This window comes from Rhinolophus sinicus, chromosome 2 (genome assembly GCF_057876585.1).
Source record: "Rhinolophus sinicus isolate RSI-liver-muscle chromosome 2, RSI-T2T, whole genome shotgun sequence".
Taxonomy (NCBI): Eukaryota; Metazoa; Chordata; class Mammalia; order Chiroptera; family Rhinolophidae; genus Rhinolophus; species Rhinolophus sinicus.
The window spans coordinates 91,726,313-92,014,670 of record NC_142502.1 but is presented as its reverse complement, the minus strand read 5'-3'; the positions used below and the strand labels follow the sequence as shown (position 1 = coordinate 92,014,670).

Here is a 288,358-nt window from a genome sequence, read left to right as displayed (position 1 = left end):
GCAGGAATTCCCATCTGGAAACCCTACTCTCACCAACAGAACCTGAGGCTTCCTCTTTCCCCATTTTCATCAACAGTTGATAATATAATTTAAATTTTGCCTAATGTTGAGAGTAAAATGGAATCGTAATTGCACTTTTTCTGACTACGGGGGAGGCTAAGCCTGTCCATGAACTCATTAGCTACAAGACGTTCCTCCTGTGAACTGCTTATTCACATCCATCGCCCATTTTTCTGTGAAGTTGCCCATCATTTTCTTGCAAATTTACAGGAATTCTTATATACTCTAGATCTACATCTGTTAATAATGTGCTATATTTTATCAATATACATAATATTTTATCTCAGTATGCCACTTAGTAGTCACCAGGTAACTTTTCATAGGCCAACCATTCTTAAACAAAACCTTTTTGTTTTAATATAGTAAAAGCCAATCAATTTTCCCCTTTATGGTTTTGAAGGTTTGTTTTTAAAAAAAATCACTATTACTTCCACTTCCAGAATGTCAAAATGGGGAGCTCTGTGAACTCATTCCACAGGAAACAATTCTAATTGGTGAAAATTATATACAAACAACCATTTAAAAATCTCTAGAAATTGTCCTAAGGCATATCAAAAATGAAGAAATAGTTATTCAAGAAAATCTATTAAATCCCCATAATAACACCACAGATCTGCAGCCCTAGAACCACCACTGTTCCTTTCTTCTTCCCTTATGCATATTTATTTAATGACTGAGGCTCTGATCTGGGTGAATACCGTGTTTCCCCAAAAATAAGACCTAACCGAACCATCACCTCTAATGTATCTTTTGGACCAAAAATTAATATAAGACCCGGTATTATATTATATTATATTATATTATATTATATTATATTATACCCGGTCTTATGTAAGACTCAGTCTTATATTAAAATCAGACCGGGTCTTATATTAATTTTTGCTCCAAAAGACACATAAGAGCTGATGGTCCGGCTAGGTCTTATTTTTGGGGAAACACGGTACAACCAAAACCACAAGGCTCCCTCTCCTCTCAACTTCTAGTCTCATGAAAAAAAAGTACATCACCAGGAAAACCACCAGCATTTCTCATTCTCCCCTCTCCTATCCAGCCTTAAGGTGCTGAAGTTAAATTCCTGCTGAGTACTGAAGCAGGGTCCCGTTGGCATCCCCATAATAGAGGCTTCTCCACATCCCCTCTCACCTTCCCTTGACCTACCTATAGCTTAACAATCAATCATCCCCTTGCAGCGTGAGCTCGGAATGTCCCCTGTCCCTGTTTTAGAAAGTTACCCTGAAACTTATGATTAATACCTTTAGACTTATTGACCACAAGCTCAGTGGTCTCCCAGGCTAATCCTAGCATTGTTCCTGGGTTGTTGACTCCACCATAGAATCACATTGCCAGAAGGAAGGCTCCATGCAGACCACCAGAACCGCTATGTAGCCTCTGGAGAAACATCCAGATTTTCCCTTAAAAACCCCCAGCTGGTCTGAGAATGTGAAGGCAGTTTTTGGAGGTGTTAACCCCCTGCCTTCTCAGACCACCGGTGCTCTGATAATAAACGCTTATTCTATGACCCAACTCCTGTGTCGGTCTATTGGCTGAGTGGCACAGGCAGCATGAACCCCAGACTCATTTGGCCTCTGGTTTCAGTTTGACCATAAACTAAGGGGTTCCCTTCCTCCATCCATCCCATATTTATAGGGGCACAAGCTTGGCCCCAGATGTGGCAGGCTGAAAATATTTAATAGGGCCCTTACCAGAGATTCTATGTTGGGAGAAGCAAACTGAAAGGACCAGAGACTATATCACACCCCCATGACCCCATCCAGTGTCACTCCAAGAGAAGAGTGCCACTGTTTTCAGTTCCAGAGCAGAGACTCAGAGATTTTGCCCAGAGGGAGAGGCCATCCATAAGATCAGAAAGTTCCAAAGCTCTTCCCAGAGAAACTGCCCTTATTTGAAAGAGTGTGAGAAAGTTCAAGCCTAAGATCATTCTCAAAAACAATGGTGATTTCGGTGGCAAGCAGTGACAAGGGAGCTAGTAGTAGCGCCATTGGAAGTTAAGTTAAACTATAAATCAGCTATAAATTACCAAAAAGAATCAGGGAAAGATACAGCTAAGGAGAGCCTTCCAGGGGTCAAAAGAAACTTCAAAGACATAGCTCAAAAACTACCTCTGCAAAGAGCCTGTTTAGTTGGATCAGACTGGGGAGCAAGTTAATACCCAGCACATAGTCTTAGAACAATACAACAACCAGCCAGCGGCCATTAGAGGAGCCCAAGCTCAGTGTGACAACAGCAGAGGCAGATAGTTTAACAGTGATTCCAGGGAAAGGGGCAGTCAAAGCAAGTCCTAATGAAATCACTGTCACCCCAGTTTGACAGTCCTTTTTACAACTGTGTTGATAAAATAAAATGCAATTCTTAGGGAAAAAATTCAGCCAAGTTTTCATGTACACTTAAAGCTGCAAGACACTGCAGAAAGAAATTAAAGAAGAACTAAATGAATTTTCAGGGACTGGGAGACTTAATATTTTTAAGATGGCAATATTCCCCAAATTGATACACAGATTCAGTGCAATCCCTATAAAAGTTTCGACTACATTTTTTGCAGAAAAGGACAAGCTGATCCTAAAATTCATATGCAATGCAGGGGACCCAGAATAGCCAAAACAATCTTGGAAAAAAATAGCCAAAGCAATCTTGAAAAGGACGTTATTGGGAAAGTGAAAAGACATAGATTGGGAGAAATATTTTCAAATCATTTATCTGATACGAATCTAGTATCCAGAATAATAATGAACACTTACAACTTAACAACAAAAAGACAAACAACCTAATTTAAAAATAGTCAAGGGATTTAAATAGACATTTCTCCAAAGAAGATACACAAATGGCCAAGATAAATATAATGTGAGCTATGTATATAATGTTAAAGTTTATAGTAGCTGCCTTTAAAAAAGTAAAAGGAAATTAGGAAATTCATTTCAAGAATATATTTTATTTTACCAAATATATCCAAAATATTAATATTCTGATATGTAAGTAATATAATGAAATTATTTATGAAATAGCTTACTTTTTAATACTAGGTTTCATAATCTGGTATGTTTTATATTTACAGCACATCTCTATTTGGACTAGCCATATTTCAAGTATTCAGTAGCTGCAGGGGGCTAGTGGTTACTGAATTAGCATAATTTTAAAGCAACCTGTGCTCACTCCTATCATAACACTTATCACTCAGAATAATCACTTAGAATTATTATTATTGTGCTTTACTAGCCTTTCTCCCCTTGGACTGTAAGCCCCCTGAAGGCAGGCAATATCTTCCCCACTGTTATATTTTTGGCCTCTAATACAGGGCCGAGTACACATATGTCTATTGAGTGTTCTTGGTTAAAAGGTAAGTATGCTGAGCTTATCCCATTTGAGATGTCCACTTTTGTGGTCTTTTACACCCTCAGGGTACCCAGAGAAATGGGGACTTGAGAGCCCTTGTCTGAAAGAAATGCCATTGTTACCTTCTCTGATTAACCTTAATATTAATCATTACTACTTACAGTCATGTTTAGTTTTCATTATGTTATTTGACACAAAATCCCCATGAGATGGGTAGAATGTGTTTGTGCTCCTTCATTTAAAGGTGAGGAACTGAGACTCAAAGATGGTAACTTATCTGGTCAATAACCAGTGATGTGCTGGTGAATGTTTCACAACAAGCTTTCTAGGGAGGGAAGTGGACGAGGAAGCCCTGACTGATAGCATTTGCCAATTTCCCTGGTGTAAATACAATCACCATAGCAAATTGCAAGCTACCAATGTCACGTCCCTGAAATATGAAGTGGGAAAGAGATGCACACAATTGGCTCTCGCTCCCGTGTGAGCCAACTCCAATACACCAATCTGAGAAAGAGAATTTGTAGAAAGGAGGTGGCGACTGGTATTTTTGAGTGCCTGTTAAGTACTGGGTAATCTGCAAGGTGCTTCATCAATATTATCTTACTTAATCATGATAATAAACATTTGAGGTAGGTATTCATTATCCCCATTTTAAAGCTGTGCAAAATAAGACTTAGGTTCGGTACCATGCCCAAGCTTGCCTGCTAATAAATCGGGTAATAGCTTGGCTAAACCAATGGCAAACCCTCCCTCCTCCTTTACTTTTCAACTATCCTCCCATGTAGTTGAGCTCTCTATTGCTCATCTTTTTAAATTCTTATTTTTACCTGGACTGTGTTTCTATGCTAGCTCCCCCAAGACCAGGTCACATCAGCTTGGCTCACCAAAGGTTCTTACAGCTGCATTTCCTGATCCAGGGAATTTTACGTGCACTTCTAAACTACTATGTGAGGGTTTCCTCAGAACACAAGGCACTTAGAGGCTGGGGTGAGGAGCTCTCAAAGGGGGCAAATACAGTGTATGTGTGGTCGTTCTGGCTCCACTGCAGGCTTGGGTCCACAGTCAATGTGGACATGTGGAATAGGACAACGTCAGCAGTGTGCCTGGGATGGGAGGAGAAACCCATCAGGCTGACACAAGTGTAGATGTCATTTTTCATTCATTTCCAGCAACCTTAACTACAACTAAGGATAAGTTTACAAGAAAAATGTTTCAGAAACAAAAATTAAAAACAAAACTGATATGTGAGGGAGAAAAGGATTTTTTGAAGCAAAATTTTTGATAAAAAGATCTCATCTTCAAAATCTATTTATTAGTCTAATTGATAGGCAATAGTTTCTTCTAGCATGGAGGGGAAAAAAACTGGCTACTTGCTTCCACCCGAACACATCGCAGGAGTTATCAAACTTTACCCTCTCTTTCCCTAGAGTGCCAGAAATAGGATTAGGTTGGTGCACAGTAATTGCAGTTTTTGCAGTTATCTTTAACCTTTTAAACCACAATGGCTTTTGCACCAACCTGATAGTTTTTGAGTGGTGCAATGCAGCATATGGTTTACATACATGTCTCTAGTTCTTACAACAATCCAAAGAGATTAGTATTTTTTTCCCTGTTTTAATCTTGGAACTAGGGCTCAGACATTTCAGTAACTTGCAAAGACTCTCGTCTGGGACTTGAATCTGAGTCTGCCTAACCTACCAGGTCATGGTGTCTCTATCACACCCTCCCGAAACACAGGACCCAGACCAAAATTCTGCTTACTCAGCAGCCTCTCTTGGGCTCCTTTTCTGCCTTTCATTTCTATTGTTCCATATTTCCTTGCTTGGCCAGTCTATTTAACACCAATCTCAGTTTGAAAGCTGGGTGAGTGACACCCGGCATGTAAGCAGACAGATAATTAAAAGATAATTTCCACCTCTCCTGTGTTCTCCTTGGCTGGACAAACAGCCCCTAACAAAGCTTGCTGACGTCAAAGTTATAGTTCTGTGGGAAGGTGTGGTGCTTACACACCCATTTCATAGATGAGACAAACAGAGGACGAGGGAAAGAACCAGACCTACTCAAAACAAATAGGTGGGAAGAGGAGCGTAACCTTTTGTACCCTTGCCTCATCATTAGTACCTGCTTACACAGATTACCTTTGAGATAATGTTATTATTCTAAAACTTGGTATCTAGAGGTACATTACAGAACATTTCCAAAGAGATAAATTATCTGGGCTAGATGACTGCCGTTTGCCTAGGTTCTCCAGGCAATACCTGTGATTCCGTGCGCCCTTTCATGGCAAAGAATGGATCATTCACCCATGAAGGGGACTTTGGATATGTACATTTGGCAAAGAAACCTGAAGTATGGCAGCAGATTGGGGCACTAGAAAATTTAAAAAGGTAAATAAGGAAACCCTTCCTAGTGAAAGAAAGTCACAAAACACTGAGGGGTCCTACAGTTTCAAAGATGTAGTGGTGACAGAGCCTGTGACATCAGACTATGGGCTATTCTCTGATTTCTATGTCAAGAGGGCTAAAGAATTATGTTTTCACCCATCTGTGGTGACTCTGAACCATGTTGACTTCAGCTTTCTTGTGAATATGAGGTGATGCATGTTTCATTTATTCATTGATTCAGTAAATGTTTGCTGAGTCCCTGCTGTGTACAACAAATTCCATTCTAATCTGAGGATTCAACAGAGAACAAGACAGAGGGTCCCTGCTTTCATAGAGCTCATAGTCCTGGTGAGATGACAGATAATATCCAAGTCTTCCTAGGAATACTAACTTTGCTAAAGAGAGCCACAGCCGATCGAATTGTGGGTAAGTGGGGGAGGGTGTTGTTATCATTTCAGAGATGGAAAACCAAGCCCCTAGAATATTAGGAATCACAAATCTAGAAAAATCGAATGGACTTGGATTTGATCCAGGTGTTTAGATGTCAGCATCCAATGCTGTGTCCAAAATGTGGAAAAATCAGGTTCAATTTATTATCACCTTAATTGACAGGCTATACCAGGAATGTAGCTACAACATAATTGAGAGAGCTGTGCTGTTAATTTATTATGTTGGGTCAGGACTCCAGGGCCTGCTCAGAGTGGCGGAGCACAGCTGAGCTCGGTAGGTGGAGGGAACAGAACATGCCATTTAGTCTGACTGCAGATCAAAACTGTGTTTGTCCTTCTCACTTCCTCTCTGGTGAGGTAATTAAGTGGTGCCCATCTGCCACTCTCCAGGCCCTCAGAAAAAGACCAGTAAACAGAGTGAAAATAGCAGATGGGAACTCCACCCAGACCTGCTTCTTCTACTTTCTATTCTATCTCCATCACGGAAGCCCAGTGTGCTTCCTAACTTTAGACATAGCTTGATTGAGTGAGGGATTTCATGGCACCCTACCAAGTAACGTTGGCCATGAAAGCGGCTCATCTCATCCACCACCTAGAATACCCTTGTTCAATGCTGTCTCTTCCTGATCCCATCATCATCTTTTAGAACACAGGCCAAGTATTTACTTTTCTGACCATCCCATCAAGCTCACATGCATCTCTCTGAATTAATTTCCCTTACAATGAGTTTGAGTCCTCTATTCTGACTCTCCATGTATGAGTTGGTCAAGGAAGCAAAAGGGGTCATAATTTGACAGTATTTGCCAACGTACGGATCATTAGATAAAATTAGTCCTCACCTAATCATCCTGCCTCCCTGGTAGAAAACTGCCCACATCACAAATAAAATCCATCCACCAATGAGGAGCTGGTAGGACACTACCAGTTTACAATGGAAGAAAAGAAGATCAATGATAATGACACGATCAGAATGTCCAAGAGATTGATTAGAGTACCAAAGGATTAGGAAAGGCCCTTAGGAAAATGGAGAGCAACTCAATTATTTTCTTTTAAAGTGACTCTGAGTGTCTTAGTTTCCTGGGGCTGCTATAACTAACCACCACAAGTTAGGTGACTTAAAACAACAAACATTTATTTTGTCATAGTTCTGCGGGCAATAAGTCTTAAATGAAGGTGTCAGCAGGGCCACACTCCCCCGATGGCCATAGGGGAAAAGTCCTTCTTTGCCTCTTCCAGCTTGGAGTAGCTGCTGGCACTCCTTGACTTGTGGCCACATCACTCACTGCCTTCTCCTCAGCTCTGTATCTTCTCCTCCGTGTTTCTCTCTTATAAGAGTACATGTGACTGCATTTAGGGTTTTAAGGGAAAATAAGCTCAGCTCTCAAGATCCTTAACGCAATCACATCTTTTGCCACATAAGGTAATAATCGCAGGTCCTAGGGATTAGGACATAGACATATCTCTTGGGGCCCACCATTCAATTTTCTACAGTGATCATGTTGCCAAAGTTGATCACAAAGTGAAGAATGCTTTACTGTTCTAGCACAAACTTCTGTGAGAAAAGAATATGAAAAGCAGCACTTGAAGAATGCAACCTTCTTTGTTCTTAGAATTAGTTGACAATTGATATTGTTACTTAAATTTTACTAAATATAAGATAAAACATATCAGTGAATATGAGAATGCTGTGACAGGGCTCTGAATTGTTCTGCTGACAATAGAAGTGTGAATAAAAGGCACGTGCATGAGAAATATTACCAGTGTTAATTTCCAGGGTATCCTTCTGCCACCTTCCCAACGGCTGTATTCTTTCTTCCATTCAGTGATTCATTCAAAACATGTATTGAACCCCAACTATATACCAGACACTGTCTTAGGTCCTGAAGAGACAAAAGAGAGCATGATAGACAAGAGCAGTACCTCACGGATTTACAGTCTATAGTAGCCAGTAATTACATTACGGTGACCGGAAACCCTTTTTTTACCCAACATAAATAATAAACATTTCAGGAGTCCATGTTTCCATCATGTGCTGTAAATCCCCTTACAATGTGGTTAACCCTGCCCATGTTCAGGGGTCTATGGTTGCAAAGTTTACATAGTGAATTAGATGAGCCATGTGTGGAGGTGTAACCAAACTTCTAACTCGTCCTTTAAGCCATAACTAACAAATTGCTTGGAACGAAATAACAAAAACTGATCAGACAAAGATATTTAGTACTTATCAAAAGGAAATTCAGAAAGGAGAACAAAAATGGAAGGCACAACTCTTAGCGCTAGAGAAGTGCATCATTTAAATCACAAAGAACACATGCGGAAGAAACCCATGAAGCACCAACTTGGAACCCTAGCCCTCACGAAAAATATACAGTTAAGAAAGAATGGAATGCAAAAGTGAACAAATATTTACTGGGAGCTCATGATGATACATCAGTTTCTGTTCTAGGCACGGAGGATAAAGCAATGAGCCAGGCAATGTCCCTGCCCTGTTGGGCCTTATGTTCCAGTGGGAGACAGAGGTAATAAACCAATTATCAAATAAGTGTGTAATACAATGTCGGGTGCTAAGATGAAAAATGACGTAGAGTAAAGGAATGATTGGCTAACGATGCTATATTATATAAGGAAGTCAGGAAAAAGGGGAACATTAAAATGTGAAGTATGAAGCATGAAAATACAGTCTGACAATTCAGTTCGCAAACTTGTTTCAACAATGTTCCTAACCTTTTTTTGATGGCAGAGGGGTTATTCATTATGAATTTGTACTAACCGGACAAACATTTAACCAAGTTTACCACTTGGAAGTGCTGAAAAGGCTGCATGAAAAAGTTACACGACCTGAACTTTTCACCAACAATCACAGCTCTTGCATCACGACAATGCACCAGCTCACACAGCACTGTCTGTGAGGGAGTTTTTAGCCAGTAAACAAATAACTGTATTGGAACACCCTCCCTACTCACCTGATCTGGCCCCCAGTGACTTCTTTCTTTACCTAAAGATAAAGGAAATATTGAAAGGAAGACATTTTTATGATATTCAGGACATCAAGGATAATACAACAACAGCTCTGATGGCCATTCCAGAAAAAGAGTTTCCAAAATTGCTTTGAAGGGTGGACTAGGCACTGGTCTCAGTGCATAGCTTCCCAAGGGGAGTACTTCGAAGGTGACCATAGTGATATTCGGCAGCGAGGTATGTAGAACTGTTTCTAGGATGAGTTCTTAAACTTAATTGTCCGACCTCGTATCTAGGGGAAGAGACTTCCAAGGGGAGACACAGGCAATAAATCATAGTTGGCATCCTCAGCAGGACTAAGACAATGAAGATGGAGGACAGTGAGTGGGGAGGATGTAGTAGGAGGCCAATTTTACAGTGTCTGAGGCTATGGTAGGCATTCCACCTGAAGGCCACCATACACCTGGAGCTGCATTCTTCGGACCTGATTACTTTGCATTTTTCTCCTAGTTTTTTCAAAAACATATTGTTCTGACAGTCTGAGAACAGAGCAGATATTAAAAACATGGGTCATAGTCTACCATTAATGGAGTGAATTATAGGAGCGCCACTGGAGAGTTTGGTTTTGACATGTGGATTATTGCTCACCCCCACTTTCTTATCTCCATCACCTGCACTGGTAGACAGGAACAGAGGCAGACATCCACCTTGCTGAGCTTTACTTCTGCTCAGAGGGTTCCTACTTCTCGGTATTCCAATTACTATGTAGGTATTGTTTCATAATTAACTTATTTGGAGATTCAGATCAATTTATAAACAACAGTGACTTGATGTATGACATTCCTATTTGAAAGATAAGAAAATTAAATTTTAGAGAGGCTGGTCACCACATCCGCTGCCAACCAAGAGACTGTGGAGAAGAGGTCTCACTTCATAATACTCTGGTTCCCATCCTAGGATCTCTAGACTCCTCTCCAAGACCCTGTCATGAGCTACAATGGATCTAAGTATGCATCACTCAGGTAGAGGATGAAAATTGGAATTACTTTAGTAAATGCTGATAAAATAGAAAATTCACTCAAAAGAAGAGTTGAGAAAAACATGTTGGGGGGGGGATTTTTTTCTAATATGTGAGTGTCCACCCAATCAGTCGCAACAACCCCCTTTTATAATAAATATTTTGTGATGACCTTTTCCCTACTCTGAAATGAAATTCACAGATAGTATAACCACCTGGTTGTTTGTTAAACAGAGGTATGTTATAAACCCAAATAATTATAAACAGGTTTTACCTACATCAGTGTCCTAGGGGACGTATGCAAGTTGCGTAGGACTTTGAAAATTTGTTGTAGAACATGGGTCAATTATGTTTTATGTGGAAATATCCCACACAAGGGGCAACCCTAATCCTTGCTCACTCTATGAATAGTGCATCATTACTACTCCTCAAATTTCCAACCCCCAGGGAGCATTACATTTCCCATCAAATTTCTTTGTTTTTTAACATTAGCATATTTGACTTATGCTAATCTGGGACATTTACCATTAGCCATTGTAGTGGGTTGAATGGTGGCCCCAAAAATGATATGTCAACATCCTCCCTCAAACTTGTGAATGTGAGTTTATTTGGAAAAGGGGTCTTTGCTGATATAAGAACCTTGAGATGACATATTCTGGATTATCCAAATGGGGCCCTAAATCCAATGACAAGGATGCTTATAAGATACAGAAGAGACTCAGACAAAGATCGGAAGAGAAGATATGCGACATCAGGCAGAGACTGGAGTTATCCTGCCCCACGCCACAGAATGTCAATGGACCAAGAAGGATTCTCTCTTAGAGCTTTTGGGGGAAATGGTCTTGAGGACACCTGGATTTTGAACTTCTGGCCTCTAAAACTGTAGAGAATAAATTTCTGTTGTTCTAAGCCACAAAGTGTGTGGTGATTTATTATAGCAGCTCTAGGAAACTAATACATTATGGGTACCTCTTCTTCAGAGTACGTCCTAAGAAAACTTGAGACAGTTGGATCCTGAGAATGGACACTAATTCACATCCTCTATTCTCTACAAAGATCTGTACCACTTGGGCCATAAGTATTTCTCCTTTAGAATTGTGTAGCAATGGGAAAGATGAAAAAGTTTTCCTGTCTCAGTTTACAGATAAGGACACTCAGACCCAAAATGGCAAAGGTCATACAGCTGGTTAATAGTTGAGCAGTGACCACAAGCAAGGTCTTCTGACTTCCAGAACACACCTCCGTCTGCAGTGCCTGCCTCCTTCTCTGCTGAAGGCTGGCTTTGGCTACTATTGATTTCATACACGTGGCACTTAGCCCTGTTATCTCACCGCTTGTGCTTGTAAACCTTCTTTGTAACTTTAATGCAGGTTCTCTGAGGGTATTCATCCTTCCTTTGTGTCTCCTTTACCAACGTGTCATCTAGAAGTGTTATCATTAAGTATTCTCTTTGATTGAAGGTTTCTTGTTCTCTTTGGGTCCTACCCACCTTCTCAGCCTCCTTTCCCATCACTTCCTTCCTCACACCTTCTGCTCCGAGACCGTCAGCCTTCTTTATTCCTCTTTGGTGCCACACTTACCCTTTCCTCGGAGCCTTCATGGGAACAGATTTATCAGTGCCTTTCCCAGTTGAAGGTTTCCATGAGCAGCCTGGAAAAATATGACAGGAACCAAGAAAAGGAAAATAGAGGGGAGAAAATAGTAATTTCCAAAACTATCATCATAGAGCCCTAGCAACGCAAACTGTAATCATGAGAATTCAGACTTATCCTCACACCTGCCAAGGATGTAGGTATATTACTTCCCCTATTTTAAAGATAAGAAAACTAAGGCAGAAAGGTGAAATAACATGACCTGAATCCATGGTCAGAAGGAGAGAGACCCAGAATTCAAGTGCATGTGGTCCAGCCTCTTAGTGTACTTTTCGATTTGTTCTCAGTTCACCTACTGCCATAGTAGGAACAATCCATCATGTTTTCTATCCTAAATACTTCCCATGCATTGGGGAGTTATATTCACAATCTCAAATTCTCAAAATTTGAGCAAAAATTAGTGTAATTATTCTCATACAGATGAAGAATCTGAGGGCTTGAAATGGGTTGCCTTAAGCTACCCCACTGGTAAACGATAGAACTGGCATTCCCAAGACAACCCCTTGTTGCTGCCAAGATTTTGCTGGTCAAGACAAGCACATTGATAAATTACTAAGAGAGAAGCAGAGAATCTCTTCAGAGCAGTTTGAAAAAGTTACCACTGAGGGCTGTGCTCTCACTACTGGATATATGGCACTCAAGTCCCATAACCAGAAGCATAGCATGCCAGGTAGACAGTGTGTGGAAGGGAGGGGAAAAATAAAAACGCAGATACACTGTGACCCCTTTACTGAATCACCTGGACAACATAAGACAAAACTTCCTCACCTTTGATTTATCCTTTGAAGTCTGAGTGTCCCATTTACTAAAGCCAGAATCATGAAAGAGGCTGATGACTTGATGGTGGTAGTGACGGTGGTAGTGATGATGGTGGTGATGGTGGTGATGATGGTGATGATGATGGTGGTGGTGATGATGGTGGTGATGATGGTGGTGATGATGATGGTGGTAGTGATGATGGTGGTGATGGTGATGGTGGTGATGGTGATGGTGATGGTGATGGTGATGGTGATGGTGATGGTGATGGTGATGATGATGATGATGACGACAATGACAATGATGGCAATAACTTTAAGAATCTCTTTTGGAAAAATCTTTCACACTTAGCCCATTGGCACAAAACTCTCTGGCTTGTAGAATCGGCAGCTGCAAAATTAAATTGAAAGAAATTCATCCAGAATTAGTCCTACTGAATTTCTCCATCAGCCTGAACCTCCAAAAGTCAGTTGTCCAAATAAAAAAGAAAGTATTGTTGGGGGGGGGGAAACAAAACACCTCAGCAAAGTGTTTGAGAGTGGATATTTTGGTCCATATTTTTGAAATATGCTGAAACAATGACATCTTTTGTCATTTACACCATGTCTCAAATCATATCTACAAAAATAAAAGGTTTGACATGTTTCTACTTCAAAAATGGATATGATGAAGAATAAAAAGAATGTAATTTGATTGGTATTGTGTATCTTTCTGAAAACAATCTGTTTTCACCTTTGTGTGCTACTTGTATGCTGCTAGGACATTTCATTTTCTTCATATTGAGCAAAAAGCTGTCTTTTCATGTTTTTATATTTTAAATATTTAATCTATTTTTTATGCAACTTATTAGGTTGGTGCAAAAGTAATTGCAGTTTTTGCAACTTTTAAACCGCAATTACTTTTGTACCAACCTAATACTTTGCTTTCATATAGCAGTAGGTGAGTTAATACTATTCTGTACTACCATTACATAGCAGAAACTGCCTTTTTGAAACTCTTAGAGAATATAAGTGGTTAATGGCTAAAATTATAAACTTTTATTATTTTAACAATTTTGGCAGAGGTCTTTTTAAATGCATTATATACAAAGGGTGTGGAAAAAAATATATACACATTTTAAGAAAGGAAAAAACTGTATTAAAATTACATGTGACAACCACATTGAGCAGAAGTAATTGCAGAAGTCAGATGTGACATGTATTTGTCTTTTATTATTGGTATATATTGAGTATTACAATTTTAATACAGTTTTTTCCTTTCTTAAAATGTGTATACATTTTTTGGGCACCTCCTGTATTTTTCCATACATGTGAAACATTCCAAAAATTTGTTTAACCTATTCTTATGAATGACGGTAATACACTGATGCTCTCAAGGGTTGATGGAGGTATAGAACGTTTATTGGTCATGAAGAGGATAAATATACTGTTTAATTGTTCTGCAACATACCAGGAATGCTTGTGCATACAGACCTTTGCACTGGCTGTCCTCTGTGTTTGCGAGGCCCTGATACCAGTTAGCCATTGGACTCACTGATCTCTTTCAAGTCTTTGCAGCCTATTCCTCACGGCACATCCGCTCCCGGACACTCCAAACCTTACTCTGCTCTACTTTTCGCCTAATTTTTACATATCATTATTACATTTTAACACTAATCTACTTACATATTATCTCTATTGTTTACTGTGTGTCTACCCCACCCTCTGCTAGAATATAAGCTCTGTAAAGGCCGGGCATCTAGGTCCGTTGAGTTCACTAACGTGTCCCCAGCACTTAGGACAGAGGGAGAGCCTGGGAAATAGAAAGTCCTCAAAAAATACAGAGGGGACCAAAAAAATGTGTACACATTTTAAGAAAGCAAAAAACTTTTAAAATTGTAATACTCACTGTATAGTAACGTTTGACTTCTGCAATTACCAGAGGTGCTCAAAGTAGTTACCATCAGCGTCCAGACACTTCTGATTACGGCGAACTACTGCTACACAGATAACATCTCTTAAAATGTGTATACATTTTTTTTCACACCCCCTGTGTTTGTTGAATTGAATGAATAAATGAATGACTTTTCCCTACAACATATATGAGTAAGCTTTTGTGGTTAAATAGTGTGTACAGTTTTCTAGGGTCAGGAAATTGAGTCTATATCATGAAGACAATGAATAGCTAACGAATGTCGTTGAAGAATTGATTAAGGCTATATTATGTAAGGATTATTCTGTAGTCAGTACAATTCAAAGGGATCATAGGGGTGTTATAACGTGGAGAGGAAGTAAAGAGAGAAGGGCAAAGGGCTGAGATAAGAACCTTGACAAATGCCTGCCCTTAAAGTTCAGAATCAGAAAAGTTCAGGTACGTAGATTCTAAGGGTGGAAAATGTTTTAGAGAAGAAGGCTGTTGCCAATACATGGGATTCAAACTCTTCGGCAATTTGGAGGCATTATTTAGAAGTTGGAAGATGATAATGACAAAGCTGGAAAGAAGGTGATGATCTGACATCCTGGATTTCAAGGGAAGAAAGATTACAGAGCACAAAGGTAGAACTTAATGCAACAATCTGGAAAGAGCACTGAAGAAGAGCAAAAATAGGAACCTTTTTCTGGGTTTAGGGTAAAAGAATAAAGAAACAACAACTAATTGAGGGGATTATAAGATATAAGAAATAAGGTTTCAAATAACATGAAGAAATAGAAGGGAGAGGAGCAGTAGAGACTGATCAGATCAAAGTGTAAAGGAATTTATTGATAATAGTATGAAGATTGCAGAGATTACAATGCAAATAGGTGGCATTCACTCAATAAATTATCTTTGAGTCTAGTCAGTCTAACCTTATGGTATGTCATCAGTTAATATATGCCAGCAGAGAAAATCTAACACATACATGAATATATAAATATCGGGTCTGTTTACCTTTCTATAACAAGGTTGATTAAATGTTTCAAGTCATCTTTGATTATTGCATTGTTTCCCAAATTTCAGACATTTGCATATCACCAATATAGATCATTATATAATTGACCTCTCTGTGTTACAAATTAAATGCTGTAATTATAAAATTTGCAATATACATTATTATACAAATTATAACATATAGTAAATGAGTTATCTACATATGTTATAAACTATACAGTATCATTGTATAGTAAGAACATACATTGTTATTTATAATTGTTATGTACAAGTTACCTCTACATATCTTATAAGCTATATATTATCATTATTTGGTTTTATTTTAAACAGTATCTTTTAAAGAAATTTAAAAATGAGAAAAAAATAGTCATATTTTCTCACGTATTTACCCTTTCTAAATTAACTGAGTTCCTACTATATGAACTAGGTACTAGAGATAAAGGCATGAGCAAAATAGATGTGATGGTAGCTTTTATTGAGATTATAAACCAGCAAAGAAAAAATACAGTTAAGGAATTAATTACAACTAAGTTTTTTTAAAATAATAAAATAATAATAATGGAAATGAAAATTTTTAAGCAGAAGTGGAAAAACCTGAATTACTAGCAACTTTTAAAAAATGTTCTCAATCAATTGCTGAGATTTTCATGTGTGGGAAATTCTGAGAGAGGCCCTTAAAGCTGACATTGCATAAACATTATAAATATGTACACAAAGGGTTGATATGATACAATAAAGCATTATAAGCATTGTTTCCCTCCAGTATGAATTCTCCTTTTTTTTTTCTTAGTAACAGAACCCTGATATTTAGAACTAACTCCCTCTGGACTTATTTTATGTCTAGAGGGGCACAGCTTTTTTTTTTAACTTTTTAAATGTATTTTAAGTGTGTTTTTCCAGGAGCCATCAGTTCCAAGTCAAGCAGTTGTTTCAATCTAGTTGTGGAGGGCGCAGCTCACAGTGGCCCATGTGGGGATCGAACAGGCAATCTCGTTGTTAAGAGCACCGCGCTCTAACCAACTTAGCTAACTGGCCACCCTGTTCTAACTTTTTAAAAGCACCTCGATTAGGGGTCATCTTTATATACAGGTGAGCTGGTGTGTACAGGAGTGTGTGCTGTGACAATGCACCACCAATATCCCCCTTCAGGACTGAAGAACTTATTCCATCATCTGCTGGGAAAGTTGCCTGCAAAGAGCCCTCAGCTCTCAACTCTCTTTGGTACTTGCCTTCTGCTGAAAAGAGCTGCCTCATTGCCTCATTCCAGGTCATGCTCTGCTTCTACAGTCTACACCCAATGGCTGACTGACAGAGGATATTCAAGTCTGGCTTCCTTTTCCAGCTGGGGACAACTCTGAAGGGACATCTCATCCTGGTTTTCAGGCCTTCAAACTCAATTACAGCACTGGCTTTACTGGGTCTCCAGCTTGCAGACTGCACATTGTGACACATCTCAGCCTCCATAACTGCATGTGCCAATTTCTTACAATAAATCTATTCATTCATATATATCTCCTATTGGTTCTGTTTCTCTAGAGAACCCTGACTAATATATACTAATAGCCAAATGGTTTGTGCAGATGGTAAATGAAAAAAACATTTCAGAGGGTGAAAATATTACAATGGATTGGAGTGCACAGGAAGAGCTACAAGAATCTAAAAATTAACAGAAGAGTGAATTTTTGAGAATTTTGTTCAGTGAGAATTGTGTGTCTCCTTTGTGACAAATTATATATAAGTCTGCTAGTAAGTGGTGAAGCCTATATTTAAACTCAGGACTGTCTGATTCCAAAGCTCATTTCTGCCCTTTCTATTCCATTCTTCTACCTTTATTTGCTATTTTACCCTTTTAAAATCCCACATTTACTTAACAGTAAATCTGCCCCCTCTAAAAAATATTGAGAAGTAATTGTTCCTTAGAGTAGACGCTATTTGTTTCTGTTGGCCACTACAGAGGGTGCCAGAGGCCAGCTTGCCATAGGTTCACACTGGCAGTAAGTGTCCAGTTGTCAGCCTGGATGCTTGCCAGGTCCTGCTTCCATGATCTCTGGAGCTCCGTCCCCATTGATATCATGTTGTTGGGAGGTTGGCCACTGGGCATGTTCTTCCTCACAGCTAGAAATCAAAGTCACTATGGTTCCTCTGGATTCCAGCTTCCCACACTGCTGTCCACCTGAATTTCAGAAACAGAAGTTGCTAGGATAACAGGAAAAGAGCAAAGGTGTCCACAAGTGGGAGTAAAGCATGCCATCATTGCCGTATTTTTAGGTTGTTAACTTAGTGCCGGAAAGGTTATTTCTTCTTGAGCTCTGATGCTTCTACTGAAGGTCCCTTGACACTAGGAAAGCAGTCATGGTTTGGTTAAGCTCCTGGGGAAACAGGAATCTGCCATGGATGTGGTTTGCTTGGTGGAAATTTTGGCATGTGTGAAACAAAAACAGAACTGTATATAAAAATCGCTAACCCCATCCAGTGTTACTCAACTCTACTAAGTCCGTTGACCAAGGTTTAAAAACAGAAACCAATATTTGATCTTTTATTCACTCATTCTTACCAAATTTGTATGATCCTAAAGTATTTTGCCCTGGTCCTCTTTTCTGCTTATGTTCCAAAGAGAAACCCTTAATTCTTTGTTCTTACTTACTTGACTCCATTCTCAGAATTTGGGGGAAGAATCAAACAGCTTCTCTTGCGTTAGGTTTCTAGATGCCATTAGGAGTTTATTGGTCACGTAAAAACTATATTTTCCTTTGCTGACAAGATTAGGCTCTCACCTATCAACAGTTACGTTTTAGACAATTTGGCCCTAGGCACTACCTAACACCATGGCACAGCCTTTTACAAGACTGTTGAAGTAAAATTTAACGATGTCTTTGTGAAAAAAAAAGTAACAGAGATGTCAGGGTTTTCTCACTGTTTGCTGCCAAGTAGTTACTCAGTAGATTGTCCTGAACCGTAAATCTGCATGCATATATTTCTGCATGAATATTTCTACTGATTCTCTCAGTTTAGTCTCTCCACTGTCATCCACCCATATGAGCTGCCAGGGTACAGAATGTCTGGTCCTCTAGCTGTTTCCACACAAATATCATTCACGCCCAAGCATTTAGTGACTCCAGAAATGACGGGTGAGACCACATGGGGAACTGGTCACCGTCCGTTATTTCCTAGGCCATTCCTTAACACTCTCCCGATCCATTCTTCCTGCTTTTTCTGCCATGGAGCAATGGGCACACTCTCCCTCTGTTACCTGCAGAATCGTTCTTGATTCAAATCCTGGAAGCTCATCTGCTATTAGGGAGCGGCGCTAACCAAGCATCTTCTCAAGAGTAACAGATCTCACCCTATAAGGCAACCTGTATCAGCTGCTAGGAAATTAAAGATCTTCCAACTCACGGTAAAAAGTGGAGTGGTTCCTTGATGGGCGTATCTCGGTATCTCTGTGTGAAATGGAACCATAAGGCTTTTTTGTATAACGCTGGATTACATATATATATATATATATATATATATATATATATATATATATATATATATATAGTGTGTGTCCTCTTTGGGGCTGTAAAACATCTCTTGCACTGGTTTGCCATAGCATTTTTAGCTCCCAGCAATATAGTAAATATACCTCTAGGAGTATTTAAACATGTTGCTGGAAAAGACCTGGCTGTTGAGACATTGGTGCAGATTATCTTAGCTGTCCCTTCGGAAAGAGGGGAGAAGAAGCTGAGAAAGCACACCAGAAGAGACAGTGTCGACTGTGGAAGGGCTGGAAGAGAGGAATATAGAATTATCTGGAGATTGGACTCCTCACAGAAAGACAGTCAATGGTGAGGCAGCTGAGTAACAGATGACCACATTAGCTCTTCATGTCACAAACGACAGGCACCCAACTCAAACTAGTTTAAGAGGGGAAATAAAAAGGAAATGTATTGGCTCACTTATCTGGGAGGGATACTGAGGCAATTCCCATGACTGAAAAGTGATCTGCAGGAACCAGTCCTCAGGAGAGAGGTTCTCCCCCAAATCAGGAGTCATTTTCTCTCCCTCCATCACCCATCACCCATCTCTGCTTGTTTCTCCTTGGTTTCATCCCACAGACAGGCTGGCCCCACATAATAGAGAAAATGGCTTACGGGAATTCTAGCCTCAGGCCCATACACAAAACAACTTCTTTTCCATACCCTTTCATGAATTTCAAATAAGCCTCGGATTGGCCCTGCTTGGGTCACATGACCATCACTGCACACAGAGGGAAGGGAGCCCCACTAGGATAACGAGGGGAGGGGGGAGGAACAATTACCCAAAGAAAAGGAGTGCCATAACCTGACAAAGGAGAGTAAGAAAGTATAATAAGTAGACAAAGCAATCGATAGCTATTACCAACCTCCCAAGGGGCCATAGATGGCCTGAGAGCAGAAGGCACCCAGGAGGAGGGTGTGCCAAAATCTTAGTAGGAGTCACAGCTCTCCTTGATCAGATGGCAGTGGCAGAAAATCTGAAGAGCTGACAGCTGCTGTTGTGTTATCGCACAGAGTAGTTAACCGATGAAGTCCTGAGCAGTCAAACCTGGCGTGGAAATTTTATAGTGGGAAACAAATATTGAATAGAGGCTGGAGGAGTCTGGAACGCACTCTTTTCCAGTCCAAAAGATCCAGGGACTTTTACAGCTCCCTCCACTGTGACTGTGCAGCCTGGGACGGCTTGAGTTCAGAGGAAGGACAAGCACATATGCAAAGATGCCCTTTCCCAGATGAGTGTCTGCCTCCTGCAGCTTGCAGAGCAAAAGGTGAGGCAGGAGGAACAACCTAACACGTTGCAGTTCCCCAATCTTTGCATTAGCTACGGCTTAGAATTAAGGACAGTTCAGAGACTTTGTTTTAAGTCTTAATTTTAACTAACCCAGGTGGTAAAGTTTAGACTTAACTACAAATACTGAAAAATTCTAACAGAAAGCAACCATTAAAAGGCAGATGATAAGGGACAGAAGACAACATACAACACTGAAGAGGGGGATAAGCAAACTACATCATCTAAAAGAGAAAAGTCACTTGGGTCAGAAGGGCGTGGTAACTTGGTTCATTGTGGTTTCTTTCAACTGCCTCAATGATGGTTTTGTCAATCAATAAAACAATTATTTTAATCATACCATAGATGGATAGCTCTCTCTCTCTTTTTTTCTTTCTTTTTGATAACTCTTCTCAAGTCCTAAATCATCCCAAGATAAAATTGCAAGAAAATGCACTGGCTCCAAGAATCTTGTGGAAAGTTTCTAGAAACTCATTGGTGTGGAAAGGATGAATATTGAATGTGATAAAAGCAACCACTTTGGTGGAGTCCCAGGAGATGTGAATGCATCCACATAAGCCTGGTGCTGTTTAGGAACCACAATAGCCAATATAAATCAATCATCTGGAAAATGGTAACTTGAAAAAAATACAAAAAGATAAGAAAATGAAAGAAATTACTTTTACCAAAATGTTTCTCAATCAATGGGAGGGAGGACAGGGAGATAAACAATGGATTAAATGTTTTTAAGGAGTCCTTAGTCACAATTTAAGTACATTGTTTCAAATTTCTGAGATTTCTGAATTTTCACCACAGTAAGTCTGTGCTTACACAACTCATGTTGATTGTTTGTCTGCCATTCAAATTAACACACACACACACACACACACACACATATTTTCACACCAGGTCTTTTTAAAATCTCCTCTAAATGGAAAACAGCATTAATTATTGGGTTACTTTACCCAAGCAATACAAACCATGCAAAATGCTTAGTTGTTTGGTGCAGACATATGTCTGACATCATGCCTTCAACTTTGGATGCAACAAATTGCATCAGTGCAGTTCTGTAAACAAAACGGTAAATGTAGCACAGGCGACAGAATAAAATGAGCTGGCTGCCTTTGACAGCAGCATCAGAAACTGAAAAACAGAGTAACAATCTCACTTATAAAACATAGAGATGGTGTCTATGATTAAATTGTTGCCATGTTTTTCAGTTTGGGAGAGAAGTAGGAGAATAAGAACCTGAATGCAGGGAAGTGAGTACCCCAAGAAGCTAAGACCACACTCACTTTTGGTTCTAAAAGGAACCAGGTCAAATGAGGTTTTCTTCTTTGTTCCCTGCCTCCCTCCCTCCTTTCTTCCTCCTTTCTTCCTTCCTTCTTTCAGTCCTTCCTTCCTTCCTTCCTTCCTTCCTTCCTTCCTTCCTTCCTTCCTTCCTTCCTTTCCTCTCTCCCTCCCTCCTTTCTATTTCACAAATTTCTTGTTTGTAAAGTTCAAGAAAGCTTTGAATTTTTTCATGCGAAGTACCAAGAAGTTCCCCACTTTTGAAACCTACATAAATTAATCATTTTGAGGGAAGAATAGAATCAATTTATTTCATATTCATCTGAAAATCAGCAATGTCCTACACGGTCATACACACTGCTCTATTAGGAAAATGAGACATACTAGCTTAAGAGCCTTTCATTAAGAAGTGAGTGTATCCATTTAGAAAATACCCTAATATCTCAAGAAACCGTTAAGAATGAGAAATAAGCCTTGCTTAAATTGAATGTCAGGAATACGAAAGCCACATGCATCCTTCACCTCTGGGTTTGGCCCATGTGGCACATTAGAAGGGTATATATTTTTTTCTTGCCCTTTTAATGCCCAGTTGCAAGGTCAGAGGTGGTTTGTAAAGGATATAACCCTGACAAATCAATGCAGAAGAACAAGAAGTTGAAGGGTCAGCAGGGTCAGACATTTTCTGGGATATCCCACAGTCAAATTGCTCTCGTGAGATTCCCCTAGCTCTGAAAGTCAGTTTTATTAACCCAGTTTCAATCCAATTACCTCTTTAATTGGTCAGATTTACTCTTGGCTAAGGTTCCCAAAAGCTTTCGTTTCTTTCTAAAACTACCTCATTTTTTAAGAGTGCTTTAAAAGCTCTATGTCTTTAAAAGAGCTGCATGAATATCAACTGTCTCTATTTCTATTTTGCAAATCTGGTCATGAGTCTTAGGAAATGGCCCTAATCTTATAACTATCAATGTGGCCGGGGTAAGTGTTTGACCAAGTGCTCCAATGACAGGAAAGTCCACAGACAGCAAGTCAGCCTTCACCTTGAGGTTATGGTCAGACTTTGCATTTAAAAAGTATACTTAGTATCTGTAGCATCTACTTCTATTGACTAGATTTTTAATTACAGATGAACGAAGTCGGACAATTAAGTTGGCCAACTTGTTGCAACGATGTTGCTAACCTTTTTGGTATCAGAGGGATTATTCATTATGAATTTGTACCTACTGGACAAACAGTTAACCAAGTTTACTATTTGGAAGTGCTGAAAAGGCTGCGTGAAAACGTTAGACGACCTGAAACTTTTCACCAATTCATGGCTCTTGCATCACGACAATGCACCAGCTCACATGGCACTGTCTGTGAGGGAGTTTTTAGCCAGTAAACAAATAACTGTATTGGAACACCCACCCTATTCACCTGATCTGGCCCCCAGTGACTTCTTTCTTCACCCAAAGATAAAGGAAATATTAGAAGAAAGACATTTTGATGACATTCAGAGCATCAAGGGTAATACGATTCCAGAAAAAGAGTTCCAAAATTGCTTTGAAGGGTACACTAGGCACTGGTGTTGGTGCTTATCTTCCCAAGGGGAGTACTTTGAAGGTGACCATAGTGATATTCAGCAGTGAGGTATGTAGTGCTTTTTCTAGGATGAGTTCGCAAACTTAATTGTCTAACCTTGTATGGTCGTTTTAACAAGTAAAAGCATACTAAAAGCATGCTGTGAAAGTTCATCATTTCTCCTTTCATCACCTTTCTTCCTACTCCACGATGAACACTCCCCACTTCACGTCCACCCTTTGAACATCAATCAAGCCGAGGGCTCATGAGCACCTGTAAGTGTACTTTAGTGCAGGCTGGGACTCAGGGCAGAAGGGAAGCACTTACAGGGCCCCCTTCTCTTCTGTGGATGGACTAGCTTGGGCTGGGTGCAACTAGACATACCATGGGGCTGTTTTCCAGAAAAAAGAATCTCACCTTTCTGTGACTCTTCATTTTTATGGGGCAAGTATTGGGATGTGCTTGCCAAAAGGGGAAAATAGCCTTGAGTTTGGGTACCACAAGGGTTTGAATGGGTGCCAGCTACTCAAAGAATTCTAGGAACATAAGTTAGCACTTGATAGCCTTGTGAGAAATTAAGTTGGAGTGCAGTCTCACTACGCCACCCCCAGGGGAGGAGTGGTCCCTGGCCCAGCCATCTTGTTGCTTGCTAGCAATGCGAAATGAGACTCAGGGGCCAAACAGCCGAGCATTCTGCTGGTCTCTCTGGAGTAACTTACATTAAAAGCTCTCTCTGTGTTTACCCATGTAAGCATATCTATATCTCTTTGTAGATCTAGACATATATGTACACATCTATGTGTGTATATATGCCTCCTCCATGTATATCTGTAGAGTATATGTGTGTGACACACACAACACAAATATAAAGGGTTTGTTTGTATATTATCAAAACAAAGACAGAAATGGGATTGTACTAGACATATTATTCTGCAACTTGTTTTTTCAGTTAATGTAGCATGACTTCCCCTGATTAAAGTTAGGGAAATTGAGGACACGAGAGATAAAATGAGTTGTCTATAACCAGGAACCCTTTAGTGAGTGAGCTGAATGGAAATCTTTCTGCCTTCGTCCATTATACTGTGTGACCATCACACTATCCCCACAGCTGCACAGACCTTGCCTGACATGGGATGAGTAGATGCCAAGCCTTTTGCTGGTGTAAAGCGTTAGAACTTCTGCTCCTCTGCAGAAATGCAATTTCATTCCAGATCCTGCAGAGCTGAAGCATCTGACCCTTTTTGTTCTTACTTGACAAGGAGAAGACAAGTCCCAGGGTTGGTCCCTGGGACTGAATGTGTCAGATGCCCGAGAGGCAGAGTAAATAAGTGATGCAGAGAGACTGACTCTAAAAATTCTGTTGTCTTTAATCCTTGTCACAAAGTCTATTTGATATACATATATATATATATATATATATATATATATATATATATATATATAATAGTAGAAGATGGCAACTTTGTGTTTTGAATCTCAAGGATCACTACAATAAATTTGTCTTGTCTTGGCACAATGCTATTTCTCAGTTTAGGAGCGTTTTTTTTCTAAGTGTCTTTATCCTGTTTCTGTATAATTTAGACAAAAAATTCAAAGGACAATTGTCAGATATTACATTTTATTTCCCAGGATTGTTTAAGAATAGAGAATGTGTCTACACATAAGCTCCTGGTGCATGCCTTTAAATGGACAAATGGTATTAACATATACACACGCTCTTTTAAGTGAACTGCCAAATATGATATTGTAACCACGGAGGAACAACAACATTCTATCAATAACTAGTCTCCCTGCCTCTTCTCTTACTGCCTTTCAATATGTTCTCGACATAGTAGCTAGAGTGATGCTGTTAAAACAGAAGACAACCTCACCCGCTGACTACCACTTATACTAAAATGATGGTAATGCTGAGTGCTTTGAGGAAAAATAAAACAGGATGGGGGCTAGAGAGTGATGGGAGGTGCCATTTCAGATAGAATAGTCAGAAAAAACCTCTCTCAATAGACGACATTGGAACAGAGTCTGAACCAAGTCAGGGAGTGAAATGCAGATATATTAGGGGAAGAAGGAAAGGTAAGCTTCTAATACACGGCAAATAAATACCACAATCTCGATGGTCCATTCATAGAAATATCCTTCTACATAAATGGGCGCTAGTTACTTTCATTTCCTAGACAATGAGCTACACCACGGTATTGTTTAAATCTGCTCACCAAAAATTTTATTCAATAAGAAATTTCTATATAACTGATGCTATTGACACTCATCTCCCTCAGAATAAAAGCCAAAGTTTTTCAATGGCTTAAAAGTCCTCCCACTCTGTTCTGCCTCCGCCCTGCTCACTACCTTCTCCTATTCTCTCTCTGACCCTGTTTCCTACCACTCTCCCCTCCCCTCACTCAACTCAGGCACTCTGGCCTCGTCAGCTTTCTTGGAATATTCCAGTCATACTCCAGCTTAAGGACATTGCACTTGCGTTTTCATGTGTCCAGAATGTCCCATCCCACATGGATTTTATGAGTCACTCCCTCACCATTTTCTGTTCTTGACTCAAACATGGCCTGCTCAGAAGTCCCTTCCTGGCTAACCTTTCTAAAATTGCAGCTCCACCCCTCCCACAAATTCCTTATCCCTTTTCCATGCTTCATTTTTCCCCCATAGGGCTTAACATTATCTACCATAATATAGTCTATAGTCTTACCTAATTTTCTTGTCTTTCCATGAGGTTAGTGATTTGGTGGGATGGGGTGTGGGCTAAGGTGTTTGGAGGGAGGTTTTTGTTGTTGTTATTATTGTTATTTTTCTCACTGCTGTATCACCAGCACCTAGGACAGTGCCAAGCAGCATGGTAGGCATTCAGTAAATACTGGATGAATAGATGTGACAATTGTACTCAGCAAAATGATTTTTTTTAGAAACAATATTTAGCATTTCAGCATTATAGAGACTTGAAGCAAGTTTTTCCAACCAAAAGCTTCCCAGGTGACAGCAGAGTTGGCCCCAGGCTTAGGGTAGGACTGGTCAAATGCACTGTGCATTTTCCATATCAGGGGTTTCCAGGATCCAAGAAGGTTGCAAGGTTGGAACGTTAAGCCAGCCAAATAGTCCAAGGGGAGCCAGAGCAAGAGGAGACAAAGCCCTTGTACTGGGTGGTGCCCTGATGAAGGACATGCAACTCTCACTCAGGAGAAATCGCCTCCAGCTTCTCAGCGGAGACTTGCTGGAGGATGAACTGGCCTCTGTTGTGTTGGCTCCCAGCATAGCTGGTCTTCAAGCCTCCAATCCAAGAACCCCCATTAGAGGGTGTTCATACCTGCTCTTTTCCCTTCTGCTCCACACCTTACAACCAGCATCTTCTCAACTTTGCTCCTCTCAGGGAATCTGCTGCTGCCCCTCCAGTGGAAAGGTAGATAGGGCTTGTTTGTCTTTATTGCAATGTGAGCAGGACAGACCCTGGTAATCCTTATGGCTTCTCCACAACCAGATGGGAAGTTGGCCCCACCCAGCCACTGGGAGAATCCTTTGAGAATCTTCATCCCTTTGTTATCATCCTATGGCATATCTAACACTCTTTGGTGTTCAATAAATGCACCACGTGAGTTAATGCTCTATTATTTATGTCTCTGGTTGATATATAGAGTTTACTCTTAGAGTTCTCTGCAAGACTGTGGGCATTATACCTTGTTGGTAATTAGATGATACCCTAGAAACCTGGGGATGAAAGTAAGCCTGTCTCAAATGTCATGTTTCAGAATATTAAGTGTAAAAATCCGTAATTGGCTGCCTCCTTAAGAACAAAGAGAATGATGGCTTGTCTGCCCCAAGAAGGATACGCTGGAGAAACACAAACAAAGGGTTGTTGCTGTAGGGAAATGAGATTTTTTAAATGACCTGGGAAAACCTGATGGCTATGGTCCACTGGAGTAAACTCTGTGAATATAAAAACCAAGCTGGGAACGAGGCTAATCAATGCTTATACAAATGCTCTCAGGAAAGCACTCAAAAACTAGTGTTGGCTCCCTCAGGACGCTGGGGGAGTTTGAAGATAATCACCTGTGACACTCAGCCTTTCCTTGGGACACAATTTTAAACAACTGGCCTTATTTCTGAGCTGAGTGGATTAAATTAAATTTCTGCTCAGTTGGAACCAAATTAATTCCTAGCCATTTCTCAAGTGAGTTGGCAATACTTGCTTTGAATTCTTTGTCCTACTTATGCAGAAATAATTTGGGGTCATATTGAAGTCTTTCCTCTTTGGGATGGAAGTGTGAGGAAAGCAGTGTGTGGCATTCCGATCCCACGTTAACCTCTTTGTCTATACGTCTACTTTGCTTTCCACTTTCTTTGAAGGTCTGTTCACTTAATATGGTGGTCAAGTCTACACTATGGTACAACTCAATTCTACGAGTCTTTGTTGAGTACTCATCATAGGTTGGGTACTCTGTTAAATGCTGGGGGGGTGGGTTTGGAGGAGGAAGAATAATATGTTTTAAAGAGAGAGAGAGTGGTGGACGAAAGAATCCAGGCTCTGTAGTCAGACTCTTGTCTTCTAACCCTGGCTCTCCTACAGACCAACAGGAAAAACTTGGGCAAGTTATACACGCACCATGTGCCTCTGTCCCTTCAACTGTAAAACTGGGGTCATAATCCCAAATTTGAGAAAACTGTAATTTTAAACATATTCAAAATCATATATATATACATAAATATATATATATATATAGCTTTCATATATATATATATATATATATATATATATATATATATATTTCGATAATAGCATAAAATGTAATGTAAAAAGAAAAGCACATCACAATTCCTGCCTAGAGATTTTGTTCCTGTCATCAATCATCCAAGCTTCAGTGCTTTCATAATTAGAAAATGCAGGGTGTTTTGTTCTCTCTGTGGTGAGTGTGCCTAATTTAAATTCCAATGCATTCCAGTCCAGATCACATGAGATCAACATATAAATTAAAAGCTGTTTGAATCTCTGAGATGAGATGCAACTTTTGACTTTTCTACTTGAGGCAGCAGTATCATTGATTACTAAATAACCAAACAAAGGAAAGCTTTTATTTCCCCCTCCTTCCTGGACTATAAAATAAAAAAGACAGGAAAAATCATGCCCAGTATTTGAGGAATAGTCAGGTTTATTAATAAAATTGCTCCCAGTAGTTATAATAATGTACATATGTACATGTAATAGTAATACATACACTATATAATAATGTCTATGTATATATGTAATATATATGTGTATGCAATAACATAATAATATAGCAATTATGTTCAATGGCCAATTTATTCAACCTGTAGAGTATAAGTTTTTGCACATGTGAGGTCTTTTAAGGTGAGTGACCCTCTAAATATAAAAACAGAACATGTGAAACCCCACCTATGGTTGTTCAGAGCGCCAGGAAACAGCTGACATGTGAGTGAAGCTAAGATATTTAAGGCATCAACTGTCCTCCATAAGTGAGCATTTCTGGTTTTCTGACTTGAAGAGGTAGATATTTTCAACCTTTTAATTCTAGGCTTCCTTATTCCTGTCTTCTATGGTGGGGCACACACCCTATGAATAAGGCCTGTTTCATCCAAGAAAAACAGCCTTTGACAGGCCACTTCCTCATATCTCACCTGATGCAAACCAGTTGGTCTATCTTTGCCTGACATCAACAACATTAAAATGTGCACAAATGTTGACTCCTAAAAATGTCCATTAAAAACCAATCCTATCTTAATTTGATAACACCAGTCTCTCTTTTAAAATCAGTTACTGGCCAATGAATGCTTGAGTCAAATAACTGTGTAATGAAATTCTTTCCATATCCTGGTAACATAGCTTGATGATTTTAATTAATGATAATTTTTAACTATTTCATGCAGGCAGGTTTGTTTGTTTCTTCCCCCTAAAGTATTCACGATGCCGAGATTTCAGATAGAAATTTACCCTTCCAGGGATATGGTCTGCTAAGAAGACCATACCTTTTTTTTCTGTTCAAGGTGAGTTTATGTTTGCCATGATTTCAGAGTATCACTGACACAGTGTTCCCTTTTTAAGGAAGTAGATTAATTGAAGGTGGAGAAAGTGTGGGCGAGTAACGGGAAAACTGTTCTTTTTTTATACAATATTGAGTAATTTGGAAGACATCATAGAAATCATCTAGACTTCCTCCATAAAATGAGGGGGCTGTATTCAATGTCCTTTGTGCCTCCTCCAGTAGTAGCATTCTAGAAGTCTATCATCCACTTGATTTTGAACTCCTGGATAACAGTCACCAGGTCTTACTCATCTCCAAAGTCCCTCACAGGTGTGGCACCCAGTAGAACCTCATTACTTGTTTATGTTTTATTCTAATACCTTCTGAGTACAGCAAGAATCAAATGTTACCATTAATCCTGTTCTTCAGGATTACAGAATCTGAAACATAAGGTTTTCCCCTTTTATATTTTATTCTGTTGCTGTAGGGCTCATACAGACATACTAACTACTTAGCAGTGGTGGTAATTTTGCTTGAGGTGGTCAGTTCATTCACTCATTCATTCAATGAGTATTTGAAAAACACCTACTTGGCAACGGTATTACAATGCTAAACTAGACACAGTTCCCTCCATCAGGGAACGTATAATATAACGCAGAAGACAGACAAGTCAATATAAAAATAATGTAAATGCTATGAAGGGTAAGCACAAGTTGCTGTGGGAACAGAGGAATTGTCTAAGGAATTCATTATGGTACCAACCGGGATCTCTGTGGAGGGCAAAGCCACACCCTAGGCACTTATGGATGTCTCACGTAAATTATTAATTACTCATTCAAAACGGTTTGCAAATATGCTTGGTCATATGGATGTGGAGAAGATGAAATGTTATGAGATATGTGGGAGCTAAGGCATGTTCCTGAGCCTAATGCAAGAATGTTTTTATAGAGCACAACAGACAGAAGGGATGACATCATCAAAATCCATCTAGAATGGAAATCCCTTGTTTGTCATTAAGCTATAACTGGGGGTGGGGGACGGAGGCAACACAATTCTCGGCTTTCACCAACTTTCCAAATCACAGACACAACCTAATCAAGGATGCAGAGCAGATGGAGAAGATGGCAGCTGTGAAGGTATCGACAACAGTGATGTCTGCAAAGAGCCACCATCAGAAAGAGCACTTACATCCCTGATAACAAACTGAAATCAAAAGCATTCCATGTGATACCTGAGTCATACAATTGGCCCTCTGTATCCGCTGGTTCTGCCTCCGCAGGTTCAACCAACTGCAGATCAAAAATATTAGGGGAAAAAATGTTACGTTGTGCAGACGTGTACTATGTACTTAGGCCTAAGATGTTTGCTGTACTGAACATGTACACTTTATTTTCTTGTCATTATTCTCTGAACAATAGTGTAACAACTATTTACATAGCACTTACATTGCATTAGGTATTATAAATAATCTAGAGATGATTTAAAGTATATGGGAGGGGCGGCCAGTTAGCTCAGTTGGTTAGAGTGCGAGCTCTTAATAACAAGGTTGCCGGTTTGATTCCCACATGGGCCAGTGAGCTGCGGCCTCCACAGCTAGATTGAAGACAATGAGCTGCCAGAGGGGTGGCCGGATGGCTCAGTTCGTTAGAGTGTGTGCTCTTAACAACAGGTTGCTGGTTCCACTCCCCCATGGGATGGTGGACTGCGCCCCCTGCAACTAAGACTGAAAATGGAGACTGGACTTGGAGCTGAGCTGCGCCCTCCACAACTAAATTGAAGGACAACCACTTGACTTGGACCTGATGGGTCCTGGAAAAAACACAATGTTACCCAATAAAAATTAAAAAAAAGAAAAGTATATGGGAGGATGTGCATAGGTTATGTGCAAATACTATGCCATTTTATGTAAGGAACTTGAGCATCTGCAGATTTTGGTGTCCGTGAGGGATCCTGGAACCAATTCCCCACAGATACCAAAGGAGAACTGTATACATATGATGTCTCAGTGATCATAAATTCTGTAAACAGGATTACGCAGAAACCTATAACTAAGCAATTAATAGTTCATTTTGTAAAAGCTTGGGAAGATTATAGTTATTTTTTATTTTGTTTTATTTTGTTTCACATAATCTGAATTATCCCAGAGCTATTTAAGATCCCATCTGTTGAAACCTTCCAAGCTTGTTGTCAACCTTAGAACAAATATTTTGATTTACTAAGGAGCTTAAGTCAGATAAGAGGTTCTGGGAAATGTAGAGCCACCCAAAAATTATCTTAAGAGATTTAGTTATTTTCTTAATCATGCATCTTCTACAAATATTATGTTTTAAAAACTTAACTTTTTGTGGGCACTCCAGTTCCGAGGATATAATAAATCCGTAAGATTAGACCTCTTGGTAAAAATACACATGTGGATTAGTGGCAGATAACAGGCTACCCAAAATGGAATTATATAGCCTGCTTAAAATTCTCTCAAAGTTTTGAACTCTTTGAACTTTAACAGGAAACTGGACATTATACATTGGCCCAAGTTGATTTTGTAAATAAAAATCCATCACTTTTAATTTCCTTTGTAGTGGAGTGTTCCAACTAAAATGAGGCTCTATTTTTTAACCCACTATTTTTATCGAGATATATAATTGGCATATAACATTATATTAGCTTCAGGTGTACAACATAATGATTTGATATTTATATATGTAAGTATATTATATATACATATATATGTATATGTATATATAATGATTACTATATAAGTCTAGTTAGCATCCATCACCATACATAGTTACAAAAAATTTTTTTCTTGTGATGAGAACTTTTAAGATCTACTCCGTTAACAACTTTTAAATATGTAATACAGTAATATTAACTATGCTATTCCCCATGCTGTACATTATATCCCCAAATACTTATTTTTTTATAAATGAAAGTTTGTACTTTTTTGCCCCCTTCACTTATGTTGTCCACCTCTCACCGCCTGCCTCTGGCAATTACCAACTTGTTCTCTGTACCTGTGAGCACTGATTGTATATTCTATTTAAAGAACTTTACATCGATCAATTCATCCAGTCCTCACAACAAACTTTTGAAAGGAGCACGATCTATTATTAGCCCCATTTTCCAGGTGAGAAAACTGAGACACTGAAGCCAACCTACTTGCTGAAGTTTGCACAGGTAATAAATATTGGTATTTACAGCCTGGCTCCAAAGTCCACATGCTTAGTCACCGTTATGGTAGAGGCAAAAGTTCCTCAGTGTGGTCCACAGAGCACACACATCAGAATCACTTGGACAGCTTATTATAATACAAAGTCCCAATTCCTGGGGAAATCTATCCCTCCATGGTCTGTCTCACAGGTGGACTCATCTTCCCTTCATCTCTAAGGCCTATGGATGTTATACGCCAGTATGTCTCAAACTTAGGGATTATCAGAATCACTTTTATAGCTCGTTAAAAATGCAGGTGCTGGATATTATTGTTTTGAAATCTTCATAGTTACAAGGGTGGAAAGCTTCCAAAGTTTCCTTTTTCTTGAATATCTTGGGGAAAGAGGTTTATTAGATCTTTTGGGTATATATGAGGTCTGGCAATTAAGTTCACAAACTCATCCTAGAAAAAGTGCTACGTACCTCATTGCTGAATATCACTACGGTCACCTTCGAAGTACTCCCCTTGGGACACTATGCACCGATGCCAGCTCCTAGTCCATTCTTCAAAGCAATTTTGGAACTCTTTTTCTGGAATGGCCATCAGAGCTGTCATCATATTACCCTTGATGTCCTGAATGTCATCAAAATGTCTTCCTTTCAGTATTTCCTTTTTCTTCAGGTAAAGAAAGAAGTCATTGGGGGCAAGATCAGCTGAGTAGGGAGGGTGTTCCAATACAGTGATTTGTTTACTGGCTAAAATCTCCCTCACAGACAGTGCCGTGTGAGCTGGTGCATTGTTGTGATGCATGAGCCATGAATTGTTGGTGAAAAGTTCAGGTCGTTTTCGTCTAACTTTTTCATGCAGCCTTTTCAGCACTTCCAAATAGTAAACTTAGTTAACTGTCTGTCCAGTTGGTACAAATTCACAATGAATAATCCCTCTGATATCAAAAAATTTTAGCAACATTGTTGCAACAAGTTCGCAAACTTAATTGTCACACCTTGTACAATATTGCAAAAATCCAGGTCCAGATGATGGAATGTGGTTGCTAAACTGTTCCACATAGTAACAGAAGTTTGTCTTTATTATGAATGCAGCTGAAGCTCTGAAGATCTATTTTTCATGGGGGTGGAGGTTGAGGTCGGGAAAAAAAGCTATCAGGAGGACTGTTTTCTAGGTAGGAGAGTTATGCTCAAGTGTACACTTGCTGAAGGGAGGAAAACTGAAGAGTGCAACATGGCAGCAAAAGCTTAAGGAGGGCAACAGTCCATAGAGATACTATGGAGATGTCTGATTGATGGACTCTGAAATTACTGTCGAGCTTTACAGTGATTCCATCTTATCTCCACTATTGGTTTATTGGTTACATTGTTTTAAAAAATTTTTAGTGGTTACCCTAGTCACCTTTTAACATCACCGTCTACCGTCAAATAATATGTTACCACTTGATGACTCAATGTATAGTGTGAGAACTTTATAATACATTCCTTCCAATTCCTTGTGCTATTGTTTTCATATATTTTACTTTTACATGCATTATAAACGCCGTTCTATATTGTTGGCATTTTTGCTTTAGATAGTCAATTATCTTTCAGATTAATTGAAGTAAGTAAAAAAGGCTCTTATTTTTACCTCCATTTTTACCAGTTCTGGTATTTTCTATTTCTTTGTGTAGATTTGTTTCTGTCTGAAATTATGTTCCTTCTGCCTGAAGAATCCCTTTAATATTTGTATCACACAAGTCAGCTGGTAACTCTCTCAGCTTTTGTTTGTCTGAAAAGACTTTGTTTTGCTTTCACTTTTGACAGACGTTTTCACTGAGTACATAATTCCAAGTTGACAGTTTTCTCTTTCAGTATACTAAAGATGTTATTCCATTTTTCAAGTTTGCTTAGTTTCTGATGAGATGGCAGCTGTAAGTTTTCTCACTGTTCTTCTGCATGTGATGAATCTTACTGTCTTCAAGATTTCCTCATTATCTTTGGGTTTTAATAGTTTATGTTTCATATAGATGTGAGTTCTGTTGGTTTATTTTTTTCATTTTTCATTTGTTCTGTCTTTATTTTACATTTATCCAGGTCCAGTTTGGAGTTGTATGATCTTATTAGATCTGTAGTTTGATATCTTTCGTTATTTTTAGAAAGTTTTCAGCCATTTTCCTTTCTCTCTCTTCCTCCTCCACCTCCTTCTTCCTCCTTCTGGGATTCCAATTATATGCATATCATACCATTTGATATTGTCCCACAGCGCTTGAGTCCTCCTTTCAGCTTTCTTTTGTTCACTTTTTTTTTCCTTTGTATTTCAGTTTGGATCATGTCTACTGAGCTACCTTCAAATTCACTGATTCTTTTTTTGACTTTGTCAGCTCTACTGATAAGCTTGTCAAAGGAATTCTTTATCTCATATCATTTTTTTTTTATTTCTAATACTTCAGTTTGACTCTTATAGTGTTGTGATCCTGATTCATACAATTGTTGTGGCAGATATTGACTGTTTTTGCCCAAAATTCATTCTTTGTCTTGTTTATAGAACTATAATTTTTGTTGGTTTTTGTTTGTTTGTTTGTTTATTTGTTCAAGTAGAGAGCATAAATGTGTAAGTATAGATTAGTAAAGGCCTTCCACAGACTAAAATTCTGCTCTATGCTACTCAAATTTTATTGGTTAATGTTTTATATGATGAAGACTTTTTAAAATCTCTTTGATTATATCTTTTTAACATCTGATGAGTTATTTTAGCTTCCTTAGAAAATCATGGAACACTTTAATCACTAAATGTATCAACTCTAAAATTCCTGCCATTTCTCTTACTAATATTATACTATTAGTATCTGATAGACCTTAAGAATCCATATGCTTGTATTGCTATGTATTCAATCAAGGTAACATAGTTCTTTTAAGTATGATATATACATTAATATTTATTGAATTAATTTCACATTTCCATTTATTGATGAGATGAATTTCAGCCTAATCTAAAAAACATGTCATTTTATCAAGATTTCTCAGAAGAAGGCTGCCTGAAGTTCAGCATTCTAAATGCTCCCATTTCACAGAGTTGTATTCAGATTGTGGCAGTTGGTGGCATTGGGGAGCTCGTGATTACTTGTCCCATCTGCGTTGTGTGGATTTCTGGGAAGAGGAGAGTTGGGATGGACTGAAAGAGAAAAGTAGAGTCTCACACACCAAAAGCTTATGGGATGATATGGGGGAAGCTAGAAGAGAAGTAGAAGACATGTCATCTGTCCCTCTGAATGTGAAGCCTCATGTACAACTCTCTGATTATATCTTTATATAGACTGTGAGCCCCCGTCTCCTAGCACTTGCCACAAATTACATTTGTGTGTATAGTTATTATATTAATGTTTGACTTGTCCACCCATAAGCTCTGTGAGTAAGGGCCATGTTTGTTTTTGTTCATGGTTTATTCTTACCATCTAAAATAACACCTGGCATATAGTATATACTTAGCAGGTATTTGTTAGATTAATAAATGAATGAATAAACACATAACTTATTATTGTCAGAATCAGATGCCAAATAGAAATACTTAAAAACTGCAGAGGGTGGCCAGTTAGCTCAGTTCGTTAGAGCATGGTGCTAATAACACTAACATTGCCAGTTTCATCCCCGCATGGATCATTGTGAGCTGCACCCTCCTTAAAAAAAAGAAAAAAAGAAAACTGCAAATTGGGCAATGTTGATTATGGGGGAAGGCTACATATATGTGGAAGCAGAGGTACATGGGAAATCTCTGTACCTTCCACTCAGTTATGCTGTGAGCTTGAAACCGCTCCAAAAATTAAAGTTTTAAAACCTGCAAATAATCGTATTTTTTTCACTAGGTGATAGAGATTAATAATCTTCTAAAATAGTTTAGCTTTTTAACACGAATGCAGCTTTGAACAATAGAAAAATTTTGTTGTTATGTGTCTCTGCTCTGAATTATATCATGATATTCTGCTGTTGACTATTATTATAATCTCTATTGCATGAAATAGAGATTAAGTTTGTAGCATAACTCCACAAGGCACTATTTACGGGGGTTACAAGTGAATGCTGTCCCTTGGAGTTATATAGTCAGGTCATCCCGCTTAAGGTCGGAGGTAAAACAGCTGGGCTTATGACAGACTTTGCGAAACTTTGGGGGTGGGGTGGGAATGGGAGTTACGTCAAATGAGGGCAAAGTTCTTTTGTGGCTGATTGAAATGTTCTAAAATTAGATCATAGTGATGGTTGCATAACTTTGTAACTTTACTAAACATGGTTGAATAGTACACATAAAGGAGTGAATTCCATTTATGTAAGTTATACTTCAATAAAGCTGCTTTAAAAAAAAAAAAAGAAAAAAAGAACTATAATCAGTGAAGTCTCTTCTATTCCTGCCCTCAATCCTGATCTCTCCCATGTCCTGCAAGAAATCATTTTTATTAGTTCTTGGTTTAGCTTAGCAGTTTTCCTTTCACAAATACTAGCAAGTGCATATGTATAAGTAATATTTTTAAATGTTGCCTTAACTACTGGAAAACAGATGTAATTGAGAGGTGAGGGCAATTCTGGGGCACCACAAAAGTTTTAGAGTTTATAATATTTGTTTCAGTGTGCCTAACAACTCCTGAAAACATGTGACTTTCATTAACTTGAGTAAGGAGGTTCACAATTTTTTTTTTTTAAAAAAGGAGGAGACAGAGTGGGAATGACAAAACTGCCTGTGGGAGGGCAGAAAAAAGCAATTAACAACAGTTGGGAGAGAAGGTTGTAAGTAAGTGGGGAGAGAAAGAGGAGAGAGAGAGAGAAAGAGAAAGAGAGAAAGGAGAGAGAGAAATTATACTTAGTGGCATTTGCTGAGCTGTGAGTAGTGGACATATGAAAGAACGTCTGGCATATCACAAGTTGACCATGCCTTGCAGAAAGGACAGCAGTCTCGCATTTGACAGCTTCCCTTATTGGCCACTAGGTGGCAACATCGACCCAAGACAGTCCTGCACTTCTGACATAGAAGAAAGGAAAGCGGCTGGGTAGGTGGAAGTACACAATAGCTAAACATACAAAATGCTATTCTTTTTTTTAAGTAGACTTTATTTTTTCAGAGCCACTTTAGATTCACAGCAATATTGAGCAGAAGCCTCAGAGATTTCCCACATGCCCTGTGCCCCTGCATGTACATACACCGCCTCCCCCATTACCAACATACCTCACTAGAGTGGTTCATGTGTTAAAACTGACTCATCCGCTCTGACACATCGGTATTACCCAAAGTCCTTATTTTACATTAGGTTCCACCCCGGGTGTTCAACATTCTATTGGTTTGGACAAATGTGTAATGATATGTATCCGCTTTTATAGCATCCGCAGTAGTCTCACTGCCCTAAAAATCCTCTATTCATCCCCCCCTCCCTCCCACCCCTGGCAACTACTGATCTTTTTACTGTCTCCATAGTTCTGCCTTTTCCAGAATGTCATATAGTAGGAATCATACAGTATGCATCCTTTTCGGATTGGCTTCTTTCACTTAGTAATATGCATGTAAGTTTCCTGCATGTCTTTTCATGGCTTGATAGCTCATACAGTACACTTTTAAGTCAAGCATTCATACCTCACAAAATGCATGTATAAATTTATACATGTATAAATCTAAGAATATAACCCAGGCAACTCACCAAAAAGCAAACTCTCCTCAGTGGCTAACATTAACTTTTCATCTCACTAAATCTTCCAGCTCAGGAATTTCCTGACATAAAAATGGCTTTAGTCCCCAAAGTGAGAAAAGGTAAGTCTTTAGGTCTTCAGACCACAAAACCTGTTTACACTGTAATTTTATGGTCAGCATGTTGAAACCTAACCATCACATTTAAAAATATTTCCAGGGGGAAGTATTTTAAACTTAGTATCCAAGAGACTATCTTATTGTCTCCCCACTCTCTCAGATAGAGGGTATGTCTTCTGCTTCCAGCCAGAGTGACAACTTACAGTGCGTGGCAAGGATAAAAGGCGTGGTAGACTCCTTTTTTCTTTCCATCTCCTCAAGGTGGGACCACCAGCTCCCATTTTCAATGGTGTTTCCATGGGGATTTTAGTCCTTCCAATACCACACACATCAGAAAAAATGTATGTGGCCCCACAACCACCTTGAAACCACATAACCTTTTTAAGGTTTCTCAAGGATTTTTTGTTTGGGTAGGTTTGGTTTTACTGTTAAATATAACAGGAAACAGGAAAGGAGTGAAAACACCAAAGAGTCTCACTATGAGAGTTGTCCCTGGTATTCATTGAAATGTCAATGAAATTAAGCTTTGATCATTCTCACCAGTCTACAACTACACCTTAGCTTTCTTCTTGACAACCTTGCTCAGCTCTTGTCCTCCAAGAGACTTCTCCATCTTTGCCTCCCCTTCCTCCCCATCTCTTTCTTTTATTTATACTTACAGGAAAAGCTGTACATGTATACATAGGGTGCCAAAAAAAGTATACACATTTTAAGAAAGGAAAAAACTGTATTAAAAGTATGCTGATGGTAACCACTTTGAGCACCTCTTGTAATTGCAGATGTCAAATGTGACTTGTATTCATCTTTTGTTATCGGTATATATTGAATATTGCAATTTTAATAGATTTTTCCTTTCTTAGCATGTGTATACATTTTTTTGGCACCCTCTATTTATATATATAGAGAGAGACATTTGGGGATACAGAAATAACTAAATAAAATTTGATAACATTCAGAAGAAAATTGAAATTTTCCGCCCAAGTTTTTCTTCTTCAGGAAGGAAGGCCACTGTGTGCTTTTTCTTAGTAGAGCAGGGGATGAGGAGCAAATTGAGAAGTGAAGACTTGGACCAAAGCTAAGGATGCTACAGAGTAGATAGTTCAAAGACAGTCACAAGAAGGGGATGATGTGGTGCCTAATACGTGCTTCACGTCCAGTAGGTCCTTTCAGTATGCTATTCGGGATCTGCCTAATCAAGAAATCCAATTTAAATTAATTAATGTCATCTGGCTTGAACTAGTAAAAACAAAAAAAGTCTAAATTAGATATATTGAGGAAGATGTCAGACCTCAGCCTTTCCTACGTGCAGCTGCCAGCACTAGGGTCCCTTTGCCCAAGGACTTTCTCGGCACTGGAATCCACTCTCATGCACCTAGCCCAAGGGAATTAGCGATCTGGGGAGCAGCCCTTAAAAAATGACTGATGCAAACTTGTAGACCAATATCCCATTTCCTTCACTCCACCAGGGAGTTAGCTGTGAGATTTGTGTCATACTGGATCCCAGAGTTCCCAGCTGGATTCAGCCTCAGTTGTTCATAGTGGTAATTGGCTTGATAACACAGACCATTTTAGTTGCCTTCTTTTTCTTGCCTCTGTTCCCCACTCGCTAATATATTTTAGGATCCCAAATAAACTGCTTACTTTTAAATCCTTGTTTCATGGGGTCACCTTTTAGGGAAAACCAAATTAAGAATATATAAATAAGTGGATTTGTTTATTGTGGTAAAATATATATATATAACAAAATGTACTGGGTCAACCATTTTGAAGTGTACAGTTCGGTGGCATTACATTGTTGTACAACCATCACTATTGTCCACCTGCAGAACTTTTTATCATCTCAAACTAAAACTCGGTACCCATTAAACAGTAACTCCCCATCATTTCTGCTCCTCCACTTCCCAGTGGCTGGTAACCACTATTCTACTCTCTTCTCTTTAGTTATTTCATTTAGCATAATGTCTTCAAGATTGAACCGTGTTGTAGCATGTGTCGGAATGTCATCCCTTTTTAAAGCTGAAAATATTTCATTGTCTGTATATGCGACATTTTGTTGATCCATTCATCCACGGTGGACACTCATTTCCACCTTTTGGCTATTGTGAATAAGGCTATTAGGAACGTTGGTGTACAAGTATCTGTTCAAGTTCCTGTTATCGATTCTTTTGGGTGAATAGCCAGAAGTGAAATTGCTGAATCATATGGTAATTCTCTGTTAATTTTTTTTTTAAACTATTGGAGAATATTGGGGAACTGTGTTTTTTCAGGATGTCAAGTCGTTTTTTCAATCTAGTTGTGGGAGGGGGCGCAGCTCAGCTCCAAGCTCAAGCCATTGTTTTCAATCTAGTTGTGGAGGGCAAAGCTCACTGGCCCATGTGGGAATCAAACCAGCGACCTGGTGTTATGAGCACTGCACTCTAACCAAATGAGCCAACTGGCAGCCCAGATTTTTAGTTAATTTTTTAAATATGGCATAAGGTAAGGGTCCAGCTTAATATTTTTGTAAATATTGTGGTAAATAAATTAATTTTTAAAATAAATAAATCCTCAGTTATTATGAACTGACATGAATAGTTTTGCTAAAAGAAAGGAAGAATCATTTATTATCTTTAATAGTTCTCATAAATTCTTATTTACATTGTGGATTTCTGGTCAATTACCCACACCATCATAAGAGAGCTAATTCAATGGCAGGTAAAGAATGATAATTCTGAATCGTGTGGTATCTGAATAATGAGGTCTGACTAGCACACAAATTAGTGGTTTTAACTTCAGTATCTCTTTCCTGACTTTGGAGAGACAAATTGATTGCAATGTTTAAGAGATAAAGATATCCTTCACAAAGGATAAGAAGAAGGCACAAATTATATGACATCCATTCTTAGTTGAAAACAGACTCAACAGTGCCTTGCAATTAATTAAATATAAGCACCCATAAACAGAAGCTGTTTCATCCCATTACACACAAAAATGTACACAATTTTATCCCAAATATAACTATTTCTGAAAACCATTTTCAAATACCTAAATGTCTTTACTACATCAAAAAACATATATAAGCAAAATAGGAAAAAAACAACGTAGGTCAAAATCTTGTTCTGCGGCCTACTTAGCAATAAATCTCAAGCTGTTTCATTTTTAAACTTCAAATCATTCCTAGGTTTTATGAAAAACCTATAAAACACATTTAATTTTTTAGAACTTTGGGGAAGTAAACACAGGGACAGGTATAAAGAGGCGGCTCACTTTTTAATTTTTATACTTAAAAATTACTACATTAAGTATAATATTACTAGGCTTTGCATCCAATTAAAGAAGAAATCCCCCCAATTATCAGGCTCCTTGGCTTTACTAGTGCTTCTTGTCCAGAAATGCTTTGGGTCTGAACAAGCCTGTCAAACCCTCCTTCCCAGTGGATAATCATTAACCAGCATATCAAATCCCAGTCGTTTACAATGAGATCATATGGACTCTCCCTTCCCAGCACCACAGCAAGAGAAAAAAAAAGGAGGCAATTAAAAAGCAAATGTAATTTCTTCTGATTTTCTAGAACTGGGTAACTTTGGCTTTCTTCATTTTCCCCAAGAAATAGCCCAAATGATTGTATAATTAGGTATAGCATTATTTTCAAACAATAACAAGCTTCCCTTAGTGATCCTGTACTCCAAATTAATAACAAACTGTTGAAAGGCAGGAGAACAAAACAAAATACAGCTATAAACCAGCACCTTTGACAGATACAGTACTGAGTATATACTTAGCAACGCTGCCAAAATTTTATATTTTGTTAGCTGCGTTCAGCTCTAAGCTTCCTACAGTAGAGCTCAGTGTCAATATCTTCTACTTTTGATCTTGGCAAATATCTTATCAACATGCTGGGAAGACAAACAGCATCCTCTGCCTTCAACCCTCATCTTTTTCCTTTGTGCTTTGTCTGTCATTCTCTTGTTAACGAGCAAGCAGGTGAGATTCTTGACCCCTTCTTCTCCCACCTTCACCCTCCACCAGCTCCAAGCTGGTGGGCTTATGGCTCCCAAGTATTGTATCAGATGCTCAATTAATCAGACCATCAGAACTGAAATATTTAGAATTGCCCCTAAAACAGCGTGGGTGGCTGAAGGACCAACCTTCTGAATTCTGAGTCATCTTGCTGGAATGCAATCCAGTGTAAATACGTTCACACCCACCCAATTTATCTCAACCTCTGGAAATTATCTTGAACAAAGCAGGCGTTTCATTGCATTGGCCCTTGGGCTTGCCCTCCTAGAAACAAACCTTTCTCAGTGCTAAGAATAAGCCACATTTGCGAAGAACTGTGAACCACCAGCAAACTTTAAAGAAAGGCCTGTTCTTCTATCGTCCATCCATTCTGTCGTAAGAAACATGTAGCTAAGCTCTAACTTAGAGTATCTTTCAACCTGTCCAGCTGTGTTACAAAACGCAAGATGTGTTTCTTAGTAAAGAACTGAAACATTGGTGGCTGGCACTGATAACTAATACTCTATTATTTATGTGCGTAAACCTACTCTGAACTTTCTGTATCCATTTTGCCCTTGCGATAACATCCCTCTACCATTTTATTTCTGGACTGTCTCTCTGCAGGATATTCCTTGACTTGTGCTCAAGGAATAAAATGCATTAGAATGCTAATACGGGTGGGTACAATAACAAATAGTAAAAATTATATTAAAAGCAAAGTATTTGCTTTATGTATCATTATTTTAAAATTGCTTCCTCCATTGAGTTCACTGTCAATTTAAATATATGTATATACACTTAGTAATCACTTTTACTGGTTATTACCCTTAGTTTGGCATTACTATCTCAGTCCCAAGAGGTATTTGAAGGGAAAAAAAGTGTGTGTGTGGGTGAACAGATCAATGAAATTATACAGCTTATCAATCCTAGAACAAGAACTGGAGTATGTTTTCTTCCTTCAGTGTGCTTCTTAACACAAACTAATCAAGTTAGCCCACTACTCACCCGTTACCCAAAGTAAAATAAAATCAAACACTCCATTCAAGGGGCATTTACAATTTTCCACTGCTGGTGGTTTTTTGTTTTGTTTTGTTTTGTTTTCGATAATTTAACATCCTCTGTCAATAATATAGCATTTCTTTGCATTCGATAGCCAGGTCTGATTAGCTTTGCACATGGTGTTCTTTTCAAGTCTGCATGGTGGCAGCCTGGTGAAAATCCTTACTGTCATTGCTGTTAAAGTGCCCTGGAGCTTACTACAAGGCAGCTTTGAGTCTAATGAACGTCTGTCCATTTTGTGTTCTGTACAAAGTTCTCCTGGTTGGAGCCCCTCACTACATGTAAGTCGGCTTCACCACGAATACTTTCTCCCGCATGTGCCCAAAGACATATTAGAAACAAATTGCCGGCGCTGCTTATAAACTCATTTTGAGAACTGAATATGAACTACCCCAAACCTCACCTAACCTCATCGTGGAAAGGGAAGCAAAACGTTTCTAAGTTTAAGTTTCTTTATCTGTCATAGAAGGGAGCTGAGCTAAATGACCTTGAGGTCATTTGAGCTCCATGAATGCTGATTTGTGCTCTCTGTAATAACTTAAGACTTCATAGTCACCGAATGGGATCTATCTTAAAGGTTTATTTTACAGATTTGCTCCTATAAAATAGATTTCTCCCTTGGAGAAGAGCTTTTTATTTCCCACATCCCCACCTTCTTACCAAGGGTAAGTTAGAGATAGTTTTATATACATTAAATAACCCATGGAACAGCTCATTTCTTATCAAATAAAACAGGAACCCAGACCCAGAAGTTAAATGCCATTCTTCAGGCTTCTGAAAGAGTCACAGTCCAAATTTACAAGTAGATTCCAAGTCCGATATTAAATGTGCTGTTTTTGTTTGGAAATACACAACTCAGATCATCTTTTTCCATTGTTTATTTAGTGACTAGAGAAGTACATAGATCTGGCTGGGCATTTCTATTTTTTGTTAAATGAAAATTCAAGAACTGTGTCTCAGCATGAGTCAGTCTAAAATGTTTACTGAGTGGAAAAATAGCCACAGTTCTCAAAGATAGGAGGAGTATGAGGAAATAGAATCAAAACAAAAGATATGTATCCCCTCTGGGCAGCTTTGAATCTTATAGAAAAAAGTAAGTACTTTTTTCTCTAAACTTTTGAAATTCACATTAGCTCATAGTAGTGATGTTATACAAACTTACCACATGGTTGTTGGAGTAACAGACAGGTTGGGATGAGAAAGAAAAAATATTTCTGAACTGAGTGTGTTTTAAAGTAAGGGAGGCACATGGTTAGGTGGGAGAAGAATAAGAATTCTGGGGCAGAGGAGTGGTTTGTGCTATGGCTCTGAGATGGGGGAGAGTATACAAAGAATAAAAGGTAATTCAATTTAAAAGAGATAGTAAATTTACCTTTCAATATTTGGCATCTTACTAACTCTCATTCATGTAAGTATTGGGTGTCTATGATACAACATTCATTGTGCTAGATATCATGTAATTAACTATAAATGTCATTATGCTATGATGATGAGTTCCAAATAAATACCCCCCTTTTCCAACTCCATTCTTATCATCTCTTACTGTACATTGGTGTAGCTTAAGCTCCAGGCCACTGAGGGGGAGCAGAGTTTGCCATCCCAAAATATGCCTTTTTGAGATATTAATTATTTTAAGCTGGTTATTTATTTTTTTTAATTGGGGAAGATTGGGGAACAGTGTATATTTTCAGGACCCATCAGCTCCAAGTCAAGTCATTGGGGGTTTTTTTTTGGTTTTGTTTTGTGTTTTCACTCTAGTTGTGGAGGGCGCAACTCACTGGCCCATGTGGGACTTGAACCAGCGACCGTGGTGTTATGAGCACCGCCATCTACCCACTGAGCGAACTGGCCACCCTTAAGCTGGTTATTTTTACAGAAACAAAAGACTCAGGAAAAAAATCTTTGGTCTTCTCCCTAACTGCCTAAAACATTTTAAATAGAGTACCTGCTCCAGGAAGGGAACTATGATCATGGATGACTATAGTTTAGCATGAACTAGTGCGTGAGACACAGGGAGCAACCAAGCAAGGCCCATTTGATCAAAGTCCTCTCTGTGTCCCATTGTTAAAGCTGGCCCAGCAAACATTTGTTTACCAAACATTTGCTTTTCCATCTCCACATTAATGAACTTTCTCTCCTTTGAAGTCCCAAACCCTAAACCCCACCTCCCCTTTCTCCTCAGCTCAAGACGGCTTATAAACCTTAACTACCTCATTTGTCCTCAGGGCCCCATGTTCTTATGACCCCCCCCCCATATATACATACATAATTCAATCTGGTTATTTTCTTTAGTTAATCTGTCTCATATCAATTTGATTATTAGACCAGCCAGAAGAACTAAGAGGGGAAATTTTCCCCTCCCCCACACCACTTTATCGTGGAAGGACGTCTCCTTAACTCAGTCTGTCATAAATCAGTGTAAAAAAAAAAAAAATCAGTGTAACTGTTAGCTGACTAGGCATAGAATCCCAGAGAATGGTCAATTAGCACTTTAGGTTCACGTCTTCTATTCTAACCATGGAGATTTGAGTTACTTCTTTAGCCTGTTGTTCTAATCCTTCTCTCCTGTTCGGCCCACAAATGTGAGGCTTGAGTTCTAAAATCTTAGGGTGGTGTACTCCAAGGCTATCCCTTATCTCAATAGACAGCACCTTTAAACTTCTGTTCTTCATATTTTCTTGTGCCATTTCTCCACTCGCACACATAGTTTCACAGTTCTTTTTAGCTCCTATATAAGTTAGGGGATGTGCTCAAATGTATCAAACAAAAACCCAACTAGAGTGGGATTTGCTTACCTAAAGCAGTCAGAATCCACGGGTTAAGCAATCCAGGGCTTGCTATAAGGAAGTAGCCATCTTTTATTCTTCGGATTCTCCATGTCTTAACAATGATTGCTGCAATCCCAAGCAATATATACATTCCAGGTAGAAAGAAGTAGGAGACAGACGATTTCTATTTATCTACATACATCTCATTGGCCAATCTAAGCCACATGCTCATCCTTAATTATAAGGGAATCTGGGAAGGCAAGATTTTTGGTAAGGAAAGGCTAGGTAGAAGGGGGCTAGACTGGGTGTTGAGTGCCTGTCCCTGCCACAAATTCCATCTCTGAAGTCTTACCTCCCATTTCTTTCTCCTCTGCATGAGTGGTCAGTCATTCTTAGACCCGTCTAAAACTGCTACTGGGTTGGTTGAGTGTTTGGGAGTGAAAGTTATTTCTGATCAAGAGTTGAAAAGAAGAGCCTTTGATGTGATTTGGCTCGGGACAGAACATCTAAAAAGTACTCAAACTTCTCCCCTTTCTCTCATTGCTACTGTTCTTCAATATGTGTCTGCCACCTTTCCAGCCTGAAGCTGCAGTAGAAAGGCCACTTTCTATCCCTTTAGTTCAGTAGATGTCAAACTCTATGATAGTAAGAAGAGATTGGAAATAGAATCACTCTTCCATGCTTGATACTATCATTTGGGTACATAATCATCGCATCAAACTCAACAAGTGTAAAGCTTAACTCTTTATCCCATTCTTGCCCTTCTATAAGTACTTCTTTGGCCCCACAAGTGCTTCCCTTATCTGACTTTCTTATTTGTGTTATTGGCACCATTCAATCCTCAGGCCCCAAAGCTCAGAGTCACCTTGACAATTTTTCCAACACATCCTTCCCTGTAGCCAACAGGTTCACAAATCTAGCTGATTCTTCTTGTTCAATGTCTCTTTTATCTGTTCTTTCCATTCCTTTTGCTACCACTCAAGGGTAGGCTCTCATTTTGACTATTGAAATAAATTCCTAACTGGTTTCCCTGCCTCTGTTTCCTTGTCAAGCCAACACATTTTGATCACTTTCTAAAACATGACATAAAAGCCCTCATCCTCCAACAAGAGAACCAGACAATAATCTGCTCATATGGAGTCATTTTAAAATTACACATATACTGGGGCGACCGGTTAGCTCAGTTGGTTAGAGCACGATGCTCATAACACCAGGGTTGCCAGTTCGATCCCCACATGGGCCACTGTGAGCTGCACCCTCCACAACTAGATTGGAACAACTACTTGACTTGGAGCTGATGGGTCTTGGAAAAACACACTTAAAATAAGTAAAAGTTTAAAAAAAATTACACATATACAGTAAACATCTTATTTTATCTTCAAACCTATAAGACATGAAAAATTCATTTACTAAACTACTATTAGAGAGCCAAGACCTTTTAATTGAAAATAGATCTGCTAATTGAGGTTCAGAATAAACATATTCTGATGAATCATCTGTGGTTTCCTACATATGATTTTTGTAAAGTAAAGAGCTTATACTCGTATGCAGTTGTGAAACAAGTATAGAACGCATTTAGATTTCAATGACTTTACCTTAATCTTTTACTGTGGTTTACAGATGTGATTTTATTTATTTATTTTTTTTTTCCAGCTCACCTCTATGGAGTCCCTCCAAAACATTCAACTTACCATAAAAAACTTAAGCCACTTTTGTTTCTACACTCATGTTATATTGGGTTACCTAATGTTGAATTAAAATCTATAGAGGTTCAGGTTCCAGATAAGAATAAGCACACTTCTCCCTGTCTCTCTGATTGAATGCAGCTATAAATTCCAGACAGGATGCATGGAGCAGCTATTTGTCTGAAAAGTAAATAAGGCCAGGCCAACTGGAGGGAAAAGCCAAAATGTGAAGTACCACCATCTGAGGCAGCTTTGAGTTTCTCTCTCTCTCCCTCTCTTTTTTTTTTTTTTTTCTCCTCAGTTCTCCTAAGGCTTGGCCCCACAGGTGCTCACAGCTGCAGACGATTGTAGCAGAATGGTATAAATCAAGCCCCCCCTTTCAGGCCTGAGAACCCAAAGAGGGGTATCCAGGAAACTGGAAAGTACCGAGATATCTAGGGGTAAAAAGAACTCAAGAAGCTGACCTCATTAAGTTAGTTATGGTTAGCTATGAATCCCGAGCTCGTTCCAAAGCTGCACATATGTGGATCAGACTCAAGTCAGCGTTTAAACTTAGCAGATAGACCACAGGCCATGTCTCAGCTTGGCCACTGGAGGGTGCATACATGGGACAAATCAAACAACACGGTGGAGGTGTAAAAACCAAACAAACGGGCATTGGAAATTGTGACCTGAACCAAACAAGATTAATGGCTTGCCAGAACACAAGTAGCCGTGTGCATCTGGGAGAATGTTACAGAGAGAATGAAGATGATTGACTGGTCTGGAGCTTTGGTTAAATGGAGGTCTTGCTAAGAGAACCTCTATTGCCCTTGCATAATTTCACTCTTTCTATAAAAAACACACTGTGATTGAAATCTCTAGATTAAAAAAATTCAGTGTAAAAGTCCTTTGTCTTTTGATTATTGAAAATCAGTAACACTTTCTCAGTGCCCATGAACTTTCAGATATACTTCCCACATGAGCTATTTCAAGCTCTTTCCCTGCTCAAAGCTCTCAGTTCCTCCTCACTTAAAGTTGATGACCTCTGTTACCCTCCTGTGGGAGGACGGCTGACGTAGTGCTAGTGTGGCAAAGATCTCCACTGACTGACTGGAAGCAACCTGCCAACTCTGACATCACTCTTACAGGGGCTCACGGATCTCACACTTGCACTCAGAAAATAATTTTGAATATGGGCTCTACTGAGGCCAGATCTTGAGAATGTCCCTTTTGAGATAGGTCAAGAGACACCTGTCAGAGAAACTCTGGCTAACTTTCCACCTCAATATTTCCCTGTATCCATCATCTTTTCCTTCTCCAAAAGTCTCAGAGGAAACATGGACCCTTCTTAAAGGCGAACAATCCTCCTGTGTTCTAAATTCTATGAACTTCTTGGAATACAAATATCCTCCTTTTGTTCAATGCAACATAATTTTCTATGCTCCAAAACCACTAATCCTTCTGTAATCATTTAGCTCATCTTACAATGGATGAAGAAATATGGGGATCTATAGTCATATCTGTAGACATTTGTTAAATTACTCTTCAGCTGCCTCTTTCAGAATGAACAAATAATTTTACCTTTTTTAAAGAGATTTATTTTTTATTTTTTACAATTCTTATTGCTTTACTCAGAAACTTTTCAAATTAATATGTAGCAATTCCACCTAGGTATAATATGCCATTAACAATGTTTCTGTTGGGGCGGTCGGATGGCTCAGTTGGTTAGAGCGCAAGCTCTTAAACAACAAGGTTTCTGGTTCATTTTCCACATAGGATGGTGGGCTGCACCCCCTGCAACTAAAGATTGAAAACAGTGACTGGACTTGGAGCTGAGCTGTGCCCTCCACAACTAGATTGAAAGACAACGACTTGGAGCTGATGGGCCCTGGAGAAACACACTGCTCTCCAATATTCCCCAATTAAAAAAAAAAAAAAATGTTATTAAAAAAAAAAATGAATGTTTCTGTCTACATAAATTAACATGTGGGACTCTTGTGCCATTTGAGAGGTATATAGAACAACAGACTGAGGTGTACAGAACCAACACTAAAGAGTGAAATGTCCTTGAAGAGCCTCATATTGGAAGTTCTCCTGTGTGACCATGGGCACCTAAAGCACAGGGTTGGGGTGAAATCAGTTAGCATCCTAGCATAGCTATGGCATTTCTTCTTTTTCTGTACAACAATTAGAGGTTATGATATTATGACCTTTACTTCATAAGAGGAAGATGTATGAAGAAGTCTTGGGCTGAAGAAATAGAGACTACAAGAAGTGTCCACTGTCTCAATTATCATCAGCTGTCCCAACTCTGACCTAAAAGGACCCCGATATTCGTCTGTTAGGAAGCAAGGCATGGAGGCTGTCTGGTCAAAATGGACACTATGAAACGACTGGAAGACACGAAACCTCTCTTCTCCCACACTTTGCTCCCACTCAGAAGCAACTCCTTGCCAGCCAGGCACAGCTTTGAGCTCCTCAGATTGAAGTCTGAGTTCATGTGGAGGATATAACAATACCTAGGAATGACATCAGGCAACGCATGGTAACAACAAGAAAATTCTGATTTAAATGCTATGTGCCGGTTTTTAAATTAGCTATGTTGCGTGGAGATGGCTGAAAGTCAGAACTAGCGAACTGTGACACCGTAGCTTTCTGAAAAATGGAGAAGGTAACTTCACTTCTGAGTTGAAATGTTGAGAATTTATATACGTACTCTTGCCCCACCAGCTCAGCTTCTTTCAGGAAAAAAAAAAAAAATCCTCTGCATAATTCCCTTTCGTCAACTCTCCTTCCCCTTCCTTTTTAAAAGAATGACAACACTCTGTGGATGGTGACCTGTCACTAATAATGTAAATGAAGGGTTGATTCCTCAAAATACTTCTTATGTCCTTGGTGCAAGACATTGCTAGACACTGGGGCTCCAATCTGTAAGGATTCTACAGGTCCTGTCCTTCTGACTCAACTCCTATAACAATCTTTACCTTTTTCTGATCATTGCCCCTCCTAGGGAAACTTTTTAGGCTTCTTTTTTTCTAACCACGTCCACCATTAAGTGTTAATACCACAGAAATACTGTCTATCTGTTTATGTATTAATACTATGTCTGTGTTTTATACGCGTACATTAAAACCAAAAAAAAAAAAAAAAGATTTGTTTTTTTTCCCCTCCAAGAATCAAATTTTACCCTCTTGGGGGTGATATTATTCCTTTGGGGGGAAAAAAATGCATTCCTTAGGGAAAAAACAGATAATCAGCAAATAAATAAGAAAAAGAATTATAATAAATAAAATGAAGGAAATTAAAGGGGCTAAAGATTGGGGTATGGTTACTTTGGACAGAGGTCTCCAGTTGGCTGCACCAACTGAAAGAGAAAAAGGAAACAATTTACAGCCTCTCCTTATCTCTATTTCTTCTCTACCTCGGTTGGACTGGAAATGTAGGACTGTGCCTTTACCCCTGGACAACTAGATTCCTGAGGGCAAGTGCTGGGTAAGGACATAGCTTCCTGGAGCCCAACTGCTTAAGTCTCCCATCTGAAATGTTAAAGGAAAAGAAAGACTGAATATTATCCATGATGTAAAAATAATTTCTTCCTGTTTGTCAGACAAACTCTGGTGTAATTGTACTGCTTCCCTTAAACAAGCTCTACAAGGAACCCAATCTGCTTGGTGATCTATTTCTGCGCAACTCTGAATGGGCCATTGTTCCTTAGTGTGGATGTGAGACTATCAAGGATAAGTTTAACTTGCCATGGTGATGGTGGAACAAAGCACATATATTTGCATAATGCTCTCTCCAATACGTCTTTTCCAGCAAACTAATGAAGGCAGGATAGCTGAATGCTGAAAAGCAAAATAAGGCTTTGGTTACAGGCTCTGGTACAGTTTTTAGAGTCCAGACCACTGTTTGCCAATTGGCAGGTAATTTTACCACTCTAAGACTCAGTTTACCCTATGTTCATTGCAGTATTATTCACAGTACCCAAGACATGGAAACAACCTAAGTGTCCTTCAATGGGTGATTGGATAAAGATGTGGTATATATACAATGGAATATTACTCAGCCATAAGAAAGGACGAAATACTGCCATTTGCAACAACATGGAAGGATCTTGAGCGTATCGTGCTAAGCAAAATAGGTCAGACAGAAAAGGACAATAACCATATGATTTCACTCATATGTGGGTTATAAACCAGAAAGCAACAAACAAACAAACAAATGCATAGACACAGATAACAGTATGGTGGTCACCAGAGAGGAAGAAGGGTGGGGGCAGATGAAGAGGGTAAAAGGGGTCAAAGACATGCTGATGGGAGCAGACTAGAATTTGGGTGGTGAGCACACAATGCAACATATAGATGAGGTATTAAGAACTGTACACTTGAAACTTATGTAATGTTATTAACAAATGTCACCCCCAAAAAAAATTTAATTAAAAAAAAGGACTCAATTTATCCATATGTAAAATGAGAACAATGACAATATTATATTGGGTTGTTATAAGGAATAATGAAAGTAATACATATAAATTATTTTGTATAATACTTAGAACATAGTAAGCCCTCTATAAATAGTTGTTCTTATTATAACTGTTTCTGTAAGCCAACCATGTGTTATTTTGGTAATTCTTCATACTTTTGTTGTTTCTGAGAGTAAGAGGTTAACATTTTGGTTAAAATCAAAGCAGAATCTCTAGCATTTCGTCAGGGTAGCATTTGCCTAAGATGCCTTTTAGCTACACTTGCCCTTCAGTTAACATTTGTTGATATTCTTCTAAGTCAATGTTACTTTGTTTTCCTCCTTTGACTGTTAAGTTACATTTTATAAATGTAATTTTTACTGCCCTCTATCCAGCACTATGAGATAGTGAATTAATTAATAGTAGGAGGTCTGCTAAGTTTTGTCTTTACGGAGACTTATTCAATTGGAGTTCTAGAAAGTTCAAAAGCAAACTCTGTCTTAGTTCCTCCCTGAACCTGTATAATCTCTGAGATGTCTACCCCGGTTATTAGCATGACCATCCTGGTTATTACCTCCGCTAATCGCCAGGAGCATCTCTTCTCATGCACAGTCCGATTCCAGTTTCTCACCATATGTATGCAACATATTTCTGTTCTGCGTTGCTGCCTCATAATTCCTTTACCAAAACCTATCCAAGTATTTTTCCTCAAGAGAGGTGCTGTTCCCACATGCCAGACATATGCTTAAGCACAACGGATGGGACATTCATCATGTTTGGGGTCACCCAGAAAGTTTAAACACCCTTCTGATGTTTGGGGAATTTCCCACAGCTCTCTTATCCTGTTTAGTTAGGATTCAGGGATTCGGTGAGTGGCAGGCAGATCCTGGTTTTGTGGGGCTTGGAGCTAATACAATTTTTTTTGGGAGGGGACTTCTTTAAGAAAAAAGCAACAAAATATGAATTTAAAATTAGATTAAAAATTAAATACTTATTGAAAGTGAGAAAAAAATCAAAACAAATTACAAATTTTAAAAAGTCAACCAGTACGACAACTATCATAAATTTAATTTTAAATTAATTTTAAAATTAATTGATTGCATAATGCACCTCTTTAATATTTGTTCTTTATTATTTTAGCTGAACACTCTGATGGCCTCTTCACATGACAATGATTTTGTAATTTTTTTTTTTTTTAAAGAATAGAAAGAGAGGTTAAAAGGAATAGACTGCTGGCTTTGCTGTTCTCTGAGTGTTCCTGGGAATGGCAAATTCAAATTTTGATAGCAGCAAAATGGATTTCTTTGAGGTTGAATTAGAGGAAGGAAGTGTGATTCTCACATTGGTTTCAGTTAGTGAGGAACCTAACAAAGAACATGAAATGGAACCAAGCATTTCTTCAATCTCAGAAGACAACCTGAAGATTCCTAGGACAGACGATGAAGTTTATCTTCCGCAGACGAGTGAACAGTTCAAAGCTTGTCCAAAACCAGTGCTCCCCTTGCCAACCATTTTGCCTTCAATTGATAAAGTGCATTGGGACACTTTGCAGAACTGGTGCCAATAATTTAATTTGAGTACTGATGGCAAGAAAATAGACGTTTATCTGAGGCCCAAGGAACATGCTTACTCTGAAGAAAAACAAAACATTCCTGAAATACTACAGGAATCCACACTGCAGTCTGTTGCCACACAGCAGGCTACCCATCTGTCTCCTGGTACCTGCCCCTAAAGCAAGGAGAGTCTGTGAGATGGATCCTTTCAGGGACTTTGCTTTACCTTTGTGTTTGCACCTCATATTTCCCTGTTTGGCCCCAGAAAGATGGCTGGTCAGCCAATGATGAGTAAGATTCCCCACGGGGGGGGGGGGGACAGCTCAAGCCAGGCACAGTCAAGTGGGGACCAATAGGAGAACCCACCGGGTTCGTAGAGGTGGGCACAGCCCCCCACCTTCCCCGGGCTAAGGAGAGCCTCTGCATCTGGGGCTGCATTCCTTCCCACAACCTGCAAGGGAAGAGATTCAATGGTGTGCTCTCCACTATTCAGATGCATAAAGGTTTTGTCCCGTGGGGAAGTACAAACATCCTGAGACTGATGGTTCAGCTGCCTGCAGGCAAGGGTGATTGGCTTGAATCAGTTTCCTATTATGATGTATGGGATTCACAGATCTTGAGATTGACAAGCTTTATCTCCTTTACTTCCCCACCTAACTAATAAAAGCTGATGCTAGGCCTGATTTGGGGCTCAGTCCTTGAGGCTGCAGGACCCTTGGACCTGCTTGCATTCTATTCATGGCTACTGTCTTTTCTTAACCCTGTGCCGCCCTCCTCGCTCCCCACAACCCTCATCGCCAGGACTCGACAGCAGTCAAGTTCAAAAAAATGCAAGATGGTGACCAAGAAAGCAAAGAGTAAGAAAAGTTGTAAGATGAGTGAGAGAGAGCAAATGACCAATAGCGTTGAAGTGATAACTTCAGCTCAGGAAGCCATGTTGACAGCCTGGGCAAGACTGGCTGCAAGAGCAGTTCAACCTAAGGCTATGAATTCATGTCCCATTCCTGCTTCTGCTGAGAACTTTCTGCTGCAAACCTCTGGTGTCAGGTGGTGTGTGGTCCGTGGCAGACCTCTCTTGGCAGACATTGAGGGTTGGGTTCGCCTGCAGTTCTATGCAGGTCAGGCGTGGGTGCCTGACCCTCCTAAGAAGATGATCTCTCTCTTCCTGTTACCAGCCTGCACTTTCCCATACCCAGACCTAGAAGATAATATGTTATGTCCCGACTGTGTTAAGAGGAATCAGAGGATGATGGAAAGATTAACTGCAATGAAGAAATAGAAGCAACCTGGTTTGAACACAACCACATCATTCCTTTTGGATAGGCCATGTCTTAATAAAGACTGAACGGTGGATAGGTAGCTCACAGAGACATTGACTTGTACCCCAGGGATTGCTGTGCTCTGTCCTGGCCATCCTCAGTGCTGCCTCATGCCTTGAGCACAGATGGGAACGTCTGGATTCTGTACTTGAGGTCTGCCAAAAAGCGACTGCCACTGCTGCTTCAGGTATTTAGCTATAACATATAGAATATAATTTGGTTTTCTTTTAATTAATAGATTTTTTTAAGCAGTTTTAGATTTTCAGAAAAAATTGAGCAGGAACTAGAGTTCCCCAATACTGTTCCCTGCACGCCCCCATTTTCCCTACTATCAACATCTTGCACCAGAGGGTTTATTGAACTTATATTGACACATCATTATCACCGAAAGCTCATAGTTTACATTAGGGTCCACTCTTTATGTTTTACATTCTATGGGTTTTGAGAAATGTATAATGACATATCCACCATTATAGTGTCACACAAAATAGCTTCACTGCCCTAAAAATTATGCGCTCCACCTATTCAACCCCTGACACATTTTCTGTATCCATAGGTTTGCCTTTTCCAGAATGTCATACAGTTGGAATCATACAGTTGCCTTTTCAGATTGACTTCTTTCAGAGCAATGTAAATTTAGGATTCCTTCACATCTTTTCATGGCTTGATAGCCCACTTCTTTTTTAGTTTTCGTTTTAAATTAAAGTTTGTTGAGGTGACAATTGCTGGTAAAGTTACATAGGTTTCAAGTATACAATTCCATAACACATCATCTATATATCACATTGTGTGTTCATCACCCAGAATCAGTTCTCTTTTCATCACCATATATTTGATCCTTTAGCTGACTTTTTTTTTTTTTTAGCAGCGAATACTCCATTGTCTGGATATACCATAATTTCTTTATCCATTCACATATTGTAGGCCATCTTGGTTGCTTCCAAGTTTTGGCAATTATGAATAAAGCTGGTATAAACAAACAAACAAACAAAAAATACACACACACGCAAAAAGAATAGAAAGATACTTTAGTCTTTCCTTTATCAAGGTTGTCAAATTTTATTTCCTTATTGATAGAAAAGTTAGAAAAGTTTCTTTAACCTTTTCCTCATGTGTAAATTTAGTAAGTGTGACAGGGAAAGGCAGAGTTGCAGTGACCGTATCTTTCTTTTGCAAATTTTCCAAAAACCTGTGACATTTCTAGTGCTCTTCCAGGGTGGTAGAAGAGGTCTGTGCAATTGAGAGGTCCTGAAGCTCAACCTTCATTAGCTCCACGGCACATCCATCTCTGCATGGACCTACGCTTCACCCATGAGACCTAATCATAAAGATTTCACACCAGAAGTGAAGAACTGTAGAAAGCAGGAGCCCTTACAATCTGCCATTTCACAAGAATGACAACAGAGGCATCACTCTTCCTGAACTTCCTTGCTGACGTTTCTTGTCTTGAGTCCCCAGAGTCATGGGCTCAGGCTGTGGAACTTGTGCCCAGAAGCAATAGTGTTGTCAGCCCTTCAGCGGCCCTCACAATATGACGTGGGTGTGGACCCCCGCGGCAGAGTCTCTCAGCCGGACCCTCCAGCCTTCTTGGTGATTCCAGGAGATACCAAACACCCTTTATTAAATTAAAATTGTGTTGACCTGCCCAAACTAGCTAGAGCAGTTTCTGTCTGCATTGGAGAGTCCTGACTGATACATGTGGCAGTGTGCTGTACAGGAATACGGCCGGGGCTGAGGCCTCATGAGCCTACCTGAGATGATGGCATAGTCCAAGGGTGGAAAGTGAATCAAAGCAGAGTGCACAGGAGAAAACTACTGTCCAATGCTAGAAAAGTAAGGATGAAGGTCAGATGCATGAGGCCTGGAGTTGAAGGTAGAAGTCAGGAAGCCAAGAATCTTGATGACTGGAAAGAGGTAATACAAAGGTAATTGAAAAAAAAAGGCAGAGAGGGGTAGGTCTAGACTGTTTGATGGACCAGCAGTTGGGTGGTATGTATGAGGGTTAAGTGGCCCTAAAAAGGGACAGAAGAAGGCTGGACAATACTATAACTCAGGCTCTCTTTATCTCAGACTTGGAAACACAAAAGCCTTCTAACCTCTTTCCACCTTACTTTCTGCCCTGTGGTAAGTCTTTTAGAAGACTAACCATTTGGGGCCATTGTCATTGCCCTACTTAAAAAAAAAAAAAATCAATTGTGGCTTCCCATTGCCTGCAGAACATTACAGAACTCATTAGCCTGGCATTTCTGACCCTCGCTCCTCTAGGTCCGTCCCTCTCTCCAACTTATTTTCCATTAATCTTCTCTTACTCTGCACTAGAACCACACTGAGCTGTTTGGTGTTTCCTAGACATGCATTTCATTCTCCTACATGTGTGCTCTTTGTGTCTGGGATGCTCTCCTAGCACATTCCCATCTCTCTGTCTTTCAAAGTCCAGTTCGAATGCCACATTCTTCTTCGGCAGTAATATTTCCTCTCCCAAAGCACATTAACTGTGCTTCTCACGTTGCTTTTTGCTTTACACCTTGCATCATAGCTATTTAGGCACATATTTTTATTTGCTCAAAGAAGCCAAATTCTTGGCACAGTGCCTCAAAACTGCACAGGTCCCAAAATAGTGTTGAACAAAGGGTTGACTGAAGCAAGTCTTGACATGTAATTTCTGAAGAACCTAGGGCAGGTGATGGTAGCCTAAGGTGTGGTAGGAAAAGTACAGATTTCAATATCAGACAAGCAGGAGGTACAGTTATAGCTCTGTAGTTGATGAATGAAGAATCTTTCCACACAGAGCCACTGGGAATTTGGAGATAACTATCCTTACAACATAGGGCTATTCTGAGAATTAAGCAAGGTTCTAGAAGGCACCTAATACAATTCCTGGCACAAAAGACATGCTAACTGAATGCTAGTGATGTTTCTCACCCTTAGTCTTCCTCAAGTCTTAGAATCTCTAATTCTATACATTGCTCCTCACACAACTCACTTTTCTGATCTGCTCATCCACTCCATTTTATCAATATTGCTCTTAAAATTTTTGCTGTTAAGATACCTCAAGGGAGGACCAGTTAGTTCAGTTGGTAAAAGCATGGTGCTGATAACACCAAGTTTCGATCCCCGCTTGGGCCACTGTGAACTGTGCCCTCCTTAAAAAAAAGATACCTCAAGTGTGACCTGACCAGTTCACAAACTAGTAGGAATATTACTTGTCGTGATCTTGAACCTATACTTCTATTTTTATAGTACAAGACAGCCATTTCATACTTTTACTGATTTTAAGCTTGTGATTAACTAAAATCTTCAGACTTTAGCACAACCTACCTCCAGGTCCCAGGTACATTTCATACTTGAAGTTAAATGCAAATGCTTACACTTATCTCTTTTATGTTAATTTACTTACGCCCAGAATTTTACTTTACCCAAACCACTTTCATCCTTGGCTTTAATAATTTTTAAAAAGGTATGGGGGGTGAGGAGCATGGGAGGGGCAGTAAGCAATAACTTCAGAATGTTCTCCTTACTCTTACTTAATTGCAAAATAAACACCTCCCACAGTGGTCTGTAATGCAGGCCAGCATTTGTGCCTACGTGGAGGGAAAAAGATGACTTTTACACTTTGCTTGTACTATCCATAGCCACATATATAATTAAGCTTCAACAAACTTAGTAACTGAATAATGGAAATATATTCTGTAGAGATCCCCTTAAGGAAAATGAAAAAGAAGAACATGACATTCCTTTAATTTCTCAAATAAAAAGAATTCTATTGTGTTTTAATTAAACACTGTATTGTTCCACCAACTGCACTGCTCCAAACCTCGATTAGCAGCTAATAGTCTTGCTCTATTGCACAAATCTAAGAAATTTAAATTTCTTAGATTCTGTGCCGATAACATTATATTTTTCTTTGAAGATATGTAAAATAAACACAGCGACTAAATTTAAAACCTCTTTCTGAGGTTCATCTGAATAACTTCTCCACAGAGGAGCCGTAGTAATGTTTTTATTATTGGAAATTTATAGGAAATATTTTTAGGAGCCTTCCAATTTTCCTGTATCAATGTATATCCTACACACATTAAAAGGTAGTTTTAAAGGGAAGGATATTAAGACTAAAGAGAAACTTCTTTAACACAAAATTTCTATAAAAGTAAAACAACTTTAGTAGAGTGAAGAAAACAATTCTGGTAAGAAATATATTTTTAAATCTCTGTCCACACTTACGGGAAAGAAAATTAGACTAAAGGCTAACTCAACAATAATATTAAATTTGTGAGACTCGTGTAGTCTGGAGCCAATTTTTCTTTTACATTAATGTCTACCTGGGACATTATAGCTTAAATATATATGTATATATGTATATATGTAAATATATATGTATATATGTACATATGTATATATACATATATACGTATATATATAATTTTTAATTCTAACCTGAAGTTCAAACAAAACAAATGACCTATCAAATCAGTCTTGGGATTTCAGTGCCAATAAAGTTAGAAAATCGGGAAGGTGGAAGTTAGGGTTAGGGAGCAGAATCATTTTTCCACTATTTATATAAAATGCAGAAAATCATATTTTCCCATCTACAGTAGGGGATTCAGTTACTTGGTATAAATAGGGAAACATACCTAAGATAACCAAGACTAAAAAATAATGCCACAATTTTTGTTAGTTTGTTTGAATGTTTTTAGATTTATTACATATTTTCTAATTACAGAAATTAAACTGTGAGATGTAACCAAGCTTTGTCTCTATCAGTCAAGATTGTCATTACCATTATTTTATACTGTATCATAAATAGAGTCTATAGGGGCCGTCAGGCTGAAAGGGAATTTATGCTCTAAGATATCTTTTCTTCCATAAATTCTTCACATTTGCTGTTTTGTGTAAAAATACAGATGTTTAGGGTCTACTGGGAAATGTGTTTATTAGTTTGAACCATGAAATTGCCAGTAGTTAACCATTTTTAACCTATTAAACATAAATTTCTCCTGGCTTAACTTAAAAATTAAGAGCTTGAATCAAAGGCTGAAGCACTTTTCTATCCACTGTTTTTATCAGCACCCTTTGAAATTTACGGAACTCTGACCATATTCAATGTGATGAAATATAAGATGTGCTGAGCCATCTTGCCCCTCTCCACATATAGCCACTGGAGCTCATGGTCCTATTTTCCATCACTGCCATCAAGAGATAATACAGCCATAAGTCTAAGAGAATGTCATCCTGCCCTTCTGGCTTCTCTGGCAGTGTAACTTTTTGATCCCTCTTTCTGGTCTACTGTCATCAAAGCTCCACCTATTGCTTTGTATTGAATTAACTCTTAGTATGTTATGAAGAAAAGTACTTGGGATTTTGAATTATTGAGTTGTAGAGCTAGACTATACACGTGTGTTAGCAATCACGTAGCCCAACCCTCTTATAGTGAACATTGATTGCTAGCGGCTGACTCCCTCTGTCAGCCCAGTTTTCACTTCATCTTACACCCTCTCAAAGGCTGCCAATGAGTTTTGACAATGGACTTAGCAGTGGGGATGATCTCATTGGTTCAGAATCTCGGCCTAAGCCAATCTGATCAGCCAGGTCCCTGACATACAGTAGGATGGGTGTTATGGGCTGAATTGTGCCCCCTAAAATTCCTATGTTGAAGTCTTACCTTCTAGTATCTCAGAATATGACCATAGGTGGAGATAAAGTCTTTAAAGTGGTAGTTCAGTTAAAATCAGATCATTACGGTGGGCCCTATACGAATATGACAGGTGTCTTTATAAGAGAACGTTGGGATACTGACATGTACAGAGAAAAAAATAACATGAAGACACAGGGAGAAGACAACCATCTGCCAGCTAAGGAGAGAGGCCTCAGAATAAATCAACCCTGCTGACACTTTGATCTTGGACTTGGAGCCTCCAGAACTGTGAGAAAATAAATTTCTGTTGTTTAAGCCAATCTGTGGGATTTTGTTATAGCAGCCCTAGCAAATTAATGCAATGGGATTGAACATTGGAATGGGATCAATTTGAACCAATAAGGAGGAATGCTTTTTGGAACCTTCTAGTAAAACAATATTTCTTGTTTAAAGAGAGCAACAGAAGAGACACTCTTTTTCTTCTCAACGTTGTGAGATAAAGATGTGAAGCTTGTCAATTCTGCAGCCATTTTGTCATCAAGGTGGACGCTACCTTGAGAATGAGCTAATACACAGAGATAAGTACAGCTGGGAACTGGAGTTTCTTAATTAAACTAACCACAAAGTCTTCTCAAACTCTGGCCAAAAAATCTGAGCTGTTTAAGCCAGCTACAGCCAAGTTTTCTGTGTTTCATAAGCTCTATTGTATTGATATGTTACCCACCCCTTCGTTTTACAGAGAGAGGCTCAGTCCTCTTCCAATTTAAGTGACTTGTCTCATGTATCAGGACAGATCAAATAACTCAAAACAATTTCCTTTCCTTACCACAGCCAGGTTAAATATTGAGGGAACATACATAATTGACAGGAACATTAAGAAGCATACAAGTAACGGATTTCGTGAACAGGATGAAAAAAATACTCTATGTGACCAATCCAGGAAGGCAAAAGAGAGAATTAAAATATTGGAAAAAGAGAAAAAGGATCTGTAAATCAGCTTTTGTTTCAGTAAATCAACTCTTATGTCTTTCCCCCAACCTCATCTTTAGTCTCTGTAACCGGACTCTGCCCTACCCTTATCCCTTCATTTTTTTCACTGCTCTCCTGCTTATGGGTCTCAAGATTCCTGTGCTGCTCCAAACAGTTTTCCACCTGGGAGTAGCCCACCTGCACCTTTGTTCAGTTTTGAATACCTGAACGGTATTTACACTCTTTCCCATTATCTGTAAGGTATAGTTACATTTTCAAAGTAGCTTCCATATTTTTTAAGTGGTTAAGACACATGTTTTATGATAAGGCAGGCCATGTTGATCTTCTATATTAAAAAAACAAACAAACATATTAACCATTTGGAGAAGTGGGAATTTTACCATATTTGGCCACTTGAAACTTCTTGACAGTTTCAAACCCCTCTATCTCACTGACATTAACATTTTTGTTCCAGAAAATGGAAAATGTCACCCTGAAATATTCTCATTTTATACATTCTAGGCCCTGCTTTTGTGAATGAATTCTTTCCTTTCAATCTTGGCAAAATAAATTAGGAATAGGGATTATCAATCAAATTTGAATTTTATTTTTAAAAAACATCCTATAACTATATTGAGAGCAGCAAAATCACCTCAGGGCTTAAAACTGTGCCTGTCATATAGTACATGATAAGTAAATATTCACTGAATAAGTGTTTGAACGAATCATTTATTTTTGTTTCTTCTTTGGACTTTTTTGTTTTGGGTTTTGTTTTTACCCCCTTCACCCAAATGAATGATTTTTAACATAACTTTGTGATATATTTGTGCATTTCAAGTTGCTGAATAATATTAGTTTTTAAAAATTACCTCTCAGTTCATTTTAATATCAAATCTTCAAAATTTCAAATCAACATATATAATAGGAAATGGTAAGCAGTGCTATCAAGTTGGTGGGGTATACGTGTGATACTATTATTTGAACCTGCCAGTTAATGACAGATATCACAGAAAGCCTTGGCTTGTTGGAATACCATTATATAAGGAACCATGACAGTTACCCTTTTCTCCCTGGGAGTGGGAGGAACAATTAGTGTTACAGTTCATCTAAATTGCTGCATTGTCTTCTTTCATATGGGCACATTACTTTCTTGTCACCTTTCTGTATGCTCTGGCCCAAGTCAATAAAACCAATCTAGGTTTTTATAGTCCTGGATATACTGTCATACCTTAGTCTTCTGAATGTTTATTGTGGGGCCACACTTGACTATTTTAGCAAAACAGAAGTTGAAAGACCTGTACCATTCTGTAATAGAAAAATATAAGAAATTTTGGATTTTTTAAAATAAATCAGACTTAGTCAGAATCCTGCTGCTGTTTTTGTTTTGTTAGTTTATATTCTTCTCATAGTTAATTCTTTTTCATTGTTGTTCTTGTTTTAACAATTTTAAATACTGAATTGTTTGGGGTTTAAGTTGCTTATTACCTTAAAGTACAATTGGTATTACGTCTAAATGTGTGGCCATTCCCTCGTTGGAATCTGGAACTTGAAATGGGAAAATTATAATTTTATACCGTAAGTGTCAATCCATGTAACCAATCATACTTTTCTAGAAACTCTAGTCTACAAATTAGGTATGAATATTCTAGAAACTATGGTCCAGAACTTCTGCATTCTTGATATAAAATCCTAAATATCTAGAACACCAACCTTTGAAGTAAGCCATGAGTAGTCACTGATCTACAGGTTGATTTTGTATTCTAAGATGTGCTATGTCTTCTTTCTTCATGCCAGAAACAAAATTATTCTTTAAAAAATGTTAACTACTTGATCAAAGAAATGCAAAGGAAAATGCATCTAAGTTTCATTCAGCAAGGTCCATGTCCATGCTTCACTGGCCCAGCTCAGCCTGCTTTCCCTAATTTTGTGTACCCAGGGCTACTTTTGCACAGAGATTTGAAGACAAGATTGATTTTAAAAGAATGTGCCCTGTTTGTAAAGTGAAGCTAGCAAGTATTAAACAGTGTGCAACTCAGCAGCCGATCAGCTCTCATGTTTGTCCTTCTTGTTCAGTGTTCACATAACAAGGTGAATTTCGTCTCCTAGCCAAGTTTTACTACTGCAACTCTGGGACTGCAGTGAGGAGCTCTTTCTGATCTTTGTTGTTGTAAGAACTACAGTGATTAAATCAGTTCCTTATTAAATTACACAATAAACAAGTTATCTTCAGTTTTGGGCTATCAAGGAGACTTTGACAAATTGCTATGTATTTCCATTTGTTTTCCCAGGGCAGTGGTTTTTTGTTCAAACCACCATTGTTATTTCCACTCGCCAAGTTCAAAGAAGTTAAATGAGAACAGCACAGTGTCAACGACATTTTGGCACAACAAGAAATCCCTGAAAGTGCATATTAATTTTCCTATAAACTCTAGGAAATAGTACTTGAAAAGAAATTTCCATCCAGGAGCATTAAAAACAAACAAACAAAAACAACTCTTGATTTGTGGATTCTACTGGCTGCAGATTTAGGATTCAGTGAACATGCTGGAAGCAGCCGGCCAGATCTTATGATTCACAGACACCTGATGCTTCTGCTTGGGTGCACAGACAGCTGGATACAGACCTAACCTGTTCACCAACTTTGTTCTGAGATTTCAAATATATCACCTGCGACTTGGTAGAAAATTATTCCATTTGCATTTTATCAACAAATGCTTATAGTTTCAAAGTAACTTTGAAAAAAGGAACAAGAACAAACCTTCAAATCAAATAAATTGTGTGAGAGCAGCCTCAGTGTGAAGGATTTTCTTTTACGGGTGATCTAGGTCAGAGTCTTTGCTGACTTCATGCCTCAAAAATCACCTGGATGGGATTGCAGATTGGTGCAGCCACTATGGAAACCAGTATGGAGGTATCTCAAAAAACTGAAAATGGAACTACCTTATGACCCAGCAATTCCACTCTTAGGTATCTATCCAGAGAAATTCAAAACGCTAATTTGAAAAAATATACAAACTCCTGTGTTTATTGTAGCACTATACACAATAGCCAAGACATGGTAACAACCAAAATGCCCATCAGTAGACGACTGGATTAAGAAACTGTGGTACATTTATACAATGGAGTATTACGCAGCCATAAAGAAGAAAGAAATCTTACCATTTGCAACAACATGGATGGACCTCGAGAATATTATGTTAGTGAAATAAGTCAGAGAAAGACAAATACCATATGATCTCATATGTGGAATTAAAGAACAAAATAAATGAGCAAACTAAACAGAAATAGTCTCAGAGACATAGAGGAAAAACTGATGGTTGATATATGGGAAGGTGGTGGAGATGAGGGAGAAGGTAAGGGGATTAGAAAGCACAAATTGGTAGCCACATAGTGCCACGGGGATATGAAAGACAGTTTAGGGAATATAATCAATAATGTTGTAAAGATTTTGTAGGGTATCTGATGGACACTTGTCTCATTAGGGAGAGCACTTCATGGATGGTGTAGATGCCTGACCACTGCACAGTACACCTGAAGCTGAAGGTGAACAATAATGAATGTCAACTATAATTTAATATATATATATATATGTGTATATGTATATATATATATTCATGGGATGTGGAGTACAGCATAGGGAATAGAGTCAGTGGAACTGTAACAGCTATATAATATGTCAGAGGGGTAGTAGATTGGTGGAGGGGGGTTATCAGTTTGTGAGGAGTGTAAATATCTAACTATCACATTGTTTTATACACCTGAAACTAATAAAAAAAATTTTTTTTAAATCACCTGGAATGTTCCTACACCATACTGGTGCTGGGCTCCATTCCTAGTGTCTCCAGTGTATCCACCAAAAGAAAAAGTTTATTCAGGAAAAGAAAAAAACAAAACAAACACTGAACCACCAAGCAAAGGCACGCGCACCTGCACACAGGGAGGGCCGTCCTCCATGGCCAGGAAAAAACAGAGTGAGACCACATTCCTCCCTCCTATATTGACTTCCTTCCTTCTTATGCCCCCCACCACTGAGGTTACCACAGAGTTCAATAGGAACTCAAGACCAGAGAGTCAGCAAGGGGCCCAACTCCACCCACAGTCCTCCCAACTCCATGGTTAAGCGTCCCAAGGTGTCAGTTCACTTTCAACATGAGAGATTCTGAATCATTAACACGACCATCCCATTTCTAGAAGGGAGGCGGAAGAGGTTTTACTTTTCATTTTGTAACTTTAATATATTGTTTGAATTTCTCCATGTTTATATCGATATTTGTATTTTTAAGAAATAATTTGAAAAGCACTCGTCCTCAGTGTAGCCTTTCCTAGCCAAACCCCACTTGCTAGTGGCTATCATTCTTCAAAATACTCGAAATATTTACCCAATACCAAAACTGACATTTGTCTAGTTTTCAATGTATCAGACTGGCATTCTACAATTTTACGCGAGAAAATGGATTGGAAACCCTGGTGTATAAATTTAGGCAACTTCTGTAACCTCTCTGAGCCTCAGATTCATCAACTGTGACATGAGTACTTTAATCCTGCACGTACTTTTCAAGGTTGAGTGGATATTAAATGATATGATACATGTAAATCAGTTTTATGTAGTAGGTATTCAATAATGGTTTGTAGCCTTTATCTACCCTAACCCCGTCCCCACCCCATAACAAGAGGTAGTTTACAGTATACTGAAGTCACTTGTTCACATCATCTTTTCATGCAAATACACAGCTCTTTTATTTACAAATGTGGAGACTATAGGAACCCTTCCTGAACAGCGTGTCCCAGTCTGAAGGCAAATAGGACTTATTATACAGGATGTTTTCTTGTTAGCAAATGCTCTCTGACTCTTCTCTGCTAACGTTTCCTCATCACCTGCTATTTCTATACCCATCTTTCTTCCTTGGTGTTTGTTTATATGTAACCACAGCTTTCACAGCTTCACAAAACTCAAATAATGTTTCAGTGGGCGGTGTGTTTTTAGATAGGAGACAGATGGATTTGGGGTAACAATGCGTCTTTGTGTTTCATTGTTGATGGTGGCGTTTCATGCCTGCCAGGTAGATACACAGTCCAGGGACTGAAATGAAACAAGGAAACAGATACAGTATGTGGCCTGTGTCTGAGGCTTTTCTAGTTTTCCCACATACTTGACTTTGTTGAACAAGGTTAATATTGTTATTTAGCAATCTCCTGCCAGCTCTGGAGAGGGTCTTGGAATCCCCTGTGGGTGGTCCAGTCTCATCAGCTTCACTTGGACACTTAGAAATCCAGAATCTCAGCTGCCCCCTCCTCAACGGCTGAATCAGAATCTGCATTTCAACAACATCCCCAGGTGACTTGAGTGTACAGTACAGTTCGAGAAGCTCTGATACAGGGAACATTTAAGTCTTTAACCCATCAGTTGACAGCCAGGGGATTACTGGCTGTCTCGAGATATCTTTTAATTTAATTGAGACTATATTCAAGACTGCAACATTCAGAATACATTTACTGCATCTTCTTGCTGTTGTGCAATGTTAGTTGCCTTTTTAGTGACTTTGGAAGCAGTAGGTTTACTGGAATGAGAGTAAATCAAGGTATTTTTCTCTTCTACTTGTTCTTACACATTGATGTCTTCTCTCTTAAGCTTGGTGTTTGCTCGGGGATCCCACGTGGGTTCAGCCTGCAGAAGGACGGGTGTTATTTCTGTTCCGGACGGATGAACCACAGCTGCCACCACATGAACTTCATCCACAGTGCTTGCAGGGTGTTCAGATTCTGTGAATCCAAGTGTCATAACAATTTTAAAAAGAAGCACAATCCTCACAAGAGCGGGTGGACTAAAACATTCCATAGAGCAGCTGGTAAAGAGTCTACAGGGGATAATTCATTTGAATTTGAAAAATGCAGAAATATTTTCTACATTTACCATAATATAGAAACAAATACCAGCAAGCTGTGGAATAAAACTTGATGCAATGAAGAGAGTCGAAGAGATCGAACACAAATACCAAGCAAAATTTATGATGAACAGATTGCAGAAAAACAAAGAACTACAGAAATTTCAGGACATCAAAGCTGTCAAGCAAAGCATCCCATCCAGGACCCTTTTGCAGGCAAAGGAAAGCATCAGGAAAACAAAATAGTACAGAAACTACAAAAGGATGTGGGCATGGAAGATTTTCCAAAAATCTTACTGTCTATAACCGTTTCTATAAGTGCATTTAAAAATCTCCTTTAGAAACTTAGGTCTAAATTATTGATTTACTTTTTACATAAGGTGTCTCAAATGAAAAGGTGATTAAAAATATATCTCTTCTACAGTGCTCTCTGCAAAACATCAGATATGGATGCTAGATTGCATTTCAATGTTAAACTTTCACCGATAGATGCACTGACAGATGAAAATCATGAAAATTCCGTTAATACAGAAGTGGACATAAAATGGTCACACCACTTGGATAAGGGCACTAGGCAGCATTTATGTGATACACAAAATAAAATTTTCTTTGCCGTAAAAAAAAAAAAAAGACATTTATGTGGTATTACTCTTTGAACCTTTCAATTCTGTGCAAAACTATGAAATGTTTCCCCACCAATAATACAGGAGGTCAGGGTATTATAGGCAGCAATGGGATGTGCTCTTGCTCCTATTTCTTAAAACGTTTACAGGATTGTGGTTAATGGAACTTGTTCATTGTTCTGTTACTTGGTTTATCAGTTAGCTGATACCTACCACCCACTATGAAGATTTTCCTCAATATATGGCTTTACATCATTTTGTTACTCATATATTGTTATACATACACTCATAATGGATTGTCAGTTAATAACTAAGAAACAGAAGAAATACCAAGACAAAGTACAAGATTATCATGCATTACTGTGGAAAAGGCTTGAGGTCCAAACATACTGGACGGGCTGAAGGAAGTGGAATTTGCTAGGGTATCTCCAATCTTCTTTCCATTCCTCTTAGTTTCCCAGATCCTTCCTGCTGTCTCCACTCTACTCCCTGTGAAAATCTGCTGCCAGGGAATTTGCTGATAAATTTACACCCAGATAAGAGTGAAGGATTGAGCGTTATTAAATGTTGGCTCATTTTAATAAGAGAAGAAAAAAACTCAGATACTTTTGGAACGCAAGGTGTTGAGAATGAATTGGAGATGCACTTTGACAGGGTGAGCAAATTTGAGGTTGCCTTGGAAACCACCGCCTGCTTTACCTACTTGTGAGTCCAGTGTAACTGCTGATGTTTCCAATATTTAGGAGGTGATCGAGCATATTGATGCATATTGATGCTTGTCATTCAAAATTGTCATTTTCAGCATGGAAGCAGATAGCGTGGTGCAGATGTAAATCTACAATGATGTAAAGCAAAATGATGTAAAGCAAAATGACCAAATTCTCTTTGTCCTTGACTCTATTAGAAATTTGTACATGAATGAAGACCCGCTTGTCAAATTTCCAGATGACATGAAACGGATACAAGAGTGGGTAGGTTGAATGGCAGTAAATTATAATCCAAAAGAAAATGATCACAAAAGCTGAATTTAACTTTTAACAAGGACACAATGAATCACACTGGAAACTCAAAATCCCACCACACCACAGGAAAAGATGGGTGTTATGCAGTTACCTAAAATGCTCATTGCTGCATTTACAAAAGAAGAGGGTCCAGAATGGTAGGTGGTAGGTTTCTCTATTGTACTTGTCAGGGCATCTGATGAGTTTTAGCGGTTTGTTGAAAAACCTGGAATAGAGAATATCAACCAGGAATGGACAGGCCTTTAGAACATACCAGCTGGAAAGGCTGAAGGAACTGGAGATGCTAAGATTGGAAAAGGAGTAAAAGAGTTACCTTCACATTCAAAACCCGGCCAATGAGAAAGGAGGATACGACATTCTATCGGGCCTAAGAAGGCAGAGTGCAACACAATAACACAGAACTCTCACATTTAGAGGTATCTGAAGAAGTTTCTTTGCCTCAAGAAGTAGCTAATTCCCAATGGAAGTTGGAGTTAGAGCATAGACTGAATTCCACTTGGCAGCCATAGCTTCAAGTACCAGATAGGTAGTTGGATTAAATGCGTTTTATGGCCTTTTCCAGCAGTGAAGCCCTGTACTTCCACATTTCTGTTACAGAATTGCAGGGATTCTCTAGTTAAAATAATCAGTATAGCCGGAAGCTGTAGGTTTACATAGCATCTCTAAATTTTCAGTAAATTTCATAATCACCTGCCTAGTACCCCAAGGTTTCTTATCTGTTAAATCATCTTCTATTTCCAGAATATCTGAATTAGATTTTTGCTTCATATTGGCAAATAGTAACATTCGATAATATTTTGTGCTAGGACATATTTTGGTGACAAACTCTTTCGCTGTTATTTTGCAGATGCAAAATCTTTCACTTGCTGCCTTCAAAAATTCTGATACATTATTATATACATTACACTAATATAGTCTTTGATATCAAAGGTTATTGGTTTCTTTAGCCTAGTATTGATTAAGATACAGACCAACTTTTATCACAGTACTTCTAAGTAAAACTACATGCTATGGTTAGGAAAATAACTTTTGCATAATTTAGTGTGTGATACCTTTAAAGCAGAGATAGATACATTTTGCTACTATGACTCCTGAGTCAAAAATGGTTACTTTGCACACTTACAGAGTGTTTACTATGTATTGAACAGTGTCCTAAGGCTTAAAAAAAATCAACTCATTGGCTCCTCAAAGCAGCACTATAAGATATGGTACTATTATTATGGCCATGTTATTAATGAGGAAACAGAGGCACAGAGAGGTCAAGGAATTTGCCCAAGGTCACACAGGCAATAAGTGGCTTAAATGCCATATTAGGTGGCAATAAGTCCCTCCTCAAGGTCACAGCACCCTACCTTTTGTCTCTTCTAATCAAAAGCAGTGTCCAACACAATCCCGAGACACTCTATTATGTCTACCCTATCTCATAATGCCATATACTTCATAACTAATTTTATTTTCCTTCTATTTCATTAAAATTAACAATCTCTGGTGGCTTTATTTCAGCCAGTTATTAATTTAAGAAAAGAATAGAAATCTGGTTTAAGCAAATTCATACCAAGGGGTATTAAATCATGAATAGATTCTGGCTTAACATACTCATTATTGCACAGACTTTTAAATTTTAAAAGAGAACACACTATTTTAAAGGAATGAATTGTAATTGTAATCGTTTTCAAAATTTAGGAGGGTCAACTTTTGGGCTTCAGCAGGAGCGATCTAATACCAACCATCCAGCCTCAGACACAAAAGCTTGCTTTCCTAGTATGTCAGGGTTGTGCATCAAATTTCATTTGGGAAAACAAAAGATGCTCCACTGTTTAAAATAATAATAAATTGAACCATTGCTCTAATGAACTTTCTCACTCTTCTCCTCCTCTGCCTACCACTGAACACCATCTATACCCCACTATTCCTTACAAGGAAGCACCTAGGGGCTCACAGAACAGAGAACACCTCTGTGTTCACATAACTACAGGAGGAGGTCCAGGAAGTAATTGGGAGCAGATGCTTTGAGCCTCTCAGCAATGAGAAAGCACACCGCAGAGGCAAACATCTCAGCGACAGGATTATTCTATTTGATCCCTGGTGCCAACAGCCCCATTTTCTAGCATCTTGATTTCAAACGTTATTGACAAAGCAGAACTTTTATACTGGGCTTTACGGGAACAGGAAAGTCCCCAGCGCCCTGTATGCATTGTCCCACCTCGGCATTCCTTCAGTCTCCCTTAGAAAAGGCCTGAGTCATCTGGGGTCCTGGACTCCTCGGCCCCAGACAAGTGTCTCTTCTCCTGTTACCCACAGTTGCTGCCAAACAGTTGAGGTTGCATCGGACAGAGTGTCTGCAACTTTGTCCTTTGATGGAGTCAGCTTTCTGGTCACGGGTCAGAGCACTGCCTGAAGTAGTTTCTTCCTCCACACCCAGTGAATTCTCCAGGGGATGATGTGGGTATATGCAGATTTCCACAGTCCCTATTGATTAGTAATGAGAGCAGCCAAGAATTGTCTTCCTGGTTCTAGTCAGTAATTAACTTTTGAAGGCAATTCTTCTACAGCTTGTGTGTGTGTGTGTGTGTGTGTGTGTGTGTGTGTGTGCACGCACACACACATCCACATAGGACGCAAAGGACCTGTTTTAAGTGTTTCCACACAAAGTTACACACCCCCTTTCCCTATCAATCAATGGTCCAATTCCAAAGGGCTGTGACTATCATTGAGATCTTCTGTACAACACAGTTCCTACAGTTAAAGTATTATGTACTTTAAAATGTGTTGAGAGGGTAGATCTCATGTTACCACAGGATAAAAGAAGTGGGGGAGGTCGGGACACAGGAAACTTTGGGAAGCGATGAAATGTTTATTACTTGGATTATGGTGATGGTAACTTGAGTGTATACCAGGAATGCCAACAAAATGTATACAAGTGGAGGCCGGCCAGGCGACTCAGGCGGTTAGAGCTCCATGCTCCTAACTCTGAAGGCTGCCGGTTCAATTCCCACATGGGCCAGTGGGCTCTCAACCACAAGGTTGCCAGTTTGATTTCTCGAGTCCTGCAAGAGATGGTGGGCGGTGCCCCCTGCAACTAAAATTGAACACGGCACCTTGAGCTGAGCTGCCGCTGAGCTCCCGGATGGCTCATTTGGCTGGAATGCATCCTCTCAACCACAAGGTTGCTGGTTTGGCTCCCGCAAGGGATGGTGGGCTGTGCGCCCTGCAACTAGAAAAACGGCGACTGGACCTGGAGCTGAGCTGCGCCCTCCACAACTAAGACTGAAAGGACAACAACTTGACTTGGAAAAAAGCCCTGGAAGTACACACTGTTCCTCAATAGTCCTGTTCCCCTTCCCCCAATAAAAAATATTTTTAAAAAAATGTATACAAAAAAATGTGTACAAGTGGAAACTTTGGTTAACGTTGCTCAAGCAGTAGTTCACCGTAATCAGAAGTGTCTGAAGGCTTATGGTAACCACTTTGAGCACCTCTTGTAATTGAAGACGTCAAACGTGACTTGTATTCATCTTTTGTTATCAGTATATATTGAGCATTACAATTTTAATAGTTTTTTCCTTTCTTAAAATGTGTATACATTTTTTGTCACCTTCTGTATATCCAAACTCACCAAATTGTGTGCATATATATATATATATATATATATATATATATATATATTAAATTTTTTATTGGGTCATAGTGTGTTTTTTTCCAGGATTCATCAGCTCTAAGTCAAGTCGTTGTCCTTCAATCTAATTGGGGAGGGCACAGCTTAGCTCCAAGTCCAGTCGCTGTTTCAATCTTAGTTGCAGGGGGTGCAGCCCACTATCCCAAGCGGGAATCGAACTGTCAACCTTGTTGTTAAGAGCACAACCAACTGAGCCATCTAACCAACTGAGCCATCCAGTTGCCCCTGTAAACATTTTTTATGTGCAGGTTTTTTTGTATGTCAATTATACCTCAATAAAGCTGGGGGGTGGGGGGGAGAATAAAGTCCTATTCTCTCAGAAATTGCTGAATTGCCATCAAAAGGAAATTGGCATATTTTCTCCCCATGCCGCACTGTAGCCACCTAGGGAACGACTAAAGTTAACTTCTTTAGTCTCTGGGAGTGCACAGACCAATTCAGAGAGATGCCCAGAGGGGTCAACAACCTGACTGCAGTTACATCCCTATACCATGTTTTTCAAAGAGGAAGCCTTAGGTTACCATCTCTCAGTGCCTATTGATTGTGCTAATTTTATATTACTAAGAGTGAGTGCATATCCCTCTGTATGTTGGAAACATGTTTGTAGCCTGTGGTTAAGCAGATTTCGTCAAGATCTTTTTCATGGTTTTGATGGTTATTAAATGCGTATATCCAGCAGACTTGCCCTCTCTTAAATTTCATTTCCTCATTTCAACTGACTGCTCAGACTCTGCTATTTGAAAGACCATCTCCGGCTGCCAACCCCAATGCTGTGTAAATCAGCGCATCTTCCCCACTTCCACTTCCTCTGGACTCCCCATTTCTGTCCCAGTTTATTTAAATACATCCTTTTCCTAGTCTCTCAGCCTCAGCATTATATTTAATTTACTCTTCAAACTATTGTCGTAGTTTAATAGGTTTTATTTTAGTAAGACTATCCCGTGGAACTGTTCCCTTTTTGGGATTAGGCCTGTAATCCTTGCAGGTAGGAACGGTGGAATTGTGGTTCTTAGCTATGGAGTTCAGTCCAAATGATTAGCCTTATCAACATGATAGATAATTGAAAGTAAGTCTTTTGTGTATATATTAGTTACCTATTCACACTAGGAAATGGGAAAGTCACAAATGAGAGCAAAATGCAAGGTAAGGAGAATATCTAAGAATAAAGATTATTTTTTATCCACAAATGATGTCAATAATAATAAAAATATAAAACTGAATTCCAATAATTATCAATTACTGCTTCACCTATGTTCTTCCTCAATTAGATCAACCAGAAAACACATTTATTTCTGTAAGTGTTAAGCAATATGGTTACCCTGGTGTATGGACTAGCTAATATCAGAATCATTGGAGATCTTTTTATTTTTATTTTACTTTACTTGGTTTCATTTTGCCCTATGCCATTTGAAAAATTATTTAGTTGTGAATAACCAATGCATATGCAAAGTATCAATTTCAATAATTACAAAGGGTATACAATAAAAATAAAGTGTCCCTCCCATCCCATCCCATCCTGAAACTAGTCAATTCCCCTCCGCAGCTGCATCCACTATTCCAGCTTATTGTATTTCCTTTCGGAAACATCCCTTGTGTGTTTCTAGAAGACATCTTGGTTAACTTGTTTAATATGTATTCTCAACCTCCTGCTGGTATGCGTTCCTGCATTGCAGAGGCTAGACTAAAAATAACATCTCCTAGACTCCGTTATAACCAGAGTTCCTGGATGATTTAGGTTCCTCTAAACAGATGAACTTGTATGACACTTGATTTTGAAACTGAGCTAAGTGAGGAGAGAGATAGGACAAGAGGCATCCATCTTGCTGGTGAATCATGGCAGAGGCTGCAAGTTTCAGCAGTGTCGTACTGGATTCCCAATTTAGCAGAGACAGCTTTCTGATTGTAGTGGAGGTGATATCTTTTATAAACCACAGCCCTAACCACAGCCTCCAGATTCCATAGACACTTACCTGATTATATCAGTATTTTCAGTGCTCTGGTGGCCTCGTTCTGCACTATGTTCTTTGGAAATGACTCCTAGAAGTTGAGTTGAAGTCCAGTTAATTATTCAACCAACAGTCCTAACACTTCTGAAGTAGGTTCTTTTCTGCTTAACTTAGCAAGCGTAGATTATGCTCTCTGCAACTGAATCTTGATTTATAAAATATAATGTATATGTATATACATATATACATACATATATAATATATGTGTGTATACATATATAATATATATGTATATATAATATACTATATATAAATACAACATACGTAATATATATGTATATATAATATACTATATATAATATACAATATATAATATATGTATACACACACATATATACATATAATATACTATATATCATATATAATATATGTGTATATATATTATATATACACATATATATGTGTACAACATATATATAATATATATGTGTATATACATATATTTTATATATGTATATATAATATACGATATACATATTATATATGTATGTATAATATACTATATATAATATGCAATACATTATATATATGTATATACACATATATGTATATACATATATATATAATATACAATATATATATCCTGCAGAAGGCAGAATAATGGCCCCTCCAAAACGTCCACGTCCTAATCCTTGGAACCTGTAAATAGGCTACATTACATGGCCAAAGGGAATTAGATGGAATTAATGTTACTAATCAACTGATTTTAAAATGGGGAGAGTATCCTAGATTATTCAGTAGGTCCAATGTAATTACAAGGATCCTTAAAAGTGGAAGAGAGAGGCAGAAGAGTCAGGCAGAGGGAGAACTGAATCAGAGAGATGCAAAGTTCCTGGCTTTGAGGCTAGAGAAAGGAGACACTAGTCAAAGAATGTGAAAGGCTTCTAGAAGCTGGAAAACGCAATGAATTATATTGAGAGTAAGAAATAAATATTGAGAAAGAGTGTGGGAAGAATATTGTCCGCTTTTTGGGCAGTAAATGTTTATAAAGTGTTAAATAACAATACAAGGAAGAAAAATAGAGGTTGTCTTATCTAATTCCAATTTTTGTAGAGCTGTTGGGAATGTTGCATTTATAGCACTAAATAAAATAATGTTTATGAAATATATTTAATTCTTAGTTATTTATTTGCAATTAAACAATTGATCTTTCGAGGAAAATTCTTCTTTGGGAATTCTTTCCATTGTGTGATGAAAAATTAAAGGCAGGATTGTTGTGGTTGCTCGCTCACTTGTTACATCGAATTATATCAGAGGTCCAAATCTCAAAATAGAAGATTTAATGCCACCATTACAATCCGCCCTATCTTATCAAGGATGTCAATCATACCATCTCAATGTTCCATGGAAAGGAAAAACTTCAAAATCACCTCCAGTAATATTCCTGTTAAATTATCTTCATGCAGACATAGTAAAGACTTTGAAAAAAAATGACAAACAGGGGAAAGAAATGAGAAACCACAAATACAATTTTACCGCTAACCAAATAATAAAACAAGATTTTAAAAAGTGCTATGAGAAGATAATTCCATATACCTTCGAATCTATGGAAACATTGCCCTAGTACAATACCACTGGGGAAAGAGGGAAATTAGAAAACTTGATGGCTGGCTAAAAGTATCTTGCCTACCCTCTGACTACGGTTAAAATGAGCATATAGTTAGGGTCACAAAATATGCAGACTGCTGATCACAGGAGCAATTGAGCTGGCAAGAGCACTAATAAATTATTGTTCCTGCTCTCCAGTGTCAAACTTAGAAAATTAACTTCTAAAATTTTAAACAAAGCGGGAATAATAATTTTCGACGAAAAATTCAGATTTATTATTGTATGCCAGAATTTCAATCTATGATGGTTATAACCAGCTCTGACCATGAGTTCTGATGAAAATTGATTTCAGGACTCAATCAGTTGGAATTTAGTCAAAATGTGTGTATGATATTCTTTTTTTTTTTATTTTTTTTTATTTTTTATTTTTTTATTTTTATTTTTATTTTTTATGATATTCTTTTTATGCTCAGCCAGGCTCCGAAACCACTTATTTACTAAATATTTACATGAACCAAATCCTGGCTAAACTGGCAGTAGAAAGATAAATATCTGAACACAGTTACACAACACAATTTGTTAACTATGTTACCTGGCATAGAGCTTGTTTTTAATATTGACTCACTCTTTCTTGCAAGGGCAAGGCCCTTTTGTAAACATTTAAAACAGCTTACATTCTAAGGCTGTGTGGTTAGGGCGGGGAGGTATTTAGCACAATTTTATAATAAAACATTAGGAAATAGTGAAAAGCAAATATTGGTGTAGATAGATTGGTATCCAGAAATTGATCAAGTATACGCAGAATTAAGTATACGATAAAGGCGGCATTTTAAATCCAGAGGAGAAATATGGATTACTGTTCTTAAATATTATGAATAGCTGGTCATTAAAAGGAAAAAAAACTGAATTCCAATCTTACTCTGTCCACCCTAAATTAAATCTAGATGTATTACTTTAAATCTAAAAGGTGAAATTATAACATGACCAGCAATGTATAGCTTGTAAAAATTCAGCAAGCTGTACACTTAGGACACAAACTTTTGAGATTATATATTATTTCTAAATAGCATTTTAAAACTAGGTGAAATGATAGATTATTTTTATAATTCTGGAGGGCAAAAGGCCTTCCAACTGTAATGGAAAACTCAAAAGTCATTACAGGAAGTTCAATAAGTTTATGTGCAAGTTTAAACTTTATGAATGGCATAAAAGCACCATAAAAAGTCACATCAAACTAAGGAAAACAAACATCAAACCAAGAAAACATATTTGTAACACTTTGGACTCTATCAGCGTCCAACCAAGAAAGGATATCTCTAAATACTTGAAACAGGGCGAATCTAATAAAGAAATTGTTCTCGTTGGTGATGGAAGAGGAGAAAAGCCAAAGAGAGGATGGTAAGCATTTCAAAAGTTATCAATAGCTGGTCGCCTCTTAGCCCCTGGAGAACAAAAGGGGAAAATATGGTGATCCCAGAGCCCAACGGCCAGGGTCACCTAGCTGAAGTGAACACCATGCAGGACTCCCTGGTAGAAGCAGAAACCACAGACAGGGAAGACCTGATGCATGCTGGGATGCTCCTTAAAGTAGGAGGTGGGGGTGGCAGTGGATTGTCCCTTCCTCTCACCCTCTGTATTAGTTTTCTATTGCTCCTGTCACAAATCACCACAAATTATGTGACTTAAAACAATATAAATTTATTATTTTACAGTTCTGGTGTTCAGAAGTCTGAAACAGGCCTCAGTGGGCTGAAACCAAGATGTCAGCAGGGCTACATGTCTTTCTGGAGGATCTGGAAGAGAGTCTGTTTCCTTGGCTTTCCTAGCTCTTAGAGGCTACCTGCCTTGGGGTGTGACCCTTTCTTTCACCTTCAAAGCCAGCAGTACCTGCCGAGACCCTCTCATGCTATCATCTCTCTGGCTATCCTATTTTTTGCTCCTTCTCCCAATTTTAAGAACCCTTATAATTACATTTGGGCCCACCTGGGTAACCAAGGGTGCCCTCCAAAAATAATGTCAGCTGACTTGCAAACATGTACAAAGATGTAATTCCATCTGCCACCCACTTCTTTTTTGCCATGTAGCACAACATATTCATAGGTTCTGGAGACAAGGACCTTGGTGTTTTTGAGGGGCTATTACTCTGCCTTCCACACATTCCAATTTTCCACCAGAGCCTCTCATTGTCCAAACTCAGCTGCAAGCCAGCTGACTGGGAAAGCAGTTTGCAGGGGTTAGCACCCTGTGCTTGCCCCCCCACCTCCCGTACTTCCAGGGGAAAAGGAAAAACTGATCTAATTACAAATAGATACCCAGAGAAACAACTAATATGCCTAGAATAAAGCGTTCTTAGAAATTAATGAAAAAAATGGTAATTAACAAAAATAGAAAAAGGAGCCAAGGATATGGGCATGTGGGCTGGAAATTTTTAGACAAAAAAATAAAAATACCCAATCTACAAAGATTCTCAATATAAATTGAAACAATGAGCTAAAATTCTTCTCCTACCATACCGACTAAATTCAAAAGCTAGTTAATACTCGAGTTTTGGTGTCAGTACAGGCGTACCTCATTTTATTGTGCTTTGCTTTATTGCACTTCACATACGTTACTTTTTGTTTTTGTTTTTACAGATCGAAGGTAAGACATTCCACTAACAAAAAGGTTATGACTCACTTTATTATGATACTTGCTTTTGAGGTGGCCTGGACCCAAACCTGCAGTACTCCAAGGTATGCCTGTAATTGGTACAGCATTTTTGGATGACTTTTGATCTAGCATTCCACTTCTATGAAAAATTTCACATGCAGTGTGCAAAAAAATACATACAAAGGCATTCAATGAGGCAGCATTTATGGTACCAAAAAATAAAACAACCTCAAATAATTCAAATGTCCATTATAGGATAGGTCATGGTGCGGTAAAACAATGGATGCACCATTTGAAGCAACGACTTTACATGAAAATAAATGCATTGGCGTGGAGGTAGTCTACTGATAGATGAAAAAGAGCAGAGCAATATGGAGAGTATAATTATAAGCCATTTACATCTAAGAACATGAACGAAAATTCTGGTGAATGGAACCAAACTGTTAATAGCGGTCGTTCTGATACATGGCATTCTTTGAGACTTTCACATTTTCCTTTATACATTTCTGTATTGTTTGAATTTAGTACATCAGGCATTTTTTACATAATCAGAAAAAAAGCAGACAAATGTGGATGTGATTATATATGGATTTAAGAATAGGCCCACTTTTTATTTATACTGGATACATTTGATTTCAACACATCATTTCATTAAAAAAAATTCATCTTGAGTCATGGTTAAAACATTCTCCTCCCAAAATGAATGCATGAGTGAATGCGTAAATAAGAGAGATTTTCTCTCAGGCCTCTTGCAGTCTGATACTTCTCTGAATAAATTTGTTTAGAGAGTTCCTCTTTCTTAGGGTTCTCCCCCACAAGTAGTACTGTCCCCGTGTGCTTTCAGTTCCTGTCTCTACAAAGTGTCTGCCCGTGAAGTTCCTTTCCCTTTCATTTGGTTTAAATAATATTTAAATACACCCACCGACTAACACTTTCATTTGGGAAAGAGAAATCTGAATGTGAACTTATATTAAAAATGGGAATTCCTCTAAGGGTGTTTTTCTTGGCATAATATCATTTTCCTGGGCCTTGGGACAATGATGGTCTTTTAACAAAACTCTGCTGTGTGGTGATCACCTCTTTCTCTTTTGTAAATGTTTTATTTAATTGTTTAATCAGATTATGGAACATTGAGCTCATCTCCGAATCCTGGGTTCTTGGGGGGTTTTTTTGTTTTCATTTTTTACCTGATTTGAGGTAAAAACAGCACATGGGTAAGTGACTAATTTCCAACCCGCAGGTCATGCATGACTCTTTAATTTTAATATGTTTTGAGCATAACCTTGTTATGTTGTAACAGCCTGGATTTTTTTGTTCTTTATGTACTTTTTAGGGGTGAGAGGTAAGGTTTGAATAATAAAGTGCTTCCATGGTGGAAAGAGAACATGTGCATGCATAGAAACAATAATCTCTGTCTGTGCAGGGTTGCGGGGCTGAAGAAAGCGAGGCTTCACCTGTCAGGAGTGGCTGCTCTGATGCAAGCTATAGGGTAGATGAGACTGCTCCAGCACTTCTCTCTCATTATCAGCATTTATTTCACCACTCCCTCCCCTCCATAGTTTTTAGAAAAAATTCTGACTTTGTAATAAACGGAATGTATTTATTCAGAATATCCTTCTTCAGCTTGTTTGAGGTATTGCTAAGAAAATTCAGGTGTGTAAAAATTAACATGATTACTTAATTGTTCAGCAGCGTCTGTCTTCATTAGTTAACCACTTAGTTAAGCGTATATCATAGGTAATCGCATCTTGGCTAATCATCTCCAGGAAGAGTTTGCCACAGAGTGGCAAATAATTCATTTATAAGACAGCATTCATAAAAGCAATCTGATCGAAACACTAAAGTAATAATTCCTTGATTTAAAATCGTGTGGACACTGAAAAATAATTGGACAGTGTCTTTCTGTTGATAAATGTAGTACATACTTATTGAGAGCCTCCTGGGTATTAATAGCTAGCAAAAAAAAAAAAAAAAGTACAAAGATAGGTAGGACATAGTCCCAGTCTAGTCTTCAAGGCCATCACTGTCATGACAGGAAATAAAACTTGTATGATAATAGCTATATTACAAAAGAAAATACACCAAATGACGGGGCACAGTGCTGATGGGGAAGGAGATAACATTTAAGGAGTCATGTAGGAGGTGACAGCTAAGAAGTAATAGAGATGATTTATGTTGTGTACTCGGGAAACTCAACTTCCTTCCTTAGATTATAAGCTCCATGAGGGTAGGGATCATGTCTCCTTTATCACTTCTCTGGCACCTTCTACAGTACCTGGCACAGAGTAGGTCCACAATGAATGCTTAAAGGTGGGAAAAGAAATTAGCATTGAGTATCTACTCTGTGTCAGGTCCTTTCCTGATTGATCTTTATAGCAAACTACTGAAGGATTCCTTTAGATCCTCCTCCTACCCCTTTCTCTCTTTCATCTTCTTTCTCTTTAAACAAAAGAAATAACATGGCTCAAGGAGCAGATTGACTTGAGATAGCCTGGAACATTAGCTATGGAATTAGCCCAGTGTTCAAGCACAGGCTCCGCCCCTTAATAGTTACTGTGTGATCTTAGGCAAGGTAATTACTGGTCTCAGTTTCTTGCTCTCTATTATGGGGATGGTAATACTATGACTCATAGGATTGGAATGAGGATCACACTGGATGAAGTCTGTGACGTGTGTAGGTCAATGGTCAGATGGTGTTAGTTGCTATTCATGTTGCTGTTGTTGCTAATATTGTGAAATACTATTACCTACTTTACTGATTTATTTTAAGGACTACATTGAGAGTATGCGCTATTAATGTGTAAAAACTTTGTAACCTTAAAATAGTCCCAACAAGGTCCACGATAATTCCGTGAAAAGCTATTTGGTGGTGAGGGCAGCTTAGGAGATCAAAGAGGTTGCATATGTAGGGTTTACTAGACCGGGCAAACTGGATTGGTGATCAAAGGACTGTTAAAGAGTTATGAGAGATATGGTATACGATAGACAAAAATGGTGGGGAAGGAAGAATGTAAGAAGAAGAAGGACGGGGATACAGTTCAGGAAATTAAGGGTGAAGAAAAGGTAACCCAAGTATAAAGTTATGAGGCTGTTGAGATAAAAAAAAGGGGGGGGCATAGTCCATTTTGAAGATGAATCAACTCTGTAAAGCAGAAGGTAGGCAGAGTGTAAGGAGATCATTTAGAGTGACTCAGTTTCCCTGGTTGAAATCTGGAGGTGTTAGTATAAGCCTCAGGAATAAGGAGGTTGAAGTATTCTGAGTCACTGGAATTTACCCTCAGATATTTAAGTAGATTTGAGAAAAGGCACAGATGGGTTAGGAGATGTGAGGAGATCTGCTTGTGAGCCACATATAGAATGTGCTGCAGTTATGGGAGTGGTGAGATGTAGCCCAGAAACCAGCAGAATGGACCGTGGAGTCTCAGGAATATGCAAAGAGGAACATCTTGCTTTGTGAGCGTCTTTTGCTTTAGCAGGCATTGAATTCTGAACATCAGAATAATGTCAGAATAGGCAGTTTAAAAGCTCCAATGTCAGATGGGACATAACCCACATTGTCATCTGTGCAGTTAGGGAAGTTATGGGGATTTGAAATAAAGTTTCCACTTCTTGTTTCAGAAGCACGGAAATATAACAGTTTGATAAGTGCATTTTAGTGTTACATTAGACCAGATGCAGAAATGGTAGTACCCAAGCGATAATGATTATAGATGGAATCCGCTGTTCAGAGTTCCTTTGGGTTCTGTTTTAAAAAATTCCTTCTTTGTCATTTATATGAACTCACAAGTGAAGAAAACACAGATTAACAGATTACTAATATTTTTGCTTTTGAAAAAGCTACCCTGTGGTAGAGTAACTTGTGATATGTATAAATGTCTTCTGATTATTGGGCAACAGGTCAGTTGTATTTTATTGCTTAAAATTTGCAAAGTGATCTACATAAAAATACTGCAAATTCATTACTAAAATGAGAATGTGCCCAGTTTACCAGTCTGTACCATCGTGATTCTAAATGCAGATTCTCTGCAATAAGGTGAATTTTACTTAAATAAGCATAAGTTCAAAAACCGTTAAGCATGTCTTAAATTTCTTAGCTGGAAATCACACTCTTAACGGCAGAATTTGTGCTTCCTGTGATGCATTTCAGAAAACATTGTACCTGTATGCTATATGAGTTAACTTTTTTTATATTAGTAAAAACATAGTTACTAATTGATCAAGGGTATGGGTCCTTAATCAGTGCTTCCCGAACCAAATGTTTTACATTTAATTTTTTCAGAGGTGTGAATTCTTTTCTGTGACTGTAGACATGGCTGAAAGAGCAAAGCAATTACCTATTTAAAATTAACTACCTATAACTTCTAGAATAATACTTGAAGTCATTCCCATAACACATGAGGCTCTCTGTGTCTGACTCTTATTGCCTGAGCCTGGGCCCCCAAAAGGCATCCTACGGCTTCAACTGTACGTCTGCCTTTTGTCCTGGCTGCTTACATACCCTTCCCTGTCCTTCTTATTGGGCAACTCCAGTACCCTCAAAGGCTCCCCAATACTTCCTCTTTTGAGGGCAAAGACTATTTTCTTTGTCTATATTTATGACAGAGCAGATGCTGACCTATAATGAGTGATCAGTAAATATTTGTTGAGTTGAACGAATGTATACTTATGACTGGAAGTTCTTTACATAATATTGTGTGTATAATTGAATTGCCTGGTATTTGAAAAATACAAATGTTTTTGTCATTGGAGATTACTTAAAATATCTGACACTTCAATGAGACTAGCTTTAACATTTTAAAAAAGTAATGGTTTTTGAAAGAGACTCTTTGAAGGCCTACAAGGCTCTGTGACTTATCTATCATAGATCAGCTCTATAATGACACTAACCATCAGATTATAGTGCAAATAACATTAAAATGGTCCTTTCAATTGGCAAAGTGGCAAGTCATTTGGCTGGGCTCATCACGTTTTTACCTAAAGTTTTTCTTAGTGTGCAGTAATGAAAAGTGCTTAGAGTGGTCATATGTCTGAATACATCCCCCAAATTGCTAGCAGAGTAGCAGAAGTTCCTTGCAAGATGATGGGTCACCAGTTTGAGCAGCACAATTTCCCAGCTTTAATGACCTCACAGTATAGGCATTGTGTTTGAGATTATATTTCCTGCAATTGTTTATTAAAGAATGATTTTAAAATTCGGGTTATACATTGATGTCATTTGTGATTAAGTGTACCGTAAAGTAGCCTAGCCAAAACAAGATAACAATAAGGAAAATGGCCAGGAAATCTGCTACTGCAGAACTAAGAATAAAGAAGCAAAAAAGAATTAGTCACCTATAAGATTTGAGCCTGCAAGACTGTGTTAAAAATAACATGGTCTAGTAGACATTTAATTGCATTTTCTTCAGAAATAATCTTCCTGGTTAGAATAGTTTTTACCAGAAGGAAAGAAGGTAGATGATTTTTTTCAATATAGATGTCTTCTGATAAATTCCAAAGAAAATATTAAGAAGAAATGATGGCAATTTAGCATGAATTAGGTTGGTCTGAATTGTGTCATTGTTACAGAGATTGTAATGTTCTCTTTGATACCAGATCTACACATTCAGTACTAGGCAGAATAAAAGAAAAAAGTGAGTAGTCAGAGAAGTATTATTATTGGATTTGTCTGGGAATACAAAGAAGGATGAAGACAGATGGATAGGAAAAAAACCTAATTCGTTATAGGACAACAATAAAGGGAATAAAGACAAAAAGACAAGATAATCTTTTTTAGCTGAAAGGAATTTGATGTTAAATCTAAATATCTGATAAGTGTGAGATTATCTTCTCATCATATTTTCTATTCTCCAATAATGTAACCGCACGTGAACTTCACGTCTCTAGCATGCATTCTGCTTTACCCCAAGCCAGCTTGGTTTAGCCGGACAGAGCTATGACTCACTTGCATTCTTTCCCCAGGCCCTCCTACCTGTGCGTATACTGTGTGTCCATTCCTTTTAATCATTAAGCCCTTAAACCATCAGGTTCTGGTCAGCATCAAATTCGTTTAGGAATAAAGCTTCAGGTCTATCAACCATGACTAGGATATAATATCTAAACTTCAAACAGTGAGTAGGTTTTAATAAAACAAAGCTAACACCTTGGCCTCAGTTGTTTCAGCTCCAATGCCTGAGAGCGGAATAGTCTCACCGACAGCATCCCCTGGAAACTGGATGGAACAATACTCTGACACCAGGGCCAGAAACCATGATCAACGGCTCCCTGCCTTAGCCCCAGCCAATCACTAGAGTTCCCAGCCCCAACCCCCACAGCAACCATGATTAATGATTTTTCCCTTATGTAATCTTGTCACTGGAGGCCTTCGGGGAGCCAGGCTTTTGAGACCACAAGCTCACCTGTGTCTCTAGACCTGGCGCCAATTCCTTAAATAAACCTTTCGTTGCTGCAAACTCCTGCTGTGTTTTCTTTTGTCATGGACGCAGGCAGGCAAGCCGACCCCTTTGAGTCTGCGGTGACAATAGTTATTGCTGAGAGAAGCAATGTTTTGAGCTAACTAAAGTGCTAGCTATATAAAAATGAATGGAACACAGTGCCATACTTTGAAGGTCTCACTGGGGAAGTAAGAGTCACAAGATGAAAAGAGTTCCATGGAGTAATTAATAATATTTGCTTAGTACTTGAATGTTTGGGACATAGTTTTACATACCATTTTGTAAGTTTGAAAAATAAATTTCTGGATTTCGTTCTACTATGTTTGAATTTACCTTGGGAAGATAGCATTAACTCCAGGATTCTGATTACTTCTTAGCTTTACTTCAGTTTTCTCAGCCTTTCTTTTGGGTCCTATTCCCTGATCCTTCCAATTTCTTTTATGATCCAGTATCTCAGCATTACCTCAGTGGGATATTGCCCTCTGAATACGCATAATGATTTTTCCATCATAAGTGTAAATAATACAGACCCTGAGATTTCTAAGATAGAATTATGTTTCATCTTCTTGTCAGATCATATAACCTGACTTCAGGTTAAAAAAATGTGGTCAACTTATTTACTTGTGGCCTCCATTCCTTATCACTCACTCATTTAGTCACCGAAACCTTTCATTGACTTTTAACTTTTGTTATATATATTCTGAATAAGTAGTTATATGTATTATATATTCTGAAATTACTTTCCAAGGTAACCTTATTGTCACATCCAGTGATCTTTTTTCTCTCCTGTTTCTTAACCTCTCTTCAGTTCTATTCATTGGTCTTGCTTCTTGAAATGTCTATGATCCTAAAGACCTAGGAATTTAGTTCTCATCCAATGTATTATATTATTCTTTGTTTCTTTTCATGAATTTTGACGCCTCCCACCAGCCTCTTTCTTTCAAATCTTAAATGATTTACTTTCTTATATGCTGCTGGAGCCACACAGATTTCTTTAAGGCTCAGGAATATTGTTTGCATATCAACCTACACTCTTTACTTCTAGGATTCCTCCAGGATGAAATTATTGCCCTCCTCGAAGCTTTAGTTCAATTTACACCTCTTCCTGAATCTTGCCTTACCCATAATAATTTACTTTCCTTTAAATTCTCAGGCATTTGACCTTTATTACCTCATACTGTTAACAAACTATGTGTTAATGTCTCACTTCCTAGTTAGAATGAAAAACCTTTGAGGATAAGAGGTGTACAACAGCTCTTTTGGGGGGTTTGCTTGGTAGGGGACAATGAACATAATATTCAGTATTTGTTGGTTGAAAAAGGCACAATGTGTTCTGTGGTTCTAACCCAACACAGACAACATGTGCATCTTGTGTAGGTGTGCATATTACATTTTTTTCTTGTTTCCTTTTTGGCTTCTGATTGTGACCAACAATTCTTGTTATAAGGAATTATATGCAACCTTTTTAGAAATAATAAAATAATTAAAAGATGGTAAAAGCAGGCTATAGGAGAATGGCTAGGATATAGGGAATGGATATTTACAGTGTTATAATGTGCCAGACACTGTTTTGAACTGTAAAGACTTTTTACAAGGACTCTAGAAACTGAAGTCCAGTGAGGTTAATTTTTCCAAGGTCCTACAAAAAGTAATGGTTGTACTGAGTTTCAGAAACCTATGTCTGCCTGGCTCCAAAGGGAAAGGCAGTTTCAGTATTGGACGATTGTAAGAATTAAATGACATAATTTCTTTAAAAAGCACTAGGCACAGTAGTTGGCATTCGACAAATGTTCCTCTCACACACATCTGTACCGGAATTGGGTCTACTTAAACTTAAAAGAGGGGGAAAAAGCTGCAGGAATTAATTATATTTGTTTTTAACTCTAGGAAAGCTTTTGATTACAATAATCCTACGCCCCTCTTCATACTGAGGCTAGAAAAAAAATCCTGGAATATTCCAAATCATGAATATTCTCCCCCCAATCATACTTCCAAAAGAGAACAAATTATACTTCCAAAAGAGAAAAGAGTTTTAAGAACTGTCTTAAGCTGAGACTAAAGGAAGCCAATAATTTACTTTTGTAAAATATAATTTATTTTGTGCTTAGGGTATTTTTCCGACGAAGAAATGCTTCTGATCGGTAACTTTGGGGTCGCGGTAGCAGCTGGGCCTCCGAAGATGGAAAGTCAGCGGGCTCACTCCCCTTTCTCTCGTCGCCTCTTTCTTTTAGGTCCCCCCGAGCTTGCAGTTCTGCAGAAAACACCACCACATCGCTGCCTCGGAAGTGGGGCAACGCAGACTCAGTCTATCAGCAAAATCTCTTTGTATCCATCTGAGTCGACAAACCATACCAAACCTCCCGTCCAGCTGTACCGAACTTGAGCGCGGAGGACTAACCGCAGCTCCCCCGGATTCCTCCCTCATCCGCTCGCCGCACCTGGACGCCGGTAGCGCGCGACCCCCGGCCGTGACGTCACCGCACCTGGCACCGGCCGGGGAGCCGGGTGGTGAGCTGGAAAGCGGCGGGGCGGGGCTGGGCAGGGAGAGCGAAGGATTCTCGCGAGACTTGCCTCCTCCCCGGCCTCCCTCCTGACACCTTCCCGGCCTGGGTTCGGGTCTCCACCGCAGTCCCAGGCTTCGCGTTCTAGAGCGGCAGGCGTTGGAGAAGAGGCGAGGGGCGGGCTCCAGGGCTCGGCCGGCGCTCCGGGTTGGAGCCAGCGGCCGAGACGTACCGGCAGGTCCCGCCCACCCCGGCGGGAGCGACCTAGGGTGGGAAAGCCGCCGTCTGGGCGGGCGGAGGAGGGCCCTCCCGCCGCCGCAGCTTCGGCAGAGGCCAAGCGCGAGGAGCCGCCGCCGCCTGTTCCCCACGGGCCGCGCGCGCTGACGGGACTGTCCGGGGAGCGCCGCGGGCGGATGGAGGCGCCTCCTCGCCCCGACTGAGCTCAGGAGGGGCCAGAGCGGAGCGCAGGGCCCGCCTCCTGCCGCTACAGCGGCCGCGCGAGCAGCTGGAGGAGGAGCAGCGGCGCCGGGCTTCTCCCCGCGGGGGCCCCCAGCATGGGTAAGGAATCGGGGGGCGCTTCCCACCGCCAGGCCGGCCCTCCCGACCCGGGACGGCGGTCCCCCTTCTCGGTGCCCGCGGGGAAGGGACGGGGGTCAGTGGCTGCGCCGCCACGCCGAGCCCTCCCCTCCGCCCCTCCGGCGCCTGCCTTCCACCTTGCTCGCTCTTCTCGCGGAGAAATGAGGCGGAGGGCTCGCGGCGCTGCCTGTCGCGCTCCCTTCCACGCCTGTTTTACCTGCCCGCGGGGAAGGGGAGGGGATGGGGGGCCGGGGCGCTCAGTCACGGCTCCTTGCCCCCTGCCCAGCTGCACTCCGCCGGGAGCTTTCCTCTTCCCCAGCCCCTTCTTCTGTCCACCCCCGTGGGGGAGGCTGATCGAAAAACTTGACAAAGTAACACTCTCGACTTGTTTATCTCCTGCGAGTCTTTTGTATAGATTGCTTCTTAAAGAAGTTTTTTTGTTTTTTGCCTTTTTTATGTGGGAAAAGGCAACTGCCGCCTCCCACCCCACCCCCCACCCCCAAAACTTGCGAAGGATGCCTGGAGGACGGGGGAGCTTGAGGGTTTACTCCGTTTCTACCTAGGCCAGTGTGTTGCCATTTAAATATTAAATCCCTAGTGGAGGACTGGGTTGGGGTTTGATAGGATTTCTGTGTTGAACCCTTTGAGAAGCAGTTTCCTGTTTGGAGTCAGACTTCCTTGCTAGTGGAGGGAAAAGTACAAGGCCTTAGATGTTATTTACTGTGTGCTTTCAAGTTGTGTTGGGAGCTAGAGAAAGCAGAATGTGGTTTGAAAGGGAGTTTTGTTGAGTCGTGTAACAATTCTTTTGATGACAAAGTGCGCAGTGTGGGCTAGGCACTATCTCCCTCAAGTTTTTAAAAGAAGCAATTTAGAAGAGCTGCATTAAAAAAAAAAATCAAAGTGTGCCACTTTAAAGCATAAATTTGTGTCACCATAAGGCATAAGAGTAATCTTAATTTTGGTTTTGTAGAATAAGGAGGATGCTGTCACTTTTTTGCAGTTGAGAGTTGATACTGCTTCATATCAACAAGCTATTCACCAAAATTATTAATTTTTGAAACTAACAAATGATTTAGGAGCAGGACAAATACAGACTAGTGCTGATGTGGCACCTTCTGCCCACACGTTGTTTTCTGGGAAATGCTTTAAGCATAGTGTTTGTAGACGCTCGCCCTGCTCTTCTGTGTTTTCTTAGGCTTTCTATTTCTATGTTTCTACTTTTACGTTCCTCCATCTCCCTCTCGGTTTCAGGTAACTTGTACACAGTGCTTTTAAACTCAAACAGTAAAACCTTTGGTATTTGGAAGTTTAAAACAAATTCCTTTCTAATTGATTAGTTGAGTTTACTGGATAATTCAGGGTTTATTCCTTTAAGCATCAAAGTATAAATCCGCTTTAACTGCTTTTGTTGAAAATCATACCAAAATTAAATATACAATTCTTTTCTGAATAGGATGGAGAATATAATTAAGCCTCTTGATGACCTGGGGTCATAATTTATCTTTATCAGGTACAGTGATGCCTTGAGAATCTGTTGATTGTATATAGGATTGTTGATCAGATTCTTTTGCGTTTTGAAGTTACTTAAATACTTTTCTGCTTGCTGTTGGATGTACTTGTCACTGTGATAAATCCCCCTTCACACTCCGTTCTCTAGTTTTTTTACAAGTGTGGAAATCATTCAGATTTGTAGTTCTCTGTAAGGGAAAAATAAGTAGACCCTTAGTGTGTGGGACTCTTGAGTAAAGTAAATGAGTGTCAGTACTTGGACATTGAAGTAACTGTTTTGATTTTTTCAGAGGCCTTTTCTTAGTGACTTCTTTGCTGTGTTCTGGTTAGGTGAGTGGCCATATTATCTTGGTTAAATGTGATGCTTGCATACTCTCACCTTGACTACTCAGAATGTGTTTTGAAGGTTGATTACTTGGGGGCATTTGCAGTTAGCTTTTGAAAGGTATTTGTCAGACATTTCCATATGAATGTATACTTTAACTTTATTGGTTATGTAATAATTCATATTAAAATTTCAAAATGATTTAAAGGAGTTTCCTCTTTAATATAAATCACATTTTCTTTGTTTTGTTACCAGCAGTCTTTATTTGTCATGATTTAAGATGACAGTTTAAAATATTTGCATAGTATTTTATCAAAGTCTTTAGTTTCTTTGTTTTGAAATAATTTGGGTACCTATTAAGCGATGGGTCCTACGATTGGGTGGTACAGCTAGAGTTAAAGAGCGTGGGCTTTGGACTGGAACAGTTTAAGGTCAAATCCTGTCTCTTCCACCTACTAGCTGTTGTGACTGAGTAATTAGTTAACCTGTTTGCTTCGGTTTCTTAATCTATAAATGGGATTGAAAATATCAAGCTCATAGGTTGTTAGGAGGATTGAGTGAGCGAATACTTATAAAGTGCTTAGAATAGTGCTAGTGCAGGTCGCTGTTTTCATTTTCAAATGATTTCCCCAATTCTTGCACCAACTTGAAAAAACAGTTCTCAATTTTGGATCTTGGTTAGAAGCAGCATATTGTACTTAAAGTGGGATGAGATGGTTTTGTACTAATGCAGAAATTGAATTTTATATATTCCTTGGAAAAATCATGTAGGAAAATACTTTCAATGTTGGATATACTGTGAGAAAGTCCATTATTGGTTGTAAGTTTAGTAGTTTAGGAAAAACTAAGCTGGATGAGTACTAGCAGAGACTGTATTTTATGTTAAACCAAAGCACTGTTTTTAATTTCTACATTATAAATTTATCATAAAGAAATTTGAGGTATTATGTGTGAAAGAATTTGGGGAGAGAGTTAGAGAGTTAGAAAAGCACTAGTTATTTTTCTTATTCCCAAAGTACAGATCTGCATTTCGAAGTGGAATAAAACAGAAAACAAGTGGCACACAAGTGTTACTATGTGTGAACTTCTGTTTTTGAAAAAGTTAAGTGGATTTTAAGAACTGAAAATCTCTTAATTTTAGATAAGGTTATGAACTTTTTTGTTTAAAACAGAAAACAAGTGGCACACAACATGTTTAAATTATAAGGTAGTTTCAATGGGCAAAAATATGCAATTGGTTTAGAAATGACATATGCACTTACATAATGGTGATTTATTTCTTTATTTTGTTGCACTGGTGGAGAAAGTCTTGATTCATACAGATAAGTAGTGGCAAATGGAAATTCCCTGCTAATGGCTCACCTTTCAGTCTCAGGATTTACTTCAATTAAACTAATCCAGAGCATAAAAGAGGAATATTAGGAAATTTTTGTTTCAAAGATGGATCTCTAGCAAATCTAATAATCAGTTGTATTCCTTAATTAGTAAGTACTCATGATCGGACTTTTCTAAGTATTTCAAACTTTGAATAGTTACAATTCCATAAAATCACATTAAGTGTGAAAATTCACATTCATAATATTTTATATTTTCCTATAGAAACTAGCCTCAAGTTTGCCATGTATCTCTACATGACAGGTTTGCAAAATAAAATGTCAGATTAACTTAAGGTGATCCAAATATTAAGACATTTAATATAAAAAAGTTATAAAACATGAAGTGCTTTTAGTTCATTCCATATTGCCAATCAAAAACACGTCCAAATTTTTATTAATACATAATTCAAATCTGTGATTCTTTTCCTCACCTCCTTAGTCATGGAATATCCTATTAAATGTACGTTTAAGTATGATAAACGTTTAATTTTCTAATTATATAAAGAAATGGTGTCTTGTCATGGGCTTGAAGATAGGCAAAGAAAGATGTAATGATTCTTGATTTGGGTGAAAATGGGAAAGAGCTGCAGATCTGCTTCCTAGGTAAACTGGTGAAGTAAGTTGTGAGAGAGCTGCAAGTTTCAGTTTGTATAAGAAAGGGCTATTCTTTCAATAAACCTAATATGTGATTGAAATTTAGGTAGATTGGTTAATCGTTATGATTGAGCTGTTACGTGCTTAGTTGTAGGATTTGATATCCAAGTACTAGGCAGATTAACCGCAAGCAGGATTTATGTCGTTTTAGATGGGGGAGAGGCCAGACAACTGGTCTGGGAAAATGTGGATGGCCGTCCATCCATAATGGTATATGCCTACAATCAGCCTGTCAGCATGAGGGGTAATGTGTAGTAAAAGGAAGTGTGTGGAAGGAGCAGGCCAGCTTGGTGTGGGAATGGGATGGTGGTTGGTAGCAGGCACGGGTCGAGGTTCAGGTTTGCATCTTAGAAGCAAAACCAGACAGGGTCCAGGTCTCTTATGAGAGATAAAAGGTAGATACTTCTTTCCAGGATGGCTTGGTATTGAAATTGTTTAAGGTGCACCAAGCAGTAAAATTGACAAGATGCTGAACTCTTAAGCTATAGATCTGACATATATTTTTTTGTCTTGGGACCACGTTAGTTGTCTACATAGTAGCTGGATCTATAAACGTGATATAAATGGTGATAACTGGGGTGAAATGAGATCCCCTGTCGGAATGCTGGAGGATATTCCCTGGTCACAGTCTCCTATTCCCTTTGTTTATTTAGTCCCAGGGATTTAATGTGTCTGCTTGTTTTCTTTGTTGCTATCTCTTTTTCACCACAATCCTCTCCTTTCAGACCCAGTGCAAAGCAGGTTACAAAGTTTCAACATACACCCAACATACCCTTCCATTTTAGAAACAAGTGCTCAATCCTTAACAGTGTTAAGTATTCATAATTGCCAGTATAATAATAAATGGGCAAGTAAGGCATAAGAAACTTGAAAGTACTACTAATTGTTGGTCACTTGGTTTCTCTGAAGTGGTGTTGGCAGGTATTATTATAGGCGTTTCTCGTCTTTTTTTGGGGGGCGGGGGGTTGTTTTTGTAGAGTGTGTTTGTCCTGTTCAGTCCTTCTTCACATGCCCCCCACTTCACTCCTCCCAGCTTTCTTTTAGGTTTATGTTAAATGGATGTTCAGACTATTTCAGAGTCAGTTATTACCACTGGTAAGCAGATAGAATTCCCTTCATAATCTTACTGGGGCTTCTCTGACCCAAGACCATACTATACGAAATACTTTCATTTTTCGGTCATAACCTAGGCTTTTAGCCCCAAGTGGGGTAGCGATTTTCCTTCTGGGCTCCTCAGTGTTTCCTCCTTTGGACTAAATTTAATATTATCTGGTTTTGTTTTGTTTTGGATTTTGTTTGTTAGTTTCTGAAGGTCTCAGGTGCCTGGATGTTCTACTTTCTCACTGTTTTACTAGTTGTTTGCACTTAAAGGAGCTTTTACTCTTAAGAAGAAACTCTCCTTTTTAAAAATTCATTATTCTAAATTGGTATCTAGCCTTAGATGCTGATTTAGTGTCAGATATGGCAGTGCTATGGACTCTTTCTTTCCTAGAACCTATTTATGCCATATTAGTCCTTTAAATGCCTCCAGCAGACTTGCATTTCATAATCTTTCACATTTTGTATACTTTGTTAAACTTCCCATCATGATACTATTCTGTTTCTCAACTAATTTGCAAGGTAGAGATGACTACAGTGGGATCCTAAATTCCAGTGTCTATTTTAGTGCCACTTAGTTTAGGTTCTTTTTGATGATTCAGTGTGCAGGTAATTATAAAAGTCAGCGACTGTGTGGCATTTAATCACTAGGAGTTTCTAGTAGGAAAATACATTATATGTGGTAACAGTAGCAAGCAGTTCCCACCAACATTGAGAGAAAGGTTCTGTCACAAGGTCACGTCATCAAGGAAAGGAGTTTTAGATGAGATTAATCAAGAGTGTGCCCCAATGTGAGTGTTGTGATGGATGCCGTGCTAGGCACTGGGGGTATCAGGACGTACAAGTTGTGGGGCCTCAGGTAGTTTCCCGCAGTACTGGGGGTGGGGCATAGTATTAGAATCATCTGGATTTAAAAAAATTTCCCACAACCCCTGGAAATTGATATAAATGCTCCTGCCTCTCTCTCTGTCTAGTTGTTGATGAGCGTCTGAATGTGTTGGGATGGTGTACAATGTTGTGATAGGAATAAGACTTAACATGTGGATCATTAGAAATCCAAACGAGAGAGGAAATATAGTACATTAAAAGGATATATGCCAATGTCAGAAATGTTAAAATGTACTGGAGAAGCATGGGGAAGATTAGCGTATAGATTCTTACATGGGAAGGCATGTTGGAATTGTGCGTCTCTCATTAATTTGACCTATGACATAGGGAGTCCTTGGCAGTAGCCCAGGAAGTTTATTCCTACTCCTGGTACTGAGTCTTTATGGACTGAAGCCTTCATTTGGACTGATGTCTTTAAGATCCTTTTACCTGAAATATTAGAACTGTCTTAACCTTCTTAGTACCCATTGAAGCTCCAGTTCTGAGGGGGCCAAAAAGTTACCTCACATCTAGACTGACTTTATTATAAACTATAGCTGTGTCATTCCTAGAGTATTTTTATTTATCAGGGTTATTGTAATAATCAAGTGCCCAATTGTTTTGTATTATAAGAATAGAAGTTCATATATTTGTAAAATCGAGACCATACAATCTTGTCTAAAGTAGAGCATAATGTTTTTAGGAAACATTTCAAGTTGGTCTTTCAAATGGATAGTCTTTCTGTATATTTTCAAACTTTTAATTTATTTAGAAATTTGTTTTGCTAATATCCAAGTTTTTGATTAGACTTTCATTGAAATTCCTGCTTTGCTGCAGCATGTTGCTCTCTGATGAGACTGGAGTGTTGATGTGTGCACGGTATATAAAAGGAAGACTCCAATTTCACTTACCTACTACGTAGACATTCTTATCAAACACTTTATGAAGCAGTTTAAAAAAATTATCTTAAGTGACGAAAATAAATCTGTTGAGTTCAGAATTTTCAGAATGAATGTCAAATGGAAATGTAAAAGCTGTATTTTAAATCTCAAGGTAACCCCTCTCCCACAAAAATTTTCTAAATTTCTTATATTCCTTATATTTTATAAAACCCAATTGAATTATAATTAGAACCTCATAGTTTATAGCCTAAATAAAAAACTGTTTTGTTATTCTCTTCATTTTATATGTATTGACCTTACTTGCTCCTGGCTCATTGATGCGGAGACCACATCACTTCCTCTGTTTAAAAAATGTGTTAACGCCCTTAATAACGAGCAGAAAATTTGGAACCTGGTCTGTGTCCACTAAGTCTGTGATTCAGTAATACTTTAATTTGGAGTAATTGGGGATAGAGGGCCAGTCTAATGAATAATACAAAATTTAAGTATATTGAAATATGTTCACCAAAACCAGACTAACAGAATGCTGCCTTATGGAACTCCTGTGTCAAGTTGGTGGATGAGATCTAACTTTCATTTTAGAAATAAACTCTTTAATCCTTTCTGTAGGACTCATTGAGACTCTTAAGTCCTTTTAGTAGAGAATCAGTAATCTGAGATACTAAGCATTTTGTTAGGTGGGTCTGTCGAATTGCCTACTCCCTGTATGTTACGTTGATGTTAAATGCTTATAGTAAATAAAGTGAAAATGACCTGTTTTGCAGATGAGAGACATTTCTATATGAATCTCCAGTTTATCATGATAAATTTAGGCATAAAGGCTTAATTTACTTAAAAAAATTTGTTTTAAATAACTTTTAAAAATGTTGGTGGAACTGTAAAATTATACCATCTTAAATGGGTGCCGTGAAGCAGGTATACATGTGTTCTTTGAAGCTTACTGAATTGCTAAATTACATATAAATTTAAAATTTTCTAGTGGTTATGTTAAAAAAAGGAACAGGTGAAATTAATTTTAATATGTTGGATGTGTTGGGTTAAAGAAAATACATATATTCAATATCAAAAGTTATTAATGAGACAGTTTACCTTTTCTTCTGTTTTTGAAATCTGGTGTGTATTTTACATTAATGTAATATCTCAATTTGGACTAGCCACAATTCACTTGCTCAGTGGACACCTATGGCTGGTGGTTGCCAACTGGACAGTGCAATTTTAGGATGTAAGCCCTATAGGTTTCTTGTGAATCTAATGGGAGTATATGTGAAAATAGTTTTAAAGTATTATGCAATTGTAAATTGTTATATGGAATTGCATTATTTCAAGGTTTGTTAATGATAAATAAACCAGTTTTGGCCTCATTTGATTAATTCTGTATTGATGTTTAATTAGTAGCAATTCAATGTAATTAAATAAATATATTTTCTCATGGAAAAAATTACTCAGTTTAGTGGATTGCATGTGATAGGCCTAAAGTTTATTTCATTCTGTTTTTTAAATAAAATGTAGTTTTTGCCTCTTGGCTTACTGTTGTATTAGAGAATTTGAAGCTTTTGAAAGACATTTGGGTTGTTACTTGAAAGTATAAATCGGCTTTAGTAATAAGAAAGCTTTCCTTTCAGTTTATAATTCTTAGCTTTAGAGATAAGTAAGATTAGGAGTAGTATTTCACAAAGAAATGAATGCTGTTGGTCAAAATCTCAAAAGGAAAACAAATAATTATTGGGGGTACTAAGTTCTCAGAAATGACTTGGGGAAATATTTTAGTAGCCTGTCAAGTTTTAAACATAAACTTTTGCATGGACCTTTGTGATGGAATTTTTCTGGCTAAAGGGTCTATAACTTTTATTGGCTTTTCAGTGAGCTCTGATCTGAAAAAAGTTCTGTAGGACTGTTGCATAGCTATTACATGATTTCTTTTCCACATCCTAACATTTCTACTTCTCTTTAATTAGTCATATCCCACACTAACAGGTTTTTCCTAGAAAAATAATAGTTACAATTTTATCTTGTTGGTAAACACTTTGGTTTAAATTTGACAGATATTTCTGAAGCTCTTTCTATGTGTCAAACAGCACATTCAGAAGCACTAAAAATAAACAGGTGGGCAAGATCCTTGCACTCCAGTTGCTTAATCATTAGTCAGGAGATTGTAATATATTATTGTAATACCGTGTTTATATTATTGTAATACTGTGTTTCCCTGAAAATAAGACCTAACCGGAAAATAAGCCCTGGCATGATTTTTCAGGATGACGTCCCCTGAACATAAGCCCTAATGCGTCTTTTGGAGCAAAAATTAATGTAAGACCTGGTCTTATTTTTGGGGAAACATGATAGGTGTTAACATTTAGTGAATATTTATTAGGTAATACTTCTGTTTAAGGCATAGTTTCAAGCACTTTACAGATGTTACCTCATTTAATTATCACAGCAAATGATACATTTTTGGGGTACTGTTGTTCTCATTCTACAGATTAGGAAACAAAGACCAAAGTAATTAGTACTGAATCCCGGTAATCCTATTCCAGTGCTTGCACTAACTGCTGTAACATGTGGAACGAATTCCTAACTCTTCTTCTGAGAGGTGTCATTTGGGTTACAGATAATAGGCATTCTTGATCCTCTTATCCTGCTCTACCTTTTTTTTTTTTAAATCCATTCTGTCCGCATTGTAACTTACTATGTGATTTCCTTATTTATTATGTTTATTTCTGTCTCACCCTGTTAGAATATAAACTCCAGGAGTGCATAGAGCTTTTTTTTTTTTTTCCTTAGATATATCCAAGCGCCTACTTAAGTGCCTTCCAGTAGCAGTCACTCAAATTCTTTGCTGAATGAGTATTGAGTGTGATTACACCTATGTGGAAATAATTTAAAATTTTAGGCAATATATCATCTTTTTAATGCTACAAATTGCTGTTGAGTACATGTTCTACGACAGGCACAGTGATGGGATTTGGGAATACCAAGATGAGTAAAACATAGTCCCCTGCTCGCATCCCTGGCCAGGTAATGTTTTTTGGTAACTTGAATTTAACACTTTGATTCTAAGAATTTAGGTTATTGTTTTTTGTATGCATGCATTTTTGGTGGGTGCTTAAAAATATGGAGAAATGAAAATGATTCAAAATTTTCCATGATTCTCATTATTCTCACAGGTTTTGCAGTTTATATCACTTCATTATGTTTGTAAAGTTTCCTTAGAAAGCGAGTGAAACTCTTTTGTAGCAACTTCCCATTTTTTGGTAAGCTTACGATTTCTTTTTAGCTGATGTTTTGCTGTTTGTTGGCATTTACGGAATGCTTATAATGCTAGGCATTTTAGTGAGCATTTAATCCCCACAAGAGAGCATTCTGGGGTAAAACATCATTGTTCCCGGTATTCAGATTCAGAAATTGAAGTAGATTCTTACCCAGGGTCAGAAACGGGATGTGGTGAAGGTAGGATCAAAATTGCATTGGTCTGATTTCAAAGCGTGTCCTTTTAATTATTTCTTAAAACACTTTGGGAATAAGAACAGAGCAAGTAATATGAATTGAAATGACTATCCTAATGTGGTTTAAAAATAAAGAAATTTAAATACTTACCACCTAAAATGGTAGATTGGTATTAACGTTGCTCATGTATTTGGGTAACTATTTTCTCTTAAAAGACTTAACAGATTTTAATCATGTTACACGTTGGTCTTTTAAGTAACATAGCTGGTAGGTTAGCATAGGATTTTTTTGGTGAGTTCTATAAAACTTTATGACAAATATTCATATATATCTTTAACCTGATGTGAAATATACTTAAAACTAATTTCTAGTGTTTTCTCAAAGTTAATGGAATAAAAATCTACATAAAGAATATTTAATTGAATTTTTAAACTTGTTTGCTCTTTAGATGGGTTTTGTGTTTGCTGTTTTTAGGATTTATTATTTTGGGAGGTGGCATTAATCATGTGCATCGTAATTTCTTTGCTTTGGACTAATCAGTCTGTGAGATTAAATCTTTTTTTTTTAACTTTTGATTAAGTTTTTTTTTGTGTGTGTGGGTATCTGTCACCTTTGGTCTGATTTAGTAATGTTGAAAGGAATGTAATACTGTGTAAAAATTTACTTACACCGTATTTTTTTTTTTTTTTGGATATGTGCTAAGAGTATATATGACACTATGTAAATGTTTGCACTCTATTTGAAATAGAAAAAAGAAAGGGTGTGTTTTATATATATCTTAAGAATGAATGGATTTAACTTACCTGTTGGAAAATGTTGCTTATCAGTTCTTTATTGAAACAAGCTTGAGGAAATAAGTGACAAGTTCTAATATATAGCTAAAAAGACAGGGATGATAGTGGGCTTTTTTATTATTATTTTGATTAATGGATCTGGGTAACTTTAGGGGATCTAAATAATGAAATGTCATTGGTTAATGACATTTATGATAAAGATAGTCCTGGAAATAAGGAGTTTCTAGTAAAGATTTTTGCTTTATGGTAAAGAATAAATATTTAATCGTGGAGACAAAAAATAAAAGTATGTTTTCTTTTTTTTAAATAGGAAATAAGAGATGGAGTCATTCAAGTGTTTATCATACTATTGCTTCTTTGGCAATAAAGCTTATTGTTTCTGAACTTGCAATTTGTTTTTAACTTTTGTATAACTTTCTATATTTTGTCCTTTGATGCATTAAATAAACAAAGGTTAATCCTCAATGGTATAATACAACCAGTGGTATTACATAGAATAAGGTTCATTTAAGAGACCCAGTTAAATGCCATTGTGATATTTATACTATATTGACCAAAACCAAAGTAAACATTCTGTAGTGAATGCCCATATAACTCAAACCTGTTTGCAATTTGTTTATATCCTTTTTTAATGAAGTGACTGTTCAATATCAAAGGAATACATATTTATTAAGGCTGAACAGCCAGAAAATTTTTATATTGCTGTCAATATTTTTGTGCATAATGTTTTAAAAATTTTCTGGATTAAAAAAACATTAATCTTGTTTTCAGACATTGTTTTAAAAAAATCACTATTTTCTTATTAACAGGTTTGTTTTTAAAAATATACTGTTAAAAATAAACACCTGTTAACAACTAGTAGATCCCTTAAAAAATATTCCACCAACACCCACCTGCAGCCAAGTTGTTAAGTAAAAATGTTTCTTCTACCCCTCCCGCCCTGCGAGGATCAAGTTCTAAAGTGGCCACAGTTCCGTTTTAAACACTTAACTTTCTTTTACTTGCTTTTTAGTGTAGATTTTTATATATTTTCTTTGATTCTTACAAATACTTTTAATTCTTTGTCTTCTTTGTTGCAGATGTTTATTCCCAGTTTCCAATTTGTTTGCTTTGAAATTTTTTGTTTGCTTTAAGTTTAGAAAGTTCTCTCCACAATTTTTGATACTACCATTTCTTTCCCTCCCTCCTTGCGTGCCCTCCCCTCTCCTCCCTTCTTTCCTTCCTTCCTTCCTTCCTTCCTTCCTTCCTTCCTTCCTTCCTCCCTCCCTTTCCTTCCTTCCTTCCTTCCTTCCTTCCTTCCTTCCTTCCTTCCTTCCTTCCTTCCTTCCTTCCTTCCTCTCTTCCTTCTTTCCTTCCTTCCATGTGTGTTTAAGAATTCTTTTTTACTCAACTAGAATTATGGGATATGGTGTGAGATGAAAATACATATGTAGCATGTTCCCCTTACATAGTGTTTTTCAACCTTGGAAATATTGTATTGAGCTTTGGTCCGGATTATTTGTTGTGGGGGGCTGTCCTGTGCATTGGTGAATGCTTAGCAGCATCACCAGCCTTTACTCACTAGATGCCAGAAACATCTAGTCTCCAGACATTACCAAATGTCCCCAGTGGGGCAAAATTATATTGGTTGAGAACCATTGACCTAATATAAATTAGTTCTGAATTTACATGTTATAAATCTGCATATCTTGAGAAAAACTGAAATGCTAATTTAGCCCGAAAGCTTATATTTTCTGGGACAAAGCTTGAGGTTAAGGTCTCATGCTAGGAGTTTTTTATTGGGACATTTGTGTATAGGCTTTTATGTGAGCATAAGTTTTACTTCAGAGTGTATACCATGTTTCCCCGAAAATAAGACCTACCCCGAAAATAAGACCTACCCCGAAAATAAGCCCCAGTTAAGATCGTCCGCCAAAGGGACGCATTTAGTACATATGACAATGTTCCAGAAGATGACATGACTGTATATGAATAAATGTAGATTGTTGTACATGCAAAAAAAAGACACCCCCTGAAAATATACCCTCATGTGTCTTTCGGAGCAAAAATTAATATAATACCCGGTCTTATTTTTGGGGAAATACGGTATATATCTAGAAGTGAGATTGCTGGGTCATGTGGTAAGTGTATGTTTAACTTTATATGAAACCACCAAATTCTTTGTGAGTTTCAACTTCTTCACAACCTTGTTGTAATTTTTTTATTTCAGCCATTCTAATAGATGTGTAGGAGTATCTCATTGTGTAGAACTGGCAGATTTCTTCTTTAAATATTTGGTAGAATTTGCCAGGGAAACCATCTGGGTTTGGAGATTTCTTTTTCTGGAAGGTTTATAACCACAATCTCAATTTTTAAAATAGTTTATTCAGGTTATCTGAAACTCCCAAACTCCCAAAACTTTGAAGCTTTATACCGGTTTATCTATAGTTTTCCTTTACTATTTTTTTTAATGAATGTGAAGTCTAGTGATAATTTGGGTCTTTTTTTTAGTTCTCCATCATTTTTCTAGAGAGTGATGAATTTTATTGATCTTTTCAAATGACCAATTTTGGTTTCATTGATTCCCCCCCCCTTTTCTTTTTTTCTGGTTTCCGTTGAACATTTTGTGATTCTATTTTGTCCTCTTAGCGTATCAGTTATACTTAAAATTATTTTAGTACTTGCCCTAGAGTTTGTAATGTATATTTATAACTAATCTGAGTTCATCTTTAAATAACTACACCATTTCATGTGTAATGTAGATTACCATAGAGTATTCCCAATTTCTCCTTTTTCCTTTATGACATTGCTGTCATTCATTCACGTTTCCATACGCTATAATCATCCAATACATGGTTACTATTGTTTTAAACAGTTATCTTTTAACTCTATTAAGAATAAGAAAAATAAAAGATTTTGTTTTACCTTCATTTATTCCTTTGCCTTCACTCTTCCTTTCATTATGTAGATCCGAATTCCTTCCCCTTGAATAACTTCAATTTGCATTTCCTTTAGGGCAGGTCTGCTGGCAACTAATTCTTGTTTTTGTTTGAGAAAAATCTTTGTTTTTCACTTTTGAAGGATAATTTCATTGAATATGGAATTCTAGAGTTGGTAGTTTTTTCTTTCAATACTTTAAATAGTTTACTTCACTCCCTTCTTGAGTGTTTAAGAAGAGAAAGGAGGCTGCTAGAAATTTTTATCCTTTCCTAAGGTAAGGTTTTTCTGAAGGCTACTTTCAAGGTTTTCTTTGTATTTGGTTCTCTGCAGTTTGAATATAGTATGCTTAGGTATAGACTTTTACACGTTTATCCAGTTTTGTGTTCGCTGAGCTTCCTTGCTGTGTACTTTGGTGCGTGTTACTAATTATGAAAAATTCTCCAGCATTATTCACATATTATTTTCTGCTCTGTTTCCTGCTCCTCCTCGCTCTTCTGGTATTCCAATTACGGTATGTTACAGCTTTTGAAATTGTTTCACAGTTCTTGGATGTTCTGTTCTTTTCTTTTTTAAAATTAATTTTTCTCTTTGCAGAAGATACTTTCTGCTGTCTTTGGGTTTTCCTGTGAACTCTTTCTCAGATAGTGCCAGCATCGTGCAACTCTTTCAGCAGTAATTAACTCTTATTAGACTGGTGGAGTCCCATTGGTGTGGTCGTAAGGTGTATGGGAAGGGAAGCATCCTTAATTTTAGAATTAAATCTCAAAGTTTTAATGGGTCTGTGTTCTGGGACTGATTTTTACAAGTCTTTCTTAGCTCGTCCCATCCCCCACATGAGACAGGTGGGATAAGGCCCTGGTGAAGTCTTTTTCTTGGAGAGGACGTCTTTGTTATGGGGAATTCTTCCTTCCTAGTTATTTCACAGTGATTGCTTTTCCCTTCCCCCTTGCCGGAAACTACAAAGAGATCTTATGGGCTCTTCACTGTGAGAACCTGTAGGGGGTTCCTAGAAGTAAAACCCACAGAAGTGTTGGACTCTACTAAGATTACAGTCCTCAGAAGTTTCCTGCTCATGATATGCCACACTCAGCCTCCAGCAATTCATCAAAATTACCATTTAAATGTTTGTGGTAGATGGACTTTTTGTCCCCAAAACGATATATATGTCCAAGTCCTAAGCCCTGGGGTAAGTATGAATGTGACATTATTTGGAAATAGAGTCTTTGCAGAGATGAAACTCAGGGTCTTAACATGATATCCTAGGTTTAGGATTGGCCGTAAATCCAGTGTCTGCTGTCCTTGTACAGAGTAAGGAGAGGGAGATTTCAGAGACAAACACAGAAGGGGAAGCCATGTGCAGAGGGAGGCAGAGGTTGGAATTGTATAAGACAGTGTCTTTCTCAACTCCATGTTAGTTTTTGTTTCTCTGTTTTTCTTTTAGCTAATTTCTGCAGTTATAATCAATATGTACTTTTAAACTCATCTATTGAGTCCTAATTTTGGTTATTGGCTTTCTCAGTTGGAGAATTCCTGTGTGGTTCTTTTTCACAAGTTTGCATTTTCACTATGTATAATATTCAGCTGTGTGTCAGTTTTCCAAGGTGAACTTTTTAATATATCTGTGAACATGGTAAATATTATTTTAAAGTCCGTATTTGATGAGTCCAGTGTCTGGGGTGTATTGGACAATTTCTTGTTTCTCTAGGTACTTATTTATGATGTTTTATTACTTTACATTCCTGGTTATCTTTGCTTTTCTCTGGATGATGTAAATTAAAAAAACATTTCTTGACACAATTTTAGGTCTAGGATATCTTCTCTTAGAGAAGATTTTGGTTACTTGTCTTGAACCACAATCCAGTCAAGGTGTGAGGTTTCCTGAATCATCCAAATAACGTTAAAATGGGCTTAAGTGTGATTTCTCAGAGGTACCACCCTTGATGGTCCCTGGACTCCACTCTTATACCTTAAAATTGCAGAGCTGCCGAAAGAACAGTTTAACCTCTCAGTTATGTCTTTAGAATTGGTAAAATCTCCCAGAGCAAAAGTAAACCCAGTATTGTACTTATTGTATCTTTTGGTTACATTCCTCATCTGGATTTCTTTCATTTGATTATATTACTATATTTTTAGTTTTTTAATCTTTTTTAGAAGTTGGTTTTTATATTTCTTCCAGCTTTTTAAGTTATATTTTCTGGGATGTTTGGTCCAAATTATCTAAGTTCTTTGAGGTCATATTGTAAAATCTTTATTATCTCTATAGATAACATAAATGCTAAAATGTTGTATGTGATCAATTTGGGTTGCTTTCTTCACACTTTAAAAATAAACTGATAAGTACCTAAAGTAATTAAAGTTCATTTTCTCTTTCAGTGGTAATTACAATTAAAATGAAAGATGAGTAATCCACAACGAAAGACTTTATAACCTTAAATGATTGGCTTGATAAAAGAGTGTGGGTCAAGTGGATGAGCCATTAATGATAGACAAGGGTCTGCATTACCTTTTAGAATCCTGCAGTGTTTATCAGGATGTACGCATTTTCCCTTAGATGTTTTATTTAGTCTACCTTTAAGTAAATGCTTAATGTAAACCCCTTTCTTAATTTAGTCAGACATAATTGTTTTAAGTGGTGGAGGACTTTTGTTAATTTACTTTCTAACATACCACGTTTCAATGAAAGAGTGAGTTTTTTGAGCTTTTAAAATATGCAGGGTACTGATTTTGGAAGCAATGGTCTGCACATAGTTGTATAGTATACTCTTGAATTAAATAACCTTTTATTAAACGGTTTTGAGTTTTCCGTAAGTAATAGTTGTTACATGCTGTCTAGTGAGTATAGTTTTTTTAGTAACTTGTTTTTACCCAATTAATACATGTTCATTACAGAAAAGTGCTAAGGTATGAGTTAACATTTATAAGACTGCTCTCGTTTCTGGCACCAGTTGCAGAGTTTGCGGTTTCCCAAGACTGCCGTCACATTCAGTAATTTGCTGAAAGGACAGTATGAAAGTTGTCATATTCTGTGGTGAACACACAATGTGATATATAAATGATGTATTACAGAATTGTACACCTGAAACCTATGTAACCTTACTAACCACTGTCACCCCAATAAATTTTAATTAGAAAAAAAAGAAACAAAGTTAGAAAGTTGTCCTATTCTTGGCTCTGGTTTATGATAGTATTAACACATTTTTTTTGGGAAACGAGTAAACTCGTCATATCGCTTTTTATACCAAAGCGCGGGAGATGAGAATAACACATATTTTGCACCTCTTTTTAAACTAAAACACTGAAAGTTTCATAGAAAAATATCAAACAGATCGAAAGATGAGTATTTTACGGAAAGTCTAATTTTGGCGAGAAAATGTCAAAAAAGCCCCGCGTTACGACGCGATTTGGCGGGAAAATGCCCGCTTATAATTAAGTACAGATTAACATCATCCAAGGGCAGAGAAGCGTGGAGTGGAGTCCAGGAGGATTCCAGGCATGGAGCTTCCTGTTGTCTTCTCTCCCTGGAAGCAGGGACTGCGTTAAGTACTCCTGGCCATTATGTGTGATGTATGCAGAATATTGCCAACCCGGGAAGTTCACCTGAGCCGTGGTGTCCATTGTTATTAAGAAGATACAGTTGACTGCCCATGTGACTGAATTTTAGTTTCTAGTCCTTCCAGAGGTAGAACGGATACTGCCTGGCCCAAAACTCTCAACATGATTACTTTGTTAGAGTGTTGGTGCAGTCCCCAGGTAAACAGAGGTGTCCAAGGAACTCCAAGTTTCCCAAAAATCCTAGAGATCACCTCCCAGGAGATGAGGCCAAGTCCAGACCTGTCTTTTGAATAAGATTAATTCTTTACTGAAGATGAAATAAAAGGAGATAAGTAAATAGCATCTCAAATCACTTCAGATGTCTGTTAACATTTTGGAATGTAACTCTTCATATTTGTCTATGCATATTGTCTGGATTGATCATCTGTATCTTGTCTTTGCTTTCATATATATTTTTTTAATGTCTCTGCTTTACCTTTTTTTGGAAAATTTTCTTGGAATTTCCTCCACCTTCTCCCCACCCAAATAAGTATGACATATTAGAATGCAGAAATTTCTAAACAATTTTTCTTGCTTTTTTTTTTTATAGCGTTCTATTCAGATTTTATGAAGTTGATTATAGGCATACCTCATTTTATGGTGATCTGTGTGATCAGTGATCTTTGATGTTACTATTGGAATTGTTTTGGGGTGTCTCGAAAGACACCCATATAAGGTGAACTTAATTAGTAAATGCTTTGTGTATTCTGACTGCTCCACCCTGGTCCCCTCCCTATTTCCTGAGATACAACAATACTGAAATTAAGCCAGTTAATAACCTTAAAATGGCCTTGAAGTGTTCAAGTGAAAGGAAGAATTGTACATCTTTCTCTTTAAATAAAAAGCTAGAAATGATTAAGCTTTGTAGGGAATACATGTTGAAAGCTGAGATAGGCTGAAAGCGACAGCTTGTGCCAGTTAGCCAAGCTGTAAATACAAAGGAGAAGTTCTTGATGGAAAGTAAAAGTGTGCTACTCCAGTGAACATACAAGTGATACGAAAGTGAAACAGCGTTATTGCTGATGTGGAGGAAATTTTAGTGGTCTCGATAGAAGATCAAACCAGCCACAACATTCCTTTAAGCCAAGGCCCAATCCAGAGCAAGTCCCTAACGGTCTTCAATTCTGTGAAGGCTGAGAGAGGTGAGGAAGCTGCAAAAGAAATGCCTAAAGCTAGCAGAGGTTGGTTCCTGAGCTTTAAGGAAAGTAGCGTCTCTGCAGGTGAAGCAGCAGGTGCTGATGGAGAAGCGTCAGCAAGTCATCCAGAAGAACTGGCTACGATAATTCATGAAGGTCGGGTATATAAACGACAGATTTTCCATGTAGATGAAGCAGCCTTATATTGGAAGAAGGTGCCATCTAGGGCTTTCATAGCTAGAGAGAAGTAAGTGCTTGGCTTCAAAGCTTCAAAGGACAGGCTGACTCTCTTGTTAGGGGCTAATGCAGCTGGTGACTTTAAGTTGAACTCAGTGCTGTTTTACTACTATGAAAATTTTAGGGCCCTTAAGAATTATGCTAAATCTACTCTGCCTGTGCTTTATAAATGGAACAGCAAAGTCTGAATGACAGCACATCTGTTTACAGGATGATTTACTGAATATTTTCAGCCCATTGTTTAGACCTACTGCCCAGAAAAGAAGGATTCCTTTCCAACTACAGCGGCTCATGACTTGGTCGCACAAGACCTCTGATGGAGATGTACAAACAAGAGTAATCTTGTTTTCATACCTACCAACACAACAGTCTTCCTTTGGCCTTGGATCAAGGAGTAATTTTGACATTCAAGTCTTATTATTTAAGAAATACATATTGTAAGGCCATAGCTGCCATGGGTAGTGATTCTTCTGATGGAACTGGGCAAAGTAAATTGAAAACCTCCTGGAAAGACATCACCATTCTAGATGTCATTAAGAACATTTGTGATTCATGGGAAGAGGTCAAAACACCAACATTAACAGGAGTTTGGAAAAAGTTGATTCCAAACCTCATGGATGACTGAGAGAGGTTGAAGACTTCAGTGGAGGAAGTAACTGCAGATGTGGTGGAAATAGCAAGGGAACTAGAATTAGAAGTGGAGCCTGAATGTGACTGAATTGCTGCAGTCTCGTGATACAACTAACGGGTGAGGTGTTGCTTCTTATGGATGAGCAGAGTGATTTCTTGAGATGGAACCTACCTCTGGTGAAGATGCTGTGAAGGTTGTTGAAATGACAAAAGGATTTAGACTATTATATAAACTTTGTTGATAAAGCAGGGGCAGAGTTTGATAGGATTAACTCCAATTTTTAAAGAAGTTCTGTGGGAAAAATGCTGTCAAACAGCATCGCTTGGTTCAGAGAAATCATTTGTGAAAGGAAGAGTCAATTAATGTGGCAAACTTCATTGTTGTCTTATTATAAGAAATTGCCACAGTCTTAGCAGCCACCAGATCAGTCAGCAGCCATCAACAGCGAGGCCCGCCCCTCCACCAGCAAAATGATTACAGCTCATTGAAGGCTCAGGTGCTGTGTAAAAGTTTTCTAATAAAGTTTTTTTTGATGAAGGTATCTGTATTGTTTTTTTAAAACATAATGCAAATTGCATACTTAATAGGCTACAGTACAGTGTAAACATAAATTCATGAGGAAACCAAAAAATTTGTGTGGCTCACTTTATTATAATATTGTCTTTATTGTGATGGTCTTGGACCTGAATCGACAGTGTTTCCAAGGTATGCCTGTACGTCTCCTGAGGATACAAATTTGTTGTACACGTTTAAATTTTTAAAAAATTTTGAAATAAGTTATAGAAATGTTAGAAGTCCAGTACAAAGAATTTTTTTCCTGACTGATGCTTTTCTTCTGAATATTTTAGTGTGTATTTTCTACAAACCAGGACTTTCTTACTTAATCATAAGTGAATTATAAAATTTAAGAAATTAGCATTTGTTTATATGAGTTTGGTGTAAAAGTAGTTGCGGTTTAAAAGGTTAATAATTGTAAAACCTGCAGTTATTTTTGCACCAACGTAATACATGTATGAACTCATGGTTTCTTACTTTATTCAGTGGAGTATATTCTGTTACCGTCATTATTTATGGTGATGCTCAAATTGTCATGATATGCCCAGGAGGCGCCGTTTTGATAATCAGTTCTCAGTGTCCTTTGGCACCACATCGTCTTTTTTGAGAACTTCTTGCTTTCTGGCACAACACTACATTCCACGCTTATCTTGTACTTTCCCTGCCTTAGCCCTGGAATTGCCTGTCTTCCCAAGGATTCCTGGTTGTTCCTTTTGTAGAATGTGGTATTTATAAGATACAGCGTTAGGTTTGCTCATTGCCATTGGGCTGGTTTCATGCCTTTTCAGTGGACAGAACTGGGGTGTGTGTGTGTGTGTGTGTGTGTGTGTGTGAGTGTGAGAGAGAGAGCGTGAACGCGTGAGCGCGCTTTTAGTTTTTCGCCTTAGGAGAAAAATGCCTGCCTACTTGTACTTAGCATGATTGTTGTAGAGCTATTGTGGTTGATAATGGGTGTCAGCTCTTCCATATGGAGATGAATTCCTCCATATTCAGTTTTACATTTCCCATGAGCCCTCCTTTCCTGAATTTCTGGGGTCCTGCAGAATAGTTTGGTATCTTAGTTATAGTTCTTTAAGTTCCTCTTCCTGACTATATTAGTTATAGACTCATTCTCATAAATTAAAAAAAAAAAAAAAATTCTCGGTGGCTCCCTTCTCAGGTTGGCTTGTTTTCAGCTGCAGATAGAAATACTGCCTAAAATATGCTTGAAAATTAAGGAAAATCTACTATAACAAGAAATCTAAAAGTACTGGGTTTTAATTCTGGGGTTGGTTAATTTAGCAAAGATCCAGGTCATATTCATCTTTGTTGACTTCCATCCTAGTAATTATATCTGCTGTTTTTCCTGTCTCAAATAGTTGTAGCAGTTTGGGGCATTACATTCTCACTGAAGAATATCCAGAATCTGCAGGAGGACATTCCTTCCTTGTGACTTGTATTTAAGGTCAAATATTAATAAAACCTTTCCAGAACCCTTGTTCACATCTTATTGATCAGAATCCATCATCCATCACATGACTATTGGAAAACCTGTGTGAGAGAGAGAGGGAACGGGGAGGGAGGGAGGGAGAGACGAACGGAGGGAAGGAGTGTGTGTTTGTGTTTCTGTTTGTGTGTGTGTGTGTGTGTGTATGGAATTATTATTGTGTTTTCCCGAAAATAAGACCTACCCGGACAATCAGCTCTAATGCGTCTTTTGGAGCAAAAATTAATATAAGATCTGGTATTATATCATATCATATGTCATACATATATCATATTATATATCATATTATATCATACCATACCCGGTCTTATAGTAAAATAAGACCAGGTTTTATATTAACTTTTGCTCCAAAAGACGCATTAGAGCTGATTGTCTGGCTAGGTCTTATTTTCGGGGAAACACGGTATACCTTTGCTACTTTGACCAGCAGCATTAGGTATCCTACTCGATCAGAGTCTGCATTTAAACAAGATTCCCCAAGTTAGCACGATGACTTCTACAAGTAAATAAAATGATTTGATTATACGTTAGTATTTGAAAAGTACTGGTTTACATTAGTCAAGAATTAACCCCCTGGGACCAAGAGAAGCCCCACTTGGAAAGGTATATGGTCTCAACATACCTGAACAAATCAGGGTTCAGTGAGAAAGGAAGAAGAAGTGGGGAGTCAGTGTGGGAATGGCTGATTTGGCAACCGACAGTGTCAGTCTATATTCCCATTCCTTTTTGTTGTTGTTGTTGTTGTAGTTTTCGCCTGTGCGTGCTCTTATTTTTGTAGTAGGAGGAAAGATGAATGGAGGTATGGCTTGTCTGACATCTGAATAAGAGATCTGTTATTGCTTTTCTTTCATTGAGCCCTATAGAATATTAATGGCATGCATATATCATATCCTGTAATCGAAAACCCTATACTTAAAGGAGGTGAAATAGATCTTTATTAACCTTCATTTTAGGATGTATTCACTTTCTATTGTTTTGTTACAATATTGTCACAAACTTAGCTGTTTAAAACAATATGCACTTATTATCTCACTGATTTTGTGGTTCAGCAGTCAGTCTGGCGTGGCTTACTGGGTCCTCTGCAAGGCTGCCATCAGAGTGCTAACTAGGGCTGGGTTTTCAACTGGGGAAGGATGTGCTTCGAAGCTCACATGGTTGTTGGCATCGTTCAGTTCCCTGTGGGCTCCTGGACTGTGGGCCTCAATGTTTGGCTTGTGTCAGCTCTAGACCTCCCTTAGTTGGCAAGCGGTCCTCTTCATAGGCCAGCTCACCACATAGCATCTTCAAAGCCAGTAAACGAGTTTCCTAGCAAGATGGACAATCACAGTCTTATGTTGTCACATAGAATCCATTGTGTTTGTCATATTCTGTTGGTTAGAAGTCAGTTATAAGTCATGTCCACGATCAGAGAGGGAATTACACGAGGACATGGATGTCAAGAGATGGGGGCAGATCATGGGATTAATTTTTAGAGTTTGTCACAAAGGGTATACATCTTACTATAAGAATAACGGATGACATGAATTATACATTGTGTTAGGCTTCTACTTAAAACGTGTGCTGTGCTTTTTATAGTAAGGTAATCAAGAAATTTGCTGATGTAGGCAAATATTTAAAATCATTGAGGTAAACCTTGATGATATCTTTGTAATATGGTTGCTAAACAGATTCCTTAGTTTCAAGTTTAGCAATATGGTTAATAGTGTTTCATGAATTTTAGACATTCAGGTTTTTTTCCCCTTCGTTTTTTAGTTGACTATATTGTGGAGTATGATTATGACGCTGTACACGACGATGAATTAACTATTCGAGTTGGGGAAGTCATCAGGAATGTGAAAAAACTACAGGAGGAAGGATGGCTAGAAGGAGAATTAAATGGGAGAAGAGGAATGTTTCCTGATAATTTTGTTAAGGTAAGTATTCTCAGTTAAATTTCTAGCTGTTGCTTTATGAGATTTAATTTTTAACATTAAGAAATGTGTGTGTGTGTGAGTGTATATATTTAAAACTAAAATGTTTTAGATAAATTTTTGTTCTGCAGAATTTTAAAAACCAGAGGTCCAAGTACCTCTATAATGGATATCATTGTTGCTTGGTGTCCTGGTGGATAATAACACTCTGTTTGTGGTCTATGTATGTATGTATGTACCTGTTTACCTATCTTTTTAAATAAATAGTGGTTTACAAAGTTGTTTTACTGTGTACATTGTTCCTTGAGCTATAAAAGAAGTCTTGTGAAATAAGTAGGGTAGATGATAGGCTCATTTTAATGATGGTGACATATAGACTAGGAGGTTAAATGGTTTACTCAGTGTTAGATAGGTAAGAAGACGTAGCATCTGAACTGTAACTGAGGATTGCTGCCTGTTTACTCAAGTCTTATTGTATCTTGTCACTTCAGCATTGCAGCAGTTAATCTATCAAAGTAACAGTTACTCTTCAACTACCACCAAACATTCTTTTTTTAGTAAATATTCTAGTCATTTCTGTCAGAAAACAATCAAGATTTTTAAATCTGTTGTGGACTGATAAAGTAATAGTGTAGAGAAGGAAAAAAAGTAAAGAATATCTGTATATTTATACTTCATTTATAATTGTCTTGTTTTCTGTATTAGTTTTCTTATCTATCCAACCATATTGCTCATTAGATGCTGAGTTCTTCTGGGAAGGCTAGAGTGTGTGTCTCATTTCTTTATTTAACTTGCACAGTTGTTGTTAGAATGCCCACACAATGTGGTTGTTTAGTAAATATTTGTTCCCTGAATAAATTTGTGTTTTTTTAGTTGTGGTTTTACCTCTAAGTATGAGCACATGCTTTATTCTATTAATTGATTTTAGAGAAGGTAAATTCACTATGCTTTACCTAACTTACATTTTGTTTCCTGAAACAACTGAGAAAGCTGTAGTTGGGAATTGAATTTATGGGAGAAGGTTACTTTTATTTTCGTTTTTTGTTTTATAAGTTGACTTCTTTTTTATACCTAAAAGGGAGTGTACTGCAGATACCATGGAAATTGGAGTAGAATAACTAGATTTAAACAGTCAAGTTCCAGCTTTGCCCTTTGCTGGCAGTGTGATTTAGGGAAAATCACATAATTTCTTTCTTTTCTTCTCTTTAAAATGTTATATTGATGGTGTGTATATAGTAAGCCATGACACTGGCTTCTCATCTTTTCTTTTTTAATGGAAAGTGGCTCTTCAGAGAAAATACAGTTGGCCATTAAACAACAAGGAGGGGTAGAGGTGCTGACCCCCGCCCCCCAGAAGTTGAAATCCAAGTATAACCTGATTTCCCAAAAACTAAACTACTAAATAGTCTACTGTTGACTGGAAGCTTTACTGATGGCATAAATAGTTGATTAAAACATTTTATATGTTAATGTATTATATACCGTATTCTTAAAACAAAGTAAGCCAGAGGAAAAATGTTAACGAAAATCATAAGGAAGAGAAAATACATTTACAATATTTATTGAAAAAAAATTGGAAGTGGACCTTCATAGTTCATATGCGTGTTGTTTAAGGGTTAGCTGTTTTATATTGAAATAATAGAACACTGGTTAAAAAAAAATAAGTTAAAAAGTTGAAAAATTTTTATGTAGTTCTAATTGTGTGCTGGTGTATAGTTCCAGTAGTGGAGATAGGACCTATCATGGGACGCCATTTTGAAACATATTTTACTTTCCTGTTTCAGTACAGCTAGGACTAGAACTTGAGTTGAATGAATTGCCTGGTAACAGGGGATCCAGTTTGAGTATGCTACGTATTAGAGGGAAGATCAATCTGGGAATAAAAATTAACCTGGGTATCGGATTAGAGTTGGAAACATCAGTATGAACTCATGTTTAGCTTAAAATATATACAGATACTTACAGAAATAATTGTATATATGTGTGTTTATACTTGGGTTAGTACGTACATATATTTGTCAGCTCTTTCTACTGAGAGAGCCTAGTGACACGCCAGTAGACACCCAGTGCCCAGATCTTGGTTTCTAAATATCATTCCGCGATAAAAGGAAGCAGGAGTCCTTAGAGAAATGGCAGATTTCGGGGCTGGTGCAGGGAAAATACAGGATGACTCTAGAGCAGCGTCTAGTAGTGTCGGCACGTAAGGAAGTGCTCAGAAAACCAAAACTCATGGGCCCAAGTCAAAGCAACATAGGAGCCAACCTGAAAGAGCTTCCAGTGTTCAGAGCTGGGACAATTTGAGCAACAAAATAACCTAGTCTTTGATTATTACCCAAAGCAGAACATAAATATACATGAATCCATGTTAATATAAATAAATGGTTGAGTAAATAAATAAAGAGGGGAGAAGGGATAAATTTTACAGAATTATTCCAAAAATTTGTAGATACTTCTCTCCACCTTCTACCCCCTTCAACCTGGACTAAAGAATAGATGGAATAAAAAAATACTATTAGGTTGGTGCAAAAGTAATTGTGGTTTTTGCAGTTATTTTTAACCTTTTAAACCGCAGTTGCTTTTGGCACCAACCTAACAGTACCTTCATGATGGAGTAAGCTGGCAAATACTACCTTAACCAAATGAGAAAGGCATAATCAGGTATAAATTATGGTGATGACATGTATCCTCTTCACCTCTGTGCTGTTTATTCTTTCCTAAAACCCGTAATCGCAGTCTCAGCTGGAGAAAAAAGATCAGACAAACCTAAATCGAGGAACATTCTACAAAATATCTGACCAGTACTCTTAAAAAATTTCCCGGGTCTCAAACACTAGCAAAGACTAAGAAACTGATATTGACCAGAAGAGACTAAGGAGACGTGAGGACCAAATGCATTACAGTGTCATGGATCGGATTCTGGAACAGAGAAAGGATATTAGTAGCATAAAGTCAATAGTGTAGTTAATAATAGTTGGCTTTCACACTTCAGATGTGTATGTGAAGATTCAAGGGGAAGTTGTCATTTATAATTCACTGTCCACTTGAAAGCGTTTTATCGGGACAGTAAGGTACATTTGTTATTTTGTAAATGTGATACTATGGAGTGAATGGTAGAACTAGGCTTCCTGTAAAAAACTTCCTTACTGTTTCAGATAGCTGCACTGAAGAGCAGTGATAATCAAATTGGGCTGGAAGGTGGATAGAAAGGTCAAAACATTTTTGTAGCCTATTATGAAAAACTTTATAGACACTGTAAATTTGTTTTGTGGCAGACTTGTCCATATTAGTATCCGTTTGAAATGTTAGTTCATTGTTACATGATTTAAAGGATATTTTACAAAGACTATAGATACATGAACTTAATATACAGAATATCATCGTTTTTGTCATTTTTGCTTCAGTGTCACTTTATAATAAAGAGAACATTACAGATGAAATTGATTTCTTTGTTACCCCGTTGTCTCCCTCTCCCCAACAGTCTGGATTGGGAAGATGTATGTATCCTTCTAATACAGTTTTGTACATCTTTACCTGTGCACAAAAGTAGTGTTTTGTGTGATTTAGACATTTATGTAACTATTATGTCATTTTTATAATTAGCATGAGATGTCAGCGTGGATACATAATATACTCACTTGGTCTACAACATGTTTTATAAAACTAGTTAGCTCATAAGTGATTGGTAAAAGTACAGGAATGATGTCGGATCAACCGTAAAGTTGTGTTTATTTTCTAGGTAAAGGAAATGCGATAAAGAGTATAGAATTATAATTTCAGCAAGAAAGAGATAAGCTCTCAGCTTGTTTGCTTGCATAGACGAGTTCTTTTAGCTTTTAAAAAAAAACTTTGTTTTTTTAAATTGGTCACCTGTACCTGTGTATTTTCCTCAAAGTTACACAGTCTTAGCATTGTAGGGTTCTTAACTTCTGATGCATACCTCCATTTCGGTCTGCACTGTTTCAGCATCCACACGCCAGCATTTCCACTCTATTATTTTATGCATTTTTAATAGCTCCTGCGGAATCGATCCATCATCATGATTGCTTGGAGTCTTGAATCATGTCTGTATTCTGAGGTTCCAACTATTGTTATTTGTTTGTTTTCATTTTTAGTGCTCAGGTTCCAAAGTTGCATAGGTTTAGAGTGGTCTGCACCAAACCCTACTTTTAACATAATCATTAAGATTTTTAGTGTTCGATTTAGAAGTTTTCACATAAATCAGTGGTATTTTAGGGTGTGTGTGCGTGTGTATGTCCGTGCGTGTGTGTGTGTGTGTGTGTGTGTGTGTGTGTTTCTGGAACATCAGATGTTTGGGAATGCACATCTAATGTTATGGTAGAAATTCCTGTAGCACTAAATAATTTTTTAACAGTTGTATACTATTCTATTGTATATGTCTCTACCGCAGTTTTTGAAAAGTTAAGGCTGTTTTCCAGTTTTTAGCTATTAAAAACAATGCTTTAATGAACATCCTTTTGTCGGGTTATTAAACATAGCTGAGAATTTGCTGCATCCTCGGGTATGCACATATTCAGCTGTACTGAATATTGTCAGATTTCTTGCTATATAATTATATGAATTTAAACTCCTGCCAGTAATATAAAAAGTACCTTTCTCACATTCTCGTTAACATTTGATACCATCAGATTTTTGGGTGTGGGGCAGGGTGCCTAATCTTCACCGATCTTCAACAGTATTCCCCATGTTTCAGTGTTTCATTTTCACGATTACTAGTGAAGTTAGTCATCTTTTTTCAGATATTTCTGTCTATTTTTTTCTATTGAGTTCTTGCTCATTTCCTCATTGATTTGTAGTTGTTCTTAATGTATTGTGAATACTAGTCCTTTGTCTTTCTGCTTATGTGTGTTTTATCCATCTAAAGCACTTTTTGTGACTTGTCTAAGTATAACTTGGGAGCAGGAAAAGCTTAAAGATTACTCTTCTGTGTGTTCATTAGTTTTAAAGGTTTGATTTTCAGTGTAACTCTTATCAGTCTCGCTTTTTTGTATATGTGTGATTTGGGCACTACTTGAATTTTTTCCACATGAAAAGTTATCAAATAGTCTACTCTTTCCTCATTGATTTTGTAATGTTTAAGAATTAAGTCAAAATTCAGAAGTGTGCTAGTTTATCATCTTTCTACATTGTCAACCTCATTGTTTTGGACGAACGTAGAGAGTCAAGTTTGATTTATGTGTTGGTGTAAACTTTGAGATTCAATATCAGTGTCTTTGTTGATATTTGGCACTCTGCCATTGGAGTTGCTGCTTTGTAATTGAGGAATGAAACACTCCAGTGAACAAATGTTTAATAATTGACTATGAAGTTTTTGGGATGTGGTAAGAAGAGTATTTTCCACATCTTACTTTATTCGGGGAGACCACAGCATGTAAACAGAAGGATAAATTGTAATGCCTTAAATGGCTGAATGTCACATGTGTGGTAAAGATGATGGGAGTTCAAGGATTTTGGATAAAATATTTTTCAGAAAAGATGTTAAAAGTAACACTTGAATTGGTCCTTAAAATATAGAATGTTAGGTGAATACTCATGCAGTCTGTGTCGGGTAAAAGCAAATGGTGTTTTGTGGTAAAAATAATTAGAATACTTGGGCTGAATGAAAGTTTTCATATGGGGGAATAATGGGATTTAAGGCCAAAAGTGTGGATTAAAGCCAATGGTACAGTGCATTTTGAATGTTATTTAAGATATTAAAACAAAGACAACAGGGACACCAAGACTTTTTGGTGACAGGAGAGATAAGATAGGATACTTGAATAGATGAACCTGAGTGAGAAGGAAAGGTTTTAAAGAGGAGAGAGTTGAGGTTATAAAGTATAATAATGGAGATCAGATTGTTGCAGTAGGAAGGGAAGTGAGGAGATAGATAATAGGCTAATGATGCCTTTTCTGTTAATACTTTGCATGTTCACATTACATTTTCTCACTTAATCCTGACAGTTTTGAAAGTTAGGGAATGTGTCATTCTTGCCTAAAGTCATACTGGGAATAGTGGGCAAGGACATGGTAGCAGGTAGCTCTGTGATAGGCACGTGTCAGGCTGTTTCTAGGTGAGAAATGTGTAGCATGTGCTGGTTAATGGAAAAATGTGATCATTTTATAACATTCTGTGCTTTTGAGAATCTAAGAACAAAGGGATAGGAATCTTAGCCATTGAAATTCCCCAGTAGCATGAGCATTGTTGAAAGTTGTTAGAATTAAAAAATTAAGAGTTCTTTTGGTAACTTTAGAATTGACCCTGGGAAAAGGAAAATCAAAATTGCTTTCTCAAATTGCAATTTTATGGAAACAAACTTTTTTTCCTTTCAAGAGACTTTAGAAAGAGATTTTAGAAAAAGGCATTTGGCATAAGGGCATTTCTAGCACTAAAGATGGAATGGAAATATATGAAAAATGCAAAAATAATAAGATACTTAGAAAACAAAGAAGGGCTGGCATTGCTTATGTAAAATTATCTGTCAGTAACTTTATAAAGTAGAATCAGTTTCTTTTGTGTTCTTCTGCCTCCATCCCTAGAAATCCTGCTGAAAACAAGGTTCTATTATACAAATTAAGGAAATGAGAAGACTAAGTGTATCCATCATAGTAGGATAGCTTACAGTATAGGACCAACATCCATTTCTCAGTGGGGGCATAACACAAGGGTCTACTTTCATGCAGAATTTATTGCAGTCCAGCCAGTGAGCTGTGTTAAATGTAATTAAAATAAGAATGGTTTTCTCCATTGCAAATAAGATTAATAGCAATTTTAGCACCAATATGGGATACTTCCTCAGTAAGCTCTCTCTGAAGCATGTAGTTTTCATCAACCACATGTATTTTCTTGCAGCAGTTATAGCAGGGTTTTCAGTTTTATTTAGATAATAGTTCTCTTCAGTATCTGTATGAGAAATTAAATTCTCCAGGCATTCGCTATTGAACTGTTTTTTTAATAAGATCTGTAGCATACTGTGGTATATTCTGCCCTATTCCTTGCCTCTAAATTGTTTTATTCATTTTTGATTGTCATCCGTTCACTGTTCAAATATTTACTGAGGCTCTATGTGCTAAGACTTTTTATAGCTGCTAGGAACACAGTGGTGAATAACAGACAAGTTTCCTCCTCTTTGTCAGCATATATTCTAATGGTGGGGGGAAAACGGACATGTGAAAAAAATAAATCAGTAAGATGATATTTTGATAGTCATGAGTGCTTTTAAAGAAGAAAGTGAGTGGGAGGGTGGGAAATGGCATTGATGTTTTAAATTGGGTGTTCTGGGATAGCATCTGTAAGGTTAATAAATCACAGACGGGTACAGAGGAGAAAAGGAATACATTCCCTTTGAGCAGGACACCTGAAATGAGAGGAAGGTAAACTAGTGTGATGGTTGTGTTTGCCAGCTACCATCCTCGAGCTACTTCAAGAGGACAGTACGCTGTGCGAGGAGCAGGGCCTTTTGAGTCAGGGCGCGTAGACCTCTGTTTGACTCCTTATCCCCCCCCCTTACCCACACTGTACCTACTGTGTGTTCTTCCTGAGGATGCTTCACTGTAGAGCGTAGGTTGCTTCCTTTGTAAAAATGGGGAGTCCCACCTGTTTGGGTTGTTCGTAGGAATTAGATTATGCGTGTAGATGCCTTATTTCACCCCGTTTTCTTGCACAGGAATTGCCTATCCGTTTTGGAAAGGGAAAACTGGAGAAGAAAATCAGCTAAATTGTTAAATTTGTCACTAAATATAGAGGTTTTTTTTCCCCCAGTATCTGTAATATCCCAGGTACTGTTAATAAAATAGGTAAATAAGCTAGAGCTTTTCTAGTTGTCCCTTTCAAAAAAGTAGTTTTTGAGGAAGGAGAAAAATAAAGAGGAAAGTGATTAAAATGAGAAAATATGGGCTAAGCAGTTAGTCTGATTAGCCTGTTCCCTAAACCAAATCTGTAGTCTTGGTGGGTAGTAGTGGGGGAACAGATCAAGTCTGTTTAAAAGTGGGCTGACGGGATAAGAAACTGGACAATGAAAAAGCTTTCAGTGTTAGGGTTTGTGTAAGTTCTAGTTCCTATCGCTAATTGTGACAGGTCTTTTCTGTGGATCTAAAGGCTTATAAAAAAGTGACCTGGTGGAAGCGATCTTTTTTTGTTGTGGTTGATGCCTTTGGAATAGAAAAGGCAGTTCTTTGAAGATGAGGGGCTAATGTAAAGTGCCTTTGGAAGTTTGCTTCAGTTACTAAGAAAGGAGAGAAAGCAGACATCCGGAAAGACTCATTATTAAAAGCTGAGGATTTGTGTTCAAATTCTGGTAGAAGTATTGGTGAAAAAATATATATATATAAATCAGAATATTGGTTGAGGACCTTGTTTCTAAATCTGAATGTTATTTAACTAAAGAAGGAACCTGTGCTGAAAAAAAGAAAACTGAGTTACCTCCAAATCCAGCTCCTTGCTTGGTTGCCGTTGACTTGGAGGGGGCAGAGCTCCTTGTTACTGCTGGGTGGGAGTTCAGGCTCCCATAGGCCCCACCCCCATACCCTCCTTGCTGGCTGGAGGGGCATCGTGTTGCCTTGTGGCCTGCCTGTGGCCTGTGCTCACAGTAGGGGGAGAGGGCGCTCTTTGCCATCTGGTGGGGAGGAGAGTCCTGGCTCTCCATTTGGCCTTTGCTGGCACCGTCCTGGCTGGGGTTATGGGGTAGTGGTGGTAGTTGGGGTGCCTCGTTACAGCCTGCTGAGGGTGGAAATCTGGGCTCCCTACCTGGCTTTTACTGGCACAGGTGAGGGAGGGGCGATAGTTGTTGTTTTTCCCTGTGGTATTTCACTGCAGTAGCAAGATTATTGTCTGAGAACTTTCTGTTTTGCTAGTCTACTTACTCTTTTGTTGGTCCTTCACTAGAGAGAGCAGGCTTTTCCTGGAGCTTTTTTGCCTCTGCCCATGGCATTTCCAGGTTTTCAGCTTTTTGAGAACTCAGTCTGGAATATATGAGGCAAAAAGAAAACCCAGTGAACTCATTAACGAGGTTCAGAGGAACCTGGTCTCTTTGGCTTGTGCTACCTTCTTTTCTCTACTTTTCAGAATATTTTTACCTATTTATTTAGAATATAATGTCCAGAGTTTTTAACTGTACTTAGTGGGAGGATTAGGGAAAAGTACATCTTTCCTTAAGGGGAAATCTAGGTGGTGATGCCTTTTAATAGAGATTGTAATGCACATCCTTACTAGGCTAAAAACTCACTATATAGAAGAGTTTCTCCCTTTGGAAGTGGTGTAGGAATAGCGGTGTTTTCTTAAGCTATTGTTAAAAAGCCAGTGTTCAGAAAAATATAATACTAGTTATCTTTAACAGAAGAATAGATTAGCATTCAGTAAAAGGTAATAAGCATAGTTGATACCCTTATTTTCTTTTATGACTTGCTTGTGAATATTAAGATAACACATGACAGTAGCTAGCAGTGCACCTGACTAGTTATAGACATTTAATAAATGTCAGTGGACTCTGTTCCTGATGAGTTTCATTACATGGTTGAGTGCATAGTCTGACCACCTGAGTGAGTCACAGGAAGTGGGGGGGGAGACGGGGTAGAGCACTTACTTTCTACTTACTGTAGAAAGCACATTTGGTAGTTGTACAGGTATTGAAGCACAGGGGATTATGGAGAAAACAGAGGAATGTCAGTGAAATAAGATATCAGAAGAGGTTACCGGAAATATAGTATTTAAAGAGTATTAGCAGGACAGTCGTTTTGGATCTTCGAGCCTTGAAGCATTTTTCTTGTGGGCTTTATCCTGGAGGGTGCTACAAGTTATTTATGTGATCTGTTACTATATGATTTTACTTTGCTGACTTTTAAATATAAGTGGATATGTTCACAGAAGATGTCTCAGGTCTTGGTAAGTACATTGTTTCTTATATTTTAACATCTGAAGTGAAATTTTGATCCCTTTTTAAGAGTTCTTAGAGCTTGATAAAGTTTTGTAGACTTTTTGATATAATGGACAAGGAAACAAAAGTTATTCACACAAGTATTTCAGGAAGCTGACAAGTAAATAAAAATCATTTGTGTGTATTTTTCTTTGTTTTGATCTAAATTTCTGGCAGTTTTTTTCTCATTTAGAAAAAAGATTTAAATTATTAAATCTGCTTGTTTAAAAAAACTTTTTTAGTCAGTTTGACAACTTATCTTGTACTTTAAAATGTGTCATTTTATTTCTAGATTCCATAGGTTAAATGGTTAAGTAGACATTAGATCTTCAAATGTATTTAAAATCTTTTTTTAAAGTTACTTTTAAATCATTAAGTAGCAATATGGGGAATAAGATGATCTGATGTACATGACTACTTTGGAAAGGTCTCAGTGATTTTTTTAAAATACAACATTTTTTTTTCTAGAAGAATGCTGATTTAGATTTTAAATCTGTTGGTATTGCACTGTTTCCATAATAATTATTATTATTTGAATGAAATAAATGATAATACGATTTTATGTGACCTTTATTTTTTGAATCCCTTATTTTATGAAGATTGTTAGTTCACTTAGATCACAAAACGCAGTGATGTTTTCAACTATTAGGAGATGTATTGGTGGCTTTAATAGAACAATTTAGGAAGCTAGCTTTATATCAGCAGAAGAAAATTTGGTGTTTGATTTACTTTCATTAATTGGAAACACAAAAGAAAACAACTCTGTAGATACCAGAGTACTAAATGGAAGACAACTTCACTTGCTTATTGGGAATTAAAATAAAACAGCAGATGAAATGTCCAAGTTGTATAATTATTTATGATTCATCATAGTACATTTTATGATCTATACCGTAAAACATTAACTATACTTTACACACTGATTAGGAGCAATTTGTTTTGTGACTTTGGTTATTTTTTATTATATTGTGAATCCTACATAGACTGTATTCACTGAGTTAGAGAAATAGTATACAGATAATGGAAGAAAAGGTGTGTAAGGATTTAGATTTAGTAATGTGTGCTCACACAATTAAGATCTGTCTCTAAATGCCCTAGAACAACTTGACTTAATAGCACTGTTATTTGTGGGCATACCAAATTTTTTATTTAAAAAAAAATCACTGAAGTAATACATGTTGAAACAAAATTCAAGCAATGTAGAAGTATCTGTTGTGAAAAATACATTTCTTATAACTCTTCCTCAACCTCCTTCGACTTTTAGGAATTTGGTAGCTATTTTATAGACTGTTTTCTATAGAAAATCTTTTAGACTGAATTATTTGTATCCTCATCCCCTTTTATATCCTGTTTTTAACACCATAAATTTAAAGTTGAGACATTATTATATAAATTATGTTAATGTTTACCAGGGACTTAACCTGGAAGACGAAATTTTAATTTTTTCCCCTTAAAAGAGTTAATGTTATTTCTCCTAAGCTATTTCAAGTTGTAGTAATAATTTAAAGCAGGAAGCTTGAGTGCCAGAACCTGGGCTTCTGGGGTATCTCCCGGTTTTGCTTTTTAGCAGGTCAGCTCTCATTGTCTGCTTGCTATTGTCATGTGTGGCCACCAGAGTCCAGCAACTTGGAGAGAAGGGCCTCCACGTAGGGCTGGGTGTCTTTTGAGTCCTAGATACACTAACCTTCCTTCCCTTCAGTTCTTATCCCAAAACCCCTTCATCCTAGGGCTGAAAGCACCAATAACATTTTTTAAATTAATAAAATTAGCGTGAAAAATGTGACCATTATAAATTATTGGGGTATTTTCAGTTCATTTCAATCAGTTTGGAATGTCTGAAAGAATATATTAATAGGTAAGAATTCTTTAGCGTTTTTTCCCACTCTTTCACTTGGCTGTCACTAAACATTCTTGTCATAGGAAAGGGAAAGGAGTAGGATGCCAATATTTGTACATAACTCCCCCCTCCCCTTTTCCTATTTTTCCGTTTTACAAATGGGGGAGGGACAGTTGACATAGGGGGCCCTTTGTCCAAACTCGAGAGGCAGGGGGTGGGGGAGAGAATGGGTTTAGCAACTTTCAAAATAGTCCTCCTATGTTGCATCTTTTGTAGTCTTTTCTTGATGATGTTGATACATTAGCACCCAGAAGTTACATGTTGATTTTATATTAAGGAGATTTTTCCTTGTTGGTCATTTCACTTTGTACTTAAGGTGTGTGTGTGTGTGTGTGTGTGTGTGTGTGTGTGTGTGTGTGTGCCCAGTTTAATCATAATAAAAAGGAGAATCTGATGACTTACAGGTAGTTCCTTCTGGATCATTCCTTATATACTATCACTCATATTCCACAAAACAAAAACTTTAGGAATGGGGTTAATTGTTAGGTTGGAAATGTAATTTTTAAAATGTGGGTCTAATGTTGACCCAGTCAAAGGTAAAACAGTGGATGTGTACCAAATAAAGATTTAATCTTGTTTCTTTTCCTTATTCTTTAGTAATACCACGTTTCCGTATCTTCTGATTTAAGCTTCTGTAAAGTTGGAGGTTGTAGTCCTATGTATGTAACACTTTTTAGAAATTCCAGATGTAGAATTTTAAAAAATTAAGTATATCCCTTGGATTTTAATTAGCATAAGTAGATCTGTAACTGTTTAGGAACTGGGTGATGAGATAACCTGTTTCTTTCATTTAAGAAGTAGTAAAGAAGCTTGCCCTTTAATCTTGTTTTTATTCTTTGTGACCTTTGATTCTATGCTATAGAAGTTATGGATGTCTATTTTCAGATCATATTCACGCACTGGCCATGACCAGATAACCAAATTGTTTAGATATATTGTAACATGAAGGAATCGTTTGTGAATTTTGTTGCTCCTCTTTTAAGTTATTTGTTTTTGGTTAGTGCAATCATAGTTAAGTATCTTTGATTACCTTAATAGATGAGGAATAACTAGATTCTCTTCAATCTTTTTAGCTCCCTCATTTGCTTATATTTTTCATCTTCCTTTAATTTGCTACTTCCTACCCTTTAAGAAATAGCGCCAGTCAATATAGCACATTCTTATTTGTATAGAAATTACCCACTTTGTATTTTTTCTTGGCCAATTTTGATTGACGTTACTTATGTAGGAGGTTTTACTCATTTGTGGAATGAGATTCAGAGTTTTTCTGAGTTTGCTTTGTGAAGCCATGATACTCTAAGGGAGGACTTATTTTTTTGAACTGGATCTTCTGAAGTCATTTTCAAAGTGAGGAAGTGAAGTTGGTAGAAAATAGATGCTACAGTGTTAATATGTATTTTACTTACTGGCCAATTAGATACAAAGAAATAAAGGGCAGGAGAAGGAAGAAACATTGGAAGCCTTACTAACATTTCATAGGTACTAGCTCAATATATAAAATTGGCTGTGAAGATGATAGCGAAAGTAGTTCTGTGTCCAGGAACCAGAAAAGAGAATAGGTTGGTGAGAGCGAGAGTAAGAGAGATGCAGGTGCAGGTGGTGGTAGATTGTAGCAGGAAGAGTTTCTAGAGGAAGAGGCCAGTGCAAACCTTATTTGTAATTTTGTTGAGAGCCTTGAGGTCACTTGGTACTTGTGATAACATCTTAGCTGGCACTACGGGTTTGTAAGGCCATAAACCCGAGTTTTCCCCATTCAAGGTAGACTGTGTATATATATATATATTTAAATTTGCTTCTTCCCGTTTATATCTTCGGTCCTCAGAAGATGTATTATATCTAATATTCATGGATGGGATTATGTTTCAGAGAATATTGAAGGTCATTGAAATGTTTCTGTATCTTGCGCAATATGTGGTAAATTAAATTTTTTTTTTAGAAATGAGAAAATTTATTTTAATTAAGATACCATACTTTCTCCCATAGTTAATTTTTATTAAAATATAACAAATATCCAAAGTTATATAGTTAGTGAACAGGATAGGACCAAGATTTGTACCCAGGTCATCTGTCTCCTGAACGTGTACTCTTAATCACAGTTGGTTAAATTGGAGTTACTTTCCTAGAGGAACAAGATTTGAATGTCAAGCCAAGTTCTTGGTCTTTTGTACTAGAATGCAACGATAGCTCTCAGAGATATACTTTTAGTTTTTTAAAACGTAGATAGCTCATGAGAGAATCAGCTCTGGCATGTTGAGCTTGTAACAATTAGTCTTTATATAGATTTTATGTTTTTATTAGTTTGAAAAATACTTTGCACAGTCTGAAAACTGTGAGGTTTTTAGATGTTGAGATGTCATGTATTAATAGCAAATTGAAATATTTTTCCTTGAGTGCATTACCAATAAAAATGAAGCAAGCAGTGTATATTGTAAAATATTTTGTCTTCTATGATTTATAATTTAATAACTTTTTACAATTCTTTACAGTTTTCCCAAAGATTAAAAAGTTTCTTTTCTGATTGAAAATGATATACATTGTTAAAAAACCAAAAAAAAAAGCAAACATTAAACGTGTTTGAACAGTATAAAGAAGTCAATCATCTGAAATCCTGCCAGTTTGAGAGTAACAACTGGTTAATATTGTGGTAGACACAGACACCTGGAGATACAAAATCTTTGTTGCCTTTGTTTGTGAAAAATATTAGTATCTTCTGGTTATTGATTTGCATTTTTTTCATGGTTACTTTTAATGAACAGAAACTGTTGATTTTAATATTAAATATGGTAGGAATCCAGTTTCTTTCCCTATCCTCTAAATACGGAAGATTAGTTTTATAAGCACCATTTATTTTAAAATTCATTTTCCCCCTCACTTTTTTGTCTGTTATAAATCAAGTTTGTCTGTTTATGGGCTTTTTGTTTGCTTCATTTAGTATGTCTGTTTTTATGCCAGTAACACACAGTCTAATTTACAGTGTCACATAGTTTTTCTTTGTATCTTGGTTAAAAAAACAAAACAAAAAACAAACAAAAAAAACCCCTACTTTCTTTTTCCTGAAGTATTTTGGCTGTTCGTGGCCTTTTGTTCTTCTGTACAAATTTAGAACCTGTTTATTCAATTGCTCTCCCAAATCTGTGATATAGTTTTGGAATTGCATTGCATCACTATATCGATTTTCGGGAGAATTGATAGCTTTTGTGATACTGAGTTTTTAAAATCACCCAATATGGCATCACTTTCCTTTTATTTCCTTTATGTCTTCCCATAAAATTTTATACTTTTCATGAAAGTTCGCATGTCTTTTGTTAGACCTATGACTTAGAACAGAGTTTATCAAACTATGGCTCCTGGGCCAAATCTGATGCCCCCTGTTTTTGTAATGTCCATGAGCTGAAAATGCTAGTTAGGAATTTTATAAGTGGTTGGGAAAAAATCAAAAGAACAATATTTAATGACGTGGAAATTAATATAAAACTGAAATTTTATTGTCCATAAATAAAATTTTGTAGGTGCAGTATGTTCATTCAGTTAAGTATATGTCTGCTTTTGCACTACAGGTGGCAGAGTTCATTGTTTCAAGAGTTGGTACAGCCTGAAAATCCTAAAATATTTTACTGTCTGGCCATTTATAGAAGAAGTTTGTCCACCTCTGACTTAGAATTATTGTTGGTTTATGTATCTCAGGGTGTCTTTGTGTGTTGGGGTGCAGGTGGTATGTCAGCCTCCCTTTCTTTACCTGCATCTCCAATTCTGACAAGACAAACTTATGAGTCATTGTTACCAAATGTGTTGCATTCTTTAGATTTGTGTGGGCAGACAAAAAGGTTGAACACTGTTGTTGTCATGTTTTCTATAATAGTCACTACCTGTGTTTTGATATTTTGTATTTGAGAATTTAATAAAGTATAACTTAATTTGCTTAGTTACTGATTTTCTTTTATAGGAAATTAAGAGAGACACAGAATCCAAGGATGACAATTTGCCCATCAAACGGGAAAGGCATGGGAATGTAGCAAGTCTTGTACAACGAATAAGCACCTATGGACTTCCAGCTGGAGGAATTCAGCCACATCCACAAGCTAAAAACATTAAGAAGAGTATGTAAATAACTCATTTCTTATTTAATTAAGTCAAAATGTAGTTGTTCTTAAATTATATTAAGAAAAATTAGCTCAACTTTTGCAGCCGACTGCAGAAGCCTCCTCCTTATTCTCATGTTACTAGTTACTGGCCCATGTAGTCATTCTTCGTGTGGTAGTCAGCACGAGCTACACACAGCTGTCTGTGGGGATTATGAATTACAATACGGGCTTAGTTTTCTTCTTAGTGTTACAGGATCTGCCAAATAGTTAACACTTGGCCTTAAATTCATTTTAATGCTATTTATTTAATGAGATGCTTAAATGTCCATTCATCCTTAAGCACTATAGACACAAGGAATTTTATAGTACATTTCTTTAGTGGTTAGACATCTGAACACATACATTCAGTTTCCCAAGGTGGTTGGCCCAAAAGAGTGCCATTTGGGTATTTGGTACTCTGTAGATATGTGAGGAGAGCAGTTTGGCATAGGGGGAGGGCACCATTCTTGAAATCACACACGAGTTAGAGTCTATCTTATTATCTTAGATCATTCAAACTCTTGGGTTTTATTTTGCTGGTGGAGAGAAGGTGGTAAAATAGACAGGTAATATTGCTGTCCTCAAAGAGTTTATTATTTTGGGAACGACTTATTAAAAAGTATTAAACATTGAACATGTACAAAGAAGTACAAGATATATGGAAGCAGATTGCATTGTAACACAGTAAAACCTGAAGCCCCTTGAGAGACTGAATACTGATTACTGTGTTTACTTTGATGTAATAGGTAGTAAATGAGTGTTGAACCATATTCATCTTAGATCAGGGTCTTTGATGTTGTGGTCTTTAAATCCCTTGTGGTAACTCGTGCTCTACAGTAAAGACATTTTGTTTACATACATTTCACAAATGTAAGGAAAAGGTGTGGATTTTATTGTCTCCTTGTATTTCAACTTGTTAACTTTCTGTGCTACTGTTTGAAGTTTGGAGAAACGTCTACTTTCTTGGTTATGTAAACCCTTTGTTTATTTTCATAAAATAAAACCAGATTTTCATAAAAATGAAACAGATCTCATGACATGGAGACAGACCGATTAAAGGGTTCTACGTCTTCTTTGTTACCCAGTAAATGCAGCATACAAACAATATTCAGATATTACCCATACTGCTTTCAGCCCACTGGCTGAAGGTGGACAGTTTTAGGAGTCTAATTGTCCTGGACTCTGAAATTCTACTTATTTGGAGATGGGGAAATAGATAACAGAGAATATGTCCACATCCTACAGGTCAAGTGGAGCTCTGAATAGAGTTTTTGTGCACAAGGAGAATATTTAGGCCCTTGGAAAGGGCTATTTATAACCTCCGCATATTGGAAAATCCACTTAACACTTTAGCTTCCTTGACCTATAGAGAGACAAGCTTCTTCTTAAGTAAAGCCTAGACCAAAGGCTTCGAGGTTATTAATATTTTACTCTCCTAATAGGAAAGAACACGCTAAATTTTACTTTTACTTTCCTGTCATAATTCCTTTTCTTGTAAGAAACAAAAACTATTATGTAGTTGGTGCCAAGAGGCTTGGGTTTTTTCCTAAGGATCCTCTATAACTTGTTTTTAAGTGTATGTGCTGCAAGGACTAAATTTGTCATTTGTTGCTAGCTAACATTTAAAACAGGATGCAGGTTGTTTTTGCTTTCATGTTGCTTTTCCAGGAAAGGCGAGCCTATGTTTTCTTAACTCTGATTTTTTTTTTTTTTTTTTTTGGTTACTGTTAGTTTGCATCGTATCCTTAGTTCACAAAATAGACCAGTTCTTCAAAAGTGGTTCATTGTAATGTTAAATAGTAATGGACACTACTAACCAATACTGTTAATAAAATGTACTTTAAAATACATTAAAACCATTATAAAGGTTGATAATGATAAACACTGCAGAGTGAATATTTAAATCTCTGCGTGCCAAGACAAGTGAATCTGTGTATGTTGAATTTTGTCTAAGCAACTAAAAAGGACAAGTTCAAATAGATAATATGATGTTAAATACCTGGAAACTCTACTTGTTAGCTATCTGTCTCTAGCCTCCAAAGCCAAAAAAGTGTTGGCTTTTTTGTGAAATCTAGTCATGGAGCCATTGCAATTTTTGCTATTGAATATTAAGTTAGCATGATAACTTCTTTGGTAAAACAAACTTGTATTTTCTAGAGCAAACACAGAATAATGTCAGTTACGCAGGACAAAGTTGATTATTACAAGTTTGTAAAGTTATAGAAGAGAACAAATTTACATTTCTCATAGCAAAAACAAGTACAAGTCTCCCGTTTCTGCTAAGACCCTTGTAAAATCAGGCACAAAGATAATGGCGTAGCGTACTTTACTTAGAGTCAAGAATTGACATCTTTTACCATCACAACTCTATATAAACAGTCAGTGTGGAATATAAGTAGATATTTAACTTTATATTTGAAAAAAATGGATGGCAGATGTGAATCTACTTTTGACATGTGTGAGGAAAGACATCAGTGTTTGTAACTTTGTATTATTAGTGGAAACTAATGCTACAAAAGTGATTTTTCATCTAGTAAATAATTATTTTGAATGTAAAATATTCATTGAAGTTGATGCTGATAGATCACTAGTAGGTGTACCCAAAGAAATGATATCGCTAAATGGAAAATTAGTTGACTAGGACGCCAGTCAACAGTGTATCATTCCTAGCAAACAGTTGGTAGCAAGTAGTGTGCCCCTTGATTGAGTTAGCACTGAACAAAATAATGAAAATTCTAAACAGCACCAAAACATGGTCACTGACAATACATCTTTACAGCTCTCATTTAAAAAAAAAAGCGCATTAGTTCAGGCTGTGCTCTTTGACATTAAGCTCTTCTGACTCATACGAGGAAAAAGATTTAGTCAAAGGACTTTTCCCCAGTACAGCCTCTCGAATAAGGTAGGGCGTTCTAACTTTCTATTTTGTTTTGAAAATTTCAAAATCTTACAGAAAAGTTGAAAGAATATTTGTGCAGTGAACATGGTATATACCCTGCACCTAAGTTTGCTGTTAACATTTTGTCACATTGGCTATCCCTATATACATATACAAATACATTTTTTTTCCCCCAACTGAATCAGTTGAAAGTACGTTGTAGGCAGGATACTGCATTTCTACTCATATGCGGTTTTTCTTCACGATAGTGATAATGATGATGTTTTCTAATATTTTGATTGCCTTAACCAAATGGTATGTCTCAGCAATATGGCTGGCATCTTGAGCAGCCTGAATCTTTCATTTAATAGCCTAAGTATTATGATTTTTTTATTGCTGAGGGTAAGAAATAATAAAGAAGATGCAGCCATATAGCAAATGGCTCAATCACTGTATTTGTTAATGTTTGATGATTTTCTTTGTTTACTAGAGGAGGAAATGGATAAAAAAAGTTTTTGATATCAGAAACATTTAAATGCTGCAATAAAACCTTGAAGTTATACTTTCCGGAACCAAAATCCATTTGTTGCTATCTCTGAAAATTCAGCAGTCAATTTCCCATTTCTGAGTGTGGTATGCTCTTCATTTCACATTTGATGGAAAGATTGAAAGCAATAATCTTTAGTGAGAAATGGTTCCACAATTTAAGAGCTTTGTTTGATCTGAATATTTAGTTCTGTTTTTTTTGAACCATGAAATACTTGCCATTATTGATGACCTACATTTGAAAATTTAGGATTTTCTTTCAGTAGAAATATTAAGGAAAGTAATTACTGAGTGAAATTTCTCACAATTTGGTTTTGTTTTTTAAAAATACGAAACATTTCTAAAGAGACTTCTTGAAAAATTGCAATGTTTATGTGCTGAATCCCTTAATGCATGTGGGTAAGAAGGCCATGAGAACCGTGTTGGTGTGGGCAAGCAACTCTGCCAAACAAAGCTGGGTATATAGATGACTCAACTCACAGTCTAATGGGAAAACATCCAGTTACTATAAAACAGGGATGATAGTAATAATTACCACAGAGGGTTTTAGAGGGTAAGTAAATAATATAAGTAAGTACACGTTAAGTAAATAATATAAGAAGTGCTTGGTAAATGTTTGTAATTATTATTATAGTGTTTTATACTATTTAGAACCATATTAGAGACATATAATGTGCAGTTATGATTCCAGTGAAGGGGTGGTTTTATAATGAGGTTGTCAAGCAAGGTGTATTTAAGCTTTCCTTTAGGTAGCACATACCCTTCACATGAAGATTGGGGAGTATGCCATTCCACATAGAATTGGAAGACCAATGGAGATAAGCAAATAAATGGTATTTTGAGGGACATGACTAGACTACATAGCTCTGGTAAAGCACTATAATCTGTAAAGGAAGCAGCATGATGATATATTGGAAAGATAAAAGGCTAATTAGTCAGAAGTGGGTATAATTCTAGTTTTGCCTCTTTTTTTTTAGCTCTGTGATCTTGGACAGATTATTTAACTTCTGAGTTCCTCTTTTCTAATTGGTAAAACGATAAGTTTTTATCATCTGTTGTGTGGGAGATGTTTGTGAAAGACTTACGTAATACTGGTACATAAAAGATATGAAATACGTCTTTGCCTTTTCTGTACTACCTCCTTTATCTTCTTTCTTGTTAATAGCTTTACTTATAAAATATTGATATAAAAAAACTTTCTTGATACTAATTTGTTTGTAGATTTGAAAAGCTGTATCGAGGTTACTTGCCATAAGAAACTACTAGTTGTGGTTATTTTTTAAATCGATTTAATTTTCACACAACCTTTTATTGACAACTCCACTATTACACATATTGTTTTATTTTTTTGTGTGTGTGCTTCGCAGAGGTTCTGACACATTGTAGAAATTAAGGAAATCTTTATGGACCAATGTGTATGGATCTATGACATTTGAAATGTGAAAAATCTCAACATTTCTTTAATTGTGCTGCCAATTAATAAATGAGTTTTCAATATAGGTAGTCGTCTCAACTTAAGAGTGAGCCATATTTAAACATGGCATCATGTGAAAATAATTAAAAAAAAATAAATGGTTCACATTTCGTGGTAATAACAAGGCAAGTTGTTTAGATGTTTTTATCCAGTTGGCTCTTTTCTTTGAAAAATTCCTTTGCAAATAATTTTGCAAACTACTTTGGAAAAAAACTACTCAGTGGAAAATTGTGCTCGGTGTTAGGGGCAAAAACAGCTTTGGTTTGAAATATAACCAGGCTGCTCGAAGTAAATTGATATGCTTGGAGGCGGGGGGCTAACTAATACTTTATTCACTTTAAATCATTTTAAAAGTTATTGACATTCATTAAAAGCCTAGCTGTATTTTCTAAAGGCCTAAGATTATCAGAAATAAAATGTTTTCTTTGAAGTGCACTCTGAGCAAAATAAAATTTTCTTTTCAATAATATAGACAATCCTCCCCCCATTTATGAACTGCTATTAACTACGAAGAACATATTTATGAACACATTTTCTCAAGGTGACTTCAACTATATTTAGGGACTATACTTAGTTTAAGAGATGAGAAGTTTTCTTGCAGTATGCATAAAACCATTACTCTTAAATTATTACTCAAAAATTTACTCTGAGACCTGATGAAAAGTGACATTTGAAAATTTTTACTGTCAACTCTAGGTTAATTATAAAAGTATGGTCAATGTTACTTTTCTTTGGTTCCTTTTATTGTAAAACATTTGAATAATCAGATATAATTATTCCTTTAGGAAGCAGGGAACTATTACTGGGTTGTAATTTTATTTGGAGACTAGATTTTTTTATCTACTTATTTGTCATGTCTGCTTTGCACCACTGTCAGGGTGTTGGTTGCATGTAATATGCATTTTTTGATGTTTTGAGGGTTCCATTGGATTTAATCTTTTTGTTCTGATAGTTGCTTATATCCATAGAATGTCAGCTGAAGTAACTTCCTTCTTAATGATGTGCCTGAAGCGGGATAGCTTTAGTTTTTCATTTTTACCTCCAGTGATGTTTCAGGCTTAATTTGCTCTAGGACCCACTTGTTCATCTTTGGTGGTCTGGGGTATCCATACAGCATTCCTCCAACATCATATTTCAGATGAATTAATGTTTTTTTACATCAGCCTTCTACATTGTCTAACTTTCTCATCTGTACTTAGCAATTGGGAATGCAATTGGGGATGATCTTAGCCTGGGTTTCTAATAACACGTCTGTATTCCTGATGATTTTCCTAATTAATTCTTACACTGTTGCCCTTCCGAGTCTCGGCCTTCTCTTGATTTCTGTAAGTAGCAAGAAGTAATCCTTTAACCAACCATACCTCGTCATCTGTTCATAGCTGCTTTAATGTTTCACTTTTAAAGATGGTAGTGAATCTGAGTTCTCAATTCTTAGAGTTTGAAAGAAGTTGAGGACCACAAGCCTGGATGGTTATAAATGATCATACTTGTCTAAATAAATGAAGCTCATTTGAAAGGATAAAATAAATTATTATTATCTTCACCTACGTGAGTTTGTTTTATCTGCCAAAAATAGAACTATTAAAGAAGATAAAATACATTTTAGAATTGTGCATTTTGCCTCTTTTTTTAACAGATTACTCTTAAATTAGTGCATTTTAAGGATTCTCAGACTTTGATCAGGATGTAGTCTTAAAAATCACTGGCTTGGAGGAATTGTCTGTGAGAAACTTGTTGTGCCAACAGTGTCTTTTGTTGTCTATTTCTCATCTCAAAATTGGCAGTGGATATTTTACTTCTGTGTAATTGGTGAGACTTGCTGTATAGATTTCATTGCCTGGAGCCTTATATCTTATTTGTAGTTGATTTTAATTTATTGGGGGATTTGTAGATTGCGGTGTGGGGGCAAGGTGTAAAGGTGTTACTGTTTGTTTTAATAATGTTTCTTAACCTAATTTTTTATGATCCTTCCTTTAGAGACCAAGAAGCGTCAGTGTAAAGTTCTCTTTGAGTACATTCCACAAAATGAGGATGAACTGGAGCTGAAAGTGGGAGATATTATTGACATTAATGAAGAGGTAAGGGAAACATGTTAGAGATAAAGCAGCAATTAGAATTGATGCTCTGGGTATTAGAAGAATGCTTTGTAAGAATATTAATTTTTTAAAAATAATTTTTGCACATTTTATTGTTTTCTATAAAAATTTTAGGATATAGACTTTAAAATGGATCTTGCAAGAATTAATGTCAGGTTGTCTTAATCTGTAGAAATAAATCTTAACTTATCTTGCTATACTTAATATTTTGTGTATTGTATTTGTGTCTGTTGTCTTTAGGAAGAAAAAATCTTTCTTAAGATAAAAATAAATGTAATCTCAGTAGCTAAGGATTTAACTAATCCTTTCACTTGATTCTGAAATCACTTTAGCGCAGTGCAGTAAAATAGAAGGAATTTTACTTTTTACATAGCAAAGGAATACAAAAACAGAATCTTTAAAAAGCTTTGCAGCTTTTGAATTACCACATTCAAATATTAACAAAAAAAATTTTCCCACATTTTAATATCTTAGAATGAGATTTAAAAACATTAAAAAATATTAATACTTTTCGTATCTCTGCTTTTACCATTAAAGGAATATTAAAGGTTTATTTGTCAGCTGAAGATCTCATTTTCAGAGTATATATTTTGATAATCATATATTGTCACAGGGATTGATTTGGTGTCATAACATCATGTAATGTAGTTTGTCACTTATGTTTATGTTAAATTCCAATGTGCTTATATAAAAAGTGATTGTTTTATTTCTACCAGGTGGCAATAATAATAATGTTTATTGAGCCTGTATTATGTATGAAAAACTATGCCAAGTATTTTACATTTATTGTTTCCCTTAAATTTCTAAACAACCCAGAGATAGGAATTTTTATGCCAATTTTTCATATGGAGAGATTGAATCACAGAAGATAAGTGATTGGCTGTTCCAATGACTGTTGTTGCATAACATGCCATCCCTAACCTGGTGGCAAAGAACTGTTTTATTAGGTTGATGAGTGTGGCTCAAGAATTCAGATAGAGTACAGCAGGGATGACTTGTCTCCTTCTATAATATCTGGGGGCCTCAGCTGGAAAGTTTCAAGGTTGGGTGCCGGTGGAATCACGGGAAGGCTCTTTCACTGACGTGTCTAGTGCTTAGAAGACTTGAAAATTAGGATCCCTATGGAGAGCCATTATGTAGTTTCTCCATTTGGCTTGGCTTTCTTATTGTTCGGGCTGGGGTGGTCCTCAGGATAGTCAGGTTTATTACCTGGCAGTTCAGGCCTCTTAAGTGGAAGCATTTTAGCGAACATGGAGGCAGCCTTTTATAATCTAGTCTTAGAAGTGACAGTGTCACTTTTCACCACATTCTGTTGGTCACAAGAAAGTCATAAGCCTGCAAAATTGAAGGGGGTGGGGACAAAGTCTACCATTTCTTGATCGGAGGAGTGTCAAGATGACACTGTAGATGAGCGTGTGGTTTAGGAGATCTGGTTTTGCCCATCTTTGCCCAAATTCACATGCCTGGCATACAAAGGAGCAGAATCCGCAGTCTGTATTTGAGTCAGCATTCTTTACCACCCTCCTACCCCGCCTCTTAAGAATTAATTAATAGGGATTATAGGGTTATTTACCCTAATAGCCAATTCCTGCCAGTTTGAGATTCCAGGTGCAGATAATAGTTCGATGATGTTTCTCTCTATTGCGCTTGTTCCAGTTTGGTCTACATAATCTCCACCAGTTTGGTCCGTCTAGTTTGAGGAACTCACAGCCTTTGGTGCCTCCTCAAGTCTGCTAAAAATTCTCAACTTTTCGCACTTAATTTACCTTCCATTTTTCCCTCAAACAGCTTGTCTTCTAGGCACCTCATAGTTCAGCTATACCGGGGGTGCCAAAAAAATGTATATACGTGACTTGTATTCATCTTTTGTTATTGGTACATATTGAGTATTACAATTTTAATACAGTTTTTCCCTTTCTTAAAATGTATATACTTTTTTTGGCTCCCTCTGTATATATCATGAATTAAGTTCTTTATTTTTTATGTCACCATATTTTTCACATGCTTTGTACTTGGAAAATTCTTACTCAGCCTTTAATATCCAGCTCTTCTGTCATTTTCCTTTCTAGAGGAGGCTTTTTGGATTCTTTTAAGCTCTTCCAAGCCCTTCCTTTGGGCTCCTAGAACAGTTTTGGTCATACTTTAGTTGTAATACCTCTTGTATTGTATTCTAATTATCTGTGTATTGTTTGTTTTTTTATTTAGATTGTTTTATTCAGACATGCAAATTTCTCATATTAATATTTGAATCTTTCCCTAGCAATTAACATTAGAGCATAATGAGTGCCTGTTGAGTGAGTAACTTACTCAAGTTTGTTATTATGATGAGGTGAAAAAAGTTCAAGTATTTTAAACAGAAAAAAATAGCTTTTTCCAGCTATGATATTGCATGTGTAGAGTGATTTTTGACAATGAATAGTTTGCTCTTTAAAAAATTGTTTTACCCTTTAATATCGCTTAGCCTCCTTAGTAGAAATGATGCATTTTAAGACCGTTATTAAATATTATTAAGTACCTTCATGAAAATTTGGTAACCTTGTTATTAGTAAATGTAAATCTTTTTCTAAAGAGTTTGGTTTCTGAGAATACTTCTGGTTGGGGTTGGGGGAGTGTTTGGTAGAGCCTGGCATCTGGATTTTAAAAAATACGTGATTCTTTTTCATATCTGGGTTAAGACTCACTGTTCAAGTAAAAGGCTTAGTAATTTTATGTGCCCTTTAGAAAGTTATTCTTATATTCATCAAACTTATTCCAAGTAAAAAATTTACAAATACTTAAATAATATATCTCATAATTACAAACTGAGGCTCACTGGTGTTTAAGAGAGTGACATTCTGGAAGAGTGCTGTCTACTTTTTGTTGTTAGTGCATTATTCTTGGTTATCAGATACTTTCATGAAAATTGTTTATAAATTACAATTGATTACAAGTTCTCATTGTAAATGTTGCAGAGTGCTGTTGATGTATGACTAATCCCATATGATTAAGCCACCTAGATTTAATCTATTTAAATATATTTTTTTCCCATTATGTTTTCTTATAGATTTAAAGGGATTATTTTGGATCATTAACTTTGTGCTCATTCATTTCTGTAGCTTAATTTCCCCATAGAGGGAAGATTTTCATGTAAGAGAAATTTTTATTTTTGAGTTGTGAACTCTTTCAGGTAGAAGAAGGCTGGTGGAGTGGAACCCTGAACAACAAGTTGGGACTGTTTCCCTCAAATTTTGTGAAAGAATTAGAAGTAACAGATGATGGTGAAACTCATGAAGCCCAGGAGGATTCAGGTGATTATTTTAAAAAATTTGATTAGATATAAATAAATCTTATATATGATCTAGTTTTTTTTTTTTTTTTTTGTAGTTTTGGAAACTCTGTTCTTGCTTTTGAACTATGAGCGTCAGTTTATCTACTTTTTAAAAAAACAACTATGACGGACTTAAAACGAACTAAATATCTAGGCAAATAATTTAAGATGTTTTTTCTCTGATGTCTGCTTTATCCATTAGTACTCTGATTATGAAATGCTACTACTTAGGTTATTTAATTTCTTCCCACTTAAGATACACTTAACATACAATTTTGATCAGAGCTTACAAATGTCCTATCTACTTTAGATTTTTTAGAAATTAAAAAAAACTTCCCTTTGTTTTTTTCCATATTCACATAATAGATTTTGTTTCCTGTGTGCAGCCAGAATGTCATTTAATAATTTTATGATCTCTGTCATTTAGAGATTCGCCCTCAAATTCGTCTTCAATTTGCTCACCCATTCAAAAGTATGATTGAGAAAATTTTGTCCCAAAGCTAGATTTAAATTTTTTTACTTTTAAAAATTGCTGTGGGATTTAGGAGAATTTTTTTTTTTCTTTTTAAGAAATTAAATTTATAAATGATAATGCAGTGATAAATAGCTCTTTTTCTTTATGAAAAACTAGTAGTGAGAATGTTCAGGCATTCATGCTTGCATTAACTCACATTATTTGGAAGTTTTATAATGATTAGATAGATTCATAGCTATTGATGGGTAGACATACAATCTTCAGGTTTACCAGTATTACTGTTTTTTTTCGTTGCCAGTATAATGTCAAACTACGAAGACGATCGTTTTGGTCCCTTTGGGCTTCTATAACAAAACACCATAGGTTGGGTAGTTTATGAACAACAGAACTTTATTTCTCACAATTTTGGAGGCTGGGAAGTCCAAGATCAAGGCACCAGCATGGTCAAGTTCTAGGTGCATAGCCGGTGACTTCTCACTGTGTCCTCACGTGGTGGAAGGGGCACGCGAGCTCTCTGGAACCTCGTTTGTAAGGCCCATTCCTGGGCTCTGCCTTCATGACCTACTCACTTCTCAAAAGCCCTGCCTCCTAGTACCATCACCTAGGGAGTTAGGCTTTCGACATTTGAATTTTGGGGGAACACAAGCATTCAGACCATAGCAGCTGTATATCATTCCAGCGGTCCACTTCTAGTTTTTATTCTACATTTAGATTGCTCCTGTGACAGCTGGGACTATGTCTTAGTGATCTGTGCTTAACTGTAGTTTCTTTGTTTGCAAAATGGGAATAATTTATACCTAAAAGGGTTCTTATGTGAATGGCAAGATAGTTTTTAAGCATAATGCTTGCAACATAGTAGATTGTTTTGAACTATTAGTCTCTTTTGCTTCTTTGTGAATACTTTCAATATTAGAAGTTAAGTTGGAAAACATTATAAGGTTATGTGTAGAAAATGGGTTTATAAGCCTCAGTGTACTTAATGGTAATTTTTTTTAGAGAAAATAAACTCAGTTTTATTTACATTTACTAGATGATATAATATTAAACATAATTGATAAAAAGTATCTAGAAATCATTGAGTTTATTCAAGTTTATGTGACATATTTTTACTTCTACCATGTTAGACCTTATTAAGAAAATTCTCTGAAACTTTGATCCTCGTTTATAATTATGGTTTGTTTGCATATAAAAGACTTGTGCAGTTATTTTTTTTCTTTTTAAGAAAGTATTCAGCCTAGAGAAAACCAAGTAATAAAATGGTAGAATAAGGCAAGAACTGATAAAGCAAGCTCACAAACATCTAAATGTAAAAATTGTAGTACAACCCCCTCTTTTATATCAGAGAAAGACTGAGAAGTTACAATTTACATATTATTTCTACATATAGTCTTCTTGGAAGAACCTGGACTTCAAAGTTTCTGATTCTGAGCTCTTTTCCTGTGTACTTTTACGCACTACTTCTCACCTTATAAATCCATTCTTTAAACTCCAGTAGTTATTTTTTTGAAGACTTTTTTTTAATTCGGAGAAAAATTACAAAAAATATAACAAAGAGCTTCTGTATACTCTTTACCCAGATTGACCAATTGTTAACATTTTGTTCTACTCGCTAATTTATCATTCACTTTGTATTTATATATCTATTTTTGTCTTTACCTTTTAGTAATTCAGTGTATATTTCCTAAGGACAAGGATAGTTTCTTATATAACTACAGTACAATTATCAAAATCAAGACATTTAATGTTGACAATTTTATTTATTCCACATAATATATAGATTTCTTTAATTGTTCCAGTATATGCTTTATATAGCTAGCTACTTTGGTCTCTTTGTTCTGGACGACAGCAGGCAAGGCAGGGCATTTATTTCTCGGGTTTCTTTAATCTAGAGTAGTTCCCCAGCATTTCTCTGTTTTTCTTGACCTTGGCATTTTTGAAGCGTTTAGGTTAGTTATTTGGTATAACAGATCCCAATTTGGATTTTTCTTCTGATTTTTCATGCTTAGTTTCAGGTTATATTTTACTGACAGGACTACAGAATGATGTCTCCCTGGATTTTTATCAGGATGCACATTTTGTCCATGTATTTCTTATTGGTGATATTAAATTTGATTACTTGGTTAAAGCTGTGAGTTTACTGTTTTTTTTTTTCCTTATAATTGATAAATGTCTTGTGGGGAGATACTTTGAGACTATGTAAATATCCTATTCCTTATCAGACTTTCACCCAACAATTTAAGCATCCATGGATAAATTTTGCCTGAATCAGTTATTATGATAGTTACAAAATGATGATTTTGTTACTCCATCATTCCATCTCTGTTTAGTTCTTAACATTTTTCTCTAAAGAACTTTTCTTTCTTCCCAGTTTATTTGTTTATTTACCAGTGTGGATTCTCCAGTGGGTTTTATTTTATTTGCTAGGTAGTAATCTGTTATTATTTATTTTGATAATCTGTCATTATTATTTATTTTGATACTGCCAGATTTGGCTAGTCAGAACTCCCTTAAACTAGTTTCTGTGAAGTTTTTACAAAAGAATCTACTTTATTGGAGTTACAATTTACATAAAGTAAATTGTGCCTATTTAAAATATACAGTTTGATGAGTTTGACAGATGTAAACATCCATGAAAATCACTACCACAATAAATGTACAGAACATTTCCATCACCCCCAAAATATTCCTCAGGTCCCTTTGCAGTCCATCTCTTTTTCTGTTTCTGGTCCCAGGTCATCATAGACTGCTTTTTGTCATTATGGATCAGTTTGTACTGCTGTGTCCTTCTGACATATCTCCATCATTTTTAGAGCACTTCCTTACTTTGTGATATAAGATGTTCCAGGCTCATCTTGAACTTTCCCCACTGCAGTCCTGGAATCAGATGCTTATCCAGGAAACCTTGATTTCTTTTAGAGAAGGAGCGTGGTTAGATGTTGAGATCTTAGTTCAAGTGTTTTCATTGCTTCTGGTAGTAATATTGCTTCTAGGCCTTCTTATTGGATAATACTGGGGGATATTTGTTCTCTCTCTCTCTCTCTCTCTCTCTCTCTCTCTCTCTCTCTCTCTCACACACACACACACACACACACACACTCCTGTATCTCTTTACCTATTAAATTCATCTACCTGTCTACCTGCGTACTCCTACTGGTACCGCAAATTACAATTTAATACCACAGAGTACATTCTAGTCTGCATTGATTTCATTTTTAAGCCCATCAGCCATAGAGATGACTGAAATGCGTAATTGAGTGTGTTTTACTTCTAAGGGAATTTGATTTTCTTACAGGTTTTAATAATTTATACTTTCAAGTCCACACTTACATTGTCTGTATATATTTGCTTTTATATTCATTCATGAAATAATTAATGCTTAGAAACAACAGTATAATCTTTCATGTGATGAGTATGGAAAAAACAGCATGAATTCAATTTCTGAAAAGTTGATGTAGAAATGACCTTGGAATTTTAGAAAGTGACGGATAAATATGTTACATAGTCATAAAAGACTGTTAATTTGTTCTAGGAACTAAACAGTATGTAACGAGTATGTAATAGTGAATGAGACACTGAGGAAAAATTGCCAGTTGAGTATAAATAATACCAAATTTTCAGGTAAGGGTTTTAGGAATCAATTTAGTAATAATAAGAGAGTGAAGGTATAAATTAGTTTGATGAATAGTTTTAACTGTGCTCTAATTTGTAGAATAAAATACATGAACTTAGGAAGAAGTGGAGGCCAGTTTAATCAAGTAGATACTTCTTGAGCCTTCTCTGTGCTAAGTGCTGTGTTGGTTTTGTGAGGGAACAGAATCTCCTCTGTGGTCCAGAAGCTTAAATTCCAACATAAACAGAATATGTTGTTCGCCACCTTTTTTGAAAACTTCATAAATTTTCTTCTTCTCAGAAATGTTCTAGGAAACATTAGAAATATAATCTTCAGCTCTGACTGCAGCTATCTTAGCTTGGATGTTAATTTTCTAAACGCCTGTTTTTTTCCACCTTCTAATTGTTTTTTCCCTTGTTTCCTCTGTATAGACTTTGTTTTGAAAATTGTTAATTGTTATAAAAAACACATAAAATGTATCATGTTAATCATTTTTCTTCTTTTTTTGTTTCTGTTAACAGATTTTTAGTATAAAGTTTTGTAGTGTTGTGTATATTCACACTGTTGTGCGACAGATTTCCAGAACTGTTTCATTTTGCAAAATCAAAACTCTGTACCTATTAAACAACTGCTCATTCCCCCTTTCTTCCCCACCCTCTATCTTTTCTGCTTACATCCCACGGTTCTATTTGCTGTTTCTATGAATTGGACTACTTTAGATACCTCATATAAATGAAATCATACAATATTTGCCTTTTTGTGACTGCCTGATTTCACTTAGCGTAATGTCCTCAAATTTTGTCCATGTTGTAGCATGTGACAATTTTTTTTCAGATTGAATAATATTTCATTGTATGAATGTACTGCATTTGTTTAGCCACTCATCCATTGATGAATGTTTGAGTTGCGTATACCTGTTGGCTTGTGAGTAGTGCTGCTAAAACATGGCTGTGCAGATATCTCTTCAAGACTCTGCCTTCAGTTTGAGTATATACCCAGAAGTTGAGTTGCTGGATTATATGGTACCGTGTTTCCCCGAAAATAAGACCTAGCCGGACGGTCAGCTCTCTAATGCGTCTTTTGGAGCAAAAATTAATATATTATAGTAAAATAAGACCGGGTCTTATATTATTTTTTGCTCCAAAAGACACATTGGAGCTGATTATCCAGCTAGGTCTTATTTTCGGGGAAACACGGTAGTTCTATTTTTAATTTCTTGAGGAAATGCCATTTCGTTTTCCATAGCAGTTACACGATTTTACAATTCTGTCAGTATAAAGGGTTCTGATTTCTCCACATCCTCAGCAACACTTTCTGTGGTTTTTTCTTTTCTTTTTTATTAGCCATCCTAATGGGTATGAGATGACAATGTCATGTGATTTTGGTTTGCGTTTCTCTAATAGTGATGTTGAGCATCTTTTCGTATGCTGTTGACCATTTATATGTCATCTTCGGTGAAATGTCTTTTCATATCCTTTGTTTTTTAATCAGGTTATTTTTGTTGTAGGAATTCTTTATATATATTGTTTACATACTTTATATCCATTAATCCCTGATCAAGTATATGATGTGCAGGAATTGTCTTCTATTGCTTTTATTGTATCCTTTGATCAAGAAAAGTTTTGAGGTTTAATGTAGGTAGTCTCATTGTCTATTTTTTCTTTTGTTGCCTGTGCTTCTAGTGTCATATCTAAGAAATTACTGCTGTATCCAAGGTTACGAAGCTTTTCCCGTTTTCTTCTAGGAATTTTATAATTTTGGGTTTTATGTTTAGATCGTTAATCCATTTTGAGTACATTTTCGCGTATCGTTTAAGAAGGGGTCCAACTTCACTCTTCTGCATGTGGATATCCTAGCAGCATTTGTTAAAGAGACTGTCCTTTCCCCATTGAGTGGCCTGGCAACTTGTTGAAGTTCATTTCACCATTCTATGCAGACTTCTACTGGGGCACCTACACCTGTTGTACATGTTTATATCTTTCCTGTCCGGTAGGCTGTCAGCTATTTATAGGCAAGACTATTCCTTACTTTTCTTTGTTTCCTCACTATGTGGTATAGAGACCCCCAAGTAAATTATGATCTGCTTAATTTTTATTTGAGTTTTATACTTTCTCTCATGTCACTTACATGACTTTTTATAGTTCCAGCATTTTGGGAGGGAATAGTGTAAATAAAACTTCATAATTTATGTATAGAACAGGTAGCCTTCCATCATATCAGTTGATTATGTCATCTCTTTCCTGTGGTACAAGGGAATGGTACTGGTTATTTCTACGGAGAGTAGGTGAATCTCTTATGGTTAGCTTACCTATATGAAAGCACTGTGTTATGAAAGCAAAATCAAATGTTTGACCATTCAGTATTTGTGGGTGACTTGTATTCCTAATCTGTTATATCATCTTGATTGTATACAGGGTGAGAATATTGGTTTCTTCTTATTTCGTGGTGCATAAACAAACACCTTTGAAAAGCAGATGAAAGCTATGCACTCTTTGAAAATTATATGTAATAATCATGTCAATAAAATTTTACATATTTCATGAGGTTTATGGTTTATAAGCCCACACTATATATGTCTCACATGTATGGCTAGATAATACATTCTCCTGGTTCAAAATCTAATACGCATCTTAAAAAGATGTATGTTAGAATAATTGTCTCCATTCAACTAGTCTTGTCTTGTATCAGAAAGGATTTGCTCTGTATCAGAAAGGATTTGTTTCTTGTTACTCTCACAGTGTTTGGTTTTGCAGGTACCCATAAAAACATATTTCCCCCTCTCAAACTTTTCTAAGGCTCCACTCTATGTGAATATGTTGTTCAGGGTATGCTGCAGTGAAAAAAAGAAAATCGTAGTGGCTTAAAACAACAACATAGTCACTTAGGGCTTAGGCTTAGAGGCTCCTTTTCTGACACACGCTTGAATGCTTGCAGAGGCAGGGAAAAGGAGCATGGCTTTTAAAGCTTCTGCCCCAAACTGATACGTGTCACTTCCACTAACATTGCATTGGACAGTCATGGCCGTGCCCAAGTGCCCCAGATGTGCATATGTAATTTTCCTGCAAGGCGTGGCACCAAATAATTGTGAACAAGAAAACTGTCTACCATATACATTATAATGGATCCACTTTTAAGAATCCCTTATTTATAGTTTGTTAACTTCTCAAAGGAGCTCAGATGTATTTTTAGCTTAAAACTAATGTAAAGAACATGAACTTCATGGCTATTTAATGTGAAATGGTGATGGCCAGTAGCCTTCTGGATGGTCCAAGTTTCCATTTTTAAGTTGCCTCCCATTTCTAAGTATTCTTCCACTGCATATTTTCTCGAACTTTGCAGTGGACTTTTTAATGTTCTGAACTTTTCTAAGGCTCCACTCTATGTGAATTAAAGAAATAATTGAATCCTTTAAAAGCTTGTCTTTTGCTTGGTCACCTTCTGTCTAGTGTCTCTTTGGAATTGGTACCTCATATAAAGCATACTCTTATTTTCCAGGTGATATTTTTTCAGTGAACGTGGCACAGTACTTGGCACATTTTGAAGCATAGTAGATACTAGTTCTTCTCCCACCAATTATCTTATTTTTACTCCTTTACCCTTTTTTCCCCCTTTAATTTCCTTGCTTTTTATGTGGAGGTAACCATAATTGAATAGTGGCATGATAATGTGTTAAGCAGAGCAATTTTTATTACTGGGAGTTGGGGTGGGGTAGGCTTGAGATGCTGAAATCAACCGTCAGGGTAGATGCTGATTCCACGGAAGGCAGAAAATCACTGAGATTGGATCAAATAGAGGAGTCATAACAAATAGATTTACTGTTTTATGTTACACTTATTTGAGAACATTTGGTATCATTTCTGAAGTCAGAACTTATATTTTAAGGATGTGTAAAAACAATGAGAGAAGAAACATAAGTACTGAAAGCATCTGACTTAAATTTAATGGTAAACTTATTAGTTAGCAAATTGTCCCCTGAATTACTTATGTTTCATAGGTATTGGGTCCTCTGATACTTATTTCTAACATTAACACTTGGTATTAATTGAAGCTTATATTGAATGATTTTTATGACGCCATGTAAACTGAGCACTTAAAATATGTCAAAAATTTAAAGTTCACATGGGATCACTATAAAAAACGTTTAAATTTGAATGTAGTTCATTATTTTTATAAGTACTTTGGGCATTTTCTTGCACTGTTCAGCCTTATTTGAGTTTTAGTAACCTTGCAGAATTATGTCTGTTAAAAATGTACTTCCTTGCTTGCTTAACCCCTTTGCAATAACAGTGCATTCTAAATGTGGAGCTGTGTGATTACGGAGTGGTAAGTCAGTGGTTTCAGTGCACTATAATTCCCCTGTTTTTTTTTAACTCTAATTTTTAGGCAGAAAGCTTTTACATATTGATTTGAATGCCAGGAAATGAGTGCTTTTAAAGACTTGAGAACTTTAGTGATAAAAGTACATAGTCCTTTAAATTTTAATTTAAGAGTTGATCTTATGCATTATGACTTAAAGAACTGATGTCCATTCTTTCTGTGTAACATTCTGTGTCCATAATTGGTATTTTGACAGTCTTTTTAATCAGTAAAATAGTGTGTGTTTCTAGTAGCTGTTAGAAGATTTATAGTCCATTGTACGTTATAAAATATTATTTGTTTTGCTTCCAGTATTGGAATGCCATATCCACCACAATTTGATTATTGTACATAGTTTCTCTTTATACTTCTTTTAATCTATAAACTGAAATATATGGGATGATGTTCTTGGTTTGACCAGTTAAACTCTAGCTATTACTGCTATTACTGATTGTCTTTTAATCATGCCCATGGAACTGTCTTTTCATGTGCTTTTAGCCCTTGAGAGTTATGAGCAGTAATACGTGGGTATGGTGGCATTTCCCAAGGAGTCAGTGTATTCCCAAATCTGAAATTCAGAGCCAGTGAAGGGAAATTCTAAATATAAATATGATTTAGTTCATTGCACATTCATATATTTTTAAATTCAATATATTGAGTGCTTATTGTTGAGCATATTGTGCAAAATTCTGGGAATATAGTAATGAGCAACATAAACATATTTGAAGCTTTTGGTCCTTTGGGAAATAAAAGACTATTAAAATAACAAGTGATTATAAGTCAACATGAGAAATATTTGTGACCAGAAAGTTTAGGGTGGTGTAGATGTATGTAAGAAGGCTAACCCAGATTTGGCAGGCTATGAGGGAATGAGTCCCAGAGGAAGGTAAAGGTTGCGACCCCAGAATAATGGGTAGGAAGTCCCTAGGCAAATTTGTGGCAGAGGGTGAAGGAGCATAGCAATTTTAAGATCCTGATAGAGATTCAATTCAGAGGGATTGTAGAGTATATAGTTGGATGTGGTGAGTATTCAGTCTGGAGAAATTATTGGGTCAGGGTTAAGAAGGCACAAAAAGGCTAATCAAGTCGCAGAAGCCTGAAAGGGGCGTGGGATGATCAGATTGTTCTTTAGGTAATTGGTTTGGTTGCATTGTTGAGAGTGAGTTGGAAAAGAATAAGACTGGGGTATTGAGACCAGTTGAGATTGTTTTGTTAAGTAAGGTAGAAATAGTATCAGCTTAAACTAGAGGAATGATCATGGGAATGGAGAGTCATGGGTAGAATAGGAGCTAAGTAGATGGCATAGAGAACTGTACCTTGTGATGATGGGATGTCAGGAATGACTGAGAAAGAGAAGTCAGTGGCTGCCAGGTTTTTGGCTCAAGCTGTGTAGGTGGAGGTGCCATTTGTAGAGCAGGGATAAGTCTTGGGAGAAGATGAATTCATTTGTGGGTATGTTGAGTTTGAGTCTTGTAGGGGTGTAAGGGCATCTGAGTGAAGATACTTGATAGTTGTACACATGGGTCTGAAACCTTACAAGACAAACTTGGGTGGATGTTCAAAATTGGGGCTTTGACGGTATTTTAGGTGGTACAAGAAACCATGGAATTATGAAATTACCCAAGGAGAATATCAGGGGTGAAAACAGAAGAGAGCCTGTGACCGAATCCTGTGTAGTTACCGTGGTACGGGCCAAGTAACTACAAAGAAGACCAAAAAGGCACAGAGCCAGGAGGAAAGCTGTGAGTGTGTGGTAGTCAAGGGAAGAGAGTTTTTCAGGGAAGGCATGGACAGTAGTGTCGGTACTGCTGCAAGATTAAGTAGGATGAGAAGTAATGTGGAATCCTGGATTTAGGGATGAAGAGATCAGTAATGACCTGAACAAGAGCAGTAGAGAGAGGCGATTGGGTAGAAGCTGCACTGAGGAGTCAGGGAGGTGAGGCAGTGTCGAGTAAGTATAGAGCAGTGTGGCAGTTGAGGACAACATATGTTCAAGAATATTTTTGTTTTTTTCCCTGAAGAAGGAAAAAGTCTTGGTTACTTTTAAATGCTAATGGTGAAGAACAAGTAGAGAAAGAGAAGTTGAAGATACAAATTGAGAAGAATCGGGTTTTGCCCAGAAGGTGGAGGGAATGAGATTCACACAACAGGTATCATGTTAGTGTCAATGGCGATACATCAGAGTTAGTGCTGGGAAGCGGAGGGAGAGAGATTTGATTTTTTATTTCTTCTATTAAAAAGGAGAGATGCTAAGAAGGAGGTGCAAAGTGGAGAGGTCAGAATTCTGAGGAGACTAAAAAGGTCCCAACAGAGATTGTTAGTTGTTTTGAGCCATGCATCCCTCTAGGCTTTGCTGGGCTACTAGAGAGATGAATACATGGCACAAAATGTTTAAGAAACCCTGATGGATTTGTTCTTCAGGAATTTTGGTCTCTTATGGGTAGAAAGAATTCTTTTAGGAGGAGTCAGCTGAGGTTTCATTTGATTATTCAGGCTCTGCAAAAGAAGATAGCGCAATTGCCAGTGAGGCACAGGATCTTCGTGGAATGGTGGGTGTGCCAAGGGTGGTGGATAGCAATGTGGTGGTCGGCAGGTTAGTCTTCAGGAGTCAAGGGGGTACACAATTTACCTCGGTGTCTGTAACCCCGTATTAGCACTCACCTTGATCCTCCTTCTGGTGAGTAGCTGCAGAGAAGACTGTTCTGGGGCTTTGATGCTTTTATGGGTAGTATGTAATGAGTCTTTATAAGTTAACTGTTACAGGTGGATGCTCTTTCTAAAGATTGTTTTTAGGAACTAAGGAATTGAGATTTTAAGTCCACTTAACACACATGCACACATATTTTCTTAGGAAATGCAGGATTATCTTAAAACTCCTCTTGAGTGATGGTAAAAGATGTTCTTCTCTAGAGTAAAAAGGGAGAATTTATGTCAGTGATTTTAGTAGGTTCCAAGTTCTTGGTTTACATGTTTTACCTTGGTGTAAGATACTCTGTATTATTTCCACATTCACTTTAATAGTGAACTTGGATTGCTTCCATTAAATGCTTTGTGTTTTCATCAGGTTTCTACTTTGTTTTATTTTTCTTTAGCACTCAGTCCACCTCACATAAGGGTTCTTGATTGCTTTTTTCAACAAGTAATTATATTTTGGAACTCGTGGTTGTTTTAAATCATTTTATATGGAGATAATACCCTCAAGTAGCTTTTGCTGTAGAGATTTAATAAGACAAGGAGGAAGGGAGAGTTTTAGACTTAATAGGAAGACTTGCTGTTGTATGTTTTATGACTGACAGTGCCACACATAAAATGCAGATATAATTTTTCTACAAGTTTTAGCAGTTGAAGGATAAATATAATGGCTAAAACATATTGGACTTAAAAATATTAGCAATACCATATAGGTAAGAGTTCTCTCGTCTGATTATGAGACGTCCTTTCTACCCTTCCTCCCCCCTCTTTGTTCCCTTCGCTTCCTGCTCTTCTGGCTAAGATGTTTTTCCTTTTTATTTTTTGCTCCTTTTGTGTGATTATACTCTCCCTTACTTGAATGGTTCTCAATAATATGTCTTTAAACTCATTAAGAATAATAGGCACTGAACCAGGCACTGTTTTAAACACTTTACAGGAATCAATTAATTTAATTCTCATAGCAATCGTATGAAATACCACATGTACAGGTGAAGAAACTGGGCACATACAGGGGAGGAGGTGAGATATGAATCAAGAGTGTTTGACTCTAGAGTTCATCTGCTTTACCATTGCACTGTGCTTCCTTCTAACCATTTATTTAATAGCCAGTATAGTAGTTTTGACAGTTTTCAATGAGCCAAAGTAATCAGACTATCCATTAGTACTAGGTATCTTTAATATCTAAGCATTTATTTTAATACTTGTTTTAATGACTGGTAAAGTTTACAGTAACTAAATCTAAAAGAGAAATTTTATTTTATGGCCATACATACTCAACTGAAAATTGCACCTTATAGTTATCTGCTAAAGTTGCCTTTATCAGTCAATGGTTTAATAATACCCTCTTGAGAAAAGGGGATAAAAGAATCAAGGAAAACCCTATATCACTGCCCTGGACTTCTGTCAGTAGGTAATTTTTGGACTGCAGTGCAGGAAGGGGGGACCTCAGGAGAAGGTGGTCAGTTTTGTTGAGTTGAGAAGTTAGGGATGCAAGTCCAGGGAAGCCCAAGTAAATTGGAATTTATGGAACAGAATACCTGAAGAGAGAGAGATACAGAAAGAGAGTTCCAGAAATGTGATTAAGGGTTTGGATGAAGATCAATCTGTGAATGTGTAGGGTGAAACCCCACAAGCTAAGATATTAAGGATTTCTGAAGAAAGAGCAATACTGAGGATTAACATGAATAATTCCTGGTGCTTACACGAGGTCAAAGATTGTTTGAATTCTCTCCATGTGGATTTGAGAAACTTCATGGACTACGTGGGCAATTCAGGGTAAAGTGGGCTATATTAGCTTTAAGGTGGAGGCTATTCTAATACTACCCTGAGGAAGCTTCATAATAATATGCAAGTAACTTACCTGTTTGCTGGGGGAAAACAAAATCACTCGTTAAAGCAAGGTTTCTCAACCTTGTCACTGATGACGTTGAGGCTAGAGAACTCTTTGCTTTGGGGGACTATCCAATGCATATAGAATATTTACAAATATCCCTGATCTCTACCCACTAAATGTCAGTAGCAGTCTTCAGCTGTGATAACCAGAAATGTCTCCAGACATTGCTACATGTCCCATGGGGGGCAAAATCACCTCAGGTTGAGAATCAATGGTTTTTAAATTAATTGCAACAAAATCTGGCACTCAACAACCAAAAAAATTATAAGCTATAAAGATGTAGGAAAATGTCCACAACCTGGAAGAAAAATTACTTAGTAGAAAGAGAACAAGAAATGATGGAAATAGTACAAAAGGATATTGAAATAGCTATAGTAAAAATGCTCAATATGCTCAAGGATGTAACGGAAAACTTAACATCATGAGGAGTGAAATAGAAGATAGAAAAAAAGAACCAGGTGGAACTACTAGAGATAGGAAAACACAATATCTGAAATGAATCCCTTTATGGGAAATTTTAACAATAGACTGAAGAAAAGATCATTGAACTTGAAAATATGGCATTAGAATCTATCCAAAAACAAGCACAAAGAGCATACAGACTGCAAAGCATTTTATCAACTTTATAATTTTAAATGGTCTAACATTTGTAGCCAGAGTCCCAGAAGGAGAGGAGAGAGGGTGGAAAGAAGAAAATATTCAAAGAAGGAATGGTAAAAAATTTCTAAATTTGGTGGAAATTATAAATCCACAGATCCAAAAAGGGTAGCCACACACAGAGGGCTTACAAAGGTACGCCGTAATCAAGTCCTGAAAATAAGCAATAAAGTGAAAAATCTCAGGAGTTAGAGGAATCAAGACACGTCACATAGAGGAGAATTAAAATAAGAACCCACAGATTCAGAAGATTCAGAAACTATGTAATGCACAAGTCAGTCTTCCGAAACTAAGTAAGCCAGGAGACAATAGAACGGCATCTTTGAAGTGCTGAAGAAAGAAAACTGGTCAACCCAGAATCCTATTTTCTATGAAAATATTCTTCAGAGTAAAGGTGAGATAAAAGAGTTTTCAACCCAAAAACAATAGCTGAGAGAACTCATTGCCAGCAGACCTATAGTCTAAAGAATGATCAAAACAAAGTTCTTCAGGAAAAAGGAAAATGATACTAAGATGGAAACTTGGATCTATATAGTGGAATGAAGACTAGCAGAAATGTGGATAAATATAAAACACTATTTTCCATTTTGAAATTCCTTTAAAAGATAATTGACTAAAGTAAAATAATGTAGTATGAGAAGCATAGTTTATGCAGAAATAAAAATGTATGAAAATAGCTCCAAACACAGAAGACCTGAAATAGAATTGTTCCTGTTGTAGGACTGTTATATTATACGTGAAGTGGTATAATCTTATTTGAATGTAGATTTTGGTGACTTACAGATGCATATTATAAAGCTAGAGCAACCCCTAAGAAAACAATGAGGTATAGCTAATAAGTTAATAAAATTGAATGCTAAAAAATAATAATAAAGTAACACTATACACAAAAATCAACTCAAAATGGATTAAAGACTTGAACATAAGACCTGAAGCCATGAAACTCCTAGAAGAAAACATTGGTGGTAAACTCCTTGATACCAGTCTTGGAGGTGGTTTTTGGTTTTGACACCAAAAGCAAAGGCAACAAAAGTAAAAATAAATAAAGTGGGACAACATCAAACTAAAAAGCTTCTCCACAGCCAAAAACCATCACCAAAATTAAAAGGCGACTTATGGAATGGTAGAAAAATATTTGCAAATCATATGGTAAGAAGTTAACATTCAAAATACATAAAAAACTCACACAACTCAACATGAAAAAAAAAAATTGATTTAAAAATGGGAGAGGATCTTAATAGATATTTTCCCAAAGGAGATGGCCAGAAGGTACATGAAAAGGTGCTCAACACCACTAATCATCAGAGAAATGCAAATCCAAACCACAATGAGATACCACCTCATACCTGTTAGAATGACTGTTGTAAAGACAAATAAGTGTTGGCAAGGATGTGAAGAAAAGGGAACGTAGTATACTGTTGATAGGAATGTAAATTGCTGCAACCACTATGGAAAACTATGGCGGTTCCTCAAAAAATTAAAAATAGAACTGTCATGTGACCCAGAAATTCCACTTCTGGGTATTTATCCAAAGATAACAAAAAACACTAACTCAAAAAGATATTTTCACCTCCATATTCATTGCAGCATTATTTACAATAGCCAAGGCATGGAAAAAGCCTAAGTGTCCATCCAATGATAGATGAATAGAAAAGAAAATGTGTTATATGCAGAGGGTGCCAAAAAAATGTGTACACATTTTAAGAAAGGAAAAACCTGTATTAAAGTTATAATAATATATTGTCAATAACAAAAGATGAATACAAGTCATGTGTATACATTTTTTTGCACTCCTGTTATATACAATGGAGTATTCTTCAGCCATAAAAAATGAAATCTTGCCATTTGCATCAACATGGATGGACCTTGATGGTATCCTAAGTGAAATAAGTCAGAGAAAGACAAATAAACCATGTGCACTCACTTAATAAGTGGGATCTAAAACCAAAAACATCCCTGAACTCATTGGTACAACAGAGAACAGGTTAGTGGTTGCCAGAGATGTTAGGTGGGGTAGGTGAAATGGGTACGGTGGTCAAAAAATGCAAACTCCAACTTCCAGTTATAAAATAAGTCCCGGGGATATAATATATAGCATTGTGACTTGTTAATAAAAGTGTATTGTAACTTGAAAGTTGCTAAGAGAGATCTTAAAAGTTCTCATTAGAAGAAAAAAATTTGTAATTATGTATTATGATGGATTTTAGCTAGATTTATTGTGATCATTTTGATATATATTCACACACATACACACATATATTGAATCATGTTGTAAATCTGAAACTTATTTAATGTTATATGTCAATTAAAAAAAAAAGGAAGAGGAAGAGACACCAGAGCCCACTCTCTCTTCCTTTGCACCCTGAGGAAAGGACATGTTAGGACACAGTGAGAAGGCAGCCATATGCAGGCCTGGAAGAGAGCTCTCACTAGAACCCAGCCATCCTGGCACTCTGATTTTGGGCTTCCAGTCTCCAGAACTGAGAAAAGAAATGCCTGTTGTTTAAGCCCCTCACCCCCCCCACCCCACCCAGTGAGAGGAAGAGGTAGAAAAAGGAACAAAGGTCAACTGGGTAAATAGAAAACAAATAGCAAGGTAATGGATTTAAACATAACCACATCAGTCATTGTTAAATGGTCTAAAAACTTAAATTGAAAGGCCAATTGACTGGATAATATACTATCTACCAGAAACTCACTTTAAGTACAGTCATGTGTCACTTAATGACGGAGATACGTTCTGAGAAATGTGGTGTCATGTGATTTCATCGTTGTGTGTACATCATAGAATGCACTGACACAAACCTATTATTAAAAATCTTTAACAACAACAACAAAAAAAATCTTTACACACAGAAAATTTTCTGCCCAGGTGGTTTCACTGCTGAATTCTATCAGGCATTTAGTCTTAACACAAATTCTTTCACATTTCTTAACTAGGTTGGTGCAAAAGTAATTGTGGTTTAAAAAGTTAAACGTGATTGCAAAAACCACAATTACTTTTGCACCAACCTATAGATTTGTATGACTTTGTCAAAGTTTGATGAAGTCATTAAGGAATTACAAACCATTATCTCATGAACATAAACGAACACTTAACAGAGTCTTAACACATCACATCCAACAAAATATGTAATAAATTATGGTTACTGAGGTTCATCCTGTGCATTCAAAAGTTAATATAATCCACCATATTAACAGTCTAAAGAAGAAAAACCATATGGTTATCTCAGTAGATGCAGAAAGACAATTGTACATATTCTACACTTACAAAAATTCTCCATAATAGCAACAGAAGGGAACTTTTAAAATTGGGTAAAACCTCCAGCCAAGTAGATAAATAGTGATATATCTGTATAATGGAGTACCGATCAGCAATAAAAAGGAATGAAATATGGAAGTGTGGAGCAGCATGGATGACTTACCCACATTCTGCTTAGCAGAAGCAGCAGACAGAAAAGACTTATGTGCTATATAATTACGTTTATTTGAACTTCTAAAAAGGACGTATCAATAGTGACAGATGGAAGATCAGCAGTTTCTTGAGGCTACAGGGTAGGAAGGATTGACAGGTGGTGTGTGTGTCATTTTCGGGATGACAGATGTGTTCTATATCTTGATTGTTGCTACATGGTACATACATTTCATTGGTCAAAAATTACTGGATTTTCCATTTAAAATGGGTTCATTTTGTAGTATATAACCATGATCAATAAAGTTTATTTAAAAATTTATAACCAAAAATATATGTGGTTTAGGCTAATATTGAAAGTGTTAAGAGTAGATCACTGTGCTTGGTAGCATTACATTTCTTAAGTTCATAAAAGGTGTTTCTGTTAACTTCTCAGATATTTTCAAATGTGTGATTGGAGGCTTTAGTTGTTTGAATCATTATATTTAAATGTTTAAAACTGGTTTGGGGTTCATCTAGACTTCAATTTAAATGTTGGCCTTGTTACTTACTAGCATGGCCTTGGGAAAGCTCTTAACGTCTCTGCCCAGTTATTTTCCAAATGAGGAGTAATGTTAAGCTGCGTAGTTATGTAAATTAGATATAATTCATGTACAGTGTTTAGCAACTGCCTGGTACAGATTAAGCCCTGAATAAATGGTAACTACCATTTTTATTATTACCTGCTGACATCACGTATTTTTCTCCATCCCGCACTCCCATTCTGAAAAGTTCCTGAATTTTCTTGAATGATTTACTCCAGAATTTTGTTTCTTAGATTATAAAGTCTTATCAGAATCTGATAAGAACTGTGCTGCTTTTACCCAGAAAAATGAACTGAAAAAATTCCTACATAGTTTTCCATGGGGTGGTTCATGGGCTCATTAAATCCTCTCAATGAGAACTTCTGGTGCTGAGCAAGAATGTAGGAACAACCCATATAATGTTCAACTTTCTCTAATAGTTTTTCATTATGACAATTTAAGATTTCATTGACTGCTTCAAATTTAGACTTAAGTTATGTCATCTGAGAGTTAAAATGACAGGACTTGAATGGTTGTTTGTTTTGAAAATAAAAATTTCCTGATATTACCAGTTTTCGTATTTGGAAACTCACCCTAACTTCGATCAGATTCAATCATACAACTTTAAAAAATGATTAACTTGCTCTCTTTAATGTTCCAGTCTTACATTTCATATCGTCTTTATCCAAGAGCTGTAAACTTGACATGCTCTTGTGAAGGATCTTGTATAATAGGATTCCCTGGATTTATTAATTAGCATTTTACTAATTAAAAATACGTAAATTGTTACTGTTTTGCACAACATCCAGAAAAAAATCAGTGTAAAGTGCATCTTAACTCTTTTGCATAGATATTTTAGTACTCAGTCATTTAATGTATTTTTATTCTACCATTTCTTATTAGGAGGTATAGGATGTAAACTCTGTGGAAGGGGAATGTCAAGATTTTCATTACTCTAGGTGTCAGTCTTCAAAAACAAATTATTCTTTCAGAAACTGTTTTGACTGGGCCTGCCTTATCTTCACCCTCTCTGGGAAATGGGAATGAAACTGCACCTGGATCAGTTACACAGCCAAAGAAAATTCGAGGAATTGGATTTGGAGATATTTTTAAAGAAGGCTCTGTGAAACTTAGAACAAGAACATCCAGTAGTGAAACAGAAGAGAAAAAAACAGAAAAGGTAATTCTGATGTTGGGCTTTACTTAGATTAACTCCACTCGCTTAAGCATTTTTTAAAATGTAAGTCCCTGCAACTTTAAATTTCCTTTTTTGAGATCACCAGTAATTGGTTATGAATGAGAAGACTGAGAAACTCTTTTCAAGTTTACAGTGATTAATGTTTATGTTTGATTTCTATAAAATTAGAATTTTTTTGGTAAATTTAACAGAAATGCCTCTTAGTGGAAGCTTTAGAGTTTTAGTTGTAGTTACCGTAAAAATACAAAAAGCAAGGCTTTCTTTTGCCTTTAAAAGCTAAAATTACGTTTTTTTTCTTTTAATTTGAAGTAAGCCTAAAATGGGCCTTTTTAAAATGGATTCACAGTGAGATATTAATTAGTCACTGCTTAACTTACCTCTGATTTGTTAGCAATGGTGAAATCTACTAATTCCCTCTAAATGTACAGAGAACTTTGTTTTTCTTTAACATCTCACTGGCATTGTGAAATAAATCAGAGTGAGTGTACCATAAATTATAAGCTCCAGTAAGAGATTTAAAAAATACACCTTAAGTTTTTATTTTGGGAAAAATAGCTACAGTTTTTGGAACATATATTTCAAAGCTATTATTCCTGGTAACATTTTGTAGCTTCAGGTCGCGTACTTCAGGTAGGAGGAGGCTTTTCCCATAACTTTCAGGGCATTCTTTCCTTTGTAGTTCTCATTTATGTGTCTTTATTTAAAGTTAAGAGTTCAAGGTATTTCAGTATTTACTTGCCTAGTTTAGTTATATTGCACTTTTAAGACTGTTTTTTTTTTTTGGTGAAATATTTCTGGAGTTTTCCTCTGAAGTATTTAGTTTCAACTTTTTTTTTTTCTTTTCTAGTGTGCTGCATATTTTCTCATGTAATTATGATTTGAATTCAGGAAAGAGAACTTGTACTTTATACCCGATCCTTCTAGCTCTGAGAGTCAGGCATTAAGCTTATGGGGCCTAATTGATTCTTGGTTTGAAAGGTAAAGATTGGAGTTGTGGTTTTTGCAGTGGTGCTGTAAGCCATATAACACAGCTAGGAATGGTGGAGAAGCACTGTATGCATTAGGAGGCACATTGGATGTCTGGGGTCCCTTTCCAACTCTAAAGCTTATGATTATGTTGAATAACTTTATTTGATTAATGGCTACACTAGTAATCTTTCATTTGCCATTTATGTTCACTATTTCAGAGTTATTAGAGGAGTCTCAGGGTCACCCTCTATGATGGCCTTGTGAGGCTTGCTTTGATCACTGATTTAGGAATTGATAAAATGGGGAGCACATTTGCTGTTTATAGGTGACCCCAGATTGGAAGTTACTGTGGTTAGAATGGGAGAAATTAAAGTGAGTATGTTAAAAGATAAACAGAAAACACAGTGAAAGTAAATTAACAGTATGTTCAGATTTTTAACTAATGAAATCTAAGGTCAAATATAGTGTTATTTTGGGGGAGATCTCAAGGAAATATTAGTATAAGATGGGGAAGGAGAACTGTAGTAAATTACAGTGGGAAATTGTCTCTAATTATAAGGGTTATAACATTACGTAAGTGTTTTCATTCAGATAGCAGCAACGAAGAATCAAGATTGTTTTCTTCTCTATTTCATTGTAAGGAAGTTTAGTGATGTGTTTAGGAGCCCCCTTTCTAGAGTCATACTTTCCAGGCTTAAATCTGGGCTCTACTACTAAATTGTTATTGTGGGCAGGTTATTTAACTGTTTCCTAATCTATAAAAGGAGTAAATGATAGTACCTGCTTTATGCAGTGTTCTGTAGATTAAGTTAGAATGTATGTAAAGTTCTGAGCTCAGGGATTGATGCATAGTAAATTCTCAAATGCTATTATTTATGTTAGAGATTCTAAATTTAGAGTATGTATTATTGGTATCAGTATTTATTCTTAAAATCGGGAGTTTTAAGAGTTCTGAGCTATCATTTAAGTAGCTTTGGAGATCTTTATCTTTTTCATGGCAGAGTTTTCCTTCACATGCCTAACCTGGCTAGAAGTACCATTAGGGAAAGCTGGATAACTGTAAATGGAAATTTTTAACAATATTCTGTTTATTCTAACTGAAAATAGTTGACGCCATCCTTCTCTGTTCTAGCCCTTAATCATACTAGGATCCAGAACTCAGAGTGTGGAAGTAACAAAAACAGACACTGACGGTAAAATTAAAGGTGAGTTATTTGAATAAAATTTTCATACCTGGAATGAAGCATGCTCAAGTATATTGTTAGGTTTGTTGAAGACATTTGTTAATATTGTAGTACTTGATCAGCATATTAAGTCCTACTAGCTCATAAGCACCATGAGGTCAAGGATTCTAATATGCTTTATTCACTGATGTTTCCCCTCGCCCCAGCGGTTAGAACTGTGCCTAGAGCATAGTAATCACTTATTAACTATTTGAATAAATGATTAATGAAATTGTTACCTAATTCAATTTATAGTATTGACTGAAAATATTAAATTCATTTTAATAGCCTCTAGTGTACATTTCTTTGCACAAAATAATGACTTAGTATTTGTTGAAAGAATCAGTTTATATATGCTACATTATTTACATTCTTTATTTTAGCTAAGGAATATTGTAGAACATTATTTGCCTATGAAGGTACTAATGAAGATGAACTTACTTTTAAAGAGGGAGAGATAATCCATTTGATAAGTAAGGTAAGATATTTCTGTTTTTCACTGAATCATTTAATCTATTCATAGAAATATTTCTTAGTCTTCTTACACTCCCTTTAGAATGTAAGCTCTAGAACAGGTGGGACTTTGTCTTGTTTGTTTTTGTGACCTGAGAACTTGGCACATAGTAAGTACTCAGAAAGTTCTTTTTTCTTTGGGGAAACTTTTCCTATTCCACCTCATTCCATTTTTTCCCACCTAATGCATATTGCATTGTTTATAATATAAAAAGAAAAATAAGGAAACAACTTAAATGTCTATCAATATCTAAATGGTTATGAAACTTCATGCTGTGGAAAATAGCGCAGCTATTTAAAAGAATAAGGTAGTATTATAACTTGGAATGAATTAAGGAAAAAGAAAAAGAAAACCCAGAAGTATTGGGGTGTGTGCAGAAGCCTATAATTACTATTTGTAAGGCAGGAATATTTATAAATATTTTGTTTTTGCTATAACCCTAGAGAATAATTTTTAAAAAATTTCCCATTTTAAGTTAACTGTCAGATGGTTCAGTGTATGTAATTTTTAATATTCACACAATTTTCACTGATAACACCTAATTTCTCAGGAAGCATGGTATTTGGAAGAAATTCTAGCAGATCCTGTTAATTTCTAAAGCAAATGAATAATGCAATTAATTTTTACTGTGTAAAGTTTTGAGAAGAATGTTAAGTAAGATAGTTTGGAAATTCATATTCTCTTTACACCCTCCTCTCCCACTTCCTTTCCCTTTTCCTTTCTCCTTTTCCTCTGCGAACTTTTTATCCTTATAAACCGAATTTTAAAATTACTTGAATTATTTAAAAAAATAAACCTAATTTTATAACTATTGCTAGAAGTAATATGCGAGGAATATTTTCTTTTAGGAGGACCTCATCTGTTTAGGTCTTTTTTTTTTTTCTTGTAAAAATAATGGAATTCAGTAGTTACCTATTTTGTAAATTTTTTCCTCATTTAAAGATAACCCCTATTATCTTACTTATTCTTCATTTTGTATTTTAGGATACTGGAGAAGCTGGCTGGTGGAAGGGTGAACTTAATGGTAAAGAAGGAGTGTTTCCAGACAATTTTGCTGTTCAGATAAATGAACTAGATAAGGACTTTCCAGTAAGCTTTTATTTTTCAATGATAATAATACTTTAAAGAACCTTTTGCCAGTATTTCTTTAAAAACACGGTGTTTACATTGTTACTGAATAATTTTATGAGGGTGTTTTAGATTTATTCAGGTAAAAGTTACTTGAATTATAATAAAACAAAACAATATTTCAATTCTGTGGTTTATTCCTGGTTTTCTTTACCCACTGACTATATTGGTGAGTAACATTAGATGTCATTACTTTATTATAATTAAAAGAAAAAAGACTGGACATACTATTTTTATTGAAAATATTTTAAGATAATGTTGATCTTACTATTATCCTTTCAATGTATTTTTGGGAGGGTAAAAAGCAGTCTTTGCCTCCTTATAGGATTTAATTTCTCTTTCACTTTTCACAGTGAATAAAGTGAGGCTTGAGTCATTCATCAGAGATCTTTTGCTTTTGTACGACTTGATCTCTTCTTTCCCCCCATGGAGGATGGATTTAATTGAGTTTTTAAAATATGTAGAGGGAAGGAGAGTTGGACAGAGAACAGACACACACAGCAAGACAGTCTACCATATTTAGTTTAAGCTAATGCAGAAAGCTCTAACTTTTTCAGTCTTTAGGTTAAGTAAATTACTAAACGTTTAACTCTGTGGAGGCTTACCCTGCCTGAGGCCCTTCCTTTGCTAGATTTGACTCAGGATTGATTCAGCCTTCAGTGTGCTTTATTTTTATACTTAATGAACACATTCTTTTTTTTGTCTTTTATTAGATATTTATACAGTATTATTTGTTGATTATCAGTTATTTTTAATTTGCAAAAACCAAAGTCATTTACTTAGAAATGTGTCTCAAGTTTTTGAAAGTCTTAAAAATAAGTGAATGTTTATAAATTTAAGAGAATTTGAATGAATTGAGGACAACCAGACCGTTGCCTTTAATCTTCTCTTTGAGAGTTCTGAAGAGTGAAGAATGAAAGCTAGATATATTTATTACTTTTGAAAAAAATTTTTTTTTAAACAAAGTCTCTTTCCCCTTTCGCTGCCATCTCTCCCTTCCTACCAAACTTAGCTGTTAAAAGAGGGTAAAATAGTGCCCAGGAATCTTAAACTAGGGGAGACAGGACATAACATTTTTGCTCATTAAGATTTTTTAGGTTTACCTAACAGTGATAATTTTTGAAATATTTGAATTTTGATCAAGGAGGTATTTGTTCTACTCAGTAAATTTTTTGTCAGTGACCTTTGGTGGAGTTGTTAGGATATTATTTAGTTTTTGGCCGGGATGGGATGAGGAGAGATGTTCATATAATTTTGATTATTAATTATCAGAATGTATTTTAACTACATTTAATATGTAAGTCTTCAACTATTTTCACTGTTATTATTTTATAGAAACCAAAGAAACCACCACCTCCTGCTAAGGGTCCAGGTATGTAAGAAATACATTATTCAGTTTGCTGTTTTTCATATTTTTAAGTTCTAAAACGGTGAAATTGGGTCTTATGTAAATCATTTTTATTGCCAAAAAATATATGTGCTATATGCAGAGTTTTAGAAATGCAAAAATTTAGTGTTCACATACATTAATATGTCAGTATTTTTTTAAAGTACAAACTATATAAAATAGAAATCTTGAAAATAATTTGGATACTTTAGTTATATGTAATTTTGACTTAAGAAAATTGATTAAGTTTAAATATGTTTAGAACATTTGATATATATACTTGGCCAGTTATTTATTGTATCTTTTCCGGTGAAATCCTCTTGTTAACGTCTGAAACAAAGAACTGATTACTTATATACTCTTCCTTTAGAGAGTATGCGGGCGATTAAACAAATTAGAAGAGTTTATTTTTTTAAACAGTTGAGTTAAACAAATTTAGAAGTGTTTTCCAGAGTTAATGTTTTGTAATCTGGCTCTTTGTCTATTTCTGTAAGTTCTAGACTTAAATTTCTGATTTTTACAAATATTGTAAAATTGTTTTCTTGAAAAATTTGCTCTTTTTAAAATAATGTACGTTCTCCGTTCCTCCATGGTTTTCAGCTTGTGTTTTCTGGCCTAATCCCTGAGCAAGGAAAGCACAAGTAAAAAGGAATGGGGCTTTCAAAATTAATTAAAATGAAACTTCTAATTCCATAATCGCAGCATTTCAAGTCTCAGTAGTCAACATTGGATAGCGCAAAAATAGAGCATTTCCATCATCACAGTTAGTTCTACTGGACAGTGGTGGTGTGGAGCCTATGAATGCCTTCATTTGACAAAGAAGGAACTGAGATTACAGAGTTATTTACTTATAGTAATAGTGACAGGTGTAGGGTCGCTGCACAGGGCCTAGGGATTCTGGTACATTGTTTTTTCTGTTAAACCCTGTTTTCATCTGTTATTTTTAAATTAACCTTTTTAGTAGTATAATTGTCTTTGTGCTCTAAAATGTTGTTTTAAAAAAGTATTAACTGCCCTCCCCTTCCCCCAGCCCCAAAGCCTGAGCTGGTATCTGCAGAGAAGAAGTATTTTGCTTTAAAGACTGAAGAAAAAGGTGAGGCTAATTTTTTTTCACTTTCAGAAAAATAACTCTTTTGTTGTCGTCATAAAGAAAAACATCTCTTTATACCAAGTCATTTACACTGATTTTTAACAGGTGTTCAGTATTTACTTTGCAATGCTTGAAGTTTTCTGGGTGGGAGTAGTTTGTCAAGATAGGAAATTAGGTTTTATTCAAACTGACCAATTTATAGTCATTAAAATGTTAAACCGTTATTTCAGTAAGGATGTAGTATTTAATTATAGTTATTTCAAATAATGTACAAGAAAACTAAGCATAAACAGTTATACTTTTATTATTTGTATAGTGTCCCAACTGAAATAAACAAAAATTTCTTAGGTATAAGAGCATGTTCCTACTTAAAACATGGAAGTGATTTAGCATATATTAGTATATTTTCTTTTGTTATTTTTCCCCCTTTCTGTTCAGGTTTGGTTTATTTTATCATTTTTGCAAATATAACGCTCACTTATTGAAATAAAGATAGCTTTATGAAAAACTGAATATATTTTCGTGTTTTGTATTACTTAATTTTCACTTGCCTATATTTGTCATGTAAATTTGGAAAGTTATTCCAAGGTACCATATGTATTTTATTAAAATCATTATTTTGTTATTGTTAATTTGGAGAAAATACCTCCTTTGTTCAGAAAGATCTGTCTCTTGCCTAAAATTGTATTCTCTTAACTGCTTTGTCTTACTTTAGTCCCTTGTCTGGCTTATATTTCGCATTGTTGCCAAATTCATTTTTTTTTAATAGACTATTATTTAGAACAGTTTTAGATTCATAGGGAAATTGAGCAGAAAGTATAGAGTTCCCATATACTCCCTACCCCCACAAGTGCACAGCCAGTCCCCACTTGTCAGTATCCTGCAGCAGAATGGTACATTGTTACAATCAATGCACCTCCATTGCCACACCATTATCACCCAAAATTCATAGTTTACATTTTATGAGTTTGTTGTACATTTTATGAGTTTGGACAAATGCGTAATTTGACAAATGTATAATTGTAATATCACACAGAATAGTCTCACCGCCCTAAAAATCCTCTGTGCTCTGCCTTTTCATTTCTCCCTCCCCACCAATCCCTGGCAACCACTGATCTTTTTATTGTCTCCATAGTTCTGCCTTTTTCAGAATGTCATACAGTAGGAATCATACATTATGTAGCTTTTCACATTGGCTTCTTTTACTTTGTAATACGTATTTAAAGTTTCTTCATGTCTTTTCAGGGTTTAATAGCTCATTTCTTTTTAATGCTGATTAATATTCCATTGTCTGGATGTACCACAGTTAATCCATTCACTTACTAGAAGGGTATCTTGGTTGCTTCCAAGCTTTGGCAGTTACAAATAAAGCTGCTGTAAACATTTGCCTGCAGGTTTTTGTATGGATATGAATTTTCAGTTCACCAGGGTAAAAACTAAGGAGTGTGATTGCTGGATCGTATGGTAAGAGTATGTTAGTTTTGTAAGAAACCGCTAAACTGTCTTCTGAAGTGTCTGTACCCTTTTGCATTCCCACCAACGATTGAGAGCTCCATTTGCTCCACATTCTGGTTAGTATTTGGTGTTGTCAGGAACCGATCCCAAATTACATTTTTGTTACCATCTTCTAAAGCTTTTCACCCATAATGCAGCAACCACACTCTTGTTCCTGAATATGTTTTGCACCTTCGTAGGTTTATCTCGTTCTCATGATCTGTGCTCAGTCAGCATGGAAGATTTTATATGCCTTTAGTTTTTTACGTTTGAGAATTTTTATTTATGATGAAAAAAATTTATACTTCTCAGATTAGCACTTTGCGATATTGCTATGGTTAGGTCTGAGTCTTGGATCAGTTTATTTTAGTACTTGGTTATAATATCTGTACTATCTGAAAAACTCAAAGATATGTAAAACCAAATATAAGAAGAGTGTTGCTGGCTTCATTATCTACAGTATGGTATTTCTTTTATAGTCCTCTCCATCAAGTAGCCAGGAGTTTTTTAAAATTCAGATACTGACTTCCCATGTTCCCTGAAATCAGTCTGTTGATCTTATAAACAAAAGGGAAGGTTATGCATTTTTATTATGTTTATCTGCTCAAAATCCTGGTCATGATGAAGTAACTGGGACTGAATTTTCCCTCCTCAGTTAAACAACTAGGAAATTGAACAAAATATATGAAACGGTTTCAGACACTGGACAACAGGTAGCGTAAGACTGTTATCACCGAAGAAGTTATCGCTGAAACCAATGAGGGAATCCCTAAAATTATACCAGCTTGTTGTTTAGAAGCAGTTTACAGGCAGCAGAAACAAAGATGCCAGACACAGCCCAGTTTTTCTGCAGAGTTGAAGAGATTGGAGATGGGGATTTAGGAGGCCAAGATAGCAACAGTTTGTGCGACAGAATGTCAGAATGAAGGTAACTGCATAGAGAGAGCACTCAGAGATCACTATAGAGCTTACCACGAGGCTTTGGCTGAGTAGTGGGTCACATACACTTGAAAGAGACCCTCCATGGCTGAAGAAATAGCTGCGGGAAAGCATTTGCTGAAGCAGTTTCTGGAACTCACAAATTTATGTTCCCACAAGACACAATGGAAAGACCTCATAAGGCATTGGATAGAATCCATCAAATCCTGTATATCGCACTTTAGACTAAAGGCTTCTCTGTACCTACCTTGGAAACAGATCGGAAAATTCCAGAACAAAATTTAATACAATTTAAAAGAATACAGGCATGCTGTGTTTTATTGTGCTTGGTTTTATTATACTTCACAGATGTTGTGTTTTTTACAAATTGAAGGCAAAGACCCTTCACCAGCAAAAAGATTACAACTTGCTTTATTGTGGTGGTTTGGAAATGAACCTATAGTATCTCCGAGGTATGCCTGTGTAACAAAATCTAGCATCCAAGGGTGTTAAATATTCACAGTGTCTATTATCTGATCAAAAATTACCAGGCATGAAAAGAAACAGGAAAATAGTAACCCATAACTCAAAAAAATGAGTCAATTTAAACAGACCCAAAATGACAAGAGATAATGGAAATAGCAGCAAGGACATTACACAGCTATTATAAACATATCCCATATATTCAAGAAAGTAGAAGAAATTTGAACATGATGGTGAGAGAAATTGGGGTGTGTGTGTGTATCTATACACACAACCCCCCCACACACAAATTGAACTTTTGCAGATGAGGAATGCAATATCTGAAATGAAAAAATACTGGATGGAATTACCAGCAGATTGGAGATTGCAGAAGAAAATATTGGTGAACTAGAAGATAAAGCAATAGAGACTACCTAAAATGTATAGAACAATGACTAGAAAAAAAATGAATGGAGCATCAGTGACCTAAGAGATAATATCAGTTGGTTTTACTTACGTGTAATTGGAATCCTTGAAGCAATGGACAGAGAGTGGGGACAGGAAAAAATTATTTGGAGAAATGATGGTTGAAAAATTTTCAAATTTGGTGAAAACTGTAAGCCCACAGATCCAAGTAGCTCAGTGAACTCTAAGCAGAAGAAACAAAGGAAACCACCTTAAGGCACATCATAATAAATTTGTTAAAAAGCAGTGATAAAGAGAAAAGCATAGAGTCTAAAGAAAATAATTACCAACTTGAGTTGTTTACCTAGAAGAAATAAATACCTTTCAGAAATGGAGGCAAGAAACTTTCAGACAAAATGTGAGAGAACTCATTGCCAGCAGACCTGTATGTATTAATACTAGGAAATATTAAAAGTTCTTTTCGGCAGAAGGAAAATGATGCTATTATATAGATATTCAGATGTACACAAAGTAATGAGGAATGCCAGAAATGGTAAATACGTGAGTAAACATAAAAGACATTTTTAAAATTTTAAATCTTAACACCAAAACTTAAATGAAAAGATTTAAAAACTTATTTTAAAGTGTTGGTTTCAAAGTTTAAGTGTGCAAATATAAGAATTTTTTTTATAACTGAAGACAAGTATATAACAAGGGAAACAATTCTTAATATTTTCAAAATGTTCTCGTTAATGTGACATGGCTTTAATAGATCTGGTGCAAGGAATAGAGAAAATGTCAGCGCTTTGCTTAGTAACCTTTGGACACATGCATGGTAGAGATCCAGTTTCACTCTGAATATTAAATACTGGTACAAATTAAATTATTTCTTTTTAAATAAAAGTAAGCATAAATCAAAGTTCCACCCTTGTTCCACAGAAACAGAGGGAGCTTTTTCTAACAAACTAGGGCCAAGCTAAGGAGCTTAAGGCTTCTGACAGGAAATACAGTACATTCCACCAGTATGTGTGTTCAGGACTTTAATTCTATTATTGATCGATTGATTTAATTTATTGGAATGACAGTGGTTAGTAAAATTACATAGGTTTCAAGTGTACCTTTCTATAATACATCACCACATATTTGACCCCCCTTTCCCTCTTCTACCACGCCCTTTCCCCCCCCTTACCTAACTCTGGTAACCACTAAACAGTTGTCTGTGTCTTGAGTTTTTTTTGTCTTGTTCCTCTGTTGCTTTCAGTTTTGTATCCCACATATGTCTCTTACTTGCACAGAAGATATCCTTTGAAAAGCTTTGCTGTATTGGGGAGGGAACAGAAGGAGCTACAGGAAAACATGAAACTTACCATCCTACCCTTGACTTTTTTATTAGGTTGGTACAAAAGTAATTGGGATTTAAAAGGTTAAAAAGTGCAAAAACCGCAGTTACTTTTGCACCAACCTAATAGTGACTCCCTATCATTTCATGGGATGGTTTTTCAAATGGAGTTTAAATCGTCCCTGTGTACTCCCTGCCCTAAGCCACCATGTAGATTTTCTCAAACCTACTTAGTACTGTCCTGCTCCCTATTTTCTCAGAGGTACCATGAATGCCTGCCATGCTGTGCCTCAGGAGAGTAATAATATCAACACTTTGGAGTACAAGTTTTTCTCCTGCTTTTCGGGAAGGCTTTCTTGGACATACCTTTCAGTAGTCCACTTCATTCTTGGTCTGAAATATGTGTGACAGGAAGGGATGGACTGATGATTATTTTAGAGTGCCAGGTAGGGTGGTATATAAATGTGTGGGATAGGATGTAACAAAAGCTCTATTAGGCTTAGAAAGTCCCTTTAACATGTCCTTCCCCATGGCCCCATTCACATCCATGGGAAGAACATACAGGCTGCTGCAGCCTAGCCTGGTTCCGTATTTCTATTGGAGACGGTGAATCTGTGCTCACATTTGCTTGAGGAGCATTTCTTTCAGTTTGTGTTTGAGAACATAACCAGGTAATAAAACCCTCCAAGCAGGTACTAAGCACCAATATGTTAATAATGGCAATCTGGTTTCCTAATTAGCAACAGGAAGGAAGAGTTGTGCTGGTGGATATTCTTTCTTGAGCGTTGTTGTGTTTTGTTTTTTTAATCTTTGCAACTGGCACAGATTTTAGCTTGACATTGAAGGGCAGCAAATTACAGTTGCTGTAAGTCACATGCTAGGAATTCACTACTGTTACAGGAGGCGACAGATTGACGTTGTAGTTGGCTCATTTCTGGGACTTTCAACCCCAGTAAATGTTACCACATCTTCTTGAAAAAGGATTGGGCTCTACTGACTCTTTAAGACTTAAGACTTTGCCTCGTACAGAAAGTCATGTGGCTGCTGCTGGTTCCCGTGCAAAGGGCTAGTAGCATCATTAATTCATTCACTCACTCACTGAACTAAAAATTAATAAGGACTCTCAGAGTTGGATCTTTTGTTGTGTTATTGATCCTTTTAATCATAAAATGCTCATGGCTTCAGCCCTCATCTGTGTGCTGTAGATTCCCAGTCAGTGTTGGTTGAATTTATTCACGTTCATTGTCTTTTTTGTACTCCAGTTGGCATTTTATACTTCCTACCAAATACATATATAGGGGACCTAAAGATGGAACATATTTTATTTGAAAATATTTTTTTCTCCTCATTCTTGATAGATATTTTTGCCTAATGTTGAATTCTAAGTTGGCAGAATAGGTAGGTCTTGGAACATAACTCAACTGCCTAAAATGGAAATCTTGAGGTATCTACTTTACATCTTTGCTCAGGAGCATTCTCTTCTTTATGTGAGCCAATAAAGGAATGCTAATTTACAGAGTAAAAACTTTACGAAAATTGAAATGTAATAAAAAGGTGTGGGATTTCCAATTAATACTCTGGCCATGGATTCGTAAATCAGTATTCTTCATATGGCAGAGTGATTTAGAGGTCAATGTTCAAAATACACGTATGGTTTGAAATTATTATGTACTCTCAAACTTTGGTGTAATACAGTTCACTTTAGTGTGGAATTAAAATAAAAATTCATGTGTTTAAGACTCATTTAAGGGCATTTATTATTGGAGATACTAAACTCAAATGCCCTTTTCATCTGTGACACAATCTGTATGTAGTATATGGACTCTGAGTTGAGAGCTGTGGCAGGACTCTATTGTGTTTTATATTTAGTGCGCTTACCAGAAAGGAAATGATAACGTATCTCTACTGTACTGCACAGAACATTTTGTTATCTGTAATATATCACTTCAGCCTGAACCTAAAAATAATCTTGACCTCTTAAGAAGTAGCAAACAATACTGTTTGTTTATACCCACACCTGAAATGACTTAACCAAATGTTAAACATGCAATAACATAAAATCAATCAGTATGTATGTATGACACAACTGGCTTCTGCTAGTTACTAGGAAGATTAAAAAATTTGTTTCATTTTTTAAAGTGATATTTTGACAGTTGGTAGTTGAATAGTTAATATGCACAATAATGAAGTTATAATTATGCAGAGATTTAGAAAATGAGCAGAATGTGTTGACTGGAAAAATGAAGGTGATTCCACAGAATACGAAAAGAATGAGAGAAAGCATAGCATTTTCAGGAAGTGGCTCGAGGCACCTTGGAAGAGTTTTGAGAAACTAAGCTAGAAGGGTAGCTTGGTACAGATGTTCTCAATTCTAGTGGCATTAGAATTACCTGGGTGTCTAACATAATATGCTGATGCCTAGGATCCTCTTTAGGATTTTTTGTAGGCTCGGACTCAGGTATTAGTACCGTGTTTCCCTGAAAATAAGACCTAGCCAGACCATCAGCTCTAATGCGTGTTTTGGAGCAAAAATCAGTATAAGACCCGGTCTTATTTTAATATAAGACTGGGTATAATGTAATGTAATGTAATAGTATAGTATAATATAATATAAATACCTGGTCTTATATGACATAATATAAGACCAAGTCATATTAATTTTTGCTACAAAAGATGCATTAGAGCTGATGGTCTGGCTAGGTCTTATTTTGGGGGAAACACGATATTTATAAAGCTCTCCACATGGTTCTAATCTGAAGACAAAATTGAGAACCATTTGTGTAGTTTAGGAAAGACCTTTTGATGGTATGGGATGGAGGGTGCATTTACTGTTTGTTTATATATTGTCCTGCTCCAAAAATTATTTACAGTAGTGATAAGGGTTTCAGAATTTATAGTATGGAAATAAAGTGTATGCGTTTCATATAAATGTGTGTATGTCATATACAACACATCAACTTGTATGAGTGCTTCCTATTGCAAAAACAAAATCCAACCTACAGTATTTTCTTCTCAAAAGGAGACTCTTGATTACATTAGCCTTAGCCTAGCCTTCCAGGTTTTGGGTGATCTGGGCCATGTTGACTTTTCTAATATATCTTATACTTCATTTTCCTTGTTCACTGTATAGTACGGTCTTCTACTATGTGATCTTCATAGAATACCCATTTTTGTTCTTCTCACAGTTACATGGTATATAGTACCCTTTCCGTGGACTCCTGTCTTTTTCTTGCCCTCAGAATTTTTTCATGGCTAATTCCTTATTATTTTTCAGGGTCCAGTTAAAATGTCCAGCTTAATGTTACCTTCTTGACACTAGTCTTCTTTTTTCACTGTCTAAAAGTAGGTAACGTCACATTCTTGTATGTCACATATAAGTTTAGATATTTCTTTTATATTGTCTCTTTTTCCCCACACATCACTAAACTTCATGAGGATAAAACTGTGGAGGGGTGGTGGTGTCTGAGTCTTATTTGACATTGGTTCTGTAGTTTCTTGAACAGTAGGTGTATAGGGCATAGGGGACACTCAGTACAATATTTATGTAATTTAAACACTGACATGACGTGTTCAGATATGTTTTTCTGAAACTTTGTCCTCATGCTCTTCAGACAGAGGTAGTGGTTGTACAAATAAAAGGGAAGTTGGGATGTTTCAAGAGTAAAGAACAGAATATTCAAACTGACTTAAACAATAGGGACTATGTTACTGGAAGTCCAGAAGTAGGAGTTATATGCCAGCCACCCCCCACCTCTATAATTTCATTATGGACCTGGATTATCTCTCTCTCTCTCCATTCTGCCATCTTTAGTGTCTACTTTGTCTTCAGATTGGTTCCCTTTGTGGTCACAAGAATGCTGACAGTGGCAGTCAGGGCAGCATGATTTCTTGTCCGCTTGATGGGAAAGAGAGGAAAACCTCTCCACAACCTTGGAATGTAAGTCCTTTTCAGTTTTTTGGACCAACTTTGGACACATGTTCACCTACAGACCAATTAGTCTCTTGTGCTCTTCCTGGCTTGGTGTAATCATAGGAAGGTAGGATGGATTTGAGAGTATTAACTACATTATCTGTGAAAGATGCTGAGATACATTTAGGGTCTGACATAAAAAAGGTGGTTTAGTTTTCACACTAGGACATCTTGTTGACTAATTGGATCCCAACGTTTGTGAGGATGGGGAAATGAGATAAGTATGAAATAGAGACAGTTTCTGGGGAAAAATATGCATAAGTTAAGCTTTTGACATGGAATTTGATAAGAATGTAGGAAATATAGGATGAACCTTTGCTAAGAGTTTGTATTAAGCATTTATTTGGAAAGTGCTATTTGGAAAGTTAGCTGTTAGACTTACGGATATGAGTCAGGTTGTCGAAGAAGATTGCTGAGTGAGAATGGGAAGAGAACTTTGTACAGAGTCTTAGAATGTGTACACATAAAAAGTTATTAGCTGGACTGGAACTCTTGAAGACTGATAGGGAGTAGTCATAAAGGCAGGCAGAGAACGATCAGAAGGTGGGATCATAGAAGCCAAGGCAGTAGGTAAAAGTTGAGCAAAAGAGTCTTTTGGCAGTGACAAATGAGGACCGAGTCTCCTGCTGGTGTAACTATATTAATAGCTGGCAAAGTAGACAATAATAAAGCAGGAAGCATTATTTAAGAGAGACATTTAATTAAAGCCATGCGATTTATAACCAAGTTGCCATTGTAGTATAGAAAGGATGAAATAAATAATGTTGATTGATATCCATATAAGAAATACATAAATCTTAACCTCTACCTCACGTTGTGTACACGTTTGCATCCAGAAATAGATTGTTAAGTGCTTGCCTTATGACCAAAGTTGCTCTGTAGAGTAGTGAGAAATGACATTCTTTTCAATGAATGATACTAAATGAAAACTTGAACCCTACCTTCTAAAATGCATAAAAGTCAGTTCCATGTGGATTGAGGCTCTACATTTTCTAAAAGATAATATCAGCAAGTATTTCTGTGTCCGTGGAGTAGGAACTGTAACAAGACACATAAGGTACCTACCGTAAGGCAAAAAAGATTGATTAGACTACATTAAGATTAGGAATATCCGTTACAGAGACACTACTAGGAGGATAAAAAGTTATACCACAGAGTAGGAAATGATATTTGCAACACAGATAAGTGGCAAATTATCGCTCATTTAGAATATATAAAGAATTCCACAAATTAAGAAAAAAACAGCCCAAAAATATAGTTAAGAATATTGGCACTTTAATCAAAGTATGGAAGTTATTCAATTTCATTGCTCAGCAAGGAAATATAATTTTAAACCAAAGTAAGATTCTCACCAAAATGGGTAAAATTAAAAAAAAATTAATACTAAATGGTAAGGGTACAGATCAGCAGAACTGCCATACACTGTTCGTAAGAATGTATGCTGTTGTATCTAATATGGAGAACTGAAGTTCAGTATATCCGTATATTGTTATTCAGCACGCTTGCTCCTAATTATATACCCAGCAGAAATGTGTGCTTCATATGTACACCAAAAGATTCAGGTAAGGAAGTTTTTCATAGCGTTATTTATCTTTGTCCCCAATTGGAAACAATGCAAATGTCCATTAGCAGTTGAATGCATAAATAAATTTAAGTATATTCATACCAGAATACTATATAGCAGCAAGTGAATGAATTAGTGTCACACAGCGACATGAATCATTGATTTCATTGATGTAAAGTTAAAATACGCAAAAGTAGTCTATGGTGTTAGAAGACACCTTTGGCTAGGAGCAGTGGGGTAGTAATTGGGAAGAGACATGAGGGGAACTTCAGTGTGGCAAATGATCAGTTCTTGGTCTGAGTGGTGGTCTGTCAGGTGTGTTCGTGAGATGATAACTTCTTAAGCTTTGTACTTATGCTTCTGAAAATATGTTATACTCCAGGTTACTTCAGTGAGATAAATATGGGTAGATTTCTTTTGTCTTAAAATTTACGGAGAATTGATTCAGTTAAGAATATGCTTGGTATTTTTTGGATAGTAGTGCGTTTTTCTGTACTAAATCTCTAAGTGACCTCTGATAACGAATGGAATATTTTATTTTTGAGTCAGAATTTATGCACTTGTAATCATTTCATTATTATATTTTTTATTCTTAGTCATGCAGCAGGGAACTAACCCTCATCTGAATTAATAAATAGATTAACTATGTACAGTGTTAGTAATATATTGCTATATTCTGTAGTGCATAAGATAGGACATATTTCAGTTAGTTTGCTATATATTTTTTAGCTGCCACATAATTTTAGTATAAATTTTTTTTTATACACTTAGGATAATTCTTGCTTCTTTCTCTAGCTTAAATTATCATAATATCTGTATCACATATCTCTTCCTTTGGGCATTCAGATAGCTAACAATAAGACTTTTTCCCTTAAATCTAAATTTTCTCATTTTTGGTGAATTTCTAGCTAAACTAAAATTCGACGTGAGGTTGGATATCCACATGAAAAACAATGATGTTGAACCTCTGTCTCATACTATATACACAAAATTTGACTGAAAATTGATTATTTACCTAAATATAAGAGGAATAAAACTAAAAGTCTTAGAAGAAAACATAGAGGGAAATCTTTATGACCTTGGGTTTGGCAGTGGATTCTTAAATAATGACACCAAAAGCACAGACAACAAAAGAAAAAATATTTAAATTGGACTGCATTAAAATTAAAAACTTTTGTGCATCAGAGGACATTATCAAGAAAGGGAAAAGACAAAACTACAGAATGGGAGAAAATAATTGCAAATCCATTATCCTGTATCTGGAATATATAAAGGGTCCCAAATCTGGAATATATAAAGAGCTATTACAACTCACCAGCAGGGACAACCCAATCAAAATGGGCAAAGGACTGAAATAGACATTTTTCTAAAGGAGATATACAAATGGCTAATAAGCACATGACATGATGTTCAACATCATTTGTCATTAAGGAAATGGAAATCAAACCACAGTGAGCTACCACTTCACATTCACTAGGATGGCTAAAATAAAAGTGGAAAATAAGTGTTGGAAAGGATGTGGAGAAACTGGACCTCTCATATATTGCTGATGGGAATATAAAATGTTTCAGCTGCTGGGAAAAACATTTTGGTAGTTCCTCAAAAAGTTAAATATAGAATTGCCATGTGATTCAGCCATTCCTCCTAGATTTCTACCCCCCAAAAGTTGAAAATAGGTATTCAAACGAACAGTTGTACAGAAATATTCGTAGCAGTATTGTTCGCAATAGCCAAAGGTGGAAACAACCCAGATGTCCTTCAACAGGTGAATGAATGGTTCATGGATATTATTCCGTGACAAAGAAGGAATAAAATAGTGGTACATGCTACATTGAAGATGAACCTCAAAAACATGGTGCTACATGACATCAGCCTGACAAAAAAGATCAAATACTGTATATGTATATGAAATACCCAGATTTTCCATGTATATGAAATATCCAGAATAGGTAAATCTGTAGAGATTGAAAGCAGGTTAGTGGTTGCCAGAGACTGAGTAGAGAGGGAATGGGGAGTAACTGATTTATAATAAGAGTGTTCTTTGGGGGTGGGGAATGAAGGGTTTTAGAGCTAGGTAGAAGTGGTGGTTGCAAAATATTGTGAATATACTAAATAGCACTGACTTGTTCACTTCAAAATGGTTAATTTTATGTTATGTAAGTTTTACCTCAATAAAAGTAAATAAAATCTAGTATTTAAATACATTGCCACCCTATACTAGTTATTTAATAAATCAACATACTATAATTGATCATGGTTATGCCAGGAATGATGAATCTTTTTTTTTGTTGTTACTTTGGATTTCCACGAATATGTGTTCTTTTATTTTAGAATAAGCTACGAAATTGATTTCAAGCTGTTACATATCTGTTAAAAGGAGTATATTCAGTTAATGAATTTCTATTTAAGTTATCCTTTAACATTTTCCTGATATTTTATATAAAACATCTTTTTAATATTTTGCAGAAATTTAAGTTTAGATGACCAGGGTTTTAATAGACTACAGTATATTTCAGATGATCCAAGGAAGCTATACATAAATGATAAAACTGAAACAATGGTATTTTGTATTTTCATTGTTAGATGAAATCTGATTTTGAATGAGTTGTTTACCCATGGCTTACAGTGTTTGTTCAAGATTCATAATCACCAGGTTTCTGCTTGGTGTGAAATCTCATGAAATTATTTGTGATCTTGTGATAGACATTGTTTTCAAAGACCAAGTAAATTTTGAAAATTACTCAGTATTGCTCTGAGGAGTTTCTTATTTTTACATCTATGCCTTACAACACATTTGCTTACTGCTGTATCACAAATATCTAATGTGTGTGCACATGTGTCAGTTTTAATACTTGGTCTTAGTACCTCAAAGATCAGGAACCAAGGAACCAAGTATGTCATCATGTATATGCGTAGTACCATGCCTATTGGTGATAAAATTGTTTTTATTAATATGGTATAAAATTGTTTTCAATGTTGTTTTTTTCCAGCATTTTTTTTTTTTGCATTTGAAAAATGAAGCAGGGTGAGGGGATGGAGTGTTGTGGGAGAAGAGAGGAGAAATGTTATTTTAGATAGTAGTCAGGGAAGGAAGGTTTCTGTGATGGGTGATGTCTCAGTAGTAATCTCAGTGAAATGAAGGATCATGCCCAGCCAAGCAGATGGTTAGGTAAGAGAGCTCCAGCCCAGCTCTACAGCCATGCAAAGGTGTGAGGTCACAGTGTTCATGGGAAGTTTGAAATACAAAGAAGTTAGTAAGGAAGACAGTGGTAAGGTGATGCTGTAAGAGAGAGCCAGGCACAAAGTGACATGGGGATTTAAGGCCAAAGAATAACTTTGGACTGTCTCTGAATGTCATAGGAAATAATCTGAGTGCTTGAAGGGGACGTGTCATGATAAGAAATATACCTTAAAAGGCTCATTCTAGCCATTGCAAGGTGAACAGATTTGTAGTATGCGTCAGATTATGCAGGGCGTTACAGACCATGGTAAGACATATGGAATTTAATATAAACGTGATTAGAAGCCACTGGAGTCATACAGGCAAGGCATGAAATAATCTTTGTGATTTAAAAGGATCACTTCAGTTGCTGTATGGATTATAATTTCTTGAAAAATAGACCAATTAGGAGACCATCTTAGTGGCCCAAGTAAGAGAATTTAATGGTTTGAACAAGATAGTTGATAGAAGATGTATAAAAAGTGGTTGGCTTGGGATATTGTGAAAGTTGAGATAAAGGAATTTGATGGCAGACTGATGTGGAAGTCTCCCAGGCATGCAGATTATTTTTTTTTCTAGCATATTTTCTTATCTATTTCATAGAATTATTAAATGAAATCTTGTTAGTAAAATTCCTAATACAATGGTGAGAATTATAAATATAAGCCTATAATTTTCTCATCTTTAATCAACCCAGCCTCAGTTTCTCTTAACAATTGAATTTTTTCCTTTGTCATCGTGACATTTTGTAAATAATTATGTTAAAAGACGCTAAAATTTCTGCTCAATTTCACTCCATCTACTTCATTTTCAGAATGTGGTCTGGATTTAAGTCTAGATAATATTGTTCTTTGCTTAGAGTAAAATCATAAGTGGTTATAATTAAGTAGAATGCCACCCCTAAAAACAAAGATTGTTGGGGAGACATAGATTCACGCATTCTCTTTTTATCAGAATCTTATTAGTGATCCACCTTCCCACCAAAGTAAACTTCTTAAGATATTTAGGCTTATTGAATTATAACTTTAAAACAGGTAAAACTGTGCACACATTCACAAATAATGTCTCTCTTCTGTTGCACACTTTTCCAGCCTGACGTTAGCTTTAAGTAATAGAAAAACCTAAATAGTACTGATTGTTAATAACTTATTAAATATTTTTAAATAATCAGATGAAAAATCAGGGCTGGAACAGAAACCTTCTAAACCAGCTGCTCCACAAGTCCCACCCAAGAAGCCTACTCCACCCACCAAAGCTAATAATTTATTGAGATCTCCTGGAACAATGTTTCCAAAGCGACCTGAAAAGCCAGTTCCACCACCACCTCCCGTGGCCAGGTTAGTTTTACCTAGTTTTAAATTAGTGTATTAATTTACCTGCCTTTGACGTAAATGGCTCTATCAAAGTAATTTTTAAAGTATTTGTTTTCCTTTTTTTTTCTATAGACTTTAATAATTCTCTGTTATATGTTAATCTTATATTCACACTAGGTGGATATACTCATATTAAGTTGCTTTTACATTTCTGATTTTATTGTGATTAGTCTTAGAGGTTAACGTTAATGAAAATTTTATAGAACGGAAAGAAAAATCCGCATTAATGTAGTAACAACTTTAGTGTCATTAAAGAACAATGTTAAAATAATGGTCATGTTTCACATACAAGTGATTTTTGCCTATGTTTGATTTTCTCATTTCAGGATTAATGGGGAAGTCTCTCCCATTTCATCAAAATTTGAAACTGAGCCAGTATCAAAACCAAAGCTAGATTCTGAACAGCTACCACTTAGACCAAAATCAGTAGACCTAGATTCATTTACAGTTAGGAGCTCTAAAGAAACAGGTAAGTTAACATGTAGAAAGGTGGAACGTTAAAAAAAGTTGCCAATATAGTTTTCAGAAACTATTTAAGAAATTTGTATATGCAGTTTGTTTGTGGGTAGATACAATGGAAATTAAAATTTGTTTAAAATTTGTGTAACAGCCAAAATGGAAAAATAAAACTGAAAGAAGATAAACGGGCAAAATATGATTCACATAAGTTTGTTACTAGTTAGAGGACTGAGAGGGATATTAAGAGATCATCTATTTATTATTCTGTCCCTTCATAATGAAATGACCTAAGTCAGGCAGATACGAATACATTTTAGTTTTAAAAGTTTAAAAATAAAGAGGTGATTTTTCAATACCAGCATTAGATTATATTTAAGAAGACTGTTTTTTTGCTCCACTTAATCTCAATATATTTTTGTTTCCAATTCAGGAAAAGAGACTTTTTTAGGCTTTTCATGACACACACACACACACAAACACACACACCCATCCCTACCTCAGCAGGCTTTACTTTCTTAGCTAAATGTTGTTCCTTAAGTTTTAGCACAGATTTTTCATCCCATTAATCGTCTTCATTTGTCACCCGGTCTTTTGTACCTCTTAATTATAAAATAGAAAACTTGAAACAGAAATCTTGATAAGTCTCACTGTTAAAAGCGGTACACTCGTTACTTTGTGGTTATTGTATAGTACTCTGAATTTGTTTTTAGTTTTTGTACTTTTTCTAAGCACTTTCTCATACATGATCTTATTTTATCTTTATAGTAACTGTAAGAGGCAGGTGCTCTTTTTCCCTATTTGCATTTGAACAAATTAAGCTATAGACACATCAGTGTCCAAGATCACATAAATCAGAAGAAAACTCTTTAAATCTTTTTAATATAAAGCGTTCTATGATATGATATTCTTTAAAAAGTTTAATGTCTTTAAACATGTATTTTTAGCTTCGTTGTTAGCATTTCATACATACAAACTTCAAGGTCAGTACACTTAGATTTTTTCCCACTATATTGGAAAATGTACTACTTATTACATTTCGAAAAATTTTAGGTGATTTTATTTTTCTTCCCTCATTTCAATTTGCCAGTACAAAAGCTGTAAACATGGCTTCCCTCAGTTTTTTAATTTGAATGTTTCTTAGATCTTTTCATCGTGTATTTGGATCCTGCCTACTCTGGATGAAGCTGTGTTCATTAATAATTTCTGGAAATTGAGATGTTGATTGTATTTTAGAGGCATTCACGCAAATATATTCAGTACGTTCTAGCTGATGAAAATTGTTATTATTTACTGTTAGTTAAATAAAAACAAAAAAATCCACTATATTTTTTAAAAATACCCTTTAATTTCTATTGAGGTTAGTATTAAAAATATAATTCTATCAGTTCTTACTGTTTTCTATTTGATTTAAAATATAGCTAGAAATGTTTTCAAAAGTAATAGTTGGAGAAAAAATGTGCAGCTTTAACTCTGGAAATCAAAAGTTCATTGGTATTATCTTTAATTTCCACAATTTTCTGCAGTGTTCATCAGAAGTCTCAAATTTTGATAAGTCTCTTTGGGAGCTGAAGGAGTACTATTTAGAGCCTGTGTTTTCTTCTATTACTTTGTATCATTCTTGAATATTTGCTTTATTCAGTTGTCTCAAGGTCATGGAAATTACAAAAAAAATTAAGTAAATTAAAACAAATTTTCACTTTTCCCAAAACTTTTTCTATATACAATCACCAATAAGTTTTGTTTCCTTTGCTACATTTCAATTAGAAATTACATGTAACAGTGGCAAACCATTGGTGGTTGAAAAGTTCTATTTTTTTTCTTTGTTTTTGGTCCCAATTCTTATATCCATAGTTATTATTTTCTCTTCATTAAAAAACAAAGAGGCTTTGTGGAACAGGGTTTGAAATTTTGTAATTTGTTTTTTTCATCAAATAAATAAGGGAATAATGCTGAGACATATATATGGTCAAAAAACCAGCAGGTAACTTGCAAGCTGCTGTTCTTTATACCTTCTGCTATCAGGCTGTCTTTGGTGGTAGTGCATTTATATACTGTAAAGTTCAGAAAATAACAAGTTTTGGAAATTTAGTTCATATTAAGTAGCAAATAATTATTGAGCAAGTGTTTTATCCACAGTACTGTTTTAGTCAACAAGTAGTGTGCTAACAAAAGGCATAGCTGCTGATAGAAAATAGCTTATGTCTCAAACCTCAACTCAGAGGCTATTCCTTATTTCCTTTTTTTTATTAGAATATCATATATTCTTAGTTCTTGTATCATAAAAGTGTTTCACCTCTTCTTTGAGATGTTGACAGAAACTGTTATGCATCAATACAGCCTCAAGTTTTACATCAGGTTGAGGCATAATTTATATTTTTGGTTCAGTTTGAGGTTTTACATGTTTAAGCAGCATGTGAAACTAGCCCTTTAACATAAGTTTCAGAAAGTTTAAAATGAAAATCTCAGAGTTTCATTATTACATAAAATAATAATTTGAGGTGAAATATTACAGTAGTAACACTGAGCTTGGTCTTAAAAAATGTGGGTTGTAACTTATTAGCTGATTGATCATTGGCATGCTTCTTCTCTTAAACTGTTTTCTTGCTTAACAGTTGAATGACCCAGTGAATCTGTGATACAAATTAAATATCTATTAGCATACTTGACATGGAAGTTATTATAAAATGTTATTTCCCTTCTGCTCCCCCTTCTCCATTGTCAATCCATCTCATTCGATTTCTGTTCCTATCTATAAAGGATGTAAATTCCTGATTCTACTCTCAGATATGATTTTCCTGTATTGAAAGCCTCATATAAACATATATATGTGTAAATATATATATATATATACACACATATATATATATACACACACACACACACAGACTTAACTTTTGTACGTACAAGGAAAACATTCCTAGAACAATCAGTTTGGTTTTCTTTTTCCATTTGAAAAGTTCCTCCATGTATATCCTCATATATGATATAAGATAGTACTACAAATTACAGAACTCTTAGAACCATGTTTTAATTTTTTTCCAAACACTTCATCAAAAATTGGTTAGAATAATCTCATTGGAACTACTGGTTAATGATAAAATTTACATAGTCTAAACTTAAATAAAAAAGTTAATTTTTCAGGAAGTAAAATTGGTTTACAATTAGTTTTAAAATACAAGATAGAAAATTTAGTGTGAACATAGCTATTACATTGAGAAAGCACAGATGATGAAGGATTTTATCCTTTTTGATTGTTTTTCTGTGGTAAATTCTTGGGTTAAAAGGAAATTTTAGAGATACATTATTTGATCCAAAAGCCTTTATTGTTAATTAAATAGGGAAACATTCTTTTTCTTCAGTTCTATTTGATAGATTATCTATTTTCATTTGAAGTACTTTACCAATATTTATTCATTTATTTCTTCCAGAAAGAATTTATGGTGGGATTTTTCTAATAAGATTGCCTACCTGTTGAATGGTAGACATGATTCAAAGAGAGCCTGTATCTAAACTAGGTTACAAAAACAAAATGCTATACCCCAAAATGTAGAATTTGCTGGGAAGTAAGAGCAGAGATTAAAATTTTATTTTCTAGTAATTATTTCCTTGATAATGTAATTCTAGATAGTATATAAGACATTACTGAATTTTCATTTATATATATATATATGTGATTTTAAGTGTTGTACTGGGTTGCATTTTTATAGTGAAATATTTAGAAAGAATATTTGGTATATTCGTATTTTTCTTTTATTAAATCATAGAATTAAAATTGTCTCTTTCATTGTAATTACTGTCATACGCTGAAGACTAAAACTTGACTAAAAGGTTGGTTTAATTTTAGTTATAACTATATTAATGAGTTAATACATTGATTTATTACTCTAATTTTGGTACTAAAACATCTTTTTGGAAGCTGTCTTGCTGTTCAGTGAGTAATAAAAGAGGCTTCGTTCTAGTTTAATGTATATTGAAATTAATACTCATAGTTTTTTCTTTTGAAAGACAAGAATAAATCTAAAATTTAATACACATCTTATGCAAATTTAGATAATTTGCAATAGGTATATGCTAAACATTGAAATGGTTCTATTCATTCTACAACTGTTCCTTTTTCTTGCTTTGTAAAATAATTTTTTTGGTTTAGTCTTTTTTCTAGACATTTCCTATCCTTGACTTTTCTTTCCAGATTTTGTTTCCTAGCCTGTTTGCCATGTTTCCCTTCTTACGTGTCAGGAAATTATCCTACCTTTCTCCATTTTGGTAAGATGACAATTTATAAAAGAAATCAAAATAGTATATTCAGTATAAATAGGTGGTGCACATTGATTTTTCTTTGTAATTTTACTAAAAGTTTATGTGTTTGTCTGTGTATTCTAACCCTTTGGTTTTCCATTTTAAAATAAAATGAAATTTATGTTGGAAATATTTTCCTGATTAGTTAGTTGAAGATACTCTTTTGAGAAAAGTTTTTTGTTTGATAACCATAAAAGTCAGTTTATTTTCTCCCAAAATTTGATATTTCATTTTGATTTTTAAAAATTCCTTGTCTTCTTAGGCAGTTTTTAGAAATGTAAAATGGCTGACAATGTGGCAATGTGATTGCAAGAGTTAAATGGTTGTCATGCCTTTTATGCCATGTGTACAGTATAAATCCATTGTTATCACTCTTAGGTAAATTTAAAAGTATTCAAATATATCATGAGTTAAAAATGTGCACTCTTTTATTTTACTAATGTAATGGCTTAAATGGAGGACCTGAGAGAGTTTTAGAATAGTAAAATTATTTGTCTTGTTGTAGCCCAAAATTGGACACATGAAAGGCCTTTTTACATGAGCATGATATATAATTTTGTAAATCTACCTTTTATTTACCCTTTGAATTTTATTTATCTTCATCCCTTCTGTGTTTTTCTGTTTATTTCTTTTTCTTTCTGCAAGTTGCTTAAATATGCATTTGAAAATAATCTCCACAGGCCAAAATGATTAGATTGTACTTTTCAAGCTTTTCGTATTTTTGGTTTTTTTGTAGGTTGTCAATGCACATTTATCAGTGTGAAAAGCAATTTTTAACCCTCCAACCTTCAATACATTTTTAACATCTTTTTACATATTGATTGTTTTCTTTATGAAATTTACAAATAAAACGAGATATTTAATTTCCTTGATAATGCCATTATAGAGTATCATGTAAGACATTGAATTTTCATTTATATATGTATGAGATTTTAAGTGTTGTACTGAGTTGCATTTTTATAGTGAAATATTTAGAAAGAATATTTGGTGTATTTTTCTTTCATTAAACCCGTAGTATAATGCATTTTCCATTAAAACCACTGTTTCTTACGGTTTGTTATATTTTATAATTAGTTATAGACAATTATTGAATGACTAAAGACAGTAATTAAACTGAGCACATTAGATTGCCTGTTGTGATGTATTTATTAACTCAGTGGTCAGATCTAAGGTAGAACACACAAAGTAATCTCAGAATGTGAAGATGGAGAATGAAGAGGTCAAGAAATATTAACGTTGTTACAAAATGCATATTGTCAAACAGTGATACCTCTTCCTCTGCCTTTGCTCTTTGTGTCCTCCATCCCTTGACAAAAATGATCTCAATGAATTACTTTGAATATGAAAATTGATAATAAGCTTTGAGGGCAGTAATGATAAGAATCTTTAGATTCTTTCAAGAAATAAATCAGTGAGGTGGGACATCTAAATATTTGACAGAAAACATTACAAACATCCAGGCAATGGTAATGTGAAGAATGAGTGCATACCTGGAAGACAAGGCCAAAGATAGCTGCTGCCATATTGAGTATCTTGACTGTGATTTATATGCCTAGTTTGGAATCTGGGCTGAAGGAAGATAATATTGACAGTGGAAGTGTCTAGAGTTACACTTAGGGTTCTTATATCATTTATAGCTATCTGGGCTTCAAAATTAAAGAACAGCTCCTTTTGCAAGGTTTTCTGGATCATCTAGGAAAAGGGAAGGTATTACATACTATTATTTCAGAGATACGAATTGCCCAGGTTTGTCTTTAAACCCATTATTGGATTAAAGGTCTGCCCTTGATGATGGGGTAACAAGTAGATAATCTACATAGCATTTTCCCTTGATATGCAATTTGTCTTAGATTTATAACTATCTTTGATTCCTAAATAAGATAATGTTTAAACAGAAGTGCAGTGAACTATAAATAGTTTGAGTCTCAGCACAATACAGTATGTACGTACATACATACATATATAAAGACACATTAAATTATACTTTCACCTTACATTGAGAAATGCAGTGGGAAAGCAGCAGGGTCCCAGATATAGATGATTCCTTAAAATTTGAGTATTAGTTTAAATACTCAAGTTTAAAACACATTTTATATGTTAATTTCCTGATATGTTGTAATTATGAGTTGAAGAAGTAAATTGTTTTTTATAAGCAAGAGCTTAAGGTGACAGCTTTTTTATACTACAGCTAATGGTACAGATTTATATCTTTCAAGAAGAACTTTTTGCTGAGGTCTAAGTCTATTAAACATGAACTGTATAATATTAATGAAGTCTTATGCTATAAAATCTATCAGGTAAAGAGGAAGTTTGTTTTTAAGGGTGAGTGTTGTTTTCCAAATGCATATGAAAAGCACAGGTCAACTTGTGAGTCCTAGTGGTACTCTTATTAATTTATAGTTTATTAAAAATCCAGAAACATTCTTACCTTTTAAAATGTAAAGTTACTTCTTAGTAGATATGTTTAATTTTATTCTCCAGATCTTGTAAATTTTGATGACATAGCTTCCTCAGAAAACTTGCTACATCTCACTGCAAATCGACCGAAGATGCCTGGAAGACGGTTGCCTGGCCGCTTCAATGGTGGACATTCTGTGAGTTATTGTTGTAAAGTAGGGAATTCAGCAAATCTGGCCTCATTCTGAAGTTAAGAGTAAGGGAGGATTTATAGCTCCACTAGTTTAAAAATCAGGACAATAGCTGTTACACTCAGGTGGCAAATGGTTGTATTATAGAATCATGCTCATTTCAGCAGAGGTTGGCATGGAAGGTTGCAGAATCAGAAATAAAGAGTTATCCTCAGACCATAACCACAGAGCACAGGGTCAAAAGGGGACAGGGTACTTGTGTAATGTACCCGTCCAACAACAATAATTAGAATTTAGTGGTACATACTCATGTTAGGAGGAATGAGAACATTTTTCACCCTGAAGTAGTGTTTTTTGTAGTAGTAGTTCTGGTATTTAAATATGTAACTTCTTTTTATGCTTTATGTACACTTGCCCATGATATTGGTAGTACATTAATGTTAATATATTTCGCTCTTAAGCACTATGGTGCTTGTAAATTAAGTAGAGAAAATTTTTATTGCTAAGAGGCAAGCTGGTTTTTCTCTCAAGATACACAAGTGTGTTATTTAGTGTGAGACTATGTAACATCTTGTTAGTAATAATGGAATATTGGAACAGTAGCTGCTGCTGAAAACAATGCTAAAAGTTATTATCCAAGTACTCACTAACTTTTCCTTCTTTGGTGTTTTCTGTTTGTTGATTTTTCAAAATAATATTTAGCCAACTCAAAGCCCAGAAAAAATCTTAAAGTCACCAAAAGAAGAAGATAGTGCCAACGTAAAGCCATATGAATTTAAAAAGGATTCCTGCTCCTCTCCAAAGGTGAGGTGTACGTTGTGTTCTAAGATTTGCACAGTAAGATTCTTTGTGAACATAAAAACTGTGGAATTTAAAGTGTCCTTTAAGAATTATTTCTTCTGCCAAGAAATAAAATAATTCCTCATAAAAAATTGAGTTTACAGTAAAGGTAAGTCACACTATTCTCTGTAGATCGCTTTTTAGAAGAGCGTACATTATTTTAAATGAATAATATAGATGTTACATAGTTCATATTTTTTAAGGCATAGATCAGTTTCATGTTCCCATTAAACCATACGCTCATTAGGTCAGAAGCCATCACTTGTTACTTCTTACCTACGTTGATGCTTGGCACCATAATAAGCACTGGAATGAATGGCAGAATACAGGGATTCTTCCGTCTCGTATATGTGTTAAGACTCTTCTAAACTCTTGTCATTTTTATTTAAGGTAGTATTATCGCTACTGGCACTCACAGTTAAGAATGTCATGTTCCTCCTCGAATTCATTCCGTGGCATTTGGCTGCTATTGAAGTTGATCAGATAGACTTAATCTGAGTCTCAGCTATTAGCAGTCTGTGGAAATTTACTTGTTATTTTAGTGAAATAGTAAAAGAGTATCAGACCATGTATTCATTTTAATGCCTCTTCCAAGCACTTTCTAAATTTTTCATAATTTCTTTTAAGTGAAGCTCTTTGGATATTCTAAATAATAACTACTCAATGTGGAGGATCAAAACAATACCTTAATGCTGATCCAGTATTCCCCCCTTATTGGTGGGGGATATGTTCCAAGACCCCCAGTGGATGCCTGAAACCGTGGATAGAATTGAACCCTATATGTGCTGTATTTTTTTCCTATACATACATACCTTTTAACGTAGGGAAAACACTTTATGGCTTCTCTTTGGCATATCCCAATTGCTGACATCATTTCTTTTGTGCTTTGGGCCGTTATTAAGTAAACTAAAGGTTACTTGAACACAAGCACTTTGATACCATGACAGTTGATCTGATAAAGATGGCTACTGAGTGACAAACAGGCAGGTAGAGTAAACATACAGTGTGGATACACTGAATACGGGGAGGATCCACATTCTGAGCAGGGTGGAGTGGGATGGCTTGGATTTCATCACACAACTCATAATGGCACACAATTTAAAATATGAATTGTTTATTTCTGGAATTTTTCGTTTCATATTTTGGACTGCTGTTTACCACCGGTATCTGAATCCTCAGAAAGTGAAACTGTAGATAAGGGGGGGGGGCTGTGTATTATTCTAGATGTTGCACTAGGCAAACCATTCAGAAGATAAATCTAATGGATTTTTCTTTTCTATCTTTCTTTCTTTTTGTAAAAATAAAACCCTTGACATTTCCTCACAAAAACCCTTAGTGATTGTAAGTTTATTTGGTCGTTTTTCCAGTTGTGAACATCACACTGCTTTTAGTATTTCCAAATTTACTATTTATTTTGAAATATTACTTGCTATGAAAATATCCTTGCTATGAAAATCTTTCGAAGTTAAATATAATAATAAATATGAATACAAATAGAATCAGAAATTTTTCTGTTTATCGTTTTCAGCCATCTGTGTACCCTTCAACACCTTCAAGTGCTTCTAAACCAAATACAGCTGCTTTTTTAACTCCATTAGAAACCAAAGCTAAAGTAGAAGCAGATGATGGGAAGAAAAATTCACTGGATGAACTTAGAGCTGAGATGATTGAGTTGCTGTGCCTTGTAGAAGCATTAAAAAAGGATCACGGGTAAGTAGCCCTTGTTTTCTTCTTTGACTACTACTTAACACATGTAAAGAATTATTCTAAATTGAACAAGTTTATTTTCAAAGAAATTTTCATTAATAGTGCTTCTCTCCACTTGGCAAAAAACTGGAATTAGAAAACTTGTGCTCGTAGCCCAATTTTAGGAAAGGTCCATGTGTACCTATAATTTAAGGCTAGAAATCTGGCCAATACCGGGGTTAATTAGTCTTAAAATATTAGGAAAACCATGCTGTATTTTGTATCTGTGGTGTATCTGTTTGTATATTTAGTTTATTTATCAGAGGAATTTGATTGCCATTTCTGCTAAGGTTGCGTTGGGTATTTATAAAACAAGTGGGCTGGGGTAGATGATCTCTAAGGCTTTTCTCTTAACTCTGAAAGTTTTTGATAATAGTATATAGTAAGACATACCCTAAGTGAAAGTTCTATATGTTTTAGAGCTAAAATAAATTTAAAAGAGATCACCCTGCCTTCCTCCCTTCTTTTAAATGAAGTAGTAAAGGTTCAGAGGGGTACCATTTACCTAAGATCACACAGCTCTTAAATCGCAGCTAGAACTCAAGCCATATCTTCTGTGGGGTCAGAGATCATTTCTATAACCATTGTTACTTGAATTTTAAAACTTGTTAATCTTTTAAACATAATTCTGCTAAAGCCCAGTAGGTAAACAGATCAAAGATCAGATAAACTGATGAACTGAGGGTGAAGGTTCCTTCTCCTGTAGCCTCTAAAAGGATTTCATGGAATAATGGAATCTGGAATACAAGTCACTACCAGAGACCATGTTACCTCTGAGCTTGTATGTACCATTTCTACCCCAATACGCAGTAGGCCTTGAATTCTTTATTAGAAATAATATCGAGATTAATAATATGGTTTACTTGTAGTTTGCAGAGTACTTTTATAGATGTCTGTTGTATAGAAATAAAAGAAATTATCTTGAACGGCTACTTAAAACTATATACCAGGGGTGCCAAAAAACTGTATACAAGTGGACACTGGTCAGCGTTGCTCAAGCAGTAGTTCGCTGTAATCAGAAGTATCTGGACACTGATGGTAACCACTTTGAGCACTTCTTGTAATTGCAGAAGTCAAACGTGACTTGTATTCATCTTTTGTTATCGGTATATATTGAGCATTGCAATTTTAGTACAGTTTTCCTTTCTTAAAATGTGTCTACATTTTTTTGGCACCCTCTGTATTAGCCTCTTTTATGCATATGTATATCATATACGGAGTGTGTTTGTAATTTGATACATGATGGCTTTTTGTTGAATGCTTCAATTTATCTCTTCTGAGAGTCCAGCAAATTTTTGTAAAGATTCTGTAATATGCACATTATAAACTGTAAGTTCATTCATCTAGTATATATTTACTAAGCACCACACGTGCTCAAGAAGTCTCCTGATTTGGTGATTTTGACATTTTACATTTTTGATACCACATGTGGTATTTTCAGTGAACTAATAATTATGTATACAAATTGCCTGTGGGTGCTTTTAAATTATCTGTAGGATGAATAAAATATGATTTATATATATTTAAAAATATAAGATATTTTAGAAGTCTTACTTCCTCTGGGAGAATGAAATGGATGACAGTTTTTTTAATCTGAAGAAGAGCATCACAGGAGAGCAATATATCATATATATCATATATATATCATATATGATTGTGTATATATAATATATATGATATATATATGTGCACGTGTGTATATTGATGCAGAGAAATACTATACAGTATACAGCAATAAAAATAAATGAATTGTAGTTACATGTGTGAACATGAATTTAAAAAATGTTGGGGGTGGGAAAAGCAAATCAGAGACATGTATATAGTATTTCATTTATATAAAGCTGAAAAGCGCACAAAACCAAACAGTATGTTGTTTCATGATATATTTGTGTATGTGATATAAATAGAAAGAAAAAAGGCACAATAAATACTATAAAAGTTTTCCTATGAATGAGGGGGGAGAAATGGGACTGAGGAGGGAGGGTCACTTTTGGTATCAGAGGTATTGGTAATAATATTTTATTTCCTAAGCTAACTTGGAGTTCTTAGGTTTTAGCTTATTAATATATCTTTGTAGCTTACAAGTACATAAATAGTCTTGATGCATTCAGTATTAAAATCTAAAATGGGTGGAATAAGTCATTAAAAAATCCAAAGAGATTGACAGAGAAATACATTAGTAATCTGTTTCTTCAGTAGAAAAGTTAATACAGAAGACGTACAGTTTGATCCTGTTCTTGTGAAAACAGAATGTTACATAGAAATTTTATATTTATAAATGTGTTTTTAAAAAGAGCAATAAATATGAGACTGGTACTAAATTATCAGATCAAAAAACAAGTAATTAGAATAATATAATACTGTTACATGTATTGATAAATAAAGCAGGATAGTCTAGAAGTAAATTCTAATTTAGATATAAACGAAATGTATAATAAGCTCAGAATAATAGAATAATTGGAAAGGAAGCATTGTTTAATTTAGTGATAACCTTATGGAAACAGGAAGTTGATTAGCTTAGAAGTACATTTTATATCACATTAAAATAGGCTCTAGATGAAAAGTTTGAGTTAAATATTATTTTAAAAATTATAATCAGTGGAAAATTTACTGCCACTGTAGAGAAATGGTTTTCTAATCATTAAAACCACAAAAGAAATTAGTTTTGAAACTATATAATTTCAGATTTCCTTTCTTTTTCATATTGTTCATGAGTTTTCACGAGTTTCTCAAGCTATTATTTTGACAATACTCCTGAAGAGCATTTTCCCAGTATATATTGAGAGGCCAGAAATGTCCACACCTTTTTATTTAGAAACTTGATATACCGATGTATTCATGATGTTAACAAAAGTTCCTATTCTTCGCATTTTTTTAGCTTCCCCTCAAAACCAAATAACCAAACCAAAAAACCTGGATATTTGAGTATGAAGCAACTATCTTCAGAATATGAAAATTTCAGTAGCATGGAAATGTTTTAAAATACTTTGTGAAACGATATAATAAAAATTATATACTTACATCTATGGAAGGAAAAATGAGTATATAAGGAGAAGGGAACACAGAAAAATGAAAATGTGGGTTATGAAAGAGGGATTGTTGGTTATAGTTTTTTGCTTATTGGTTTGTTTTGGAATTTTAATGTAACATTTAATTTTTAAAAAATAGAGAAATGTAAAGTCCAGGTTATCTTATTAAATAAACTATAATGTGCCTTACACTGTGACATGTTTTGACATTCATTTTACCAAATTGTTTAGGCTCTGGGAAAATGCGTGATAACTGAATATGGGAAATTGTTTCTAAAGGCCAGTTATTTCTTTATTTTATTATGAGCTGTTCTGTATTCACTTAAATTTTTTTTTTTTTTTTTTTTTAAATCTCAAGATAGGTTTGTCATGGTTTTGGTGAGTTTTTAACTGTCAGATTGAACCATTCCAACTAGAGATTTTGAAATTTTTGTCAATCAAAATAGCTCTTTTGTTTAAAAAGTTCTCCCAGTGTTCAGGGATGTCAGGCAACAGAGATCCTGTTAATATTAGTCAAATATGTTGTTTAATTGAAAGACTTAACAGTAATAAATGCTTTGTTTTTAAGGAGAGAACTGGAAAAACTACGAAAAGATTTGGAAGAAGAGAAGGCAATGAGAAATAATCTAGAGGTAATTCATTTCTCCCAGCATTGAGATTATGGTCAGCATAAACTAGAAATGTTTATTCCAACCCAACTGGGTGATTGATTCCACTACAAATTACGCTGTCCTACTTCAGTTGGACACTCCCTGCTGTTTGGCAGCCATTTAATTAATCTTTTGTTGACTCCCTGTCACTGTCACATTCCATTCATTCATTCAGTAAATATTTTTTGAGCACTAACTTGCATTGGCAGTGCATGAGGCACGGAACAAAACAAACATGGTTCTTGCCTCTTAAGAGTGTCTAGTTATAGATCTTTTACACTCAACACTGCTTTTTTCTTGAGCTATGGTTCTCTTTTTTCCCAGTTTTTAACTTTTGTCTGTTTTCTTTTTTGTTTTTCGTAGGGGCAGAGCTGGTGGTGGTGGGATGGCTGTAGATTTTGCTGACTTTGATTTCTTACTGAGAGTTTACTTTATAATATTATCGTCTTCACTCTGCTGATGACTTACCATTTCACTTATTTTATTTTATCTTCCTTAACTTTTTTTTTCATTCTCACTGACTTGGGTTTTCATTTGTAGTCTTTTTTTCTGTGTGTGTCTGGGAAAGTGTGTCCTGACATTTTTCAGAGGCTCTTTCCGTTGTGTGTTTTTAAGTATTTTATACTCTTCTGTATTTTTACTTTGCCTCATTACTTACCTATTTCTTTTGTTAACACTGAAACAAAGAAAGCATGGGACTTTCATTAAAAAACTTGAGCTCCTCTTCTGACTTATACTCGTGACTTTCAGTTCTAAACCGTGTGTCAGTTATGCTTAACACTTTCTATACATTATCTCATTGGACACACATAACAATTTGTAAGTATTATTGTTCCTATTTTAAGGGTGAGGAAACTAAGGTTTAGAATAATTAAGTCACTAGTGGAGCTGACATTTTTAACAGAAGTAGCCAGACTTTTAGAACCTTTACTATTAGGGATTAAGTTATACTGTTTGAACTTGAGGAAGTCACATAACCTCCTTTGGTTTTAGTTAAGGTGATATATGTGACGGTATTAGGTAAATTATCAAAACTCTTATTTTTACTCTTATATCACCCTTTTTTGGCTCTTTTTCTTCTTTCCATGAAAATGCTCATTTTTTTCCTTTATTCATAAAACAAAGAAAAGACCTCTTTCAGTCCAGCTTTCCTCTTGATCCACTGTAGGTTTCTCTTTTCATTTGGGTTCATTTATTGCAAAACAAACAGAAAAGCATAAATTTGCGCTCTTAACTGTTCACCTTTAATTCTCCTTAATTCCTTGCATTTTTGGTTTACTGCTGGCAACTCCAATGTCTGCAGTTTCTATAGCATTTCACATTTTTATCATTGCCACTCTTTCAAAGGTTTGCTTTGTTTTTTGCAATCCTGCAATCCTGCATCTTCTGTCTTTAACTTCTCTATCTCTTCTTCCTTTCTTATAATGTAAATGAGGTATTCCTTCAGTGGTGTCCTAGGCCCCCTTTTTTCTGCATTCCTGCTCTCTTTGCTTATCTAGGCTCATGAATATCGTGATTAGCTCTAGTTCATCTTCCACCTAAATCTAATTCTTCTTTTCCTGGCTTCTATCCTGTGTGACTCTAGCTATTAGATCCCCTGGATGTTCCCTGGAACTTAGACTTAGCGTGTCACCTATTAAATTTATCCTCTACCCTTCCTGTTCTTCTGATTTTCTGTTTTTGTTGATGGTTTTGTTCCTCTTATAGGCATGCGAAAATGATACCTCTGTTCTCTTCTAATTTCATTCGCTTTCAGTCCTATTAACTTATATCCTAACCTTTATCCAGTTCTTCCCACTATTTCTGTCCTTTTATCATGCTTTTATCTTTTGGGTAGCCTGCTTAAGTTTCTCTCATTCTTATCTCAAATTAATCTTTTTTTGCTCAGCACTTTCAAGAACTTTCTATTACTTACAGAATAAAATTCAAACTTTTCTACTTGACATATGAAGTTCTTTTATGCTTGATCCTGGTTTACCTTTCTTTCCTCATTTGTGATCCTCAATTGTCCTTACAGTTAATCATCTGAATTTTACTCTGACTGTATTTTCTGAGATTTTTCTTTTGTCTCATCTTCTCATGCCCAAGTTCTACATTCTCAAGGCCTAGCTCAATCTCCTTAAGTTGGTACCAGTCTTCTGATTAAAAGTAATTTGTCTTCTTCCAAATGCATGTCCTTTAGTTTTGGAAGAGATGAATAAGTTATAATTTTCTATCTTATCGCTGTTACATTATGTACTTAGTTTGCCCATCTTCTAGACTGTCAAACTATTGAAGGTGGGATCTGTGTCTGTTTACATCTTTGCCCATAGCTCCTTGCACAGTGCTATGTATGTATTAGATAGATAATAAATTTTTGTCACATTGATAAATGTTAGTGGATACATGTTAAAAAGGTCTTAAATATCCAGTGGGTACTATGGTAGAAATTGAGAAATTAAAAAAAAAATTCCTTCTATTTTATATATACACATTTATATTCATATATGAACATAAGATAATAAGGTAAACAAGAGGAGCTAATACAATGTTAAGTTTCAGTATATGATTTAATTTGTCATAAAAATTGTAACAAGAGTCAAACGTAAAGTTTCTTTTTTGAAGAATTTCATTTGATTAATAAGCCCAGCAAAATCAGCTGTTACTTAGCTTCTCGCTGACTTATACATTTTTTTTTCCTAATGGGGAAAGTTTTGACTCTTGTATTTATAAAAGCACGCTTATTCAGGCATTCGAGTTTTAGGATCATATATTTAAAGGAGAAATTCTGTTTCCCCAAAGATTGAAAGCGGTACTTTGAAGTTAACATTATATAGTATTAAATTATACCGAGGAGTGATAAAAACGATTAAGATGAACAATGAACATAAAAGAGCTCGATGAGAAACTAGCAATAAAAGCATTTGCCCGATAGCTTAATCTATGACAAATAGCAGTCTGTTAACAGTATTACTGACTCCATACAAGGTTGTTTCTACCCCCTACTCTGTCTTCCACCAATGTTTTTTTCTTACTATTTTCTAGATATCCTCGCCCATTAAAATTAGTACAGTTGGTTAATGTATCTTTAGAATAGAGACAATAATAGCACTTATAAGGCTGAAGATTTTTGGGATTTTTGTCTCAATCTAGTCTGAAGACTTGAGATTTCCCCAGTCCAAAGCTGCTAAAATGTTTAGCTAATAATCATATTAGCTGACAAATAATATTAGAAGAGATCCTGGAATTAAGAAACCATTCTTGAATGGTGACCGTCCCTTAGGATCCTGATGGTGAACATACTTTTTGATTATGGTGAAATGCTCATCGTTTAGTAATGAACGGTGGAGGTTAGTCATAGAATGCATTACTTGTCTGTCCTGTTGGGTAGAGGGACGATGCTGTTAGAAGGTAAGGCCTAAATATTTCCACGTGCAGTGAAAGGTTAAAGATGATCAAAACATGATAGAATTTTGAAGAGACTATGCAAACTAGGCTTTAGAGCCTTACATCTTATCTGTACAAATTCTGTGCTGCTTGTTAGCATGGAACCATTGGCATGGTATTTCATCTCTTTGAGTCTCAACTTAATTATTTGGAATATGTCAAAATTAAATAACTAGTTATTGTGAAAATTTAATGGGTTTCCAATTTTTCTTAAGTTTTTAAAATTGTAAATTTCTGTTAAGGATACAGTTTGCCTAAAGGTAGAAATATTTCCAACACATTGACTGAATCTTAAATATATTTCTGTGCTTTAGAGAACAGAACTTACTGTTTACAGATGAGGAAATTGAGACCAAGTGATTTGTTAAGTGATTTACCAATATCACACAGTTGTAAGTGAAAAAATATAGAATGAAACTGGTCTTTTTGTATTTTCACTGTTCTGTACTGTCTCTTTTGTTTAATTACAGGTATGTGTATATTTCTTAATTTGGCTTCAAGGGTTCTCTTGTTCTTTGTAGGGCTGATTTTCTTACAGTTCTTTCAAATGTTGACATTACTTAACATTGTTCTGGCCTAAACACCTGTAATTCCTTTTTTGTTGTTGTCACCTGCCATTTAGGAACTTACATTGTGACATTTTCTTCTGTTAAACTTTTTTATATTATACCATTGGAAATTTTCTGTGCATACCAGGGGGAATTGGATTTTACAATGGAAATCAACATCTAGAGGCCTGCAAATGTGATCAGTTTTTAACGACGTGAAATAAAGGAACTTTACTAAAGTGAAAATATTTTATCTGTTGCTCAATTTATGTTTTGTATTTCAGGTAGAAATAGAGAAACTGAAAAAAGCAGTCCTGTCTTCTTGAAGTGGCGCGGACCCGGTGTTTTTATTGTTACAGAGACTCAGAAGCAACACTATGAACTTCGACTGACTTGTTACTTAAAAATAACAAATGTTGATGTTATGATAAAGAAATATGGATATATGAACTATAATATCTATAGAAAAGTAGGGGGAGGGTAAATTTTTTTTTTTTATATATATTTTGTTTTGCCAATATGAAAAAAAGAGGCCTTATTTCTTATGTGCTGGGATTGCAAACTTTTTTTTTCAGTTTGCTTGAAAATACTACTGAATCTGTATAAAAAGGAAAGTTCACGATAGTTTTTTTATTGAAACTTGTATTATTTTTAAAGAGCTCTATACTATAAATATGGTGATATCTTTACAAATAACCTGTAAAATATACTATTTGAGAGGACAAATTAGCTTTATAGTAACTATAGTCACTACTTTCCCATACATAATACATAAGGGATATAAACTGTGTGTGTGTGTGTGTGTGTGTGTGTGTGTGTGTGTGTGTGTGTGAGAGAGAGAGAGAGATCTATCTATATCTACCTAGATATAGATAGATCCCCCCCCCCCCCCCCCCTTTTAGCTTCTTACCCAGGATTACACTGTTGTGCCTGTTTGTTTGCAGTGCTGTTTATAGTCTGGGTGATGAAATAGGAGTTTCCTAGCTGTATACCAGATTACTCACCCATGCTTACAATAATAACTAATGAAATAAATAATTTCTTCAGCTTTTAGAATATTTTATATCGCTTGCACTATAGGATTCATAACAGGAATTTAGTTAAGAGGTATTGGATTGTTAAATATATCGGGGAAAATATGAGCTATATTATAAATTCATTAGGTCTGAACAACTAAAAATGTCAATTTAACCTTTAACGTGTTGTGCCTAGAAACTACAGCACATATAGTATGCAAACACCAGCCTTATTGCTGTACTTTTCTGCTTATTTTTACAGAAATATTACTCATTTCATGATCTTGTGACTTAATTTTTTATGCCCCCCCTCTGATTTTTTGTAATAGTAATATTAAGAAAACAAAACTCAAAATTTAAAGTTCAGTGTGAGGTTTGTCATACTTTGACAAGTTATCATTATGTAAATACTCAGGTTTTACAATGTAATTTATGTAATAGACCAAACTAAGTGGTGGAGATATTTTGGACTGTCATAAAGTTGTAAACAACTTTACAAAGAGTGTTAGTCTATCATAAAATGTAATATCTTAGCTTATTTAAAACCAAGTATAATTGACGGTATTCAAAATTCATTTTCACAAGATGGATGAATTAGCAGTTTCTTCAAAGTCATTTACGAAAAGTTGAAAAATTTTAAATGTTATATTTACAGGCTCAAAATGTGGGGTTTTTATATTAAAAGTAGAAATTTGACTTTTCATTTGCAAAAATATAGATTTTAAGATTTATTATAGCAAATAATATTCAGATTTTAAGTACCATCTCTCACGCTTCCATTTTATGTTATTTCAAACCAAACCAATAGTTTTCCTTTAAGTTTTGATCTTACGCTACTGAAACCTTGTGTTAATGAAATTTTGTCAGCTTCTTTCTAATAAAAGAACTGAAGTAGAAAATAATAGAAATTCCAGTACATAATTACTTAATGTTAAATTCACAACTTAATTTGTGCTTTTGGGGAAACCCAATTGTATTGAGTATGTACATTTTAACTCTTTAAAATCCTTAGGGTCTTCTGATAGAGGTCACTACTGAACAAAATTGTTTATTCCTAATGTTTTTAAATGACTTGTCAAATGAATGATTTCCTTCTTATTAAATAAGTTAGATTTTATTTTCTTTTAAAGACAGTCCTTAGGTAAACATAAAAACAATGTGTCCTAGAAATCATCCGCTAGCTTTCTGTCTGGAAACATCTATGAATTGACCCCTCCTCAACCTAATAATTGGGCGGGGGAAATTTCCAGCAGATTTCAGGCTGTTCTTAAAGTTTTTGTTGGTCATTTTCTCACTAGTACGTCAAATCAAGATGGTCATGAGTATGGAAACATATTTAAAGTATTTGCTTTTATACTTCCTTGGAATAGAAAAGTACTGTCTCTATTTTTCTGCCTTTGACCAAATAGTAAAGAAAACCAAACAAATTCAAACTCAAAGGGAAAACTGATTCTTTTAATCTAGCCGTTTACCAGTATTCGTTCTTGGTATGGGAATTGTATTCCTATTCATAAAGTTTATATCGCAGAATGGTATGTAATAACAAAAGCCTTACTTGGGGATAAATCATTATTTTTTTCTATGAGTATAAATGACTAGAGGTGAACAGCACAGACTCTGTCATTGCCAAGTTATTAGTGAATGTATTGTTCAGGTTTGCTAGTCTTTGAAACACAATATTACTAATTTTTCTAATTACATTTCAATATTAGGAGTAGTGTGTGTGTGTGTGTGTGTGTGTGTGTGTGTGTGTGTGTGTGTGAGAGAGAGAGAGAGAGAGAGAGAGACAGAGAGAGAGAGAGAGATCCCTAAGCTTCTTTCCAAAATTTAAGTCTGAAACCTCTTTAGAAAATTTAACTCTGCAGCTAGGAAGAGAAATGGGTCTGGTATAACAGCTGGTTCTCTTATATGCTTCTTACTGTGATCATATTAAGAAAAAACCCCAAGTGCTCTCTAGATTTGTTGGTAAACATTTTATGCTTGCATTTAAACTTGAAGTGTATGAACAGAATGAGACAATCAGTTAAAATCAGAAATGAGAAGTGTTAAAAAGTTAATGGCCTTGTTTTGCTGTAGCAATAAAATGACCAAGTGCAATGACTTGATTTAATAAAAATCATCTTTTAAAAGTTGCTGCTATGAATATTTTTAGCCGTAAAATGATTTTATCCTTATTTTTCCTGACCTGCCTTCAGTCACTGTTACATAATACAGTTGGTGTTGTGGTACCTTAACATTCCAGGGCAGGGGTAGGAAACATATATAGGGGGAAACTCAGAAACTCAAAACTCACTGAGTTGTTTACAGGTGCTGTAAAAACACATGCTTCTCCCTCAAAAAGAAAAATTAATAAAGAATAGTATTGCCAGTTGTGTGAGTCCTTATTGGTTATTTTTTTATTAACTTTAGCATATATGCCTATTGCAGAGCATAATGAAAATTATTTTATATTGCTTTGAGTTTTCTAAAAAAAAAAAAAAAAGAATGTAAACAGTTAAATGAAAGCATTAAAAGTTCTAGACCTGTGTGATGTTTACTGAGTCTGTTTTTCCACCTGGAACTGTGAGATAATATGTTCTGCCTCACAGGAATACTGGGAGAATTTGAAATGATTTAAATAAAGTACCTTGAAGAGTGCGTGGCATAGAGTAGATTTTAAAAAAGAAATGGAAGCTGCTCTTTCACTTCTCTCAAAAGTATTTTACAGTGAGGGATATGATGTTACTACCTTACAGATCCTGCCTCCCTGACCACCCAGTGATTGGCCTGAGGGAGAGTATCTTGCCTAAACTCAGTTATTAACTTAGAGACTGAGATTTAAAAACTTTGAAACAAAAAGCGCTAGTCTCAGCACGGGAACTCGCCGCAGTTACATTCTTCTGTCATCTGGAAAAAACTGATTTGAAAGAAGGAAACTTAATGGAGTATAAAGAAGATGGAAACAGGAGCCATGAGGATTTTAAAACTACAAGTCATGCCTGAGCCCATTGCTGGGTAGCTTAAGCGTAAACTTGCTCATAAACTTCTTGGGTTTCTGAACCTAAAACGAAGTCCTGGTAAACATGAGAAACAAGGTAGAGTCGGGGATGGCATGGCCTATGTACTTGGGTTGAAAATGGGCCACGTACATGACTCCAGGCCTTCTAGAAATCCACTGGAAGATCTGAATTCATAGAAAAGAGACGCCATTGTGAAGCAATATGGAAAATAAGGGTGACGCATTTACTTAAAACAATCTCATTTTAAAATTACTGGCCTTTACGAACATGAGGCATAAATGAGACCTTGCCGGTACCTGCTGGGCAAGGTTTGGATTATGGAACTTTAGTGTTAGAATGGGCTTTCGAGGTGGTCTAATCCAGCCTCTGTGCGGATTGTTTTGTCTGAAGATAGGATTTTTGTGGATTTAGTCCCATTCTAGGAAATAGAAGCAGACAGCAATTTAACTCATGGATTTAATTCGGTTTCATGACTAGTTAAGATTCAAGAGACAAGACTGTAGGCTGGGTCTGGGTGTTAAATTTATTTTTTCTGAATCCTAACCATTATTGCTTTTATTTTACTACTGTCACCTATTGTGAATATGCTCATTGTACATAAGGGAAAAAATGTAGACATAGATGGCAATATTTTTTGTATAGAGCCAATCATTTTTTCTATCACAGAAGATGTTTTCATTTTACAACTATTAGGTGGTATTCTTTCCTATCAGGTTACAAGTGTTACTTATTGGCTACATTTCAGTTCCTAGAAAATTGTGTGAATAAAGTTATTAAAAGAAACTTTTAAGAGCACCGAGTAACTTAATTTTTTAATAAAGGAGATCACTTGTTAACATTTCATAATATAGTGTATTTTTAGAAATACTCCTCAATTAACAATACAGATACAACCAGATATGACAGTGTAATAATACTTTATCCTCTTCCTTGAAAACAATGAGAAACAATAAAAAAAAGACAGTAAATTTAAAAAGATTTAAGATAAAAACATTCCCAAATAAGGAACCGATTTGTAATAACAATACCTCCTAAACGTTTTGAGATTTGGAATAAAATGAAGGACAACCTGAGGTGTGTGACATGCCTCCCCAGACCTTGTGCCAGACGCAGATTTCTCTGAAGTGTCCAGCTGATCATCTTAGGCCCAAATCCTATGTAGCAGAATGGCAGGGCTTGTGGAAAGAAGCCACACTAACTGTAAGCCCTTATTTGGAACCTGGAAACCAGGGGGAGGGAGGCAGACAGGCCCCTAGGAAAGGTAACAGATGCGGTGGGGGTGTTTTAGACAACTTATGAATTAAAGCTCTAGTCATCTCCCTCCTGCTCCTCCATGCCCTCATTAGCAAATTGCTGGCACCCTTCAAAGATGAGTAATCAGACACCACACGCAACTTTACAGGTGCGCAGGTGCATGTGCTATATTCAAATGCACAGTATTAAAAAATTGTCCTGAAAGGCTTGATTCTACAAATAGAAATCCCTGTCTCGGGGGAAGTTTTTAAGACAACACCAAGACACATATTTGCTAAATTAGGGAACTTGAGGATAAAGAATAATGGCCAAAAAAGAAAATGAGATTTTTAATTGACTAATCACACCATAAGTAATTAGGAAACGTAATTAAAACTACCACTAAGCAGTTAAGGCCAGAAGAGATCATAGCTGTTGTTTCAACTACTTTAAACTACTCAGTGCTTTAGAAAACTGGAGAATTCCCCAATTCGTTTTATAAGTCCAGTCTGACTTATAAATGACCACAGAGCAACCTCACTCGTGATTTGGTATCAGGAGCTTTATCAGCCTTAATGCATTATATGAAATGATGAGGAAAAAAACGATCGTGTTGACAGGGCAGGGCCGAGGATTTCCTTTACTGGGAATGTGCTGGAGAAATCAAGGACAGTTTGGCCTTGAGTCATGGGGACACCCAACAGGTCTACCCACTATTGCACTGACACCATCAGTGCAAATATCAACAGTGAAAATAGTAACTAACATCTTAGTACTGTTAGGAAAGTTTTGACCTTGTGGACCATGCACTTGAAGAGCTGACCTAAAATAACCATACTTGGTCCCTAGGATAATGTTCAATGAATGTATCAATGAAAGAGGATGTAGCCCATCTTTTTCACCCCTTGTCTTTACCCTCTCCTACTTTTCTTTATCCAAGGATTCAAGTTGAAATAGCTTCTCAAGGCTAACCACTATCTACCAACTGTTACAAAATAGTCATGCTTCCAGGGGCTCTGCATTATGCTCTTAAAGTGCTTTTAACATACTTATTACACTAGGCTTTAAGTAGTCAGTGTAAATACCCTAAGGTTTATAGTAAACTTACCTGCAGTGTAAAAACAGGCATCATGTCAAAAACTACTAGCTAATGTTTGTATTGTTTACCATGTACCAAGTACTGTTGCAACTAATCTCTTTAAATCTATGTCATCTATCCGTCTGTATCTATCATCTGTCTGTCTATCATCTACCATCTACCTAAGTATCTCAACGATTCTATGTGATAGGTGTTATTATTTTTCACATATTAGGAAACAGGCTCAGAGAGGTTAAGCAACTTGGCCAAACCATTAAACTAATAAGACGTGGAGCGAAACCCAAACAGGCTGGTTTTGGAGTTTGTGCTCTTGATCATACGCTATCCCTGCATAGATAACGTATAAGAAATAAGGAACCTGAATTGAGAATGTCTTGTAAGTTCTTTTATTCTCTGTAATCCTTTATATTATCTGAGTATCACATTTTTCCATTGGTAAGGGAGTTAGATTAAATAATGTACAAAGTGCATTTTCAGTGACCCCATAGTCTGTTTAGATTTCTCTGTGTGACACGGTCACACATAAGTTAAGATTTCAGGGAATATTGTTTTTTCTTAGGATACATCTGTTGGTAAACAAATGATTTTCATGGCTTTTCAGCAAAAACAACAAAAACCTTCCATGGCTTTCATAAAGGAAATGTCCACTAGATGGCGGTCAAATAAAGCTCAGCGTCTGTGCGTCTTGAGTAAATCACAAATACGTGTAGAAGCTGCAAATAGAATCACGGAAGGCTCCAGCCCATTGCATTCACCCATAACTGAGACACAACCACTGCATTCTCTCCTAGCCCAGCCACTTCCCCACTTTCACAGGATTAATTGAAAGACTCAAGGCCTTGGAATCTGGCTTTGAAAACTCTAAAAATTAGTCGCTGCGTGAACTTGGCAAAGCAGTCAAATCTTGTCACCTTATCTGTAGGAGATCTAAAAAAAATTGTAGCTGCAATTTAAAACCTTTCCCTCTTATCATACTCAGAGAAGAGAGAGAAAGGGGGCCATCCATGGGTGCTTCGTATTGGGTTTCCCCCAGGAGAACAAGCAGGTCACAACAACAGCAACAAAACCAACTTGCTCTTGTTTGTCAGTCCCGTTGGGTGTTGATGCTATGAAGTCTTCTTGGGCCTCACGACGCTGCCGTGGGTATTCCACCCTTCCTCACACATGTGACTTGCCATTGCCTGCCCTTGGGTCTTGGGAGCGGCTCCCATGTCTCCGTTTTGTCCTGCAACATGTTCCTGTATTAACCAGGCCAAAGGGAACAAATGCCCTCCATGGTTGCTTAGGTGTTGGTTGGTGCAAAAGTAATGGCGGTTTAATGGTTAAGAATTATTGCGAAAACCGCAACTTCTTTTGCACCAACCTAACACGCTCACACAACAGTGAGCTCGTGCTGTGGGCTTCCGGTGGGATAGGCTCATTTTGCCACTCTCTCCCCCCCCACCCCCCAAGAGCCTAGTTGGAGTGGTTAGTGCAGAGTACATGGTGCCATGACCGTGCCTGAAAAGGCAAATCCATTTTCAGCTCAAATCCTAAGCCGAAAACCACTTTTCTCTCTCAAAGGACGTTCAAGTGTCCACCTCATGGTGATGACATGACTACAGGGTCACAGAAGCAGAGTATAATGCTACCTAAGAAAGGACATGGTCATCTGAAAGTCTGAGACACTGGAACATGTGATGTAGGATGAGAGAGAAAGACAGCCTCACACAGCTCTTTCCTCTAACCAATAAAAGTAACAGCCAAGCCATCTGCAGTGCACTTTGGGGAGAAGTAAATCCTTCAATGGATATCAATTGGTAAAGGCTCAGAGATGAGTTATTTTGAGCAAGTGACAAAACTAATGATTATCCATGATTCTTCATAGTGATAAAGGTCCTGGAGTAGGAAAAAGTAACACAGGACACAGGAAAGTGTTTAGCTATACAAGGGACCACCTTATTCTCTGCAAGATTATCCCGTCCCATGGGGAGAGGGAAGGAAATGGAGAATGAAATAAAATAATGTATATTCATTTTAGTCCATCGCATATGTCAGTGTATGTCAAAAGTGCTTTATGCCAGTTGCTTTCATCTTGATCGAAAGCCCTTGTTCCCACTGATGGAGAAAAAAAAAAAATCTGTCATTCAAAGGCAATAATCTCACCTGACATAAATTAATATATACATATATATCAAATAACAATCAAAACAAAGTCCTTCTCAGGCTGTTTCTCCCGCTTGAGGGCCTTTGTTCTTAGTGTGCCATCTATGGGGAAATTGGAATCCTGACAGCAGAACGTGAGACCTCAGGTCTGTGTGCTGTCCCTTAAGCCTTCATTGGCTCCCAGGGTAGTATCTTCACGGGTCAGTTCTGGGCCTCCTGACCCTTGTCCACTGAGGGGCTGCTGATCCTGACGAGTCTCTAAATGCGGAGTCTCCCCATCCCATCCTGAGTCTTCCCACAGTTCTCGAAGTGTCCCCTAACGAACGCATCCACAGATTCCTGGGTCTGGTTATGCCCAGGCAGGAAAAGAGAGATCGTTCTCTAACACTTGCCTGATTACAGTCTTTCCTCTGCTTGGTTCAACATGAAGGAACATGCCGGGTTCCTCAGGAGGCCTCTCCAGGAAGTTTGAACGCCCCCATGACATGTCTGGGAAAATGCAACAGCCCCTTGTTCTTGGAGCTCCGGAAACATGGCTGTGTGTTTGTGCGTCCCTTGCTTCCCTTCGCCTTTTTCCTCCCCAGCTGAGTACAGACCTGAGGAGATACTTGTATCTCATCTCTTGCCCTGCTCTTGTTCTTGCTGTCTTGTCCGGGGTCCCTCCTGTCCCAGGGCTGGAAGGTCTCTGTATTCATTTTCTATTGCTGCTGTAATCACCACAAACTTAGTTGTGTAAAACAATAAAAACATATTATCTCACATGCTGGACATCAGAAGCCTGATATGGGTCTCACTGTGTTGAATCCAGGGCTCGGCAGAGCGAGTTCCTTTCTGGAGGCTCCGGGGGAGAGTTTATTTCCTTGTCTTTTCCAATTTCTAGAGGCTGCTCACATTCCTTGGTTCAAGGCTCTCTTTCTCTATCTTCAAAGCCAGCAATGATGGGTTGTGTCATTCTCACATTCTCTCCCACTTTTTGTGCAGTCACATCAGTTTTGGACTGACTCTTCTTCTGCCTCCTTCCATTTTTATTTATTTATTTTCTTTGAGGCGTATTTGGTTTGACTGGGGGTCAGGGACAGGGTGGGGGGCATTCAGGGGTTGGCCACTGTGGTCTCCTTGATTCATTCCGGGGGGGGGGGGGCACAAATTTGGTGAAGACGCTGGGCATATTGGGTCGGCTACATGGGATGTGGCCCCATGATGTGATTCCTGGAAGCATGCCATCTCAGATCAGCAGGCCCCCAGTCATCCACACAGGTGTCCTTGCCACTCGTCAAGTGTCCAGCACACAGCCTGAGGTCTGTCACCTTCTGGGTGTGGGCTTCGGCACACACATTGGATAGGAGCACAAGGTCCACACACAGGACTTCATCTGGGAACACAAATGGATGTGGTTCGATGCTGTCCCGGCCGGAAGCATAGCTGGTGCTGCCCAGTTGTGGTTCGTGGGTGGGTAGTTCCAGGACCTTCACAGTATCTGTTATCTGGGTGGGCTCTGCCAGGTGGAACAGCATGAGGTCGTGGCTGTAGTCTTCTTCTGGCTAGGTGGTGTGGTTCTTCAGGAGGCTCAGGTTGAATTGAGTGTGTGGGAAGCTCTTCCAGACGTGGACAAACTGTTTTGTGTCTTCCTGCTCAAACAGGTTGTAGCGACCCAGCCAGAGCTGGTAAGTACCGGGGACAGAGACGGACCAAGGGAATGAGGAGAGAGGAGGGGAAAGAGAGAAGGAGCAGGGCAGCATGAGGGCAGTTCCCAAAAGAAACAAAGAGAAACAAGGGGAAAAAAAACTGAGCATAAAAGGTTTAGATTCATAGAGAAATAGAGACAGTGAGAAAACAAAAGAATGTGATAATGGGAAAGGCAGATCCGGAGACAAAGAGAAAGCAAGTGAAAAAGAGCTTAAAAAGGTACACGGAATGAGAAAGGCAGAGGGGAGAACAGAGAGACAGAGGGAGCAGAAAGGAGGCAGGATGAGGAGGAGAAAAGACAGTGAGAAACAGACAAATGGAAGAAAGAGGAGTGAAAAAACAACAAGGGAGGAGAATGAGAAATAAAGTGGAAAAGGGATGGAAGAAATAAAGAGAGAGAACGAGAAATAGAGGCAAAGGATGCCAGGGGGTGACAGTGTGTGAGAGGGAAAAGGGAGGGAGGACCCTCCTTTTTTAACATTCAGAACCCTTTTGATTACACTGGGCCCACCCAGATAATTCAGGCTAATCTCCCCATTTCAAGGTCCTAATTTAATCACGTCTGAAAAATCCCTTTTGCCATGTAAGGGCGCATATTCACATGGACATCTATGTGGGCATCTGTGATATGAGCGATTATTCTGCTCACCACCGCCCTCTGCTTCCCGTCAGCCTGAAAATGTTCCTATATCCTAGCCTCTGTTTCCCTATGCTATGGTATTCACCTTCCCTTCTTTTTTTTCTTTTTAAAAGATTTTTATTAAAAATATACCTAACATACAATACTATTATATATGAGTTTCAGGGGTACACCATAATTATTCAACATTTATATACCTAAAGAAGTGTTCACCATAAGTCCAGCAACCATCTGACACTGTACCGTTCTATCCCAATACTATTGACTATATTCCCCATGCTGTACATTACATGCCCATGACTTATTTGTTTTACACCTGGAGAGTTGGACCTCTTATTCTCCTTCCCTTTTTTCCCCTTTTTAAATTTATCAATTACAGTTGACAGTCAATATTATTTTATATTAATTTCAGGTGTGCAGTCTATGATTAGGCATTTATATAATTTAAGAAGTGATGCCCCTGACTAGTCCAGTACCCACCTGGCACTGTACATAGTTATGACCATATTATTGAGTATATTCCCTGTGCTTTACTTTACATCCCCAAGTCTATTTTGTAACTGCCAATTTGTACTTCTTACTCCCTTCACCTTTTTCACCCTGCTCCCCAAACCCCTTCTCATCTATCACCCCAGTAAATCTAGTATCCATCTAACACCATTCATAGTTATTATAATATTATTGACTATATTCCTTATGCTATTGCCTACACCCCCATAACTACTTTGTAACAATAAATTTACTTCTTAATTTCTTCACCTTCTTTCACCCACACCCCCAACTCCCCTCCCATCTGGAAACCATCAAAATGTTTTCTGTATCTATGTTTGTTTCTGTTTTGTCTGTTAATTTTGTTTTCGGTTTCCACATATAAGCAAAATCACATGCATCTGTCTCTCTCTGATTGACATAATCCACTCAGCACAACACCTTCCAGGTCCACCCATGCTGTGCAGATGGCAAGAACCCATTCCCTTCCATGGCCGAACAATATTCCATAATATATATGTACAACCTCCTTGTTATCCATTCTTCTATCGACGGACTCCTAGGCTGCCTCCACATCTTGGCCATTGTAAACAATGCTGCAATGTACATATGGATGCACATGTCCCTTCAAAGTAACATTTTGGGTTTCTTCAGATAAATACTCTGAAGTGGGATTACTGGGTCCTGTTGCCTCCTGCCAGCTCCCTTAAGGTTCAGCCACTGATAAAGCCTCTTGTATGCAAGTTGGGTGAGGCAGAGTCTCAGGGAGTCACTAGATTGGGAAGAGTTGTTGTCACCAGGTTAATGTAGACTCTGGTTTGGTGCCAGTGCTGAGCCTAGAGCAACTCAGCAAAAGTCTCAGAGCACACTGAGGCCAGTTGCCCCCCACCTGGAGCCCATTGACTCTGGTAGTTTTCCAAGGAACAGTACAATGTGGGAGAGGCTGGCTGCTAGAGGAGAAATTGCCTATAGTGGTGCCTGAATTGGTGGGGTGGGATCCCAACTGAGCTAGCAGGGCAAAGTAGTGGAGCTCAGCAGGCCAATCAGATTCAGATTTAGCCTGTGGGGGCGGGATCAAGATAGGAAAGATGGCACCCGCCTGCTGGCTGCACAGGAGAAATACCCCTCACTGGGAAAATGCCGACTGTCCTCCAGTCTCCCCCCTGGAGCCACACACCGCAGTCTGCCACCTGTATGTCTCCAAGGCCCTCCGAGTTACTGTCCCTCCGCTGGAGCCCAAGGTGAGTGCCGGCGAGCAAGTGAATATGTGCTTCAGCTGTTTAAGAGGAAGTCTGGATTTCCTGCAGTTTTCCATCCCAGCTGGATGGTTAGAATCCTCACTGTTTTTCACAGCAAGATTTTTATGGGGGCTCCTCTTCCTGGCACCGGTATTCTGGGCTGGGTACCCTGATGTGGAGAGCTGGGGTCCTATGCTTCTCTGGGGGGAGCCTCCATAACTGAGATATCCCTCCTGATTCTCAACCACCACAGGGAGGTTTGAGGTCTATTCCATGTCTTTACCTCTCTGACCAGTCTCAACATGGCTTTTTTATACTTTTAGTTATAGGACTTCTGTTTGGCTAGACTTCAGATGGTTCTCCAGGTTGATGGTTCTATAATTCAGTTGTAATTTTAATGTGTTCACAGAAGGATGCCGTCACAGTATTTATCTACTCCACCGTCTTGGATCTCTCCCACCTTTTCTTCTTTCTGGAGTAGTGGTGGAAAGCCCTCACGGAAACAATTCAACTCACAAGTGAGAGAAAATATTTTCAGGGGGTGTAATTTAAAAAATCATCCCCAGTATGAAAATGATTTACTGGTGGAGTTCTCATGTCTGAGTTGGGACTGTACTGAGCTAGACAAATCCTTTGTAATCTTCCTAGTTCCCCTGAGGTAAAAGGAAAAGAGAAGAGAACGAAACAAAGAACACTTTACATATTGTTTCATATGCAGTAGGTAGCTAGACTGGCTAGACACTACCTAGAGACCCCCAGCAGTCTCCCAGTAGAACCCCACGACTGTGATGCACCAAATGGGAAGTTCTAGATAAGTAGAAACTTTCATAGTATTATTACTTTTTAATTTTTTTTTTTTTTAACTTTGTGTTGTCTGGTATTACTGCCGCTGCAGTTGTGGGTAAATGGTAGGCAGACTGCAGACTGAGAAGTGGCAGGGCTGGCAGGGGAGCTCGGGGAACTCACCCACACCTGAGGGGTGGGCTGCGTCTCTGCGGCACCTTCTTGAGACTCACTTGCTTTACTGTTGTTTTTTGGTTCCTTGAAGTGTAGCAGTATCTTCCTAAGCACGTCTTTTCCTTCTTGCCTCTTTCCTTCCTGTGGTGTATTGAGAGTGGCAGGGCTTCCTGTAGGCTCTGTGATTTCTAGTGAGCTCTTGGCAGCCACCTGCTTTGGAGCTGCAGGCTGAGATTTTTGGTGACAGCTTCCTACTATTGCTCACCAACCCTTCCAGCAGATGTGTAAGCCTATAATTCCCTAGATTAAAACCCTTCATACTTGGAATACAAAGTGCTGCTTCTCCTTTAGAACTGAATTCTGACTGATGACAGTTTTTGTTTTGTTTTGCTCTTTAAAAAAAATATTTTCATTGTAAAAACTTGGGAAATATCAGAGTATAAAAATTTCCCATAAGCTCAGTAACCAGAGAAGAGATTACAATTACAAACATCACAAATAAAAAAAATATTTCCATGTTGTGTGTATATATATATTAGATATTTCATCACTGAACATTATTAATTTTTTTCACATCATTATGTGTTCCTCGAAACATGAATGTACGTGCTGTATAACATTCCATTGCATGGTTATACTGTATGTAACCAGTTTCACTATTGTTAGGTTGTTGGACATTTACATGGATTTCAGTTTTTTTCTATTATAAATAAAACTGCAATAAACATTTTTTTACACGAATATTTGGACACATCTCTTATATCCTTAAGGTAAAGATCTAGAAATGACATTACCACCTGAATGAATGATATTAACATTTTTAATGCTTTTGATACATGTGGCCAAAGTCCTCTAAAGAAATTGTACCAATGATATTAACATTTTTAATGCTTTTGATACATGTGGCCAAAGTCCTCTAAAGAAATTGTACCAATTTATTGTACCAATTTACTCCCCACATCTCTCTTAACAAGGCTTATATCAGCCTGCATGGGCTATGCGTACCCTGACCCTCTATCCCAGGTTACCCGGCACAGTTGGTTTACCCTGGATGATAAATTCAATGGTAACTCTAGCTATCGATAACAATAATCTAAATCCATAGTGAGACAGGGAGAAGAAGGTGAGATTAAAGGCCACTTTAACAGGCTAATTCCCTGCTCTCAAAATCCCTTCTGACCCTGAACATTGTCTCGGATTAAGCCTTTCCATTTCATCTTGACTTTTTCTCCCATTAGGATGCATTCTTGATCATGAGACATTGGGTTCCTACAGCTAATAGTCTGCTAGAAATCCTTCCTCATTGGTTTTTTTGACCTGTTTGAAGGCAGAATAGATTCACAAGCTGGTACATAGCACTTTGATGCCTGATGTTTAAAGCACAGCCCAGTGTAATCTGTATCTATTTTTCTACTTTTTTCTTCTGTTATACTCATCCCCTACAAGGCACACATGCTCTGAACTATGCTCTAGCAATAATACTAGTGGTAGAATAAGCAATGGTAGTAATTGTAGTAACTGAAGTAGTAGGCATGTTAGTAAAGAGAGCTAACAGTTATTAAATATTTATGACGTGCCAGGCACTATTCTAAGTGATTTTAATGGATTAACTCAAACAATCCTATGAGTCAGGTAATATTATCAAATCTTGTATTTGGATGCATGTAAAAAAACTTCAGTACAGTGTTATTTTTTCTCACAATGTCATAAATCAGGAGGTAGTCAGCCCAGAACTTGTGTAACTGCTCAAGGAAAGTACAAAGAACCACATCTTCTCCTATGTTCCTAGTCTGCCATCCTTAGCACGTGGCTTTCATTCTACTTTCACAAAATCGGTAGTTATGCACCGCATAATTTCAGTCATCAATGGACGGCATTCACAATGGTGGTCCCAGGAGCTTATAATGGAGCTGAAAAAATTACTCTGCGGTTCCTAATGATGCTGTAGCTGTCGTCATATTGAACATTACGTAACATTACTCATGTGTTTGTGGTGATGCTGGTGTAAACAAACCTACTTCACTGCCAGTCATATAAAAGTATAGCACATGCAATTACAGTGGGAGGCTACACCACCTAGGTTTGTGAAGCACAGTCTATGATGTTTGACCAATGATGAAATCACCGAATGATGCATTTCTCAGAACATATCCCTGTAATTAAGCGGCACATGACAGTATTGCATCTGAATCCCAGGCAGAAAAAGGAAAAGTGTGAGTAGGCTAAAGGCACAAGCTAAAGGCACTGAATCTATTCCTTCCCACCTCACTTTCTTTTCATGGGAAAAACAGTAACTTTTTCAAAAACCTCACCCAGGGACTTCAATTACCATCTAATTGACCAGAACCTGGTCATATCTCCAGCTCTAGTTCCAAGGGTCTGTAGGAAGGTACATATTTTAACAGAGCAACTCTGAAAAATAACAGGGCTTGTTAATAAGGAAAAAGGGAGAATAAACACAAGGTGGACAAATAGCCACATCCCCACTGACAGATGAGCACACTGGGAAAAGGAGAGGTTAACTAATTTGCCAAGTTCGTATAGCTGGTAAGTGATGGAGTAGGCAGAAATCAAGCTCTCGCACAGTGAGTCTTTATGCTTTGAGAACCTCCCCCTTCCCCCGCAACAGTTTTTTGACTCAGAAAATGCACTCATGCACATATACACACAATTCTGATACAGTTTTAAAGATTTTATGTACCTCTACAGCCTATTAATGGATACCATTTTTGGACCCCTTCGGTGCTCTGATGGCACTAAATTGAATTAATAAGACCTAAACCTGTTCTCTTGCAAAAGAAAGTTTTGCAAGATAGGATCTACAAACAATGTAAGGGGCAAAGGAAAGGTTGCATTTCAGTGTTTTTATTCCCTGCTGAGTAGTTTTTTCTACTCTTGAGCTAGGAGATAAGGGTTGAGATCCGGATTCTAACTTGGCCTTGTGTTCCCCATCTCAGGGACCTGGACCTAGATTTCATCACCTCTTTGGATCTGTTTCTTCAAATGAATAATTAAGAACTTGAATTTTAAGAGCTGTTCGAACTCTAATATTCTACATACATTAAAAAAATAGTGTGTTTACTGTTACTCCTTCTTGCCCCCCGTGCCCCCTATGTGAGTAGTTGGTTATATCTCCTCTTTAGAGTGTTAATATTGCTTGATCTTAGAGAATACTTCTTGTAGTCAACAAGTCCACAGCATCTACTTACGAGCCCAGCAACTCCTGTGAAGGCAGGAAAACTGGTGCTGCCACAGGCCTTCGCCTGAGACGGAAACTTGCAGGCCCCAAGCCAGAACAGCAGCGTCCACACTCAGTAAAGGTCTGGGGCGGTGCATCTGGATGTGAACTAGAATTGGAACAGTCAGTAAATATTAAACAACACAGGAAAGCAGCTGGAAGGGCCAGTCCTTTGAAAAAGAAAGCAAGGGGGAGGATGGAGGTGAGTTGATGAATACAATGAAAAGGAAATGCTTTACCCCTGGGAGTAATTCACCATCCCAGTCCCTTTCAGCAACCAGACTCATTTTTTTTATTTATTAGTTTCTGGTGTACAAAGCAACATAGTAGTTAGACATTTACACCCCTCACAAAGTGATAACCCCTGCCCCAAGCTACTACCCCTCTCACATCTTATGTAACTGTTACAGTACCTTCGACTTTCTTCCTTATGATATACTCCACCTCCCATGACTATATGTATAAAATTATAGCTGACATTCAATATTATTCTACTTCAGCCCGAGATGTACAGCGCAGTGGTCAGGCATCGACACCGTCTCTGAAGTGATCCCCTTGATAAGTCCAGAAATTTAGCAAGTTGGCTAATTTTCTGGTTGATACTAACAATGTGAGAGAAATAGAATAATATCCTAAAAGCCTATTTCGTTCTGAAGAAGGGAAATGAGGTTATTGACTTCTTAAACAATGAAGTTGAGGGAAGGTGAGGAGTGGGCAGAGAAGAGGGAATGTAAGTTAAAATTGGGAGGGTGAGTTTTAGAACTTTACAAATAAGTTTTCCTGATGGCTGAGAATTCAAACCTGTGTTACACAATACTGGAACTGAGCATTCCTTCCTGTCCCGATGTGAAATAACAAAAAAATAAGCATAAGTAGCTTGGGTACTTGCTCTCCAAGAAATATTCAATCCTGGACGATAAACTCTGAACTGTGTAAAACAGCTTATTACCAAGTGCAGCAGCTTCTTTATCAAAGACTCACTGAATACATTTGCGGTGTTGTACTCACCTAGTCAAGCCAATATGCCATAAACTCTGCCCAATCCTGACCAGTTCTCCAAGTTTCATGGCCTGAAGACCCTTTGAGTATCCACCCCTCCCTTCGATTTCCCTCTTCTGAAACCTTTTAAGACGTCAAGGTGTAGTCTTAAGAGATTTGACTTTGCTCGATCGATGGATTTTTCTGGTGGTCTCCTGGCAGTTGACATGTCATAAGTGAAATGATGCCCTTATTTATGAAACAAAAGTTTTATTGTATCTTGTCAGAAATGAGGTCACTATATCGTGTGACATTGCCTTTATATTTTGAATTTTGGGTTAATGTTAAGATACCTTTGGGTCCTTCTAAAAATCTTGTGTCTAGTAATCCTTGATTTTGTTTTTTCTCTTGGAAATTCAAAAGGCTCACAGACCCTTTCTCTCCCACGTCAGTCTTGTGGCATCTCTTGCCCTCCTCCTTTCTCCCCTTTCCCCCACCCCCAGAAGGCAGAAGAAGGTGACCAGAGGCTGATAGAATTGGAAGCCATGTTCTTTCAAGGATGGTGGAAGTAATTGTGGCTATTAAATACATTTAAAACCAAATATTTACTATGTGTCTACAGTTTTGGTTTTCCTGAGGGATGGGGGATAAACCGACAACCTCTAAATAACTAATATGTTGATAATTAGAAGTTGGAATAAATGAACTGAGAGAAACAAAAATGGTGTAGTTATTAGGAGTATGGGGTTGTTGAGTAGAAGGAGGGGGGAGCCTATTTAGGGAGAACAGCCAAAGAGGCCTCCTGTGAGGTGTACTGGAGCTAAGACCCAAGAGAGGAGCAAGGCTGGACTAAGGAGAAGCAGGAGAGGGCCTAGGACCCAAAATTTAAGGAGATGCTCACTCTCAGTGTCACACGCAGGTGCAGTGAGGGCCCTCTGAAGGTTTGCTCCTAGGTGACTCTATTTCTTCATCTTGATATACTTGGCATGCTGGAGAGGAGAAATAGCCAGCCCCACAAAGAATTTGGGGTGTGTGTGTGTGTGTGTTGAAGAAAACAGTGGGGCAAGGGAGAAGAGGCATGGCACAGTGATCCCAGGCAGAAGAAACAGGAACAATGGCCCAGAGGTGGCGCAGAGCTTGTAAGTTTCTGGACCTGATAAGAGGCCATTACATCTGCATCAGAGTAGACAGAGGAAGGGCGGCCCCAAGTGAGTCTGGAAAGGCAGGCAGCTCCCCAGTATGAGGCAGACAGACCTTCTTCTAAGTGCAACGAAAATAGATTTTATTTTGGGAAATGACATGACTGAATATATGTTTGAGATTTCTGAAAAAAACAAAACAAAACAAAACAAAACAAAAAACAGATTGGAAGGAGGCAAGTTTAAAATCAGGGAGACAATAAGAAAATGCTTGTATTCATGCAGACAAGAAAACAGTGTGACCTAGACTGGATGGAGATAGAAAGACACGGGCGGATGTGAGATATATTTTGAGGAAGAAATCATAGGACTTTCTTACATGTGAATGTGGAGCTTAGAAGAGAAATGTGGTCTGGAGATCTAAGCCGTGGGACATGGGTGAGCTACTCTAGGGAAAGAGAGAGGAAGCGAGGGAAGCGAGGAGAGTAAAGCAGAGAGATAAGGAGAGGTCTTGGGAAAATCCACGCTCAAAAGTCCAGTAGAGAAGAGACCAGAGAGGACATCAGAATGTGAGGAACACATGAATTTAGAAAGGAAGTGTTTCAGAAACCCAAATGTCCACTGACGGATGAATGGATCAACGTGTGATATATACACACATGGAATATTATCCGGCCTCGAAAAGGCAGGAAATTCTGTTACATGCTGCAACAAGGATAAACCATGAGGAAATTATGCTGAGTGAAATAAGCCAGTCACAAAAGACAAACACTGTATGATTCCACTTACATGAGTTATCTAAAGAAGTCAAACTCATAGAAACAGTTAGTAGAATGGTGGTTAGCAGGGGCTGCGGGGAGGGGCTGATGAAGTGTTATTGTTCAATGGGTATAGAGTTCCAGTTTTGCAAGATGAAAAAATTCTAGAGATCTAGCCCACAAAATTGTGACTGTACTTAACACTAGTGAATGTTAAAAATGGTTGAGATGGTAAATTTCATGTTATATGTTTTTCACAATTAAAAAAAATTTTTTTTTAAAGAAGGCCTTTCAAAAAAGGGAGAAGTGGTCAATGGAGAGAAAGCAAGAAGAGAACAGAGAGTTAACATGCAGATTTATTAAGATGGAGAACAGTTGGCGACCTTTATACAGCTAGATGCAATTGCGTGGGGACAACTGAGCTGAGAGAGAATTGTAAGGTAGGAAGTAGAGACAGCTCATGTGTACAGTGCTCAGGAGAAGATTAGTTAGGAAGGAAGACTTGAGGCGGAGTCAGGAGGAACTAAGGGAGACTTGTTTTGTTTCATTTTAGGGAGGAAGGTATTTGAGCATATTAGAATGTTGTTGGATGATGCATTATAGAGAGAGAAATTGATGAGGGAGGGAATAGGAAATCTTAAGGAATGCTGTCCTCAAGAGAGTCTGAGGAGAAGGAGACAGAGCACCTGGACAGGGACAAGTTTTAACAGGAAGACACTTCCTCCAACATGACAAGGGGGAAGGAAGAGAAGGTGGGAGTGCATGCGAGTGGGTTTGTAGGTTTGGAGATGAGACGTGGATGGAGGTCACATCTGATGGCTTCTATTTTCTCTGTAAAATGTAAGGTGAAGTTGATAAGGTGAGGGATGGGGAGACGTTTCATCAGTGGTTTGAAGAGAGTGACTGTGTGTCATTAGTCATCCAGGATCGTGGAAAAACAAGCCTGCCAGTGACTCACGGCAGGATTGACCAACTGCATGGAGGGCTGTGGAATTCTGTATAAGTTTATTTTAAAGTGAAACTACAGTATTTTATGTTGTGTCACATCTTAGACACACCTCTGAAATTGGGATACATCCTAGTAGTATTCCATAGTTTTCTAGCATTGTTTCAGCGTTTAATTGTCAGCATCTTTTTTTTTTTCTCAGTGGTTCAGAAAACAATGGGTATCATACAATCACCGGCATCTTAGAGGCAGTGAAATATGGTAATTTTATCCCTGCCAGGTTCAGTTGTGTGTGTGAAGACGTGGAGAAAGCGTTTCTTTCAGGGTTGGGTTTTAAAGACCATATGAATAGATAACAGCTTGAAGATAGCTGTCAATCACAAAGAGGCCTATTTGAGCCCATGCACATATAATATAATTGCAACATGATTGTCAGTTATGTATCCTGAGGTGATCAGCTCTATATTATTAAAGTATTTCATCTGGAAGTTTGGTCTACAAGGCCAATCTCTAAGATCTTTTACCAGTTTAAGACTCTATCATGAAATTCTCTTGTAAGTACGACTATCATGAAACAACGATTCAGAATTCCTTTGCCAGGGTGTCTAATATTGGAGGCTCTGGAGTTGTTCCTTAAATAGAGGGGTGGTTATTGAAGGAAGGGTCCAGGGTGCTTATATCTCCATTCATCAAATATTTATTAATTTCATACTGTATGCCAAGCAGTTTGATAATTTTGGAGGAAATGAAAATAAAGACAAGCGGGGTCTCTGGGCTCAAGGAGCTCACATCTGTTATGAGATAGAAAAGAAACAAAGAATTGTCACCAGAGGTATTCTTTCATCTAACCACTTATGTAACATATCTTTATTGAGATCCTATAAAGCGTCGGGGACTGTTCTAGGACCTGGAAATACACCCCTGATAAAATTGACAAAGTTTCTGCCCCCATATTCCTTGGGTGAGACAATTTACCAATTTCCAAATATGATAATTTTGAGTAATGATATATATGAGGAAAATAAGTGGAACATTGTAATGCTACTTTAGATAGGGTGCTTGGAGTATAAAATAAGTTACTTTGGCACAAGTAACGGAAGACCTGACAACGGCATAAGTCCTAGAAGCATTAATTATTTATCTTTAAAGCCCAGTCTGTTTTTAGTAATTTAGTGGTATCATTAAGGACCCAGCTTTTTTCCACCCTTATCCTCAACATATTGGCATTTTCCTCAGGCTTGTTGTGTCATGGTTGCAAGATGCCGGACATAGCGGCAGACGTTACATCCTCTGAGAGTTTCCAAATCCAGAAAGGAGAAAAAAGTGGGGGGAGAGGAACAAGATAATTTTTTCCACTTGTGTAGCTCCCTCATTTTATTAGGAAGATAATCCTACCTAGAAGCTCCCTCCTTCCCCAGCAGACTTCCCCCTAAAACTCACTAAACACAAATGGTCACCTGCCTACCTCTAATTCAGTGACAAGAAAAGAGGACTTATATTGCCACATGGATTCAAAATAGTTATGAGTCATCAAGTCTAGAGTTTTGGCAGGAAAAAAGACAGAATGACCTTGGGTAGGTAAATGATGACCGCCCAGCCAGAGAATGCGTCTCTGAGAAGAGGTCATTGGAACTGAAACCTAGATGATGAGGTGGTGCCAGTCTTGAGGTGGTACGAAGAGGGGCACTGGGCCAGGGTAGTTGGTGAGGGAAGGTGCGACAGTGGAGGAGACTCTTGAGGACAAGAATTAGCCAGTGAGGTGAAGCTATGGGTGGAGATAGGTGGAGGCCAATGGAAAAGAAAAGAGATGTGAACTAATTTTACATGAAGCTAGAGCAAGATGGACAAAACAAGACATGTCACAACTCTGGTGAAGGTGACTTCAGAGGAGAAGATTCAGATTTCAACACTATAAAATTAGTGACTAGGTAAATGAATGCAAAAGGAGGGGTATTCAATTTCATGTCAAGCTTTGGAGGAGACTTTCTCAAAAAAAGAGACAGTTGGGTGAATCATGATTGAGGGCAAGGAGTTCACTAGCAAACAGAGTTGGGAAGGTTGTCCTAGGTTGTCCAGAGGCCTGGTGATTTGAAACAGCATGATGAAAACAGTAAGGCATTACCAGTGCATAATGTGTGAGTCAAGGAGAAACTGGTGACAAGGCTAGAGCCAGGCTCGGGAGCTCTGCTTTATTTAGTTGAGGCCAGTACTTTCCTTTTAAAAAGTCGAGAGTCCTAGATAATGATAGCTAAGTTGGTGTTTCGATCGGAGCAGTGTGAGGTTGGGCTTGGATGATCTTCAAGAACACTTCCATCTTTTACATTCCTGGTCTCTGGTAGATGTTCAATACAAGTTTATTGAACGCATATACTATGGACAAGCCTCAGTTTTTCCTGCTGCCAAATTTTGCTCATCAACAGAAATTAGGTGGCCCAGCCCTGCGTACTCCATGAAGTGGCCTGGGACCACTGGTCTCCATCACCCTTTCCTTGCTTTAAACTTACTGCTTTAGCTCTTAGCAGAGAAGACCTTGCACACTTTTCACATTTATGTTTCTTCTCTTTCTAACTAGATTATAAGCTGTGAGAGATTGGGGGTCATATTTTGTGTAAATCAGTATGCCCACAAATATGTGGCACATTGGGCATATAGTATTATATATTATGGTGTATATTATTAGGCATGATAAACATATTGAACTTTCCCATCCGATGGATGGAAATGACTAGATTTCAGCCCCAAAGGTGATTTTCAAATCTTTGGTCACTCCCTAGACGATCCAGAGCAATCCAGGAAGTGAACTAAGAACAAGGGATGAAAAATGTTAAAGAACTTCTCACTGTGTTAAATAACTTCTCACTATGTTAAATAACTTCTTAGCGAGGGTTTTGAAAAATGCCACATCTTAGATAAACATGAGTATAGTTTTTGAAACTTGGGCTTGGATACCAAAAAAAAAAAAGAAAGTTGGAAAAGAATTTTGAGAGTTAGAAGTTAGAAAGCTACATCACTGTCTATATTGGCTTCCAGGAGCCCTGGTCCTGGTGTCAGCCAGTAGAGGCTAGGTTATGCTGAGGTAACAAAGAGTTCCCAAATTTCAGTAACAAAGAGCAGTAACCAGTAATATTTTGCTCATGCCCATCGCAGGCCAACAAGGCCCTCTGCTTATTAGCTACTCAGGGACCCAGGCTGATGGAGTAGCTACCATTGAGAGTTGCTGGTCGCCATGGCAGAACAACTTGCATGACCCCATCTCATCACAAGGAGCTTGGGAATTGCAATGCCATCTTGCACCTGGAACTAGAGACCACTAGAAACAATTAGAGAACCATACTACCATAATCCTAGTGACCGGAAAGCCAGACAAAGACAGAACTGCAAGCATAGACACTTGTGTTTTCCATATCCTATTAAGGCAGATTGGTGAGGGTGTTAATAGCTATGGCCAAGTACCACAGATCCTGTACTACCACCATAGTTCTGGATCCCTTGCCCAAAAGGGAAGCCTTCGCTTTCTGTGAGAGTCTATGTGTCACCTAGTGTGTGACTCATCCATTCTCTGGCTCTGTGCCCCTCCCACCGCAGGAGCTTCTCCCCTGCAGGACTGGTCTGTCAGGCTGCAGGGCCCCTGCCTATGGGGCTGGCTCGCTGTGCCAGGGCAGAGCCCAGCCTGACTGCCTCGGCCTGGGGATCTGCCATTCGGGGCTAAATTGACTGCTCAGAGATACAGGCGCCCAGCCTACTGATTTGTGGAAAGATAGGACAAAGGAAAGCCACTGACAACGGCCTGTGTCTCCAGCTGCCAGGGATCGGGGCACATTTGTTGGTGACTTTGTTGTTGGCTAGCCACAGTGAGTAGTCCCACATCCCCTTTCTTCCAATAACTTCCTTTGGGGAGGAATTTCAGAGATAAGCCAATTATGATTCTACAGTTTTGAGGCTTTGTAATTTGGGGTTTAATTAATAACATACTCAGTGAGTAAGTATTAAAAAGGATTCTGGTAATTTGGAGGTGCTTTACATAATTCAGTAGGAGCATTCGTTTGGTATGAACATAGTTTTGTTTTTATTTATTAGTCTCTGGTCCTCTGATCCCATTCAAATATCCGAGTCCAGGAAATTGGAATCTTTAAAGGAATTATTTTCTTTTTCTGATTCTCTAAAAGTGAGGAAGTATAAATGCAGAGGTGAATTAACTGTTTTTTTTTAATCATTATTTCCTCTCGTTTAATTTTGTAATATTTTACCTGCAATTTTGACTTCTTATCAAGATCTCATCAGCTTTAAAGTCTCCTTGAATACAGAGGAATATTTTTACACCTTCACAAAAAAATCCTGCACTTCCAACGACTAACCTATGGCATTAAGAATTCTTGATCCTAGACACTGTTTTCCTCAGGTGAGACTTTCTCAAAAGGAATATAAACTGGAGGGAGATTTCTCTTGGCTCATAGGCTTGTCTGTATTGTGTCATTCTTTGCACTGGGGGAAAGAATGCCCAAATGTCTACATTTCCATTGCTTTTCATATTATTCCTTTGAATATTGTTGTAATTGATACCTCGATTCCTTCTTTTTTTCTGAAGGATGATTTACGTTTGTTGAGTGTGAATTTTGAAAGTTTAGTTTTGCTTAAAAACTTTGATCCTTTGAATTTTGACACAATGTGTTTTCTCCCTAAAGTAAACTTATAGGTAAGAGTGAAGCTTAAATTTATCTCACATTATTTTGGGTTTAATTATTAAATTTCCTTTTTCAAAGTTTTTTCATGTTGTTATAGCTTTGGGAAATCAATTTATTTGTAGCTCAGGGAAATGATTTCAAATACATTTCTGGGCAAATGATGAGTCTTAAAAGACTGCAAAACTTGTATTTTATGCCTGTAGGGATTATATCCTAAGATCATACAGTCCCAAATCCCTTTTTGACAGTTTTTACATCATGTAGAGTTACAGGATCGTGGTCTTTTTGCAAAATGAATGCAAATGTGTAAACAGAAACCAAGACTCTTCTTCAAAGACAATGAGATGAGCAAACAGTTCCAAGCCTGGTGGCAGCTTGGGCTTTCCAAAACTGGACCTGGGAGCAGGGGCACGGGTTGAGGGTGGAAGTTGTTTGCCCTGGGCCCAGGTGATAATTGGGTGCAGTGTCTATAGACGATATTTCCAAATATGCCCCCACCCCCAATAGAACCAACTAAATATGTCTGCCTTTTATTAATAACGTATTCTGCTGATTCTAAACCACGTCAGCAATAAAATATTTGTCGCCCCTGGGGCGGACCACTTCCACCACCATCCCCCCCACCCTCGGTACTGCATCTGCATTGTGCAAGATTTGACTTAATTTCACCAGTGGAAAAATGATCTACTTTAGAACACAGTGGCTTCCTCCACAAAACCATGGTTTAGCATATGATCTCATTATCTTTAATCCCATTATCCTGGGAACTCATGGGGTTTTTTTGTTTTTGTTTTCTAATATATGTCTCACCATAATCTCGATCTCTCAAGTAAATAGATCCTCTGATTTCATTTTTATTTAGGGCTGAGGCTGTAGACTCTTATTGCCTCTGCATATTGTTCCTGAATCTTTTGATTGCCATAAACAAGCTCCTAAGTCACACTACTTTAAACCCCAAAGGCGATTTTATTATAATGATATCAGTGTATCTCATAGCACCCAGGGCGCAAAATACAGCTACTGAGTGTCACCAGGACTCTCTCTCTCTCTCTCTCTCTCTCTCTCTCTCTCTCTCTTCTCTCTCTCTCTCTCTCTTTAAATCTTTGTCCTTCTTGGTGTATTTGCTTCATTTTATGCTGTCCTTCTTTCTGTAGTTGGGCTGTTCTCAATGACATATTATTATCACCTGGGTAGTTTTCAATTCTGTATACTAATAATTATATAAAATTGGAGAGTTAAAAATACTATTCATTCCTAGATGTTAACAAGGAAGAGGTGAAGAGGTGTATTTTCTCACCTTTTCAATAGAAATGAAATTATTCAAATAAAAAGTTTATTTGAATAATAAATATCAGTGTCTGAGCCTTACTGCCAGAAATTCTGATTCAGTGGGTCTGGAGTAGGGTCTAGACACTGGTAAGTTTTTAAAAAGCTCCCCTGGGAATCCTAGTGTGCAATCAAAGTTGGAAATTGCTATGATGGGCTGCTGTCTTTTTCAGTTTCTCTAGAAGAGAATGAGTCCCATTCCTTTCCTCCTGTCAAAGTTTGAAATTTCCTGAGATGAAGAACCATCAGGCCAGCTTGAGTCAGCTGCCATCCCCTGACCCAGTCAGCTCTGGCCAGGACCATCTTCAAACTGGCTGTGTGTGCGGTAATCATGGCAGAGCAAGCAGTTTCCAGACTAGCATGGGTAGGGTGAGGGGACAAAATAATTAATATAATAATAATTAATAATAATAATAGATTTCCAGTGTATGCCTCCAACAGAAATGCAAATTGGGTCCTGAACTGCTAAATCTGAGACCATCTGGCTGTTGATAAGCCAAAACCATTATTTCTTATTATAGCTATGTTTCAAATGATGTCTTTGCTTTAAAAGAATGGAATGATGGAGAATTATTCTTTGTCAGTTTGACAGTGTTGTATAGCAAAATACAAATTAAATATATTTAACAACAAAAACAAACACTCTGTCTGTATCCGTGGGCCTTACAAGTTGCTATGCATAACTAATGTATGTTAATAAGTACTATTCATGAAGGTCACTTCTAGGCTTAAAGTTCCAGTTGCGGCAGGTATGCGTTGTACTCCATAATGCATCTGGTCTTTAAAATTTCAAATTTCCATAAAGAAATTCTCTAATCTGTTAGTAGGCTGTGAGTCACCTCTCCCCTGCACCCACCGCCAAATCGTCTTGTAGGAAATTCTATCTCAGTCTTGTCTTTGAAGGGGCTGTGTCTTGTCTAGGATCTGGCAAGAATTCTGAGTATCTTAGTCAATAATATGGTAATAACTGTGTGTAGTGCCAGGTGGGCATTAGACTAACTGGGAGGATCACTGCATAAATTATATAATTGTCTAACCACTATGCTATACTCCTGAAACTAACATAAAATAATACTGAACATCAACTGTAATGAAAAAAACACACGAGAATTCTGAGAGTCTTAAGCAGTCTCCAATTGTCTTGTAGCCAGAAGAGAGTGGTACTGTCACTTCTCTGTAACCTTGGGCATAGAGACCTTCTGTGATGGTCCCTAAGGCCACAGACCTCAGATTTCCAGCCCTCCTTGTACCCCGAGTCACCCACAGGAAGTCCTGTCACCTATACGGGCATTTGATTGCTGATGACCAGGGAATCTCTGCTTTGGGAGGATGGTATTGTGAGGGAAAGCAGGAGATGCATGATGCTGATGCAAGACGGTTAAGTGTCTCCAGCTGGTTCTAAAAAGAGAACTGGGCTCCCAGGAGCAAGAACTGGACTTTAGGGGAGAGAAAAGCTCTGTGATTTCCGAAGGAAACAGAGCAGGAAGAGAGAGGGAGAAGAACGCATGAAAAATGGAAGAGCAGTTTCCCAGGCCCCTGAGAATTGGCAGAGATTGAACCTGACCTGGAAAGTCTTTGGCCATTGAGAAAATAATCAGTGTGATTTCTTTGGACCTGGCTGCCAGAAAGGAGAGTGGGACACACATGTTTCAGTGTGGATGAAGCAGGGCTGAGCACTGAGGCCCAAAGGCCAGCAATGATTGTACATCTCAGCAGAAGCTAGCAGAGAGGGAGGCTTATCCTTGCATGCTTCTCTCCGGATGCTGATGTCAGACTATCATTCCTGGGGAGGAAGGAAGAGGAAAAGAAAGGAAATGCTGAATTGATCAAAAGAGACCTAGTTTAAACTGCAAGTCAATGAATTTACCTTGCATGGGAAAATTTCCATCATTGGCTTCAACAAAGGCTCCAGTGCAAATTTAATTTGGTTATAGTACAAAAAACAGTTACATCTGTTTCATGACTGCTAAGCACAGTCGTCATGGTCTTTGTGTACTTGTCCTAAGTATTTTAAGTACCAATTGTTCCTCAGTTGATTTATTCAGAATGCTGGTGGTACGTCTGAGAGGCACATCGCTCTCACCCCTAGGTCTTGGTTCTCCTTGGCTGTTGTCCTCCTTCTGGAATCTCATCCAAACCAGTTCAAAACTTATTCGGTGCAAAAGTCTCTTCCTGCCCAAAGACCAAATAGTAGACAAATTGCCTTTGGAATAGAAATAGTGATGCCTTGGCCATTTATTTATTCATTTAATTATCCAGAAGCGAGTAAAATAACAATATTTTCCGGCATTCAAATATTAAGAAAGTTTGCCATCCAGAGAGCTTCCTGAAAGGAAGTTTGAAAGCATACATTCCAGCAAGAAGTAAAGTAAATACAGAGAAAAGGCACAAAATACAAGAAAGATGTGAAATGTAAGGAACCAAAGGAGAAAAAGTGTCTTTTTTCAACTGAACTGGATGGAAATGTCCTTTCCGGTTTAGGAGTTAGATGGTTCCTTGCTTTCTTATTGTTTTTTAATTTTTTGAGGTCAGCTTGGGAGGCATTTTCCTCTTTCTATTTATATTAGAAAATAATTACTCATGGCTCCTTCATCTATATGAATTATGAATAATTATTTTCATATACATGAAAGTGAGAGAGAGTACCAAATGTCAAACGAGATGGAACTAAATTTCACAAAAATATCATGAAATTATTTCAAAAGTAATCTGAAATTCCACCTTATGACCTAATTTAAAAATACCTCTGAGAATGAATATGCATATTTTAGTGTAATTAGTAAGGCATTGAGTAAAGAGGTTCATATTTTTAATCCCTCCACTGCCATGCTGATCAGAGGAGGGATGCCATTTAAAATTTCTCTCTTAAATATTCTCGTTTTGTGAAAAGGAAATAGAATTATTACTCAACAATGGGCATAATTATGAGGATTTATACTATATAAATATTCAAATTTAATGCTTTTATGAACATTCATAGGTCAGAAATCATTCGTATGTAATGAACTGTCACATATTTTTATCTTATACCTATTATATATTTTTATGCCGGGCTCTTTTACTTTTGAGTCTTCACTCATGTGAATGATATATTTCTGATATGCTTTAGTAGAACTATTAAGTATTGTAGCTTGATGCATTCCCTAGTTATCAGTTATGATAATGAGATGGGTCTTATGGAAAATAAATGCTGAAGTCTATTGAAGAATGGAGAAAATTTGCATTAATAGAAATACATAATAAATCTTGAAATGATACATATATATATATATATATATATATATATATATATTTTTTTTTTTTTTTTTTTTTTTGCTAAGTGCTACCTAAATATCAGCTCAACTATCTCACTTATTTCTCTTCATTTCTAGATTTGTTTCTCCTTCTGTATTTCCTCTCTCTGTTAATGTTATAAAAATTCACTCAGATGCTTAGTCTAGAAACATTAGCATCATATTTTCCTCTGCTACCTTTTCCCTAAATGTATGCTTACTCGTCTAAACCTAATTTTTAATAGGTTTCTGCTCTTCACTCCTTTTTCTTGCTCATTTGGTCACGAGGTCTTCTGAATCCATGTCCCTGCCATTGCCCTGGTTTTAGTCCTCGGTATTCGCCTGGACTAAGGAATGGCCTCTACATGGGCTCCTTGGCTCTTGTCTCTGCCTTCTAACCTACCCTCTGCCTCGCTGGCAGAATAATATTTCTCAAATAAAATTTGATGCTGTCATTAAAGGACTCGATGGGTGTTCATTGTCCATGGAAAATCCCATTGCTTTGCTTGGCATAGAACTCGCCTCATTTTGGCATCAGTTTACCTTTAGCCAATGAGCTGAACGTATTACTTTCTCATCACACACCTAATGAATGCTCCAACTCTGTGACCTTCTCAGTCATCCCTTAATAGGCCTGTCTTTGGACCTGCTGCTTCTCTGCCTGGAATACTGTTCTTCCTTGCCCCCTGGCAAGGTCCACATCAAATGCCACCTTGTTTGTAATGTTTCCCCAAATCCCCTTAGGGAAAGTTTATCATTTTTTGCCATAGGTTTCTAAAGCATGTTTTGTATACCTCAAGGAGGATACTTATGACATTAATTTATACTTTTTATGTTATCTGTTTTCCTCAATTAGATTGTAGATTCCTGAAGGGCCAGACCAGGTCTTATTTGTCTCAAATACCATCTCTGGAGGCTAAATTTTCATTGCATGAAACAGGTCCAAGGTATGTCCATGTTTTCTGAATGAAGAAATGAGGCCCACAGAATTTAAGTATCTTGTCGAATTTCATAAAATGGATCATGACAGAATTGGGGGAAGAACACAGATCTTTTGACTTTCAACTTATTTCATGCTCTTCACCAATGTGAAAAAGTTTATTTTTTTCCCAATTATAAATCTAATTATTTGTAGAAAAATAGAATAGAGAGGGAGGACATGTGAAAAAATATTCTATCCTTTTTTTTTTTTGTAATTGCTAATGTTTTGGTGTCTTTCCAGTGTTTTTATTAATGTTTCTTTTTTAAAAATAATATTTAGAAATTAGAAAAACCTCAAGGATAAATATGATAATAATACATCATCTATATCTCCACCTCTAGAATTACCTGCTGTTAACATATTGCTATATTTGGTTCCAGTCTATTTCTTACTCAATCCCTCCTTTTTAGACCATTCTTTTATTTGGTAGAAATAATACATGCTTATTATAAAGGAATTCAAAGAGAGCAGAAAATTTAAACGGTGAAAGTAAAAGAAATCATTCCCAATTTTGCTACATAGAAATAACCATTGTTAATGATTAAATAGTATTCCAGGTATTTTTCTATGTATGTATGTTTATATACAAGGATATGATAGATTGATTAGTAAATATAAAGAAAAGCAGAAAGCAATACAATTATGAAAAGGAGCTTATACTATGTTTGTTATTTTAAGTAAAAGTTAATGCATTTAATTTTATTTAAATTAAATAGGAAAAAAAGAAACAAGTGAAACCTAAGGGATAGTTGAACTTCTAAGATATTTTTCTCTTTTACAATAATATCTAGATATATTATTTGCTAGAAGATGTTTGCTAAAAGAAAGATTATGAAATATATTGAGATTGAAGGTAATGATTTTAAAAAATCCCTGTTAATTTTAGGCTGTGTAGATTTATTCCCTACTAGAACGATGAGGTTTTAGCACCATCATATTTCCTATTTTCCTTTCATTTCTTAATTTTAGACAGTTACATTATACTTTTACATTGATCTTTTCTCCATTCTAAGTTTCAGGGAAATGCTCTTGCATTATATCTGAATACAATCCTGTATTTTTGGTTACACTTACTGTGTGCTCTTCTTCAGTGATGGCAATCGTCCTTGCTTTGGATTATCTTCGTCTGTCTTCCATTTCTATCACCCTCTCTATTTGCATTTCACTTTTTCTTTCTCATCAGTGTTTCTGCTTATTAGCTCAAGTCTTTCTTTTATATTGATACTTTACTTTTTATTATTGCCTTTCTGTTGCTTGAAGTTCTTAGTTTATGAATTTCATGTTATTATTTTGATCTTTAAGGTTTTATCTTCATCTGCTATTTTATCATTTCCTCCTAAAGCTCATGTGTAAAAAACCCGAAAACATTCCATATTAACTTGTTCTATGGTTTGAACTAATTGTGTGTGTGTGTGTGTGTGTGTGTGTGTGTGTGTGTGTGTGTGTGTGTTGGAGTTTTTGGCCATTTCTCATAAGCTCTGCTCCTTTGTGTTTTTCTTCCAAACATTTCTTCATAATGTTTGCAATGTTTTGATGCATTTCCTTTTATCCTGCTCATGCTTAAATTGTTCTGATATACAGTGGGTGACTTCTTGGCCTCCTCTCTCTATATGTGACACTGCTTTGTTTTTGGCCACGATATGGTTTGCGGTCTGGGCATTTTGTGCTTTATTCACTTTCTGCAGCCCAGGGGAATTGTAGGGGGAAGAGCTCAGCGGCAGCCCTATTCCTGGTATATCAGGTGAGCTCCCAGATAGAATCAGCCAGCACTCACAAAAGGATTTACCTGAAAAGGATTAAGCTGAAAAGAATAAACTGAAGAGAATTTAATGAAGAGGATTTTTTACAGAGGTGCCGGCAAGGCTAAGGGAGCCAAGAGGAGATAATGGGGAACCAGGGGATTAGGAGAAGTCTACTCCTAGACCTCAAGAGGCAAGAGGAGGGAATCACTGGATCCTGCTGTGCATTGCAGCCTGCAAGAGACAGTGTCCAGTGGGCATGCTAGCCAGAGGAGAGCAGTCACTTCTAGCATGGTGACTGCCGATGGAGAGGAAAGAGGGGATACATATCCCCACATCTCTATTCTCTCCCCCTCTGATCTTTGGGTGATCACTTCCAATGGAAGAACGTAACTGGAAGCCAGAGGCAAGATAGTCTTCATAGGCCAGTTGCAGAGGTGGGCTCAGCTCTCTGTCACTGAGATTTTCTTAAATGCCCTGTACCAGAATTTACCACATTTTCCTGGGCGGTTTATACCAACAGCAGATGTCACTGCGCTCCAGATTATTTTTCTGACTCAGGATGACTTGGGAGTCTTTATTTCACCAGAAAGAGTCAGTCTCTGTTCCCTTCCTCATTTACAATGTAGGCCTAACATCCAATTTAAAATTCTCCACTTAGAAGAGGAAAAGAAAACCAACAGATTCTTGCATTTTGATTTTTTTCTATGTTTCTGGGTATTAATGAGATTTCTGAAGATTTTTTTCTACTCTATCATTTGGCTGAGAGGGGAAGAGAACAGGAGGATAAAGTTTAGGAGGTGTCTTCTGCTACAAACTTAAAATTTTTCAGTTTCCTTCTTTAACAGTTTTTGAAGCTATTCCCTTAAGTCCTGCCCCTTTTCTCATTTTGTCGTAATTAGTGGCGTTTCTGCTGGTTTTCAATATTTTTTAGTGTTGGGGGAAATATTCTATTATTAATTTCCATCTTGTTTTTCTATAGCTGTGTATATTTTAAAGACAGCCTCTTAATGACTATTCTTCCCATTCACAGTATAAAATTATAATATACTACTACCTCATACTACTATGTTATCAAAACTCTTCATAAATGTTGTTTTAATGTTTGTGCAATGTTTTTACATAGATTTATTTTACTTTACTATCTATTTTATTATTTGGCATCTATTTTATTTCCATATACACATTTTTGCTACTGTACATACAACTGTCATCAGCAAGCTTGTACGTCATGCTTTTTTCTATACTTCAAGCTCTTTCTATATGACAGGGTTCCCAAAGTGCTGCAATACTACAATAGTTTGGGTTTACTTGGTTAACTAATATTCATTTCCCAATACTGTGAACTATTACAGTCTTTTAAATATATCTTGGGCAGCTGTTGACTGTCAGAGTAGATTCTTTCTTGGTTTTGTGGTGACTCACAAGGTAGGTGATTCTTGGGCACACCTTTACCAAGGGCCTGACGTAGATGCCATCTGCACATGCTCATTCCCGTTTACTAGTTACCTTCCAGGGGTGAGGAAACACCGTGACTCAGCATTGCTTGAACCCTACTACAAAAACGGAAAGTATCCAACTCAAAAGAGGATTAGTGAAACTGGCTAAGGTTCAGGGGAACCAATGAGAATGATTTAAAGATTAAAAAACTGGAGAAAAGGGAGTGTTTACTTAAACATATGGATAGGTAGCTCTGTGGGTATGGTTTAGGGCGCAGAGGATCATCCTTATTCCCAGGTATTTGGCCTACTGACCTCGGTTAGTGCCTAACTTCCTCCTGTTGGAGAGATTACCGCTAGAAAATACCGGTGAAAAATGTACACTTACCTGGGATGACTAAAATTAAATATATATATATATATATATATATATATATATATATATATATATTCATTTTCACATGACTGATAGCTTATTTGATTAGTTAACTGTTCCTTCTTGGCAGTCAGAAGAATTCTGAAAGACCCAAGAAAGAAGGTCCTTGATATGTGAAAGGTTGCTTCAAAGGAGGAATGTCTAAGGAGGAAGATTCGAGATTGGAGCTAAAAGTGATACCCTGAGCATCCGGGCACAGCATGGGACATGACTCGGGATAAAGATAGAAGGAATTCTGAAAGCAATATTTAGTTTGTAAATTTCTTTAAGGTCATTTAAACCTAGATCTCCTTCCCTCTCTGAATCTGAGAGAGAGAGAGAGAAATAGAGAGAGAGAGAGAGATTGAGATCTGCTCTCTTACATGTCCAGTGAGGACAGAAAGGAAGACAGGGGCAGAATGATGTAGATAAAAGAGCCCTGAATCAGGAGTCAAAAGAGAGTCTGGCTCTTTTAATAACTTGGGGTGTGATCTTGGGAAGGCCACTTATTCTCTGGACAATTTCCTCTTTGATAAAAAAAGGAAAATAATAACTTCTCTGCCTACCTCATAACATTTTGTGATGTCAAGGTAAAAGTTATACGTGAAAATGTTCTGAAAAAATTAATCCCATGCAAAAAATCAGCTCTTTCTTATTTTAGAAAAGCCACCTGACATAATGAAAAAAAAAATCACAAACCTGGGTTCAAATCACAAATATGCCACTTAGTACTTGTGAAGTTGGGTAAGGTCAGCATCTAGCCCCTTGTTTTAGAAAATTGTGAAAGTGACCTCAGTTGTGCAGAATTACTCAGTGGCATTAAAAGAGCTAACGTATGCATAGTGCCAGACTCACAGTAAACAGAAAACAGCTATTTGTCTTACTCTCCTCTTCCCTTCCATAGTGTCTGTGTTCAGGCAGGAGGGATGGGATTGGTCGTTGACTAGAGGTGAAACAGTGGGATGGCTAAATGATAGATACTACACCTCTGAGATCATCTGTCGCGTATTCCCACAGTCTGTTGGGGAACTTGGATAGCATTTTGTGGATCTCACTTGAAGCCTCAGCAATTCATTACAAAATCTAATTATGTAAATAGAGCCTCAGACTGTCAGCTGACAATGCTGGTGATTGAAATACTCCTGGGTGGCTGCTAAAGTTCTGTCTGGAGTTTTGTTTACCTTTGGTTGTGATTGCTATTCAATAATTTCTTTTCTTCCTAATCAAGATTTAAGAGTTCAAGTTGAAGAATTTTGTTCCCCCTCGCCCCCCCTCCAAATCACCCTATTAAATTGCTCTGGTCTCTATCGCTTGTGTGGGTGAATGTGTGTTCACATTAAGCAAATGTTTGTTCTGATGGGGCCATCCACAAAACATGTCTCAGCGTGCAGCTCACATGTTTTCTTTCTGCTGGTTTTGTCTTTCATGAGTGAGCTGTGTCAGTTGCCAGTCAACCAATGTCTTTGGAGTGGAGGAATTTGACATAGAGATAGGGAGAGATATTTCAAAATTAAATTGCTAACAAAGATGAGAATCATCTTGTGGAATCTGGAACTTTGGAATACTTGTTGTCATGTCTAGTCCACTAGCTTTGACTTTGTCCCTAGGGACAAGCCCTGTTGAAGTCCCCAACCCCTTTGGCAGTGCTTCAGAAATCCCATTACACGGGGACTTGCCGAGGTGGTAATGAGACAGGGAAGAAATCAGCCTTGTTAAATTTCTAGCTGTTAGGACATTGCTTGGAAATGAGGAACTTCTTTTCTCTTTGTTGAATAAACACATAAGTGAACATCTGAGTCACATTTTTTCTCAGATTTGGAAAGCAGGCAGCAGAGAATGGGAAAACATATTCTAGCTTGGATGGTTTGAAATGTTATCTCTTTGCAATCTGGTCATTGTACACTTTGCTGTTCCTCTTTTCTTGTACGTATAAAAGGGGAGGGGAGCAGTTCCTTAACTAAAAAAAAAATTCCAACACTTTGCATTTGGCACATTTTACTTTGTGAAATTTCAGTGCTGATATAATTGCTTCCTGCTTTTTTGGTGTGAATCACATAGGTGACTGTATCTTCAGGTTGTATGTTTCTGAGAGATAAGCCTTTCCTGAAATGCATTCTATAATGAATGTTTTGGCTTGGGCTATGGGGAAACCAACATTTTCAAACATTTGTTTGAGAGGGAAGAGTTACACTCCAGCTACCCCTGCATATCAGGGAGGTGAGGAATGGCCTCGGGAAGGAGGTCTGAACCAGTACAGACCTGTGGCTTTTCAAGAGAAAATGGGGTGAGAGGCTCTGGTGGGGGGTGGGAATTTGTAGGGGGAGTGAGTGGTCAAAAGATTGGACTCATGCTACTATTTTGCCACTATACCCTTTTGCTTCACCTAAACTTTTGCTTTCATGGAACTGGAAAAAGAGCTAATATGAAAAGGCTTAATGTGAACAAATCTGGAAGAAAAATGATTCCAATTAAGTCCAGATTAAAACATGCCACTTTATTTAAAGAGCAATCAGTTTTATAAGCAAAATACAAAAGGAGTCAATTTCAGAAAATGATCTTTCTAATTAAAAGAATAGAAAAAAATAGCTAAAATTGCAGTAAAATTAGAGTCACACAGTTGCTGACACGGGGAAAGATAGCATTCTATAGACGTGGTCCTAGTTCTTTTACGATAAGGTAGACATGGATTGTAAAAAAGATGTTAGAAAATTCTGGGCTGTAGGTAGCAGTATTACTACCAAAAAAAAAAAAAAAATTCTGCAATGTCTTGTGAAGGTCATTACTACATAATAAAAAGTGCTCATTTGTCATATATAGAAACATAATTTTAGTAATCAAAAAGCATTTTAATAACAATTATAAATTCACTATACTTAAAATTTAAAACAAAATGACAATATCATAAAGAATTTTTCAATACAACATCTTAAAAATTTTAAGCAAATTGAATGGTCTTCATTTTGATTTGTGGACCTTAACATTTATTCAACTCCTCCTCCTTTTATTTTTTTAAATCTATTGAGTATATGGGTTGAGTAGTGTTAACTCTATGAAAGTCTGTTGTCTTGCTTGTCTTATTGTCATTCCCTAAATCAGTATTTGTTTATTTATTATTTTAAAAATTTTAAATTAAATTTCTTGGGGTGACATTGGTTAGTAAAATTACATTAGTTTCAAGTATGCAATTCTATAATATATCACCTATATATTGCATTGTGTGTTCACCAACCAGAGTCAGTTCCCTTTCCGTCACCATATATTTGATCCCCTTTACCCTCTTTTGCCGCTCCCCTCCCCCCTTATCTTCTGGTAACCACTAAACTGTTATCTGTGTCTATGATTTTTTTGTTTGTTTATTTGTCTTATTTGTTTGTTGCTTTAATCATGTCTTGTTTATTTGTTGCCTTAAATCACTTTGTAAAAATTAGTTTTGAGTAAGAGGAAGAACATTCTATATGATGAGAATTCTAATCTAAAGTAATACATTTCAGAAAAACATGGACTCATGTTCAGATTTTATGAGAATTCATGTCAACAAATTTATCAGTGGTTTTATTTTTTCCATTTTTGATGATTTTACCCAAAGCACTAACTGCACTGGTGATGATTCTCATATGTCAGGTTGATGATTTGCCTCCTGGAATTTTCATCCATTTGAATGAGTTAGGTTGGAATAAAGGATGCAAACATGACTGCAATTGACTTAAAAATGTATCTCCATCTGGGTTGCTACTAAGTACATTAAAAATGATGAGCAACAAAGTTATCCTTTTGCTTAAAGAACTACAGACCTTCAAAAAACTGTGTTGAAAATAGGCTGAAACAGATAATGCAAAATATTTTAAATAATCATTGTATTTCAGGGGAAATTCAGCTAGGCAAGTATTTCAATGCAGTAAGCAGGATTTAAATATACATTCTGCTTAATCTTTAAAATAATGGGATTGTTTGCTACAGATTTATTCATGGTTTGGATAAAGACTATTTTTTTTTGGCTAAAAATGGTCATCCATTGCAAAAGTCCCTGGCCTTTGTGGATGACAGCCAAGTCTTCTGACTCCTTCCATCTGAAAGCGAAGAAACAGCAAATGCCTTTCAAAGAGGATCTCACTCAGGATGAAAAATATTAGCATAGTTAACAGTTAATATGAAAATCTTCAACTTATATGAGTTCTCTTTACAGCACAGAGCCTGAGGCAAGTTGTCAGCTCTTTCCGACCACTTTCCCTCCCTTTCTTTCCTCTTCCTTCATTTAGTATATCGTGTGCCCACCATTGTGCCAAGGCACTGACTGAGGTGCCAAGGAATCAATTCAGTTTTGACATCAGTTTTGGCAGAAATAAGTTGCTATTTACTTATGAAAATACAGCTCCAGAATTAGGTGGGAAAGAGGGACAATAGGCCAAACCTGGTGCTGACTCTCCTTCAAAATATGTTTCTAGGCTGAGTTTACACATAGGAATCCCAAGTCACGTTCCACCATAGCCACCCACCTGTTTCTCAGCCCTGCCTAACCCAAGAGTGAGCCATCATTCCCGCTCCCTGAACACGGGCTGTTATTTCTTACACCCGGGCAGACAGCTTCCTTTGGAGGGTTTCCCACATGAGGCATCACAGGCAAGCTGACCACAGAGGCGGGAGGTTATCCATCAACGGCTTGTGCCTCCCTGTGCCAGCGGCTGCTCTCCCAGGCAGCCTCTTGGTGAAGGGAATGGGGAACCACAGGGAGTCCACCTCTGGGACAGCGACTTCTAAGTAGACAGCACTAAGGCCAGAACCCAATCTCCTTAGATGACTGGGTAGGTCGTGGCATGGAACTTTGAAAGCTTCAGATTGGAGACGTTTGCCTTGTCATTTCTTTTCAGAGCAGCAAGAACGGCCGCTCTGTGAAAGACGATGAATCATACGCTTTTGCTGTGCTGCTTAGTGTTCCTTTGGCCCACAGAGTCCTGCAGGACAGTATGTCAGGTAAGAGAAGGGGGGAGGGAGGATGACATGGTGGGGAGAGCAAATGGAAAATAAAACTCATCAGTTAGCCAGACCTCAATGATCCTAGCTGAAGCGTAGGGAAAAGATGGTGGTAGAAGGGTTCAGCCAGAAGAAACTGCAACTACAGGTAACCAAAACCTATTTTAGCCCAAAGCTGCAAATGATTTTCCCACCAACGTTTTGTGTGAGTTCCTGAAATGAAATGAGGCTCAAATGATTTAAGGGTGATAAATTCTTCTGTCATCCTTTGATGGTGAAGTTTTCAGTTGCTTATCATCAGGACCGTGCCAGAGGCACTTGAAAATGTGGGGGGGCGGGCGGTGAGGGTGTCACCACGCCTGGGAGATATTCAATGGCATTTAGTGGGCAGGACCCAGGAATGGTCTGGCACAATGAAGTATTGTCCCACCCACAATGACATCTCCTTTGAGAAACCTGATCCTGAACACCATGGATAGGCTGGAAGGAACAACGTACAACTCAGATATTTAATGGTCAATCAAAGTCTAACTGGGATGGGGTTTGTAGCAATTAGCTGTTTGTAAATTTTGTGGGACAGTGAGCCCTATGGCTCTCTCTGGAATATTTTTCCTCATGCAATAAGTCATTTTAATTTTCATATTAGTTACTTATTAAAAATAAGGTATGGAGAATCATTGAGAGAGAGAGGGCATAAAGTTCTTTGGAGTTTCTTGGGAAAAGAGTATTATAATTGGACCACAAGATCAAGAAGGGAGTTTTGAGGTCAACTGGTGAAGCCTTACTCCCTTATTTGGGAAACTGAGGCCCATGGTGTGGAATGTGACTTTCTTGAAGTCACATACGTACTTCACTAAAGGGCCAAGGTCAGGACCTCTGTCTTCAGATTCTCAGTTTCTTGTTCTTTCCATTTTAATATGTGCCTTCTTAAGAAGAGCCTCCTTAGGAGAGAATGACTTTGGAAATTCTTTCTAAGAGTTTCCAAGTAATATATACTTTAGTCTCCAAGTATTTTGCCCTTGGGTGGATTTCTCCATGACTCCTCTTCCCCTCAACACTGAGCTAGTGCCTAGTTTCTGGGAGAATTGAGAGACCCCTTCAGACAGAACTTTTGCAGGTGGCATCCCAACCCAGCAGCATGAACTATTTTCTTCCTTCATTTTCTCATCTACATTTTCCCACAGGACAGAACTTGGAGAGTAGGCAGAGCATCTGAGGTTAGCTTTGTTTTCTTGATGATTGGGGATCACCTTGCCATTCCATCCTTTTCTTCTGAGTAAGCAAGTTGCTGGATGCTGAGCTTCTGGGTGCTACCCATCTCCTGACCTGCCTACTCACTGAGGCGGCTCTGCAGGTTTAGCAGGTGACAGGTTTTCAAGTGTTTTTTTTTTTTTTTTTTTTTTTTTTTTTCCCTTCACAGTATTTATTTGAGAATTATTGATAGCTGAAGCTAAAGTGGCTCATATTGGATGCCGCCCTAGAAATGAAATGACCAGGAGTTGTACATGGATGTGCTTTGACAAATTAACTGGGAAGACGTGAGTCAGGTCCTTCACGTAAGAAGACAGTTTCCAGGATTCCTTGTAAACAGCACACCATGGCCTTCTGCCCACATATATGATTAATATAATGTGATTTCACTGGATTCTGTTGAATGGGCCAAGTATTATCCAGAGTTGTTCACTCTTATTTGCTTTATCATGGTGTATTGGAGACAACGGTCCCCTCTGGATGGGCTTAGGGCATCTTGAGATGCTTGTGCTTCTACACAGCCTCCTCTGACTTCTCCACTTAGATGTGGTTTGATTTGGTGGAAAGAGCAGCATTGGGGGAGTTAGGAGAGCTGAGTTCTAGTCCCAGCTCTAAGAGAAACTCCCTGCGTGGCCTGTGCAAGTCACCTCATCTATCTACTCTTTGGCGCCTTGAACTTGGACTTTCTTTTTCCTTATCTGTAAAATGAGGGGGTTGGATTGGCTGACCAATAAGGTCTTTCAGAACTCTGAAAATATTATTTTAGTATTCTTGTTCAGTGGAAGGAAATTAACTCCTCCACGTATATAATAAGGCTTGATTCTCTTGATTGTGAGGTGAGAAGTCATCTTATATCAATACTTTGAAGGATGTCGTATTCTGTGAATCCTCAGTGATACCTTCTTCACCTTGGGCAGACCCCAAATGCTCACTTCGGGTTCTCCATAAATTCTCATTTGGTAGAGAAAATGGAAAAGTCAGCTTTGTTTCTTGATAGAGAGAAGCAATGTTGTGAAGAAGAAAGGGGCATGAACTTCAAGTGTTAGTCACTCAGCTGAGTCACTGAATTTCTAGTTTCTTCCTCAATGGTTGAGATCTGGGAATGTAAGTTGGAGTAATTGTACCAAGGCTCTTTCTAGCCACTAGAGGGAAAACTTCTGGGGCACAAACAGGGAGGTTCAGACTCACTCTCCACACACCCACATACACATACGTGTATGTACATATGAGGTCTGACAATTAAGTTCGCGAACTCATCCTATAACAAGTGCTACTTACCTCATTTCTGAATATCACTACGGTCACCTTCAAAGTACTCCCCTTGGGAAGCTATGCACCGATGCCAGTGCTTACTGGACCCTTCAAAGCAATTTTGGAACTCTTTTTCTGGAAGTGCTATCTGAGCTGTCATCATATTACCCTTGACATCCTGAATGTCACCAAACTGTCTTCCTTTCTATATTTCCTTTATCTTTGGGAAAAGAAAGAAGTCATTGGGGACCAGATTAGGTGAGTCCCCAATGGTGTTCCAATACAGTTATTTGTTTACTGACTAAACACTCCCTTACAGACAGTGCCATGTGAGCTGGTGCATTGTCGTGATGCAAGAGCCATGAATTGTGGGCGAAAAGTTCAGGTAGTTTTCATGTTTTTCACACAGCCTTTTCAGTATTTAGTACACTTGGTTAACTGTTTGTCTAGTTGGTACAAATTCATAATGAATAATCCCTCTGATATCAAAAAAGGTTAGCAACCCCGGTGGCTCACGCGGTTAGAGCTCTGTGCTCCTGACTCCGAAGGCTGCCGGTTCGATTCCCACATGGGCCAGTGGGCTCTCAACTGCCAGGTTGCCAGTTCAATTCCTCGAGTCCCGCAAGGGATGGTGGGCAGCGCCCCCTGCAACTAAAATTGAACATGGCATCTTGAGCTGAGTTGCCACTGAGCTCCCAGATGGCTCAGTTGGTTGGAGCGTGTCCTCTCAACCACAAGGTTGCTGGTCTGGTTCGACTCCCGCAAGGGATGGTGGGCTGTGCCCCCTGCAACTAGCAATGGCAACTGAACCTGGAGCTGAGCTGCGCCCTCCACAACTAAGACTGAAAAAACAACAACTTGAAGCTGAACAGAACCCTAAGATTGAAAGGACAACAACTTGACTTGGAGAAAAGTCCTGGAAGTGCACACTGTTCCCCAATAAAGTCCTGTTCCCCTTCCCCAATAAAATCTTAAAAAAGAAAAAGAAAAAGAAAAAAGCAAAGGTTAGCAATAACGGTGCAATGAGTTCGCAAGCTTAATTGTCTGACCTCATATATGCCAGTATACACATACATACCAATATGTATATATGCATATGCACATATATGTACAAGACACTGATCTGCTACTTAGGGGGCTATAAAGAAGCACAATATATTGTCCATGTTCTTAAGGAACTTCAATTTAATTGAGAAGATAATGTGCACATATGAAAAAAAATTAGATAGTAAGATAGCAGGTCAGGTGAGTATATGCCATGAGTGGTATGGGTAATAAATCTTGCAGGAGCCAGAGAGGAAAAGATGCATCATTTAAAATTGGATCAGGAAAAGCTTCTTGTAGGAGCCAAATGAGCTTTGTATGTGATAGATGTTCAGTAAGCCTATTTTCAGAGAAAAATAATGATAGTGAAAATCTTATATACCACTTATAATATTCCAGACCCAGTTCTAAGTGCTTTCCATAGATGATCTCATTTATTCCTCATAAAAATGATCTGAGGCAAGTGTCGTACGATTATCGTACTATACTTCCTACTCTTTCTTATGGATAGGGAAACTGAGGCTCAGACGGTGATCTTTTCCAGGGTCTCGAGTGGCAGTGCTGGGATGTGAACCCAGACAGGCTGCTCCCAGACCACACTCCTCGGCTTCTCAGTGAAGGGTCCAGTATCGTATGGATGGGTGGGGAAAAGAGGGGCTTCTAGTCAGGAGAGGTGGGAATACTCATGATAAGGGGGAGCCAGGTTTTGCAGGGGGGGACCCCTCTTAAAGAAAGCAAATACGAAATTACAAATACAAAATTAAAGGAAAAGTGAATATTTACTTAGAATGACAGAAATAATCACAATAAATATTAAATTTAGAAGATGCTGAAGACTATTGCATTCAATAATTACTCAGCATTATTCAGTAAAAAATTCAGTAAAATACCAGTATTTTTATACATGAATTGTACAGATATTTATTCCTACATTTTTGGTTGCATACTTGCATGTCAATAATTTTGTAATCATTTTTTCTATAGAGGGAATAGAAAGATTATTCAGTCTTTCCTCTAGCATTGCTGATTAACTTTCTTTTTATTATTCTAGGTTAGAAAAATATCCTTCAGCTTCTCAATTCATTATTAGTAATGCCATATAAATATGTAGAACTGTTGCCAAATTTGTGAAAACCTGTAGCAAATTTCTTTCATATATGATCTACAAGGTATCACGGCACTTTCTTAGAACTTTTTTGTTCTGAGACTAATTGTAACTACTCCTAGAATTAATGACACTTATGAATTGATGTCCTCCTGGTAATGTGGAAATGACCACCAACTATATAAGTCCTCTTAAATCCTAACTAAACATATACCCAACTCAGCTTCTACTTGTCCAGATTCCATAAATAGCTACACCTTCTCTAGTTCCATCCAAAATGAGGGAGAGTGTGAAGGCGGGGGAGTTAGAGTGGCAAAAAATAATGGTTTGAACAGATGGTGGTTAAACTATTTTGCTTTTGAAAATTTAATAAACCACACGATCATTTGAACACATTGCGAGATCTTCTCTTAGTGCTTTGAAGGGGCCCCTACAAGCAAAGGATTCTGAAGCTTAACCTTCACTACCTTCCCAGTAAATCTACCTCTGCTCATGAAGTATTTCCTGGATAGAATGCAGTCCATCCTTACTGGAGTGGAAGGAGGGTTCCTAGTGAACAGCAGGGGGAGGAGGGGCTGTCCAGGCTGATGGGAAACGGGTCATGGGACATGTTTCATGGTCTTAGCTTTTGATGGCTTCCTGGCATCCGAGCTGATTCAGATGTGTTTGTTTATCCCTGACTAAAGTGAATCTTTGGGCTGATATATCAACAATTGATTTTGACGTGAATTTTGATTTTTCCCTTTCTAGGCTGCCAGCAAAAACAAGGCGAAGGTGTCTGCCAAACCACACGGTATGTTGGCAGCAGTTACCAATCAAATGGAAGTTCTGTTCATGTATTGTAATAAAGGGCCATTCTCAGCCCTGTACTATGGTGTGGCAGATGGCACTCCTTGACGCCTTGCATTTGGACTTTCTTTTTATTTTTCTCATATTAAATTGTCCTGTTGACCCCTGCTTTCCTCTCCTCCCAGGACCCTCTGCTGTATCTTGGTGTGGAATTCTTTGCTATAAATCCTTTGGATTGAGCCACCTCAGACTGGGGCAGTAACTAGAACAGATCTGTGAGCACTCGTTGATGATGTAACTCATTATAAAGTTCTGTAGCTGGGCGGTTTCTTAGAGACCCTCAGGGCCAGTATTCTGGGGAGCTCTGGAGAACTGAGGAGGTGCTCAGGGCATTCCTGTGGGGTGTGAGAGTGACCTAGGGGACAGAACTGTGGGTTCCTCCCTCTCGCTTTGATTGGTCTGGCTCCACTTTTATCTAGTTTACACATTTGGGCTCCAGGTAAGATTTTGTTGGAAATAACAGTAGTGTGTCACAGAAATATATGACCATCACTGATCTATTTTAATGTTCCTCCCCTTTACAAAGAAAAGACACCTGATGTCCACAGGATTTATATGCCTTCATGTGATGCCACCTTTGTGACTGGCGCCTGCAGCCCAGAGCCCAGACCTCTCCATCTGATGCTGATACCTTTTATCTTCCCAGATGTATGCGATGGCGTCTGTGTGGACAATTCCCACTGCAGTCAACCTTGCCCTCCAAACACTCTGGGAAATATGGGCTTTTTATGTAGGCAGAAGAAATGGCACAAGATCACTGATACCTGCCGGACTCTTACCCCCCTCAGCATCTTTGAGGTAAGATCCTTTCTCTCACATGCAAAGTGGAGCCCAAATTAGCAATGCGTATTGCACTGGATAAGAGAGAGAGCTAGAGCTCCAGGTGGCTGGTTTGCACTAATCCCCTCTCTTTACACAGAATGGCCTTCTTAACTTGGGGCATGTAGTGTGTGCTCCAGCCTCCCACACCTTTCCTGACACAAAGCAACCTGGTCATTTAGGTCAGAGCTAGAAGAGCTGTCTACCATTATCACTTATCACCACGTCCTTTTCCATTTTCACTCTTAGCTCTTTAATACCCCAAAGCTTTTCTACTCAATATGCCCTTCAGTGACCAGCTGCACCGGGCATTTCTGAGAGCTTTTTAGACATTTGGAATTCGGGCCCAACCCAGACCTGCTGAATCCAAATCTGCATTTTATCAAGATCCCCAGGTGACTTCTGTGCTAGTAAGAGAAGAGAGTTGACCTAAAGGGAAAGACTTCATTGTCAAACAAATGAACACATTTCCACGTACACTTACGTAATTACACATTAAAAAAAATCAAATTCTAATAAATGAAATCAGGTCAGAAATATTATTTCTTCTCATTTTGTGTCTTTTTCTCCTCTTCTAGTAGAGGTGTTACCTTTCTAAAGTTGAGCTCCTGATTCCTTCAGAGAAGTCAATGCTTTAGCGTTTCTTGCGTCCTAACAACATTCCCATCCCGTTGGGAGGCGTGGCCATACCTGAAGTTCCCCAACGGGACTTCAAAAGGCTGCCCACCCATAATTTGAGGGACCTGGGCAAAGGTACACACAGAGACCTGCATACCATATGCCTTCATAGTTAAATGCTTTTAATCAAGCTGATGAGCTGCTAAACAAAATTATGTTCTGCCAGCCTCCCATCCCAGATTCCATCCTGTCCCATGAGGATGGTAGAATGCCACGGCCACACGTCCATCACCCTGAACACAGGTGTCCCTTTGACACCTCTCAGGCCTATGGGTGAGCACACTGCTGGCAGCACAGATTTAGGGAAGGTCCTGGAAATGAGCTTGGAGTTGTTAAGTAGAAAATTCAGGTGTCTAGACGCAGGGCCTTGGGTTCTGCGTAGGTATATCCTCTGGACCGTGGGTGTGTCCCATGTGAAGGGGCAGGCTGGAGAAACACCAGAAAGGGGTACACCAAAGTGAGGTTTGGCAATTTTTCTTCTGTAAAGGCTAAATAGTAAATATTCTTTGGGTCATATGGCTCTGTTGCATCTGCACAACTCTGCAATTGTAGCACAGAGCGGCATAGACAATAGTTATAATGAATGAGCACGGCTGATTCCCAATAAAACTTCATTTACACAAAGTAGGCAGCCAGCCTGGGGCCATCGTTTGCTACCTCTGCTTTAAAGTGTGGGACCCAGAGCCTGAATCTGTGGGAGATACCCTCTATCACTATTTTCAGTCATTCTTTTATCTTGGTGTTCCAGTTGACTCATTCCAATCTAGTTCAGAATTTCTATTTTTAAATTATGCTTATGTCTCATGCTTTACCCCTTGGGAGGAATAAAAAACAAGCTTAAACGGCACTAGAAACTTACTTATATGCACAGGATATACCCACAGTACATATCCATCCACAGAAGGGGTCTGAAGTGGTATGCTAAAGATAACAGTTGCTATTTGGGAACAGGGGCTTCAGGAGTAGGCAGCTGGCAAGTTGGGACTTCCATTTTCTGCTCAAACACCTTGGTGTTGGGCAAATTATTCCACAGCAGATGTGACTCTGAAAATGTCAAATAGAAAAACATTATGCAACGTCCAATTGTGTAATAAGGTTGCCCTACATTTCAGTGAAGGTGCTTTTACACTTAAAGCAAAAGTCACATAATAAAGACTTCCTTCTGTTTGTCATTTCTTAGGAGAAGTTAGGCTCGGCTCCACCATTTGCAGAAACTACACATATCAATATTTATTCCCAAAAGTCGGAGACCATTACGGATCTGTTGATGCAAAAGTGTCCGAAGGATTTGTCCTGTATCCTTGCGAACATTCAGCATTCTCCCCGCATCCCGGGAAACATCGCTGTCATCGTGCAGCTCCTATACAACATCTCCACAGCAGTGGTAACAGACGTTGACGAGGCAAAGATGCAGGTGACTGGCCTTGAGTATCTGGGGAGAACTTTGTGTTTTGTTTTAGGTTTTTTTGGTGGCAAAGGAAAACAGGTTAGCGTCTATGTGAGTTTTTTAGGGTCTGAGGAGATCATGGTTTTCACCTCAGTACCTCCAACACCTACCTAGCATGGTAAGTGTTCACTAAGTCTTCACTGGGGAAAGAATGAATAAATAATGGAAAAAGTGAATACATTCAATCAACAAACATTTAGAGAGAGCACTTACTGCGTGCAGGATTGGACACTGGAGTAAGCTTTTCCAGTGTATATTTTGGCTACTGAAAGAAACCCCCTGAGGATCATTCTAGGTCCTGCAGAGAGAGACTTTTCTCTGTGAGTCAGAACAGGTTGCTAAAATGGAAAATAACTGACTGCAAAGAAAGCAGCCATACATCTCTGCAGCAGAAATGTGAAATGGAGCTGGACCCATTCCTTTTGTTTTTGATCTTTGAAGTAGAGGATAGTAAAAGGGAGGTTGAGCCTCTGGGTCAATCTCCAGTTTGATACATTCCTGTACAGGGTCCTGCACACAGTTGGGATTTAATAGATGTTAGTCATGTAGCGGGTACTCTGACCAGGGTAAGCGAATTGCTAGTGTCGCCCAGGTGTGAAGCGGAACTGATGACGGGAGTGAGCATGGTGAAGGCTGCCTTCTTGCCTGTCTCACTGCATGACTGGGGAGGCATTGCATAGATGGGAGGAGGGCAGCTCCCTTGTAGGTCTATTGTCCAACTCAAACTCCAGTGGCATGGGAGTTCTCATTAAGATGCTGATTCTGATTCATTAGGTCTGGGGTGGGGCCTGATATTCTGACTCTTTAAGAGGTTCCCAGGGGATGCTTATGTTGCTGGTTGGAGGACCACCTTTTATAAAAGTGAAGCTTGAATGTCCTGGCAGATTCAGAGAGGGGCTCCGTACTAATGCCGGTTCTTCATTGACAGAGTTACAGCACCATGGCCAACCACATTCTTAACAGCAAAAGCATCTCAAACTGGACCTTCATCCCTGAGAAAAACAGCAGCTGTGTCCTGCTACACTCAGTCAATTCCTTTGCAAGAAAGCTACTTGTCCACAAACATTCCATTGACATATCGGATGTCTTCATTCATACTATAGGCACCACCGTATCTGGAGAGAACAGTGGAAAGAATTTAACCTTTTCAATGAGAGTCAATGACACCAGCAATGAGGTCGCTGGGAGGGTGCTGATCAGTAGAGATGAACTTCGAAAGTTGCCTTCCGCTTCTCAGGTGGTCAGCATTGCATTTCCAACTCTTGGAGCCATCTTAGAAGCCAGCCTTTTGGGAAAGGTCACTGTGAACGGGCTGGTCCTGTCTGTCATTTTGCCCAAGGAACTGAAACGAATCTTACTGACTTTTGAAAAGATCAGCAAGTTAGAGGAGAGCAGGACGCAGTGTGTTGGCTGGCACTCCTTGGAGAGCAGATGGGACCAGCAGGCCTGTCAAATGATCCAAGAAAACTTCCAACAAGCTGTCTGCAAATGTAGGCCAAGCAAGTTGTTTACCTCGTTCTCCATTCTTATGTCCCCCCACAGCTTGAAGAGTCCCATCCTGATTTACATCACGTACATAGGACTGGGCGTTTCTATTTGCAGCTTGATCCTTTGCTTGTCCATCGAGGCCTTGGTTTGGGGCCGAGTGACAAAGACCGAGATCTCGTATTTACGTCACTTGTGCATCGCTAATGTGGCGGCCACCTTGCTGATGGCTGATGTGTGGTTCATCGTGGCTTCCTTTCTTAGTGGTCCCACGACACACCACGATGGATGCGTGGCAGCGACATTTTTCGTTCATTTCTTTTACCTCTCTGTGTTTTTCTGGATGCTTGCCAAAGCACTCCTCATCCTCTATGGAATCCTGATTGTTTTCCATACACTGCCCAAGTCCATCCTGGTGGCATCTCTCTTTTCAGTGGGCTATGGGTGCCCTTTGGTCATTGCTGTTATCACGGTTGCTGCCACTGAGCCTGGCAAAGGCTACCTACGGCCCGAGGCCTGCTGGCTCAATTGGGACACAACCAAGGCCCTTCTGGCCTTCGTGGTCCCAGCTCTGACCATTGTGGTTGTAAATCTGATCACAGTCACAGTGGTGATTGTCAAGACCCAGCGAGCTACCATCGGCAGTTCCATGTTCCAGGAGGTGAGAGCCATTGTGAGAATCAGTAAGAATATCGCCATCCTTACACCACTGCTGGGACTGACCTGGGGATTCGGAATAGCTATAGTCATCAACGACAGATCCCTGGCCTTCCACATTCTCTTCTCCTTGCTCAATGCGTTCCAGGTAAGTCCAGATGTCTCTGATCCAGTCCAAAGTGAGAAAATTCAGGAATATGTTTTGCGATCTGGAGGTTGTGGCATCATATCACTTTATAAAACACAAGAAATTTAGAACAGCATATTGGGTGAGGAAATAAGCTTTTACTCCAGAAAGGCCTGGGTTCAAATCTCGACTCTTTCATTTGCTAATGTGCAGCATTCTCCTGGGATATTTGCTTAACTTTTCCAAGCCATAATTTCCTCACTTATAAAATGGGTATAATCCGCCCACTTTATAGGAGTGTTTGGAAAAATGAAATAAAATAGTGAATGGGAAAGCACCAAGTACTAAAATGACCTAAAGTTCATAAATAGACTAACAGTAGGCTGAGATGTTACTGTTTAGAAGTTAAACAATACCACTTCCCCCAAAATCTAGGTGTGTAACTGGAGGTATTTACACGTCCACATTTACATATATTCTATTTAAAATTTTTCGTTACCATTGGAAACCACCTTATTTTAATGAAGCAAACCATATAGAGTAGTATTAAAGACAGTTTGCCCTCTACTCTACTCTCTTATCTCACCTCTGTGAGTTAAACCATGTTCACAGTTTCGTGTGTCCTTGTTGAATTTTCTATTCTTATATTTTCACATAATATAAGGGTTAAAAAATACTGTATAGTATTATGCAACTTACTTTTTCAGTTAAAAGTACATCCTGGCATCTTAACGGGTTACTATGTTCATATATTACATATATATATATATATGTATATATATCTATATCTATATCTCTCTCTTTCTCTCTCTCTCTCTCTCTCTCTCTCTCTCTCTCTCTCTCTCTCTATAAAGAGAGAGAGAGGGTACCACAAAATTATATACACATGACTTGTAGTCATCTTTTGTTATCAGTATATATTAAAGTGTTACAATTTGGATACAGTTTTTTCCTTTCTTAAAATGTGTATACATTTTTTTGGCACCCTCTGTGTGTGTGTGTGTGTGTGTGTGTGTGTGTGTGTGTGTGTGTATGTGTGTGTATGTATAAAATCTTTAATGGCTTCATGGTATGGTATTCCATATTCAATAATTCTTTTCTTGATTGAAATTTTTTTCTTCATTTCTTTTCTGTCACAGTGTACCAATGCGTTAAAGTTTATTATAGTGAATGTTAAATCTGCAGATAGCAACTAATTGAAAAGAAAGTTTTGATTTTTTTTAAAGACCTCTAAAATATTCGTATTGAAAATAGGCTTATTTTCAAATTAACATTTTACCTAATGGATAATAGAGATTTTAACTCAAATATTTTATTGTTTTTCTCTTTCAAAATTTAAGTATAAATGATTTCATTTTGTAATGAGCATTTCAATGCCTTGAACATCAAAGAAAAGTTCATCAAAGAGAACAATCATAATATTAATCATAGTAGAGGTACCTTATCTTTGAAATCTGTTTTGTTTCTTGCATTTCTATAGGATAGATTAATGGTACCCTATAGGTTTTGCATAGTGCTTAGGAATTATCAATTGCCTTGCCCATGTTTATGCAGCTAGTCCCTGGTAGAACTGGGACAAAAACCTAGCATTCTGAAATTTCTCTTCAGCATATCCCATGGTTATTTGTCATGACCTTAATGAGTCCATGTCTTACTTCTCAGCATTTTCTTTTCCTCATCTCCCCTGGGGCCATCTTACCTGTGATTATTGTTTTGGACTAGGCTGTGAGCACTTGTATTTTGGTACCATTAGCTCCTTTACCTGTCATAACAGGATCAGCTTATAATTTCAACTCAATTTCTGCCTCGACTTCTGGCAAGGAGGAGGGTGGGGCCCCTTTAAGTACCAGTACCAATGGGACAGTGAGAAGCTAAGAGCAGGGTTTGGGTGAAGGGCAGACACATGGACAGGCATTAGGCAGTGGTGTGCTGGAGCTGGCTTGTGCCGGCTCAGGAGAGCTGACTGTGATATTCTCAGGAATTTTGTGAGCTGGTTGTAAACACAGACATCATTAACAATTAAATTACATACACTTGAAATTAAATCACTTAGATTAAAAACAAAGGTCATACATCCAAAAAACACATCACTTCCTAATTGTTTTCTACATTTTCTGTGCTCTTGAGGTTATTTGTATCTATTGTATCTGTAGAATGAAAATACTGTGTAATGATGTGCTCATCTCTTCCTAACTCCATGGTCAGTGACGTCATATTGCTAGATTTAAATCAACCCTGGTGGGAATATTTAACCATGGAGACTGGTGAATGCTACCGTGTTTGCCCCAAAATAAGACCTAACTGGAAAATAAGCCCTAGCATGATTTTTAATAAGACATCCCTTGAAAATGAGCCCTACTGATACAATTTAGGAGAATTGATTATTGCTATGTCCCAGCATGTCAGTGGTCAGGGCATTCTTGGGAGGAGGGAAAGGACAGCCATAGATCTAGTGAGGTGGGAGGCAGGAACAACTGCAGAGGAAGAAGCAGGGTGAGCAGAGTCTTAGAATGAACTGAGTCGAGGGGCAACTGAGGCCGATGGAACAGACGGAGAAGTCAGACTCCTGAACTCACTGAGAGGTCCAGAAGATGTAGGGGAAAGGCCCTTTTAAAGGTTCCTGGTCCTCGACCCATGGAAGCACCTCCACCTGTTTTGAAGCTCAACCATCCCCATTACTAGGGGAGGATTGTCAGACAGTCAGTTCCTTCCTTGAATACTACTTTGTCAATCCATAACTTCCGGTTGGTATCCTCTCTTATATTTACTGAGGGTACTTGTGGGCTGGGTAAGGTGTGGGGACGCATATCATAACTAGGTGGTTTATAAACAACATAAATTTATTTCTCGAAGTTCTGTGACTTGGGAAGTCCAAGCTCAAGGCATGTGCAGGATTTGGTGTCTGGTGAGAGCTTGCTTCTTGCTATCACCTCACATGGTGGAGGGGACAAGAGAGCTGTCTGGGGCCTCTTTTATCAGGACAATAATCTCTTTCATGAGGATTCTGCCCTCATGACATAATCACCTCCCAAAGGCATGCCGCCATATACCTTCACACTGGGCGTTAGGATTTAACCTATGAATTTGAGGGGAGGGACACAAACACCCAGTCTATAGCAATAAAGCACTCATTTTAAAACCTGGGAGAACACCCTGAGATTATCTGTTCACGTTGCGCTTTATGTATGAAAAGAGATGCAGAGAAACTGCTACCACTGAATTCCTCTCAATCAGAAACTGAGCTTTATGATTGCTATTTTCTCCAAATTTTCTGTGTAACTTTTCCCAAGGGGCCACAGACGAGTGTAAAGCGATCCTGGTGGAATATTTCCCTGTTACATATTTACAGTTACACAGATGCAGATTGTACAATAAAGAAATTAAACACACGCACACACACAAATACAGAGAGACATCATATTTATTATTTATGTTGTACCAAGCATTATGCCAAATGTTGCAGATATAAATTTAATTATTCCAACCTCAAAAAATTGAAAATCTTACAAGGAAAGAAATTCTTCTTAGTCCTTGAGCTAAAGGAAGATACAGTTCTGTGGTGGTGGAGGAAATAGACTAGAATTATGGTGCCCAGATCTTTACAAAATTTATTTCCTGTGAAATATTCATGGAGATTCTGATTTAATGTGTATTCCTAGTGCCCCCAAACCAGACTGGCATGTATTTGTCCCAAGCATTTTTGTACAAATGATACTTTGTAACATGATGGATCACACCATCAACAACATTTTGCTAGTAGACCAATGACAGGTTTCAATAGTTATCTTATAGGCTAAGAGTGTCACACAAAAATGCAATCAGAGAGAAGCACTCCAAGCTTTGAGTCCCTGCTGGACTGGCTGAATGGAGGGATGTGTTTTCATGTGTTTGGGGAAATGGATGAGAAATGGTCATGCAGGTGACTGTGAAGTCCTGCACCTCTCAGCTGAGCTTCTACAAATCATGGCAGCAGTGGGCTTGGTGTTGTTTCTGCTGAAGACTGCCTGGTTGTAACATCTTTATTATTTTGTGTTAAACCATGTACTTTGACAGACCTCTGCCTGGGTAAGCGTTCCCATTTGATTATGAGATCAGAGCAGCTTAACAAGGATGCCTAATCAAAGGGCATTATCTCACTTCTCTTCGCAGGTGAGCCAATATCTGAGTGACCACGCCTTCAGGAGAAATTTTGTCTGATGAATGTTGTTATCGATCACATTTTGAAAGTACAGTCTCTGAGCTTCCTTGTCCTTATTTGCAACATGGGATGACCACTTAGCCTCTTTATTCCAGGGTGGTTTGTGCCACTGCATAGGAAAAAAACAAACAAACTGAAAACTCAAGTGTACTATAAGGGTAGAGGAATAACCTTCTTTTGACTTTAATGGTGTCCATCTCTATGGATGACAAGAGCTATGAGCGCTAATTCATTCCCTCTATATCATCACATTCAGAGTACTTATTTTTCAGTCCCCGTTATGTGCTTAGACACTCAATCCGTTTGGGGTCCTCGCTTTTCTGAGGATCCATGAATTTGATTTTTCTTTGCAAGTTTTTGGTTGTGGATGGGAGAAGGAGACTGAGGGTGTTAATCAAAGCTGAGCATAATTGCTTTTGCTTTTTTTCTGTGGAAGTTTCTTTCACTACTGATCCTTCAGCGTCTGCAAGGCTGCCATCTATTGCCTAATATCTCCTCTGACTCTTGCTTGGACCATTGTATTCTGGTGAGATACACAGTTCCTGAGCAAAATACTTTTATTTTGCTCAAATTAAAAAGAAATTCCTATAATATTTTTGTATGAATCAGGGACCGTGGTCTGTTTTGTTTCCTCAGGAATCCCAAGTGTCTAAAACTGGTTGGCGCAGGGAAGGTGCTCAATCAATATTTGTTGAATGCATGAATGTATGTGTTGTGACCTTAAAATAAGAAAGTCGAAGATTAAATAACATTTTGTTTTCATTTTATTATTTTTGTCAGATGCAAAATAGCAACTGATAATTAGCGCTGGTATTTCTGGTTATTTTTCTTATTATTTTATAAATGGCTCTTTTTCCCTCTTCTGTCTTTCTCAGGGCTTCTTTATCTTGGTGTTTGGAACAATCCTGGATCCAAAGGTACTGTAAATTATTCTTGTTGTTTTTTTTCTGCATTATCAGTACTTGGCCCTGAAATGGTTACTTGCAAAGCCCGCTTACTGAGGGTCTTTCATCCCAAGCATTTGTGCAGACACTTGAACAGGACATCACTCTTATTTATGATGCAGGTATTGCCGGCCATCTTTGAAGCTCTTATGGGTCTAAACATTTTATGTATATTAGTGCTAATCCTTAAAACAATCTTGGGTATTCCTATTTTCAGTTTTACGGATGAGGAAACAGATTCAGAGTCATTAAGTAGCTTGCATCTGATTGCTAAAGAACCCACTCTAACTAGCTGAAGCAGAAAAGAAATTTATTCAATCTCACGATATCATCTTTGGGAAGGTTACTCTTTGGCTTGAAAGCATTGAGGCTACACACTAGGAATAATTCCAATTTACAGCACAGAACTGCTCCAAATGAGACACCCTCCCTACTTTGCTGAACAAAGAAGCATAGCTCACCAAGCCAATGCCAACAGTGGATGCTAAGCTAGAGATGCTGCTACTGTTGAATTAGAGATCACCTCCATCCTTCCTGTTGGGGACCCCTGACACCTGTTTCTTGAATTGTCACGTCTGATTGACTGAGCCCAGGCCACATGGCTGAATCTTAGCTACAAGGGAGGCTGGGAAAGTGAGTTCCTGGCTTCTACCTTGAAGAGTAATAGACTCAAAGAAGGGAATTCTCCAAATACAGAGAGTGTGTATAGGTAGTGGGTGGTGAAAACAACAAGTAAAAACTGAACAAATGAACAAAACATCAAACGTTTAGTCAAGCTTCTAAGATCACCCTCTTACCATTGTACTGTACTACCTCTTGAAATGAGACAAGCAAATAACTCTCTCAGAGGTAGATGTAAATACCTTTACTGCAGGGTTTATTTTTTAATGAATTAACTAATTAATTAATTTTACTATCAGTGCCATTCTACTATTAAGTTAACGTGAAAGGTTTGTGAAAGAGGCATTTCACAATTGTCCTTTTATTTTCTTAAGAGGATACCATAACCTAATAAAATTATTCAGAGGTGAAAGAGTATTATTCTTTTAGTCTTGATATTTCTATGTGCTAGCTGTGTGTGCCATCGAAGAGTTCCTTAACTCTCATGAACCTCACTTTCCTCAATGATATGCTTTCCCTGCCTTTTCTACTAGATTATGGTAAAGAACAAAAGCGATTTTCCAGGTGCAAACACACAGGAAGCATTTAAGGTATTAGGTTGTTGTATACCATGTTATTATGTTTTTTATTAATCTAATACCACAACTAGTATTTGTAGACAAAGCACCAGCAGCAGCATTATTACTTATTAGTACCAGTGTTAGGTGTTGTGAGATGTGCAAGGAACACTAAGACATGGAAGCTTCCACCAAGATCAAAACCTCTTACATTGAAAATTATAATGTGAAAGGTAAATGCTCAAAGGTGTCATTCTTCAGAGACTAAAAGTTGTACAATAATCCCCTCTATCCCCAGGAGATGTGTTCCAAGACCCCCAATGGATGCCTGAAAGCACAGATAGTACCAAACCTGATGTATACTATGTTTTTTCTTACACGCACATTTTTATGATAAAGTTTAATTTATAAATCAGGCACAGTAAGTTAACAACAATAACTACTAAAAAAATAGAACAATTATAACAATATACTATAATAAAAGTTACCTGAATGTGGTTTCTCTCACTCAAAATATCTTTACACTGTACTCACCTTTCCACTTAAAGGAAGCCTTTACAGTTTCTCTTTGGCATATTTGAATTGCCAGCATCACGACTCATGCACCTTGAGGCCATTGTTAAGTAAAATAAGAACTTGTTGCACACAAGCACTGCGATACCTTGTGACAATCAATCTGATAACCGAGGCTACTAAGTAACTAAGGGGCATGTAGTACATACAGTGCAGAAACACTGGACAAAGTAATGATTCACGTCCCTGGCAGAGGGAGCAGGACAGTGTGAGATTTCATCACATTACTCTGAACGGCACACAATTGAAAACTTATAAATTGTTTCTTTCTGGAATTTTCCATTTAATATTTTTATACCACAGCTGACTGTGGGTAATGAAAATCAAAACGATGGAGAAGGAGGAACTCCTATATACACCAGTAATCTTCAAACTTTTAGGATCGGTAAAAACCCGCGAGCATATATCTCCAGATGGGTTTATTATTAATTTACAAAATATGTATTATGCACATTATGAAACACGGAATTAAAGAAGGATGAGAGGAAAGAAATTTAAACAGAGGCTCCAGTGTGTCTTCACATGTTTCAATGGAGTCTTGCATGCACAGATCTAGACCCCGGGGAGTTCCTTCCCTCTTTGGAGCCTGTGTGTGACAAAGCACACTGCATTTTCAGGGAAGGAGGAAGTCACTCTGAGTGAGAGGAACTTAGCATACATTAACTGTGAAGACAGAACTGCTACAAGGCCTTGGAAGGTGATGACCATTTTGTACAGCAAAAGGGATAAGGGAGTAGAAATAAGAAGAACGTGCCTGAATACCGCAGGAGAGATTTAGGGAAAATGACAGGATGATCTGGAGTCCGGGGTCATGAACTCAACTCCTGTTTCTTTCTCTTAGTAGTTCATTGCCTTTGCAAGCTACTTAATCTCAGAGTTTGTATTTCCTCACTTGTAACCTGGGGTTAAGAGTACCTATCACAGGGTTATTTTCTGAATAAAATGAGATGACAGGTGTGAAAAGCATTTTAAAGTTATAAAACAGAATATGATTGTTATTTATTATTTTTATTTTCTCGGTTCCAAAGGCCTTTGCTACGTTGTATAGGATTCTTTTTTTTTTTTTTTTTTTTTTTTTTTTTTTACCATGGTTAGGCCCTCTAGAATGGGATGTTTGAATAGTTGACAAACTCTTCAAGCACTCCCCCCAAATACTCCCAAAGCTATGGTATGTCAAGGAATCCTCAACCTTGTGGCTAAGTGTATTTTGTAGATAGTGGGTTCATATTCAAGGCCCTGATTTTAAGTCTCCTATGCCAGTTCCACTTTTCTTATCTCTCCGCATTGCCTCATCTTTTCCCTGATCCCTCCATATCCCACCAACAGGACATGGTTGGTAAAACACTCTCCCTCGCCGCAATATTTGCCAGGCCCAAGTACATGTGTCAATTTCTTATAATCTTTTAATTCTTAATTCCTTTCATTAACTATCCAGATAAGAGAAGCCTTAAAAAATCGAGTAAACTCTGCAAAATGGATCTCCAGAATATCAGAGGTAAAGGCTTTATATTTATTTATTTCTTTTTTGGCGGGGGGAGGGGAACAGGACTTTATTGGGGAACAGTGTGTACTTCCAGGACTTCTTTTTTTTTTCCAAGTTAAGTTGTTGTCTTTTCAATCTTAGTTGTGGAGGATGCTGTTCAGCTTCAAGTTGTTGTCCTTTCAGTCTTAGTAGTGGAGGGCGCAGCTCAGCTCCAGGTCTAGTTGCCGTTGCTAGTTGCAGGGGGTGCAGCCCACCATCCCCTGCGGGAGTCGAACCGGCAACCTTGTGGTTGAGAGGACACGCTCCAACCAACTGAGCCATTTGGGAGCTCAGCGGCAGCTCAGCTCAAGGTGCCGTGTTCAATTTTAGTTGCAGGGGGTGCTGCCCACCATCCCTTGTGGGAGTCGAGGAGTTGAACCGGCAACCTTGTGGTTGAGAGCCCACTGGCCCATGTGGGAATCAAACTGGCAGCCTTCGGAGTTAGGAGCATGGAGCTCTAACCACCTGAGCCACCGGGCCGGCCCTCATTTTTTCATTTAAAAGTTGGACAAGATAACAACAGTGCTGGAGTTTCTGGCATATGAAGTGTCGCTAAAACTATCACTTTAACGCTTATGGTATGGAGTTTTCAGAATTGCCGAGCGAGTGCTTCTTTGAACTGTTCAGATTCTTTCTGGAGTCCTGGGATCCCATCCAAAGAGATGAAAGTAGACTTAAATGCGTTTAGAGGAGAATGACACGAGGGCAGGTCCTTGAGGAGTGAACCTCAAAGCATGTGGCAGGAGAGCTGGTGATGCAACAGCAATGACAATGAAAAGTCTCAGGGCCCTGTGACAGCCCACTTGTTCTTTACGACTCCAGTTTGTTGAACCACATCCAAAGTGTGAAAATTCCAGGGAAACAAATTCGGACCCAACACAAAGCACTTTCTAATAGATTTTCAAGAGGGGCAGCCTATCACAGAGTTGTAGTAGAAGGTTAGGGGCCTGTTCAGTTGTTGGATAGTTTGCATCCTCTTTCGTTTATCCTCAGTCATCTCCTGTAATTTAGAAACCATGTAGTGTTGTTATGCAAAGGTGCAACCCATCAGCTGTTTTGAGTGAAGCAAAAACTGGAAAATTTTTCAATGATTGCCAAAGGAGATTCAGGGTCAACTCAGCAACAAGAGCAGATGCCATCTAGACTTTCCCATGCCAACAGCTGACAGCATCTGCATGGGTTAGCATGGGCTGGTGTTGCAGGAGATTTGCATGGAGAGGGATGGCAGCTCATTCAAGAGGCTGGGCACCCTATGGCCCTGGGTAACAGCATTGCCTGGACCCTAGATGCCTTTCTTTTCCATTTCCCCTCCCTAGCTTTTTTCTGTAGCCCTTCTCTTCTCTTTTCTTTTTCTTCCCTTCATTTTCCTATCCCCTTTTGCCTTGCTCTTACAAAAGCTTTGATCTTGTTCCTAGTCCTTGGTCTTCATACCTGGGAGACTGCTGACCATTCTACATCCTGTCCTTCTGAAAGACAATACCTCCCCCCCCCAAAAAAAAAAAAATCCCTACCATATTTTGCTGAGAATAAAGCAGTAGTTCTAAAGCAGTGGTTGAGTACCAACCTTGGCCACATGTCAGAACTAATCAGGAAGCTTCAAAAACGTTGCCCAAGTCCCACCCCTGGAGGTTCTAATTGGATTGTGGCTTGGGTTTGGGGTGATTCTAATGCTGTCATTTGGAAATCCACTCAACTAAGCTTTCCTGAGTATCCTAGCATTGTAAATATTTTCTTCAAACCAGCCCTGTTGATGTAAGGAATCCCTACTACCTCTCTTTGCTTTGCTACCGTGCTCTCAGCGGGGAGGCCTAACTCTTCCAATCCCTTCCAATTCAGTATTGTTCCTTCCCTTATATGTTGTCAGTACTGATCCATTCATCCACCACAGGGAAATTCTGCTCTTTAGTGCTATGGAAAAATAGTCATTTTTCCCACTTTCTCTCTAGGTTGGTTTTTTTGTTTGTTTGTTTTTTGTTTTTTTAAAGATATGTCAGGATCCCAGACCTTTATTATCAGTGTGTTGATTGTCTGAGTCAGTGATTTTTCAATGCTGGCTTCACCTTAGAAACACCTGGAGAGCTTTTTAAAAATACCACTGTCCCGGCCCCACCCAAGAGAAATTTAACCAGGAAGTCTTAGGGGTAGGGCCTAGTCATTGTTTTTGTTTTTGGTTATTTTTTTAAATTAAAGCTCCCGAGTGATTCTAGTGTTCTGCCAGGGTTAAGAACCACTAGTCTAGGTACTAAGTAAATTTACCCTAACTTCTGGCAATCCTTCCTTCACTCTGAGTACTAGCTTTTGGCCATTGCAAGTCAGTTTTATAGGCCCAACTCAGAGGAGGTAGGCTGAGCATTTGTCCTTTCCTCTCCTGCGTTGTAGGCCTCTGGTCCCTCGGCGGCCATCCTCTACAGTCCAGATGTAACTTTTCCTCCTTGCGCTTGTCTGTGCTCATGTGGCAATACACCAGTGAATTAATGTATTACCCATCTTCGGCTACATAGACTTAAAACACAAGGATATTTTAGACTCAGGCGCATCGCAAGAGGATGACGACAGTGTTGAGGATTTTAGCACGCTAGCTGAGAAGGAGCGATTGGAAGGATAAGAGGCATTTTAGTGTTTATCTCTAGCTCTATGCCCCTCAACTACCTTCTCCCGTCTTCCTCCCGAACTAGAGGCTCCTACAGGATAGAGATCCAGGCCCGGCCAGGGAGGAGGCGGATGTCTCATCCTAGTCCGTTTCTGTGTTGTCCGTCGTTCTAGGTTCTGATGTAAAGAAGGAGAAGGAGGAAGTGAAGGGCTAAAATAAAGTGCTGTAGGTCACAATTCTCCATGTGCTTTGAATCATTCTGATAATTGAAAACAGACTAATAATGATAACGCGATTATACTTTTGTCTTCAGCAGAACCTGTCTTTTGACTACTCTTGTCACCCCACCAAAGGGCCAAGTTAAGAAACCAGGCTCTACTCCTAAGTTGGGAGGTGAGTGCAATGCGAGCGGGTTCCCATACACATGCGATACACATGGCATTTCTTTTTTGTTGTTTTTTAATCACAATTTGGTTAATTCTAAGTAGAAGTGATTTTTTTTTTCTTGATTGAAATGATTCTCATTATGCAGTCTATTCACAGTGAGCTAAGGTTAGAGATATATTCACATTTCTAGTGCTTGCACTACTGAAATTTTGGTTGTCCCTAGAAAACAATCAGGCCTGTCTGAGGATGCTTGTAAATTAGCCGGGGTGGATTTAAGAGAGAGTGAGCAGAAGTGTCAGCTCCACATGGCTGCTCCCTCTCCTCCTCCTTCTCTCCAGTTCCCCAACTCCAAGACATGTTCTATACCATCAACGACATCCCCAGGTTTCCCACTGTGGGAAATGAGAAAAGATCAAGGAATTATGATAAACACTATCAGTGAGAGGCTTCAGGGATAACATAGAAGTAAATTTACATTTGCGATAGTGTCTGAGAGACAGAGACATGAAAAAAAAAAACCACAACAACACAGAGAAGGAGTCACAGGGGGAACAGAAATACAGAAACACTTACCGAGGGGCATGGTGACTCACTGTTGGAAGAGAGCTATCGAGATACAGAGACATATACAAATGGGTCTTCCAACCCCCGTCTCCATGTCCCTCTAGATTTAGAGAGAGAAGACCAGACAGAGAGAAGGAGACACACATACCAAGACACCCACATTCACAGTCAGAGAGATGCAGAGAGAGGCCAAATATTGCAGAGAGAGACCCAGAGCAATGCAGAAAGAAACAGAGACACACATACACAGACTGAGATACACATAGAGACAGATAAAGAGTGACAGAGTCAGAAACAGAGAGAGACACTCAGATATGTAGAGAGAGCCTCCCACCCCAACCCAGTACATGGGGTTCCAGCAGCCCCTGTGGCTGAGATCTTCTGCAGCAAGTCAGGGCCTGTACAGAGAAAGGAGCATTTGCCGAGAGGAAAAGAAGTGGCCCAGCTTAGAGAAAGACAAGGTTTGTAACTCAGCACTTGTAGACAATCGAACACGCCTGTTCCCTGGATTCCCGAGTACTTGAAAGGGAAGAGACTCTCCATTTGCCAAGGGGGCTCTACCCAAAGGGGCTTATTGTTCCAGAAAGAGTGAACCTGTAAAGCAGTTGTCCTGAGGTTTCTGGGTCTTGCTCCTTGTACGTTAAAGCTGTGATTTTCTGTTCTCGACAAGGTCATACATTCCAGGAATGGCAGAGCCCCCAGGAGAAATGTGCTTATTCCTGTCTTCTTGCCTCTGGGGAGTATGGAGGAACCTCCCAGGCTGTGATGCTGATGAGAAGGGCATGACATGCAGAAAGGATGGAAGGCCCCTCTGTCTACCTCTGTGCTGCTCGACGTTTCTCCCTCATCAGCTGTTAATATGTATGTGCAATGCTGGGCATCCGCAAAGGAATGGAAAGAAAGTGGGCCGCAGCAGGACCTTCGTCGTGTCGGGGCCTCCTGCTCCAGGCTGTGGGTCACGTTTCTCCTCAGGAAGAGCACACTGGCTCGTCTTGGCAAAGGCGGCCTGGGATGTCACCTGGCTGGATTCTGTGGGTTGCTTAGGGAGGGGCCCTCATGAATAGTAACCAAGAGTTGGACTGATTCTAAGTAGGTCATTGCTGGTTCTTGGTACAAAAGGAATCTTACTGCGAGCGTAGTCCACCCCTCCATGTTTAAATTGATTGCATGGGCAGCCTGGCCTGGGCTTAGATGCAACTTCTTTGGCTTCAAATACGTAGAGCTTTTGATCCAGAAAGATGATCATTTTAAGTCAAGGAGACGGACGCCTGGAGTGATGGGTCACAGCTAATCAAGGATTGAGCCAAAGGCAGAAACCCAAGTGTGCAGGCGACCCGTCCAGGACTTTGTCCAAAGCCATGGAGCCACTGAGGGACTCTCTGCCTTCTCTGAAGACGTCAAATTAACCCTCACCAACAATGGTGTTTTTTTTTGAAACCTGGGAAGGGGAAAATATCATATTTCAAGTAGAGAGCTGCTCATTTTCTTAACCTTGTATGTAGACAAATTTGACATTCAAACCAAGAGCCACCTGATAGGAGAGCAACACTATAGATAAAAGCCCTTAACAAAAAGCTGCTTTGTAAAGCAAGTAAACAGGCTGGCGCTTCAGAAGAAAATTAATAGATTAAAAAAGAAGGGGGCAACGGGTAACCCCTAATTATCCTTCCAAAAAGCCTGTATTGATATTACATTACAAATGGGACCAGGAGACTTACTTTGTGAATAAGGGGGGTCTCTCTCTCAGTCTTACCAAAAATTTCCTCTAAGTAGGGAAGTTTGAGAAAACCAAATATAATAAAGAGGTCAGTCAGAAGGTGTACCGACCTGGATAATTAGTCATCTTCCAAGTGGTATTGCTCATGTGGGACAACAATTGTCCCTGTCTCACAGGAAGTCAGAAAATGGTTTGAATTTAACATTTCCATAGGGTCTCTTCAAGGGAAGGGAGAGGGACAGGCACAGCCTTGGTTCCTCAATGCAGGGATTTCAGTACGAAGAAATGACACTCAGAGAAATGTCATATTGAGGAGGAAATCTCATGAACCCACATAGTTATAAAATTATGAATCTGGAAAGCCTTTAGAAAAGACTGGGTCCAATTGCCTCATTTTACAGGTGAGCACGAGAGAGAGAGAAAGAGGGAGAGAGGGAGAAAGAGAGAGAGAGAGAGAGAGAGAGAGAGAGAGAGAGAGAGAGAGAGAGAGAGAAAGAGAGAGAGAGCATTCATCTGTGTTGTGCATTGAGCAGTCACGTCTAGTATGAAAGCACACTCTACTCCGATGTACTCACTCCCAACAATAGCATGGTGGGAAAAGCATTCTACCTGGGGATTATTATTAACTAAGACAGGCTGATGGATGCTAACAGAGACACTCCGGAATTATTTGAGAATCCCTTGAACAAGCTATGCCCCCTCTTCTGCAGCCCATATCCCAGTCCACCCATCCAAGAACATGTCAATGAACTGTATGAATTAGGTTGACTGTGGAAGACTCTGGGTGGAAACACACTCGATGTCCTGTTCACACACACGTGACTTGGTCAGGTGGCTCAAGGAGAAACCGGTACTAACAGGATCTAAGGCAGATGCTTGGTTAGAAGGCTTAATGCATCAGGATCCTTGGCAAAGTTATTTAAATTCCTTAGACTGCATTTAGGCTTAATTTTCCTTAGACTTAATTTAGACTTAATTTTCTCATCTATAAATTCAGGAAAATAGAGCCTACCTCATAGGGTTGTTGTAAGTACTAAATGAATCAGTGTAGGTAAAACACTTAGACTAGTACTTGCCAAACAATAATTCGCCATTAAAATGTTGGCGGTTTTTATTAGAGTGCCTGTGAATTCATGCACAGACACAGACACACACAACACACACACACACACACACACACACACACACACAAACACACACACACAAGCAAACACACAGCCATGCCTATGAGTTTGGATGTAGATATTCTCACGGGAGTTAGTTCATTGACTTCTAAGTAAAAGCGTTACTTAGGGGTATCAGCCGGCAAAATCTGCTGAGCTTGCCATTGAATGATCTTTTTGTTCGATGTTACCATGGTTGTAATATGTAGATTCCTGCCTGGGAAAGAGTGTACATCATAGGGTTCAATTCGGGGCACACTGCATCCAAGCTTGGCTCCCCTTTTTTTTTTTGCCTACTCCATGAAGTCCTCCCTGATTAGTCCAACCAGAAGTGCTGATTCTCCCCACCTGATTTCCTATAATATTTATAACCTACAATATTTATTGTGTTATGTTGTTTGTTTAATTTTAGTCTTTTTGGGTGCATCTATTTTCTTTCCCAGATAAGACTGTAAACCTATGGGGGCAGGATTACTCTTGTTTGTTACTCACTATGTTACTCGCTTTTGTATGCTCAAAACACAGACCAAGGTGCCTTGCACATAGAATATATTCAATAAAGTCCTTTGATTACACAACGGTTTGATGATTAATGGCTTTTCTGATTCCCAAATGACTCTGTACTTAATTAGCAATCTCGATGGAAGTGACCTATTTCTACAACCATTGACTGCTTGGTCTTCATTCCTGTAAAAGATGTTGCAAACTGCCTTTCACTTATTCCTTCTTATGGTCAACACTTCCCCCAGTAATATTTAAGTGGAGGTTCACATGACATTTGGGGGCTGGGAAGATATGTAAATAGAAGACACTAGAAGTGGGCCTATTTGGTGGTATAAAGGACAATCCAAACGGGCTACCCTGTCCAAAGTCAGATCATGTGATGGTTCCTGCAAAGGGAGACTGTCTTCTGTGTCTGAATTCCCCAAGGCCATGGCCAGAGACAGAGCTCGGTAAGAATTCCTTGGTCCAGTCACTAAAAAAATAAAACAAAAATCTCCTTGGTGCTAAGATAGAGATTAGATCATGATTTACTGACCAATTTCCCAGTCATTTTTTTCCCCCAGGTTCAACATCAGTACAGGCAAAAACATGAGAGCCTTTTAAAATTATCGACAACAGTTGGCACAAGTTTGCATTTTTATCCCCCGGGTTCCAATCGCACCAGTGCAGGAGACATAACACAAGAACTCATGCGATCATCTGAGATACAGATGAGAAACTAAAGGACAAACAGATGACTCATTTTACTGGAGATGCTTCAGACAAGAGAAACCTGTAATTTCTCTTAGGTGTGCTTGACGGACCCATTGTCGAATGAATCACAGACTTACACAAGCCTTGAAACGCTGGACAGTTTTATAGTTCTCAGGTTGGCCTCTCACAGCAGAGGGCTGGTTTGCACCGGGGCCGCTTGGCTGTCCCTTTCAAAAAATGGAGAAGGATCATAGCCTCTGAAGGGGGACCGTGGGAGGTGCCAGGGCAAGTACACGTGATGTGGGGTACAGCAGTGGGAAGCTCAGCGCCAACCTTCCTGCCAGGCTGGAGAGCTCCTGGATGCTGTGAGTACACATGCCACACCAACACCTTTTTTTCCTGCTGGAGACAGGATTGTTTTGCGTGTATTCCAGAATGGAGAAAATGTGTGATGGATGGTGGTATTTTCTGGAATGCTTGATTATGTAGGCAGCTTTCTTAACTTTACTTAGAAATTGGCTAGCTGAAGGTTGGAGTATTTCCTGTCTCCTTTACATTTGTTTTTCTTTAAAAAGTCGTTTGTCAGTCTCTAATTGCTCACTCTTAGGAGTGAAAATGCAAAGCACCTTGTCAGGCAATTAGACTCTCTGTTCTCTGATTGTCCCCTTGCTTGATAAATTGGATGAGCAAAGTAGCGTTCAATTCCCTTCCTTTAGGCTGGATGTAAAGCTAGATGATTTTTGTTTGTTTGTTTGTTTTTTGTTTTATAAAGCAGTTGTTAACAGTTTCTTCTTTTAGTGGGGCAGACAAAGCTGTCTTTATATCAACTTACAGGGAAACATTTCCTCCAGTTAGAAGTTGCTAAAACTTTTTTGCAAAGGCGTGTCCCCTTGTTTTGCATGGCCCAAACTATAGCATTCAATGGTTTATATTTCTTATACTCTGAGGACAACTGTGGGAGTGCAAAAATGTTGCATCGTGAGGTGGGATTTTTTTTTTTTTTGAGCGTCAGCACTCCAGTGAGGCTTCTTCATGGAGCTGAATAATTGCCTGGTATATCAATTTCTTTAAAATCATATATATATCAAAATAGTTGGTGAGGTCTTGAATGCCTTCCAACTCTAAAATTATGTGATTCTTCAAACTTATCAGAGTTTGAATCCAGCCTGCAATTCTCTAAAGTTATGAGCTACAAAGAGATTGGCGGGAAGCCACGTAAAATATATGAGGATGAGATGTTTCTGATTCTAACAGATCTTTTATATCTTTCTTTCCCCCAAGGCTCTTAACGAAACAGCTCATCCATGGCAAGGGAGAACTGGTAAGAGTGACTGCATATATTCTGTTATTGAGGCCAAGAAACGCACAAACAACTTCTTTAGCTGTCTGACTATATAATCAGGGTTCTAATTACATGAGTGGAGTAGATGGAGCCTACAGTGATGAAATTAGGCTGAGGGGAGCAAAACATATACACACATACACCTCCCCCCAAAATGTGGGTCACCTAACTCTAAGTTCCTCACCCTCCCGTTAACCTTTCAGAACTGGTCCTTCCCATCAATGGGATTGGCCAAGGAGTATGAGGTGATTTGTGACTTAGAAGGTTAGCAAATAAGTAAGAATACCCTCTCCCTCTCACCTTGGAGTGAAGTTCAATGGAGAGAAACACTTTGGGCAAGTGTCCACTTAGTGTACAGACATTCGCATCCAGGTCACCTTAGGGTGTTTTGCATGAAGGGTTTTGAGAGATCACACCTTTCGACATATTCCTTCCTCCCTGACTGCAGTGGCAGTTCCCAGGCTGTACATTTTCTTATTTTCTTTGTGAGTCCTGATGCCAGCTCTCACTCAGCATGTTCAGACAGGTGGGGAGTGCCTCAGTCTGTGTGAGTCATCGCCTACACCTCCATCAGAAACAAGCTCCCGGACCCACACCAACTGATTGTACTTCTGAATTTCAACTCATTCAGAAACTCAGCTCTCAGTACAAGGAAGGTGGGATAAATAAGAGATGCTGGCACTGCCATGCCTGTGGCAGACATCACTAATCTTGGCATCACATTTTTTCTTGCTGAACTTAGAGGTGACCTTACGATCCTTTTTCACATAAGGCTCTAGGTAGTACAATAAAAATCAGAACCATGGGATGCCGAGAGCAGTGCTGCTCAAATTACCATGTTCCAAAATTATCTAGCGTTGCAAATAACCTCCCCTGCCCCTCTGAGATAGAAAAGGGGTCTTGTGGTTTTTAAAACAAAAACTTTAGAAGTTGGCATTATTCTCGGCAGGGGTCATTCACTCATTCATTTGTTTATCCACAAATGTGTATGAAGTATCTCTTATGCGTCTTATGCTCTACTGGGTGCTGGAGGCAGGAAAACGTCCCTCCGTGTTCACCTCCTTACTAATGGTAACCTGGTTTTTTTTTCCTATTCTAGGTGCAGCCTAATTTCTCTCAGGCTCTGGGGCTAAAGTGCCAAGTCTTATGGGAGGCTCCCACTGCTGAGAATTCTCTGAGATGTAGCTCCTGAAACACACTTCTTTCAGGTCTAGTTACATTTTCCTTGAAGCCTCTGAGGCCAGCCAATGCTGTTTTCTCTCTGTTAGAGCAGAGAGCCTGGCTTCCATTCAGAGAGAATGCTGTTTACTACCAAGTGGAAAACAAATGGATGGTAGTGGGGAATCACACTTTTTTATATAATGACGCACAGAGAAGGGCAGGTTACAGAAAGAGGGAGGAGGAATTTGGGGTACTGCTTTTATACATCCTGAGAAGCTGCCGTTCCAGGTTGCTTGTTGCTTTTATCTCTGAAATGTCATCTTTCAAACACTTTGGGAACAAGATATGGAGTTTCCTTTATTGGGTGACCAATGTAGGAACCAGAGGGAGTGTCTTTGTAAATGTCAGATAACTCTTTGTTTACCAAATAACCACAGATAATCTCAGGCAGGAGTTCTTTGGAATCATGTTTTCTCTTCGTCTTTTTTATTCTCCATGTGTGACTCTGTCTTTCCTTCCCTTGTGATGGTCCCAAACTTCTGATCTCCATCCCACCTGTTCCTGAGCGTTATGTTGCAGAAGATTTCTGACTCATTGCACAGAATAAAGATTACCTGTCCATTGCTGCTTCCTTCCAGGATTCACTAAAGCCAGGGCTATTCCTCTCTGATGGGCTACTTGGGTTACAGTGGGAGTAACTTAAAGGAGCTCCTATGAGGGGATTGGCACAGGGACTGGCATGTGGTCGGTGCCCCATCAATGCACCCGGTGTCTGAGTCTGGATAGGTTAATGTGTTACACTCCAAGGTGACATCTTGTCCTCGAGCAGCAGCCTTAAATTCCCCCATAGCACTCTTTTTAGCTTTTTTTAATTTAAATTTTCTTTTATTAGTTTCAGATGTACAAAACAATGTAATAGTTAAACATTATGCTAAGTGCAATAAGTCAAATAGAGAAAGACAAGCCCCATAGCACTCTTGGGGATCAAGTACATTTGGTAAAACCTGGGTGACACTGTCTTTTTATTGGGAGAATTCTCAGAACCTTTGCTGTGTGTGTGTGTGTGGGGGGGGGGAGTGGTGGTGCTGGTGGTGCTGGTACACATTGTTTCCCAAACTGATCTGACCACGGAACCCTTGGTCTTTTGTGAGATCAGTGCTTCACAGACACACACTTCAGGACACAATACCTTGCCCAGGTACAATAGACACCGAACTCTATATTGGTTTCCTACTAAGAGCAGAGCAGGCAGACTTTCTGAATTCATGGAACATTTAAGTTGGTGTGTACCAATGTTCTCCGTGTTAAGGTTTTCTTTCATCTTTTATTTCTTTAACTTTGGTGCCTGCTACAAACTGTTGGTAAACAAGTGGTGGATAATACTGGGGGTGCCAAAAATGTATGCAGGTGGACACTTTGGTCAACGTTGCTCAAGCAGTGGTTTACCATAACCAGAAGTGTCTGGACACTGATGGGAACCACTTTGAGCACCTCTTGTAATTGCAGAAGTCAAACGTGACTTGTATTCATCTTTTGTTTTTGGTATATATTGAGTATTAAATTTTAATATAGTTTTCCTTTCTTAAAATGTGTATACATTTTTTTTGGTCCCCTCTGCATGTGTCAATCCCAGGTATGAATATGCATGTTACAACACTATTCTGTCAGGATTATTGCTTCCTGTTTTGATCCCACCCCCACTGTGTACTAGGATCTTGACTGATTGATTTTTAATGTTCAACATTTATTTTATAGATGTACATTTGGGGTCCATAAGAATGTGAGACCCTAGGATCTTGATTTAATTAGCCAGTGACAGTTCTTCCCATCAGTGTTTGCCTGCCATCAAACCCAAGGGATTTATGGAACTAGAGATTTAACGAAGACACAATTTTTTGATAAATTGAACATACTATAGAACCAGAAGTCTATAAATGGTATAAAGATAACTTAAGCATAATGTACATAGAATAACTCTGGATTCTCCATGTAGGAAAGGATCTGGAATTGACTCCAGCCACTCTTCACTAGGAAATAGCCAGAAGAGTTGGCCTTGGTTAGGTTCACACTGGAAAGTTTCTTCTGACGGTTCTGTCCATGTTTTGCTGATAGTCTTCTGGACAATCCACACTCTTCTTGTCACATTTAACTTAATATTTTTGGATTTCGTGCACTTGTTCTTTTCTTTTCCTCATTCTTTCAAGAGATAACTTACTACTTGCAGACATGCGCTAGGTGTTGGTACTTTCGTTGTATTTGCAGATATTTTTCAGTTTGGAATTATACAAAATTCAAAATTCACTTTAATTATTAAGACTTTATCAATGATAACTCTAAGAAAGTGGGCTTCCTCCATTGTGTTCTGTAAAATAGCAACCTCTGATTAGGAATTAGGCTGGCAATGCTTCTTTTTGTTGTTTTTTAAAAATTTTCCATTCTCACAGCCCTTAAGCTCTGCTCCTTGTCTGCTCTGCAGAGCATTCTGGCTTTTGGCCTCAGCCAACGTCTGATTCTGACGGGAGGGCTTCCATTCAACTCTCTCTTGTAAGAAGAGACATAACCCAATTGGGGCTAATTTGAAAACATAATCCATCTGACCCCTGCCTGCCAATCAAACTGGGCAAAAATAAAAATGTAACTCCTCTTGGGTAACATTGTTCACCACCCCCCACACCCCCACATCCACACATTTATAGTAACTGAAGGAAATTTACTATGTAATTATCATACCAAATGGTATGCGGGTTATATACAGCAGACTGTAATAACATGAATGATCAAGTAGCAAATTAACCGAAACCTACCAAACAGCCAATTGTACGCAGTTCAAAGTTTGTGTTTTTTATGGTTATGTTTATGGTTTTATATTGCATATATATTTCTGCTAGTAAATTTTTTTTTAAGTTTATATTAGCACATGAAATATATCATTATTCTATAATGTTCCACAAAAAGCATAATGATCTACAGAAAATGCCATTATTATTGACCCTTTACTCCTTGAACACTTTCAGGATCTGTGGACTTAGAGAGGGCTATACTGAAAACATAGAGAGTAAAAGTGGTCCTACTCTGATGCCTTAGAGAGCAGGCATTATTATTTATAAATGCCTGCCTTTGGCTCACCTTCATCCATTTAACTGTGCATTTCAAACCATGTTCTCCAGGTCGAGGAGAATTGCGTTTATCCTCAGCATCAGTCCTATTATTTGGTCCTGAATGTACGTATCTTTTCTCCCTGATACAGGTAGGTGGGCAAAGAGATTTCAATAGAATTGAGAAGAGTAATAAAAAGAAAAGATCAAAATGACCACTTCAGTGGGAAAAGTGAACAATTTTCAACTTGATAATGAATCTTATAGTCTACAATTCTGTTTTCCAAATTGCAGGTTACAATCCATTTGACAGTTGTGAATTCAATTTAGTTTTGTGAATTCAGTTTAGTGGGTGGCAACCAATTTTTGAGGCACTGCCAGATAGAATAGAGTGGAATACAAGATAAAAATCATGGGCATATCTGAATGTCTTGATAAGTATTTTTTACAAAAATTTTAAAAATATATAACTTACATATTTTTTCAGTTTACATAGGGATACCCACCTATGTACATATATATATATTTGTCTATACATACTGAGTCACAACGTAAGATCTGTTTCTTATTGTGTCGTGGTCAAAAATGTTTGAAAGCCACTGGTATATAAGTGAAACACATGGATACATTTAAGACAACCTATACTGGTTCTTCTGGTATTTCCTTTTGTAATCATCAGTTAAAAATTTATCTAAACAATATTAACATTGCAAATTGCTTAGTGTACCCATCTACCAACTTGCTGAATACATGAGAACTTCTTTCCACACACACTGTAGGATAATGAATTCTGCACGCATATCTCAACAACACCTATGCAAATCTATTACTACACTTTGCCTGTCATTCTTCCATGTTCACTTTCCCCTGCTCAGACTTGCTCTACAAGATGGTGGTATAAATCAAAATACTTTCCCCCTGTTCAGTGGTTAGAAACTCAAACACAATTTTAAACTCAAAGAAAATTTGGAAACCTTCCTGGAAGTGTCTGTGCATCGTCATCTCAGCTGAAGGCTCACTGGAGTCATAAAAGTCCATCTTAGCTTTGACTTGATCCAGAATAAGTTGGACCCCAGTTCAAAGAGTTTTGTCTGCTCCCTGGCCACAGATTGCCTTCTGAGCCTAGATAGATCAGAGTTAGTTCATCTCCATTCAATCATAAGGGAATTTATGTTTGCTGAAGTCTAGGTGTCTGCCTGGTTTTATTCAGTAGGTACAGCATGTGGATAATCTCTCTTCTCAATATTGGTTTAACTTGTCTGTGTTCCGCAGTGGACACCCTTTATGGAAAGGACAGTATCTTTTACTTCTGTAGCCCCAGCATCTGATACAGTTCCTGGCAAACAGGAAGCACTTGATAAATGTTGGTTGGGAAAATAAACAATCGTCCTACATTTTATGACATTGTTGAGAAAATAGGCTCAGTAAGGGTCAAATAGTTCACCAATAACAGAGACAAGAGTCTTAACTCTTGTTGATTCTAAAATTCATGATATTTTCATTTTGTTGCATCTGTACTACCTGGAAAATCATTCTAAAGAACTTTCTTTCCAGTAAGGGGTCTTAATTACCACGATCCTATAAGAAATGTGTGATGATGATGAATGATAGTGATGATGTTGATGAATTTCAACTGTTGTAAAGATACTTTCTTTGATATTTAGCTTTGAAAGGTGAAACCATCAAGAAACAGAAATGTGGCAAAAAAAAAAAAAAAGAAGAAAAAAAAAGAGAGATACTTCCAGCGCCTATAGTTTTTCTGTAGCAGTAGTTTATCCATCTATTAAAGGGAGTCTTAGTGCTTGTCCAGTAGCAGACACTAATGTATATTCATTTCATTTTAAGTTACTTGACTCCACTATAGGACTGGTGCTCAACGGGGGCAATTTTCTCCCCTAGGGTGCAACTGACATTATCTGGAGATGTTTTTAGCTGTCACAACTGGAGAGGGCACTGCTCCTGGCAACCAGTGGGCAGAGGCCAGGGATGTTGCTAAATAACACGCAATTCATAGCACATCCCTCAACAACAAAGAATTATCCAGCCCCAAATGTTAATAGTGTCATCACAGAGAGACTCTGCTACAGAGATTAAGGATTCCTCTCTATTTGGACCACGTGGGTTGAACTCTTGGCTCCACCATTTTTCACCTGAGTGACCTTGGCTCATAGTTGCTCAGGTCATTATACCTCAGTTTCTCCATTGATAAAATAGGATCTTGTATCATATGATTAAATGAGTCTAAAGCAAAAGAAAAAAAAAAGGTTTAGAACAAATAGAAGCACTTGATAAATGTTACTTACTACTAAAAAAACTAATGGATTAAATAAGAAATGAAGCTTTGGTGAACATACATCTTTCCCGGTGCTTCCATCATTCTTGTCTACTGTTTGTAGAAGGGGCAACAGTTGATAGATAGTCTTTCCTTGTTTTACATTTTAGCTGTCTTGAATATAGATGTTGGTGTCCTTTCCTGGGGTAGGTTATTTGGTATGACTATCTCAGTACCCAGTGGAGTCATTAAGTGGTTTGTTAGTCTGTTAAGTATTGTGTTAGTTCTGTGCTATTTACCGTGTTTCCCCAAAAGTAAGACCTGCCCTGAAAATAAGCCCCAGTGAAGACTGTCAGTCAGATGGATGCATTTAGTATGTTATGACGATGTTCCAGAAGAAGATGACTGTATTTGAATAAATGTAGATTGCTGTACATGAAAAAATAAGACATCCCCTGAAAATACACCCTAATGTGTCTTTTGGAGCAAAAATTAATGTAAGACCTGGTCTTAATTTCAGGGAAACAAGGTATCACCTTCAGTTGGATCCACTTTCATTCTCTGTTGCAGGTGAAGATCCTAATGTGCGAAAATGAAGTCCCGGGCAACCACGATTTGCTGTTTAATGTTATTTCTGGCCACAGACTGTTCTCACGATAGATTTAAGATCCACACAAAAGTAAGTTTGATCCATTCTTATGTGACCTTATGAGAAAGCCAACAGTTCTCCTAGCTGGCTAGATTTATGACAAATAACATGTCATTTTAAAGAAATTTTCAAATGACTACAGTTTCACTCTTGTTGATAGTAGTTTTCTAAAGACAGGAACAAGGAAAAGTTGAGAGGTGGCTGAGACTTGCAACAGGATAGTTGCAAGGTGTAACATGGTGCAATAACCACATGGTAGAAAACTCACTTTGTAAGCCACAGGGAATGTAGAGAGGCAGCTGTTGAGAAGAGGAAGTAGAGCCATGAGCCACTTAATGACGGGGATACATTTGGAGACATGCATCGTTAGATGATTTTGTCATTATGCAAACATCACAGAGAGCATTTACACCAACCTACATGGTGTAGTCCACCACACACCTAGACTATATGGTGTGCCATCATTGTATACGAGGTGTGATCAAACAATACGATGAATGTTTAAATAAAAAAAAATATTATAGTAAAAGACACATTGCCATTAATCCCCCTCAAAATACTCCTCCTCATTTCAATTACACTTATCCCACATTCTGGCCACTTTCTGAAGCAGTTCTGGAAGTCCTCTTTCCTGAGTGTCTTTAGTTGCACTGTCATGGCTGCCTTGATGTTATGAGTTGACTCAAAACGTTTATCTTTCAAGGTCATTTAGACTTTGGGGAAGAGCCAGAAGTCACGGTATCAGATTCAGTGGTAAAGTAGATGAGGACACAGCATAATGTTTTCATTGGCCAGAATTGCCATACCAGAAGTGATGCGTTACACGGAGGCTTGTTGCGATCACAAAATTCGCTGAATGCTGCACGGGGTGCCATCCAACGGAAAGGCAGGGATCTTCAATATGGGAAGCGGTGCCTTGAACCTTAGTAACTGTGTGACAAGTTTCAGCTTGTTCAGTGCAGTCAGTCCGGTGTGTGCTACAGTTGAGAGAAGGTGTGTTTTAAAGTGTGCCGTCAATCATCCTCCATCATGACAATGCTCCGTGTCACACATGGCTTCTGGTACAGCAATTTCTGTCAAATAAAAACATTACAGTGTGTCCTCATCCACCTTATTCATTGGATCTGGCACCATGCGACTTCTGGCTTTTCCCCAAAGTCAAAATGATTCAGGACATCGAGGCAGCCACGACAGCATAACTAAAGACACTCATGAAAGAGGACTTCAGAACTGCTTCAGAAAGTGGCAAGAACGATAGGATAAGTGTGTTCGAAGTGAGGGGGAGTATTTTAAGGGGGAATAAAATGGCAGTGTGTCATTTACTGTAATTTTTTTTTAATTTAAGCATTCACTGTATTGTTTGACCACACCTGGTATGTGGTCCTTGTTGACTGAAATGTTGTTAAGTGGCCTATGACTACTCGCTTGGCAGTTAAGCAATTTAGGTTCAGACCTTAACTTTGATTCTCATTAGTTGCACAAGTTGCTTCACTTCTCCGAGCCTTAATTTCCTTATCTATAACATGAAGGGTTTTTTTTTCTTTTAGATAATCTTTACAGTCCTTTATAGTTATAAAGGAGTTTGTGAATCTATTATTGCAACCTAATGCTTATTCCTAGTATCTGCGCATTCCTTTCTTTATGAGGTTATGTGGTATCTGGCAGACCATATTAACTCCATTTCACAGGTACAGTTAATACAGGCAGAGAACAGCTTAGTTCTGTAATTGTCATCTCTGTGTTCGCCCTGGATACTTAAACTTCCCCAAAGATGCACCCAATACACTAAGCTGACCTTCAGAGCTTAGTGACCACTGTCAAGGTTCATTGGAGGGCACTGTGCTCTCCATCCATGCCCCCATCCACGTTTCCTTCAGCAAGTTCTTGCAATGTCAGCCCATGGACCTGCTGCATTTTCTTCCTAGTCCTGAACACATTTTTTCTTCATGCCTACATGGCGCCTCTAAGTTGAGAGGAGAGAGGAGAGTCCCACAGTAAAGAGTACCTTTGGGAATTTATGTTTTACAGGATGGAGCTAAACTTCAACGACCTCAAGGGAAACCCAAGCCTGAAAGAATACAAGGTATGTGGTTATAGGACAGTCTTCTTCCATTTGAAGACTGGGTAGAATAAAGGAAGGGCATTGATATGGCAAGCATGTCCCCAGACCACAAGGTTTCAAATAGAATAATGATCTCTAATAAGTTCTCAATGCTTACCAGTATTGATAGATTTTTTTTTTTACAATTATACCATTATCTATGTCAGAGTCGAGAAGGAAGTTGGAAAATATTCACATGTGTTCTAGAATAATAGATTAGTGTTCATTTTAAAACCCAAAAAGGAAATTTCAAATTAATGAGTGAACAAGAGGCAGAAGGGAGAAGAGAACAGGATTCATTCATTCCTTCATTCAAACATATTTTGGGTGTTTGATGTAACAAACACCCAAATGTATGTAACTCTTTCGTGCTGAGAAGTCGACTGAATTGCTGCCAGAAAGGATTTGTATTGGCCAGACTGGTCACTCTTGAGAAGAAGAAAACTACTCATGTAATCATTAGTAGTAAGATAATGAAATCATGTGGTTCTCACCCAAATAGTAAGAATAACTGGATTCTGCACAGTCAAGTATATTTTTTGGTGACACATAAATCTCTACACAGGTGTGGAATTGAGAAAGGAAAGTGGAGAGAAAGAGAGCTAACTTTTATTGAGCATTTATGATCTCAGTGCTGCACAAAATGCTGTCTCATTCAATGTTTGTAACAACACAATGGCATCACCTACACATTTTATGGATGAAGCAATTGAGAATCACGCTCGCTTAAACAACTTGCTAAATTGATGCATTGGGTAAATGGCAAACAAGATGCAAAGCAACTTGTTTCCTTTCCCTGTGAATGGACTCATCCACTGAGCTGTCCATGTCATAAATATGGGTGCATTCCTTGACTCACAACCAATTGGTCACCATGTCTTGTTGATTTTGACCCCTTAATAGCTCTCAGCACCATTTACTTCTTTCCAGTCTTTGCCAGTATCCTAGGGCAATTCTTCTCAGGAATACTTCAACAGCTCCATTCCTGGGTTCCCTGCCTCAAGTTAATCCACTCTACCCACGGGTCAAATCAGGCTTGCCACCAGTTCTTGGAAATAAAGTTTTTTTGGAATCGAGCCTTGCCCATTGATTTACATATTGTCTTTGATTGTTTTCATGCGACAGAGGCAGAGTTGAGTAGCTGGGACAGAGACCGTGTGGCCCACAGTGTTGAAAATATTTACTCTTTGACTAGTGTTGCAATATTTAGCAAATAAACATATAGGATGCCTATTTAAATTTAAATTTCAGTAAAACAATGAATAATAATGCATGGACCGTACATACCCTAAAACATTATTTGTTGTCGATCTGAACATCTTCAGTAAATCCTCATTGTTTGTGGACTCTGTATTTGCAAATTCTCCTACTCATTGAAATGTATCTGTAATCTCCACATCAACACTCACAGCGCTTTCTCAATCATTCACAGACATATGCAGAATAGCAAAAAATGGAGTCAGTCAAGGCGCATGTATGTTTCCCACTGAGGCTGAAGTAGGTGGTGCTCTGCTTTCTTATTCCATCTCTCCTACTGTTCACACGCGTTCTTTCTGCAGTGCCACGTGTTTTGGTTTCTGTGTGCTTTTTGTTGGTGATTTTGCTGTTTAACATGGCCCTCAACTCTAGTGCTGAAGTGCTGTCTTGTGTTCCTAACAAAGCTATGATGTACCTTATGGAGAAAAATACATATGTTAGATAAGCTTTCTTTAGAGGCTATCATGAGTTATAGCACCATTGCCTGTTCAATATTAATAAGTCAACAATATATATCGTATAAGGTGTCTTTGAGTAGAAGCACACATAAAACAAATATGTACATGGATGTTGACCTGTTAATGAAAATGCTGTGAGCGCAAGCTTCCAGGAACCTAACCTTGTATTTCCCTTAGGAATGATGGTTCAGTATTTGCTCATTCAGTGTTTGTGGTGGCGACTTCATAGAAAATAACTACTGCCAATAATGAGAATCGACTGTACCAGAAAATAAAATGAACATTTAACTGAACTTCCTGTATTTTTTTTGATATCCACTGGGTCCTGTACAGAAAAGTTTACAGATTCCTGCTCTATGCTATTGTTAATTATTTTTCAAAAACAAATGCAATCGTGTTTTCTGGTAACCCCCATGTTAGCACGCATGACCTAACCGCTGCTTTCCTCCTCCTCATCCCTTGCCGCTCTCCCCTCAGATGCTCTGAACTAGCCTTTATGAATGATGTGTGATCCCTCCTTCCACATGCTGGTCATTCTGCCTAGACATCGGCTTTACAGTCTGCCTGGCCAGTTTTACTTGTTGCTGAGGGCAATGTTACCTCCTGTGGAAGCAACCCCAAATCTCCAGAATGAATTTGATGCCCCAACCAGAGTGTGGAAGTGCTAACTTGGATTCTTTCTTTCTTTCTCTTTCTCTTTTCCCTTTCAGAGAAATGCCATGGACCCTGCATCACTCCTTCCAACTGCAGCCAGCCCTGTGCTCAGCACTTTCGTGGAGAAATAGGATTTACATGTCATCAAAACAAGTGGCAAAAATCAACCGAAACATGTACTAGTCTTTCTGTGGGAATGCTCTTTAAGGTGATTAACTTGCATGTTATTGGCTAAATGAGTCAATCCCCCAGGACATGATGCAGACATTTTTGATGTGTCCTGTTCAGCATGACAATAAGTCTCAGATCTGGATTTAGGAAAATCTACAGAGTTGGTTCAATTTGTCTCTTCTCCTTCCTCCCTTACCTAAACTCTAAGGTACTCTCCTCTCTCCCCACTCTGCCTCTCTCTATTTGTCCCTCTCAGAATCTTTTCTCAGAAAACGATCTGAAACTCATTTACACAATTGTAAATGCTTGGAGGTTAAAATTTTGTCTCTAAAGATGGATTTGAGTACCTCTTGTGCTAATCCGTTAATCAACTAAATGTGCCTAGAATCAAATTCATTTTGATATCTTTTTCTAATACTTTCAATCATTTGACCAGAAGTGAGGAGAAATGTATGACCCAGAGAGAATAGAAATTCAATGACTACAACGAATCTCAGTTAGAAGTAAAATATCCTATATTATGTCCTTTCACTGAACCACCATTTCCATCTATCTTCTCTCCAAACCTGTAGCACATGGATCTCTGCATTTCCTCACAGTTTAACAGTGTGTTTTTAAAGGTATTGCCATGGAGTCTTTGTCACTTAGTATAGGTAGAGGTCCTTGCCCACTAGAGGTATTCAAAAGTGAGATAAATGAAGTAAATTATTGCTTTGACTTATCCAAAGGCACATTCTGGGAGACTCTAGGTAAAAGTGTGAAGAAATGAGCACACCATTTCTTCTAATTAGTGAAATCTTAACGTTTTGCAATTGCAGTTCCTTTGTGTCTTCTGGCAGGTTTGACCTGCCAACGTCCAATCCTCATCCTCCCACTGAGATTCCATGTGGCTCCTCTTAAAAAAAACCCAAAACCTTAAAATAATTAAATAAATGTTGTTTCTAGAATTTCTCCACGTCTCTGGAGAAAACTGTCTTGTTATAATCCTTGAGTTAAAAATCACGGTCCTGAAAGCCAATTCCAATAGGAAAAGTCATATCCTCTTGAATTTTGATAGAATCTCCTGCCTATTTGTGACCCACCTTACCCTCTCAGTACTTCTCAGCATCTAAACAACTTTTTAAGACCATTTACTTCTCTGTCTGTTTTCCCCAGGTGGATTATTTGTACCTTTAGCGCCTTCAGTCTGACACATTAGATGCTTAATCACTTTGGAATAAAACAACATTTTTTTTTTTTTTTTTAAACAGGACTTAAGTAGTGTATCACGCCTTTCCATCGCAGCACCATCTATACCTCTGCCCATTGTTGACTTTCGAGCTCCAGAGCCTGTCCAGAGTGTAGCACAAGGAATCCTCATGAACTGTCCCCTGGACTATGCTTGTATCGTTGACGCTGTGAAATCCTCAGAAGCCACATCTGGAAATATTGCATTTATAGTGGAGTTATTAAAAAATATTTCTAAAGACTTGTCTGATAATGTTACCAGAGAGAAAATGAAGGTAGGTATTCTTTGTTAGTGCCATTAAAAAGCTGACAATTTTTTTTCCAAAATCCTGCACTTCAACAGTTTCAAAGGTACTTTGAAAGAATTGCAACCACCACAGTGATCATAGCAAAATAATAGGCATTTCATTTCTATTTTGCATATTGATTCATTCTAGTTTATGGAAGTTGTCAAGAACTTAGAATGTTTTTATACATATTTTTGTGCATACTTAATACGGAGGTTTCCAAAAAAATGTATACACATTTTAAGAAAGGAAAACTGTATTAAAATCGTAATACTTAATATATACCAATAACAGAAGATGAATACAAGTCACCTTTGACTTCTGCAAATTACAAGAGGTGCTCAAAGTGGTTCCCATCAGCGTCCAGACACTTCTGATTATGGCAAACTACTGCTTGAGCAACATTGACCAAAGTATCCACTTGTATACATTTTTTTGGCACTCCGGGTATATTCAAGAACATATCACAGAGTGATGGCAGTGAGCAAGACTATGTGTACTCTAGTGTTTCCAAAATTTCATTCTGTGGAACATAATTGTTCTGAGAAATGTTAATAGAGTTTCCATTTTTAATCAGGAGATCATAGCACAGCAGATGTAGGGACTCTGAGTTAACATTAAGCAGGTTTCCTTATGGCAGCACTTTTTAGAGCTTTTAATGTGTTCATGAACTTCGGCACTCTTTGTAAGTGTGGGGGATATAGGGATATGGTATGCAGTATTTCTCAAACTTAGGTTCCCATAGAATCTGCCCCCAATGCTCTATATTAAACAATCATTTATATCTCATGGAAACTTGGGTTATACAGACTGCAGTTTGGAAATGCAGGACACATAATAAAGCAGATACACTTTATTTGTGATTCATTTTATTTTCAATTTATTTTATTTTTAACATTCTTTTGCTTTTCTTCCTGTGCTTCAGGCTTCCTAGTATGAAATTCCAAGAAACAGTCCATATAAAGGGAAATATGTCAAATAAGATCAGACCATTGGATTCAGAAATTTCAGACTGTAGAAATTGACTTTGTGCAATACTGTGTAGCTCCTTCATATAATATCCACTTTTCTCCATTGTAGAGCTATGGCGAAGTGGCCAACCACATCTTGGACACAGCAACCATTTCCAATTGGGCTTTTATTCCTGACGTGAATGCCAGCTCGGATTTGCTGCAGTCAGTGAATTTGTTCGCTAGGCAACTCCACATTGGCAATGAATCTGAGAACATTGTGCATGAACTGTTTATTCAGACAAAAGCATTTCCCATTCACCACAATACCTCAGAGAAGAGTTTCAGATTCTCCAGGAACATGAACAATACAACGGCGGATATCATAGGAATGATAGAAATTCCCAGGCATGAGCTGTGGAAACTGCCACCAAATACATCTCAAGCCATCAGCATAGCTTTTCCCACCTTGGGGGCTGTTCTGAGAGAAGCCCACTTGCAAAATGAGAGTCTTCTCAGGCCGGTAAATGGTCTGGTCCTTTCGGTGATTTTACCAGAAAGATTACAGCAAATCCTACTCACGTTTGAGAAGATCAATAAATCCCGGAATGCCCGGGCCCAGTGTGTTGGCTGGCACTCCCGGAAAAGGAGGTGGGATGAGAATGCGTGTAAAACAACGTTGGATACTGCGAACAAAGTGAAATGCCGGTGCAACCACACCAATGTGGTGATGTCTTTTTCCATTCTAATGTCCCCCAAATCTATAGATGACAAAATCCTGGGCTACATCACCTGCATTGGGCTCAGCGTCTCCATCCTCAGCTTGATTCTTTGCCTGCTCATTGAAGCCACGGTGTGGTCCCAGGTCGTGGTGACTGAGATATCCTACATGCGTCACGTGTGCATCGTGAACATAGCCGTGTCCCTTCTGGCCGCTAATGTGTGGTTCATTGTAGCCTCTAACTTTAACAGAAAGGTCCTGGACCACAACTGGTGTGTTGCCATGACATTTTTTAGCCACTTTTTCTACCTCTCTCTGTTTTTCTGGATGCTCTTCAAAGCACTGCTCATCATTTATGGGATACTGGTCGTTTTTCGTAGGATGCTGAAGTCCCGCATGATGGCCATTGGCTTTGTCATTGGCTATGGGTGCCCGCTGATCATAGCTGTCACCACAGTTGCTGTCACAGTGCCAGAGAAAGGCTACATGAGACGCGATGCCTGTTGGCTTAACTGGGACAATACCAAAGCCCTTTTAGCATTTGCCATCCCGGCCTTGATCATTGTGGCTGTGAATCTTCTTGTGGTTTTGGTTGTTGCTGTCAACACTCAGAGGCCCTCTATTGGCAGTTCCAAGTCTCAAGATGTGGCCATAATTATGAGAATCAGCAAAAATGTTGCCATCCTTACCCCACTGCTGGGACTGACCTGGGGTTTTGGAATAGCCATCCTCATAGATGGTACTTCCCTGATATTCCACATAATCTTTGCCCTGCTCAATGCTTTCCAGGTAAGTTCCAAGAGGGAGACTTATTTGATTAATTAATATTAATACTTATTTATAAACTATAATTATTTTGTAATTTGTGATTCTGGTTCTACAATCAAAGATGGCTATGATTTTAAAACATAGAGCATAAAATGTTCCTTCCATTTCCCTGCATATCTTAGAGGCATTTAGAGGTGGTGTCTCTCACCCTATTGATTATCTAGTTGTGTTTAGTTGGGTAGGAATTTCCTTTCTTTCCTCCTCACTGATCCACCTGTATCCCTCCTAAAGTTTCAATGTCAGAAGAAGTTGACCTTCATTTATAGAGGACTATTCTTTGGTCAGGGAGCTGTGAGGCTACACTCATGTGTCATGGCTCAAAATAAGCACAATGTTTATTCCTTTTTATGTAGTTTGAGAACTCAGTGAAATGAGTCATTTTCCATGGTGTGAAGAGATGCCCTTGCCATTCTCTTTGGGTGTTAACCTCTCAGGAGTTCTTATGTCTCTTCCCTGCTATTCCTTATGATATAACTGTAGGTCATTATTCATAGAAATAGATCTTGCCACATGTTACCTGATCCGGGGAAAGTCACTTTTCTCTGGTCCTCAACTGTCTCATCTGTAAGATAAAGAGATGGATCTGAAATGATATCTATTTTCTTTTCTTCCTCAACATATTGGTTTGCATGATTATCTCTCTAAGAGCTGGTTTGTTCCATCTTGCACATTTGGGAAACTGTCATTAGCCTGACTGCTTTGCATACCTATGTGTAATAGAAAATTTGGCAAGTTGAAATTCTTAATTATGGTTTTAATCAGCGGTTGGCAAACTATGGCCTGCTGCCTGTTTTTATAAATAGTTTTATTGGAATACAGCCATACCCGTTCTTTTACATTTTGCCTATCGCTGTTTTTGAGCTACAACGGGAAAGGTGAGTTGGTTGTAATAGGGACTGTGTAGCCTACAAAGACTGAAACATATAATCTGCTTCTTTGTAGAAAAAAATAAAAATAATTAAACTAGTATTGAAATGAAATAAATATAACTGCATAATATAGCAGCAAAGTATTCTTATTAACAGAGTTTTAAATAGAGTCACTACTTCTTTTAGTCACTATTTTTCTATTCTTTTAGAGTCACTACTACTCTATTTAAAAATTTGATACAAAATATAAAGCAGACTTTAAAGAAATATCAACTCAGATCAACTATATATCCTATTGATAATTCTTTATTAACTATGGAGAACATTTATTTCACTTTCTTTCATTGCTTTAAAGAGAAATCTTTGACTTAAGTTTCTTCCTTCCTTCTTCTTCCCTCCCTCCCTCCCTCCCTCCCTCCCTCCCTCCCTCCCTCCCTCCCTCCCTACCTCCCTTCCTTCCTTTCTTTCTTTCTTTCTAAAATCAAAAGCTCCTGGACTCATATTTCTCCCCAATTCCTGAGGAGATTTCCATCAGTTACTCTGGTGACTAATGACCTCATCCTACTTTTACTTTACAACTTAATTCAACCTCAGAAAGTTTTCTTCTATTTTTTTTTCCAGATCATTTCTTATTTTTTTTCTTGATAGAAATAAAAATACTACCACATTTGTGACTCACATTTAAAAATTTCAATCTTCTTCTCACTGTTTCTTCACTATGAAACTGTCTGTAGAAACCCAGGCTTCCCTCCACTCTCATGGCAGGATCTAGATTTTTCGTACACCTCAACTCCCACCACCTAAAAAGATTGACTTCCAATTATTGTGACTTTATAGGTGACCAAATAATTTAAATGTGAACAGACTACAGTCCTCTGTAGTTTTCACTCTTTTTTATGCAGAATCTTTTTCTACCAGCTCAGAGAATCTGGCTGCCTATTTCTTAACTTTTATCTCCAACTTAAAGTAGACTAGAATACCTTTCATTTTTCTCAGGTATCTTCCATGATTGTGACTTTGAGTTACAAGATTCCATGTCATGTATTACTGTCATCATAAGGAAGAACAACTACCTTAATACTTGGGAAAAAAGTAAATGGATTTAATAAGGTCGAAAACTCTGTCCTACATCTGTAGCCATTCAATAAATATCAATAACTGTCATGAACAGACATGGTGATACTCTTTCTTTGAGGTATACTCAAAGAAAGTATTTAATGTGTTTTTATCTGAATCAGTAGAAACTGACATTTCTAATGTTTGATAATGGTCCTAAAAAGTATATAGAAGAGTGGTATTAATATAATAGCTGGGATAGTGTCTGCAAAACTGTCCTCATGCTTCTGTTGAATTTTGCCACAGGGGTTCTTCATCTTGCTGTTTGGAACCATTATGGATCACAAGGTAATTTGAATTTGTTTCACTCATTTTAGATGATTTCCATGTGGCTGAAAGCATAGTTCAGGGGAGTTGGGTTTGTGGGGGTGGCACAGGGCATCAGCTATCGGGGAAAGGAAAGAACTACACTCTCTCATTTCCTGCACTTCATTAAGTCGACAGGAGGCTGTATGTGAATCTAGGTGGTGAAAAAATTGAAACCATAATCACAATTTTAATCTTAACCATAAATCTTGTTTATAACTACACCTCAACTTTTATCTAAGTCTTATTATTTGCCACACACACTGTGCTAAGCCATCTGATGCTGCTTCTGCCAGGACAAAGTTTCAGGACATGGGTCTGGGCATTGGGAATGTTGTCATTTCTTCACCGTCATTGCTTCTTTAGATAAGAGATGCTTTAAGGATGAAGATGTGTTCACTGAAGGGGCCATCAAGGGCAGCAGAGGTAAGCCTCCCCTTTCTGTCTCAATACTGAGGGGTCAGTGTCCTCAGCAGAATCAGTCAGAGATAAATATTATAGCTTAGTGTTCAGGATTTGTTAGCAAAGAGAATCCTTAGGGCATATCTTTATTCATTCTTTTCTCATTCAACAAACCTTAGAGTAGCCTGCTAAAGCTTAAGGTGAGCGTAATATAACCCTCAAAAGGATTTTCTACATTGGACATATTTTAACTTGACATTTGGACCATTGAGATGGGACAGCACAGACCCATGTTCATAAATTCTTAATATGTTAGCGCACAGAAATAAGAGATGAGTTAGAAATGAGGTTCTAGTCTACCCTATACATTTCACAAGTAAGGAAACCGAGGCCCAGAGTACTTGCAATTTGCCCAAAGCCACCCAGCCAATCATGAGAATTAGCATTCTCCTCGTTCAGGACTCTCAGTAAACCACACTCCTTTGGATTGAGGTATCTGTATACTTATAGATCTCTAAGATAACTTTTGTCTGAGCTGTCTGTCTTTTAAGATACCAACTCAAATTGCTATCATTGCTATATTAATTAGAAAGAAATCATTTACTCAACCAACAGTTTTTCAATAAGAACTATTTCCTCGAAAACAAACAAAAACATTTCTGGACACATCAGGAGTTAGCATTAATGTTAACTAGTATTGAGTGTGACCTTTAACATAGTTCACCAATTCTACAATAGGCATTTTATTCACCTTTTAACATTTCTGAAATTGGAATGTATTTTACAATCAATTGCATGTCGTGGTTTAATTGGCAATTTTTTTTTTCTTCTTAGTGGAATATAAAAGCAATGATGTAGCTTACAATGGTAGATTCAGTGACATATGAGAATTTAATTCTGTGTAGCTTTGTTAGTTTAGGTACTTCTCTTCGTATCTTCATTTTTACATGTTTATCTCTAGGCAGGCATATATATAAATATAAATACATGTGCATATTTGTCAATGCCACTACTTATTGACATCACTGTTACTTTTCTTTTGCATTTAGAATGCATCATTAAGCCCAACCAATGGATCTAAATTAATGAATCGTTGAGGATGAGAAGACGTGAGTATTAAAAACTCAAGGAGAACTTTCAACCGCAAGTTGTGGCAAACTACTCATGTCCCTTGTGAACATGATATTACCTACTCTGTGATGATGGAGTAAGGTGGGAAAGGAACAGGTAGACAAATCTTTCAGAGAATGGGAATATCTTTTAGCCCAACACATAAATGAAAATATGCACATCTTCTTTAAAACCTATGTCATTTCAGGTTACATGACCAAATCTTAAGCACACTTTTTATTTTTCCCTGTTCTCTCAGTGAGAGGATGCTGTCATCACACCTGCACTGATACAGGATACTCCCACACTCATACTTAACTCCATCTTGTCAGTGAGTGGTGATGTGTATAGTAGCCTGAGTCTTGAGAAGGAAGACGTAATTAATTGAAACCACAAAGCAATCATCTGTCTCTCCTTAATGAAGTTGGGGCCCAGAATCATTCCTAAGGGGCTGTGGGTGGAGTTGTGGCAAATTAGTTGTCTACTCACTGCCAACCTCTGAGACATTTCTACACAAGTGAAATCAGGGGAAAACAAATATTAGGCAGCCATTGAAGGGGAGAACAAGTCGCAAAATGGCAGCAAGAAACCCAGGAGGTAATAAGAGAATGTTGGCTGGGATGATCCATCTTGGTAGGATTTTGTCTTGGAGAGGTTTCATGGCCTCTCTGCATGGATATTGGTGAGTCTCAGATTTTTTAAACACCATCTGGGAGCAGGTACATTCTCTTTTACATTTCTTTCCTTTCTGAGTCAAGGCCCATATATTGAACGATGGGGCAAAGAGAAAGGTTGAAACAATTTCATGGAACCAAAGACACTGTGAGTTGGAAGAACCCTAAAGGGATCTCCTGTGGTACAGATCCTACAAACCTGATGTTGTGCCGGTGTGGGCCATTGCACGTGATCCCAGAGAGAGGGAGAGAGAGTAGAAGGGTTCTGTCATATACATTCACTGGCACATGTAGGGGGCTGGGAAACCAGAGGTGACACCACCATATTATCCTTAATTAATCATCCTCAGATTTATATTTTTATATTAGAACTTTAAAAAGGGGGAGATGGAATATAGTAGACCTTTACAAAGGTGAATCCTCCCAACCTCTGCCCATTTCATAGCCCATAGGGTTCCTCTATGGTGGAATATCATTATAATATTTCTTGATTAGTTTCTAATTGAGAGGTAGTTTAGATGATCTGTTAAAGTTAACCTTTCCATTAAGGTCCAAATTTGAGCTGTGAGGAGGTTTATTAGACTGTCTCAGCTGGAGAAGGCCCTTCCTTCCGCAAATCGTATATCCAACCATTCTAGAGAAGCAGAGTTGAGGTCTTATAACCAGTTAGTGGGCATACCTGGTTGGTTGTAGTAAAAGCTGGAAAAAACCAGTAGAAGCCAAGATCAGGCTCTACACTACTTACTAGAACCGGGGAGGTGACAAGGCTTAGACCCATATTAGAAGGAAATGTAAGAAGGAGGTGGGAATGCACTAACAACTTTCCCCAAAGAAATTCACATAATTCTTCAATTTCCAACTTCTCTTTTTGAACCTATGAGGTGGGAGATGAACTGAGGATTGCATTCTTTTAGTATAGCCTTCTTCAGTCGTCCTGGACCTATTGAATTTTCTCAGTAATTGGGACTGTGCTTTTCACATCTGGATGCATGTGGTATCAGAGGGCTCAGGAACAATAGCTGGCACTGTGACAGACCGTATTGGGGGCCCAACGAGCATTGAAGGACAGGGACAGGAAATTCACACTAAGTCATCCTCCCAAGTTCAGAATGGAGAGCTAGAAGCATGAGGAAGGTCTATCAACTGAGATCAGGGCTCATCCATGGTGTTTAGGGCACAATTACAGCTCAGCGACATGGCGTATATGGTAAGAGCAAGGCAAGGTCTCAGCCCAGGGTAGGACTAAGCCACAGGGAAGAGGCAGTACTTCAGACTTTAAGTCAGAATACAAAATCGAAGACTGATGGGGGTCTCAGGAGGTAGGCAGAATTCCAGTGGTGAGAAAGGGGGAGAGGTCTCAGAACTGGACTTCCAAAGAACTGAGATCCCTGAGGGTGGGAGCAAGCTCCTGCTATCCCAGTGACCTCAGGCCAGACTGATCTTAGAAATAAAGTCAGGAGGTCCTGGGGTCAAGAAAAGACTGTAGAGGTGTGAAAAATGGGCAGTTTGCTTCAGGCATAGATTTTAATTGAGGGACCCCATCCAGGGACACAGAGGAAGGAGGGGGATGGCATTCTTCTAATGAGGCCACAGCTGCACAGCGCCCTCTGTTGTTTGTATTTGGGCCTTTAATATGACCCAAACAGAGCTGTTGCACCCAGTGGGATTTCAGGGTCACCTGTTCTGTTCCTCTAAAATCTTTTCCATATATTTGTTTATGCCTGAAATACACCTAAAAGGATACAGAATTCTTCGTTCCATCGTGAAAAACGAGGCAGATTGAATAAATACCTCCAGAGAAGCAACACTGTTTTCTGTGTAAATTCAGAGCTGTAGAATCATTCTAGAGACCAAGTCTAGATTGTGGAGGAGGGAAAGCAGGCACTGACTACTGAGTTTACGGTTGAGGGCACAGCATGGAGAAGACACAGGGCACAGATCAGTAAAGCCGGGAGCATAGCCATCTTACTGTGTGACCTTGAGGAAATTGCTTCATGCCTCTGTGCCTCCATTCCCTTATCTGTAAAATAGGGCTAATAATAATACATACACGTACCTCCCAGGATGGTTTCAGGTTTCAATGGGTTGATACTCTTAGAATAGTGCCTGGTTCCAATTACGTTATCAATAAATGCCAACCATTGTTTTCTGTTAACCAGTGCTTGAACCATTTTGCCTAGGCTTCCCCATTGCTCATGGATGTTCTATGTCCTGGACTGAGAGTTGAGCCCCAGGAGAAGGAGGTGGGAAAGCAGGCTGGAATGAGAAGGGACAGGTATGCTTCCTTGGGAGACTTTCCCTTCCTGCCAGGAGTTAAATACCTCAGTTCTCAGTGTGGAAATGTTGGCTGAGGAAAAGTGGAGGATAACATTTGGTGACTAGGCTTTAAGGAAGTGGATCTACTGACCCTTTGACCTACCCTTGACCTGCAAGAACCAGCTTCTTGGTCAACCTGGGCAAGATTAAGACTCAACCTGCAAGCCATTTTATGACCTCTTGGCAAGCCTGGGGCTGCTGAGGCCCCGCTGGACGTGGTCTGCTGTTCCTCCTGAAGCCTGCTCTGGGCGCCATGGGTTCAGGCATCCATCGCTCTGCATGGATCCTGGGCATTTTGATGGACAGGGGTTAGATCCAGTTTCAGGGGTGGGGTTGGAAGTGGGTGTGGGAGGTGGGATGGCGTCTGAAACTCTGAATCTACTTTGGAGACAGTTAAGTCACGGTAGGTTTCCTAAAGACAGGGAACAGAAGAAAAATACAAGGACTTTTTAAATGTGTTTATTATTTTAGTTTATTATATGTAGCTCTTGAGTAAAATTAATTTAGCTCCTAGGACATTAGTTTCCTCATTTGTGAAACAGGAAAAATATTCTTGTAGATATTAGTGCGTGTGTGTATGTGTGTGTGTGTGTGTGTAATCCACTATATGTATAAAAGATTCTGGTTGCTATTTTAGAAATAAAAATGAAAATATTTACCTTTCACGACTTGCTCATCTGTGGGTCCACTCAAGATTGGTGTGTCCATTGGTACCACAACCTTCTAGGGTGTTAACCCTGTTATCAATCTGTCTCAATTCATTAACCAGATCCACAGGAGGCCCAGGAATGCAATCTTACCATGTAGTTCCAAGGTCAGAACCTGGAAATATTCAGCAAACAACACTGCTGTCTTTCAGAGATGCTTAGTGAAATTTCTATCCCCAGTTTAGCTTTAAATAGCAAGCCAGTCAGTAGGGCTGAAGATGGCTGTGTGGGTGTGGGTAGAGCAATTTGATCAAACCAGAAGTCACAAAAAGCCATTTACCCCTTTTCACAAAACACACAAACAAACGGGTATGTACCTCTTTGCAGGGCTGCTTCTATAACCTTCAGTACTGGTAGTTTAGAAGAAAGATCAGGATTAGTTTCAAACCAAATAGTAATTATTCAAGTGATAAAATTTCCCAGTCAGCTGGAAATTATGCTCCTCTCATAAAATTGAAATAAATTGTCCATAGTGAGAGACATGAATCTAACCTCAAGATTTATAAAATTGCCTGAGCGTTAATTTATTGACTCACCTTTCCTTCCTGACTCTTGCTACTATAAAAATGACTTTTATTTCTCTCAAGCCAAGATCTAGAAATTCCATAGCATCCAAGCCAAATTATTGCCTTTAGTTTGGTAGATTTATTTGGTACAAGAACAAGGTGAAATTAATAATGTCCTTATGTTAATAGCAGTTAGTCTCCTTTCTTTTCCATATTTCTCTAAGCTCCCCATAGTTTTAGTACATATTAAGGGGAATATGCTGCTGAGTTTAGTCAGTTCTGCAATAAAAAGACATATTCGTTTCTAAAGATCACCATGGGAGGATAAATTGGCAATAAAAACCACAGAATTTATGGAATAAATGGGACTACGGATATAATATGCCAACACCTAGGTATGAACCTTAGGCAGAAATATCTTGGCCCCAAGCAGTGTAGCTTGAAGATAAATTTTCTCCTAGGAATTTTTTCCCTCCCGATAATTCTCATCTTGGACACAACTCAGTGACTCAGTGGTTGTATACCCCCACTATGAAATCCATTCCCCATGCTTCATGTGGCCAGGTGATATTTTATCATCTCTTTCCACCCTTCCACGTCCCATTCATTCCATTAAGAGGTGTGGCTGAAAGTTTGCATTACAAACAGAAGGGGGTGGCTTTTACTTGGTGCTTGATTTCCCAACTCAGTTCTTCAAGAGGTAATAATCTGCTCAGGGAGTGGAGAATTGGTTTCCAAAAGATACAGGATCTTTGGGAAACAGTTGGGGAGTGGCACCACTAAAAGAGGCAACCAGAAAATGCAACTCATATTTTAACCCTTTCCCACAACTTCCTCTAGGAGGGGGCCTGCTAAGACGTAAGAGCCTTCAGTGCAGGGTAGGATAAGCCAGCAAAGGAAAGATTTTAGTTGGTAAAACAAAGAACGTTGAAACTCATTAAATAAGAAACAATCAAGTTATAGAACACATTTTAAGAAATAAGCCCACTTTGATAATACATGCAAGTGGGTTATGAAAGTCAGGGAGTGAAGAGTGAACATCTCAGCCTCTGGGGCTGGGGATTTTGGGACAGGGTAGGTGTTGATTGAGACGTTGCTCTGTAATGTCCTTCAAACACAAGCAGTATTGGCCCGTGGAAGAAGATAGGTTTTGTAGACAGCCAGATGTGTGTTTCAATTCTATCCTTCCCACGTTCTGATGGGTAACTTGGGCAAGTTACTTAGTCTCTAGGAGTCTCCCACTTTGTTCATCCATAATATGGTAATATAAATATAAATATGGTATTGAACAGAGTAAAGAGGATGGTGCCTATGAAAACACCTGCCCCAGTGTCTAACACATGGGAGATGCTTGAGAAATGTTAGCTTCCTCTCCCTATCCCCTATGTCCTGGGGATGGGGGTGTGAGTACATCACTTTTTCTTTAAAGGTGCTTTTGACTCTGTGCAACAAGTGGGGTGATTGTGTGGACTAGAGAAGTGGAGTCAAAGACTTACATATTAGGACTTTAATTA

The 288,358-nt window shown here is 37.7% G+C and overlaps 3 protein-coding genes and 3 pseudogenes across 5 annotated transcripts; 5 read left to right on the top strand and 1 right to left on the bottom strand.

The window, feature by feature from the left end:
- The first annotated feature begins 53,260 nt into the window (after positions 1–53,260).
- LOC109448866 (developmental pluripotency-associated protein 2-like) lies at positions 53,261–54,828 on the top strand (annotated as a pseudogene).
- Positions 54,829–65,830: 11,002 nt separating this feature from the next.
- LOC109448867 (putative ribosome biogenesis protein RLP24 pseudogene) lies at positions 65,831–67,692 on the top strand (annotated as a pseudogene).
- A 20,194-nt stretch (positions 67,693–87,886) lies between these two features.
- Positions 87,887–198,683, top strand: CD2AP (CD2 associated protein). Its single transcript, XM_074333049.2, has 18 exons — positions 87,887–88,365; positions 111,657–111,817; positions 127,563–127,716; positions 134,616–134,716; positions 137,901–138,021; positions 156,692–156,879; positions 158,999–159,071; positions 159,473–159,567; positions 160,588–160,692; positions 162,067–162,103; positions 163,149–163,211; positions 177,752–177,917; positions 178,280–178,422; positions 185,190–185,302; positions 185,999–186,100; positions 187,665–187,846; positions 191,480–191,543; positions 195,820–198,683. The coding sequence occupies exons 1-18, from the start codon at positions 88,362–88,364 to the stop codon at positions 195,859–195,861; spliced, it is 1,914 nt and encodes a 637-aa protein (XP_074189150.2). The 5' UTR covers positions 87,887–88,361; the 3' UTR covers positions 195,862–198,683.
- A 6,413-nt stretch (positions 198,684–205,096) lies between these two features.
- Positions 205,097–205,766, bottom strand: LOC109448868 (kallikrein-1 pseudogene; annotated as a pseudogene).
- Positions 205,767–234,824: 29,058 nt separating this feature from the next.
- Positions 234,825–261,025, top strand: LOC109448892 (putative adhesion G protein-coupled receptor F2P). 2 transcript variants are annotated; one of them, XM_088795671.1, is made up of 9 exons: positions 234,825–234,919; positions 240,321–240,363; positions 241,066–241,217; positions 243,097–243,330; positions 244,292–245,653; positions 250,706–250,747; positions 253,961–254,020; positions 256,954–257,030; positions 258,259–261,025. In XM_088795671.1, exons 1-8 carry the CDS (start codon positions 234,848–234,850, stop codon positions 256,999–257,001), a joined length of 2,013 nt encoding a protein of 670 aa, XP_088651797.1. In that variant the 5' UTR covers positions 234,825–234,847; the 3' UTR covers positions 257,002–257,030; positions 258,259–261,025. The 2 variants fall into 2 exon arrangements, with proteins under 2 accessions (XP_088651797.1, XP_088651796.1); XM_088795670.1 differs by having other exon boundaries at positions 256,951–257,030.
- Positions 261,026–261,761: 736 nt separating this feature from the next.
- On the top strand, positions 261,762–286,247 carry ADGRF4 (adhesion G protein-coupled receptor F4). Of its 2 annotated transcripts, XM_088795669.1 has the most exons (12): positions 261,762–262,030; positions 262,947–262,986; positions 267,336–267,415; positions 270,106–270,214; positions 272,213–272,267; positions 274,711–274,862; positions 276,076–276,327; positions 277,420–278,799; positions 281,070–281,111; positions 281,496–281,555; positions 282,581–282,640; positions 285,496–286,247. In XM_088795669.1, exons 4-11 carry the CDS (start codon positions 270,128–270,130, stop codon positions 282,626–282,628), a joined length of 2,076 nt encoding a protein of 691 aa, XP_088651795.1. In that variant the 5' UTR covers positions 261,762–262,030; positions 262,947–262,986; positions 267,336–267,415; positions 270,106–270,127; the 3' UTR covers positions 282,629–282,640; positions 285,496–286,247. The 2 variants fall into 2 exon arrangements, with proteins under 2 accessions (XP_088651795.1, XP_019590178.3); XM_019734619.3 differs by lacking the exon at positions 267,336–267,415.
- Positions 286,248–288,358: the final 2,111 nt, after the last annotated feature.

Excerpts from the sequence above, each read along its gene's own strand:
- CD2AP (XM_074333049.2), top strand. Across the intron at positions 160,693-162,066 it reads AACTAGATAAGGACTTTCCA|AAACCAAAGAAACCACCACC; the intron begins GTAAGCTTTTAT and ends ATTATTTTATAG. Across the intron at positions 191,544-195,819 it reads CAATGAGAAATAATCTAGAG|GTAGAAATAGAGAAACTGAA; the intron begins GTAATTCATTTC and ends TTTGTATTTCAG.
- LOC109448892 (XM_088795670.1), top strand. The coding sequence starts at position 234,848 with ATGAATCATACGCTTTTGCTGTGCTGCTTAGTGTTCCTTTGGCCCACA. Across the intron at positions 234,920-240,320 it reads CCTGCAGGACAGTATGTCAG|GCTGCCAGCAAAAACAAGGC; the intron begins GTAAGAGAAGGG and ends TTCCCTTTCTAG. Across the intron at positions 243,331-244,291 it reads TTGACGAGGCAAAGATGCAG|AGTTACAGCACCATGGCCAA; the intron begins GTGACTGGCCTT and ends CTTCATTGACAG.
- ADGRF4 (XM_019734619.3), top strand. The coding sequence starts at position 270,128 with ATGAAGTCCCGGGCAACCACGATTTGCTGTTTAATGTTATTTCTGGCC. Across the intron at positions 270,215-272,212 it reads GATTTAAGATCCACACAAAA|GATGGAGCTAAACTTCAACG; the intron begins GTAAGTTTGATC and ends TATGTTTTACAG. Across the intron at positions 272,268-274,710 it reads CAAGCCTGAAAGAATACAAG|AGAAATGCCATGGACCCTGC; the intron begins GTATGTGGTTAT and ends TTTCCCTTTCAG.